Source organism: Oncorhynchus masou, chromosome 32 (assembly GCF_036934945.1).
Source record: "Oncorhynchus masou masou isolate Uvic2021 chromosome 32, UVic_Omas_1.1, whole genome shotgun sequence".
NCBI classification, from domain to species: domain Eukaryota; kingdom Metazoa; phylum Chordata; class Actinopteri; order Salmoniformes; family Salmonidae; genus Oncorhynchus; species Oncorhynchus masou.
The window spans coordinates 68320159-68608516 of record NC_088243.1 but is presented as its reverse complement, the minus strand read 5'-3'; the positions used below and the strand labels follow the sequence as shown (position 1 = coordinate 68608516).

At 42.5% G+C, this 288358-nt stretch overlaps 2 protein-coding genes across 3 annotated transcripts; one reads left to right on the top strand and one right to left on the bottom strand.

The window, feature by feature from the left end:
• Nucleotides 1-20298: 20298 nt before the first annotated feature.
• Nucleotides 20299-37625, bottom strand: LOC135526511 (dihydropteridine reductase-like). Its single transcript, XM_064954947.1, has 7 exons — nucleotides 37402-37625; nucleotides 36928-37020; nucleotides 36689-36785; nucleotides 36165-36305; nucleotides 27279-27387; nucleotides 25767-25850; nucleotides 20299-24549 (listed from the first exon to the last, which is right to left on the bottom strand). The coding sequence occupies exons 1-7, from the start codon at nucleotides 37483-37485 to the stop codon at nucleotides 24447-24449; spliced, it is 711 nt and encodes a 236-aa protein (XP_064811019.1). The 5' UTR covers nucleotides 37486-37625; the 3' UTR covers nucleotides 20299-24446.
• Nucleotides 37626-50119: 12494 nt separating this feature from the next.
• LOC135526510 (follistatin-related protein 5-like) lies at nucleotides 50120-262033 on the top strand. 2 transcript variants are annotated; one of them, XM_064954946.1, is made up of 16 exons: nucleotides 50120-50439; nucleotides 72493-72649; nucleotides 99801-99831; nucleotides 124257-124508; nucleotides 190127-190323; nucleotides 193181-193301; nucleotides 203188-203354; nucleotides 210403-210523; nucleotides 215371-215532; nucleotides 219662-219796; nucleotides 231607-231633; nucleotides 236035-236153; nucleotides 245479-245628; nucleotides 247871-247978; nucleotides 249035-249159; nucleotides 259021-262033. In XM_064954946.1, exons 1-16 carry the CDS (start codon nucleotides 50417-50419, stop codon nucleotides 259721-259723), a joined length of 2598 nt encoding a protein of 865 aa, XP_064811018.1. In that variant the 5' UTR covers nucleotides 50120-50416; the 3' UTR covers nucleotides 259724-262033. The 2 variants fall into 2 exon arrangements, with proteins under 2 accessions (XP_064811018.1, XP_064811016.1); XM_064954944.1 differs by having other exon boundaries at nucleotides 99798-99831.
• Nucleotides 262034-288358: the final 26325 nt, after the last annotated feature.

Genomic DNA, 288358 nt, shown 5'->3' with positions numbered 1-288358 from the left:
ATTTTCTTTAAACTGTTTTATTAGGGTACGTTTTGGGCCCCTAGTGACACAGAGGACTTACTGAATGACTGACTTATGCTGGGCATACAATACACGACTTCTAAAATCGACTTCTAAAATCTTAACAACTTGGAGGGGCTCACATTTCATGATTTCCTTGTCCCAAATATTTCAGTCCGTCCATCCTCAACCCCAGGACATGGGTGCTCACATTACACGATGATTCCCTACAGTAGTTGATCCTGTCCTGTGTTCCTCGGTTGTCATAGGAAAAATATACCAAACAATGAGCAAACAATGAGCTGACTTACAATCATGATTTACAGTTAGCAATAACAACCATGGATTACAGTTAGAAATAACAGTTAGAAATAACAGCCATGACTCACAATTAGCAATAACAGCCATGACTTACATTTAACAATAACAGCCATGACTTACAGTTAGAAATAACAGCCACAACTTACAAATAGCAATAACATCCATGACTTACAATTGGCAATAACAGCTTGACTTACAGTTAGCAATAACAGCCATGAATTACAGTTAGCAATAACAGCTATGACTTACAATCAGTAATAATAGCCATGACTTACAGTTAACAATAACAGCCATGACTTACAGTTAGCAATAACAGCTATGACTTACAATCAGAAATAATAGCCATGACTTACAGTTAGCAATAACAGCCATGACTTACAGTTAGCAATAATAGCCATGACTTTACAGCTAGCAATTACAGCCATGACTTACAGTTAGCAATAACAGCCATGACGTACAGTTAGCAATAACATCCATGACTTACAATTAGCATTAACAGCCATGACTTACAGTTAGCAATAACAGCTATGAATTACAGTTAGTAATAACAGCCATGACTTACAGTTAGCAATAATAGCCATGACTTTACAGCTAGCAATTACAGCCATGACTTACAGTTAGCAATAACAGCCATGACGTACAGTTAGCAATAACATCCATGACTTACAATTAGCATTAACAGCCATGACTTACAGTTAGCAATAACAGCTATGAATTACAGTTAGTAATAACAGCCATGACTTACAGTTAGCAATAATAGCCATGACTTACAATTAGCAATAACAGCCATGAATTATAGTTAGCAATAACAGCCATGACTTACAGTTAGCAATAACATCCATGACTTACAGTTAGCATTAACAGCCATGACTTACATTTAGCAATAACAGCCATGACATACAGTTAGAAATAACATCCATGACTTACAGTTAGCAATAATAGCCATGACTTACAGTTAGCAATAATAGCCAATGACAGCCGTTTTGGGCCCCTAGTGACACAGAGGACTTACTGAATGACTGACATATGCTGGGCATACATTCTAAAATCTTAACAACAGCCATAACTTACTTTTAGCAATAACAGCCATGACTGACATTTAGCAATAACAGCCATGACTTACATTTAGCTATAAAAGCCACAACTTACATTTAGCAATAACAGCCATGACTTACAGTTAGCAATAACAACCATGACTTAGTTAGTAATAACAGCCATGACTTTGTTAGCAATAACATCCATGACTTACAGTTAGCAATAACAGCCATGATTTACATTTAACAATAATAGCCGTGAATTACAGTTATTCTCGGCTATTAAAAGCCAACTGACATTTACTCCTGAAGTCCTGACCTCTACAACCACTGTTATTATTATTATTTGACCCTGCTGGTCAGCTATGAACGTTTGAACGTCTTGGCCATGTACTGTTATAATCTCCACCCGGCACAGTTAGAAGAGGACTGGTCACCCCTTAGAGCCTGGTTCCTCTCTAGGTTTCTTCATAGGTCCCTGCCTTTCTAGGGAGTTTTTCCTAGCCATCATGCTTCTACATCTGTATTGCTTGCTGTTTGGGGTTTTAGGTTGGGTTACTGTATAGCACTTTGTGACATCGGCTGATTTAAAAAGGGTTTCATAAACACATTGAATTGAATAACAGCCATGACTGACAGTTAGCAATAACAGTCATGACTTACAGTTAGCAATAAAAGCCATGACTTACAGTTAGCAACAACAGCCCTGACTGACAGCAATAACAGCCATGACTTTACAGTTAGCAATAACAGCCATGACTTTACAGTTAGCAATAACAGCCCTGACTGACAGCAATAACAGCCATGACTGACAGTTAGCAATAACAGCCATGACTTTACAGTTAGCAATAACAGCCATGACTTTACAGTTAGAAATAACAGACATGACTTACAGTTAGAAATAACAGCCATAACTGTATTTTGTAGTATTCTTTTCATTTAGTATTTCTAAAGAGTGAATTGTCTCTCCTCAGTTCTTCAGTTAGGAAAGAGTTAATATTTTCAACCAGCTCTTACACACATATAGACACACATACACCCCCACAACTCACCATCACCACCACCCTTGATCACGCACACACACGCGCTCACACACAGACACACAGACACACACACACACACACACACACACACACACACACACACACTTTCCACCCGCCTACCCTTGAACACACTCTCCCCCAACCCCACACACAAACCCATAACTCCCTGCTCACTCACCACCCCCATCCACCCCACTCTCCTCTCCCCTACCCCCCATCTTTCTCCCCTCCCCCCCAGGTCAGTTAATAAGCGAGCCTGTGCCTGAGCCTGGCTGTCTGGAGGACATGCAGAGCAATGTCTCCTGGGAATTGGCTCATGCAGAATGCTGCTCCGCTGAGAGAATGGAATTTTACCCTCACTCGACTAGACCCTCACTAGACTCCCAGTCTCACCGCTCAGCAGGAAACCTGAGACACACACACACACACACACACACACACACACACACACACACACACACACACACACACACACACACACACACACACACACACACACACACACACACACACACACACACACACACACACACACACATATTCTCCTTGCATGTGAGTATTTGTGTAGACACCCGTGTTTTCCCTGAAGTAGAGTGTTCCAATATGTCAGAACACCTATTATATCCCCTCACAATCATTACATTTGATCATTAAATTAATGAAGATGCCACATCTTTGGGGACTTGTGATGATGTGGCGAACTGTATCCATTTCAGCTTTGATAAGCGAAACACTCCCAGAGACAAAAGCTCCAACATTCTATGCCATTCTAGCAGTTTATAGAGGCAAGAATGTTTATTATTTTATTTTATTATCTTTATTGATCTTTAATTGATCATATACATTTAAATAGTTCACATAAACACAATTCAACTTTCACATCAATTCACTTTATAATACAGTTCACAATGACATAACATGATTTACATATGTAATAGTGTCCATGGAAGTTGTTGGGAGTCTTACTTTTTCTTTTTAGTTCCGTTTTGATTTGTAAAAAAATATATTCAAAAATGAACGTGTGCATCAAGTTGAACGTTAGGAACTTCACTTTACTCCTTAAACCCACAGCTCCACCTATTGGTGTCTTGTATTACAGTACAAGGCAATGGGGAAAGACGTGTGCTGGAGAGGAGTGATCACTGTGGTCTGGACCTGTGTGAAGGTGTTAGTCACACAAAAACATGGATGCATGCACGGATGCAGGGACACACATGCCCATGCACGCACACACACGCGTACCACACAGGTATGCACGTGCACACACACATAAGAATTTAAACAGATCAATTGAACTATCACATCAAACACAGTCACTGTGTATAGGGATGCCATCAAATATAAGTCTGTTCCCACAGAAATATGCATTATTATGGGATATGAACTCATACACAGTGTTCCAAAAAGGAATGACTGACAAGACGTTCCAGTACCATTATAGCTCCCATCCCAATTAATTTTGCAGCATCCCAATCCCAATTAATTTAGCAGCATCCTAATCCATGGTAGATTACTGCATGGTGCTTCAGCCTGCAGTGTGATCCACAAGGAGTGGTGGGATATGACGGCAGAGGAGCCACAGAGCAGCCAGAGCCCCCATGTGCAGATTATTCCTGCAATTCCAAGGGGATTACCATGTATGGAGATTGTAAATCTGTGTCGCGGCCCGATCCTGTCACATGGCTGGTTTATGGTTGTGATGCAGCATGTTGGGTTCTTCTCAACACTGAAAGAGGATGTCATTATTAGCTGTGCTGTCGAATGTTCAATGATCTTTTGTTGTGGATGATGTTTTTGTTGTTTTTGTTTATATTATTTGCTGAGCAAGGGGAGTGTTTTCCATTGATGGTTTAATAAAACCTTGAGATGCAGGCTAATTTTATACAATGGCAAAGCAATATTATTTTCCATATGGCATCAGAAATCCAAAACATGTTATGGCATCAGAAATCCAGAACATGTTATGGCATCAGAAATCCAGAACATGTTATGGCATCAGAAATCCAGAACATGTTATGGCATCAGAAATCCAGAACATGTTATGGCATCAGAAATCCAGAACATGTTATGGCATCAGAAATCCAGCACATGTTATGGCATCAGAAATCCAGAACATGTTGTGACATCAGAACTCCAGAACATCTTATGGCATCAGAAATCCAGAACATGTTATGACCAGTGGCGTAAAGTACTTAAGTAAAAATACTTTAAAGTACTACTTATGTCGTTTTTTCAGTATTTGTACTTTACTATTTATATTTTTGACAACTTTTACTTTTACTTCACTACATTCCTAAAAAATAATGTACTTTTTACTCCATACATTTTTTTCCTGACACCCAAAAGTACTCATTACATTTTGATTGCTTAGCAGGACAGGAAAATGGCCCAATTCACACACTTATCAAGAGAACATCCCTGGTCATCCCTACTGTCTCGGATCTGATGGACTCACTAAACACAAATGCTTCATTTGTAAATGATATCTGAGTGTTGTAGTGTGCCCCTGGCTATCCATAAATAAATAAAAAACAAGATAATTGTGCTATTTGGTTTGCTTAATATAAGGAATTTGCAATGATTTATACTTTTACTTAGATACTGAAGTATATTTAAAACCAAATACTTTTACACTTTTACTCAAGTAGTATTTTACTGGGTGACTTTCACTTTTGAGTAATTTTCTATCAAGGTATCTTTACTTTTACTCAAGTATAACTAGTACTTTTTCCACCACTGGTTATGACATCAGAAATCCAGAACATGTTATGACATCAGAAATCCAGAACATGTTATGACATCAGAAATCCAGCTACAAATACTCTAATGTGTTGTATACACTGTTTGGATTGTTTGGTAAAAAAATATAGACATTTTAGTCACAGGAGCTGGTTTGGTTTGTTAAAACTACCTCGACACACTGACAACCCTCTCCTAGCAGTGCCTATTCCTCTCCTGTTTGTGGTGAAACAAGCAGAGGGTCCATCCGATCTCTGAATTTAAGCCTTTTTCAAAATCCTCTTTGGATTTGCAGGCAGCGCAGACATAGTTTTTGCTTGCCGCCCCCAATCCCCCATCCCTCCTCCCCCTCTCGTCTGTTTCCCTCTCTCCCTCCCCTCTTCTCTTTCCTCTACTCTCCCCCTCCCCTTCCTCTTTCTCCTCTTTCCACCTCCAATCTGGGCCCTCTGCAGAAGTAAGCACCTACCCTACATGTTTGTAAATTCAAATTCCATTAGGCACCAAACTGTAGCCCGACTGAGTTTCGAACCCAGGTCCATGCAAGTGTCTGTCCACCACCATAGCAATTACCCCAAGAGTATCAATCCTCTTGACGAGGTTGCTAGGGGATGTACTAAGGTGGATACAATACTCCATCTATTTATTTGACATTTATTTGAACGGCTTGACTAAGTTGATTGATAACACATTCTCATTACAACAACAACCTAGGGATGAACAGAAGAGATAGGAGATGAATTATGATGTGGGTGAAGAACAGAATATTTTAGAGACTAACTGGCTACAACTGGGTTTATGATTAGTCAATATTTAGTTTGGAGGGATGCCTTTGGAATACAGAGATGTAGGGAGATGTGAATATTCAGTCACACATAGTCAAAATGAGACCAAATCTCACATTCGCAGAGAAAGAAAAATAACAATCTTTGCTCCCATCATTCAACTCACAAGTATGGCAACTCCCTGCAGATGCGGACACACACACACACACACTGAAAACAACAATTCTCACCTCTTTGACACTTGGATACACACATATCTATACTTACTACACACAAATATGATTTCTAAAGAACCAAAAAATCTAAACATTCTGTACTTGACAGTTCAAAGACCATCAATCGAGGTATGGTATGTCAAAGTCGCCATTCCCATTACCCCCAACATGGTCCCCCCAATTTCATCCATTTGTATGATAATAATACAAGATGTAGTTAGAATTAACTCAAGGCCTTCAACCACCCCCCACCCCTAAAGAAATTACGTGGCTCTGACATCATCAGTCACAGGGACTTTGAACTGCCAGTAGACCATGCATCTTACTGAACTCAGATCAGAGTTGGGCCAACCAGTTTATTGCTGCTGAGGCCTATTCCTAACAGTACCCAGGTGTGACATGGGAATGGATAGATGCTTGAATGGGAGCCAACAGTTTCCTGGAATCCACATCCAAACCAATGTGTGGACCGAAGCAATGGACAAATTGTTCTCCAGCCAGAGCTTGATTCTCAGTGGGTTCCATGGGAAGCTGGAGTAATATTGTGTGTCTCAAATGGCACCCAAATCCTATATAGTGCACTGTTTTTTTTACCAGGGCTCAGTAGTGTATTGTAAAGGGAACAGGATGTCATTTGGGAAGTAAGCTTCTTCAAGCATCTCTGGACTGATTTCCATTTCCCAGCTTTTCTCCAAAACTGAGATGAGTCAAAAGTGCAACAAACTTGTGTCTTTCTGCTTTCCTAGTTCGTAACGAGCTGCTGTATGAGACTGGATTTGCCTCTTAAAAAAAAGACCTCCCACAGAATATGAATACCAGCATAAATGCAAATGAGCTCAACAGAATTTATTATTCTGCATAGGCTTTGCAAAACAGGGAGAGAGTCAAAAAGAATTGAAACAACGCTCCAGTCCTCTCGCCGAAAAAAGCGAGAGAGAGAGAGAGAGAGAAAGGGAGAGAGAAAACAAAACAAGATTCCCGGGCCCTGGGTTTTCACAACGGCATCCTGTGTTCTTGGATGTGCCGTTGCCACGGCAACCAAAAACTTGGTGACCTCGTTATTTCTGCCTAATCCGGCGCTGAAATTATGGTTGCTCCACCCTTTTCCCTGGCTGGCCTGATAACATAATCATTGCAAATGAGGCAAAAAAAGAAAGAAAAAGGCAAAGCATTTCACCCAGCATGACTACAGACACCACACAATAACTATCATGACTACAGAGACACCACACAATAACTATCATGACTACAGAGACACCACACAATAACTATCATGACTACAGAGACACCACATACTAACTATCATAGATGACAGAGACACCACATAATAACAACATTCAATCTCATCTTTTTCCAAAATAACTGTAATAGTTATTATTGGAGGATGTTTTGGCCTAATAATGTATGGGTTTTGCTTATCGTTGTGATGGAAAATAACCAATTGTCACGTTCTGACCTTTATTTTCCTTTGTTTTGTCTTTATTTAGTATGGTCAGGGCGTGAGTTGGGGTGGGCAGTCTATGTTTTGTGTTTCTATGTTTAGGTTTCTGTTTCTGTTTCGCCTAGTATGGTCCTCAATCAGAGGCAGGTGTCATTAGTTGTCTCTGATTGAGAATCATACTTAAGTAGCCTGGGTTTCACTGTTGGTTTGTGGGTGTTTGTTTCCGTGTCTGTCACCACACGGGACTGTTTCGGTTTGGTTTTCGTTTATGTTCACATTTATTGTTTTGTATTTCTTAGTGTTCAGTTTATGTTTTATAATAAACAATATGGATACTTACCACGCTGCGTTTTGGTCTGATCCCTGCTACACCTCCTCTTCAGATGAAGAGGAGGAAATCTGCCGTTACAGGCATATGAATTATGAACTTAGTTTGATGATGACGAAGTGAAACATTCAATTTATTATAATGAGTTGTGCCTAAAGTTGTAGCTAAGATACAAAGTTTGCAAGTTCGTAAAGTACTGCTGTTGTCAAAATAACATGTCATAGGCTTACTGTACACAGACACAGACGCGCACATGCACACACACTAACTTAAATTATTGATTTGTACGTTTGATTACATTCAGTTATCGAATAGGGCACAAGGAGCATTTTGAAAAATGTATGTCCTTTGAAATAAACATGAGAACTAATATAAAATCTTCAGTCATGCCTTTTCAATAATTCACCTAATTTACATATTATTATTGGCATATCTCATTACTCCTGACTGCGACACACTTACATATTCAAAACTATCATTACTCTGGTATTCTGTTGCATAAATTAACATGAATAATGAAGGACGAGGGCCCATTTAAAGTCATGTTTTGAAGGAATGTCCTTGTTGTAGGATACATGTATGAACATGAGGCTACATGCCTGTGAAAATGATATCAATGCCCATTAAAGGGGCACTGCACTCAGCAGTTACTACATCCATATTTGGACTAATAAATGTATTATTTGTACTCATTGCTTCTTGAAGAATATAATGTATACATGTCTCATGAGTTTAGTTCAAATCTTATGAGTTTAGTACCCCACCAGAACCCAAAATATAAACTTCTTTTTTATGCCAATGTTTGTAAACTATAAAGCCTCAAAACATGGTTAAAAACTATAATTGTAATATCATGATGGTCAGTCTATGCATCCATAGCTCTGTCTATGAATTTGAGAGTGGTTACATTTCTCCAGCACCATCCCACAGCTTTTTACCGAAACAGGGATGGGGAGGACACTTTGTTCAACTGCTGATTGACACTTTAAGACCAAATAACCCTGGAAAATACATCGTCAAGGGCCTAAGCGTAAACTAAAAACATCACAACAAAAAATGCAGAAATGAATATTTGTAGTTTTCAATCCAATGGTGACATAGGAAAGCTACATTTAGCCTGACATCCTATTTAACATGGGTTGTACTATGCATGTCTTGTAAAATAAAACAAACCATCTGTATCAAAACATTACCTGTGTTTGTAAAAAGAGCAAAACTATTAATTCCCCAAATTTCACCCCCCTTCTCAGACCTTACACACAGGATATGTGTGCTTTGGAGAAGAGCCAAATGAGAAACATATGTTAGGGTGTTTGCGTGTGTGTGTGTGTGTGTGCATGTGTATCTGTGAGTGTGTGTGTGTGCGTGTGTGTATGTGTGTGCATCTGTGCTTGTGTGTCTGTGTGTGGACATGTTTAACTATACTTGTGGGGACCAGAAGTCCCCCCAATAATAGTAAAGAAACAAACATCTGACCAACTGGGGACATTTTGTTAGTCCCCACAAGGTCAAAAGCAATTTCTAGGTTTAGGGTTAAGATTAGGGTAGGTTTAGGGTTTAGGGAAAATATGATTTTGAATGGGACTGAATTTTGTGTTCCCACAAGGTTAGTTGTACAAGACTGTGTGTGTGTGTGTGAAAATGTCAAGCCGGTTGAGAGAATGCCAAGAGTGTGCAAAGCTGTCAGCAAAGGGTGGCTACTTTGAAGAATCTCAAATCTCAAATATATATTTGATTTGTTTTACAATGTTTTGGTTACAACATGATTCCATATGTGTTATTTAATGTAGAAAATAATAAAAATAAAGAAAAACCCTGGAATGAACAGGTGTGTCCATATATTTGAATGGTACTGTATATACAGTTGAAATGGAACTGTTTGATATATATGACCATCGTTATGTTTGGAGGAAAAAGGGGGAGGCTTGCAAGCCGAAGAACGCCATCCCAACAGTGAAGCACGAGGGTGGCAGCTTCATGTTGTGGGGGTGCTTTGCTGCAGGAGGGACTGGTGCACTTCACAAAATAGATGGCATAATGAGGGAGGAAAATTATGTGGATATATTGAAGCAACATCTCAAGACATCAGTCAGGAAGTTAAAGCTTGGTCTTTCCAAATAAATGTATTTGGCTAAGGTGTATGTAAACTTCCAACGTCAACTGTATATAATTTATAAGACCAAAAATGGATGAAGCAAATACATATTGCCCCTTTAATTCTATCAAAGGTATGTGTCCATGAGGCCTATGTTTTTTTCATCAGCATGAATTAGATTGAGCAATAAAACCCACTGTTATTCCATAGGCCTGGATCTGCACCATGCAGCTGTTGCAAGAGCATATTTTTATGGTTTCAAAAACAGTGATTGACAGGCAGCTTAAACTTCTTGACCTCAACCATTGTGTTCAAATGCACCTTTAGATTTGTTAACAGCCATCCACATCAACCACAATCTGTAAGGTGCAAATAGCTCAATGAGAGAGCAGCATGATTCACATCAATGTATTTTTTTATTTTTTATTTAACTAGGCAAGTCAGTTAAGAACAAATTATTTTTTTCAATGACAGCCTAGGAACAGTGGGTTCAGGGGCAGAATGACAGATTTGTACCTTGTCAGCTCGGGGATTTGAACTTGCAACCTTGTGGTTACTAGTCCAAAGCTCTAACCACTGGGCTACCCTGCCGCGCTGTAGATATCAATAATAAGTGATATCCGTATCGCTGTAGAGTACACCCCTGCGGTCATCCTTAACTCCAAGCGTTTATTCAAGTTGGATAATCTTTGGATGCCAACAGCAGTCGCACCATTGGAACACATAGCTTGAACTGTAGCCAACAAAAGACTATTCCTGCTCGCGATCCATCAAACACATTTGGTGTGTCATCATAGAGGTCCCTGACTTGTGGTCAGACTCGCTCAGGTGAAACAAACTTAAACTTGAGCCTTTTTATAATGCTGATTTGAATGTAATTGAGAAACAAAGGTCAAAGATTTTCTTCCGCAAAAATCCTTTCTGAATTTGAAAGTCATCCTCGAAGTAATCATCTAGTTTTTCAAAGGTATCTGTAATCTGATTACAATATTTTTGCTGGTAACGTAACGGATTACATTTACCGTTTTTTTTGTAATCCCTTACATGTCCATCACTCCCCAACCCTGGACGTTACAGGGAAGTTTGTGCTTCCAAACTGAGGAATAACCTCTTAGGAACCAAGGGAGTCTCCTTGCCCTCCAAAACATTTTGGACGCTCCATTCTCATGTTGGGAGAAATATGTCCATCCATACCTAAGCCCTTGAGTTGACCAGAGAGGACCATGTCCCATAGTGTAGCTGCTAGAAAGTCTCAATCCGGTCACAGCAGCATCAGATCACCCCCCGCACATGACCTGGACAGATCACCCTCTACACATGACCTGGAGTCTACTGGCTTGTTGCATTGACATGTCCACATCACCTTGTGCTGCTCTGTAGTTGGATATACAAGCAGAGTGTATCTCAAATGGCACCCTATTCTCTATAGTGTACTACTTTTGACCAGAGTCCTATGGGCCCTGGACAAAAGTAGGGCACTACATAGGAAATAGGGTTCCATTTGGGATGCTATTGCAGAGTTCAAGCTCTGACAACAAAATGGCAACATCAGATTCCCATTATGGTTGTAAAGACTTGAAAATAAAATAATTATTGGTCCATGGTTTATTGGTATGTGTCATTTTAGGACCACATTTGATACTACTACATTAACATGGTTGTGTGTTGTATAATGGTTGTACAATGGTTGAATGGTTGTTGTAGTGCTGTGTACATTGTGTTATGGTCAAACAGGATTCTGAAGGAAGACACCCAGGACCCTCATCAGATGTGTTTCCCTATTCAAAGCATATTAACATGCCATTATACATAACGTGGATGACTTCAAATCAAAGAGGCCTGAATTACTGAGTGTTTCCACTTGTACAGAGTTTTTCCCAGTAGAAATAAAATGTAACAAGTAGAAAGAAAGGTAAAATAAAGATTGATCATGTTTTATTTATTCCCTATGAATTTTTCTCTGATGACAGTAGGCTACATTTACCTTTCTAAATATGGCTCTAAAAAACAGGAATCTTATTAATTGCAGACTGCTGGCCTGTCAGGTGAAAGTGAGCCTGTTATGAAGGCCCTCCCCCACCTCCCCTCACCATCAACATATTAAAAAGAACTCCTATTGTCTTTCATTTCTGCATCCTCTTCACCTCTCCGGTGATGTGATGTGTCACTGTTCGGGGTTCAAGGAGAGGTTTTGGTGATCTTTTTTTGCCAGGGGTGTAAGTAAGAATTAGTTTACTTCCTCAGGCATATTCTCTCCAAGTGGCCCTGTTACGTGAGCCAAGTGCCCTCCACATTTAGCTGGGCCAAGAGGGGAGCGGAGAACTAATATCCTTAATTGTCCTAACTGCGTCTAGAGTCGTGTGGAACCTCCCAAAAACTGCAGTAGTAGAACTTGGAGAACTGACTACAGTTTTCCTAATTTAATTTAGGAAAACTTCAATATGAGGGTGTGATTCAGTGCTTAAAGAAAAATCTTATATTAGAATATGATCTTTCTAGCTTTAGCTTGTGGTACAATGCATTACATTTCCTCTGTATGTTTTAATTATGCATGGTTCCTGACCAATAAAGTTGATAAAATAAATAAATAAACTTGACCAAAGCATTAAGAGGACTAACACTCACTGACATGTCAATCCTACTTTTAAGGCTTTCCATATAATTGAGTCATAATTCTACACTACCTACAGCATGGTAACTTGCTCTGGTATTGTAATAAAAGCCTGTGATCTTACATTCAACCCAAATATGACAACATCTGCTAATATGATGTGTGGCGTCTATGTAACAACATGATAAATGCTTTCAACCCTAAGCCATGCACAATCTATTAATAAAATAGCTAATATGTTAGTCTTTAATAAATAAGCCATCATGACAAGAAGCCACACCAATAAAGTAACAATAATACCATTGGGATGGTGTTGTTAGCTGTTATGTCATTCCCTTCATGTGCTTTATGTGATAGGCTGTACACACAAGAGGGACTCATACATCAAAGCATTGCCTTGGGTATCAGCGGTGTGTATTTCAGTGTATTGTTTATGGTACAACATTGCCACAATTTGTTTGGAGACAGTATTCTCCTTGCAAACATATCACAGCAAACCAAATGGAAGACAACCTAATATGAGCAAAATCATGAGTTTGATTAAGCTCTGCAGAAACCTCTGTATAGGGGAACGTATGATGCTAATGCCCTGGCTTGTATTTTAAGGAACAGGAGGAAGTATTCAAGGTATTCGAGAAAATAAAGTCTAGCAATTATCATCCTGTGCAATAATTTAATGACACAAGATCCATTTAATTACAGCGAAATACTTATCATGCAAATTCAAATTATGTTGCCTTATCTTAAACAGTCCAGATAGGAGATATCACCATCTAGTGTTGGGCTATGGGGATAGAAACACTGAAGGCATCTCATATTTGTGAGGTCTCACTCTAAAACGTCATAGAATACTGGGGCAATCTGATTCAGGAGTGAGTGACTGTTCATAATTGCTTTGGCAAGCGTAAGGATATAGTAATACTCAATATGTTACAGCTTCAGTTATTATATGATTATATTATCAATATTACAAATATTCCTATAGGAGAAAGGAGGATAATTGTTGTGAGTGATTATTCCATACACAGATATTAAACAGGTTAAACATATATAGTCTTCATTCTGGTTATTTCACTCAAGATCTTGTCCACCCAAATCCCCCTCACCTCCTCCTCTCTCAAACACAACATGTGTGCTTAGGTTCTAAGTTCTCAGAGGTATTGCTGGGGTCTACTCACATACAAGCCATATAACCCTGTAGCAGGCAGGCTAAGGGGGCTAACCACTACCATCTGTCCTCACGTTATGCCCACCCCACCGCACTCTCTTTCAGGTCTCAATGGCTTCCACATGGCACCCTGCCATCTCAGACATAACCTCCCTTCTCTAACCCCCTACCCACCCCCCAATAACAACAACATTCAAAGGGGGGTGGGAAAATGGGTCTAGGGGTAGGAGGGGGTCCGTTTAATCAGGATATTCATCTCCAGGGGGTTTGTTTCAGGCCTGTGCTGGTGGAGGGGCCTCAGATGGGGCTATGCAGGATACTTGGGGCTATGGAGAATACTTGGGTATGCAGGATACTTGGGGCTATGGAGAATACTTGGGGATATGCAGGATACTTGGGGCTATGCAGGATACTTGGGGATATGGAGAATACTTGGCTCAACTACAGGGGGAAACCCAAGGGGAATTTTCTGTTCTGTTCTATTCTATGGTTGGTGTCACTAAACGGTGTATCTTGGTTAATTCTCCATGTCTATCTTGTAGAGAGACCATGAAACAGTAAGATGGTCAAAATTGCAATAATGTGTCCAATATGATATCAGCTAAATGGTCATAATCATTGATTCACAATACTAAGTTTTAAAACTGAGTGGTCACACAACTAGTTTCCTTCAGTCCACTTTAGTCTTGCAAGCAAAACTCCTTAGTCTTGTTTCGTGAGGAAGCTGGAGATTGAGATTAAAGTCTCACAAAACAGAACGGAAGCTGAAGATCGAGGTTATTGTCTCACTAAACAGATTGGAAGCTGGGAATCAAGGTTATTGTATCACTAAACTGAATAAAAGCTGGAGATATATGTTAATGTCTTACTGAACTGAATGGAAGCTGGAGATCGAGGATAAGGTCTCACTAAACAAAATTAACAAATCACCCAGGCATTTCATCTTGGCAAATGCAAATTTCCCAATCCCGCAATGGCAAAAGGGAAAACATAAATGTCAACCATTTTAACCACTTTTATAGCCCTTCCACTCTAAATAAATGAAACAAACAATAACCCATGTATATTACTCTTGTCCTGTCATCCTATATACCGTCCTATACATCGTCCCATATATCATCCTATATATCATCCTCTGAAAAATCCATCATCCTATATATAATCATATACATCATCCTATATATAATTCTATACATCATCCAATACATCATCCTATTTAGCATCATACAGTTGAAGTCAGAGGTTTACATATACCTTAGCCAAAAAGATTTAAACTCAGTTTTTCACAATTCCTGACATTTAATCCAAGTAAAAATTCCTAGTTTTAGGTCATTTAGGATCACCACTTTTTTTAAGAATGTGAAATGACAGAATAATAGTAGAGAGAATGATTTATTTCAGTTTTTATTTCTTTCATCACATTCCCAGTGGGTCAGAATTTTACATACACTCAATTAGTATTTGGTAGCATTGCCTTTAAATTGTTTAACTCGGGTCAAACATTTCAGGTAGCCTTCCACAAGCTTCCCAAAATAAGGTGGGTGAATTTTGGCCCATTCTGGTGTAACTGAGTCAGGTTTGTAGGCCTCCTTGCTCGCATATGCTTTTTCAGTTCTGCCCACACATTTTCTATGGGATTGAGTTCTGGGCTTTGTGATGTCCACTGCAATACCTTGACTTTGTTGTCCATAAGCCATTTTGCCACAACTTTGGAAGTATGCTTGGGGTCATTGTCCATTTGGAAGACCCATTTGCGACCAAGCTTTAACTTCCTGACTGATGTCTTGAGATGTTGCTTCAATATATCCACATAATTTTGCTACCCATGATGCCATCTATTTTGTGAAGTGCACCAGTCCCTCCTGCATAAAAGCACCACCACAACATGATGCTGCCACCCCATGCTTCACAGTTGGGATGATGTTCTTCGGCTTGCAAGCCTCCTCCTTTTTTCTCCAAACATAACGATGGTCATTATGGACAAACAGTTATATTTTTGTTTCATCAGACCAAAGAACATTTCTCCAAAAAGTACGATCTTTCTCCCCATGTGCAGTTGCAAATCGCAGTCTGCCTTTTTTATGGCTGTTTTGGAGCGGTGGCTTCATCCTTGCTGAGCGGCCTTTCAGGTTATGTCGATATAAGACTCGTTTTACTGTGGATATAGATACTTTTGTACCTGTTTCATCCAGCATCTTCACAAGGTCCTTTGCTGTTGTTATGGGTTTAATTTGAACTTTTTGCACCAAAGTATGTTCACCTCTAGGGGACAGAACACGTCTCCTTCCTGAGCGGTATGACAGCTGCGTGGTCCCATGGTGTTTATACTTGCGTACTATTGTTTGTACAGATGAACATGGTACCTTCAGGCATTTGGAAATTGCTCCCAAGGATGAACCAGACTTGTGGAGGTCTACAGTTTTTTTTCTGAGGTCTTGGCTGATTTCTTTTGATTTTCCCATGATGTCAAGCAAAGAGGTTTGAAGGTAGGCCTTTCAATACATCCACAGTGGTACACATCCAATTGACTCAAATTATGTCAATTAGCCTATCAGAAGCTTCTAAAGCCATGACATCATGTTCTGGAATTTTCCAAGCTGTTTAAAGGCACAGTCAACTTAGTCTATGTTAACTTCTGACCCACTGGAATTGTCACACAGTGAATTATAAGGGAAATAATCTGTCTGTAAACAATTGTTGGAAAAATGACTTGTGTCATGCACAAAGTAGATGTACTAACCGACTTGCCAAAACTTTAGTTTGTTAACAAGAAATTTGTGAAGTGGTTGAAAAACAAGTTTTAATGACTCCAACCTAAGTGTATGTAAACTTCCGACTTCAACTGTATATATCATCCTATACATCATCCTATACATCATCCTACATATCATCCTACATATCATAATCCTATATATCAACCTGTACATAATCCTAAATATCATCCCATATATCATTCTATTGGTTTAGCGGCTAAGTGTGAATACAAATTCACCCAAGGACAATTATTACGCCATAGGTTTAAACTCTGCTATTTCTCACAGTGAGCTGCTGCAATGATTATAAGGCTTGGGCCCTGTTGATGACACACTATAATAAATCACAATGCCTGCAATGAATAGAAGAGAACAAGGAGGTGGTGTTCAGTCCTGCTGATATAGGGTGGCGGAAGGCAATTCATCTAGACGTGTGAGGGCCCCAGGCACATTCAACACGTCCCGGCTGCATACTGTACATTAGCTCTTGATGTTGTAGTGCTACAGAGTGATTGCCCGTGGGAATACATACAGCCATTGTTTATCACAGAAGATATTTCACTTGATTAAAAATACCTCCCTGTGATTGTCCTTGTTGCTCTTATTGTCAAGTAGCTATCTTGACATAATGCTACTGATGCTATTGTTCTGTGTAATATGTGGTAGGCGTATCGGGATCTCCCGCTGTATTGTGTCATGTTGCTACAATTGTTCTTAGGAAGGATATTCGCTGTTCAGTAATTTTTTTGCAGCAACCTGGGCTTATCATATACAGTGAAACCAAGACATTTGAAAATGGCACAATGAAAATAAGATTCTGACTTTATTGTGTTTTCCTGTCACCTTTTTAAAATGTATGTACTGTGTGTATGTATTTATTTAACTGGCAAATAAAATCAATCAATCAAGCAATGTCCAGATTTTCAGTGGAGCCCATTTACTGTGCGTTGTCTTTTCCAAATCCACTCATCTATTGTAAGTGTTAACATCAATCTATAGTTGGTTTTGTAATCAACACATATTCCCTTGAATCATATTGGATCATTTGTGACCTGTTTCAGAAAGCTGGTGTCGCACGTAACTACTTCACAGGAGAGGCAAATGCATTTCATAAAAATGCATTTTTTTTGGCAGAATTACCTTCTTGAACATATTAACTATCATGTGCCTTTAAAAATATATATATATCCCTTTTTCTCCCCAATTTCATTGTATCCAATTGGTAGTTACAGTCTTGTCCCATCGCTACAACCCCCGTACGGACTCAGGAGAGGCAAAGGTCAAGAGCCGTGCGTCCTCCGAAGCACGACCCAGCCAAGCCGCACTGCCTCTTAACACAATGCCCACTTAACCCGAAAGCCAGTCGCATCAATGTGTCGGAGGCGACCGTGTCAGCGTGCATGCGCCCGGACTGCCACAGGAGTCGATAGAACACGATGGGACACAGACATCCTGCAACAGACTCTGTACTCAAACCAGGATCTCTAGTTGCACAGCTAGCACTGCGATGGAGGCCCTTTTCATGTGCCTTATTAACAAACTTGTATGCCATCTGTAAATACGAATAAATTGTTAAATTACGAGCCTTGTTAGTTTAGCCATGGATTGGCTGAGATAATGAATGGGCTGGACATGCCAGAGATAAGTTCAGATTGGTCTGCCATGTAGCAGGATTCTGTCTATAACGTGAGCTGTTCAATATGTGTAGATAGTCCTTGCTACTGTGGCTTTTTGGAAATATATAACATTTACCATGGAGAACTGCAAAAGTGTTGCTACTGCTCCCAACAACATTGCTGCCCTGAATATAGCAGGTGCTATCAACAAAGATCAGTGGGAAAAACTTGTCATGACCTACTTTGTGCACACGGTCAGTGTGAACCAGAGTGACTTGACACAACGCGGGCCAAACAAGATGTATCTATCTGCAAACAAATGTTCATCCATGTATACAGGTAAGAGTCTAGCTACATTTTCAGATATTATACATTTCTATTTTTTTCAGAAAGTCATTTTAATTTCAAGTTCAAGTTTACTGTTAGCTAGCAAACAAAAGTTAGCTTGCTGGCATGTTAGCTAACGTTACATGCATGATCTGTGTAGTAATATTATTCGTATCTCAGGAAGCCATTTGCATTGCTAGTTATAGCCTAATGTTAGCTAGCTAGCTAACATTGAACCTAGTTGGTTAGCATTATCTACCTGCACATTCATACTACAGCATTTCATGCCTGGTGGCTAGCTATAACAATCTGTTTGTATTACTAGTAGTATGGTTGGGATTATGGTTCATTGTTTAGCTCGCTAGCTAGTTACATGTCTAAACAAAAGACTACACTTCGCCAGATGATTACATGACCCATCAAGTTAGCCAGGTGTGTCTGGGGGTGATTACGGCCATCTATTGTATTTCATGAACATGTGTACATGTCTAGACAATAGCGACCCATCCACTTAGCTAGGTGTGGATGGAGGGTGGTTATAGCATTTCCTTCACATGACCAATCAATTGAGACCAATCAAGTGTGTCTCTGGGTTAGCATCATCTAATAATGATAAAAAAAGATTTTTTTTACCTGGACTCTTTTTATTTTCTATATTGCTACTATGCAAATATGCAAGTAAGCATTTCGCTGTACCGTTTACACCTTCTGTATCCTGTGCATGGGGCAAATAAACTTGATTTTAATATATATAGTCTGTGTTTACCAGATACGGTAATGTGAAGAACAACATGACCTGCACCAAAGTCAGATTAGGATATAGGCCAAGGACTAGATAAAGTGTATTTTTACCTGGAGTTTTTCCTTATTGTAGGCAACTACTTTCACCACGCTTAGTCTTGAAATCTTTGGTTGTTTATTACACTACCTTACACCTGTTCAGTACATGGCCTTACATGTGAATCCTTAAAGAGACGGGTAGGGCTAGGGCTTAAGAGAGTGTGATCGATGCTGAATAGGTGTAGATAAAGAAGAGCTCTCCAGTAGGTGTACAAAATCATTCAAGAGTAAAATTCTCAAAAGTGGGGGTAGAAGTTTATCCACTTTCAAAGCAGAATTACTCTCACATTGTTCCTCAACTGCAGTGTATGATATTCCATTTTGTAGCTCGGAGTCTATACTTTTATCCAAACAAATGTTGCTACACAAGACCGAATCGAGGTGGTCGGTCACATTTGACTGGTGAATTGAGTTGTCATCTAGGAGCACCACCTGGTGGGGAAGGCACTGGAAATGACCATGAGTGAGCTAGATCAAGTTAAGGCAGGTAAATAATGTAACTGGTCTCCAACCTCATTCAAAATAATATGTCTTTAATCGTAGGCAAATACATCTAATTATGACCAGTGAAGTTCAATGAAATATAATATTATTGTGGATGAGGGGAAGGTGGGCAGGGATCTGGATTTTAGTGGTGGTGGTGGAACTGCTACAAATCCCTGATCCTCAAAATGTGTTGATTCTCTATAATAGTTTTCAGCAGTTCTGTATTAAATTCAAGGTTATTTTTATTACTAGGCAGGTCAGTTAGTTAATAACAAATTCTTATTTGCAATGACGGCCTACACCGGCCAAACTCTAACCCAATTGTGTGCTGCCATATGGGACTCCCAATCACGGCCAGTTGTGATACAGCCTGGAATCAAACCAGGGTCTGTAGTGATGCTTCTAGCACTGAGATTCAGTGCCTTAGACCACTGCGCCACTCAGAAGCCCAAGTGATGCTGTAGTGTTTTGATTGTTTCTCACAAATTATGCAATCAGATTGTGATTAATGTGGATTTTTATTCACATTGAGACAGAGGTAAAACCACATCAAACAGCACAAAATTTCAAAACAATTGTTATGAGATACTGATAATAGTACTTAGACAGTACATCTTCAACCAACCATTCACACGCATATTGGGTACACTCAGCACAAGACACAGAGTATCGCAACTCCACTGAAATGTATTGTACGTTTGACATTAAGACAGCGGCTTACTCATTTTCATAAATCTCAAACTGGATCAAACTAAAAGAATTCAAAATAAGTAAATGTACTTGAGGTTCACGTTTCCTCTGCAACTGATTCATTCTACCACTAGATGGTATTGTGGGCATATTTTTTTTACCGTCCCCGCTCTCCTACCTTCCCCTCCCTCCTCTCCATCTCTCTATACCAGGGATAATCAACTATATTCTGCCATTTACGGTAAATTGACCACAAGAAGTCCAAACAGATATAATATTTGACTAAAACATAATAATTTCAAACCTTGCTTACATTTCTATAAGGTCACATACACTGACTGTACAAAATAGCCTCAATTCGACAATGCATGGACTCTACAAGGTGTCGAAAGCGTGCTGGACCATGTTGACTCCAATGCTTCCCACAGTTGTGTCAAGTTGGCTGGATGTCCTTTGGGTGGTGGACCATTTTTGATACACAAGGGAAACTGTTAAGTGTTGCAGTTCCTGACATAAACCGGTGCGCCTGGCACCTACTACCATACCCCGTTCAAAAGCACTTAAATACTTGTTATTGCCCATTCACCCTCTGAACGGTACACACACACAATCCATGTCTCAATTGTCTCAAGGCTTAAAAATCCTTATTTAAACTGTCTCCTCCCCCTCATCTACACTGATTGAAGTGGATTTAACAAGTGGCATCAATAAGAGATCATAGCTTTTATCTATATTCACCTGGTCAGTCTGGTCAGTCTCCTATTTTGTGGGTAGGTCCTGTGCCTTATTGTGTGGTTAGGCCCTGTGCCTTATTGTGTGGTTAGGTCCTGTGTCTTATTGTGTGTTTAGGTCCTGTGCCTTATTGTGTGGGTGGGGCCTGTGTCATATTGTGTGGGTAGGGCCTATGTATTATTGTGTGGGTAGGAAATGTGCCTTATTGTGTGGGTAGGAAATGTGTCTTATTGTGTGGGTAGGAAATGTGTCTTATTGTGTGGGTAGGAAATGTGTCTTATTGTGTGGGTAGGAAATGTGTCTTATTATGTGGGTAGGGCCTGTGTCTTATTATGTGGGTAGGGCCTGTGTCTTATTATGTGGGTAGGAAATGTGTCTTATTGTGTGGGTAGGAAATGTGTCTTATTGTGTGGGTAGGAAATGTGCCTTATTGTGTGGGTAGGGCCTGTGTCTTATTATGTGGGTAGGAAATGTGTCTTATTATGTGGGTAGGAAATGTGTCTTATTGTGTGGGTAGGAAATGTGTCTTATTATGTGGGTAGGAAATGTGTCTTATTGTGTGGGTAGGAAATGTGCCTTATTGTGTGGGTAGGAAATGCGTCTTATTGTGTGGGTAGGAAATGTGTCTTATTGTGTGGGTAGGGCCTGTGTCTTATTATGTGGGTAGGGCCTGTGTCTTATTATGTGGGTAGAAAATGTGTCTTATTGTGTGGGTAGGAAATGTGTCTTATTGTGTGGGTAGGACCTGTGTCTTATTATGTGGGTAGGGCCTGTGTCTTATTATGTGGGTAGGGCCTGTGTCTTATTATGTGGGTAGGAAATGTGCCTTATTGTGTGGGTAGGAAATGTGCCTTATTGTGTGGGTAGGAAATGTGTCTTATTGTGTGGGTAGGAAATGTGTCTTATTGTGTGGGTAGGGCCTGTGTCTTATTATGTGGGTAGGAAATGTGTCTTATTATGTGGGTAGGAAATGTGCCTTATTGTGTGGGTAGGAAATGTGTCTTATTGTGTGGGTAGGGCCTGTGTCTTATTATGTGGGTAGGAAATGTGTCTTATAATGTGGGTAGGAAATGTGTCTTATTGTGTGGGTTGGAAATGTGTCTTATTGTGTGGGTAGGAAATGTGTCTTATTGTGTGGGTAGGAAATGTGTCTTATTGTGTGGGTAGGAAATGTGCCTTATTGTGTGGGTAGGGCCTGTGTCTTATTATGTGGGTAGGAAATGTGTCTTATAATGTGGGTAGGAAATGTGTCTTATTGTGTGCGTTGGAAAAGTGTCTTATTGTGTGGGTAGGAAATGTGTCTTATTGTGTGGGTAGGAAATGTGTCTTATTGTGTGGGTAGGAAATGTGTCTTATTGTGTGGGTAGGAAATGTGTCTTATTGTGTGGGTAGGAAATGTGCCTTATTGTGTGGGTAGGGCCTGTGTCTTATTATGTGGGTAGGAAATGTGTCTTATTATGTGGGTAGGAAATGTGTCTTATTGTGTGGGTAGGAAATGTGTCTTATTATGTGGGTAGGAAATGTGTCTTATTGTGTGGGTAGGAAATGTGCCTTATTGTGTGGGTAGGAAATGCGTCTTATTGTGTGGGTAGGAAATGTGTCTTATTGTGTGGGTAGGGCCTGTGTCTTATTATGTGGGTAGGGCCTGTGTCTTATTATGTGGGTAGAAAATGTGTCTTATTGTGTGGGTAGGAAATGTGTCTTATTGTGTGGGTAGGACCTGTGTCTTATTATGTGGGTAGGGCCTGTGTCTTATTATGTGGGTAGGGCCTGTGTCTTATTATGTGGGTAGGAAATGTGCCTTATTGTGTGGGTAGGAAATGTGTCTTATTGTGTGGGTAGGAAATGTGTCTTATTGTGTGGGTAGGGCCTGTGTCTTATTATGTGGGTAGGAAATGTGTCTTATTATGTGGGTAGGAAATGTGCCTTATTGTGTGGGTAGGAAATGTGTCTTATTGTGTGGGTAGGGCCTGTGTCTTATTATGTGGGTAGGAAATGTGTCTTATAATGTGGGTAGGAAATGTGTCTTATTGTGTGGGTTGGAAATGTGTCTTATTGTGTGGGTAGGAAATGTGTCTTATTGTGTGGGTAGGAAATGTGTCTTATTGTGTGGGTAGGAAATGTGCCTTATTGTGTGGGTAGGACCTGTGTCTTATTATGTGGGTAGGAAATGTGTCTTATAATGTGGGTAGGAAATGTGTCTTATTGTGTGCGTTGGAAAAGTGTCTTATTGTGTGGGTAGGAAATGTGTCTTATTGTGTGGGTAGGAAATGTGTCTTATTGTGTGGGTAGGAAATGTGTCTTATTGTGTGGGTAGGAAATGTGTCTTATTGTGAGGGTAGGAAATGTGTCTTATTGTGTGGGTAGGGCCAGTGTCTTATTATGTGGGTAGGGCCTGTGTCTTATTATGTGGGTAGGAAATGTGCCTTATTGTGTGGGTAGGAAATGTGTCTTATTGTGTGGGTAGGAAATGTGTCTTATTGTGTGGGTAGGGCCTGTGTCTTATTATGTGGGTAGGAAATGTGTCTTATAATGTGGGTAGGAAATGTGTCTTATAATGTGGGTAGGAAATGTGTCATTGTGTGGGTTGGAAATGTGTCTTATTGTGTGGGTAGGAAATGTGTCTTATTGTGTGGATAGGAAATGTGTCTTATTGTGTGGGTAGGAAATGTGTCTTATTGTGTGGGTAGGAAATGTGTCTTATTGTGTGGGTAGGAAATGTGCCTTATTGTGTGGGTAGGAAATGTGTCTTATTGTGTGGGTAGGAAATGTGCCTTATTGTGTGGGTAGGGCCTGTGTCTTATTATGTGGGTAGGAAATGTGTCTTATTGTGTGGGTAGGAAATGTGTCTTATTGTGTGGGTAGGGCCTGTGTCTTATTATGTGGGTAGGAAATGTGTCTTATAATGTGGGTAGGAAATGTGTCTTATTGTGTGGGTAGGAAATGTGTCTTATTGTGTGGGTAGGAAATGTGTCTTATTGTGTGGGTAGGAAATGTGTCTTATTGTGTGGGTAGGAAATGTGCCTTATTGTGTGGGTAGGAAATGTGTCTTATTGTGTGGGTAGGAAATGTGCCTTATTGTGTGGGTAGGAAATGTGCCTTATTGTCTGGGTAGGGCCTGTGTCTTATTATGTGGGTAGGAAATGTGTCTTATTATGTGGGTAGGGCCTGTGTCTTATTATGTGGGTAGGAAATGTGTCTTATTATGTGGGTAGGAAATGTGTCTTATTGTGTGGGTAGGGCCTGTGTCTTGCCTCCGGTGGTGGTGAGCTGCATCAGACTTCCCGATGCTGGACGATCCGCACCGGTGGCCCAACTGAAGAAAGTTCTAGAAGAATGAAAAATAAGACTATGAGAAAATAAGAAAAGTAAGAGAATGAGACTATGAAATGGCTAGACTATGGGTGCTAGCAGATACTACTTGTAAGTGAGTACAATTGAAACATGGTTGTCTTAAAGTATATGATATAAGAGAGTCCATGTTTTAATTAAGCACTGGGTGAGATTAAGTTGTTTTCTATATGTCAAAGTCTAGAAGGAATTTCAAGAAGACAACAAAAGGCCACAATATTGATGGCTTTTATGTATTTTATACCTCTGTGCCTCTTAGTTCTGTTGTTAGCCAATTACCTATTTCAACAGCAACTATATCATGAGATTGATATTCACAATTCAAAGTCAACATTCTACACCAGTCCACCAAATGGACATTTGATAAGCTGACGAACTGAATCAAAGTGCTCATTTAAATTCCCCTCCCATTGCTTTTACTTATAGTCCCAGACCCTTATCTGTTTATACTGGTAATCTGCAGGGTTGATGTTGTCCAACCCTTCTGGGATTATAAAACTGGATCAAATCCCATCTAATCTCTACTGTGTACAGAGGAGAGACTGGAGACTATGTGCTCTGTGTCTAAACTGACATGAAAAGAGGAACACAAACTTTAGGGGCTCCATACACTAGTTTAGGGGCTCCATACACTAGTTTAGTGGCTCCATACACTAGTTTATTGGCTCCATACAATAGTTTAGTGTGTTAGTTACAGTACATAGTTAACATTGCATTTACAGCAAATTTGGGTAAATCCTGTAAAGAGAATCCAAGTAATAGTTGCCAAGACTATATCCAGTCAAGAGTATTGAAGAAATGTAAGATTATAATTAGTTGATTGATATGTCCATCAAATTAACCTTTTGATCACATTACAGCATTATTCAAACCAGACATTTGGCTCTAAATATCTTTGGGCAAGATTTTAACAAATAATACTGCAATACAATTGAGTAGGTCATTTTCCCAGGCCAAGAGACAGCATTGCCATCTTCTGGTGAAATACTGGTGTACAAAAAAGATTGTCGACAATTATGGTCATACGTTGAAGAAAGAGCTAAATCTGTATGTACTAAACCTTTAGAATAAATACATTTAATGACGGTCTTACAGCATAAATATACAAATCATTTTAAATCTCAAGATTAACTAAATGATCAATAAAAACATACAGTAATGAAAACAACCCATCATCCACCATATCACACTCACTCTGCAATGTACTCCAGTGGTGTCCAGGAACCAAAGTCTGCATCAGGCATGAACTTCCTGTTCATTGGAGTATCCAAGGTTACCCTGTGTAATCAAGTCACATGACAATGTTCTGGTGGTGGTAGGAACTGACTACCTGAGGCCTGAAGCTCTGGTCCTGGACTGATTGTAACAGGCCCATGTAAACCCCTTGTCGACAAAAAAACAACAGTAAAGCTAAAGTGTAAAGATGATATTTACCACCAGCAAGCATCCAACAACCTCTGATGAAGGCCTTTCACTGTTATATTTTGAGATGAGCATGATAATTGATACATAAATACTTGAATATATTGAAATATGATATTACATTTCAGTTGTATTAGTTGTATGTTTGAATGAGCACAGATGCAGTCTACAGTCTTTTGAATGAGCACAGATGCAGTCTACAGTCTTTTGAATGAGCACAGATGCAGTCTACAGTCTTTTGAATGAGCACAGATGCAGTCTACAGTCTTTTGAATGAGCACAGACGCAGTCTACAGTCTTTTGAATGAGCACAGACGCAGTCTACAGTCTTTTGAATGAGCACAGATGCAGTCTACAGTCTTTTGAATGAGCACAGACGCAGTCTACAGTCTTTTGAATGAGCACAGATGCAGTCTACAGTCTTTTGAATGAGCACAGATGCAGTCTACAGTCTTTTGAATGAGCACAGATGCAGTCTACAGTCTTTTGAATGAACACAGATGCAGTCTACAGTCTTTTGAATGAGCACAGATGCAGTCTACAGTCTTTTGAATGAGCACAGTTGCAGTCTACAGTCTTTTGTGCACAGGTCCAGTGAATAAAGCAACCCTCCTATTCGTATTGGGAGTGCAGAAGAATTGCAAGTCATGGGGGTAATGCTAACCATATGTGACAGCTATGTGACAGCTAATAGTAGCCTGGCAGGTGGTCACAGTCCAACCTTATGCAATTGGAATATACCATAAAGATAACTGAGAATATTGACTACAAAACTCAGATACAGGCTTCTCATGCTGACAGTGCAAAAAACGTGCTTTACATCCATTTGTTAATCAATGAAACTATATATACAAATAGCTGCTCATGAGGTGAATACATGTAATATATTTGTAATGTAACCTTTGACCTCCACTGTTGCAAATAAATTAAATTCCTAACGACTATTTCCAAATGAGTGCAGGTTTTTCCAATTCCTATTCATAATTAGTAAGTAATAAACTGTAAAAATAACAAATGGTATCTTTGACAAGTTATAAACTGTAATAATAACAAACAGTATCTTAGGCAGGTTTCTCCTATTCCTAATAAGTAATTGATTAACAGTAATAAAAACAACAAGATACCTTACAATTTAATCATTTAGCAGACACTATTTAGGCAGAGCAATTAAGGTTAAGTGGTACATCAAGTACATCAACAGATTTCTCAACTAGTTGGCTCAGGGATTTGAACCAGAGACCTGTCAGTTACTGGCCCAACGCTCTTAACTGCTAGGCTACTCACGGTAGTATGGCAACTGCCACAGCTCCAGGGGGCATCCCACTGTCTTCTCCTGCTAAACTCTGACAGAGCTGGTGGACTGCTGACTTGGCCATGCCATAGCCCACCATGCCTGAGGAGAGAGAAAAGGACGGAGGGATGGAAAGGAAAGAGGGACAGTGAAATAGGAGAGATGTTTGGATAAAATCAGATAAACACCAATAAATCTTACCATAATAACAAGGGACATGGAAATATACACAAAACTAGAATTACAAAGTAATCCAATGATTGTCGGGATGTGGTAGGGCTTGCAAACTATTACAGACTACAAAGGGAAGCACAGCCACGAGCTGCCCAATGACACGAGCCTACCAGACGAGCTAAATAACTTCTTTGCTCGCTTCGAGGCAATCAACACTGAACCTGTCCCTGACTGAGTCTGTAATAGCAACATGTTTCAAGCAGAGTCCGTGTGCCCAAGAACACGAAGGTAACCTGCCTAAATAACTACCAACCCGTAGCACTCACGTCTGTAGCCACGAAGTGCTTTGAAAGGCTGGTCATGGCTCACATCAACACCATCCTGCAAGCAACCCTAGACCCAAATCAATTTTCATACCGTCCCAACAGATACACAGATGATGCAATCTCTATTGCACTCCATACTGCCCTTTACCACCTGGACAAAAGGAACCCCTATGTGAGAATGCTATTCATTGCTACAGCTCAGCATTCAACACCATAGTGCCCTCAAAGCTCATCACTAAGCTAAGGACCCTGGGACTAAACACCTCCCTCTGCAACTGAATCCTGGACTTCCTGACGAACCGCCCCCAGGTGGTGAGGGTAGGTAACAACACATCTGCCACGCTGATCCTCAACACGAGGGCCCCTCAGGGGTGCATGCTCAGTCCCCTCCTGTACTCCCTGTTCACTCATGACTGCATGGCCAGGCATGACTCCAACACCATCATTAAGTTTTCCAACAACACAACAGTGGTAGGCCTGATCACCGACTACGAAGAGACAGCCAATAGGGAGGTCAGCGACCTGGCAGTGTGGTGCCAGGATAACAACCTCTCCCTCAACGTGATCAAGACAAAGGAGATGATTGTGGACTACAGGAAAAGGAGGACCGAACACGCCTCCATTCTCATCGACGGGGCTGTAGTGGAGCATCAAGTTCCTTGGTGTCCACATCACCAACAACCTTCATGGTCCAAACACAGCAAGACAGTTGTGAAGAAGGCACGACAAAGCTTATTCCCCCACAAGAGACTGAATAGATTTGGCATGGGTCCTCAGATCCTCAAAAAGTTCAACAGCAGCACCATAGAGAGCATCCTGACTGGTTGCATCACTGCCAAGGCCCTAAAAATGGTCAAAGACTCCAGCCACTCTAGTCATAGACTGTTCTCTCTGCTACCGCACGGCAAGCGGTACCGGAGTGCCAAGTCTCGGCCCAAAAGGCTTCTTAACAGCTTCTACCCTCAATCCATAAGACTCCTGAACAGCAAAACAAATGGCTACCCAGACTATTTGCATTGTCCCGTCCCCCCCGCTTATGCTGCTGCTCCTCTCTGTTTATTATCTATGCATTGTCACTTTAACTCGACCTACATGTACATATTACCTCAATTACCTCGACTAACCTGTGCCCCTGCATATTGACTCTGAACTGCCTGTATATAGCCTCGCTACTGTTATTTTACTGCTGCTCTTTAGTTATCTATTTTTTACTTTCCACTTATTTTTTTCTTAAAACTGCATTGTTGGTTAAGGGCTAGTAAGTAAGCATTTCACTGTAAGGTCTACACCTGTTGTATTCGGGCAAATGTGACAAATACAATTTGATTTGATATACAGTACCAGTCAAACGTTTGGACACACTGTCAGGATTTGGCCAGGGTTGTTCCGGGTTTTTTCACTAGATGCCCCCATTGTGCTTTTTGACCTTGTGTTTTTTCCCTTGATCCCCATTATTATTTGCACCTGTGCCTCGTTTACCCTGATTATATTTAAACCCTTTGTTTCCCTCAGTTCTGTGCTCTGTGTTTGAATGTTAGCACCCAGCCCTAGTGTTCTGTGTGCTCTTGTCGATTCCGGGTGACGCTCTTGTGGAATTCTGTTTTTTTTGTTTTTGTTCATTTTTTGTGAGTATCTCTTGAGGCTTTTTTGTGCTTTACCTTCCACCTTTTGGATTTGCCATTTTTGTATTAGAAGGACTTTTTACTTTATTAAATACACCGTCTTAAGTACTGCTGTGTCTGCCTCATCTTCTGGGTTCTGCTGACTGTTCGTGGCTCAGTTGGTTAAGTGACTGTTTCTCACTCCGGAGACCCAGGTTCGTAACCGGGTCCTGACACACACCTACTCATTCAAGGGTTTTTCTTTATTTTTTACTATTTTCTACATTGTAGAATAATAGTGAAGACATCAAAACTATGAAATAACGCATATGGAATCATGTAGTAACCAAAAAAGTGTTAAACAAATCAAAATATATTTTATATTTGAGATTGTTCAAAGTAGTGACCCTTTGCCTTGATGACAGCTTTGCACACTCTTCACAATCTCTCAACCAGCTTCACCTGGAATGCTTTTCCAACAGTCTTGAAGGTGTTCCCACATATGCTGAGCATTTGTGGCTGATTTTCCTTCACTCCACGGTCCAACTCATCCCAAACCATCTCAATTGGGTTGAGGTCGGGTGATTGTGGAGGCCAGGTCCTCTGATGCAGCACTCCATCACTCTCATTCTTGGTCAAATAGCCCTTACACAGCTTGGAGGTGTGTTGGGTCATTGTCCTGTTGAAAAACAAATGATAGTCCCGTTAAGCGCAAACCAGATGGGATGGCGTATTGCTGTAGAATGCTGTGGTAGCCATGCTGGTTGAGTGTGCCTTAAATTATAAATAAATTATAGACATTGTCACCAGCAAAGCACTATCACACCATCACCCTTCCTCCTCCATGCTTCATGGTGGGAACCACACATGCAGAAATCATCCGTTCACCTACACTGCGTCTCACAAAGACACGGTGGTTGGAACCCAAAATCTCAAATTTGGACTCATCAGACCAAAGCACAGACTTCCACCGGTCTAATGTCCACTGCTCATGTTTCTTGTCCCAAGCAAATCTCTTCTTCTTATTGGTGTCCTTTAGTAGTGGTTTCTTTGCAGCAATTCGACCACGAAGGCCTGATTCACGCAGTCTCTTCTGAACAGTTGATGTTGAGATGTGTCTGTTACTTCGACCCTGTGAAGCATTTATTTGGGCTGCAATCTGAGGTGCAGTTAACCCTAATGAACTTATCCTCTGCAGCAGAGGTAACTCTGGGTCTTCCTTTCCTGTGACGGTCCTCATGAGACCAGTTTCATCATAGTGCTTAATGGTTTTTGAGACTGCACTTGGAGAAACTTTAAAAGTTCTTGAAATGTTCGTAATTAACTGACCTTCGTGTCTTAAAGTAATGATGGACTGTCATTTCTCTTTGCTTATTTGAGCTGTTCTTCCCATTATATGGACTTTGTATTTTACCAAATAGGGCAATCTTCAGAATACTACCCCTACCTAGCGATAACACAACTGATTGGCTCAAACGCATTAAGAAGGAAAGAAATTCCACAAATTAACTTTTAACAAGGCACAACTGTTAATTGAAATCCATTCCAGGTGACTACCTCATGTAGCTGGTTGAGAGAATGCCAAGATTGTGCAATGCTGTCATCAAGGCAAAGGGTGAAGAATTTGAAGAATCTCAAATATAGAATCTCAAATATAAAATATATTTTGATTTGTTTAACACTTTTTTGGTCACTCCATGATTCCATGTGTTATTTCATAGTTTTGATATTTTTTTAAATAGCCTGGAATGAGTATGTGTCCAAACTTTTGACTGTCACTGTATGTGTTATTACAAACAGTATATTTTGAACTCAACATACATTCACGACACGTTTATAACTTCATGTTTATATACTATGGACAAATATTCTGGGTGCTTTTGTTTCCAAACTTTGCCCATGACAATATTGAGAGATGACTGCTTGTTTCACAGACATGCTTTTGATTTCCCATCAATGTTTGTGTAAATACAGTAGCATATGGAAACAACTAACGTAAGATGGTTTTTTGGAAATGCCTTCAGAATCCATTTCCTCAAAGAGCATTAACAGACTAGCGTGCTGAATCCCCCACAAGTTAAACCAATGTTATTTGACAGTTCAACCTGACTTTTAAATCCAAGGTCAAGGGTTAGGGTCATAGGGTGCACACATGGTTAACAAGCCTCAGTCTTTAACCCCAAATCAACCCTAAATCTTTAAGTCCACAATGTGTGCATCTGGCTTTGCAAGACCAGTTGTTGCTAAGACACCACTGGCAAGACCAGCTGTCCCTAAGACACCACTGGACACCAAACTACCCAAAAGGCAGTATTTCACCATAGAGAACTCAGTAAAGCTGGTTGAGAATGTCTTTAGATCAGACACACTATTAGCTAGGTAAACTCTTAAGTATTAAAGCTAATAAATATTAAGCTAATGATATAAGCACAAATAACCCCTAAACACATCTTTAAGCACTACTACTATCTTCCAATGTCTTGTTTTTGTCGGTAATACAGACAATTTGTATTATGATCATAAACACTTCAAGAGCAGTTTCCCCCCCCCCATCTTCATAACATTAAATACATCTGAAACTTTTGGTCCAAAAATATGCAGAACAACGAATCCATGCTTTTGTCACTTCAAGATTAGACTACTGCAATGCTCTACTCTCCAGCTACCCAGATAAAGCACTAGTGCTAAATACAGCTGCTAAAATCTTGACTAGAACCAAAACATTTGCTCATATTACTCAAGTGCTAGCCTCTGGCTTCTTGTTAAGGCGAGGGCTGATATCAAGGTTTTACTGCTGACCTACAAGGCATTATAAGAACTTGCTCCTACTTATCTCTCCGATTTGGTCCTGCCGGACATACCTACACGTAGGCTACGGTCACAAGACACAGGCCTCCTAATTGTTCCTAGAATTTCTAAGCAAACAGCTGGAGACAGGGCTTTCTCCTACAAAGCTACATTTTTATGGAATGGTGTGCCGATCCATGTGAGAGATGCAGATCCGGTCTCAACCTTTAAGTCTTTACTGAAGACTCATCTCTTCAGTAGGTCCTATGATTGAGTGTAGTCTGGCCCAGGGGTGCGAAGGTGAAAGGCAAGGCACTGGAGTGACGAACCACCCTCGCTGTCTCTGCTTGACCGGCTCCCCTCTCTCGACAGGGATTCTCTGCCTCTGACCCTATTACAGGGGATGAGTCACAAGCTTGCTTGTGCACCCCCATGCCGTCCCTAGGAGGGGTGCGTCAAGTCATGCCAGGCTAATTTCGCTATACTCGACTTGACTGACGTGACCTTCCTGTCTGGTTTTGCGACCCTTCTGACTCGTGCGGTGGGGGAGATCTTCATGGGCTATACTCGGCCCTGTCTCAGGGTACTAAGTTGGTGGTTAGTTGATATCCCTCTGGTAGTGTGAGGGCTGTGCTTTGGCACAGTGGGTGGGGTTATATCCTGCCTGGTTGGCCCTATCCCCGGACAGGGCTAGAGTGTTCCCAGACCCCCCCCCCCTCCTGTTCAATCTTAAGTATGCTCCCTCTAATTCTCCCATCTCTGTCTCACGCTCTCTCTCTCCCCCTCGGAAGACCTGAGCCCTAGGACCATGCCTCAGGACTACCTAGGCTGATGACTCCTGGCTGTTGCTGTCCCCAGTCCACCTGGTCGAGCTACTGATCCAGTTTCTGCAGTTCTGCTTGCGTCTTTGGAACACTGACCTGCTGTTCGACCCTCTCTCTCTCTCTACCGCACCTGCTGTAACAACCTCTGAATGCTAGGCTATGAAATGCCACCTGACATTTCGTCCTGAGGTGCTGACCTATAACCACTGTGATTACTATTTGACCCTGCTTGTAATCTATGAACATTTGAATGTCTTGAAGAACAATCTGTCCTTTATGGCCATGTACTGCTTCTACATCTGTATTGCTTGCTCTTTGCTGTTTTATGCTGGGTTTCTGTATAAGCACTTTGTGATTTCTGCTGATGTAAAAAGGGCTTTATAAATACATTTGATCGATTGAATAGGCATAAGGCAACCGACGCACTTGCAGTACCCGTTAATGGTCATATTAAAGATGTATTTCTAAGACTCACACACTTCTGCCAGGAAGCTCTGAGCGTTACTTGACATGAATTTAAGAGATCCTGAAAATCTGTAAATCTTGTGGGTTATAGCATCGACTTTGTAAAACAGGGTAAATACTGTAGATCCTCTTTTCATTCAAATAAATATAGACATACTTTCTTCAATATCAAAACCTTATTAATATTTTATGGAGAAACCCCCCCACATGTGACAGTTAAACTATAGGAAACATCCCCAAAAAATATTAGACATACCACTGTCAAAAAAAGTAATCTAAACCAAGCCTGTGAGTGAAATCCCTACAATTTCCTGGCCTGTGTCTAGTGTACAACTAGTTTCTACAGTAAGCTACATTCAATGGGAGAACAGCACAACACACTCTAACCATGTCTACAATTGGAGAACCAAATTCTGCTGACTCATTCTCCTCCCCAACCTAACAGCCAATGAGAGTGGGGGCTTTATACCGACTGCTGATCAGGGATTTTAGGAGCCCTAGTGTCAGGATTTATATTGTTCTCAGGACCATCACATGGGTTACACAACACACAGGGAACGGCATGGTTGTTGGGTCCTATAGGTAACATCACATGGGTTACACAACACACAGGGAATGGCATGGTTGTTGGGTCCTATAGGTAACATCACATGGGTTACACAACACACAGGGAACGGCATGGTTGTTGGGTCCTATAGGTAACATCACATGGGTTACACAACACACAGGGAACGGCATGGTTGTTGGGTCCTATAGGTAACATCACATGGGTTACACAACACACAGGGAATGGCATGGTTGTTGGGTCCTATAGGTAACATCACATGGGTTACACAACACACAGGGAATGGCATGGTTGTTGGGTCCTATAGGTAACATCACATGGGTTACACAACACACAGGGAATGGCATGGTTGTTGGGTCCTATAGGTAACATCACATGGGTTACACAACACACAGGGAACGGCATGGTTGTTGGGTCCTATAGGTAACATCACATGGGTTACACAACACACAGGGAATGGCATGGTTGTTGGGTCCTATAGGTAACATCACATGGGTTACACAACACACAGGGAATGGCATGGTTGTTGGGTCCTATAGGTAACATCACATGGGTTACACAACACACAGGGAATGGCATGGTTGTTGGGTCCTATAGGTAACATCACATGGGTTACACAACACACAGGGAATGGCATGGTTGTTGGGTCCTATAGGTAACATCACATGGGTTACACAACACACAGGGAATGGCATGGTTGTTGGGTCCTATAGGTAACATCACATGGGTTACACAACACACAGGGAATGGCATGGTTGTTGGGTCCTATAGGTAACATCACATGGGTTACACAACACACAGGGAATGGCATGGTTGTTGGGTCCTATAGGTAACATCACATGGGTTACACAACACACAGGGAATGGCATGGTTGTTGGGTCCTATAGGTAACATCACATGGGTTACACAACACACAGGGAATGGCATGGTTGTTGGGTCCTATAGGTAACATCACATGGGTTACACAACACACAGGGAATGGCATGGTTGTTGGGTCCTATAGGTAACATCACATGGGTTACACAACACACAGGGAATGGCATGGTTGTTGGGTCCTATAGGTAACATCACATGGGTTACACAACACACAGGGAATGGCATGGTTGTTGGGTCCTATAGGTAACATCACATGGGTTACACAACACACAGGGAATGGCATGGTTGTTGGGTCCTATAGGTAACATCACATGGGTTACACAACACACAGGGAATGGCATGGTTGTTGGGTCCTATAGGTAACATCACATGGGTTACACAACACACAGGGAATGGCATGGTTGTTGGGTCCTATAGGTAACATCACATGGGTTACACAACACACAGGGAATGGCATGGTTGTTGGGTCCTATAGGTAACATCACATGGGTTACACAACACACAGGGAATGGCATGGTTGTTGGGTCCTATAGGTAACATCACATGGGTTACACAACACACAGGGAATGGCATGGTTGTTGGGTCCTATAGGTAACATCACATGGGTTACACAACACACAGGGAATGGCATGGTTGTTGGGTCCTATAGGTAACATCACATGCATGCAGGGTCAGGCTTAAAATACCGGAGAGCATTGTGTAATAAACCATAGTAGTAACAATTTCTCTCCTCATTAAAATAAATATCATATTCAACATGTTACTCATAGTTTCGTTTCTACTATATACCAGTATTTTTTGTATTTCATGGGTTCCTTGTTTTACAAATAGTTTGATGACGTAAGCTGCTATCGTGACGACAGGCACCCTTAGAAATAAAAGTTGGAATGAGACGGTGGTCAGAACAGAGGCACAGTCAAACAGTGTCAGCATGAACAACATTTACAGGAGAAAAGAACAGCAGGGTGCCATTTATTGAGATGTACTGGAGGGAGCTCTGCAGAGTGGTCACTAGCTGGCACAGCCACAGCCACAGCCACAGCCACAGCCACAGCCACAGCCACATAGTCATACAATCTGATTTTAAACTTAACCTTATCCACACTGCTAACCCTAATGCCTAACTCTAACCTTAAATTATGACCAAAATGCAAAAAATAATAATATAGAATGCAAGTAGAATCAAATAGAATACCAGTAGAATAGAATATAACCCCAGTAGAATAGAGTACCAGTAGAGTAGAGGTAAGTGTCGTCTTACCACTAGTACCACCCAGTGATGCTTTAGCCCCAGCCAGAGTCAGTAGTCCACCCTGCTTCAGGTGCACAGCAGCCAGATGGCTAGATATGGTAGAGGTCCACACACTCTGCTTCCACATCATGTCTGTGTTTTTGTACAGGTCTAAAAAACAACATAAATAAGAGAAGATGTTTGAGGACCAACATTGCAACATTGAATGAACCATGTAATTAAATGGAACGAACAAACATCCCTATTGAATGTCAGATGAGAATTCAGCCTATGGGGAAATTGGTTTGAAAGGGGTTTAAATGTTTAAGGGAGATATTTACATTTTTAGCAGACGCTCTTATCCAGAGTGACTTACAGTAGTGAGTGCATACATTTTCATATTATGTTTGTACTGGTCCCCCGTGGGAATCAAACACACAACACTGGAGTTGCAAGTGCCACATGGTACCAACTGAGCCACAAGAGACCTGGCATTCATATCACAGTATGTGTTCAAAATGAACTGATAATATCTCAGTGAAACACTCTTGAACCTTTGGAGCTGCAATTTCCTCCAGCCCATCCACCTGCCACACACAAGATGGCATCCACTTTCTGGTCCCCTAGCAACTGGGCCACATCTGCTGTCACCTGCAGCAAGAGATAACAGTCTATTACAACGGGCTAGAATCTGGGTGTTTTACGGTAATTATCCAGCGTTTTGCAAATCAACGGAGTGTTCAAAAAGCTGTCAACATCACAGAGGGAGCAGGTGAAAGCACGCTCCTCCTACCTGTCCTGCTTGCTCAGTAAATGACTCCGACAACTTCACCAGCACGTTCGCGTTTGCCTCCTCACTGGCAACGATATCGATGCTGGCTACCCACTTTTGGAAAATAGAGAAAGAACAACAGCGCATGAAACATTTGCAATCTTTGGAAAATATGATGGTGATATCGAACTATCCTTCAACGTCGGCTATTTATTCCACATGCAACCCAAACGTAGGCTCAGTAAATTATAACAACTGATTATATGTTTTCTGATAGCTCTGGGCTGGCATCGTTAAAACGTCTTGATAATGACAATTGATGATGAAAATTTCAATGGTTTAATTAATTTTTCCTTGCTTCTTACCATAGCATCTAGCGCTAGGCCTCCTCAACAAGTGGTTATTGAAAATATAATAAGACACTGGGGCAAGCAAAGGCTCACAATCATTTCGTAATTGTATTCTATATGAAGAAAAAACAAGTATAGCACTCACCCATCCTTTAGATTTGAAGTGCTGAACAATTTTGCTACCCAGTGCACCTCTTCCTCCGTATACGAGTACCCGACTGGCAGCCATGCTTTCTTTACTATACGCTTCAAGCAATGATGACTATTTCACTACCATTACACGACAGCTACCGTAGAGAAAGCAAGAGAGAGAGAAAGGGAGAGAGATATACACCCACCCCCAATATTTAAACAGACACACTCAGCACATCAGAGGCAGACCTTAGTTCAATATTGTTCTATGTAAAAATGCGTAAGCTCTGATAACATTATCAGTGCATAGGTTAGCCTACACCAGGGATGGCCAAATAGCAGCCGCGGTCTGCATACATTTTGAACTCAGTCAAGGTCTCAACTTACTGTTGAGAGTTAGAATAGTAGAATACACAAGGCACAATTTCTGAATTTGGTTGTGCATCAGCAGTTTTTCTCTTGTTATGTCAGTCACTGACAGTCACTCAATTAGCCCATGTAACGTTAGCTAACAGTTAGTCTAGCAGCCAGCTATCTAAACTTGTAGTAATCATGGTCGAAATACCAACCAGGGCCCCCATTGATTTTGTTACTCACTCTCACTTAGATATCATATTATGGTAAATCTGTAGAATTGCAGGAAATTAGCTTAAACTGTGCATTTTTCTCACTGCCCCATGGCAAAATGAGTAGAATTGCATGAAATTAGTTATATAATTGAAAAATCTTCTCTCCACCCCATGGCAAAACGTGTTGGATAATTTAGCATTTTTGAAACACCTGAAACAGCTTTTTCTAAAGTCATAATCATTAAGCTTAATTTGATGTAAAAAGCATACCTCTTCAGCTGTCTGTATCATCAAATATAATTTTCCCTTGTGGCGACCAGCAAAATTGTCTGAATGTTTGTTGTTTTACTATCCTTGTGAGGACTTCTGTTACACACAAGGATAGTTAAACACACACACTCACACAAATGATGTGCATACTCATGTATTCAGATAAAATAAAAAGTACATGATTTGGATACAGCAGCCTGGCCTGTGGGAGTACATCCTAGTCATCCTGAGTACAGCATGTCTGAATCTGTCACAGCAACACAGCTCATTGAGATGTCATCAAATCATTTTCATGCCCTGGGCTTTCACTCGCAGTCAAACATATCAGGCTAGATTTCTAATTGCACGTCCAATGAATACACATTTGAAATAAACACCAGAAAAGGATACAGCGAAATTCAAAATGTTTGCTCGCATAGACTAGTATTTGATCACGCCGCTTTGACCAAGTAATTTCTGTAGATTACGACACATTAAAATAACACTGTGTCCAGGTTTAGGCCCTTTGACCAGCACATACGGTTATTTAACTTGGATGAATGATATGATAGCCTGGGTGGAAGTCTGTTAGTGCTTTAGTTGTGATGAAACAGGACAGCAAGAATAGACTGTTACCCACGCTAATGATAAGATGGTGAGGAGGGAAGGAGGCATGCTGATAGGAACAACACAAGTTGTAGATTGGGGGGTATATAATGGTAGGGGAAGCATTGTTGATAGCTAAAGTGTAGAGGAGCAAATACTATGATCAACTCCCCGGAGAGGTGTGTTGAACATCATGATCATCCCTTTACATTCTGCTGCATCCGACAGAAACATCTTGCTGTTTGATAAATGCACAAATCACAGAAGAATACAGGGGAAATGTTTCCATACCATTTAATGTGTCGTAATCTACAGGCATTACTTGGTCAAATCGTTTAAACTGTGAATGAAGTATACAATAATTCGATATTATAAAATGGTATATTTTGATGTCCCACCACTTCTTCGGTTTGACCACTAGGTGTCATCAAAAGTCTTTGATTAAGTAAATAGATCTTTTATTCAGTATTAGCACAAATTGGGGGAAAATGTGAATTTCATAATCAACAAAGGCAAAACAAAGTGTTTCATCTCAAGAGATGGCATAAGACATTTATCCTGGCATCCTATATACCATGACTAGTCCCAACCAGTTTGATAGATATGACTTACTAGTAGTTAGAAATCCATCAAACTACAGTGCCTTGCGAAAGTATTCGGCCCCCTTGAACTTTGCGACCTTTTGTCACATTTCAGGCTTCAAACATAAAGATATAAAACTGTAGGAGCACTGTGCACGCCCAATTTTTCAGTTTTTGATTTGTTAAAGTTTGAAATATCCAATAAATGTCGTTCCACTTCATAATTGTGTCCCACTTGTTGTTGATTCTTCACAAAAAAATATAGTTTTATATCTTTATGTTTGAAGCCTGAAATGTGGCAAGAGGTCGCAAAGTTCAAGGGGGGCGAATACTTTCGCAAGGCACTGTATGTGCTCTGGGTTATTGTCTTGCTGGAAGATCCACTTTTGGCTAAAATGTTCTAGTACAAGTCCCCAACAAGAGCCCTGGTGGAAGCAAAATAGCCCCATAACATCAAAGATCCACAACAAAATATGTGATGGCCCGTCTCCCAGTGGGGGCTTATGTAAACATTTTAAGTATTTGGGCTCCCGAGTGGCACAGCGGTCTAAGGCACTGCATCTGAGTGCTAGAGGCGTCTTTGAATCCAGGCTGTATCACAACTCGCTGTGATTGGGAGTCCCATAGGGTGGCGCAAAATTGACCGAGCGTCGTCTCGATTTGGCCGGTGTAGGCCGTCATTGTAAGTAAGAATTTGTTCTTAACTGACTTGCCTGGTTAAAATAAAAAGAGTGGATATGAAAAAAATACTGTAGTGTTTTTGTGGACTTTACTGTAGTAGATACTGTAGTATTTACAGTTAACTACAGTATAAATAATGTAGTAAAAGAAAATACGAAGCATGAAAAAGTTATGCTGCTTTAAAAGTTATTCCACTTAGGAGACAAGTTGGAGGAAATGCCCTTGAAAGATTTTGTTGAGTGCTAGAGAGCTGCTCTTTGTTAACACCCTTTCAACCTCGTTCACAGCCTTTTAAGCCTTAGCCCCACCCATCTAATTAAGAATTTACATGTAAACAACCGTTCGCATGGTCACCCCCTCCATTATCTCAGCCAATCATCTCACGTCTCTAGCCAGGAGGAATCCTTTCTTTCTCCCTATATAGCTCAGCACTTCCTCTGTGCAAATATTTACGGATGCTATGCAAGTTTATATTGGAGGCATATGGAGTTCTTCTCTGCTTATGCATCCTTATTTCGGCGCCAAACCCTCCACTGGTGTACGTGGCCAAAGTGCTCTATTTTCATGTCATCCAACAAATGTAAATGTCTGGAGTTTGCTAAATGGCACTGACCCTTGGATTCAAACCGGTACTATGGTCAGATGGCATGAAAATACCAGTGGTCGGTTTGGCTTCAAAATAAGAATGCATAAGAAGAAAATAACCCCATACCTACTGTACAATATTGGTGGGTATTTGATGTTATGGAGCTATTTCTCTTCCACTGGTCCTTGGGCCCTTGTTAAGATCAACGGCATAATGAACTTTACCCAGTACCAGAACATTTTTGCCAAAAATCTGGTTGCCTCTGCCAGGAGGCTGAAACTTGGCCTCAGGTGAATCTTTCAGCAATACAATAACCCCAAGCACACATACAAATCCTCAAAGAAATGGTTAATTGAGCACAAAATCAACATTTAGCAACGGCCATCTCAGTCTCCGGATTTGAACCCCATTGAAAACCTGTGGTTTGAATTGAGTAGAGCCGTCCATAAGCGCAGATTAAGGATATCAAGGATCTAGAAAGATTATGTATGGAGGAATGGTCTAAGATTCTTCCCAATTAGTTCTTCAATCTCATAAAACATTTGAGAAAAAGGCTAAGTGCCGTTATCCTCGCAAGGTGAGGTATTGAAAGGTATTGAAAACAGGGGTGCCAATAATTTTGACCCCTATCTTAAAAAATATATGACTTGTTAAACAAAATCTCTTTCTCGGTGCAATTGTATTAATATAAAATAATATAGATATTTTTTTATACAATATACAGTAGCTCAGTATTTGAATTATTTATTTTATACAGTATTCTTTGCTCATCTTTATCGAGGGTGCAATAATTTTGGAACTGTGTACAACAAAAATAATAAACAGGACATTGAAACAAGGCCCAACTCAGCTGAATTAAATATTAAATAATTATTTCAAAGCAACAGCCAGTTAACAGGTAGGCCTAGGTCAAACAAAGTAAGCATTTACATATATTAGGCTTAACTTTAACATAAATTCTTAAACGTGATCAACTTATAGTTAAACTATTAATCCACAAATGCATTTATGGAAGAGTTGGCTAATTAGTGTAGAGCCACCAACTAAATCCTGGCGCCAAATAAATGAATAGGCGTGCTCGCGACCACAAACTCCCATACATAGCCTCTTTTCTTTTTACAGGTGAGCCACAATCAGAATAGCAGAGAACCTTTTGATGAAAAACATCTTTCAATAAACTGTTGTAACTACTTTGTTACATTTATGCAGGCATGAATAGTATGCTAGCTCTGTGCCAATAGCAAACAACAGTGCATTGGTAGTCTATTAGTGCTCTAAAGGGAGAGGACTTGATAGCAGGGCTTCAGCACCTTGGAGGTTGATCTGAAAGGAGATGAAAGTGGATTTAGATTCTCTTAAGTGGATATGAACTGATATCAAAGCCAAAAATCTAAGTTTACTTGAGGGCCAGGGAGAGATGCAGGGGGCAAAGACAGCCCCACTATCAAAGATAGTATCAAATATTCTATAGAAAGCAAGAGATGACACTCCCAAAGCTGTGGGATAGAAGTGTCTTGTTTGGATTTAGGACAATGATATGAGTGGAAAAGCAATACGGATGGATGATACTGTACCTGTCTGGGTTCGCAGGGGAGCGCAATGTGATCAGAGGTGGAGAGGGGGTGAAGATTCCGAGCAATCAAAAACGTTCCTCTGGGTGCTTATAGGTGGGAAGATTGGAAAAAAACAATTAAAAGTGGAGAGATAGTAATAAAATCGGGAATTCGTTATTGTTGAGGAAAATGTGCTATAGAGCAACAGGAATAGAAAGCTGAGAAACTTTGTTTAGTGATTATATGTTAATGACTCGAAATGAAAGAATGCTTTGAAATAACCACAATCATTCATTTACGTCACTCTTGATTCTCATGGATACATGCATCTACATGATATTCTTTCATTTACAGGCAGAAAGTTCAATGACTACATCATTATACAAATGATTCAAGATTACAATTATTTTGAACGTTGTGTTCTGAGTGTTTTGATTTAGTTGAAATGTTTCAGTCATGAAACCACTTTGATATCAGCTTTTGACTTTATTCTATCCGTATCAGATGGCATTTTAGAATCCAGGAATAAAGCAAAGAAAGAGGCAGCCTTTGATGTTTTATACCTGTGGACAGAAGCCTGTATTAAGCATTTCAGTTCCAGGAATAAGTTCCAGCTCCTTTTTGTTATGTCTCCATGGGCAAGGTAATGCCTTGTTACTACCCTCCCTGGCAGTTTCAGGGAACAGAACATAGGCTATGTCCCATGATAGCTCCATTGATTTGGTAACACTCAGGACTATATGAAAAAGATGGAGACCAGTTTTGGGACTAGGTGGAAGTTAATGCAAGGTGTAATAACTGTGGTCTAATTTGGGCCCAGAGTTTTTCCTTGTCAAGTCACATGGTCAGGAAAAAGTCCTGGCTTTAGCTCTAATACATGTAACTCATTATCTTCCTCTTACAGGTATGGGAAATTCTGCGGTAACGGAATGGAATTACGCTTTGACTCAGATTTTCGATTAAAACATATATGCCAAACAAAAACCATTGATTTCGATGTTTACCAAACCATACAACTCCATGCAAAAGGACTACTTTTAACAATTTAGACAGAATATTTCACAAAAACACATTTACTGGAAGAACTATGGAGAAGCAAAGTTTGGTAACAGAATTACAGTAACATCTTCCTCAGTTTTATTATGTGACCACATTTTCCAAAAGCTTTGTTAAACATCTGCTTTGGTGTACAAATAAAGATTCAAAGATGTCTGCAGAAAGAATGGGGTGTCAGCTATGACATAACAACTTGAGCAAAAAAAAAATGTTATTGAACTACAGTAGTGGAAGTAGCTTTACTCACTTAGAGTAACACAATTACATCATAGGTCCCTGATCTGTACAATACAGATATGCATAATTATAGATATGTCTGTCATTCTCTTCATAGTGATCTATTCTGAATAGGTACCGAAAGGTAGAAATATGCAATATCCTTCTTTTACAGATTTGGCTATTATTGTAAGACCACATTTGGTTGGTCCAGAACAGACCATATCTGAAACAATCCTAGACGTCTACATTTCATAAGTTTGGACATTACAATAGAGCACAGTAAAATACAGAACAGCACAACACAGTAGAGTTCAGTACAGTACAGGATAGTACAGTAAAGTAGATATGTTCAGTAGGATACAGTACAATACAGTACATTATACTGTACTCTACTCTAGCGTGCTCTACTGTACAGTACTGTAATATACTTTCCTTTACTGTTATGTACTGTACTTGACTGTGCTCTACTGTGCTGTCCGAACTAGTGAAACATAGAGGTCTATGATTGGTTCAGATTTGGTCAGGGTGGATTTTGGCCAGAGCAAATTTAAACTACGTTTCAATGTCCATGGACATCCAATGTCGGTCGGTGCTCAGTGGGTGAGGATGCTTGTCACAATAACTTGAAAGACGGTAGATGGTAGGTGTCATGGTAGGTGTCAGTAAGAGCCGAGCGAGGTGAAATTAATTGGAGAGAGAGAGATGAGAGCGAGAGGGAGCGAGAGAGAGAGCGAGAGGGAGAGCGAGAGAAAGTGAGCGGCAGAGAGAAGGAGAGTGAGAGGGAGGAGTTGTCCAGACTGTTTTTACAGTCTTGGTTTAACCACCAGATGACAGAAAGAGAAAGAAATAACAGGTATGAGCTGAAGATAACAGTATGCCAGTGGAAGGGAGGACTGTAGCAGGTGATCCAACTGTGGTTTATGACTACTATGATTTGCCATTGTAGACAATTCTATTGCAGTAATTCCGTTACCAATTTGGTAACAGAATTAAGAGTTAATCACGTAATAATTCACAAACAAAGTTGATATCAGTAAAAACACTATAACTAATTGGTAGGTCTACCTATACATGTTACTTCTGTGAACTGTCATCATGCTCCCTCCTCATGAGGGAGAGAAATTAGAAAATATCTTAAAGATATGTGTGTTTTTGGTAACAGAATTACAAGGCACAAGGCAATGTTTCTTAAACTTACAGAAGGTAAATAATTTATCCAAAACTAAATATGTGTTATTATTAGTTGGCAGGGGTCTTTACCTCAACATTATTGTGTTTTTACGCTTTTCTAATACCTTTTTCCAGGTAGATGTTGTCTAATACCCCTTTACATCTATTTGACCAGAATTCAAAGCCTTTGTGTCAGGATAGCTAGGAGTGGTGGGTGTGGAGTCAAGCGCAGAGAGCAAAGTTCCAAAGGAGAATGTTTATTTCAAATATGGGTCAAGCCAAAAACAACAGGCACACATGACCACAAAAACAACAGGCACACATGACCACAAAAACAACAGGCACACATGACCACAAAAACAGGAACGAAAACACACCGTAAGCAATAAAACACGAACCTCCACTGAGAGCAAAATAAACAAGCCTGCACAAAAGCAGGCGGGCTCTGAAGGCTTAAATAGCCCTGAATAAACGGTTAACAAGAAACAGGTGAAAACAATCAAGACAAACCCAACAGAAAAGGGAAAAGGAATCGGTGGTAGCTAGTAGACCGGGAGAGGAGCCACCTCCGGTGGAAGTCGTGACACTTTGCTTATTCCACATTTTTACGATGGAAAATATAGACTCTTGGCTTTAATTTTTTTAGTTGTATTTGTATTTATTATGAATCCCAATTAGCTGCTGCCTCCTGGGGTCCAGCAAAATTAAGGCAGTTATATCAAACTTTAAAACATTACAATATATTTCACAACTGATTTCACAACACATTAAGTGTGTGCCCCCAGGCCACTACTCTACTACCGCATGCCTACAACACAAAATCCATGTGTATGTGTGTATGTGTGTGTGTGTGTGTGTGTGTGTGTGTGTGTGTGTGTGTGTGCAGTGCGTATGTTGTTTGACTATTTGACATGCTCCTATGAACTTCACATGTTGGTGCTCATGAGTCCTTTTTATATGGAAATGCCCATATGCAAACAGGCTATAGGCTACAGGTGTGCAATACATCAACAATAAATACCGGCTATTTGACAATAATAAGATCCAATTAAATTGTTGGAAGCATCAAGAGTTTTTATTTTTTTATATAAGTGTACTTTTTGCTCGGAGCACTTGGTTGCACATTTAGGCATGCAAGTAAATGTTACTGGATGTTGTAGAATAAACATGTACATGTAACAAAACAAACACTTTCAAAGATAGTGATGCCAAACTGAAAATACATCTTGCCTTATACTCTGATACAAATTAGCATGTTGTCCTATCTTAATTAAACACAATGCCAACAGGGATGCAAGGTCTTTGGGGGGAAAAACTGGATACCTCAATCAACTACTGTTATACTACTGTGTGTGTGTGTGTGTGTGTGTGTGTGTGTGTGTGTGTGTGTGTGTGTGTGTGTGTGTGTGTGTGTGTGTGTGTGTGTGTGTGTGTGTGTGTGTGTGTGTGTGTGTGTGTGTGCGTGTGCGTGTGCGCGTGTGCGTGTGTGTGTGTGCGTGTGTGTATGTGTCTGTGTGCTTCTCTGTTGATCATGACAAGGGTAATTAGCTATCCCTCTCCACTTCGTGGCTTGAGTGTCCAAATCCTGTTCCGTTTTCAACATCACTTCGATTACAAAAGTGCTTTGATCAAGTTAGAAAAGTAATTTCCTATTATCACCACCTTTATCACCTTCCTTTGTACTTCTAAAGTTCTTGTTTTCTTGTTTCTCCTAACATCTTCAAACATTTAGCTAGACAAAAGGTTAGCTAGAGGTACTTAAAGGGGCAATCTGCAGTTGCTACATCCATTTTTGGACTTATAAATTAATGATATGTACCCATTGATTCTATAACTTATAAAGGCCTTATGAGCTTAGTTCAACTGTCGTACCCCATCAGAACCCAAAATAAAAGCTTGTTTTACGTCAATGTTTGTAAACAAAGTAAATGTAAACAAACACTATATAGCCTCAAAACTTGGTTAAAACCTTAATTTTAATATCATGGATGGTCAGTCCTTGCATCCATAGCTCTGTCTATGAATTTGAGAGTGGTTACATTTCTCCAGCCCCATCCCTCAGCTTTCCACCAAAACATGGGCGGGGAATGCACTATTTTATTGCTTAAATTACTGATTGACGCTTTAATTGACCCAACTAATATGAATCATATTTTTTTTCCTCTCTCAGACTCTGGTTGGATCATACTGCTCTGAGACTGAACCCCTATTTACTGATGGTGAGTAATGATTTCTCTTTCAGACCGAGATTCCAGGGACTGGAAGTGGAACCGAGGGAAGGTGTTTCTCCAACTCGCCCACATCTTCAGAAGTCAGTGTCTCAACTCTCAAGGCAATATATCCCTGCCAAGTCAGTGCCCACCCAGCAAACTGGGAACATTCCCAGAACATTAGCCAAGATTATCAATAAATTCAAATTAGGTTTATTTTTTTAAAATTACATTTATTTATAAAACTAGGCAAGCCAGTTTAAGAACAAATTCTTATTTACAATGACGGCCTACCCCGGCCAAACCCAGACAACACTAAGCCAATTGTGCACCACCCTCTGGGACTCCCAATAACGGCCGGTTGTGATACAGCCTGGAATCAAACAAGGGTCTGCAGTGAAACCTCAAGCACTGAGATGCAGTGCCTTAGAAGCTCCCAAGTGGCGCAGCGGTCTATCTAACACCAGGATGATAACATCCCTCCAAAGTTCAAAGAATGTTTTTCATAAAATTAAATGAAATATCCTTGGAATGTCTGTAATAACCACCACAGAACATTCCCCAAAAGGTATCATAGGTTTCCAAGTAATGTAATGACACAATGTGTCAGTAATGTATTCCCATCAAAAGTAAGTTGGTTCTGTGAATGTTCCCAGAACATTCGTTAGGTTGAGGAAAATGCTCTCATAACACACAAACTGTCCAGCTGTACTGATGATTATAGAATGTTTGTACCAAAACATTTGCCTGATGTTCCAAGAACGTTCCAAGAACACATTTAATCTGTTCTTAAAGGTTCAAAGTCCTAAATAACTGTTGTCTCCATCTTAGGTTAGTTTGGGTTGTGTTGATGTTGCTGATGCTTTTGTAACCCTTTCTGTGATCTGTCTAAGTGTAATGCATTATGAATGGCATTTAAAGTGCCCTTATTTTGTCCCTTAGTGCTAGCCCTACGAAGGATTACTTGAACATATGAAGGCTTATTAAAACAGGCGTGATAAACGCATACTGACTAAATGTATTAATTAAGCTTCACAAACAGGTGACATTACGCATTATAAGGCTAACTACACTGAAAAAACTATAAATGCAAAATGTAAAGTGCTGGTCCCATGTTTCATGACCTGAAAAAAAAGATCCCAGAAATGTTCCAAATGCACAAAAAGCTTATTTCTCTCAAATGGTGTGCACAAATATGTTAACATCCCTGTTAGTGAGCATTTTAACCTTTGTCAAGATAATCCATCCAACTGACAGGTGTGGCTTATCAACAAGCTGATCAAACAGTATGATCATTACACAGGTACACCTTGTGCTGAGTACAATAAAAGGCCACTCTAAAATGTGTTGTTTTGTCACACAACACAATGCCACAGATGTCTCAAGTTTTGAGGGAGTGTGCAATTGGCATGCTGACTGCAGGAATGTCCACCAGAGCTATAGCCAGAGAATTGAATGTTAATTTCTCTATCACAAGCCGACTCCAACGTCGTTTTAGAGAATTTGGCAGTGTGTCCAATCGGCCTCACAACCGCAGACCACGTGTAACCACTCCAGCCCAGGACCTCCACATCCAGCTTCTACACCTGTGGGATCGTCTGGGGGGGCTGGCTCCCAAATGGGTGGGCCTATGCCCTCCCAGGCCCACCTACAGTGTAGCTGCACCCCTGCCTAGTCATGTGAAATCCATATATTAGGGCCTAATTAATTGTTTTTATTACCTGATTTTCCAATATGAACTGTAACTCAGCAAAATCTTTGAAATTGTTGCATATTGCGTTTATATTTTTGTTCAGTATAAAGGAGCTTAGGACTCCTTGTAACATGCAATACAAATGAATAAGAGCAGGTGAATGCACTAATAATAATACATTGCACACAAAGGCTGGACAGGAGTTTAAAAAACAATATTCAGACAAAGACAAAGGTGTCCCTTGTCATATAATTTTAATCATCACACTGAGATCTTTGTGTTGGTGTCAAGAGGGTGAGTAGAGAGGTCATCTAACATCACTCTGATTCTTCTTACACAACCGTCTCAGAACCATAAGTGCCAACCAAGTTGTGGGGCCCGGGGTCCCATGCGCCAAGGCCTAGTAATTCAGCCTGTCACAGTGGTTGTAGCCGAGGTTGACAATGCAATCTGGAGCTCTGCAGAACACTTTCATAGATAATAGAATGTGAAACTCCAGTCACAAAATCACATCTGTGGTATTGCTTCCACACCCCATTAGAGTACCATCATAATCCTTCTCAAAATAAGAGACACATAAGACAGGATGTTTTTGCCCAATCAATGTCTGAAATAATCCTGCTTAGTTCTCATGCACATATTGACATTTACATATTTCCCCTGTTTTCTCCAATACCATATTTCACATGTAAATGTATGACAATATGATAAATCGATGCAATTTCAGCAATATCTGGGTGAGATGGGTCTTCGGTGCACAGATGTGCCATGATACACACAAGCCCGTTGGGAGAATGTTTTATGGAAGGTTTCCACTTATTCCAACCATAAATCATACTGTAACTTGATTTGGCAGCAGCAATGACATGGTTGACATATGGGGCTGGATGACTATCCTGTGCATCATGTTTGATTATGTTAATGTGTACGTGACACATAGCTATTTTGGCTGGAATGTTGATCATGCTTGGTGACTTAAAAAAATATATATTTGAATAAGCCTATTCACATACTTAGCCTGGAATTGTTCAGTTTCACTATTGTTTCAAGAAGGATAGGGTTCATGGTTTACCATATCAATTTATTGAGATGTAGTCAGCTCAATTTCCATTGAAACGGTTCTGTGTTTGGTAGAATAACTTGAAGGAATATGCTTTTACAACACTGTTCAGTTTAGAAAAAGATGTGGTACCATTTGATAATGTGCACATTGATGAGCAAAATATGAATAATTTCCTGAAAACATAGATTATTGTATTCGTATGTATTTGTAATACCTCCTTTGTTAATGCTGACTTACTTTCATGATGGTTTGCAGGACTTGACTGACTAATTTCAGTGTCGCAAAATTCTGAACAGTAGGAAGAGGGACATTCAACATCCCCCCAACCCCAATTCATCTCAAGTCAAGGACAATTATATCCAGCGAATGGAATCAGACGAGGCAGATTGTCTGTCTCCACTCTCGCTCTGGAGGAGCTTTCTGCGGGGCTTTTGATTGGTTCGTCCTGTGATTGTATGTAAATCGGATCGGGACGCAGCCAGTAGGTGAGGTTGGAGCTGGTGGCTGGTGCCTCAGTGGCACAGGAGACAAGAGATTGAGGTTAGACCGCTGCTTCTAACGGAGCTGTCCACTCCTCCGGTGGTGCTGTGCTGAAAATCAGGGATTCGCTCTTTATACAAAATGGTTGATGGTATTCGAAAAGGATTTACAGACTACCCGTTTATAAACTTATTCTAAGGTATATTGTGTGGATTTCTAGTTACAAACGGTGGATTTCATCTGACCCATTTGATATATAGTTGTTGTCAACTACAGTTCTTTTTCCTAATCTCGTGCGGATTATCCTTCTGGATGGTTTGCGTCTGGACATACAGGTAAAACACAATAGACATGGATATTTCAAGTGTTTCTTCTGCTAAAAAACAAATGAAAACTGTGAAATGTATATAAATATACAACATAGCCCACTGAAAGTGCACTTTACATAAAAGTGTGTTTTATTTATCATCGAACTGCAATGTAATGGACATCAAGGGCAAATCCCTGCGTTAAACTATTTCCCCATTACCTGAAATATGTCCTTTTATTTAAATACAATATTCAAAGAATATATGTATCAGGTTTGGGATTTAGTTTACTTACCACAGGTCTTGATAAACTCATCTATGCCGTAACTGTAGGCAATAGGCTACAGTTCAATTGATGACAATGAAGTTGCGAGTTGAGTCTTCACGGTTTACTCTGTTAGTGCACTATAGGCTACTCCGCTACTGTAGCCTGCTAGAATTCCGTGAGGGGTAGTCGAGTTCTGAAACAAAGTCAATATTTTGGGGAATGTCAGGGACGCTCCATGCCAGTGCTTCGGGCGTTTAATTTCGCTGCATAGTATTTAGCGTGTTATTTTTTTCTTTAGCACACTAATCCTTGAGTGACACCGTTAGCGGTTGAGGGATTATACTCGAGTTTTAATTTCATCGTCTCTCTCGCTGCGCGTGACTCATTTAGCTATAGGCATAGTTTTGTATGAGACCGTGATGTCCATTCATTCTATATGTTTGATTCCCCCCTTTCAATTGTTGTACTGTATCTTAATCTTTAAATCCGACTGGATTTAGTGCTTCTGGGTTTGAATAAACTCTTAAGTATGTCATTGTTTTATTCTAATGACCTCTTTGTTGATTAAATGGGTTGATTGGAGAAAATCTACCCAATGTGTTTTTGGATTGTCTGTCTCTGACAGGCCTATAATGACCCTCTACTTCTCCCTGCCCCTTGCCATCCAAACTAGAAGATAACAGTAATTAGAATCTCATTAGAAACTCCCAGACTATTAATGAAAGGGTAGTGGCCTTTGAATTAGGGATGCATAGGCCATCTCCCCAAACTTTCCAGATATATTTCAGCCTTCTTTGCTATTTCACGACACAGCTCAACCGCTCATGTCAGGTACATATATTGCATTTAAATAATGCCTCCAGAGCCACATTGATTCAAGTTCATTAGAAAGCTAGGAATATGGAGTTGCATTTAAAGAAAGCCGGCAGAGCCACATTGATTCAAGTTCATTAGAAGGCTAGGAATATGGAGAAGATGCTTTTAACAGTCATTCAACTAGTAACGCTATTAATATTCAAGCATCGCCCATGCTGTCCACTCACTCTATCGATCAGCTGTTTCTAATTGTGAGCTTCCATTTAATGGGTTTGTGCCAACAGACAGACAGCCAGACAGACAGCCAGCCAGCCAGCCAGACAGACAGACAGACAGACAGACAGAGGATACCAGTCTAGGATTTTGACCCTCTATTGCAGTGGTATTCAACTCTTACCCTACGAGGTACGGAATCTGCCGGTTTTTCTGTTCTAATAATTAATTGCACCCACCTGGTGTACTAGGTCTAAATCAGTCCCTGGTTAGAGGGGAATAATGGAAAAAACACAATGGAACTGGCTTCTAGGTCCAGAGTTGAGTTGGAGGGCTTTATACTTTTATCAATCAGTTTCTATCAGTGTCTATTGAAGTTGTGAATGGCCTGTAGTGGGATGAATATTACATGAGTGATGATGAGGCAAATCACCTATAACAACCCTCTTTACATAAACAGGTATGTAGGTATACAAGCATGCATGATACAACATTACACACACACACACACACACACACACACACACACACACACACACACACACACACACACACACACACACACACACACACACACACACACACACACACACACACACACACACACACACACACACACACACACACACACACATACACACATACACACAGAATAGCACCTCATAATCAACACATGTTGACGTAATAGTGTTGTTGGAATACCGAACATAATACATTCCTCAGTAGACAGGCATTGATGAAACAGCAGGAATTAATGTGCGCTCTGCCTCCCGTTACAATGACTTGGCAATTACCCTGGGGACAAAACTAACGCGTGCACATTCGCTACTCAAAGAGGCATATTTCTTTCCCGAAAGGAAATCATCAGGAATCTCAGCCTGTATTCATGAAGCATCTAGGAGTTCTGGTCTAGAATCAGGTCCCGCAGTTTAATCATTGCTATCTAAAAAGGTAAAACTGATCCCAGATTAGTACTGCTTTTCTGAGATTTCTGAATTTCGCCCCTCGTGAGGGTAGTGGTGGTTGTGTTGGTACGGATGGTAGTGGGAAGCCATGTTTCTATTGCGCTTGTAAAGCAAAATAATTTCACTTTAATTTAATTGTCTATTTCTTCAGTTCTTTTCTCAGCTTTAGTATAGAGATAATGTCAAGGTCTTTTCTTGTATCTAGACTACTGGTAGTGATGGTGGTGATAGTAGTGATGGTAGGGATGGTGGTGATGGTACAGTAGGGATGGTAGTGATGGTTGTGATGGTAGTGGTGGTAGTGTTGGTACGGATGGTAGTGATGGTTGTGATGGTAGTGGTGGTTGTGTTGGTATGGATGGTAGTGATGGTTGTGATAGTAGTGGTGGTAGGGATGGTAGGGATGGTACAGTAGGGATGGTAGTGATGGTTGTGATGGTAGTGGTGGTAGTGTTGGTACGGATGGTAGTGATGGTTGTGATAGTAGTGGTGGTTGTGTTGGTATGGATGGTAGTGATGGTTGTGATAGTAGTGGTGGTAGGGATGGTAGGGATGGTAGTGATGGTTGTGATGGTAGTGGTGGTAGGTATGGTAGGGATGGTAGTGGTGGTAGGTATGGTAGGGATGGTAGAGATGGTTGTGATGGTAGTGGTGGTAGGATTGGTAGGGATGGTAGTGATGGTTGTGATGGTAGTGGTGGTAGGATTGGTAGGGATGGTAGTGATGGTTGTGATGGTAGTGGTGGTAGGTATGGTAGGGATGGTAGTGATGGTTGTGATGGTAGTGGTGGTAGGTATGGTAGGGATGGTAGTGATGGTTGTGATGGTAGTGGTGGTAGGTATGGTAGGGATGGTAGTGATGGTTGTGATGGTAGTGGTGGTAGGTATGGTAGGGATGGTAGTGATGGTTGTGATGGTAGTGGTGGTAGTGTTGGTACGGATGGTAGTGGAAAGCCATGTTTCTATTGCGCTTGTAAAGCAAAGTAATTTCACTTTAATTTCATTGTCTATTTCTTCAGTTCTTTTCTCAGCTTTACTATAGAGATAATGTCAAGGTATTTTCTTGTATCTAGGCTACTGGTGGTGATGGTAGTGGTGGTAGGGATGGTAGTGATGGTGCTGATGGTGGTTATGGTAGTGATGGTTGTGGTGATAGTGATGGTCAGGATGGTAGTGGTGGTAGTGGTGGTAGGGATGGTGTTGATGGTAGTGATGGTAGTGGTGGTAGTGATGGTAGTGGTGGTAGGGATAATGGGGATGTTAGTGATTGTAGGGATGGCGGTGATGGTAGGGATGGTTGTGATGGTGGTGATGGTAGTTTTGGTGGTGATGGTAGGGATGGTGGTGATGGTACAGTAGGGATGGTGGTGATGGTAGGGATGGTAGTGGTGAAAGAGATATTAGTGATGGTGGTGATGGTTGTGATGGAAGTAATGGTATTAAGGGTAGTGATAGTAGTGATGGTAGTGATGGTTGTGATGGTAGTGGTGGTAGGGATGGTAGAGATGGTTGTGATGGTAGTGGTGGTAGGGATGGTAGGGATGGTAGTGATGGTTGTGATGGTAGTGGTGGTAGGTATGGTAGGGATGGTAGTGATGGTTGTGATGGTAGTGGTGGTAGGTATGGTAGCGATGGTAGTGATGGTTGTGATGGTAGTGGTGGTTGTGTTGGTACGGATGGTAGTGAGAAGCCATGTTTCTATTGCGCTTGTAAAGCAAAGTAATTTCACTTTAATTTAATTGTCTATTTCTTCAGTTCTTTTCTCAGCTTTACTATAGAGATAATGTCAAGGTATTTTCTTGTATCTAGGCTACTGGTGGTGATGGTAGTGGTGGTAGGGATGGTAGTGATGGTGCTGATGGTGGTTATGGTAGTGATGGTTGTGGTGATAGTGATGGTCAGGATGGTAGTGGTGGTAGTGGTGGTAGGGATGGTGTTGATGGTAGTGATGGTAGTGGTGGTAGTGATGGTAGTGGTGGTAGGGATAATGGGGATGGTAGTGATTGTAGGGATGGCGGTGATGGTAGGGATGGTGGTGATGGTACAGTAGGGATGGTAGTGATGGTTGTGATGGTAGTGGTGGTAGTGTTGGTACGGATGGTAGTGATGGTAGTGGTGGTTGTGTTGGTATGGGTGGTAGTGATGGTTGTGATAGTAGTGGTGGTAGGGATGGTAGGGATGGTAGTGATGGTTGTGATGGTGGTGGTGGTAGTGTTGGTACGGATGGTAGTGATGGTTGTGATAGGAGTGGTGGTAGGGATGGTAGGGATGGTAGTGATGGTAGTGGTGGTAGGGATGGTAGGGATGGTAGAGATGGTTATGATGGTAGGTATGGTAGGGATGGTAGTGATGGTTGTGATGGTAGTGGGGGTAGGTATGGTAGGGATGGTAGTGATGGTTGTGATGGTAGTGGTGGTAGGTATGGTAGGGATGGTAGTGATGGTTGTGATGGTAGTGGTGGTAGGTATGGTAGGGATGGTAGTGATGGTTGTGATGGTAGTGGTGGTAGGTATGGTAGGGATGGTAGTGATGGTTGTGATGGTAGTGGTGGTAGTATTGGTACGGATGGTAGTGATGGTAGTGGTGGTAGGGATGGTAGGGATGGTAGTGATGGTTGTGATGGTAGTGGTGGTAGGGATGGTAGGGATGGTAGTGATGGTTGTGATGGTAGTGGTGGTAGGTATGGTAGGGATGGTAGAGATGGTTGTGATGGTAGTGGTGGTAGGTATGGTAGGGATGGTAGTGATGGTCGTGAGGGTAGTGGTGGTTGTGTTGGTACGGATGGTAGTGGAAAGCCATGTTTCTATTGCATTTGTAAATAAAAGTAATTTCACTTTAATTTCATTGTCTATTTCTTCAGTTCTTTTCTCAGCTTTACTATAGAGATAATGTCAAGGTATTTTCTTGTATCTAGGCTACTGGTGGTGATGGTAGTAGTGGTAGGGATGGTAGTGATGGTGCTGATGGTGGTTATGGTAGTGATGGTTGTGGTGATAGTGATGGTCAGGATGGTAGTGGTGGTAGTGGTGGTAGGGATGGTGTTGATGGTAGTGATGGTAGTGGTGGTAGTGATGGTAGTGGTGGTAGGGATAATGGGGATGGTAGTGATTGTAGGGATGGCGGTGATGGTAGGGATGGTTGTGATGGTGGTGATGGTGGTGATGGTAGTTTTGGTGGTGATGGTAGGGATGGTGGTGATGGTACAGTAGGGATGATAGTGATGGTAGGGATGGTAGTGGTGAAAGAGATATTAGTGATGGTGGTGATGGTTGTGATGGAAGTAATGGTATTAAGGGTAGTGATAGTAGTGATGGTAGTGATGGTTGTGATGGTAGTGGTGGTAGGGATGGTAGGGATGGTAGTGATGGTTGTGAGGGTAGTGGTGGTTGTGTTGGTACAGATGGTAGTGGAATGCCATGCTTCTATTGCGCTTGTAAAGCAAAGTAATTTAACTTTAATTTCATTGTCTATTTCTTCAGTTCTTTTCTCAGCTTTACTATAGAGATAATGTCAAGGTATTTTCTTGTATCTAGGCTACTGGTAGTGATGGTAGTGATGGTAGTGATGGTAGTGGTGGTAGGGATGGAAGTGATACTGGTGCTGATGGTGGTAATTGTAGTGATGGTAGTGGTTTTAGTGATGGTAGGGATGGTGGGGATGGTAGTGATGGTTGTTGTGGTAATGATGGTCAGGATGGTAGTGGTGGAAGTAATGGCAGGGATGGGAGTGATTGTAGTGATTGTAGCGATGGTTGCGATGGTATAGATGGAATTGATGGTAGGGATGTTAGAGATGGTGGTGATGGTAGGGATGATTGTGATGATCCTGACAGTTTGAATGGTATTGGTGGTGGTGATGGTAGGGATGGTTGTGATGGTAGAGATGGTGGTGTGTAGTGGTGGTGGTGATGGTAGCAATGGTACTGAGGGTAGTGATGGTACTGATGGTAATGAGGGTAGTGATGGTAGTGGCGGTGGTGATGGTAGCAATGGTAATGAGGGTAGTGATGGTAGTCATGGTAGGGATGGTAGGGATGGTGGTGATGGTAGTGGTGGTAGTGATGGGAGGGATGGTGGTGATGGTAGTGATGGGAGGGATGGTGGTGATGGTGTTGAAAGTAGTTGTGGTAGGGATGGTAGTGGTGGTAGTGATTGTGTAGATGGTAGGGATGTTAGTTGTGGAAGTGATGGTGAGTATGTTGGTGATGGTAGGGATGGTACTGATATTAGTGATACTTAGGAATTGTGATGATGGTGGTGAAGGTAGTGCAGGTAGTGATGGTAGGGTTGGTAGTGATAGGGTGGTGATAGTAGTGATTGTGTTGATGGTAGGGATGGTTGTTATGTTATTGACGATAGTGGTTGTAGTGGTAGTGGTGTTGATAGTGATGGTAGTGGTGGTAGTTGTGGTAGAGATGGTGGTGATGGTGGTGATGGTAGGGATGGCAGTGATGGTGGTGATAGTAGGGATTGTGTTGATGGTAGGGATGGTTGTTATGTTATTGTTGGTTGTGGTGTTGATAGTGATGGTAGTAGTGTTAGTGGTGGTAGTTGTGGTAGTGAAGGTGGTGATGATGGTGATGGTAGGGACGGCAGTGATGGTGGTGATAATAGGGATTGTGTTGATGCTAGGGATGGTTGTTGTGTAATTGATGGTTGTGATGTTTGTGATGATAGTGATGATGGTGATGATAGGGATGGTAGTGATGGTAGTGATTGTGGAGATGGTAGGTATGTTATTGGTGGAAGTGATGGTGGGGATGGTAGTGATGGTAGGGGTGGTACAGGTGCTGGGGGTGGTAGGGATTGTAGAGATGCTATTGGTAGGGATGGTGATGACTGTAGTGATGGTAGGGATGGTGGTGATGGTAGTCAATGGTAGGGATGTTAGAGTGGTAGTTGTGGTAGGGATGGTAGGAATAGTAGTGATGGTAGTTATGGTAGTGATTGTGGAGATGGTAGGGATGTTATTGGTGAAAGTGATGGTAGGGATGGGAGTGATGGTAGGGGTGCTAGGGGTTGTAGGGATTGTAGTGATGCTAGTGGTAGGGATGGAGAGGATGGTAGTCAATGGTAGGGATGTTATTGGTGAAAGTGATGGTAGGGATGGGAGTGATGGTAGGGGTGCTAGGGGTTGTAGGGATTGTAGTGATGCTAGTGGTAGGGATGGAGATGATGGTAGTCAATGGTAGGGATGTTAGAGTGGTAGTTGTGGTAGGGATGGTAGTGATGGTTATGATGGTAGTGATGCTAGTGATGGTATTGTTGGCATGTATGGTAGTGGTTGTAGGGATGGTAGGGATGGTGGTGATGGTAGGAGAAGTAGGGATGGTAGGGGGTAAAGGGGATGAAATACAAATATAATACCACAGTGATGGAGTAAATGTTTTGTAAAAACTTGTATCATACTACTCTACCCTGATCCTCATTGCTTGAACTGTGTCTGGCAAACCGGACCAAAGTGTTTAGGGTGAGGGGTTAGCGGTCACTTAGGAACTTAACTTACAGTAACATTTGACTGACATTATGTTGGAATAGGGGTTATTCATGGCTATAGACTGGCAAAGTCACTATTTGATGGGCTGTGAGAAATACACCATGCATACCCCTTCAAATTAGTGGATTTGGCTATTTCTGCCACACCAGTTGCTGACAGGTGTATGAATTTGAGCACACAGTCATGAAATCTCCATAGACAAACATTGGCAGTAGAATGTCCTTACTGAAGAGCTCAATGATTTTCAACATGGCACCATCATTGGATGCCACCTTTCCAATAAGTCAGTTTGTCGAATTACTACCCTGCTTAGAGGTGCCCCGGTCAACTATAAGTGCTGTTATTGTGAAGTAGAAATGTCCAGTAGCAACAACGGCTCAGCCGTAAAGTGGGGACTGCCGAGTGCTGAAGCGTGTAGTGCGTACAAATCATCTGTCCTCGGTTGCAACACTCACTACTGAGTTCCACTACTGAGTTGCTTCTGGAAGCAACTTCAGCGCAAGAACGGTTTGTCGGGGCTTCATGAAATGGGTTTCCATGGCCAAGCAGCCGCAAACAAGCCTTCAATCAACATGCGCAATGCCAAGCATTGGCTGGAGTGGTGTAAAGCTCGCCGCCATTGGACTCTGGAGCAGTGGAAACGCGTTATCTGGAGTAATGAATCACGCTTCACCATTTGCGTTTGGCGAATGCCAGGCAAACGATACCTGCCCCAACGCATAGTGCCAACTGTAAAAATTGGTGGACGAGGAATAATGGTCTGGGGCTGTTTTTCGTGGTTTGCGCTAGGCCCCTTAGTTCCAGCCAAGGGAAATCTTAATTCTACAGCATTCAGCATACAATGACATTCTAGACAATTTTATGGGTCCAATGTTGTGGAAAAAGTTTGGGGAAGGCTCTTTCCTGTTTCAGCATGACAATGCCCCCATGCACAAAGCCAGGTCCATATACAAATGGTTTGTTGAGATCGGTGTGGAAGAACTTGACTGGCCTGCACAGAGCCCTGACCTCAACCCCATCAAACACATTTGTGATGAATTGGCCTAATTGCCCAACATTAGTGCCCAACTTCACTAATTCTCTTGTGGCTGAATGGAAACAAGTCCCCAGAGCAATGTTCCAACATCTAGTTGAAAGCCTTCACAGAAAAGTGGAGGATGTTATAGCAGAAAAGGGGGAACCAACTCCATTTTAAATGCCCATGATTTTGGAATGAGATGTTCGATGAGCAGGTGTCCACATACTTTTGGTCATGTAGTGTTGCTTGTTGACTCTGACTGACTTTCTCTCCATTAGGTCAATGTGGGACCGATGAATAACACAGCCTAGGAATGCTATTGTAGGACAGATAGAGAGAAGTTACAGATGAGGGTGTTTACAGCTCAATGAACATGTTAGCACTTAGCTTAGTGAGTCGTTCAAAACTGTAAGAATCCAATTGTAATAGTGTGGTTCATTATTTCTTATTTTTCCTTTCAAGTTCACTTCATTGTGGCACAGCAATGCTATTTGCTCATAGTGTGGATTTCCATCAGTGCAGTATTAATCCCTGCCATGATGTAACACTTTCATTAGTGCAACATTATCACCATTTCAGCGATCCAGTATTAATGTAAACGTGTGACATGTTTATACATGGAGCTCAAGCTGTCTGCTGCATACAGTATGCCTGTCTTTAACCCTGTGTGGGTTGATCCTTTTGGTCTTGAAGGCAGATGGTCAGGTCACTGTTATCTAGTTCATTAACAGGATGGGGGAGGGTTAACGGGTTAACACAAGCTCAGCCCCTGTGGCTGTGTGGTAATCCTGTATGTACAGTAGGGTGTGTGTGACTGTGTGTGCTTGTGTGGTGCATATGTATGTCTGTGTGTGTGTGTGCGTGGTTATTGGGTGGAGATCAAAACACTGAATGTTGTTGTTATTGTCTTTGTTGTTTTCTCTATGGTTGTTATGTAGGAGGACCAGCAGGCCATTGCCATTGACCATGCTAAGGAGTCTGACCATGCGTCACATTTTAATAGCTGCACGTGTCACAACTAGCCGCACATCACAGCACTGGCCAAGTGTGACTACATTGTTCTGGCCTTCTTTATATATCACTGTGTTTATGTAAGGTTGTGTATCGATCGTGGAAAGCCCTGCTTCTATTGTTCTTGCATAGCAAAGTAATTTCACTTTTATTTCAATGCCTAAGTATTTTCTTGTATCTACAGTACAATATATAAGCATGGATTGCTGCAACAATCCCACTGAAGGTGTGACATTCCGTTCAGTGAGACATAGATTGTTATTTTTCCCCAAGGCCAGTAACTTTATCACAGGTGGTTGTCCAAAACCAGGTGAATAATGCAACACACTCGGAGGATACATTAAGTTACATTTTAGTTATATCAAGTAGTAATATCAAGTCATTGACCACAGTGTAAGACCAGTAAAATTAATGGTTTGTAGTGGATTCATACCCAAAATAATGAAGTATTATGAGGCTTCAAGTACATTGAATGGTGCTTTTATCCAAATTGAATCGACGGCGATATCTCGTTGACTGCTGATAATGTTGTTGCATTCTGCTGGTGGTGCTGAGAGCTGAGAGATTATCACTGCTGACCCGCTTGGCCATAGAAAGTCCACATTTCATTTTCAAGTGTTTCTCAGGATTTCCAAGGATAATTGATCAAAGATTACCTGTGATCTAAGCATTCATGTGTGCTGGTTTATTTTAGAACCGACTGCACACATGGAGGAAAGAGGGGAACTTTAGTTCATGTTGATATCAGGATATTAATTCGTAATTCGTTTGGAAAAAGTTATATTTGTATGTAGAATGTTTTTGTTTCATATGTGCAGAAGATAGAAGTCTGGCTTTACGGACAGACAGATTGATGGACATGCCAGTCAGGGAGACGGACAGAGCCACACGCACGCACGCAAGCATGCACGCACACACACTTCTGAAGCATTTGGACATTTCTCCTTCAGCGGGCACATTTATCTTCAGTGCGGGGGAGGGGGAGATGCAATACGCAACGAATACATTCAAAGCTCATGTGATCACATTTTATGTGTTGTGATGTATATCTGAATGAAACCAGATAACAGCCTCAGAAATAGGATTTGGGATAAAAAATAATGCTCTCACAACATGTAGACCACAAATGCACACAAAGGGCTGTCTCCTCGCTCACCTCTTGTCTGGTGGGGTAAGCCTGCGCTGTCGTTATCCGCCTGCCATTTAGAAGCTGTGTTCCTCATGTACTGAGTCAGGGATATTTATTGTGTGTTCGGTGTCCATTTTAGGCTCACCACTCACAAGGAGGGCTGAGAGGGCGAGCGTACAACTCTGTTTCCTCCATCTGCATTTGGTGGCTGTGTTTCTCACAAGGAGAGGTGAGGCTTGAGGTTGTCCTAGAATGGGCACCGTACACCTGCGCATAGGCTGGTTCCTCTCTTATCCTTTTAAGATGGGCACGTGATTGATGCCCATGGCTTAGGTCATGTGACCACTCATGGACATGCTGGAAGGATGCTAATAATTGCCCTCTAGGTAGAGGGATTGTCTAAGGACAGTCTATTTGTCTATGTCTATGTCTATGGGGTCAATGGGACAGATCTCTCAAAGCTTTTTCATCTGAATGACTGTTACTCATGTATAGGATGATAAACCTTAGTCACATACTGATAGTTTAAAGTGGTATGGTTGTGAGCGGTGTCACTCATCTACTGTTCAGAGATCACAACAAAACGGCACATGGAAATGTTACGTTTACGTACCATCAGCTTAGTTTTTTAATGCAGTATGAGGGACACAGCACACATGACTTAATGAAGTGTGTATGCATCACAGAAGGGATTGTACCTTTAATATAGCGTAACTATTGAGAGTTGTTTCATCCATTGCACCATCAAAACTTTCAGATAACTGACAATGTAAAGGCTGGGCAGAATCCATAATAGTTTTCAGAGAATACAACTGTAAGCTCAGCAGCGAGTCAGGCAATGAAAGAGACACCACATAAGAGGGACACCTTTTCTACCCATACACTCTAATAAACGTCTGTTGTCATGTCGGTGAAGATGAATTGTTTCCAAGTACATATTACATGTTTTTGTCTGTGCACCCATGCTTAGAAATATTCTATCTGTTTTACTACACAATGATTTTAATTAGTGGAAAAGTATTGAGATATTTGAGAGGTCCATATGTTTTCTATATGTGTAGTCAGAGGGACACATTGGTATTGGTGTAGAGTTCCAATATAACCATGCATATGTTGCCTAGAGGCTGCAATTTTCAACACATTATCTATCTTGCAAGTCTATAGTATGTGGTAATAATACTAAGCAACAATATGAGTTTTATATGTTCTGTATGTTCTGTGAGTAATATGAGTTGAAGGCACAAACACCACGTTGCAGGTAGGCAAAAGGCAACATTGGGTTCTGATGAGAAGTAGGTTTGAGCAGGGGCATGTTTGGGCAACATATTCAGAAAGATTATCTCTATTGGGCAACATTTTTAGAAAGATTATCTCTCTTGGGCAACATTTTCAGAAAGATTATCTCTCTTAGCCAACATATTCAGAAAGACTATATCACTTGGGCAACATATTGAGAAAGATGATATCTCTTGGGCAACATATTGAGAAAGATGATATCTCTTGGGCAATATATTGAGAAAGATTAACTCTCTTGGGCAACATATTCAGAAAGATTATATATCTTAGGCAACATATTCAGAAAGATGATCTCTCTTGGGCAACATATTCGGAAAGATTTGATTCTATATTTTCTCCACGGTGGGTTTATTGTATATATTCTATATGTTAGGAGAAAGAACAAGACAGCAAAATAAGCTCAACTCCTGTGAGAGTTACAGAGTTAAGAGCAGAGCAGTAGTGCCGGAGGTTCAGTGCTACTTTGAAACTGAAGCATCTCTCCTATCCCTTTATCTGCGTCAGCTACAATGCTGTCGGGCAGTGGGAGTGAGAGAAGTGCCACGATAACTCTAGGAAAGAAGACGTGGGAGAATGTTTGTGTGGCAGACACACAGAGCACAGCAGATGTTCCACTGTTCCCAGTGTGGATCTTGGACAAACAGCGGTAACTCCAACCCCAGAATTGATCTTTACACAGAAATACTGCTGAGCATGCTTAAAGAGATCTGATCACCGGGGGATTGGATCAGTTTGCTGGAGTAGATGGGAAAACACGAGTGGGGAGGAGTAGGAGTGTGGAGCGCTGAGATTGGGCAACTCTAGACCAATCACTTTACTAAATCATGATGTGAAGATCACTCAGTGGACTTACTTATTTCCCTGGTCAGGTCACATGGTCTGGACCAGTGGTTCCCAAACTTTTTATAGTCCCGTACCCCTTCAAACATTCAACCTCCAGCTGCATACTCCCTCTAGCACCAGAGTCAGCGCACACTCTCAAATGTTTTTTTTTTGCCATAATTGTAAGCCTGCCACACACACACTATATGATACATTTATAAAACATAAGAATACGTTTTTGTCACAACCCGGTTCGTGGGAAGTGACAAAGAGCTCTTATAGGACCAGGGCACAAAAAACAATATTATAATAATCAATAATTTTGCTCTTTATTTAAACATCTTACATATAAAACATTATTTGCTCATTAAAAATGGTGAATAACTAACCACAGGTTAATGAGAAGGGTGTGCTTGAAAGGATGCACATAATTCTGCAATGTTGGGTTGTATTGGAGAGTGTCTTAGTCTTAAATCCTTTTTTTCACACACAGTCTGTGCCTGTATTTAGTTTTCATGCTAGTGAGGGCAGAGAATCCACTCTCACATATGTACGTGGTTGCAAAGTGCATCAGTGTCTTAACAGCACGGTTGCCAAGGCAGGTTACTCTGAGCGCAGCCCAATCCAGAAATTTGGCAGTGGCTTCTGATTAAATGACATTTTCACAGAATCGCTTGTTGCAATTTCGATGAGGCTTTCTTGTTCAGATATCGGTAAGTGGACTGGAGGCAGGGCATGAAAGGGATAACGAATCCAGTTGTGTGTGTCATATGTTTCGGGAAAGTACCTGCGTAATTGAGCACCCAACTCACTCAGGTGCTTCGCTATATCACATTTGACATTGTCCGTAAGCTTGAGTTCATTTGCACACAAAAAAAATCATACAATGACGGAAAGACCTGTGTGTTGTCCTTGTTAATGCAGACAGAGAAGAGCTCCAACTTCTTAATCATAGCCTCAATTTTGTCCCACACATTGAATATAGTTGTGGAGAGTCCCTGTAATCCTAGATTCAGATCATTCAGGTGAGAAAAAACATCACCCAGAGAGGCCAGTTGTGTGAAAATTATGGTCAGTAAAGAAAACTTTCAGCTCGTCTCTCAATTTTAAAAAACGTGTCAGTATTTTGCCCCTTGATAACCAGTACATTTTTCTGTATGTTGTAAAAGTGTTACATTGTCGCTGCCCATATCTTGCATAGTGCAGAAAATATACGAGAGTTCAGGGACCTTGCTTTAACAAATTTAACCATTTTCACTGTAGTATCCAAAACCTATTTCAAGCTGTCAGGCATTCCTTTGGCAGCAAGAGCCTCTTAGTGGATAATGCAGTGCACCCAAGTGACATAGGGAGCAACTACTTGCACGCGCGTTACCAGAACACTACGTCTCCCTGTCATGGGTTTTGCGCCATCAGTACAGATACCAACACATCTTGACCACCAACGTCCATGTGATGTCACAAAGCTGTCCAGTACTTAAAAATATCCTCTCCTGTTGTCCTGGTTTCCAGTGGTTTGCAGAAGAGGATGCCTTCCTTAATTGACACCCCGTAAACGTAACGGACATATACCAGGAGCTGTGCCAGGCCCACCACGTCTGTTGACTCATCCAGCTTTAACGCCTAGAACTCACTGGCTTGTATGCGAAGCAGTAATTGTTTCAAAACATCTCCTGCCATGTCACTAATGCATCGTGAAACAGTGTTGTTTGATGAAAGCATTGTCTGGAAAGTTTTTGGGGACGTTTCTCCCAGCAATATCCCAGCCATATTCACAGCAGCAGGGAGAATTAAGTCCTCCACAATAGTATGGGGCTTGCCTGTCCTAGCTACTCAGTATCTCACCATATAAGATGCTTGTAGCCCATTCTAATTAATGATATCTGTTGCTTTTATGCATGTCTTACTAATTGAAGTCGTCTTAATGGCGTATCCTTCAAATTGGCATGTTTTGTTTCTAAATGTCTGCGCAAGAGTGAAGGTTTCATTGAGTTGTGAGATAATACTTTTGCACTTAACACACTGTGGCTGAGGAAAGGCACTACTCCCAGTAAAAGTGAACCCCAAATCAATATAGTTCTCATCATATTTGCGCCTCTTCGATGGTCCTACGTCCCTGTCTGTTGTTCGGTGCTTTCCCGGGTACGGGGGCAGTAGATCTTTGGCTGCATCAGATTCATAACTGTCAGTGTCCTTGCTAGCTGGGCTAACAAAAATGTCGAATTACTGATGCTAGCATGTGGATGTACTCGTGGAAGCAGAACAATTTGTGTCGTCGACAGGTGTAGGTGTAGTACTGCTGTTAGTAGAGCTGGTATGTGTCTCTATGAACGCCGGCCTTACTAAATGGACTGCTTGAAAATGTGAAGAATTTGTGTTTTTTGTTTAAAAAATAATAATTTGTTTGTTTTATTTAAAAAAATGTGAATCTCATTTTTATTTGCCGTACCCACGACAGCATTGCGCATACCCATGGGGGAATACCTGGTCTTGACAATACGCTCTAGCCATTTCACAAAGAAGCACACTTTCTCACCATAGCAACACTACACATGCAGATGAACATATATAGATAAGCATATAGCTGACTCATAAACATGCATTATTTCGAGTCAGGTTCACTCAACGGGCGATTTGCCAGCCCCCAAAAATGTAATTGCCTCTTAGTATGTCTATGGAAGAAAACCTCAGTCTCAAACCGCGTTTGTAAAATCATGTGTATTAACGTCTCTGCCTCAGCCTACAAGGTTAAAGGGTCAAATACGGTTAAACTATGTACAGGAGGTCATACAGTACAAACAAACCCCATGCTGTAGTGAACCCCTGTGTACTGGTGCATACATGCATGTAATAAGTAAAAACACTCCACCTATCACAGTCCATAGTCTCTCCAGTTGTCATGCATTGCCGGTTCTATGGAGCGCAAAAAAGGACTCAGATGGAGCTTTGCTGGACACCTGTCAAAGTGGGATGTATTGTGTAAATTGTGAGTGCTAGGTAGTCATCATTTCAAAGTCAATGCCAAAGCTTAGACATGCTGTCTTGGATTTATAGCCACGAAGCAGAGGCACCAAGTGGAGGCACCACTTTCAATCTCTCTCACTTTGCTCCCCACGCAAACACACATGGCTCTTAAGAGTTGCGATTTGTCTCTCAAATGCAGCCTCTGATCAAATGAAAAAAGGATGTGGGTTTTACTTTAAAAGTTTTGCATTTCATCTGCTATCTTCCCAGAAGAAATAAAATGTTATGAAAATGGAACAGCTGTAATTTCATTGGCATAAAAAGAAACAGGGGCGGCAGTGTAGCCTAGTGGTTAGAGCATTGGACTAGTAACCGAAAGGTTGCAAGTTCAAATCCCCGAGCTGACAAGGTACAAAATCTGTCGTTCTGCCCCTGAACAGGCAGTTAACCCACTGTTCCTAGGCCGTCATTGAAAATAAGAATTTGTTCTTAACTGACTTGCCTAGTAAAATAAAGGTAAAAAAAACAACATCTTAATCAAATCTTAGCCCTATAACAAATATATTGGTTGGCTCATTATACTGTTATTCAATCAATAATACACATTAAGTTATACATCAAACCAGTGGCGTAGAACAAGGATGATCCATACAGCCCATGCTGTAATATACTATGTCAATGAATGATCTAACCAGCAACCACAGTATTACCATATCAGTAATGAGTTATGAGTCTCAAGGGATGCAGGCTTACGCAACATAGAGAACATTGGTGCCGGATGAGGTGAGTTTGCCCCACAAACAGTTGGAGCATCTGGAAAAAGCAGTATATAAATCCAATAATTTCTTGTTATTATAAATATCCCCCCAGCACATGGCTATCCTCTACAAAAGAATGACAGCATGAAAATGATATACATTATTTGCCCCCTTTTCAGAATTTCTCTAGTTTTGCATATTATTCATACTGAATGTTAGCAGATCTTCAACCAAAACCTGATATTAGATAAAGGGAACCTGAGTTTACAAATAACAAAAAAAGGATACTTATTTATTTAATTAACAAAGTTATTCAATTCTCCTGTGTGAAAAAGTAATTTCCCCCTTCCACTCAATAACTGGTTGTGCCACCTTTAGCTGCAATGACTCCAACCAAATGCTTCCTGTAGTTGTTGATCAGTCTCCCACATCGCTGTGGAATTTTGGCCCACTCTTGAATGCAGAACTGCTTTAACTCAGCAACATTTGTGGGTTTTCAAGCTTTAACTGCTCGTTTCAAGTCCTGCGACAACATCTCAATTGGGATTAGGTCTGGACTTTGATAAGGCTATTCCAAAACCTCAAATGTGTTGCTTTTTAACCATTTTCATATAGACTTGATTGTGTGCACTGGATAATTGTCTTGCTGCATGACCCAGCTGTTCTTCAACTTCAGCTCACAGACGGATGGCCTGACATTCTCCTGTAGAATTCTTTGATACAGAGCATAATTCATGTTTCCTTATTAAGGCAAATCATCCAGGTCCTATGGCAGCTAAGCATCCCCAAACAATTGCACTACCACCACCGTGCTTGACTGTTGGTATGAGGTTCTTACTGTGGAATACAATATTTGGTTTTCGGCAGACTCATCTCGTCCATGTCTGTGACACAGGATCTATTATAAATACCACCCCATCCCAATCCATTTAACATTTAGACACCAGGGGGAAACAGTAGATTGATGGCACTGGGAGATGTGCTATTGCCCAGACCTGGATTCAAATACTACACTGCTCAAAAAAATAAAGGGAACACTAAAATAACACATCCTAGATCTGAATGAATGAAATATTTGTATTAAATACTTTTTTCTTTACATAGTTGAATGTGCTGACAACAAAATCACACAAAAATTATCAATGGAAATCAAATTTATCAACCCATGGAGGTCTGGATTTGGAGTCACACTCAAAATTAAAGTGGAAAACCACACTACAGGCTGACCCAACTTTGATGTAATGTCCTTAAAACAAGTCAAAATGAGGCTCAGTAGTGTGTGTGGCCTCCACGTGCCTGTATGACCTCCCTACAACGCCTGGGCATGCTCCTGATGAGGTGGCGGATGGTTTCCTGAGGGATCTCCTCACAGACCTGGACTAAAACATCCGCCAACTCCTGGACAGTCTGTGGTGCAACGTGGCGTTGGTGGATGGAACGAGACATGATGTCCCAGATGTGCTCAATTGGATTCAGGTCTGGGGAACGGGCGGGCCAGTCCATAGCATCAATGCCTTCCTCTTGCAGGAACTGCTGACACACTCCAGCCACATGAGGTCTAGCATTGTCTTGAATTAGGAGGAACCCAGGGCCAACCGCACCAGCACAAGCACAAGGGGTCTGAGGATCTCATCTCGGTACCTAATGGCAGTCAGGCTACCTCTGGCGAGCACATGGAGGGCTGAGCAGCCCCCCAAAGAAATGCCACCCTACACCATGACTGACCCACCGCCAAAACGGTCCTGCTGGAGGATGTTTCAGGCAGCAGAACGTTCTCCACGGCGTCTCCAGACTCTGTCACGTCTGTCACATGTGCTCAGTGTGAACCTGCCTTCATCTGTGAAGAGCACAGGGTGCCAGTGGCGAATTTGCCAATCTTGGTGTTCTCTGGCAAATGCCACACATCCTGCACGGTGTTGGGCTGAAAGCACAACCCCCACCTGTGGACGTCGGGCCCTCATACCACCCTCATGGAGTCTGTTTCTGACCATTTGAGCAGACACATGCACATGTGTGGCCTGCTGGAGGTCATTTTGCAGGGCTCTGGCAGTGCCCCTCCTGCTCCTCCTTGCACAAAGGCGGAGGTAGCGGTCCTGCTGCTGGGTTGTTCACCTCCTACGGCCACCTCCACGTCTCCTGATGTACTGGCCTGTCTTCTGGTAGCGCCTCCATGCTCTGGACACTACGCTGACAGACACAGCAAACCTTCTTGCCACAGCTCGCATTGATATTTCATCCTGGATGAGCTACACTACCTGAGCAACTTGTGTGGGTTGTAGACTCCATCTCATGCTACCACTAGAGTGAAAGCACCGCCAGCATTCAAAAGTGACCAAAACATCAGCCAGGAAGCATAGGACCTGAGAAGTGGTCTGTTGTCACCACCTGCAGAACCACTCCTTTATTGGGGGTGTCTTGCTAATTGCCTATAATTTCCACCTGTTGTCTATTCCATTTGCACAACAGCATGTGAAATGTATTGTCAATCAGTGTTGCTTCCGAAGTGGACAGTTTGATTTCACAGAAGTGTGATTGACTTGGAGTTACATTGTGTTGTTTAAGTGTTCCCTTTATTTTTTTGAACAGTGTATTTGAACATTTTAGTCTGCCTGTAGTACCAGTGTTTTCTTCAGTCTGCCTGTTGTACCAGTGTTTGCTTTAGCTTGCCTGTAGTACCAGTGTTTTCATTAGTCTGCCTGGAGTACCAGTGTTTGCTTTAGTCAGCCTGTAGTACCAGTGTTTGCTTTAGTCTGCCTAGAGTACCAGTGTTTGCTTTAGTCTGCCTGTAGTGTTTGCTTTAGTCTGCTTGTAGTACCAGTGTTTGCTTTAGTCTGCCTGTAATACCAGTGTTTGCTTTAGTCTGCCTGTAGTACCAGTGTTTGCTTTAGTCTGCCTGTAGTACCAGTGTTTACTTTAGTCTGCCTGTAGTACCAGTGTTTGCTTTAGTCTGCCTGGAGTACCAGTGTTTGTTTTAGTCTGCCTGTAGTACCAGTGTTTGCTTTAGTCTGCCTGGAGTACCAGTGTTTGCTTTAGTCTGCCTGTAGTACCAGTGTTTACTTTAGTCTGCCTGGAGTACCAGTGTTTGCTTTAGTCTGCCTGTAGTACCAGTGTTTGCTTTAGTCTGCCTGGAGTACCAGTGTTTGCTTTAGTCTGCCTGGAGTACCAGTGTTTGCTTTAGTCTGCCTGTAGTACCAGTGTTTGTTTTAGTCTGCCTGTAGTACCAGTGTTTGCTTTAGTCTGTCTGTAGTACCAGTGTTTGCTTTAGTCTGCCTGTAGTACCAGAGTTTTCTTTAGTCTGCCTGGAGTACCAGTGTTTGCTTTAGTCTGCCTGTAGTACCAGTGTTTGCTTTAGTCTGCCTGGAGTACCAGTGTTTGCTTTAGTCTGCCTGGAGTACCAGTGTTTGCTTTAGTCTGCCTAGAGTACCAGTGTTTGCTTTAGTCTGCCTGGAGTACCAGCGTTTGCTTTAGTCTGCCTGGAGTACCAGTGTTTGCTTTAGTCAGCCTGTAGTACCAGTGTTTGCTTTAGTCTGCCTGGAGTACCAGCGTTTGCTTTAGTCTGCCTGGAGTACCAGCGTTTGCTTTAGTCTGCCTGGAGTACCAGTGTTTGCTTTAGTCTGCCTGTAGTACCAGTGTTTGCTTTAGTCTGCCTGTAGTACCAGTGTTTGCTTTAGTCTGACAGGAGTACCAGTGTTTGCTTTAGTCTGCCTGGAGTACCAGTGTTTGCTTTAGTCTGCCTGTAGTACCAGTGTTTGTTTTAGTCTGCCTGGAGTACCAGTGTTTGCTTTAGTCTGCCTGTAGTACCAGTGTTTGCTTTAGTCTGCCTGTAGTACCAGTGTTTGCTTTAGTCTGCCTGGAGTACCAGTGTTTGCTTTAGTCTGCCTGGAGTACCAGTGTTTTCTTTAGTCTGCCTGGAGTACCAGTGTTTGCTTTAGTCTGCCTGGAGTACCAGTGTTTGCTTTAGTCTGCCTGGAGTACCAGTGTTTGCTTTAGTCTGCCTGTAGTACCAGTGTTTTCTTTAGTCTGCCTGTAGTACCAGTGTTTGCTTTAGTCTGCCTGTAGTACCAGTGTTTGCTTTAGTCTGCCTGGAGTACCAGTGTTTGCTTTAGTCTGCCTGTAGTACCAGTGTTTGCTTTAGTCTGCCTGTAGTACCCGTGTTTGCTTTAGTCTGCCTGTAGTACCAGTGTTTGCTTTAGTCTGCCTGTAGTACCAGTGTTTGCTTTAGTCTGCCTGGAGTTCCAGGGTTTGCTTTAGTCTGCCTGTAGTACCAGGGTTTGCTTTAGTCTGCCTGGAGTACCAGTGTTTGCTTTAGCTTGCCTGGAGTTCCAGGGTTTGCACTTTTGCAAACCTACTGCAGGCGCAGAGGAAGCCAACAAGTCACACGAACACATTATGAACACTTCCTGGTTTTACAGCAGATCTTTGTATCACATTGCTTTTGTGAATTTGACCCTTGACCTATGGAAACAGCATGTGGGCACGAGCCCTGCCAGCGTTGTTGAGATATGTCTAATACTCAGAACAACAGGGGAACGGGGTCATACCCCTGATGTCAGTTATTCTAGGGTTGTGATGTGAGGAGGACTTTAAAGCAGCGACATTCACCAATGTTCGGGCAGTGTTTCACTCAGTAGTACCTTTAGCTCTCATGTAGTTCAATTGAAAAAAGAGACACTAAAACAGTGACTGGAACACATGTTGAAGCTGTTTTATGTTAGCCTGCGTTGTGTCTTTCCGTAGTTCCACGGAAATAGCTTTTTAATAAGGAAATCATTTTTTTTCCACACATGGTGTTTGGTTTGATTGCCATCGTGATAAGGTCAAACTTGTTTTCATACTGTGTAATGAATAATTGAAGACGAGTGATATTCAGAATGTGACTTTATTGCATTAGTACAGTAGATAGTGTAGGAATAATTTTCCGGTGTGCCACTATATCTTCTGTAAATAGCATTTGGATGTTACTATGTTGCAGCAACTAATGAAAATGTTTGTATTAAGCAATGTGTTCTTTCTCACAGTTACTTATTTTGAACTAATGCCAATTCATCACCATCGTTATCCTAATACATTGACTCTTTTGTCTTCCTTTATCTTTATTTACCTATTTCCCTTTACTTGATTCCAAAGCAGATCTAATCTTCTTCGTTGAGTGTGAGGCACTTATTGAAAGCATTAGTTTAAACCAACGACATATTTGCAATGCCCATTGTCTACACTAATTACAGCTTGGTTGATTTATGGTCTCAGGCCCCCAACCGATATTGAACTGCAGCCACGGTCGAAGGGGTCTGCCGAACTGCTCACTACTCTTTTTTTTTTTTACAGGATCAGACCAATGAAGACACCCAGATGGTGCTCGCTGGCATTCTTGTTGGGAATGGTCTCCCTCGGAGTGGGAGTGGGAGTCGTCGAGGGGAGGCCAGGCAAGGAGGAGGGATTCGTGCCGCCACCCTATCGACCTGTCGTGAGGTTCCGACACAAGGTATTGGGTCATTCCCGTTCCATTAGCCTTTCATAACAAGGGGAATTGAGAATCAAGCTACTTTTGTTTTTTCTTAAGGCTCAGGGATTTATTACTGGTGTTTTGCCAAGGAAACTTGAGCATCAAGTTAACATCATATTTTGAAATTTATGTTGAATATATCTGATTGAGGTGAGGGGAGAAAGGGAATTTATTAGAGGGGGCATGAATACTAAAAGTGAACTGCCATTTTAGCAAAAACATCCAAGTTGAGAGCGTAATTGAAACTTTATCGACTTGACAACGCAGGCCTAGCTCTGCAAGCACAATCGGATTCCATGTATTTCTCAAAGCACCAACAAGCTCTCTCTCCCCTACTCTGTCTTTCTTACTTAAAAAGGTGAGAGCCATGTGATTGTCATATTACATAATATATAAATGAAGTCCAATTGGAATGCAGAGAAAACCATTTGATGGGCACGCTCTTTTGTCTGCAGGCATTTGTGTGTGGGGGTGTGTATGTGTGTTTTCCCTGTACACACACTTACTGTAAACCCCCCTGTGAGTGATAAGCACTACAATACACACTCCTCAGCCTCTGCCATCTCGAAATAGAGACTTTTAAAAATTATTATTGGCTTATTAATTGTGTTGGAATGCGAATAAAACATGAGAAACAATGGCAATTTTAAGTCCAGGGATCAGTGTTGATAATGACTTTGTGTGAGAGAATGAAGGAGGGGAGAGAGAGAGATAGAGAGATAAATACAATCTAGAAAAGAGCCATTAAATTCTTCAACCACCTAAAAGGAAGTGATTCCCAAACCTTCCGTAGCAAAGCCATCACCCACAGAGAGATGAACCTGGAGAAGAGTCCCCTAAGCAAGCTGGTCCTGGGGCTCTGTTCACAAACACAAACAGATCCCGCAGAGCCCCATGACAGCAATGCAATTAGACCAAACCAAATCATGAGAAAACAAAAAGAGAATTACTTGACACATTGGAAATAATTAATAAAAAAACAGAGCAAACGAGAATGCTATTTTACCCTAAACAGAGAGTACACAGTGGCAGAATACCTGACCACTGTAACTGACCCAAAATGAAGGAATGCTTTGACTATGTACAGACTCAGTGAGCATGGCCTTGCTATTGAGAAAGGTTGCCGTAGGCAGACCTGGCTCTCAAGAGGAGACAGGCTATGTGCACTCTGCCCACAAAATAAGGTGGAAACTGAGCTGTACTTCCTAACCTTCTGCCAAATGTATGACCATATTAGAGACACATATTCTTATTTACAATGACAGCCTACTCTGGCCAAACCCTAACGACGCTGGTTATGCACTGCCCTACGGGACTCCCAATCACAGCCAGTTGTGATACAGCCTGGAATCAAACCAGGGTCTGTAGTGACGTCTCTAGCACTGAGATGCAGTGCCTTAGACCGCTGCGCCACTCGGGAGCACATACAACCCATATTTATGTTTATTTATTTCCCTTTTTGTACTTTAAATGTATATAGACATGATATGACATTTGAAATGTCTCTATTATTTAGGGAACTTGTGTGAGTGTAATATTTACTGTTCACTTTTTATCGTTTATCCATTTCACTTGCTTTGGCAATGTAAACATATGTTTCCCATGCCAATAAAGCCTCTTGAATTGAATTGAGAGAGAGAGAGAGAGAGAGAGGGAGGAAGAAGGAGGACAGATGGTGTTAACAGAACGTGAGACACTGCACCACAGTTACACTGCACCAGAGGCTAGAAGTTGGCGTTGTACTGAAAGACAGACTCAAAGGTCATATTGACATGGGAGTTGTTAAAAAAAGGCTAATATTGGCAATGTTTTCATTAATGTGGAACATGTTGTGTTCAGCGTGGCTTAGAAATGTTTTTTTTTTTATGGATGGTTCTAAACATTGCTGTGCTGCTTCATTGAGGCAAGAGGCTTATAGAAGTGATGCAAATTAATCTACATTTCCTAAATTGATTTAGACAAAGTCACACGGGCATCTTCAAGTAAGAACTGCCCCTAATCTATAGGGTCAACCTTGTGACTTTATCATAGTATCTGTCCCATAACATATCCCTTGTAAGGTCAAAATAGTAATGTCTTTCAATGTCCATTCCCTTTCAAAAGCAAGCAGAGTACATTATCTTAGGTATACCACTTTAAACTGTGACATTGACCATATAATGACTTCATCAATCATGTTTTCAGCAGCAAGACTGAACAGCTTCTTCTCTGCAGTCCACTGCTCACCATTCTCTTTCACCTGTCTGCCTCTCAGAAATAAGCTGTGTCTCATACTCAACCATTGTCTAGTTCGGTGAGTGGCACAGTATGATGCTAGGCAGTACAGACCTGGGTTCAAATACTATTTCAAATAATTGAAAATACTTTATCTTGGCTTGTTTGAGCTCGCCTGGCTTAGCAGAACCAATAGAGAAGTTCCAAAACAGCAAACCTCCCCCACCTGGCACTTGAGGCAACTTAAAGTGAACTCTCAATATAGTTGAACGATTTAAAATAGTATTCGAACCAAGATCTGGAAAGTAGGACTTTCTATACATTAGATACTGGCCCAATTTAGTAACCTGGGTTCAACCTGGACATACAGTACACTGCATGTACACTACCCTTCAAAAGTTTGGGGTCACTTGGAAATGTCCTTGTTCTTGAAAGAAAAGCTAATGGTTTTGTCCATTAAAATAGCATCAAATTCATCAGAAATACAGTGTAGACATTGTTAATGTTGTAAATGACTATTGTAGCTGGAAACGGCAGATTTTTTTATGGAATATCTACGTAGGCGTACAGAGGCCAATTATCAGCAACCATCACTCCTGTGTTACAATGGCACGTTGTGTTAGCTAATCCAAGTTTATTATTTTAAAAGGCTAATTGGTCATTATAAAACCCTAACCCTATTCCATGCGAGAAATTTCAAAGAAACTGAAGATCTCGTACAACACTGTGTTCTACTCCATTCACAGAACAGCGCAAACTGGCTCTAACCAGAATAGAAAGAGGAGTGGGAGGCCCAGGTGCACAAGTGAGCAAGTTAGAGTGTCTAGTTTGATAAACAGACACCTCACAAGTCCTCAACTGGCAGGTTAATTAAATAGTACCTGCAAAACACCAGTCTCAACGTCAACACTGAGTGGCGACTCCGGGATGCTGGCCTTCGAGTTCCTCTGTCCAGTGTTCTTTTGTCCATCTTAATCTTTTCTTTTTATGGGCCAGTCTGAGATATGGCTTTTTCTTTGCAACTCTGCCTAGAAGGCCAGCATCCAGGAGTCGCCTCTTCAATGTTGATATTGAGACTGGTGTTTTGTGGGTACTATTTAATGAAGCTGCCATTTGAGGACTATTGAGGCGTCTGTTTATCAAACTAGACACTCTAATGTACTTGTCCTCTTCCTCAGTTGTGCACCGGGGCCTCCCACTCCTCTTTCTATTCAGGTTAGGGCCAGTTTGCGCTGTTCTGTGAAAGGAGATTGGCAATTTCCCGCGTGGAATAGCCTTAATTTCTCAGAACAAAAATAGACTGACGAGTTTCAGAAGATAGGTATTTGTTTCTGGCCATTTTGAGCCTCTAATCGACCCACAAATGCTGATGCTTCAGATACTCAACAAGTCTAAAGGAGGCCAATGTTATTGCTTCTTTAATCAGAACAACAGTTTTCAGCTGTGCTAACATAATTGCAAAAGGGTTTTCTAATGATCAATTAGCCTTTTAAAATGATAAACTTGGATTAGCTAACACAACGTGCGATTGTAACACAGGAGTGATGGTTGCTAACAATGGGCCTCTGTACGCCTATGTAGATATTCCATTAAAAAAATCTGCCGTTTCCAGCTGCAATAGTCTATAATAACATTAACAATGTCTACACTGTATTTCTGATCAATTTGATGTTATTTTAATGGTAAAATTTGCTTTTCTTTCAAGAACAAGGACATTTCTAAGTGACCCCAAAATGTTGAAGGGTAGTGTATATTCAGTCATTACTCCTTTTAAATGTAATGAAATAAGATTTTTTATATTCGGCTATGCAGGCCTGTGGCGAAAACAAGAAAAAAAAGAGAATAATATACAAGAATTTGAAATTATCACTGATTTTTTATGGCTGACCCACATAATAGGTCCCACACTACATTCTCCCTCGGGGCCCAACACCTTTTATCACTTAGGCACAGGCTGGCATATTTTCCAAACCAAAGTTGTCCCCGTGTGTGTTAATATTAATTTTCAATGTGTGTGACACCGGACTTCAGCCTTTCTTTACTTATGTTTCCAAATATTTCTCTAGGATCTTTCCAATCTCCTACTCATTTGTGGATTTTGGGGTGGACAACAATATGTAATCAAAACTATATTCAGTTTAATAGCGTAGATAAATACTCTGCTGTTGCTGTGGAACAGATTACAATAATTTTGTACAGTATAATAAAAAATACAGTAAATTATGTTTAATATCAGCGAGACATATTCTTCAGTGTTGTGGACTTGCCTTTTATTAATATAATATCCAATATGAGTCATGGCTGCAGTAGACGTGTAGCATCTGAGTAGTAAATTAATCATCATGTGTTATGATAAATTAACCTACTGTACTATTGCCAGAGTGGTGTACCCTCAGTGCTGTGACTGTGCTGAGTGGGCCCAACATTATGGCTTTAACTTTCATTATAAGGAGCGACGCAATGCATATTGATGAATATTGATGACATGGCCCCACTCTGAAAATGAATGTCAGAATTTTCATGGGAATGATTTGTTGATCAAATCAAATCAAATTGTATTAGTCATGCGCCAAATACAACAGGTGTAGGACCTTACAGTGAAATGCTTAATTACGAGCCCCTAACCAACAATGCAGTTTAAAAAAACCCTAGATAAGAATAAGATAGAAAAGTAACAACTAATTAAAGAGCAGCAGTAAAATAACAATAGCGAGACTATATACAGGGGGGTACTGATACAGAGTCAATGTGCGGGGGCACCGGTTAGTTGAGGTAGTATGTAGATGTAGGTAGAGTTATTAAAGTGACTAAATGCATAGATGACAACAGAGAGTAGCAGCGGTGTAAAGAGGGGGAGGGGTCAATGCAAATAGTCTGAGTAGCCTTTTGACTAGATGTTCAGGAGTCCTATGGCTTGGGGGTAGAAGCTGTTTAGATGCCTCTTGGACCTAGACTTGTCGCTCCGGTACCGCTTGCTGTGCCATAGCAGAGAGAACAGTTTATGACTAGGGTGTCTGGAGTCTTTGACATTTTGTAGGGCCTTCCTCTGACACCGCCTGGTATAGAGGTACTGGATGATACTGGGCCATTCACACTACCCTCTCTAGTGCCCTGTGGTCAGAGGCCGAGCAGTTGCCATATCAGGCAGTGATGCTACCTGTCAGGATGCTCTCGATGGTGCAGCTGTAGAACCTTTTGAGGAACTGAGGACCCATGCCAAATAAATTCAGTCTCCTGAGGGGGAATAAGTTTTGCCGTGCCTTCTTCACGACTGTCTTGGTGTGCTTGGACCATGTTAGTTTGTTGGTGATGTGGACACCAAGGAACTTGAAGTTCTCAAACTGCTCCACTGCAGCCCCGTCGATGAGAATGGGGGCGTGCTCAGTCCTCTTTTTCCTGTAGTCCACAATCATCTCCTTTGTCTTGATCACGTTGAGGGAGAGGTTGTTGTCCTGACACCACACGGCCAGGTCTCTGACCTCCTCCCTATAGGCTGTCTCTTCGTTGTCAGTGATCAGGCCTACCACTGTTGTGTCATTGGAAAATTGAATGATGTGTTGGAGTTGTGCCTGGCCGTGCAGTCATGAGTGAACAGGGAGTACAGGAGGGGACTGAGTACACACCACTGAGGGGCCCCTGTGTTGAGGATCAGCTTGGCGGATGTGTTGTTACCAACCCTCACCACCTGCGGGCGGCCCGTCAAGGATCCAGTTGCAGAGTGAGTTGTTTAGTCCCAGGGTCCTTAGCTTTTTGATGAGCTTTGAGGGCACTATGGTGTTGAACGCTGAGCTGTAGTCAATGAATAGCATTCTCACATAGGTGTTCCTTTTGTCCAGGTGGGAATGGGCAGTGTGGAGTGCAATAGAGATTGCATCATTTGTGGATCTGTTGGGGCAGTGTGCAAGTTGGAGTGGGTCTTGGGTTTCTGGGATGATGGTGTTGATGTGAGCCATGACCAGCCTTTCAAAGCACTTCATGGCTACAGACGTGAGTGCTACGTGTCGGTAGTCATTTAGGCAGGTTACCTTAGTGATCTTGGGCACAGGCTTGTATGTAAATTAGTAATTGTTTTAAAACATCTCCTGCTATGTCACTGATGCGTTGTGAAACAGTGTTGTTTGATGAGGGCATTGTCTGTATAGTTCTTTTGGGCCTTTTCCCCCAGCATTGTCCCATCCATATCCGTGGCAGCAGCAAGAATGAAGTCCTCCACAATAGTATGGGTCTTGCCTGTCTTAGCCACTCGGTAGCTCACCATATAAGACGCTACTAGCCCCTTCTTATTAATGGCATCTGTTGCTTTTATGCTCATCAACAGCATCAGAGCTTGGAGAAGCCTAGTTACCCACTGGTGTGGCAGTAATACGGTCACCGTAACAGCCCTAGGTGCAACTCAATATTAGGAAGTTGTTCCTAATGTTTTGTACACTCACTGTATGTGGGTGCAGGAATAAAGCATTGGAGCAGCGTATCTGGTGTGCTAGCTTTTCTTTTTTAAAGGGTTATTATAATACTTTTAAAAACTGATTTTTCTCCCAATTTCATGATATTCATTGGTCGTTACAGTCTTGTCCCATCGCTGCAACTCCCGTACGGACTCGGAAGAGGAGAAGGGTCGAGAGCCATGCGTCCTCCGAAACATGACCCCGCCAAGCCGCACTGCTTCTTGACACACTGCTCGCTTAATCCAGAAGCCAGCCGCACCAATGTGTCGGAGGAAACACAGCACAACTGGCTACCGTGTCAGTGTGCATGTGCCCAGCCTGCCGTATGTGTCGCTAGAGTGCTGTCATGTCTTTGGCTATGCCGGATTAATTGATAAGACATGCTATTCTATAAAATAATTTCTCTGTAATCAATATCACCTGATTGAGCTAATCATGTAAATGTAATTAACTAGAGAGTCGAGCACCACAAAATAATATTTATAGAGATGTTATCTTCCGAATAAACTTTTAAAGAACTAGTAATATTTTACATCAATAGCACTCAACATTAATCTTCATTTTACTTCAGTCTCCTAATCTGAAAGTTGTAAATTATTTTATCTGCAAGAACCCTGGCTAACAATTTGAATCAGCAATACAAAATTGGGTTTAATTATTTATTTACTAAATACTTAACTAATCACACAGAATTCACATACACACAATTAATCATAACTTGATTACAAATTACGTCATAAAGGAAAACGTCCCTAGTGGACGGAACAGATATGACAGCTGGTTACACAAGGGAAAAGGGGCTGGATTGAGTGAAGGACCGGGAAGACAGGAACAAAGGCGAAGCTGTGCTACCGTAAATACAGTATCTTAAGCATTCTAAATTACCGCCCATTTGGAAAAGGAAAATGCAATAAATATTTACTCTGAGCTGCGCTTTAGTAGGTTGGTGGTAGATTGAAGGCAGTGTTGCCAAACCGAGTCCTCTGTCCTTTGAAGAATGTCTCTGGTTGTCAATTGGATACGTTGTAGTAACGTCGTTGTGTGATAGACGGGATACTCTGTCTGTTCCTTCCTGACCTGCGTTTGCAGCTGCGGTCGCTAACTCAACAGCTAGGAGGTATCATTTCTGTAGTGAATAAGAGTTATAAAGTTCATACCATTCGCAACCAAAGCTCATGCTGATGTTGGCTTCGTTCTGTAGTTATTATCTGAACCATTCTGACATAGGACCGTCGCCCTCATATCCTCGGAACAGGAAGTTCTATTGTCGTCAAGGCTTTATATAGGAAGGGAGAAGAGGGCGTGTTTGAAAAGTTTTATAGCCCATGTCCCTTCACAGAAGCGGACAACTGAGTGAGCAGCCCCAACTTATGAAAACCCACATCTCACATTTTAGAAGCTAAAATCACATTTCATCCCATCACAAATAATTTCATATTCAAACATTTAAATTGAACAACAATTCCATGTGAATCCGATAACTCTGATGTGTAGACTTTCCACTGTAGAGTTTACGTAATCTTATCATTGATGAGAATGTCTCAGATGACAACCGAACTAACATCATATTCAAGTATTCAAGTATATGTTCAATTACTCAGATTACCAGAATATCGTTAATTTCCCCCCACATTCTGATGTTCCCAGAATCTCTATGTTAACCAAGGGTTTTCTAAATGTAACCTCAGTAGGGTAGAGAGAGGGAAAAGGGGGGAAGAGGTATTTATGACTGTCATAAACCTATCCCCCAGGCCAACGTCATGACAGTGCGGTGGGACAAGAACATCCCGGCCGGTCAAATGTTTTCCTAACCCGGACGACTTTGGCCAATTATGTGCCACCTCATGGGTCACCTGGTCGCGGCAGGCTGCAACACAGCTCGGGATCAAACCCGGATCTGTAGCGTCGCCTCTAGCACTGCGAAAAAGTGCCTTAGATCGCTGTGCCACTCGGGAGGCCTCAGTCGAGACATTTTGAATGTTTGTATCACACACTCTCCCCTGCAACCTGATCTCATAATTTGACTCGCTAATTCAGTGTGATTACAGAGTTAAAACAGAAACTACTGAAAGGGTTAAGTTTATGTATTAATTCCGAATTGTTAAGGTTAGGCCTATGTTTTGGGGAAAGCTCAAAACAAAATAATTAAAAACAATGCGCTGTTCCCATTAAGTATCTACAAGTACCCTCTCTGCTTGCTAGAGAATTGTGAACTGCTCTGAACCGTGTGAGCTTGAACCCAATGCTGTGTCATCATTTATACTTTTTTTGGGAATGAGTGCAGTTTTGCATGTTATTGCAATAATATGTGTCACATATCAGTTTGTAAACAATGTAAAATAAAAAATTAATAAAGCCGCATACAAACGGTCTCTTTTTTGCTTTCTTGAGCAAGGCTGCTCCAAAATGCAGGTGTTTCAGCCGAGCTCAATGTTTTCTGTGGTGTTGGGGCATCCAGCGGAACATACGGAGCTTAGGGATGGTAATGTTTCCTAGTTGGGCCAGGATTGGCTCAGTGTTCTGTCACTCATGGGGACACTACGTCTGTGAGTATAACAGAACTCATATGGCAGGCAAAAACCAGAGATGAAATCCATACAGGAAGTGAAAAATCTGAGATTGGCCGATTTTCAACCCAGGCCATATTGAATTCACAGTGGGGGTATGGATGAAATTGCACTTCCTAGGGCTTCCACTAGATGTCAACCGTTTTTAGAAACTTGAATGAGGCTTCTTCTGTGTTGTGGGGCTGAATAAGAGCTGAATGAGTCAGTTTACTGGCAGAGAGCCATTTCCTGGTCATGCGCATTTCACATCATATCGACCTGCGTTCCATGGCTTCTCTAGACATAAAAGAATTCTCCGGTTGGAATGTTATTGAAGATTTATGATAAAAACATCCTAAAGATTGATTCTATACTTAGTTTGAAATGTTTATTCGACCTGTAATATAACTTTTTGAAGTTTTTGTCCAAAGTTATGCTGGACCTGCACGAGCGTTTAAATATGTGTACCTAACGCCCTAACAAAAGTAGCTACTTGGACATAAATAATGGACATTATCGAACAAATCAAGCATTTATTGTGGAACAAGGATTCCTGGGACTGCATTCTGACGAAGATCATCAAAGGTAAAGGAATATTTATAATGTGATTTCTGGTTTCTGTTGACTCCAACATCTACATTTATGATGAGTACTTCTTTTGAATTGATGTCGCTATGCAAAATAACTGGATGTTTTTGGAACTAATAAACGTATTGCGCAAATGTAAAATCAGAATTTTTGATATAAATATTAACTTGATCAAACAAAACATACATGTATTGTGTAACATGAAGTCCTATGAGTGTCATCTGTTGAAGATCATCACTGGTTAGTGATTCATTTTATCTCTGTTTGTGCTTTTTGTGACTCCTCTCTTTGGCTGGAAAAATGGCTGTGTTTTTCTGTGGCTTGGTGGTGACCTAACATAACAATTAAAAATGAGATTTCTGTTGTTTTGAATTTGGCGCCCTGCACTTTCACTGGCTGTTGTCATATTGATCCCGTTAACGGGATTGCAGCCCTAAGAAGTTAAGGGACTCTTTTCCAAGCTTAAAATTATAAACATTCAGCATTGGCCATGCTGTCAATGCAGCATGATTTCTTCTCCTCTCAAAACAACCATTAACTTGGAACTGGGAAATTTCACTTCAGTGAGTTCAAGACACCTGGGAACTTGGGAATGAAAGTGTTTCGACTGGGAATATACGTTTTGAACTCGGAATTGTAAATTTGGGAACTTGGGCCTCTTTCTAGAGCTACGACCTGAAGATCACTGATGTTTTTTCGAGTTCCCAGTTGTCTTGAAAGCACCAGAAATCCAGAGAATGCCAGACTTTGATGACAAAGTTTGATGACAAATTTGTCCACAACGGAGCGCCGCACCACCTTCCTGTTCAAGTGAGCACAACACAACAAGGTTAGTCCAAAAATGTCCTGCATGCTGCTGCATAAATTATGTAATATGCCAGGGAGATATGTATACTGTAGCTAAGAATGTAATAGTAAGTGTATGTTGTGTAGTAAACTGTTAGAAGCCCATAATTTGGTCTATTTTCTCCTCTTAATTTTGCCTATGGTTCTGACTTGGTGGTGCACATGTAGCCTATAACCTTTTAGAGAAATGTAATCATTGAGTATTGTAAGAGCTTTCATTGTCTGCTTATATGACCACTTTATTTATCCTATATTTCTGACTTGGTGTACAGGGAGAACACTGTATGAACAGTCTATGTTCTGAATTCTGTCTCTGTATATTTCAAAAGTGCTGAACAAATAGTTATATTGACTATGTCCGTCGTAGCTCGCTTATTAATGTCTTAATAGAAATTACGGCCTCTTATGCACTTGTCGTCCTCTTATGCCATAGTTTGTACATGTCAATTGTCAGTAGAAACCACATTTGTTTAAGCAAGTCAGACATATCAGCTGTTTTTTTTAAAGGCAGTAAATGAGTATGAATTAACTGTTTCACTGCCAGACAAGGCTCCGCTGATAGCCATGTGTGGCAGTGGTAAGATATTGGGACTGCTGTTGGGAGTCTGCTGTTAGGACAGCTTTATGTAGGCCCTAACAGTTTGTGGCCACCGTTTGTCACCGTTATAGTGCAATTCATGTATTGTTTAATGTTGTGTTGTATAGTGGGTTTGCTGCCAGGCATCCCACCCAAAAATGTGGTTTGCCCCACCAAGATTTACAGTTGAAGTCAGAAGTTTACATACACCTGAGCCAAATACATTTAAACTCCGTTTTTTCACAATTCTTGACACTTAATCAGAGTAAAAATGCCCTGTCCTAGGTCAGTTAGGATCACCACTTTATTTTAAGAATGTGAAATGTCAGAATTATAGAAGAGAGAATGATTTATTTCAGCTTTGATTTCTTTCATCACATTTCCAGTGGGTCAGAAGTTTACATATACTCAATTAGTATTTGGTAGCATTGCCTTTAAATTGTTTAACTTGGGCCAAACGTTCCGTGTAGCCTTCCACAAGCTTCCCACAATAAGTTGGGTGAATTTTGGCCCATTCCTCCTGACAGAGCTGGAGTAACTGAGGCAGGTTTGTAGGCCTCCTTGCTCGCACACGCTTTTTCAGGTCTGCCCACAAATTTTCTATAGAATTGAGGTCAGGGCTTTGTGATGGCCACTCCAATACCTTGACTTTGTTGTCCTTAAGCCATTTTGCCACAATTTTAGAAGTATGCTTGGGGTCATTGTCCTTTTGGAAGACCCCATTTGTGACCAAGCTTTAACTTCCTGACTGATGTCTTGAGATGTTGCTTCAGTATATCCACATAATTTTCCTGCCTCATGATGCCATTTACAGTGCCTTGCGAAAGTATTCGGCCCCCTTGAACTTTGCGACCTTTTGCCACATTTCAGGCTTCAAACATAAAGATATAAAACTGTATTTTTTTGTGAATTATCAACAACAAGTGGGACACAATCATGAAGTGGAACGACATTTATTGGATATTTCAAACTTTTTTAACAAATCAAAAACTGAAAAATTGGGCGTGCAAAATTATTCAGCCCCTTTACTTTCAGTGCAGCAAACTCTCTCCAGAAGTTCAGTGAGGATCTCTGAATGATCCAATGTTGACCTAAATGCCTAATGATGATAAATACAATCCACCTGTGTGTAATCAAGTCTCCGTATAAATGCACCTGCACTGTGATAGTTTCAGAGGTCCGTTAAAAGCGCAGAGAGCATCATGAAGAACAAGGAACACACCAGGCAGGTCCGAGATACTGTTGTGAAGAAGTTTAAAGCCGGATTTGGATACAAAAAGATTTCCCAAGCTTTAAACATCCCAAGGAGCACTGTGCAAGTGATAATATTGAAATGGAAGGAGTATCAGACCACTGCAAATCTACCAAGACCTGGCCGTCCCTCTAAACTTTCAGCTCATACAAGGAGAAGACTGATCAGAGATGCAGCCAAGAGGTCCATGATCACTCTGGATGAACTGCAGAGATCTACAGCTGAGGTGGGAGACTCTGTCCATAGGACAATAATCAGTCGTATATTGCACAAATCTGGCCTTTATGGAAGAGTGGCAAGAAGAAAGCCGTTTCTTAAAGATATCCATAAAAAAGTGTTGTTTAAAGTTTGCCACAAGCCACCTGGGAGACACACCAAACATGTGGAAGAAGGTGCTCTGGTCAGATGAAACCAAAATGTAACTTTTTGGCAACAATGCAAAACATTATGTTTGGCGTAAAAGCAACACAGCTCATCACCTTGAACACACCATCCCCACTGTCAAACATGGTGGTGGCAGCATCATGGTTTGGGCCTGCTTTTCTTCAGCAGGGACAGGGAAGATGGTTAAAATTGATGGGAAGATGGATGGAGCCAAATACAGGACCATTCTGGAAGAAAACCTGATGGAGTCTGCAAAAGACCTGAGACTGGGACGGAGATTTGTCTTCCAACAAGACAATGATCCAAAACATAAAGCAAAATCTACAATGGAATGGTTCAAAAATAAACATATCCAGGTGTTAGAATGGCCAAGTCAAAGTCCAGACCTGAATCCAATCGAGAATCTGTGGAAAGAACTGAAAACTGCTGTTCACAAATGCTCTCCATCCAACCTCACTGAGCTCGAGCTGTTTTGCAAGGAGGAATGGGAAATAATTTCAGTCTCTCGATGTGCAAAACTGATAGAGACATACCCCAAGCGACTTACAGCTGTAATCGCAGCAAAAGGTGGCGCTACAAAGTATTAACTTAAGGGGGCTGAATAATTTTGCACGCCCACTTTTTCAGTTTTTGATTTGTTAAAAAAGTTTGAAATATCCAATAAATGTCGTTCCACTTCATGATTGTGTCCCACTTGTTGTTGATTCTTCACAAAAAAATACAGTTTTATATCTTTATGTTTGAAGCCTGAAATGTGGCAAAAGGTCGCAAAGTTCAAGGGGGCCGAATACTTTCGCAAGGCACTGTATTTTGTGAAGTGCACCAGTCCCTCCTGCAGTCCCTCCCCACACCATGATGCAGCCACCCCCGTGCTTCATGGTTGTGATGGTGTTCTTCGGGTTGCAAGATCTCCCCCCCCTTTTTTTTCTCCAAACATAACGATTATGACCAAACAGTTCTATTTTTGTTTCATTAGACCAGAGGACATTTCTCCAAAAAAATATGTTCTTTGTCCCCATGTGCAGTTGCAAACCGTAGTCTGGCTTTTTTTATGGCGGTTTTGGAGCAGTGGCTTATTCCTTGCTGAGCGGCCTTTCAGGTTACCTCGATGTAGGACTGGCTTCACTGTGGATATAGATACCTGCTTCCTCCAGTATCTTCACAAGGTCCTTTGCCGTTGTTCTAGGATTGATTTGCACTATTCGCACCAAAGTACATTCATCTCTAGGAGACAGAACGCGTCTCCTTCCTGAGCGGTGATGACTGCGTGGTCCCATGGTGTTTATACTTGCATACTATTGTTCGTACAGTTGAATGTGGTACCTTCAGGCGCTTGGAAATTGCTCCAAAGGATGAACCAGACTTGTGGAGGTCTACAATTTTTTTTCTGAGGTCTTGGCTGATTTCTTTTGATTTTCCCATGATGTCAAGCAAAGAGGCACTCAGTTTGAAGGTAGGCCTTGAAATACATCCACAGGTACAATTGACTGAAATGATGTCAATTAGCCTATCAGAAGCTTCTAAAGCCATGACATAATTTTCTCGAATTTGCCAAGCTGTTTAAAGGCACAGTCAACTTAGTGTATGTAAACTTCTGACCCACTGGAATTGTGATACAGTGAATTATAAGTGAAATAATCTGCCTGTAAACAATTGTTGGAAAAATGACTTGTGTCATGCACAAAGTAGATGTCCTAACCGACTTGCCTAAACTATAGTTTGTTAACAAGACATTTCTGGAGTGGCTGAAAACAAGTTTTAGTGACTCCTTAATGACATAAGTGTATGTAACCTTCCCACTTCAACTGTCCATGCTAAAATCACCACTGAGTTGATGCAAGCTTTGACTGGAATCCAGTGGAGTGTGCGAAGGAGCGAGGTGACATGAGAGAACTTGGGAAGGTTGAAAACCAGGCGGGCTGCAACGTACTGGATATGTTGCAGGGGATTGATGGCACAACCTAAAACACAAAACCAAATCTACACTGGAGTTGCTCACCAAGACAACATTGAATGGCCTAGTTACTGTTTTGAATATTGTACAATCCAGCTGTGCAAAGCTCTTAGAGACTTACCCCAAAAGACTCACAGCTGTAATCGCTGCCAAACGTGCTTCTATAAAGTTTGGACTCGGGGGTGTGAATACTAATGTTAAGGAGCTCAGTATTTCTGTATTTCATTTTCAATAAATTTGCAAAATGTTCTAAAAATGTGTTTTCACTTTAACCCATCTCAAATTCATGCTGTGACACAACAAAAGGTGGAATAAGTCAAAGGGTATGAATACTTTCTGAAAACACTGTATATCAACATCCTCGAGGACTTTCTTGTGACCAACCTGCACTCTCCAGTCTCTCCCTTGTCAAGGATCTCCCTTCTCTCTCATTACTGACATCCACATAAGGAATTACTCTGCGACGAGCACAGACAAATAACACTGGCGTCCAACTTCACTATAAAGCCAAATAACACTGGAGCACAGCTCCATGATAAAGCCAAATAATACTGGAGCACAGCTCCATGATAAAGCCAAATAATACTGGAGCACAGCTCCATGATAAAGCCAAATAATACTGGAGCACAGCTCCATGATAAAGCCAAATAATACTGGAGCACAACTCCATGATAAAGCCAAATAACACTGGAGCACAACTCCATGATAAAGCCAAATAATACTGGAGCACATCTCCATGATAAAGCCAAATAATACTGGAGCACAGCTCCATGATAAAGCCAAATAATACTGGAGCACAGCTCCATGATAAAGCCAAATAATACTGGAGCACAGCTCCATGATAAAGCCAAATAATACTGGAGCACAGCTCCATGATAAAGCCAAATAACACTGGAGCACAACTCCATGATAAAGCCAAATAATACTGGAGCACAGCTCCATGATAAAGCCAAATAATACTGGAGCACATCTCCATGATAAAGCCAAATAATACTGGAGCACAACTCCATGATAAAGCCAAATAATACTGGAGCACAGCTCCATGATAAAGCCAAATAATACTGGAACACAACTCCATGATAAAGCCAAATAATACTGGAGCACAACTCCATGATAAAGCCAAATAATACTGGAGCACAGCTCCATGTTAAAGCCAAATAATACTGGAGCACAGCTCCATGATAAAGCCAAATAATACTGGAGCACAACTCCATGATAAAGCCAAATAATACTGGAGCACAACTCCATGATAAAGCCAAATAATACTGGAGCACAACTCCATGATAAAGCCAAATAACACTGGAGCACAACTCCATGATAAAGCCAAATAATACTGGAGCACAACTCCATGATAAAGCCAAATAATACTGTAGCATCATAAAACAGATGACTAGCCAGACATTCGGTTAAAGGTCTGCTTACGAAAAGTAATGAATGTTCTTTCCTCCGTGATAAAATATATCCATTAGCTAGGTGCATTAATAACAAAGCAGAGAAATACCATTACAGCTTTTGCATATTGTAAAATTTGTCTTATGAGTATAGACAGGTAAGCTTGGTTTATTTGTCAAACTGGTCTGTGGGAATGTATGGCCCATTATGATGAATTCATAATGATAAATTCCTAACTCATTGTGTTGAATCTTTCTCTTGCTATTTGTCTTTAAACTTGCTGTTTGTATTTCGCTTACAACATCTATGTCGAGGTGAATTGTTTTGAGGGGCGTCAAGGACCATCCACACAGAACAGTATGACAAAGAGGTTAAATTTGCTTACCAAAGTGCACTTAAAGTCCACAGGAATGCAGTTATAATTGTTGAGAGGTGAGGTCTCTTAGCTACAGCAAAGACCTTGTTCTGGAATTGCTTTGCATGCCTTTGCTCAGCCATGGATCAGGACAGAATGGAGGATGATTGGGGTAACGGGTTGGAGTGAGCTGGTATTCTGTCATAACACTGCTTGTGCTCGCTCTGGTTTATACCATTGAGATAAGCTGTGACCCCATTAGCTTTCATTAAAAAGACTGTTTCCAATCACATAGAGCCATTCAGCTTATAGTATGGAGCTTTGTCTCTGTGGTCATCAACAGCCAATCGGCTGCCTTACCTGTGATGTCATTCCACAAATGCCCAAATGTCCCGCTGTTTTTGTAAACTAATCCAAATGAGTGATTAGGATTTTTATTCTGATCCCCATTAGCTGTTTAAGAAGCAGCAGATATTCTTCCTGGGGTCCACACAAAACATAGAACATGAAAAAATACAGAACACTAATGGACTGGGACAACAAGTGTGAAATCGGCTAAGTCATTCCACAAATGCCCAAATGTCCCTCTGTTTTCGTAAACTAGGCCTAATCCAAATGAGTGTGAAATCTGCTAAGTGATAGGTGTATGTATGGGCATATACCATATTAAAACATTTTGTCATTTCTATTCATTTTCAAGAATATCCTTGTCCATATGAATTAAAGCACACATATATTCAATTTCTATTTTCAAATCAAATCATATCAAAGTTAATGTGTTATGTGCGCTGAATACAACAGGTACACCTTACAGTGAAATGCTTACTTACAGGCTCTAACCAATAGTGCAAAAAAAGGTATTAGGTGAACGATAGGTAAGTAAAGAAATAAAAGCAACAGTAAAAAGACAGTGAAAAATAACAGTAGCGAGGCTATATACAGACACCAGTTAGTCGGGGCGGATTGAGGTAGTATGTACATGTAGATATGGTTAAAGTGACTATGCATATATGATGAACAGAAAGTAGCAGTAGCTTAAAAGAGGGGTTGGCGGGTGGTGGGTGGCGGGACACAATGCAGATAGCCCGGTTAGCCAATGTGCAGGGGCACTGGTTGGTCGGGCCAATTGAGGTAGTATGTACATGCATGTATAGTTAAAGTGACTATGCATATATGATAAACAGAGAGTAGCAGCAGCGTAAAAGAGGGGTTGGGGGGGCACACAATGCAAATAGTCCGGGTAGCCATTTGATTACCTGTTCAGGAGTCTTATGACTTGGGGGTATAAACTGTTGAGAAGCCTTTTTTTGTCCTAGACTTGGCACTCCGGTACTGCTTGCCATGCGGTAGTAGAGAGAACAGTCTATGACTGGGGTGGCTGGGATCTTTGACAATTTTTAGGGCCTTCCTCTGACACCGCCTGGTGTAGAGGTCCTGGATGGCAGGCAGCTTAGCCCCAGTAATGTACTGGGCCGTACACACTACCCTCTGTAGTGCCTTGCGGTCGGAGGCCGGGCAATTTCCGTACCAGGCAGTGATGCTCTCGATATTGCAGCTGTAGAACCTTTTGAGGATCTGAGCATCCATGCCAAATCTTTTTCGTTTCCAGTGCCCCTGCACATTGGCTAACCGGGCTATCTGCATTGTGTCCCGCCACCCACCACCCGCCAACCCCTCTTTTAAGCTACTGCTTGTCTTCCGGTTCCGGGTTGGAGCGAGCGGTCGCATCTACACTTCGGTCCGCAGGTAGTATAACTTTTCATTACATTTTCATTACATTTCATTATAGTACAACGGTTTGATTTGTCTAATCTTAGCAATTTCTTCTTAGCTAGCTACATAGCCGTCTTTGCATCAAAGATAATTGCGTAATTATCGTATTTCGTCGTCCTAACGTAGTCTACACTGCTATCTGCCCAGCAGCTAGCTAACGTCCACTAGCACTGTAGAAACTATTACACTCAACTGAACGACTCGATTAGTGTAGTGTTAGCTAGCTACATAGTTGTCTTTGCTGTCTTCGTATCCAAGATAATTGTGTAGTTTAGAGTGTGTAGACTTAGAGTGATTATCTTAATTTACCGAGGTTAGCTAGCCAGCTATTTGTCGTCCTTAACGTAGGAGATACTGCGAGCTAGCTAGCCAACAGCTAGCCAACGTCTACCGAATTGAACCTAGCAACCCGGCCAACATTCCGCTTCGCTCCACAGGTAGTATCACATTTTCATTTCACTTCATTACAGTACAACTGTTTGATTTGTTTGATCGTAGCTAGCTAGCTACATAGCCGTCTTTGTATCTAAGACAATTGTGTAGTCTAGAGCGATTTTCTAGGTTAGCTAGCCAGCTATTGTCGTTCTTTTAACGTAACGTTACGTAATCAACACTGCTAGCTAGCCAGCTAGCCCCGAATAGCAGCACTGTAGAAACTATTACACTCGACGGAACGACTTGATTAGTGTAGTGTCAACAACGCAGCCACTCCCAGCTAGCCTACTCCAGCAGTACTGTATCATTTCAATCATTTTAGTCAATAAGATTCTTGCTACGTAAGCTTAACTTTCTGAACATTAGAGACGTGTAGTCCACTTGTCATTCCAATCTCCTTTGCATTAGCGTAGCCTCTTCTGTAGCCTGTCAACTATGTGTCTATCTATCCCTGTTCTCTCCTCTCTGCACAGACCATACAAACGATCCACACCGCGTGGCCGCGGCCACCCTAATCTGGTGGTCCCAGCGCGCACGACCCACGTGGAGTTCCAGGTCTCCGGTAGCCTCTGGAACTGCCGATCAGCGGCCAACAAGGCAGAGTTCATCTCAGCCTATGCCTCCCTCCAGTCCCTCGACTTCTTGGCACTGACGGAAACATGGATCACCACAGATAACACTGCTACTCCTACTGCCCTCTCTTCGTCCGCCCACGTGTTCTCGCACACCCCGAGAGCTTCTGGTCAGCGGGGTGGTGGCACCGGGATCCTCATCTCTCCCAAGTGGTCATTCTCTCTTTCTCCCCTTACCCATCTGTCTATCGCCTCCTTTGAATTCCATGCTGTCACAGTTACCAGCCCTTTCAAGCTTAACATCCTTATCATTTATCGCCCTCCAGGTTCCCTCGGAGAGTTCATCAATGAGCTTGATGCCTTGATAAGCTCCTTTCCTGAGGACGGCTCACCTCTCACAGTCCTGGGCGACTTTAACCTCCCCACGTCTACCTTTGACTCATTCCTCTCTGCCTCCTTCTTTCCACTCCTCTCCTCTTTTGACCTCACCCTCTCACCTTCCCCCTACTCACAAGGCAGGCAATACGCTCGACCTCATCTTTACTAGATGCTGTTCTTCCACTAACCTCATTGCAACTCCCCTCCAAGTCTCCGACCACTACCTTGTATCCTTTTCCCTCTCGCTCTCATCCAACACTTCCCACACTGCCCCTACTCGGATGGTATCGCGCCGTCCCAACCTTCGCTCTCTCTCCCCCGCTACTCTCTCCTCTTCCATCCTATCATCTCTTCCCTCTGCTCATACCTTCTCCAACCTATCTCCTGATTCTGCCTCCTCAACCCTCCTCTCTTCCCTTTCTGCATCCTTTGACTCTCTATGTCCCCTATCCTCCAGGCCGGCTCGGTCCTCCCCTCCCGCTCCGTGGCTCGACGACTCATTGCGAGCTCACAGAACAGAGCTCCGGGCAGCCGAGCGGAAATGGAGGAAAACTCGCCTCCCTGCGGAACTGGCATCCTTTCACTCCCTCCTCTCTACATTTTCCTCCTCTGTCTCTGCTGCTAAAGCCACTTTCTACCACTCTAAATTCCAAGCATCTGCCTCTAACCCTAGGAAGCTCTTTGCCACCTTCTCCTCCCTCCTGAATCCTCCTCCCCCCCTCCCTCTCTGCAGATGACTTCGTCAACCATTTTGAAAAGAAGGTCGACGACATCCGATCCTCGTTCGCTAAGTCAAACGACACCGCTGGTTCTGCTCACACTGCCCTACCCTGTGCTCTGACCTCTTTCTCCCCTCTCTCTCCAGATGAAATCTCGCTTCTTGTGACGGCCGGCCGCCCAACAACCTGCCCGCTTGACCCTATCCCCTCCTCTCTTCTCCAGACCATTTCCGGAGACCTTCTCCCTTACCTCACCTCGCTCATCAACTCATCCCTGACCGCTGGCTACGTCCCTTCCGTCTTCAAGAGAGCGAGAGTTGCACCCCTTCTGAAAAAACCTACACTCGATCCCTCCGATGTCAACAACTACAGACCAGTATCCCTTCTTTCTTTTCTCTCCAAAACCCTTGAACGTGCCGTCCTTGGCCAGCTCTCCCGCTATCTCTCTCAGAATGACCTTCTTGATCCAAATCAGTCAGCTTTCAAGACTAGTCATTCAACTGAGACTGCTCTTCTCTGTATCACGGAGGCGCTCCGCACTGCTAAAGCTAACTCTCTCTCCTCTGCTCTCATCCTTCTAGACCTATCGGCTGCCTTCGATACTGTGAACCATCAGATCCTCCTCTCCACCCTCTCCGAGTTGGGCATCTCCGGTGCGGCCCACGCCTGGATTGCGTCCTACCAGGTGGCGTGGCGAGAATCTGTCTCCTCGCCACGCGCTCTCACCACTGGTGTCCCCCAGGGCTCTGTTCTAGGCCCTCTCCTATTCTCGCTATACACCAAGTCACTTGGCTCTGTCATAACCTCACATGGTCTCTCCTATCATTGCTATGCAGACGACACACAATTAATCTTCTCCTTTCCCCCTTCTGATGACCAGGTGGCGAATCGCATCTCTGCATGTCTGGCAGACATATCAGTGTGGATGACGGATCACCACCTCAAGCTGAACCTCGGCAAGACGGAGCTGCTCTTCCTCCCGGGGAAGGACTGCCCGTTCCATGATCTCGCCATCACGGTTGACAACTCCATTGTGTCCTCCTCCCAGAGCGCTAAGAACCTTGGCGTGATCCTGGACAACACCCTGTCGTTCTCAACCAACATCATGGCGGTGGCCCGTTCCTGTAGGTTCATGCTCTACAACATCCGCAGAGTACGACCCTGCCTCACACAGGAAGCGGCGCAGGTCCTAATCCAGGCACTTGTCATCTCCCGTCTGGATTACTGCAACTCGCTGTTGGCTGGGCTCCCTGCCTGTGCCATTAAACCCCTACAACTCATCCAGAACGCCGCAGCCCGTCTGGTGTTCAACCTTCCCAAGTTCTCTCACGTCACCCCGCTCCTCCGCTCTCTCCACTGGCTTCCAGTTGAAGCTCGCATCCGCTACAAGACCATGGTGCTTGCCTACGGAGCTGTGAGGGGAACGGCACCGCAGTACCTCCAGGCTCTGATCAGGCCCTACACCCAAACAAGGGCACTGCGTTCATCCACCTCTGGCCTGCTCGCCTCCCTACCACTGAGGAAGTACAGTTCCCGCTCAGCCCAGTCAAAACTGTTCGCTGCTCTGGCCCCCCAATGGTGGAACAAACTCCCTCACGACGCCAGGACAGCAGAGTCAATCACCACCTTCCGGAGACACCTGAAACCCCACCTCTTCAAGGAATACCTAGGATAGGATAAGTAATCCTTCTCACCCCCCCCCTTAAATGATTTAGATGCACTATTGTAAAGTGGCTGTTCCACTGGATGTCAGAAGGTGAATTCACCAATTTGTAAGTCGCTCTGGATAAGAGCGTCTGCTAAATGACTTAAATGTAATGTAAATGTCTGAGGGGGAATAGGCTTTGTTGTGCCCTCTTCACGACTGTCTAGGTGTGTCTGAAACATTCTAGTTTGTTGGTGATGTGGACACCAAGGAACTTGAAGCTCTCAACCTGTTCCATTACAGCCCCGTCAATGAGAATGGTCCTGTAGTCCACAATCTTGGCACACCTGTAGTTGGGGAGTTTTTCCCATTCCTCTCTGGCGACATTCCTCTCTCATTCCTGAGTGGCCTATTTACAGTTTTGATTTAAAGGTGATTCAAACATGTATTGACTCAGGGGTGTGAATACTTATGTAAATGAGATATTTCTGTATTTCATTTTCAAGAAATTTGCTAACATTGAGCGTAGATGGGTGAGATTTCTTTTTTAATCCACTTTGAATTCAGGCTGTAGTACAACAAAATGTGGAATACATCAAGGGGTATGAATACTTTCTGAAGGCACTGTATGGTATTAACATAACAAAGGAACAGGCATTTTTACATGAGTTTGTTTTGACATTATCTACTTGTCGTAGCATCACAAAATGGAGCCAAGGAGAGGGCGGCTGATGAGAGCCACAGCTCATACGCACTGGGCCACCCACATGGCAAATCTAGATTAAAAGTGGATAAGCCGACAGAGAGAGAGGGAGAGAGAGATTTAGTTAGAGAGGGTGTGTATGTGTGAGTGAGAGTGAGAGAACCAGAGAGAGAGGGAGATAGAAATAGAGATTGAGAGATATAGCGATAGTGGGGGGAGAGACAGATAGCTCAACTTGATTAAGGTTGAAAGGCAAGCTTTAGTGAAACAGTGTCCGAAGGGTATGCAGAGTGGAGAGGCGGTATGTATATGTGTGGAAGCCTGTGCGTAAATCTGTGTGTGTTCTGGATTGGGTAGATAAAGCTTGAGAGAGATGCGGGCGGTTCATCAGCTAGCTGTAAGATGATGGTACATTGGTGTACAGCTGGGGGTAACAGGGCAGATGGTCCATTGGTGTACAGCTGGGGGTAACAGGGCAGATGGGCCATGGGTGTACAGCTGGGGGTAACAGGGCAGATGGGCCATGGATGTACAGCTGGGGGTAACAGGGCATAGATGGCCCTTGTTGTACAGCTGGGGGTAACAGGGCAGTTGGGCCATGGATGTACAGCTGGGGGTAACAGGGCATAGATGGCCCTAGGTGTACAGCTGGGGGTAACACAGGGCAGATGGGCCATGGATGTACAGCTGGGGGTAACAGGGCATATATGGCCCTTGGTGTACAGCTGGGGGTAACAGGGCAGATGGGCCATGGATGTACAGCTGGGGGTAACAGGGCATAGATGGCCCTCGGTGTACAGCTGGGGGTAACACGGGGCAGATGGGCCATGGATGTACAGCTGGGGGTAACAGGGCGTAGATGGGCCATGGATGTACAGTTGGGGGTAAGAGGGCAGATGGGCCATGGATGTACAGCTGGGGGTAACAGGGCATAGATGGGCCATGGATGTACAGTTGGGGGTAACAGGGCAGATGGGCCATGGATGTACAGCTGGGGGTAACAGGGCGTACATGGGCCATGGATGTACAGTTGGGGGTAACAGTGCAGATGGGCCATGGATGTACAGCTGGGGGTAACAGGGCGTAGATGGGCCATGGATGTACATTTGGGGTTAACTGGGCAGATGGGCCATGGATGTACAGCTGGGGGTAACAGGGCGTAGATGGGCCATGGATGTACAGTTGGGGGTAACAGGTCTTAGATGGCCCTTGGTGTACAGCTGGGGGTAACAGGGCAGATGGGCCCTTGGTGTACAGCTGGGGATAACACGGGACAGATGGGCCATGGATGCACAGTTGGGGGTAACAGGGCTTAGATGGCCCTTGGTGTACAGCTGGGGGTAACATGGGGCAGATGGGCCATGGATGTACAGCTGTGGGTAACAGGGCATAGATGGCCCTTGGTGTACAGCTGGGGCTAACAGGGCAGATGGGCCATGGATGTACAGCTGGGGGTAACAGGGCGTAGATGGCCCTTGGTGTACAGCTGGGGGTAACAGGGCAGATGGGCCATGGATGTACAGCTGGGGGTAACAGGGCATAGATGGCCCTCGGTGTACAGCTGGGGGTAACACGGGGCAGATGGGCCATGGATGTACAGCTGGGGGTAACAGGGCGTAGATGGGCCATGGATGTACAGTTGGGGGTAAGAGGGCAGATGGGCCATGGATGTACAGCTGGGGGTAACAGGGCATAGATGGGCCATGGATGTACAGTTGGGGGTAACAGGGCAGATGGGCCATGGATGTACAGCTGGGGGTAACAGGGCGTACATGGGCCATGGATGTACAGTTGGGGGTAACAGTGCAGATGGGCCATGGATGTACAGCTGGGGGTAACAGGGCGTAGATGGGCCATGGATGTACATTTGGGGTTAACTGGGCAGATGGGCCATGGATGTACAGCTGGGGGTAACAGGGCGTAGATGGGCCATGGATGTACAGTTGGGGGTAACAGGTCTTAGATGGCCCTTGGTGTACAGCTGGGGGTAACAGGGCAGATGGGCCCTTGGTGTACAGCTGGGGATAACACGGGACAGATGGGCCATGGATGCACAGTTGGGGGTAACAGGGCTTAGATGGCCCTTGGTGTACAGCTGGGGGTAACATGGGGCAGATGGGCCATGGATGTACAGCTGTGGGTAACAGGGCATAGATGGCCCTTGGTGTACAGCTGGGGCTAACAGGGCAGATGGGCCATGGATGTACAGCTGGGGGTAACAGGGCGTAGATGGCCCTTGGTGTACAGCTGGGGGTAACAGGGCAGATGGGCCATGTGTGTACAGCTGTGTGCTCGCTCCACCAGCCCCAGGGAGAAGTCTGCCAAAGGCCTATGAAATCACTCTCCTTTAAAATGCGCCCCCAACAGACTTTCCATGCAAAGTATCTCCTCAACTAATTGATCCTCTTACTTTGGCTACAGTTATACAGTAGTCGTGTCTTTGAATATTGCAGGCAATATGTTCTTAACTATAGGATGGATGGTATTTTTGACTCTCTCACAATTCCTGTTTAGTTGAAAATGAATAGTTGGTGGCAAATATTTCTGCATTGTTATCTGTAGAACACTAATGGTGACAAGGCTTCAGACTTGGCACGTATAAGAGCCATCATGTTCCCCGATTGGACCATTCATGTATTAGAGCCATCATGTTCCCTGATGGGATCATTCTGTGTTGACATGGATTGCCTGGGTAGTGGTCAGTAGGTAAAATGTTTTTGAAACTCACTGAAATTTGAAGGCAGTAGCTGAACTTGTCCAACTGGAACAAGTTTTTAATTACAGATCTTTTTCCTACAGTGTGCCTGTTACGAACATCGTTAGAATGAGACCAAGGTTCAGCGTGGTAGGCGTACATTTTTTCTTTATTCAAAAGGACACCGAAAAAAAAACAAAATAAGCAAACGAACTTAAAGCTATATCTAGAGCAGAACGCAACTACACACAAACAATATCCCACAACTGAAGGTGGGAAAAAGGGCTGCCTAAGTATGATCCCCAATCAGAGACAACGATAGACAGCTTCCTCTGACTGAGAACCATATCCGGCCAACAAAGAAATAGACAAACTAAAATGCCCACCCAAATCACACCCGGACCTAACCAAATAGAGAAATAAAAAGGCTCTTTAAGGTCAAGGCGTGACAGTGCCATGCTGAACACTACCCTGGTGAGTGAAGTGACCTTCTCTATACATGGGTAAGTAATGTGTTGGCATGGTGCGGTTCAACATACATGACTTGTCTGGCATCAAGAAGCCAATATGAGTCAAAATCCCCTTTAATTTCATGCCTCCATACTCTAGTGACATATTAATGTTGACATGGCTCAATACCAGAGTACATTTTCTATTGACACGGAAAACAGCAAGATACATGAAACACTAGCAAGTATGTTATTAGGCATTCTGTCAACTGAGAAACTCTACAACATGTCACTACTCTGTTGAACACTTTTTGATCAGTCATGCAGTCCATTGATTTAGGTAAATCCATTGGGGATTTGTATGTAAACATTTTACATTCTAAACATTTTCTGTGCATTTTACTATGTCAATCGATGTGTTAGATAAGTATTTTCTGATTGGTATCAGTCAGAGAAAAGAGAAAAGCTCTCGTTATTGACTCTGGACCTATTACATTACCCTGCCAGTAGCTGGAATAAAAAGGAGGAATTCTCCACACAGAGAATGGAATCAAATATTTATATGGTCTTCAACAGCTGGTGAATTGCCATACACTACTGTAAATTGAAGCCTTTTATTTCACCATAACGGCCCTATACCATCATTGGGCATAAAATACCAATGATTCACTAGTAAATACATTGGTAGTGTTGCGCTGCAAAGTACCTTCTTCAAGGGCATAATGGTACATAACGTTTTCAATTGCCATTTTTCACTCTCTTGCTGCTTCTTTTAACCTTTAGAGAAATACCTTTTATGGAGATACAGACATTACCTCTTAGCCTTTCACTGTCAAACACTCTGCATATGTTATGTACTTCAGTGACTTGGCAGTAACTCATGAATATGAAATGTAACAGAAAAGCCAACTAGTCACTGCACTTTATGATAAAATAAACAGATTCCCAATAGTATCCTATTATTCTCAATAGCCACCTCAGCTAAGTGCTTCATACGGTAAAAATGCCTCATCTTTCTATGCATTTATAAGTCTTCGACATGAATACCTTCAATATTTGTAGCAGCGGCTGAGATTCCACTCATAAAAGTGAAATTGCTCTTGGTCTTATTACTCTGTTGACGAATGTTGATCTTGTTAACTTGATGCAAGTGTGACTGTGTGATATCTTACAGCTTTGTGTCTTTCTGTTTGTTGTTGTTTCAGCAGGATGGGATCCCAGGGAGTTTGCGGATAAAGGGTATGTCTCCATTTTTTTCTTCCCTTTTGTCACAGTGCTTGGGCTTTCACTTTCATGAATATTATTGTTGAGTCGACTATGAAACTGTTATTGGAGAGTTGTGTAAAACGGTTGACGAAACTAAACAGGTAGATAACACACAGTTACACTGAATGAACTCAGTGCTAAGTGGGGCTAAGGGCCCTTCCTAAGCTAATTGTTTTAAGATGGTAATACGATGGATCATTTAGCTATTTGATTTATAATTTTAGTACCCCTTTAGGTATAAGTCAACAATTTGGACACACCTACTCATTCAAGGGTTTTTCTTTATTTTTTTTGACTATTTTCTACATTTTAGAATAATAGTGAAGACATCAAAACTATGAAATAGCACATATAGAATCATGTAGTAACCAGAAAAGTGTTAAACCATTTCAAGTGTATTTTATATTTGAGATTCTTCAAAGTAGCCACCCTTTGCCTTGATGACAGCTTTGCAAACTTTTGTCATTCTCTCAACCAGCATCACCTGGAATGATTTTCCAACAGTGGAGTTCCCAAATATCAAATCTAAAATGTATTTATATAGCCCTTCATACATCAGCTGATATCTCAAAGTGCTGTACAGAAACCCAGCCTAAAACCGCAAACAGCAAGCAATGCAGGTGTAGACGCATGGTGGCTAGGAAAAACTCCCTAGAAAGGCCAAAACCTAGGAAGAAACCTAGAGAGGAACCAGGCTATGTGGGGTGGCCAGTCCTCTTCTGGCTGTGCCGGGTGGAGATCATAACAGAACATGGCCAAGATGTTCAAATGTTCATAAATGACCAGCATGGTCAAATAATAGTAATCACAGGCAGAACAGTTGACCCAAAACACATATGCTGAGCACTTGTTGGCTGCTTTTCTTTCACACTGCGGTCCAACACATCCCAAACCATCTCAATTGGGTTGCGGTCGGGGGATTGTGGACGCCAGGTCATCTAATGCAGCACTCCATCCCTCTCCTTCTTGGTCAAATAGCCCTACACAGCCTGGAGGTGTGTTTTGGGTCATTGTCCTGTTGAAAAACAAATGATAATCCCACTAAGTGCAACCAGATGGGATGGCATAACACTGCAGAATGCTGTGGTAGCCATGGAAATACACTAGTCATTCTAAAAGGGTTCTATTTTTGTGCATGTACAGGTAGAACATGAGTCAAACCGCTGAACATGACTGAAGTGAATCTACTCCCACTGCATTGCATGAAAGAGACTAGCCTCTCTCCCGTCAAAGAGATTAGCCATTCTGTTATCAAAAAGACTAGCCTCTCCGCCATCAAATAGACTATGCTCTCTGCCATCAAAAAGCCTAGCCTCTCTGCCATCAAAGAGACCAGCCTCTCTGCCATCAAAGAGACTACCATCTCTGCCATCAAAGACACTAGCCTCTCTGCCATCAAAGTGGATGTCTGTCATTCACTGCAGTGTTGACCCCTCTCATCTCTTTGAGGAGGGAAAGTGAAGAGAAAGCCAGAGGATTTGATTCTCAAGGAATGAGTTTATCTTTCATATCCTGCTAAGGATCCTCAAAAAATGGTAGAATATTATGAGCAGACCAAATAAAGGATTACCATCACAGATAATTATATACATGATTCATTATTTGATGGGGTATTTAATCTTCTGTCTTATAATGATACTTGGTAACACTTTAGGCTACTGGTATAAGGCTTTGCTACTTGTTGTTAACATTTATGACTTTTTCTGATGTAGTACAGCAGGGCTTACATTGTCAACCCAGTCAAAATGGCTGTTATTTAATCAGGAACATTAGACAATCCCGAGGTCTTATAAACGTGTAATACCTGCTTCTGAAAGGTGTCACCAATACTTTCAATGTTATTATACATACTCATACATCTCAAGACCACTGTTTTTGGTACATTACTTATTATGCTTTGCTGGAAATGTCAATAGATAAGAGGCCAACACTTAGAGATTGAATGTAGTACCTCTAATAACTCCTGTGTACACTCTTAACCTGGCACCTAACCACCCACACAATTACCCTTGCATCTAACCACCCACACCATTACCCTGGCACCTAACCGCCCACACCATTACCCTGGCACCTAACTGCCCACACCATTACCCTGGCACCTGACCACTCACACCATTACCCCCTGGCACCTAACTGCCAACACAATGCCCTGGCAAGCTAACTACTGACACCATTACCCTGGCACCTAACTGCCCACACCATTACCCTGGCAGCTGACCACCCACACCATTACCCCCTGGCACCTAACTGCCAACACAATGCCCTGGAAAGCTAAACACTGACACCATTACCCTGGCACCTAACTGCCCACACCATTACCCTGGCACCTAACCGCCCACCAATATGGCATGAGGCAATTCAGAACGCAATAATGCGCAATGACAAATGTCTGAGTGCACTCCCACATCCTGACAAATGTATCTCGTATGTCACTATGTCACCTTTGTAATGTGGAGACCCTTCAACACGTACGCACGCAGGCACGAGTGAACGCACCCACGCACGCATGCACACACACACAGAGAGAGAGACAGACAGATACACGCACGCATGAACGCACGCGCACACACGCACACACACACACACACACACACACACACACACACACACACACACACACACACACACACACACACACACACACACACACACACACACACACACACACACACACACACACAGAGAGAAAGACAGACAGATACACACACACACAAACTAAAACCTCAGCTAAAACACAAAAGTCAATGTCAGGAGGTAGAAAGGTGATCTGGTGACCAAGATGTCTGCCACTAAGCATTATGAAGGGTTGATAATGGATGTCTCACTGCCATTTTTTCTCTCCACCTCTGGAAGGTCAAAGCTGTAATTGTAGAGGGAGCATTATCATAAAGGGCGGCCCCCAGCTGTCGGCTGAGATTCCGTTTAATCCACACCTCTCTGTAAGCAGGGAGAGGAGCCTATGGATTGTTTTCAGCAAACTAATTTCAGGCCATGTAACAAGACAGCGTAAGTAAAAGAGATTCATAAATAATTAAACTATTGTAGCTTTCTCTTCAGAGGAGGGGTTGGGGGGGGGGGTTACACCCTGTGCCTGCAAGGAAAAGTTTTATTAATGGTTCATTGAAGTTATGAACACCTTACATTTTACTTACTGCTATAGATAGTTGATTTCATTAGGCTATTAGAATATATATTTTTTGTCAAATGTGTAGTCAAATCTCAAGGACTTAACCAAATGTGATGGTGACCTTATATGTCCTAGCTGCAGAATATTTTGAGACTCCAATTCAATCCTCAGATCAGTAAGTTAACAGAAATTGTACAGGCATAACATATTGTTACAGTACACAAAGTGAGTTTCTATGCATGCTGTTTTCAAATGTAGACATATTTTTACATTTAGACATTGGTCACATAAAACAATTCAAACAGATCCAGAATCCAGCGGAACAGAAGCAAAAATGACTTTGAATGTCAGAATGGAAGAGACAAAGACGAACAGAATACACCCATCCCATTCCACAACTCAGCGTAACTGAAATACCATATGAAGTCTGGGGCCATAGCAACACCTCTTGCTGTTCGGCTCGGTACAAAATACCTTGGGATGTTGTTGGGGAAATGCTATTTGTTGGAGTAAATCGACTATTTCAATTTACAATATTGAATAGCTGGTGAAACAGACATTTAAAAGATATATTATGTCCATTTGGTGCCACACTGAGCTACTATTTGGAACAAAAGTTATTCGGAATTGGAAATTGCAGTTTTCTCCCAGAATAACAATCGCCTTCTATTTTGAATTCAATAGCAAACATAATTATCAAATTGATTAAATTATTACTTTGTACACTCAGCATCCCCACCCCCACCCCTACACCACCTCCCCACCCTACTTTGAATAATACAAAGGCAGTTAATACAATTATTTGCCCCCGCTATGGGGCTGGGTTACACTTTTAATAACTTTTCACAGCAGTATATAAGAGCGGAACGTTAAACATTGTGCAATGCGCTTCACTTTCCGCTGACAGACTTATTGGTGGAAGACTTCCTGTTGTTTCAATCATGACACAGTCACGTCCCATAGTCTCCCAATGAGTTAGTATGCAATAGCTTTCATACATCTTAATCAAGTTACGGAAATTAACATTCACGGAATGTAATAGACTTTTAATAGAACTCGTTTTTGGAGAGAAATCAAGAAGAAATTGAGAAATCGCCTGAAGATATACTGAGACGTAAGAGGCCTTGGGAAGAGTTGGATGACATAAGGTGACATGCTACATTTCTCATGGACAACAGTGACTCTTGACCGACGAAGTCTTAGTGGACAGGTGGGCTTGACTGAAATACAGTTGAAGTCGGAAGTTTATATACATTTTAGCCAAATCCATTTAAACTCAGTTTTTCACAATTCCTGACATTTAACCCTAGTAAAAATGCCCTCTCTTAGGTCAGTTAGGATCACCACTTTATTTTAAGAATGTGAAATGTCAGAATAATAGTAGAGAGAGTGATTTCTTTCAGCTTTTTTTCTTTCATCACATTCCCAGTGGGTCAGGAGTTTACATACACTCAATTAGAATTTGGTAGCATTGCCTTTAAATTGTTTCACTTGGGTCAAACGTTTTGGGTAGCCTTCCACAAGCTTCCCACAATAAGTTTGGTGAATTTTGGCCCATTCCTCCTGACAGAGGTGGTGTAACTGAGTCAGGTTTGTAGGCCTCCTTGCTCGCACACGCTTTTTCAGATCTGCCCACAAATTTTCTATAGGATTGAGGTCAGGGCTTACTGATGGCCACTCCAATACCTTGACTTTATCGTCCTTAAGCCATTTTGTCACAACTTTGGAAGTATGCTTGGGGTCATTGTCCATTTGGAAGACCCATTTTTCCTCCATCCCCCTTTTTCCCCCAAACATAACGATGGTCATTATGACCAAACAGTTCTATTTTTGTTTCATCAGACCAGAGGACATTTCTCCAAGAAGTACGATCTTTGTCCCCATGTGCCGCTGCAAACCCTAGTCTGGCTTTTTTTATGGTGGTTTTGGAGCAGTGGCTTCTTATTTGCTGAGCGACCTTGTTTCCTCCAGTATCTTCACAAGGTCCTTTGCTGTCGTTCTGGGATTGATTTGCACTTTTGCACCAAAGTACGTTCATCTCTAGCAGACAGAACATGTCTCCCTCTTGAGACATGGTATGACAGCTGCGTGGTCCCATGGTGTTTATACTGGCATACTATTGTTTGTACAGATTTACATGGTACCTTCAAGCATTTGGAAATTGCTCCCAAGTATGAACCAGACTTGTGGAGGTCTACAATGTTTTTCTGAGGTCATGGCTAATTTCTTTTGATTTTCCCATGATGTCAAGCAAATAGGCACTGAGTTTGAAGGTAGACCTTGAAATACATCCACAGTTACACCTCCAATTGACTCAAATTATGTCAATTAGCCAATCAGAAGCTTCTAAAGCCATGAAATAATTTTCCCTAATTTGCCAAGCTGTTTAAAGGCACAGTCAACTCAGTGTATGTAAACGTCTGACCCACTGGAATTGTGATACAGTGAATTATAAGTGAAATAATCTGTCTGCAAACAATTGTTGGAAAAATTAATTGTGTCATGCACAAAGTAGATGTCCTAACGGACTTGCCAAAGCTATAGTTTTTTAACAAAAATTTGTGGAGTGTTTGAAGAATTAGTTTTAGTGACTCCAACCTAAGTGTATGTAAACTTCCGACTTTAACTGTACATGTTAAAGCTGCCTCAAGAGAGTTTGTAATCTCTATCTATCATATACGCATGGTAGCCCAAACTGTAGATGCACTTGAAAAAGCCTTGTGAATGACCCCATCGACTCCTAATGGTCTTGTGGGAGCCATATTTGTGGTCACTCAGACAAATGGTACAGTGGGTACCATTCATAGTAGGCAAAAAGTCACCATCATCAGAACTATTCAACAAAAATACAATTTAACTGATATTTCCTCATTTACATTTATATTGTAACTCCAGGAAAGGCTCCACTCTACATAAGAAAAGTCAATATTTGCATTTGCTGAATATTCATGGCCGTGAATCCTGTGTACAGGAGGGACTGCACACTTTTTCTAAGGTAATGTGTATAATTTTTGGCCAACAACAGAGATGTATGGTCTTAAACGAGTTGAAACAAATCTAATTGAGATTCATTATCAATACTCTCAGTGATCCACAAAGATCAGTGGTACTTACAATGGAGGGCATGATGAAGGAAGGTCAACACAGTTGACTGAAGGTCAACACAGTATTTGTAGAAGGAGCATTATCGTGAAGGACGGCCCTAGCTCTTGGCCAAAATTCTCCTCTTTAATGCATTCTTTATCTAGGCACCAAGAGTGGATCAGCAGTGGATCAGGACTGGATCAGGATTCAAGCTTTAAAATGAGTTCTTAAGTAGCTCAACTTATCTACACAACTCCGTGGCTGAGAGGGCGAGAATCAAGTTCCCGTAATTCCACAGTGGTTTAGACGAAAGTCTATTCATAAGCATTACTCAAGAGGAAATATCTCACTTTGCTCTCTCCAAAGTTTGATTAGAATTGCGACAAAGACGATAGTGCAAGTATCTAATCCAGGGTATCCCAAACTCGGTCCTGGGGCCCCCCATGGGTGTACGTTTTGGTTGTTGCCCTACCACTACACGCTGATTCAGATAATCAAAGCATGATTTTGAGTTGGTTATTTGAATCAGCTGTGTAGTGAAAAAACTAAATGTGCACCCGGGGAGGGGGGGGCGAGTTTTGGAACCACTTATATAAGCCATTGTGTTGTGGTGAAATTAAAAATAGGAAGATGTACAAAGACCTTGGGCCTGGAGAGATGAATATGCTCTTTAAGAGTTCCCCCTGATTATGCTCCTCACATTATTTGTGATTATTATCAGGGCACCTGCCGAAAATACATTGTTTATTTTATTTTATTTATTTTGCCTTTATTTAACCAGGTAGGCCAGTTCACAACTGTGATAGATAAAGATAAAGCAAAGCAGTGTGACACAAACAACACAGAGTTACACATGGGATAAACAAACATACAGTCAATAATACAATAGAAAAAAATATATATACAGTGTGTGCAAATGAGGTAAGATTGGGGAGTTAGGGCAATAAATAGGACATTGTGGCAAAATAATTACAATTTATCATTAACACTGGAGTGATAGATGTGCAGCAGATGAATGTGCAAATAGAGATACTGGGGTGCAAAGGAGCAAAACAATGATATGGGGATGAGGTAGTTGGGTGGGTGGGCTATTTACAGATGGTGCTTACAGTTGGTGCTGAAAGTTAGTGAGGGAGATATGAGTCTCCAGCTTCAGTGATTTTTGCAATTCTTTCCAGTCATTGACAGCAGAGAACTGGAAGAAAAGGCGGCCAAAGGGGGAGTTGGCTTTGGGGATGACCAATCAAATATACCTGCTGGAGCGGGTGCTACGAGTGGGTGTTGCTATGGTGACCAGTGAGTTGAGATAAGGCAGGGCTTTACCTAGCAAAGTCTTATCGATAACCTGGAGCCAGTGGGCTTGGCGACGAATATGAAGCAAAGGCCAGCCAACGAGAGCATACAGGTCGCAGTGGTGGGTAGTATATGGGGCAATGGTGACAAAACGGATGGCACTGTGTTAGACTACATCCAATTTGCTGAGTAGAGTGTTGGAGGCCATTTTGTAAATCACATCGCCAAAGTCAAGGATCGGAAAGATTGTCAGCTTTACGAGGGTCTGTTGGTCAGCATGAGTGAAGGAGGCTTTGTTGTGAAATAGGAAGCCAATTTAATTTTGGATTGGAGATGCTTAATGTGAGTCTGGAAGGAGAGTTTACAGTCTAACCAGACACCTAGATATTTGTAGTTGTCCACATATTCTAAGTCAGAACCATCTAGATTAGTGATGCTAGACGTGTGGGCGGGCAGGTGCGGGCAGCAATCGATTGAAGAGCATGCATTTAGTTTTACTTGCATTTAAGAGCAGTTGGAGGCCACGGAAGGAGTGTTGTATTGCATTGAAGCTCATCTGGAGGTTTGTTAACACAGTGTCCAAAGAAGTGCCAGAAGTATTCAGAATGAACACACCGACACAGACACACACAAAATGTGACATTCAGCATGTTCTTGTGTTCTTTTCACACACTATTACTTGCTGTTCTAATTCGAAAAACAAAACCCCATCTTCAAATTAACTAATTCCACATCATAATATGAACACATTACTGGGACATCTGTTTCTGTCCACTTCACCAGAAAACCAAGGGTCAAAAAGACAAAAATAACAACCGTACCAAAACCTCCCAAGATATCTTATATCAACAGACACACGATGTGGCTAGCTGCCACCAGCAAGACAGCTTAATGTTATGTGAATTAGCGCTGGGAGTTGACAATTAGTCAAGCGTGGTGCGCTGTGACAAATAGGTCCGTTTACTGAGATGCTATGAGAGATGCATTCTAATGCGTACCCTATTCACTGATGAGCCAAAGGAGAGTAATGGGACGGAAAGTTACATCCTTGATGAGTGAACGTGCAGTTGGATGGCACAAACAGCACCTTAACACTCCAACACTGTGCTTCAGTCTAGCACAGGGGACTAATGCTCACTTGCAGCCAATTGATTGGCTGAGCACTCTTGGCTAGGTTTAGCTTCTTGTGGCAACAGCAGTACTTTCTTGTTGAATACTTAGCTAGCTCCCTTGTCACCATATTTCTGTTCAGGCTTCACTTGTGAGCTATATCGAGAGGAACCCAAAGGCCTGTGTAATGGAGTCATTTATGTGGAAGGGGGACATCAAGGTTTAAAATGTTTTTGAGCGTGCTTTAAATGGTGGCCAAAACTTTTGCACCTCAAATAGTCACTTATGAAAAGTTGAAAATATGTTTATGCAGCCCCAGCAAAGGCAAGACATTGTCACAATGTTGCAATTAATGTGGTGGTGGTCAGGATGAGCCGGACTCAACAACACCTTTTCAAAGCATAAGCTAAGGTGCCAACGCAAATTATCAAAAACGTCATAGCCCACAACCTTGTACAACATCGGCACTATTGGCAAATGTTGAGCAACAACCTTGTAACAAAACTCCAATGTCCTCCAATGTAATATTGTGACGACCTATTGGCTGCATTCCTCGCAATGTTGTGTTGGCCGAGAAAAAGCATAAAGTAGTTGGGAATCATTCTCCAATAGGGAGGTATAGATATATCAAATTCATTGAGGATTTGGACAGATGCACCACACTGATTTAAATTAAGAATTTTAAGTGAAGAATCTATCCCTCATAACAGTAGCAAAGCTTTTATGCATATATGCCTTTTAACCATTCCAAATATTACACCAGGTACCTATATTGAACAGCGTTTTAACTGTTGGGAGTCACAGATCAGCGCGAGTCAGTAACAGCCCAGAGGAAAAATATTTTGCTCAGAGTGGTCTTTTCTTCATCTCTGAAGAAATATAGGAGATATCAATTTTGCATGATTTTGTAATCACATATCTGAACTGTTTCTCATTATGAATTCTTGAGACTTTCATGAGACAAATGAGCTTGGTTTGATACTTACATTTGAGAAGTATGACAAATATATGAGATCTTATCATTGTATCCTTATGAGACCATTCATGTCTCATGTATTGCTCCAGAAAAGCCTTTTTGAGATACAGTATTTACAGGAGCCAGCTATATTAGAGCCAGTTCTAACCACACGGAAAAAGATACCGGGAAAGGTTAGGTTGCTTGTAATATAAAATTGTATTTCTTGTAAAGTAACAAAATAGTGCCATTGTCTAAAATTGGTATGTAATTGAAAGTGCTGTCATTAACGCCATTTCGACTGAGAGCCAAAGTGGAAAGTTCCCTGCAAAATGCCTGGGGGATCTGTTTTAAAAGGGGTCAGTCAGAACATACCAGCTTATAACTGGTACAAACTATACCACCTCCAGACCTAGTAAAACTCCAATATGGATGCAGCTAAACCCACAGGAAAGGGTTACTCTAATCATTGGGAAGCAAGTACAGGGAGTGAATTTATTAAATGAACGAACATAGAACATAACAAGAAATACGAGTAGCGTACAGACATCAAACATATAAACAGAAAGAATAACACCTCGCCAAAGACAAGAAACAAGGATTTATTTGCTTTTTTACTGGTGACGTCAGGGCCAAGGGCGGCTGCCGAAGCAACCCGGGATGCCTTAGCTGGCTCGATAGGTTCACAAGCTACCGGAGATGCCTCAGCTGGCTCGATAGGTTCACAAGCTACCGGAGATGCCTCAGCTGGCTCGATAGGTTCACAAGCTACCGGAGATGCCTCAGCTGGCTCGATAGGTTCACAAGCTACCGGAGATGCCTCAGCTGGCTCGATAGGTTCACAAGCTACCTGGGATGCCTTAGCTGGCTCGATAGGTTCACAAGCTACCGGAGATGCCTCAGCTAGCTTCCATGCCTTAGCTGGCTCGATAGGTTCACAAGCTACCGGAGATGCCTCAGCTAGCTTCCATGCCTTAGCTGGCTCGATAGGTTCACAAGCTACCGGAGATGCCTCAGCTAGCTTCCATGCCTTAGCTGGCTCGATAGGTTCACAAGCTACCGGAGATGCCTCAGCTAGCTTCCATGCCTTAGCTGGCTCGATAGGTTCACAAGCTACCGGAGATGCCTCAGCTAGCTTCCATGCCTTAGCTGGCTCGATAGGTTCACAAGCTACCGGAGATGCCTTAGCTGGCTCGATAGGTTCACAAGCATTGGTTGGCTTTTCAGGCTTCCATTGCCAAAGCTACCGGGGATGCCTCAGCTAGCTTCCATGCCTCAGCTGGCTCGACAGCTTCTCAAGCTTCCGGAGATGCCTCAGCTAGCTTCCATGCCTCAGCTGGCTCGACAGCTTCTCAAGCTACCGGAGATGCCTCAGCTAGCTTCCATGCCTCAGCTGGCTCGACAGGCACTCAAGCCTCGGTTGGCTCATCAGGCTCCCTTGCCTCAGCCGGCTCGTCAGGCTCACATGCCTTGGCCGGTTCAACTGGTTCACGTGCCTCAGCTGCCTCAGCAGAAGCGACCGGTCCGCTACTGGTCCTCAGGACCGTCCCTCTGGTCGGCGTCCTACGGCAGGAGCCGCGCGTCAGGGTGGGGGTACTGCCACGTCTACTCCTGCTCCTCTCTGGCGCTCGTTGTCGCCATTTTACTCATTTTTACGTACACCTGTCACCATCGTTATGCGTACCTGCACCTCATGAGACTCACCTGGACTCCCCCACCTTTCGTTATTGTTTCTGATTGCGTTATTTATTATTGTTTCTGTTTATTGTTTCTGTTTGTATGTTTCATGTCTGCACGCTACTTGTGTTTCTTGTTTTGTTCCATGTTTGTTTATTTATTAATTCACTCCCTGTACTTGCTTCCTGATTCTTAGCGTGCACGTTACAAACTTACATTATTTATAAGGGTTGTCACAATGCCAAAATATTACCAACAAAACAATGCCAAGTCAAAGAATCAAAACATCATGGCAAAATGTTTTTGTTACTGATATTCACATCTCGTATCAATATAACACTGAATTTTACCTTGCGCTATTCACAAATGTTATACGCCTGTGGTAGCTACTGTGGTTGTATGAGTGGTGGTTACGGTGTCTGCTGTGGTTGTGTGAGTGGTGGTTACGGTGTCTGCTGTGGTTGTGTGAGTGGTGGTTATTGTGTCTGCTGTGGTTGTGTGCGTGGTGGTTACGGTGTCTGCTGTGGTTGTGTGAGTGGTGGTTATTGTGTCTGCTGTGGTTGTGTGAGTGGTGGTTATTGTGTCTGCTGTGGTTGTGTGAGTGGTGGTTACGGTGTCTGCTGTGGTTGTGTGAGTGGTGGTTACGGTGTCTGCTGTGGTTGTGTGAGTGGTGGCTATTGTGTCTGCTGTGGTTGTGTGCGTGGTGGTTACGGTGTCTGCTGTGGTTGTGTGGGTGGTGGTTATTGTGTCTGCTGTGGTTGTGTGAGTGGTGGTTATTGTGTCTGCTGTGGTTGTGTGAGTGGTGGTTATAGTGTCTGCTGTGGTTGTGTGAGTGGTGGCTATTGTGTCTGCTGTGGTTGTGTGCGTGGTGGTTACGGTGTCTGCTGTGGTTGTGTGAGTGGTGGTTATTGTGTCTGCTGTGGTTGTGTGAGTGGTGGTTATTGTGTCTGCTGTGGTTGTGTGAGTGGTGGTTATAGTGTCTGCTGTGGTTGTGTGAGTGGTGGTTATTGTGTCTGCTGTGGTTGTGTGAGTGGTGGTTATAGTGTCTGCTGTGGTTGTGTGAGTGGTGGTTATTGTGTCTGCTGTGGTTGTGTGAGTGGTGGTTATTGTGTCTGCTGTGGTTGTGTGAGTGGTGGTTATTGTGTCTGCTGTGGTTGTGTGAGTGGTGGTTACGCTGTCTGCTGTGGTTGTGTGAGTGGTGATTGTGTCTGCTGTGATAGGGGCCTTGAGGAGGTGCATGGAGGTCCGAGTAACGGGGAGCTTTGTATGCCACGGCTGAGAAGGTGACAGTAGAGGAGGAGGAGGGCAACATGTCTAGTTGAATGAAATAAAAGAAAAATGTCCTGGAGAGGATGGCCACTACTGGTCAACGGCCCAGCGCTCTATCCAACATGTCTGACAGAAACATTGTGACAAAAAGAGGATTTAGATCAAACATTGAATATTGTGATCCTAATGAATAGAAAAACGTTATTTATGTAATAACAACAATATGGATAATTGCTCAACTCTACCTGAGCGGTTATGCTAGTCTCTCTAGCCTCCCACAATTTTCAAATGTTCTGGCTCAACAGCGTCTGTACGTAATAGAACATGAGTTTGTCATAGAAGAACTACGTCACTGCCTAGAGTACGTTACTATCTTATCCGCTTGAATAAAATACTAAATAGTATCTAGCAAGATGGAGATCACAGAGGTTATTTTTAATGAGTGCATTTCACCTTCACTAAAATCACTGTGAAGGTTTTTTCTGCAAACTTTGGTTTCGAATCACAACGTTCTGACATTATCTGCCTCATTATTTGTTGGGAGAGTTGTCTGTATGAAGAGGACCCACCTAAAGGACGCACCATGGAACAAATGTATTTCACTTTTTGAAGATGCCAAAATAGTCCGTCATTGAAACCAGACCCTAGTGACTTGCCTAGTGTCAGCTTTTCAAGACTTCTGTTATGCCATAACCTCATTAATGTTATTGTTTTTTTTATTAAGACCCCAAAAATGTCACCCCAACATGGTGCAGAGTGTTTCAATTCTAATTCAAAATAACTTTAATTTCCTGGGAGGGAACGTCGTGTGGTGACATGACAGACTGACCTGGCAACAGCGTAGCCCGAGTCCTGTGAGTACGGAGTCCCGGAGCAAGGTTTGTAGGGTGTTCCTCCTACGAGGGAGGAAGCAGAAGAGCCTCGGGTGTGTCTAGACGCTGTTCACTGAAGCTTGTGTCTACAGACAGAGCACGGGGTGGTGCTCCTGGGGTGACTGCCAGCATCCCTGCAGTCAAGCCAGCTATCTCAGAAGACAGCCTCTGACTGATATCTGAAGACTGCACAGAAACAACGAGAGGGGAGAAGATTTGATACATTTCACAAAAGCAGGCAATGAGAGTCTGAAGCACGAGGGACCATAAAGGTAAATTGTGACTACATATGAAAATGGAAGTTGGATGGTTGTGATGAGCCTCGGTGAGTGTACCGTGTCGGGTTGTTTGGGAGCTGGGGGTTGAACCTACTCGGTCAGGGCCTCCTGTAGGCACAGTCTGGGGTGTGTAGGAGCATCTCATCAGATCATAATATTTAGACCTCTGCTGGCCTGCAGATACACACATAAACATGTGCACAAACATTCCCGATCACGCTGGAGGAGAGGGCTGCCGTCTTATTGGCTCTCAACCAATCATGCTATTTTATTTGTTTTTTCGAGTTGTTCGTAACTTGTTTTGTACATAATGTTGCTGCTACTGTCTCTTATGACCGAAAAGAGATTCTGAACAGCGATTGCTCCCTGCTCCCTGATTGCTCCCTGCTCCCTGATTGCTCCCTGCTTCCTAGAAGAAGAGTTCTTCTTCAATGAGTCAAACGTGAGTGCTATTCTAATACAGAAACCCAACCAGGCCCAGATCCCTGTGATTGGCTGGAGATGGAAACTGAGATTTAATGGAAAAAGATCCTGGTGCCTTGTTGAGGATCAGGCGTGATGAGTGGCTAATCTGGCCTTGTCTTCCGTCTTGCTCGCTAATGTTCAATCGCTAGAAAATACATGCGAAGAGCTGAAAGAATATGGCACCACAACAAACTTGCCAAGAGAGGGCCGCCCACCAAAACACACAGACCAGGAGAGGAGGGCATTAATTAGAGAGGCAACAAAGAGACCAAAGATAAATCAAATCAAATCAAATGTATTTATAAAGCCCTTCTTACATCAGCTGGTATCTCCCTCCTCTCTTCTCCAGACCATTTCCGGAGACCTTCTCCCTTACCTCACCTCGCTCATCAACTCATCCCTGACCGCTGGCTACGTCCCTTCCGTCTTCAAGAGAGCGAGAGTTGCACCCCTTCTGAAAAAACCTACACTCGACCCCTCCGATGTCAACAACTACAGACCAGTATCCCTTCTTTCTTTTCTCTCCAAAACTCTTGAACGTGCCGTCCTTGGCCAGCTCTCCCGCTATCTCTCTCAGAATGACCTTCTTGATCCAAATCAGTCAGCTTTCAAGACTAGTCATTCAACTGAGACTGCTCTTCTCTGTATCACGGAGGCGCTCCGCACTGCTAAAGCTAACTCTCTCTCCTCTGCTCTCATCCTTCTAGACCTATCGGCTGCCTTCGATACTGTGAACCATCAGATCCTCCTCTCCACCCTCTCCGAGTTGGGCATCTCTGGCGCGGCCCACGCTTGGATTGCGTCCTACCTGACAGGTCGCTCCTACCAGGTGGCGTGGCGAGAATCTGTCTCCTCACCACGCGCTCTCACCACTGGTGTCCCCCAGGGCTCTGTTCTAGGCCCTCTCCTATTCTCGCTATACACCAAGTCACTTGGCTCTGTCATAACCTCACATGGTCTCTCCTATCATTGCTATGCAGACGACACACAATTAATCTTCTCCTTTCCCCCTACTGATGACAAGGTGGCGAATCGCATCTCTGCATGTCTGGCAGACATATCAGTGTGGATGACGGATCACCACCTCAAGCTGAACCTCGGCAAGACGGAGCTGCTCTTCCTCCCGGGGAAGGACTGCCCGTTCCATGATCTCGCCATCACGGTTGACAACTCCATTGTGTCCTCCTCCCAGAGCGCTAAGAACCTTGGCGTGATCCTGGACAACACCCTGTCGTTCTCAACTAACATCAAGGCGGTGGCCCGTTCCTGTAGGTTCATGCTCTACAACATCCGCAGAGTACGACCCTGCCTCACACAGGAAGCGGCGCAGGTCCTAATCCAGGCACTTGTCATCTCCCGTCTGGATTACTGCAACTCGCTGTTGGCTGGGCTCCCTGCCTGTGCCATTAAACCCCTACAACTCATCCAGAACGCCGCAGCCCGTCTGGTGTTCAACCTTCCCAAGTTCTCTCACGTCACCCCGCTCCTCCGCTCTCTCCACTGGCTTCCAGTTGAAGCTCGCATCCGCTACAAGACCATGGTGCTTGCCTACGGAGCTGTGAGGGGAACGGCACCGCAGTACCTCCAGGCTCTGATCAGGCCCTACACCCAAACAAGGGCACTGCGTTCATCCACCTCTGGCCTGCTCGCCTCCCTACCACTGAGGAAGTACAGTTCCCGCTCAGCCCAGTCAAAACTGTTCGCTGCTCTGGCCCCCCAATGGTGGAACAAACTCCCTCACGACGCCAGGACAGCGGAGTCAATCACCACCTTCCGGAGACACCTGAAACCCCACCTCTTTAAGGAATACCTAGGATAGGATAAAGTAATCCTTCTCACCCCCCCTTAAATGTTTTAGATGCACTATTGTAAAGTGGCTGTTCCACTGGATGTCATAAGGTGAATTCACCAATTTGTAAGTCGCTCTGGATAAGAGCGTCTGCCAAATGACTTAAATGTAAATGTAAAGTGCTGTACAGAAACCCAGCCTAAAACCCCAAACAGCAAGCACTGCCGGTGTAGAAGCACGGTGGCTAGGAAAAACCCCCTAGAAAGGGCAGAACCTAGGAAGAAACCAAGATAGGAACCAGGCTATGAGGGGTGGCCAGTCCTCTTCTGACTGTGCCGATTGGAGATTATAACAGAACATGGACAAGATGTTCAAATGTTCATAGATGACCAGCCGGGTCAAATAATAATAATCATAGTGGTTGTCGAGAGTGCAACAGGTCAGCACCTCAGGAGTAAATGTCAATTGGCTTTTCATAGCCGATCATTCAGAGTATCTCTATCACTCCTGCTGTCTCTAGAGAGTTGAAAACAGCAGGTCAGGGACAGGTAGCACATCCAGTGAACAGGGCAGGGTTCCATAGCCGCAGGCAGAACAGTTGAAACTGGAGCAGCAGCATGGGGGGGAATAGTTATGCAAGTTTTCAGTTTTGTTGTCTTATTTCTTGTTTGTTTCACAATAAAAAATATTTTGCATCTTCAAAGTGGTAGGCATGTTGTGTAAATTAAATGACACCAACTGTAACGGTTTTCTTGCGGTGAAGGAGAGGCGGTTATTTTGATTTTGATTATTTTGATAATAAAAAGATAAACACGAACACAACAAAACAAGAAACGTAACGTGAAAACCTAAACAGTCTATTCTGGTGCAAACTAACACAGAGACAGGAACAATCACCCACAAACACACAGTGAAGCCCAGGCTACCTAAGTATGATTCTCAATCAGAGACAACTAATGACACCTGCCTCTGATTGAGAACCATACTAGGCCGAAACATAGAAATAACCAAATCATAAAACAAACTGTCACGCCCTGGTCGAAGTATATTGTGTTTTCTTTATTATTTTGGTCAGGCCAGGGTGTGACATGGGTTTATTGTGGTGTGTTTTGTCTTGGGGTTTTTGTTAGGTATTGGGTTTGTGGTTTAGTTGGGATATCTAGCATAGTCCATGGCTGTCTGGAGTGGTTCTCAATTAGAGTCAGGTGTTTATCGTTGTCTCTGATTGGAAACCATATTTAGGCAGCCATATTCTTTGAGTGTTTCGTGGGTGATTGTTCCTGTCTCTGTGTTTGTTGTCACCAGATAGGCTGTATAGGTTTTCACGTTCCGTTTGTTGTTTTTGTATTGTTCGTTTTTCATCGTCATTAAACATGTATAAAAAATACCACGCTGCATTTTGGTCCGACTCTCCTTCGACGGAAGAAAACCGTAACACAAACATAGACTGCCCACCCCAACTCACGCCCTGACCATACAAAATAATGACAAAACAAAGGAAATAAAGGTCAGAACGTGACACCAACCCCCAAAAACCTATTTTAATTCCAGGTTGTAAGGCAACAAAATAGGAAAAATGCCAAGGGGGTGAAAACTTTCACAAGCCACTGTAAACACTCCATCGGCAGGACAGAACAGCATTCTCTGGTAAGACACGGGCGGGGGCCTATCCATTTATGTGAACAAATGCTGGTGCACGATATCTAAGGAAGTCTAACAGTTTTGCCGAAAGAGTTTTCATCTGTATTTTTCGTAGCTGTCTACATACCACCACAGACCGATGCTGGCACTAAAACTGCACTCAATGAGCTGAATACCTCCATAAGCAAACAGGAAAATGCTCATCCAGAGGCTGCGCTCCTATTGGCCAGGGACTTTAATGCAGGGAAACTTAAATCAGTTTTACCTAATTTCTATCGGCATGTGCAATTTCTATCAGCATGTGCAACCAGAGGAAAAAATATATAATTCTAGACCACCTTTACTCCACACACAGCGATGAGTACAAAGCTCTCCTCGCCCTCCATTTGGCAAATCTGACCATAATTCTATCCTCCTGATTCCTGCTTACAAGAAAAAAATAAAGCAGGAAGCACTAGCGACTCGGTCTATAAAAAAGTGGTCAGATGAAGCAGATGCTAAACTACAGGACTGCTTTGATAGCACAGACTGGAATATGATCCGGGATTCTTCCGATGGCATTGAGGAGTACACCACATCAGTCACTGGCTTTACCAATAAGTGCATTGAGGACGTCGTCCCCACAGTGACTGTAAGTACATACCCCAACCAGAAGCCATGGATTACAGGCAACATTTGCATTGAGCTGAAGGGTAGAGCTGCCACTTTCAAGGAGAGGGACTCGAACCTGGAAGCTTATAAGAAATCCCTCTCTGCCCTCCAACGAACCATCAAACAGGGAAAGCGTCAATACAGGACTAAGATCGAATCGTCCTACACCAGGTCCGACACTCGTCGGATGTGGCAGGGCTTGCAAACTGTTATAGACTACAAAGGGAAGCACAGTTGAGAGCTGCCCAGGGGCACGAGCATACCAGACGAGCTAAATCACCTCTTTGCTCGCTTTGAGGCAAGTAACACTGAAACATGCATGAGAGTATCAGCTGTTCCGTATGACTGTGTGATCACAGTCACTGACATTTTCAACCTCTCCCTGTCTGATTCTGTAATACCAGCATGTTTCAAGTAGACCACCATAGTCCCTGTGCCCAAGAAGACTAAGGTAACCTGCCTAAATGACTACCGACCCGTAGCACTTACTTCTGTAGCCATTAAATAATTTGAAAGGCTGGTCATGGCTCACATCAACACCAGAAACCCTAGACCCACTCCAATTTGCATTCTACACCAACCGAACCACTCCACACGGCACTCTCACACCTGGACAAAAGGAACACCTATGTGAGAATGCTATTCATTGACTACAGCTCAGTGTTCAACACCATAGTGCCCTGGGACTAAAGGACCCTGGGACTAAACACTTCCCTCCGCAACTGGATCCTGGACAACACATCTGCCACGCTGATCCTCAACACGCTGATCCTCAACACAGCCTATAGAGAGGAGGTCAGAGACCTGACCATGTGGTGCAAGAACAACAACCTCTCCCTCAACGTGATCAAGACAAAGGAGATGATTGTGGACTACGGGAAAAGGAGGACCGAGTACACCTCCATTCGCATCGACGGGGCTGTAGTGGAGCAGGTTGAGAGCTTCAAGTTACTTGGCGTCACCATCACCAACAAACTATCATGGTCCAAGCACACCAAGACAGTTGTGAAGAAGGCACGACAAAACCTAAACTGAAAATATTTGGCATGGGTCCTCAGATCCTCAAAAGGTAATTCAGCTGCACCATCGAGAGCATCCTGACGGGTTACATCTCTGCCTGGTATAGCAACTGCTCGGCTTCCGACCACAAGGCACTACAGAGGGTAGTGCGTACGGCCCAATACATCACCGGGCCAAGCTTCCTGCCATCCAGGACCTCTATACAAGGCGGTGTCAAAGGAAGGCCCTAAAATTTGTCAAAGACTCCAGCCACCCTAGTCATAGCCTGTTCTCTCTACTACCGCATGTCAAGAGTTTTCGGTGTGCAAAGTCTAGATCCAAGAGGCTCCTAAATAGATACTACCCCCTAGCCGTAAGACTCCTGAAAAGGTAATCAAATGACTACCCAGACTATTTACATTGCCTCCCCTCTGGAACGCTGCTGCTACTCTCTGTTATTATCTATGCATAGTCACTTTAATAACTCTACCAACATACATATATTTACACCGTTGCCCGGGCACATTGACATTGACTCTGTACCGGTACCCCCTGTATATAGCCCCTCTATTGTTGTTTACTGCTGCTCTTTAATTATTTTTTATTCTTATCTCTTACTTAATTTTTTGGTATTTTCTTAATACTGCATTGTTGGTTAAGGGCTTTTAATTAAGCATTTCACTCTAAGGTCTACACCTTACACAAGGTTGTCATATCTTTCAAAAAATACCAGTGCAACAATTTTGAGCACAATCATTTTTTTTATGTCTCCATAAAAGACCTCTGTGCTTCAATATTAATCATGTGTAAAAAAAAAGGCTGTCTGCTACTCCTCTCTACCTACTTTTCCTTCGCAATCACCTGAGTTTCCCTTAGTCCCGTTAGTTTGGCTGCTCATGTACAGTATTGTACATGTTTATCTAAGGAACTAGCCTATACATATTGGGACTGGCAGTTGTTAAAGGGATACTTCAGGATTTTCCTCAGAGTCAGAATACTCTGTGGACACTATTTTTTTATTTATATGCGTACAGTATGAAGGAAGTTGCTAACTAGAGTTAGCGCAATCGTTAGAAAAATGCATGGAAGTCTATGGTAACTATTAGCATGCAGACAAATATGAGCTTGTATGTGTTGTTCCTCATGATCATATGATATGAAACAATTTTTAGTCTCATTTTGGTGTTATAGAGAGCCAGTTTGTGTCTAGGAGAAACTAGGGGAAAAAGAGATCTCTTCTTGTATTTTGCTTTCCTATGTGAATGCGAGACAACTGACACTGCCTGTAGCATACAGTTTTGTGTAATCTAACCAATTATCTCTTGATCGTACAGCATTTAAACATAGAAATTCACTATAATTGTCCAATTATTTCCATTTAGTCCATAAACACACACAACAGATGTATAATACTACAGGTAAACCCATGCTCAACAGGAATTCATTCATATTCATCTTAAACATTATCTACAGTGGGCTAGGCTATTTTTCCATCTTCCCTAACACTCTCTTCCATATTGTAAAACTCCATATTGTACACACTTGTTTTGTTATATTCATTTAAAGTTTCATGGTAGACAACACAATGGATTGCACTTTGCAATAGTTTCACTGAGGACACCGTCCATTGTGTCAAGAGAGATGCTAAATCAGTTCAAACCCTTGAACAACACTCTTCAACGGAATTGCCTCTGTTAAATAGCTGGCAGTTAAAAGAGATTTGTGAGATGGAAGCTATCTACTGTACTTAGTTTACCCTTATAGTCATATGCTCTGCAGTACAGCGGCACAAGAACACATTTGACAATCTTCTTATCATTTCTGAGCAGGCGGTCCTTTCTTGGGTGTGAATGTTAGTCTTTCTCAATAGACAAATGCCACAAATGGTTAATGTTGACACTGGCGAGACCTCATCAGGCATCAGGTTTTCATGTTGACAGTGTGGAGGAATGAATTCCAATTGTTAGGGAATGAGAGATAGCAGGTTAAATGACACGGGCCTGCCACCGTGAATATATTACTATTTGTTTTCCATGACAACAGGTAGGCTAGTAAAAATACATAGCATTAAACTAATGCTTTTTCTCGAGTGCAGGCGCTTTGCTGGTTTCTACATATGTCACTTCTCCATGGAATGTGGTAACACAATACGTCACTGGTGTAACTTTCAAGGAACTAATCGAAGTGGGGTGACGGGTAGCGAGCGAGTTGTGTTGTGCGTCATGTTATGTAGGCTTTTTGCATTGTTTAGTGTGCTGTTTATTCAGACTTGCATCCTTTTGTTCTTGCACGTGGGTCTTCTGGGGCATCTTAACTCACGGTGGTGAGATGAGCTGAGATGAGAGCTTCCAAACGGTTGTTTACTACACTCCCCAAGGACTCAGAGCCGCTGTTATTTGAAACCTCAGATGGGCCGGGACTTGCATCCTGGGTTTTTGAAAAAAATTAAGATGGCAATTGGAAAAAAAGACGCATTGTATATCTGAAGGCTAGTGCTGTAAATAGCATACTTTGGGGGCATGCTTATGAATGTGAATGAGAGCGGTTCAGTTAGATTCAGCTTTGTGATTTGTTTGAAGGCTTCAGATTCAGAAATGCATTACAAAGAGAGTACGTTAGCACAAACCTAAGAGGTAACTGTTTCTGGTAGACACAAGGCACGTGATATTTATGCATCGTATTGATTTCTCAGAGTATGATGCGAGGAGTTGTGTACAGGCACAGTATTGAGATTTCCATCCTAAATGCTCTTGTCTTTGAACCCCTGCAATGTCATTCTGGTCATGTCTGCTGAGTCCAGAATTAAACATGATCTGCATCTCATTATGAATGCATAGCAGTACGTTGCCCTTCAAGTGATGTACACTGGGGTCAACATATGTTGGGACCTTCAGATTAAACACAGGGCTAAATAAATCTAGTACCAACTGTATCCCAGTGAGAATTACTTCCTTTTCCCTTGTTCAGCATCTTGTTTACTTGACATCTTGCTGTTTCCTTCAAATCAAGGCAATTCCCCATACTGAAATTGCTCTGTGAGCTGTGAAGTGTGTACATAAACTATCCATTCAACTATGCAAATGTATCTGTCTATCTGTCTTTCTGACAAGCATCCTCATTGCTATACAATACAGTTATGAATAATTAATGAAACATTTCAAAGTGAAAGTTCCAAATATTTTATATACAGTACCAGTCAAATGTTTGGATACACCTTCTCATTCAAGGGCTTTTCTTTATTTAGACTATTTTCTACATTGTAGAATAATAGTGAAGACATCATAACTATGAAATAACACATATGGAAACATGTTGTAACCAACAAAAGAAAGTGTTATTTCATAGTTTTGATATCTTCACTATTATTCTACAATGTAGAACATAGTAAAATAAAGAATAAAGTGTTCTAAAACTTTTGACCGGTAGAGTGTGTGTGTATATATGTGTATATATATATATATATATATATATATATATATATATATATATATATATATATATATATATATATACACACTGTTTTTTTTTTCATTTGGGAAAGCCAAATACAATTAGAAATGCGGTAACTCTAACCATCGCCCCAAATCATATACTCCCTCCCTCTGCCCCCCTCTGCATGCCTTTCCTTTTGAAACGTTGAGTCATCAATAAACTAATCATTGCATGGAATTAGTCATTTGTCTTTGATGTCACTGGATCACCCAGAGATTGGGCGTGCATGCCAATTAACAACTCCCTCTGCCCTTCTCTGACCCTGTCTGTGGCGTTTGGGCACCTCGCTGTGCAACACAAAACCCATTGAATAATCATTATGCCACCGCACCAAGGGAGATTAATAAACCCCAGCAAACCAAAGCCATTGATTGGCTCAAATGTACACACTTGTATTGTTCAATCCTCCCTGACAGATTGGGGCTAATACACCCATGGGGAGTCGCTACCACTGTGACGAAGCCTCTTTACCAGTCAAGTCGTTTGTTTGTTTGTTACTGTATTCAGGTTCCCTGCCAACGGTTTGCCTCGCTGACCAATGACAGTAGATGGTTTTTATTTCCCTCTATAGTGGGTTAGAACACAATGTGCACCTCGTGCTGCAGATGAATTGGCCATTGTAAAGAAGACATCTGAGGCCCTGAGGCATCGTACTATCGTGATGCACCACTCAATATTTAGTGGTCAATAGGAAAGCTGTGGAGAGCTCAGATGAGTACAGAGAACAGTAATGCATCCCCTTGTTTATACTTTGGTTCTAATGTATATTTAAGCAATAAGGCCCGGGGGTGTGTGATATATGTCCAATATACCATGGCTAAGGGCTGTTCTTACGCACGATGCAACACAGAATGCCTAGATATAGCCCTTAGCTGTGGTATATTGGCCATTTACCAAAAGCCCCAGAAGTGCCTTATTGCTATTCTAAACTGGTTACCAATGTAATTAGAACAGTAAAAATATATGTTTGTCATACCCATTGTGTGCAGCTGATATGCCACAGCTTCCAGCCAATCAGCATTCAGGTCTCGGACCACCCAGTTTATAATTCATATTATATAGCTCACTGTGGCTGTGGATTGATTGTCAGACAAATGGTAGCATTTTTAAATAGTGGTGTGATTTGTACACAGTACAACAGCGCTCAAACTAGAGTCAACGTTGCACATTTTTCTTGTTACTTTATGTGCAATGTTTTTACCCTATTCAGACGTGGTGGAATGGTGCCCAGATGATCATGGCAATATACAACCCCAAAACAACATCATTAGAGCTTCAGCAGATAAATGATGCTTACTGGGTGAATGTTCCCAGTTCAGTGTATTGTTTCAGTGAACATCATTATTGGGATTGTTTTTCCAGCATTGGTGGCCATGTTCTTTTCCCCCTTGAGGGCGATTCCAAAGGGCAATGGAACTGGTAGATAGGAGATCCAAGAGAGAGCAACCTGCCATTACAGAGCCAATACATTTGATACGGTTCAGAGGTTATTGATAGTTACTATAAGTGAACTCCAAAAGCTTTTAAAACTCTGATTATCATCCTCGTACTCTTCCAGTTTCTGAATTGAAGGTTTCTAAGCTCTTGTAAAGCCTAGAGCTACTTTTAGGCCTTTTAAAGTCTAACTGTCATACTATTACTTGTCTATTGTTCTTTTTTTGGTATGAACATGTCTTTACTTTGGTTTTCCTTGCAGGGTTTTTGGGCCATAACAATGGCTTCCAGAGTCCTTGTGAGCACAAGTACTGTGGCCTGGGGCGTCACTGTGTGGTCAACCATGAGAGCAGTCAAGGGGAGTGCATCTGTCTGGACCGCTGTAAACCTCACTACAAGGAGGTGTGTGGCTCGGACGGCAAGCTGTACCAGAACCACTGTGAGCTCCACCGGGCCTCCTGTCTGGGTGCACAGAAGATAACCATCATGCACAGCGAGGAATGCTTCTACAAAGGTAAGAATTACAACTCATAGCTTCATAAAATGGCTGTCATGGAACTTTATGCAGAAGCAAAGTACAGATGTAAGATCCTAATTTGACCTATATTGTCACAGCAAAATAATCCTACAACAACAAGATTTTAAGGTTTGTTAGCTGGCCGAAAGTAGGCTACATAAAAAGTGCATTACGGTTAATAAAACCGTATGTTTGTGTGGGATTTCAGTGAATTCATGTAAACATCCTCAGCAACAAAAGAGTGAAGTTGTAGTTGCAGGAGATGAGTTTTATCTTCTTTATGCTCTAGATTAGAGCTTTGGAGAAGCCACCAGAGATCCTGCCTCATTGCAGTTCTCGGAAAATCCTGTCTTGCACAGAATGTTTGTTTGTTGTTAGAAGTAAGGATTTTGTACAGTCGCGGAGCCATTTCTCACCTTATGAACCTGATACAACATAATGTAGCTACATCTTGTATCTCTATTAGTTTCTCAGTTGATGCAAAGCATTGCTTGATTATATAATGTGTAGGTGGTAATACTGTACACACCGATGCTCAGATTTCCCTAGAGACTTTAAGATGCTCTGGAACATTGATTGTGCAAAGACACCACGTACTTTCAATACATGGTAAGGAGTTGGCTTATCGCTTTTAGAGCACCGTAGGTGGTGTAGACCATGGGGTAGGTCCCAATAATTTCACATTTTTTCCTGAAGTGTGCACTTTTTCACTACTTCCCACAAATCTGAAAACATTTTCACCACAGGAGGTTTGTGGCAACTTTATTGGGGAGGAAGGGCTCATGGTAATGGCTGGAGAAGATTGAGTGGAATGGTATCAAATACATCAAACACATGGTTTCCATGTGTATGATGCCATTCCATTTGCTCCCTTCCAGCCATTATTATGAGCCGTCCTCCCCTCAGCAGCCTCCACTGTTTTCCACCATATTTCTTTTACCAGGCATTTCCTTTAGAATGAGTGAAGGGAAGTAAACAAGGCCGCGCTTTGGAAAGAAAGAGAGATCACCGGGACACACCAGGGGCACGAGAAAAAGGTCAAAGCTATGTCATATAATAATATTCATGAGAGAAACATTAGATTGCCTTTCATTTTGCAGGATACACAATTACATGGTTTCTGTGCAAGTGAACTGCTGCAAGCCAATTGTCACACTATAATAATCTTCTGTAACAGTATTGCTTCCATCCCTACACTCACCCCCTTTTTTCCAAATGGTATTTCTCACATGCTTCGTAGACAACAGGTGTAGACTAACAGTGAAATGCTTAGTTACGGGTCCTTTTCCAACAATGCAGAGAGAAGGATAAGATAGAAATAAATGGTAACCTGTCACCTGGTGTCATAACATAATGTAATCATAATATGTCATAACAGCTGACATAACTTGTCATAACACTGTCATGACCCATATATTTACACCTGTTGTGGCATACATTTTGTTATTTTATGGGTGGTTATAACAACTACATAAGAGTGTCAAAACCCACATTTCTAAAAAAGTAAAAACAATTCCTGCCAAGCAGTTTTCTTTTGTTTGAAAGGTTGTTTCTTTGTTGTTGTTGTAGTCAATTCCTTATAGTCAAGTTTTGTTTCATCACATTTTAAATACCTTGTAGAAAATACACTTTATGGTGCTGTCATGAAGCATTATGTCCATCCTGTGTCACTTTACTTGGAGTAAGAAAATATACTTTATGACACTGTCTGGAAGCATAATGACCATCATAATCATATAAGTCAGATAGGCCTATCACGTACATGCTCTTACATCAGTCATCAGTCAAAAAGAGGGTGCCTTGTTCTGCTCCTGAAATCTGTCCCTGCATTAATTCCAGTCATCAGCATCAGCAACAGAGCATTAGGGCATGTCTGACATCCATGTGCACGCAATTACATCATTGTGTGCACAATTACAATGATAATTCAATATGGTCAAGAAAAAAAACATGTGTAACATAAAATTTTTGTTGACAAGTAGGCTATGGTGTAATTTAAAGTTTTGCCTTGTGTGGTAGATTTTGTGGGTTTTGACACTCTTGTGTAGGTGTCATAACCTGAAAAATATGGGTTGTTTATGAATTCGAAGGACCAATAAAAAGGGATCGAAAAAACAGGAGCTGGGTTTTAGGTCATTATTAACCACCACAGGGTGGTTCAGAACACAAGGAAGCAGTAGTTCCAGTTCAAGGGTTTAATGAAGATCCACACACACACATACAACACCACTCTCTCTAATACTAATTGTTATTATTTAGCTGCATGCACAATAACATCAGAAAAGCAATTTATTCTGAGGAGGTAAAATAAGCACGAGAGAAAAACAGGTTGATCATCAGAATAGAAGCTACAGACTGCCTGGGGCTTTGCCTGGTAGGCTATTACCCTAAGGCTGCCTATTCCTATAGGAAAACCAAAGAAAGTTGGGGTCTTGGAAAGGAGATGAGCTGGCCGTTTTTATAGCCGCCCCCAAATGTGTTGTACATATTTTCTTCAACAGACAAGCCAGCTAAGTGTCAATAGCTTCTTGAGGAAAGGCAAGCAGCCTGATGAGTCGAGCAACAGGCCTGACGTAGGTTCTGTCCTTGACTTGGATCTCTGCTGTCCTCACTTTCCCATCTGCTCCAGAGATAACTGACTTGACAGTTCCAGTTCAGAGATGGTCTACACACCAAGGGTGGTTTGCAGGGCAATCTTAATGGATCTGACCTCTCTCTCCCAGCATCCTCCAAAGTGTTGTGCACTTGGTGGGTTGAAGGCAAAGTGAATCCTCTGACTGGCTAACTGTTCCTGGAGCTGTGGGTGGAGAGCCATGAAGGCCTCCTGTAGCTCTCGCTTCCCTCCCTTGAAATTTGTTCCTCGATCGGACAGGGTCTCAAAGGGCTTTCCTCTTCGAGCGATAAAGTGTCTCAACGCCATTAGGAACAAACTGGAATCCATATTAGTCTGTAGATCCACATGTACAGCCCGGGTGGTCATGCACTTAAAGATGATGCCCCCTTTTCCAATGTGGGCTTGTGGAGCCGCAGTCGGGCTGGAGGCAAGTCAGCCATCCTAGGCACATCTGGCTGGCCTCGCCACAACCTGCATTCAGTGCAGCCAAGCTGAAAACGATGAATGGCTGCTCTCCCTCTCAGAATCCAGAACCTTCAATGTAGCTCAGCAAACACCTTCTCTGGGCCCAAGTGCCTCAGCTGCTCATCATATTCCCTGATCAGCAACCTGGTGAGCGGATGACCTGGTTCCAGAACCACTGGGTGAAGAACGTCAGAGCCCAGCTGGTCACACCTGTGAAGGCAACCTCCAACACAAGTCAGTCCGGTGTTGTTGTCATACTCTGGGGCCAGCATCACCAGACGGCTGATCGGAGGGATTGGCTTGCCTGCCTCTAGTAGGGAGAGGTCTTCTGGGAAGCTCTCAGACTGAGCATGTCTGAATATATTGAGTTCTGCTTGCTTGAAATCGTCGGCTGGAGAACTGTTGGCACTACTGGCCGCCCCATGTAGCAACTGCACTGTGGCTTCCACCAGCTCCTGGAAAATGTTGAACTGGGCAACATCAGGGAGAGACGACTTGGTGTCCACTGACAGGAGTCCACAGAAGGTAGGCTGCCACAGCTCCTCTGCTTCATTGAGAGGTACTTGGTCTGGTCTTCTCTGCCAGGATGACTGGGCCTGCCACAGGAATGGTGGACCTTGACTCCAATGGTTATGTTCTGAAAGCGTCAGCTGGGTTCCTCTCCATTTCTCATGTTACACCAGGCCTGGGGTCCATGAGCTCCTGTATGTCTGCGACTCTTGTGCCTACAAATACTTTGTACCTGCAGGAGTCCGACCGGAGCCAGGTTAAGACTGTTGTAGAATCCGACCAGTACGTGACCTCATGGATTTCCAGGGTGAGTTCTTTTCTGATAACCTCGGCCAGCTGGGCACCAGTGAGTGCAGCGCAGAGCTCTAGTCTTGGCATCGACTGTTGTCATTTCGGGACCACTCTTGATCTTGCTGCAAGGAATGCCGCTTGGATCTGTCTATTGGTGTTTTCAGTATGTAGTTACACGACGGCTCCATACGTACGTTCTGAGGGGTCACTGAAGATATGAACACTTGTTATGCTGGTTGAGAGATCCATGTCGGGGCTGACATAATATCTTGGTAGTGTAACCTGAGACAGATGTGGAAGTTCATTCTCCTAAATAAGCCAAACTTGGAGGAGATATTCAGGTAGATCTGGGTCATCCCACCCTCTTTTCTTATTCTAGAGCCTCTGGACCACAACCTTGGCTCGTGTGGTGTATAGGATAATGAAGCTGGGTGGATCGTATTGACTGGCAAGAATCGATATATGTTGCGCATGGTGGGTTCAACTTTCTCCATGTGGCCTTGCTTGTAGCCAAGCGTGTCAGACAGACATTACCATCATAATCCAAGGGTGTACTCTTGGGTTTCCATGCCATCCTGGGTGAACCACAGCTCACTGTTTTCCGACTTGGACTCTTGAGGTAGGTGTTCGATGACTGCTGGAAGGTTGCTGGCCCACTGGCGTAGATCGAATCCTCCTTCAGCAAGAAGGTGCTTTAGCTTGTCCACCAGGAAGTCTTTGTAGACAGTTGTCTACATAGAAACAGCGTTCTACAGAAAAGCGCACATCCTCTTCAGGCTCATTGTGGTTAAACACATGTTTCTGAATGGCAAATGTGGTGCAGCAGGGGCTACATGTCATCCCAAAGGGAAGAACCTACCACTCATAGACATCAGCATGATCATCACGGTTTAGGTCTCGCCACAGAAACCAGAGAAGAGGCTGGTCTTTGGGTAGCAGGCGGACTTGATGGAACATCCCCTTTATGTCACTGATGATGGTCACAGAGTGTTCCCGGAAATAGAGAAGGACTCCAAGCAGAGTAGCTCCCAAGGTTGGTCCGGGAAAGAGTTGTTCGTTCAAGCTCTTGCCCCTTTAGTTGAAGGAACAGTTGAAGACGACTCTGTTTTTCCCATTGTGTTTGACCATATGATGGGGAATGTACAAACCTTGGTACTCTTCGACTGCTACTGCGGATACCTTCTTCACTTGTGAACCTCCTTCGGAGGCAGTACTTCTTCTACAAAAGGAAGGTTATTCTACAAAAGGGGAGTGGCGTACCTTTGAACCCCGTCCACTTCGACCCTGACTGTCTTCTCCTCTAGAAGATGCATGGCTTCTACATCTTGTCTGGACCGTGTGACGAGCTTCTCACTCCTGCACGGTATTGTATCCAACTGCCAGAGTTTCTCTACATGGCAGAAGAGCACTGCAGATGGAGAGACAAGGGATGTATGAAGACACTGTTGTGGAGAAAGACTTTTGTTGAAGGAACTTTGATGGACCTTGAAGGGTCCATCCAAGCTGAGACTTGATGGCAGCAGGTCCACCAGGGGGACCCAAACACACTGGCTCTGTCGGGTGATTAGATGGGGATAGTCTGATTCGATGAGCAGTAATGGCTGCGTCTGATCCAGCAGTTGAAGGGGTAGGCCTTTTAGGTGCCAATATCTTTTCTGAAGGGCTTCGACCGAGTAGGTATGCAGTGCAAGGCCCAACTCTTCAACTGTGAAGGCTCTTTGGATGTCAAAGGACCTGTTTGGTTCAGTAACAAAGGCCACAGAAAATGACACAGAATCTCCATGGACGACTCGGATATATTGACGCACCGTACAAAGTCCTAGCTGCTCTACTACTTCGTGTAGAAGTATTGTGCGCTCCAACCCATCATCCAACAGGCCGTACATTGCCGCTCCGCAAGATGACTGAACTCATCTTCAGCAGCACCTTGCTGCTGTCAGAAGGTTGATCAACATAGAGGGTCTCTGCAGTGGAGCTCACCAGGCAAATCCTCTCTGTTGACGCCTTTGTGCTGGCAGTCTTCATAGTGTTTGTGCTAGCATTGATATAACCTTGAGGCGAATCTCAAGATGCTTCTTCTCGCACTTCTTGCACTTAGCCTTGAGAGTACACTGAGCTACTTCGTGTTCATGTCCACACTTCTAACGTCTTTCATATGTTTTGATCTAGGATTCTTTCTATTCATTGGAAAGGAGCTGAAAGTTGGTGCATTGATTCATGTGGTGTTGTAGAACAGACAATGCTTCTTTGACTTCTGCCGTGACCTTTCCTCCGGAGACTGGTTCTGTGCAGAGACTTGGACTTCGTCCTTTCTCTGCTCACTTCTGTGGAGGATGGTGGTGGTCTTGGGGAGGGATTTGTCTTTACACTGATCTCGCATGAGCTAGGGTGGTCTGTGCTTTGGTTGCTACTGAACTGCATGCCGTCTACTTAAACTCTCACCTCGTACTCAAACCACTCGAGCCAGGTGAAGGAGGCTTGGAATGGGTGTCTTGATGGGGTTCACACATCTCTTGAAGCTGGCTCTTAGGTCGTGTGGTAACTTAGCTATGAGGCAGGAGACATGTGAGCCACTCCTCAGTTCTGTCTTTCCATTACTCCCTAGCTGATCCAACATGCCAAACAAGGCACGCACCCTCAGAGCAAATCTTGGTGTCACCACTCTTGATGTTGGTGCCATCCATTAACCATGCAATGCGTTGGAGGGAAAGTTGATGGGGCTGGCCATACAGTTCAGTCAGGGACTCCATGGTGGCACTGTATGGTACCTGCTGTTGTTGTAGGAGTCGACAATTAGCAAAGCCTCTTCCAACTTCAAATTTGGGGATGGTAGGAGTTGGTCCACAGTAGACGCGCTCCCAGCTGGGTGTAGAAGGTGTGCAGTAGCGGACAGGTGAGTGCGGACGATGATCAGGTGAGTAGGCCTGGCGTCGATGGTCAGGCGAGTAGTCGCAGAGGCGATGGTGAGGTGAGGGGTGATGACAACGGTCAGGTGAGTAGTCGCGGCGGCTATGGTCAGGTGAGTAGTTGCGGCAGGTGCAGTCAGGTGAGTACTCACGTCGGCTTCGGTCAGGTGAGTAGTTGCGGCGGCAACAGTCAGGTGCGGGCTGACGACGGCAATCAGGTGAAGGCTGACTGCAGTAGACAAGTGAGTAGTCACAACGGTCAGGTGAGTAGTCACATCAGCGACAGTCAGGTGCGGGCTGACGACGGCAATCAGGTGAAGGCTGACTGCAGTAGACAAGTGAGTAGTCACAACGGTCAGGTGAGTAGTCACATCAGCGACAGTCAGATGTAGGCTGACCACAGCGATTAGGTGAGGGCTGACGTTGGTGATCCTGTGAAGTCAGCCCTCTAGGTGCCGCTGTTGGGCTACGAATTCTGCACTGAAAAGTCAACCGGTCTCACTGGTGTGATGGCTCATGACGTCGAGTGGTTGACTGAGTTGATGATGACGGTGAGGATGACTGGTCTGAGAAGGAGAGCCCTCTGATCCCAAGGTTTTCAATGAGCTGCTTTATCTTATCACTCTGCCTTTGTGACTGCAGTTTATCATCTCTGGTTGTCACCAGCTGTGCACGCTCACGCTGACTTTGATGATGACTGTAGTCATCTCTAGTCGAGGTGTGCCTGCTCTGGGGGGCCGGTGAGTTGGCCATTGATGAAGGTGAGGCTCCATCCTCACTGGGTAGTGACTTGAACTGTTGGAGACCCATTGAAGCTGATGAATTTAGCTCTTCCGATAGCTCCAGTATCTCCTGTGTCAACTTCTCGTTGGAGTGGTGTGTTGTGTGTGGAGTCTGCCTTTACTCGTAGCTTACCTCATAGTCAACCAGACGATGTGGGGGGCAAGTCTGACGGTGGGGACGAAAATAACATGGCTATATACAGAGAGTACTAGTACTGAGTCGATGTGCAGGGGTATGAGGTCATTGAGGTAGATTCAATATGTACATATATAGTGCCTTTGGAAGGTTTTCACACCCCTTGACTTTTTACACATTTTGTTATGTTGCAGCCGTATTCTAAAATGTATTAAATAAATAAAAACAAAAAGAGCAACAACAAAAAATTTGAAAACCCTACCAACTTATTTACATAAGTATTCAGACCCTTTGCTCTGAGACTTGACCTTAGGTGCATCCTGTTTCCATTGATTGTCATTGAGATGTTTCTAGAACTTGTTTGGAGTCTACCTGTGGTCCATTAAATTGATTGGGCCACAGTGCATTCGGAAAGTATTCAGACCCTTAACATTTTCCACATTTTGTTACATTACAGCCTTATTATAAAGTTTATAAAATAGTTTTTTTTTTCTTCCCTCATCAATCTAAACACAATACCCCATAATAATAAAGTTTGCAAAAAAACAACTACATAAAAATTAAATACCACAATTCAGACTCTTTAATCTGTACTTTGTTGAAGCAGCTTTGGCAGTGATCACAGCCTCAGGTCTTCTTGGGTATGACGCTATAAGCTTGTATTCGGGGAGTTTCTACCATTCTTCTCTACAGATACTCTCAAGCTCTGTCAGGTTGGATGGGGATAAACAGCTATTTTCAGGTCTCTCCAGAGCTCCAACACTCGGCGGCAGGGTAGCCTAGTGGTTAGAGCGTTGGACTAGTAATCGAAAGGTTGCAAGTTCAAATCCCCGAGCTGACAAGGTACAAATCTGTCGTTCTGCCCCTGAACAGGCAGGTAACCCACTGTTCCTAGGCCGTCATTGAAAATAAGAATTTGGTCTTCACTGACTTGCCTAGTTAAATAAAGAAACTCAGCAAACTGGATATGGTCTATCACAGTGTCATCAGTTTTGTCACCAAAGCCCCATTTACTACCCACCACTGAATCAAATCAAATCAAAGTTTATTTGTCATGTGCGCCGAATACAACAGGTATAGAACTTTTAACTTTTAAAAAAGTTTTAAATATCCAATAAATGTCATTCCACTTCATGATTGTGTCCCTCTTGTTGTTGATTCTTCACAAAAAATACAGTTTTATATCTTTATGTTTGAAGCCTGAAATGTGGAAAAGGTCGCAAAGTTCAAGGGGGCCGAATACTTTCGCAAGGCACTGTATATCTCCCTCTCTAACTTTAAGCATCAGCTGTCAGAGCAGCTTACTGATCACTGTACCTGTACACAGCCAATCTGTAAATAGCACACGCAACTACCTCATCCCCATATTGTTATTTATCTTTTTTCTCTTTTGCACCCCGGTAGCCAAATTTCAAGCCTCTTAGCAAAAGATCTGAATACTTATGTAAATAAGGAATTTCTGTTTTTATTTTTTATAAATCAGCAAAAAAAGTAAAAATAACAGTTTTGTGTGCAGATTTTTTGCAGAACAAACTACGCATCATAGAAACCTTCCATAATTTCTCATCACTTCCCTTAGATGAGTCTGAGGCAGTTCAGTCAGGGCCCTTTCTGCATGTATACACAAAGGGCTCCAATCAGACAGGCCTTTCATCCCAATCAGACAAAGACATTTGGATCAATGATATCTGTCCCTTGTTGTCTGATGCTCTAATCAGCTTCTCTCATGTGTCCTGTCTGGTCAACCCTCCATCCCAGCCATCTGCAAATCCAGCCTCCATCAACGACCATCCACAAGTGGGATTGTGATATTTGACCAACGTAGGCTGAATCAATACAAGATCAACATGAGCCAAAGGAAAAAGGCTTTCGGACAGGAAATTGTTTCTTTTTCATTCTTCTCTTTTAGCTGCTCTTTGTCCGTGGCCAGACAGTTTTTTACGGTGACTGATTTGTAATCAATTTCTTATTGAATGAGAGCGGCAGAGGCACCGCTCCTAGACCTGTTGGTCCAGTTAAAGCCGTCTCCTTTAAAAAATATTCATAGTCCCTTGAAAACGTTGTTTTTCTCTCTAAAAATACTTTACAGCAGTATTACAGCAGTATTGCAGGAGTATTGCAGCAGCATTACAGCAGTATTACAGCATTATTGTAGAAGTATTGCAGGAGTATTACAGCAGGTGTTACTGTACTTCTCACCACTTCCTGCTGTTCCATTACTCCGTTCCCTGTCAGGGCACAGCTAATGTTTACAACATTTGTCTTCCACATTATTGCCCGCCTCGGTCTTGGCGGCAAATGGCTGCAGAGGATTTGTTCATTGCACCGGATACTATTGTCACAGTGTAAATGGTGGGAAAAAGATAATATCAAATGATTGGGGTTTATTAGTGGTCAAATGGAATGTGTCTAAATGGTATATTATAAAACATGTAATTCATTTTTTTTCAATTTACCTTGTGTTATTGGGCATAAATACTTTCATTAGGCATAAATATTTTCATAAGTGTAATCGTGATTTTCAATCATTTCAGTATCACACTAATTGTTTTAGTCTTTGGTCTTGTCAATGTAAATGTAGACAAATTCAGGTTCTGCCATTTCTATAAAATAAAGTATTAATACCTGATCACTGTATGGACCAAACAAATCTAACAATGACCCCTACTATCTTTTACACCACTGGAAATGAAATTAACCAACTTTACTTCCTTCCAATTAAATCAAGCTATCAGTGACTGACAGACATGGACCATAGACCCAGTGGAGCCACCCTGTATAATGTCACACTGATGTCAAACTTATGTTATAGCAAGACAAGAAACAGACATCCAGGCCTGTACAGGCCTCTCGAAAATACTTTAGTTAAGTTGCAAATGCCAGATTAGGTTGATAGATGGACAATTAGCACCCGGGGTTTGGATTTAGGCATGCCTAGCAGCATTGATTGTTTTCAAATGACACCCTTGAGAAGAACCCCCCCCCCCCCACCACCCGCTAGGCTCTTTTGAGTTGGCCTCAGCTTAATGAGTACATGTGGAAATGGACAGCCTCTATCTGCACAGCGCACCCTCTATCGCTCTTATCTACTAGGAAGAACAGGATAAAAAATGACAGCCGTGCTTTGACTGAAGGTTTCTCATTAGGCCTTTGGATAACGTATGACCCCCGTCTACTCCCTCCTGCTGCTCTGCAACCGAGTAGGGATTGGATCTGATTGAAAATTAAGTGGCGCACAAAAGCTTGTCCAATCCATGGGGGAAGTTTGGTGGATGGAAGCAGGGCAATCTCAGCAGCAGACAATTGACACAACCGTAGACAATTAACAATGAGGCCCTGGCATACCAATCGAGTGCTCTCTGCTTCAGTCACATCCATTTATCAGTGGGATGACATTTTTAGTTTGTGTTGTTATTTTTATGTGACAGCCAATGACGTCACTCATCCGGAGCAAGAGTTCAATCATAACCAGTGTTATTGCTTTAATGTGTGGCTATTTGGATGTTGAGTAGTGATATAGCATATCAAATCAAACTTTATTTGTCACATGCCCCGAATGTGTAGACCTTACCGTGAAATTCTTACTTACAAGCTCTTAACCAACAGTGCAGTTCAAGAAGATTTAAAAAAATATTTACCAAATTAAACTAAAGTAAAAAATAGAAAAGATCTATGAGATTTCATTGTGCCGACAAAGGCATGTTTAAGATTACCCTAGGATTTACTTTCAAATTAAGGTAAGATGTGCTTAATTACAATAGCCTAAGGAGTATTTGGCTATGTACGTCTTGATATGTGATTAGCGACTGGAGTCAAATCAAACACGCATTTCAGAAACGTGTCACTGTAGAGAAAGTCCAATGTTTTCTGTGCGACGAAGATGCACTCCTTCATTAAAACCAAAATAAGTTGTTCGGAATGTGCAACATCTTCAGCGTCTCACCTTTATAGTGCATGTTTTCATACTGTATGTGCCATAGTGTTATTGAGTATTTCCTTTTATAAGATTTTACCTCCAGGGAAATTAACAGTGAGTTAGTACGCATGGTCCTCTGTGCATTTATTTACATTCAAGAAATTACATTTCACGTTGACTGCTGTATGTGTATGTAGAGGAAGCAATTAAGGTTTTAGTGTTTCATCCAAAGTTATAGTATATGTTGTTGCAAAACAGAAATAGTTTCTGGCAAAATGTTAACCTGAAAAAAACGCCAGTCAACTGTCAATGTTACCTGTTGCGGTTTGTGGTGATATGGACGGAATTCTCCATGGATATGAAGTGTCTAAAAAATGTACATGTTTTTCTATATCTCTCAACACATATTGCATATTTAACATAATGCAAGTTGTTTATCATACATAGTAAAAAATGTTTTATCATAGTAAGTAATCTTGATTACTTAGTCTTTGTTTGAATATCCATATGTTCCATTCAGCAAGTGTCATGACTTAACTTTTAACATTAAATCATTACATTGACAGTTATTTATCTAATTACCTAAATATGTTTAATTGTCACCCGATTAAATGAATCATGTAACAATTAACTCAGTAGGATCTCGGGCACCGTGAGAGCGGTTCTGTATAGAGTTACCATCTTCTGAATTAATCTCTAAAAGTCTTTACCAAGCACATCTATAAACAGTCAATTTATTAATCATAACCTCGTATCATATCATCATTCTGAACAGTTGTAATCTCCTTGCATCTGCAAAAACCTGAGCCTTACTTATGATTCAGTACTACACAAATTGGTTTAATTATTTATTAACTCGCTAACTAAATGGTAAAACAGGATAAACATACACACTAAATACATTAAAAACAGGTCCCTAGCGGACTGACAACAATATGGCTGCTTGTTACAAAAGACATGGAGAGGGCGAGAGCGAGAGGGACAAAGACACTTAAGGTTGGTACATTTAGAAACTACTCTCACCTTGGCTCCCGAGTGGCACAGTGGTCTAAGTCACTGCATTGCAATGCAAGAGTCCCTTGTTTGAATCCAAGCTGTATCACATCTTACTGTGATTGGGAGTCAGCTACTTGTCCAAGCCTCCCCAGCTTCTCCTTCACCCAAATCCAGATAGCAGATGTTCTGAAAGAGCTGCAAAACCTGGACCTGTACAAATCTGCTGGGCTAGACAATCTGGACCCTCTCTAAAATGATCTGCCGCCATTGTTGCAAACTCTACTACCAGTTGAACCTCTCTTTTGTATCGTCCGAGATCCCTAAAAGATTGGAAAGCTGCCGCGGTCATCCCCCTTTTCACAGGCGGTGACACTCTAGACTCAAACTGTTATAGACCTATATCCATCCTGCCCTGCCTTTCTAAAGTCTTCAAAAGCTTAGTTAATTAACAGATCACTGACCATTTCAAATCCCACCGTACCTTCTCCGCTGTGCAATCCGGTTTTCGAGCTGGTCACTGGTGCACCTCAGCCACGCTCAAGGTACATCATAACCGCCATCGATAAAAGACAGTACTGTGCAGCTGTCTTCATCGACCTGGCCAAGGCTTTTGATTCTGTCAATCACCGTATTCTTATCGGCAGACTCAACTGCCTTGGTTTCTCAAATGACTGCCTCTCCTGGTTCACTAACTACTTCTCAGACAGAGTTCTGTGTGTCAAATCGAAGGGCCTGTTTTCCGGACCTCTGGCAGTCTCTATGGGGGTACCACAATTCTCGGGCCGACTCTTTTCTCTGTATATTTCAACGATGCCGCTCTTGCTGCGGGTGATTCCCTGATCCACCTCTACGCAGACAAAACCATTCTGTAAACATCTGGCTCTTCTTTGGAACCTGTGTTAAAACTTCTTGAACTTACCCATCCCGTATCCGGGATCGTGAATACAGCCTCAGGCTCATTACCATAACGCAACGTTAACGATTTCTAAAAATCGCAAATGAAATGAAATAAATATGCCTGCTCTCAAGCTTAGCCTTTTCTTAACAACACTGTCATCTCAGATTTTCAAAATATGCTTTTGAACCATAGCAAATCAAGCATTTGTGTAAGAGTTTTGATAGCTAGCGTAGCATTTAGCGTAGCATTTAGCACGCAACATTTTCACAAAAACCAGAAAACCAATCAAATAAAATAATTTACCTTTGAAGAACTTCAGATGTTTTCAATGAGGAGACTCTCAGTTACATAGCAAATGTTCAGTTTTTCCTGAAAGATTCTTTGTGTAGGAGAAATCGCTCCGTTTTGTACATCACATTTGGCTACCGAATCGAACCGAAAATTCAGTCACCAAAACGTCAAACTTTTTTCCAAATTAACTCCATAATATCGACCGAAACATGGCAATCCTCAAGGTGTTTTTTCACATATCTCTTCATTGATATGCCGTTCGTGGAAGCCTGCTTTCGTCTCAGAATCCCATGGAAAAATACCAGCAGCTGAGTTTTGCGCACCAATTTCCACCCAGGACACCGGGCGGACACCTGGCAAATGTAGTCTCTTATGGTCAATCTTCCAATGATATGCCTACAAATACGTCACAATGCTGCAGACACCTTGGGGAAACGATAGATAGGGCAGGCTCATTCCTTGCACATTCACAGCCATATAAGGAGACAATGAAAAACAGAGCCTCAAAAATCCTGCTCCTTTCCTGGTTGAAGTTTCATCTTGGTTTCGCCTGTAGCATCTGTTTTGGGGCACTCACAGACAATATCTTTGCAGTTCTGGAAACGTCAGAGTGTTTTCTTTCCAAAGCTATCAATTATATGCATAGTCGAGCATCTTTTTGTGACAAAATATTGCGCTTAAAACGGGCACGTCTTTTTATCCAAAAATTAAATAGCGCCCCCTTAGATTTAACAGGTTAACTAACCTCCAAACAAGCTTCAATGCAAAAACAACACCCTTTCCGTGGCCTCCAACTGCTCTGAAACACTAGTAAAACCAAATGCATGCTTTTCAACCATTCATTGCCTGCCCGCCCGACTAGCATCACTACTCTGGACGGTTCTGACTTAGAATATGTTGACAACTACAAATACCTAGGTGTCTAGCTAGACTGTAAACTTTCCTTCCAGACTCTTATTAAACATCTCCAATCCAAAATGAAATCTAGAAACGGATTCCTATTTTGCAACAAAGCATCCTTCACTCACGCTGCCAAACATACCCTCGTAAAACTGAGTATCCTACCGATCCTCGACTTCGGCGATGTCATTTACAAAATAGCTTCCAACACCCTACTCAGCAAACTGGATGCAGACTATCACAGTGCCATCCATTTTGTCACCAAAGCACCTTTACCACCCACCACTGTGACCCGTGTGCTCTAGTCGGGTGGCCCTCGCTACATTTTTGTCACCAGACCCACTGGCTCCAGGTCATCTATAAGTCTATTCTAGGTAAAGCTCCGCCTTATCTCAGCTCACTGGTCACGATAACAACACCTCCTTTGGCCGCCTTTCCTTCCATTTCCCTCACTAACTTTAAACATCAGCTATCACTCCAGTGTTAATTTGCTAAATTTGAATTACTTCGCTACTATGGCTTATTTATTGCCTTACCACCTCACGCCATTTGCACCCACTGTATATATACGTTATTTTTTTCTATTGTGTTATTGACTGTACGTTTGTTTATTCCATGTTTATCTCTGTGTTGTTGTTTGTGTCGCACTGCTTTGCTTTATCTTGGCCAGGTCGCAGTTGTAAATGAGAACTTGTTCTCAACTAGCTCACCTGGTTAAGAAAAGGCTAAGCTTGAGAGCAGACGCATTATTTTCATTTTATTTGCGATTTTCAGAAATTGTTAACGTTGCGTTATGCTAATGAGCCTGAGGCTTTAGTCACGATCCCAGATCCGGGATGGGGAGTTTCAACAGGTTAAATAAAGGTGAAATTAAAAATAAATAAATAAATAAATAGGATGGTGCACAATTGGCTCAGCGTTGTCTGGGGTAAGCCGTCATTGTAAATAATAATTTGTTTGTAAGTGACCTGTTTAGTTAAATAAAGGTTAAAAATACAAAAATACAAATTAAATAGTAGCTCCTGAGTGGTGCAGTGGTCTCAGTGCTAAAAGCATCACTACAGACCCTGGTTTGATTCCAGACTGTATCACAACCAGCTGTGATTGGGATTCCCATAGGGTGGCACACAGTTGTCCGGTTTACGGTTTGGCTTGGGTAGGTTGTAAATAGTATTACACTTTGCACGAACTGCCGCCGTTTGGAGTAAGAAATCATGAATGTATTTACGTGCAATTCCTTGGTTCGCCGTGTATCTCTCAGAACCGGGCGACTTTGGAAACGGGGTTGGCACCCTTTTAAGGCTCTGATTGTCCGAAATGGTTCTGACGAGTATTCTGCTGTTGTCCTTTTCTCTTAATTTATTATCAGAGAATATGTGGAAAACATTTTGTTGTTGTCAACCACAACCTGCAGTATTCCGTTGGCCTTCACAGTGTGCCTGGCATCAAAACTCTTCCCTGTGGAGGATTCCCTGGTGGCCTGCTGTACTTCTGAAAAACATTCACATGAAGCCATCATGGCTTATTTTCCCTGGAAACCTTCTCCCTTAATGAGGTGTCTGTGCCTTTCAATCCCAGTGAGACAACACAGTGGGATTTGCCTGTTTATGTACCGTAAGAACTCAGAAGCTTTACCTTTTTTAATGACTCGGCTTGGCACTGATGCAGCGACCTCCCCATGAGGCCCTGGGTGTCCCCCCTCCTGTACACCCGCATTGTCACCGGCAGCCACCAAAGAAAGGCTCCTCATTATATACTGACCTGTTTTCAAGGGCACCGGGTGCAAATTGAACCCCTGGGTCGGTCCTCAAGACGGTATTGATGCATCTTACCTATTTGTACAGTGGTTGCTCCACTAAAAGCTCCACTAAAAGTTTTGCAATTTGCTGCGGGACTTAGAGGTGATTTGTCATTCAGTACAGTACCCTGCGTCACTTAATTTCTCCAGACCAGCGCAAGGGGGAGTTAGAGCACTGATTGTGCTTTTGGGTCCCAAGGCGCTACTATGTCTTTGTAGCCTACTCCTGACCAGTCACATTGTATAGTGCCTTAGTGGTGTGTGCAGTGGTCTAAGACACTGTATCGCAGTGCAAGCTGTGTTGCTACAGATGCTGGTTCAATACCTGTGTTAGAGATAACTATAGGTTTTTGGTATCTCTCCCTCTTAAAACAGAAATAAATAATTCTAATTAACAAAATGGCTTTATTTACAAATTAGTAACAATGTCTCACCCATTTTCAAGAATGGCCTTTTTCTCACTCATTTTGCGTTATTTGAAAAGTAAATAATCTCAAAAATATTATTATTTTTTAAACAAAGCGATTATTATTATTCATTTAGAATTATGTAAAAGCGCCTTGGATATTCTCACAGATATATTATTAACCCTGTAATTAGCAGGACAATATATATTGGTCAAATTGGTCATGGCTCCCTCGTGGCACACAATGGGATTGCCTTGCAGTTCTCCAGCTGTATCCACTCAAATATTGGTGGGCACGCGAGGTTCAAGGCACGAGGGCAGGGGGCACGGGATGGCTGCAGAGCTGTGCACAGAAGACGGACCTATCCCATGGAGAAGGGAGGAGGAAGAAGGGGGAAGGGGGAGGTGCTACCTAGTGTGCCCCACTAGGTAGCACAGAGCAACACTTTAAGGGGCATTGCACTAATAAGGGCGGCAGGTAGCCTTGTGGTTAGAATGTTGGGACAGTAACCGAAAGGTTGCTGGATTGAATCACTGAGCTGATAAGTTACAAATCTGTCGTTCTGCCCCTGAACAAGACTGTTCCCCGATAGGCCATCATTGTAAATAATAATTTGTTCTTAAAACTTCTTATGGCTGCAGGGGCAGTATTGAGTAGCTTGGGTGAAAGGTGCCCAGAGTAAACGGCCTGCTCCTCAGTCTCAGTTGCTAATATATGCATATTATTATTAGTATTGGATAGAAAACACTCTGAAGTTTCTAAAACTGTTTGAATTATGTCTGTGAGTATAACAGAACTCATATGGCAGGCAAAAACCTGAGAAGAAATCTGAAGTTGGTCGATTTTCAACCCAGGCCCTATTGAATTCACAGTGGGATATAGATGAAGTTGCACTTACTAGCGCTTCAACTAGATGTCAACCATCTTTAGAAACTTGAATGAGGCTTCTACTGTGTTATGGGGCTGAATAAGAGATGAATAAGTCAGGTTACTGGCAGAGAGCCATTTCCTGGTCACGCACATTTCACATGATATCGACCTGCGTTCCATGGCTTTTCTAGACACAAAGGAATTCTCCGGTTGGAACTTTATTGAATATTCATGATAACAACACCCTAAAGATTGATTTTATACTTAGTTTGAAATGTTTCTTCGACCTGTAATATAACTTTTTGAATTTTTTTGTCCGAAGTTATGCTGGACCTGCACGAGCGTTTGGATATGTGTACCTAACGCCCTAACAAAAGTACATAAATAATGGACATTATCGAACAAATCAATAATTTATTGTGGAACTAGGATTCCTGGGAGTGCATTCTGATGAATATCATCAAAGGTAAGGGAATATTTATAATGTGATTTCCGATTTCTGTTGACTCCAACATGGCGGATAATTTTATTTATTTTCTGAGCCCGTCTCAGATTATTGGATGGTTTGCTTTTTCCGTAAAGCTTTTTTGAAATCTGACACAGCAGTTGCATTAAGCAGAGGTATATCTATAATTCCATGTGTATAACTTGTATTATCATCTACATTTATGATGAGTATTTCTGTTGAATCGATGTGGCTATGCAAAATCACTGGCTGTTTTTGGAACTAGTGAATGTAACGCGCCAATGTAAACTCAGATTTTTTGATATAAATATGAACTTTATCAAACAAAACATACATGCACAAAACATGAAGTCCTATGAGAGTCATCCGATGAAGATCATCAAAGGTTAGTGATTCATTTTATCTCTATTTGTGGTTTTTGTGACTCCTCTCTTTGGCTGGAAAAATGGCTGTGTTTTTCTGTGGCTTGGTGGTGACCTAACTTAATCATTTGTGGTGCTTTCGCTGTAAAGCCTATTTGAAATCGGACACTGTGGTGGGATTAACAACAAGATTACCTTTAAAACGGTATAAGATGTATGTTTGAGGAATTTTAATTATGAGATTTCTGTTGTTTTGAATTTGGCGCCCTGCACTTTCACTGGTTGTTGTCATATCGACCCCGTTAACGGGATTGCAGCCCTAAGAAGTTTTAACTGACCTGCCTTGTTAAATAAAGGTTGAAAATTAAAAATTAATAATGGTTCTGACTAGGGAAACGTCCCCGCTGTTCTTAGTGCCAGTCTGCACATTCACACTAAAACAATGTAACTAATAATGGCGTGAAAAATGCCCCTTAAATATGAATTTGGAGGGAAGATATTAAATAAAGTATTAGACCTCTCACTAAAGGCTTCACTCAAAAGTTATACTTAATTAAATCCAAACGGGATTTAACGAAAAATGACATGAAAAGCACACATGTGTAAATCGTAAACTCTAAAAGTAATTGGAAAGGTAGATGCACATTATTTGTGACATTGTGATTACAATAAAGAATGTAAACAAAATGCTGTGTTTTTATTAACAGTAGTGATGGACAGCTGGTGGCATTTTGAAAACAGTTTTTCAAACACTTGTAGGCAGATTAGCAAGACAATAGACTCTTTATAGCCCGGCTACTGTAGGCGTGAAAGTCACACCTTTCCAATACTCCTCACACCGCCCCAAACTCCACAGTTACCATTCAAAAGCTGTTTATCTAAGAAAAATGACATTGCGACCAAAGAGTAATGGACGAAATGGACATCATTTTCATCATGCCAGCTTCTTTCTATGATGTTTAAAGGTTTTAAAACAGCATAAAGATTTTAACCTCTTGAATCTCCCCATCCCGGATCCGGGATCGTGACTAAGGCCTCAGGCTCATTAGCATAACGCAACGTTAACGATTTCTGAAAATCGCAAATAAAATGAAAATAATGCGCCTGCTCTCAAGCTTAGCCTTTTCTTAACAACACTGTCATCTCAGATTTTCAAAATATGCTTTTGAACCATAGCAATTGACTAATTTGTGTAAGAGTATGCTAAGCTAGCTTAGCATTTTGAGTAGCATTTAGCACGCAACATTTTCACAAAAACCAGATAACCAAATAAATAAAATAATTTACCTTTGAAGAGCTTCGGATGTTTTCAATGAGGAGACTCTCAGTTACATACCAAATGCGCAGTTTTTCCTGAAAGCGTCTGTGTGTAGGAGAAATCGTTCCGTTTTGTACATCACATTTGGCTACCGAAACGAACCAAAAATTCAGTCACCTACAACGTCAAACTTTTTCTGAATTAACTCCATAATATCGACCGAAACATGGCAAACGTTGTTTGGAATCAATCCTCAAGGTGTTTTTTCACATATCTCTTCATTGATATATCGTTCGTGGAAGCCTGCATTCTCCTCTGAATTCTGTGGAAAAATACTTGCAGCTGACTTTTGCGCACCAATTTCGGCGCAGGACACCGGGCGGACACCTGGTAAATGTGGTCTCTTATGGTCAATCTTCCAATGATATGCCTACAAATACGTCACAATGCTGCAAACACCTTGGGGAAACGACAGAAAGGGCAGACTTACTCCTCTCGCATTCACAGCCATATAAGGAGACAATGGAAAACAGAGCCTCAAAAATCCTGCTCATTTCCTGGATGCCGTTTCATCTTGGTTTTGCCTGAAGCTCACGTTCTAGGGCACGCACAGAAAATATCTTTGCAGTTCTGGACACGTCAGAGTGTTTTCTTTCGAAAGCTATCAATTATATGCATAGTCGAGCATCTTTTTGTGACAAAATATCTTGTTTAAAATGGGAACGTTTTTCATCCAAAAATGAAATTGCGCCCCTAGAGTTTCAACAGGTTAAAACAGCATACAACCATGCCGACAACCATCCATGGAGATCAGTGTACAAATGGCTGGACAACACTCCGCACCGAAAAAAACACATGGTTGCCAAGAAAGCAGTTATTTTTGCTAGATTCTTAAAATGTGTACGCAGCATTTGTGTGTTGGAGTCACTTTTAATTCTTAATTGATCTATCGTTTCTATCATAGGCCATTGTAATCGATGGGAGCTCAGGGTGGTACCATTCTGCTCATCTGATGAAGGTGCACATGGATCAGATTCAAACTTTGAAGACTGAGATCGAGTCATTGAAGGCAGACCAGCAGTAAAATAAACATTATCTGAGGGCAGAGATACGGGCGACAGCTGATGCATTGGTTCAGAGCCAGGCAACATTGGCGGAGAGTCAGGCAGAGAATGGCGAGGAACGAGATGGAGTCACAATCCATGCCAGGCACACCTGTGAGCTCTGGAACTCCACCTCCGACAGGCAGAGTCAACATACCTGGTGGGTTCATCAGGTTGTTGGTTCACCCTGATATTTCCATTCCAATCCAACAGAACTTGACCAACTGCTCACCAGGCACAGCAAGGGCTGTCCTGTCTGTTATGCTGTTCTTCTATAGCCTAATAAAGAAATACAGGTGGCTTATATCTTCAAAATGCTTTAAATGTTTTATTATCTAAATGTAAAAGCATACACTGTATAGTACTGTATTTCTTCATCAGCATCTTTATGCTGTCGTTAATAAAATAATGATAAAAACACTCTTTCAAAATGCCGATGTTTATTTAGTTATGGATCCATAACAAATTACTATGGGAATAAATATCACTCAATTACAGAAATATTGAAATGAAGTTATCTAATGAAAGTAACAAATGGTTGCTCACTGGAAAATACTCTTTCAAACACACGGTCACGTTGTACAGCGCCATTATGACTATTAGCAGATAGCTGGACAATAGACTTGCCTAGAAGGAGGGTAGGGGGAGAATTCTATCGTCAAATGTATTTCTATGTTAGGTTGGCTGTATCACAACCGGCCGTGATTGGTTGCAATTTCAGTTTAATCCACCAGAAAAGACAAAACAAATAATAGAACAAAAAGTATTGTTATTATTCTGTATCACATCCAAGCATGATTGGGAATCCTATAGGGTGGCGTACAATTGGCCCAGCGTTTCTCTCCCTCTAAAAACAGAAATAAATGTTTTGGACTTTAAAAATATTATTTTGGCCTTTATTTAGATTACAATCGCTCACTTACGTTTTTTTAATTCAAACTAACCTCGTTATATGTTATCAACTTGATTGCATAGTTATATAGCCTGCACTTACATTAAGCTGAGTAACTCACTCATTCATGGTTTTGGATCAAAATAAATAAGTACTAACATTCTTTCTGATGGTCTTTAACTTCTTGCGTCGAGCAATCCCGGATCCAGGATCCTATTTATAGCCTCAAGCTCATTAGCATAACGCAACGTTAACTATTCATGAAAATCGCAAATGAAATGAAATAAATATATTTGCTCTCAAGCTTAGACTTTTTTTAACAACACTGTCATCTCAGATTTTCAAAATATGCTTTTCAACCATACCTAAACAAGCATTTGTGTAAGAGTATTGATAGCTAGCATAGCTATAAGCCTAGAATTCAGCCAGCAACATTTTCATAAAAACAAGAAGAGCATTCAAATAAAATCATTTACCTTTGAAGAACTTCAGATGTTTTCAATGAGGAGACTCTCATTTAGATAGCAAATGTTCAGTTTTTCAAAAAATATTATTTGTGTAGGACAAATCGCTCCGTTTTGTTCACGTTTGGCTATGAAAAAAACCTGTATCCAGTTATAGCCTCAAGCTCATTAGCATAACGTAACGTTAACTATTTATGAAAATCGCAAATGAAATGAAATAAATATGCTATCTCTCAAGCTTAGCCTTTTCTTAACAACACTGTCATCTCAGATTTTCAAAATATGCTTTTGAACCATAGCAAAACAAGCATTTGTGTAAGAGTATTGATAGCTAGCGTAGCATTTAGCGTAGCATTTAGCGGGCAACATTTTCACAAAAACCAGAAAAGCATTCAAATAAAATAATTTACCTTTGAAGAACTTCGGATGTTTTCAATGAGGAGACTCTTAGTTACATAGTAAATGTTCAGTTTTTCCTGAAAGATTCTTTGTGTAGGAGAAATCGCTCCGTTTTGTACATCACGTTTGGGTACCAAAACAAAACGAAAATTCAGTCATCAAAACGGCAAACTTTTTTCCAAATTAACTCCATAATATCGACTGAAACACGGCAAACGCTGTTTAGAATCAATCCTCAATGTGTTTTTCACATATCTCTTCATTGATATATCGTTCGTGGTAGTCTACTTTCTCTGGTGAATCGCTTGGAAAAAGACGCGCAGTTGAAGATGACGCACCAATTTCGACGGAGGACACCGGGCGGACACCTGGCAAATGTAGTCTCTTATGGTCAATCTTCCAATGATATGCCTACAAATACGTCACAATGCTGCAGACACCTTGGGGAAACGGCAGAAATTGTGGGCTCATTCCTGTCGCATTCACAGCCATTTAAGGAGACATTGGAAAACAGAGCTTCAAATATTTTGCTCATTTCCTGTTTGAAGTTTCATCTTGGTTTCGCCTGTAGCATCAGTTCTGGGGCACTCACAGATAATATCTTTGCAGTTTTGGAAACGTCAGAGTGTTTTCTTTCCAAAGCTGTCAATTATATGCATAGTCGAGCATCTTTTTGTGACAAAATATTGCGCTTAAAACGGGCATGTTTTTTCTATCCAATAATGAAATAGCGCCCCTATAGATTCAAGAGGTTAATAAATAAATGTTTTGGTTATCCTGACCTGGACACCATGTACAGTATTGTAATACCCATTATGGGCTATTAGGAGGACAATATACCTTTACCAACACCTCACTGTATTTTGATACTTTGTGAATATGATCTCCTGAGTGGCGCAGCTGTCTAAGACATTGGATTCCAGTGCCACATGCGTTGCTACAGGTTCGATACCCGTTGCGGGTGTCCCATCAGGCGGTTTTTGGTTTTAATTTAGAATCCTCAAATCCTCTACATGTAATTATTGGCTGAGAGTCACATCATTTTTTTCTGATATACTGTAGGCCTACCGTAGGCGACATGAGTCTCACTGCTGTTGAGTAATGTGCAGTTAAAAGTTAGAAGCAATAGCCTACAACTATTTTAGTACCGTTTCGTGCTGCTCTGAGACAAGCATGGGGACTGATCTTGATAAATCAATTATTTTTACTGAATCTCCATTTTGGTATTGGTTAGACTACAATTATGGTGTATAAATGTTATTTTTTACCTTTATTTAACTAGGTAAGTCAGTTAAGAACAAATTCTTATTTTCAATGACGGCCTAGGAACAGTGGGTTAACTGCCTGTTCAGGGGCAGAATGACAGATTTGTACCTTGTCAGCTCGGTGGTTTGAACTTGCAACCTTCCGGTTACTAGTCCAATGCTCTAACCACTAGGCTACCCTGCCGCCCCTTATGCTCTTAGTCTAACCTTTATTTAATGAGGCAAGTTGATTAAGAACAAATTCTTGTTTACAAGGACAGCCTAGTCCTTCCTCCTGTCGGGGACCCCAATCTCCCACGTGCCTGCAGAACACAGGGATTCTTTAGCTGAATAGCCCAGTACTGTAGTCTACTCCCAACCATCATTTTGTACAGTGCCATATTTTCCATTGCATCCTTATTCATTTCAAAAGCATATTGAAGTTAGAAGCAATAGAATTTGAAGCAATAACTATTTCAGCATCGTTTTGCGCTGCTATGAAACAAGCATGGGGACTGGCCTTGATAAATTAATGCATTTTTTATTTTCACAGAATCTCTGTTTGGGTATTGGTTACACTACAATTAGTGTGTGAAAATGTTATGCCCCTTAGATATTAATTTCAAATCCTCCAATCCTCTTACTGCTCATAGTACTGTAGTCTACTCCCGACCTTTATGTTGTACAGCGCCATATTTTCAGTTCCATCGTAAAGGAAACCCCGTGGGTTTAGTTTTTAGATTTTCTTGGAATAGAAACACCATAATATGAAACAAATTAAAATTTCTTAAAATCAATCCCATATACTATGTTCTTACAAAAAGGTTTTAAATTCTCTAGTAATGCCAATATTGAAAACTATCAAATGCTTCTCAAAGATGCCCTCTGGTGGTCAAACTAGCACTAACTTGCCTTCATGGTAAAAATGGCTTACAATTAAATAACGTGCCATAGAATTATGCAGCAGCCCGCAAGGTGTGCTGCAGTATGATGCAACTTTTAAAGGAGGAACCACTGTACATATATCTCAATGTCCCATTTAAAAAAGTTTGTGCAGGGCTTATAGTGACTAACAGTTCAATGCTAAAGTGCACTAACAGTCCGGGGAGTCCAGATTACACATTCCGTTATGAGGCTCATCTGCTGTATATCCAGTTATATGAGGCAGGATCAGTTTGGTTCGTAACTAAGAACAGCACACAGACACCTCAGAGAAGAGACAGAGATGCTTAAGTACCCTCTTGTCTTGAAATCATAGAGCACAAGGATTTCTGTATGATGGTGATAGTCAACCCTGCATTTGAAACAAAACCTTCCTCAAATAAAAAATTATAGTTATTGCTTTTGGTCTTATATTAAGAAAAATTGTGTGGCATAATTTCGGTGTTAAAGGCATTGCATTTCGGTTTCCAACACTGCTTAATTTAAGCAAAAGACCTCTCCACTGCTCTGAAAAGCAGGGGGCTTGAAGGAAATCAAAGTCAGTATTCACAATGCCATATTACTTTAGATGAACTCAGAATTATGGTTTGCCATGATCTATGAGAGAAAAAAAGAACAGAGTTATAAGAGTTTTTACAATAGGGGAAAATACACCCAAGGTTTATCAGCAATGAAATCAATCCCTTTTAGAGTCACATTTCTCTGATGTACAGTTTATGACACTGAGCATTTAGTATGTTTCAGCAAAATTACAGGAACATGTATGAGGGAAATGTATGAGTGGGTAACACTATACTTTTAGTGGGTTGTGATTCGCTGTTAACAGGAGGAAGATTGGTGGTGATGCAGAGTGTTACATGTAATTCAGTTGTAAAGCGTATTCAGGTGAGCTTCCCGAACACGCAACACTTTTTACCATTACAATAGTCTTAAAGGTTAACCTAGGTAACGTCAACATCGAGGGACATGGCCTCATTTCAACTCTCGGACTCTAGGATAAATATGCTGTGTGTTGGAATGGAGCTGTCAAGTATAGATGTTGTTGTCTATCTAGTTAAGTATAGATGTTCATGTCTATAATGTTCAGTATTGATGTTCTTGTCTATAATATTCAGTATAGATGTTCTTGTCTATAATGTTCCTTATAGATGTTCTTGTCTGGTATTGCTCTTCATATGGCTTGTTCTGAGACGCTACATAATGATAGGCATATCACTTGATGGCATAGCCAGCCTTTCTTATTAAGGCAAAATGAAGACAGATGCTGTAGGAGGATGTTGCAGATTTATTGCATAGCTTTGGGGACAGGGAATGGCCCATTTGTTGAAAATTGATGTTTATAAGGGACATTTTGATTCCAAATTATCTCATTTTTCTTTATGTCTAGTCCTCTGCAGTTCTCTGCAATCACATTCATGTACTATGGAGTAACCAACTACCTGTCGGTATCAAACCTGGGTTATACTCGTGTCTCCAGACTGTGTTATCCCAGTGAGCTAAAGCTTAGGAATTAGCTTGGGCCTTGGGGAGCTAATGTGCTTCTTTAGGATAATGCTTCTTTGGGTCTCAGGTTAATCATTATGTGCCAGTGAGTTTAATCCACTGAATCGCCTCCGCTACTCTGGCCTAGACATGCTACTGGAGTAGAAGGTTGAATCAGCAATCCATCACTTTCCCAACGCTAAAGGGCAGCTAAGGACCCTGAGGCATGCACCTCCACCTCAGTCTGTGCCAAGGCCTGACACACACTTCACTTCCAGGAAGAGGGTTACTGGCTTTGACAGAGTCAGTAGAGCATGATATCCCCTATTTTCTTAGTCTTCAAATCTTCTGTAAAAACTAAATGTCTTGCATTGTATCAGAAGTTGAAAGAATTCAGCAATGTTCTTTCTGCAATAGTAAAACTTCATTTAGGAACAGGGAAGAGAAGTGTTTGACAGGTTTTTTGGCTTTTTATATGCCAGCCTATTCTTTTGGAATGTAGTTAAAGTTTGAACTGAATTGCCCATAAGGGGATTTATACATTAGTGTTACATTGAATTGAATGGAATTGGACCAGAAAAGTTTGAGTGTTTGAAAATCACTCAAATATTTATTACCAATGCTAAATGTCCATAATATGTTAGGTACAGCGCTACCCAAGCTTTACTGTTCAACCAGAAGTCTTCAAGTGGGTATTTCGGAGGACTGCTGCATCAGAGTGTGCCCATGCTTGAACCACTTTAACCACAGTGGTAAAACACATTACTAGATTGAGGTTGGGAAAAATAAAACTGTACCCCTAGCTATTCAGAATGCTACTGTTCATTATGTACCTAAAATGGGCAATTATTCCATCAAACATGCATGTAGAAAGTCGGACGAAAAACAAAAACAATAATATGACAAATTAGCTAATTAGACTTCTTTTGATATTGCGGCCCCCTGATGTGCCGAATAATGTGTTGACAGAATGGAAATATCATTATCTGAAATGCACTGAAAAATTATGCAGAAACAGGTGATTTTAGGTTAATCATTTTGAAAGGCAAATAGCTTTTAATTTCCTTTATGCTTTGGAAAGCTTCACTGGTATATGTGGTCATTTATTCAAAAATGAAGGGCTACTGTACATTAAGTATGTCTGCGAAGTCTCATTAACAAGTAAATGTCATGAGGAATTGGACAAATCATATCATTGGTGCTTTTGAAATATATATATATTGTATTTCTTTACAAAATTACATTGTTTTGCCAAACTAGGCACACCCACGTTTGTCCAAATGTCCTTACAAATTGTCCATGGTGAGAATACCTGTAGAATGCCACCATGTTTCAACATCTTCAAATACAAAATTGTTTACAGTTCTCTGTTTCTCGTCCTCTTCCTCCCTCCTTTGCTCGATTTCATCCTGACTGTGCAATTTGGAGAAATAAAGCAAACAATTGCTGCCAAGATTGCTTGAAGCTGTGTGTTGAGTTGAGTGAGTGACAGGGAAAAGGAAAGAGAGAGAGGTAGACAGAGATAGTTGAGTCTGAGTGATTTAAAGCTTTGTATTCTGCAGAAATGTTTAATTATTGGGGGGCGATAGCCACCATAATATATAGGCATTGATTGAAGCTCAATGTTCAATTAAAATCTCCCCCATGTCTAAGATCATATGACGCCAATCTCAATGACAATAAGCAAATCAACTTGACTGGAGGTACACAACACACTCCCGACATCTCTTCATGAGCCATCCTGCCGGTACTGAGAACCATGTACAGGATTTTTGAACAGGGTATTTAGCAATTAATTTGAAATATTATTTCTTGTGCCGACATTTCTCAAATTCTAGATGTTGGATTAAAACGAGACTATAGCGTCCATAAAGTGACCACTGGACTTAAAAAATGGCAGATTGACAAAATTTGGAGGTGCAACAGTTTTTATTAATGGGTAATTTATCGCTCTCACATGCACATTTCCACCCGTTAAGAAACAATGATGTGCTACCTTTTCGTAGCATTTCTGACAATACTAACATATTTTGTAGCCGGAGTTCAGAGTTCTTTAATACCGAGTTGGTTGCTTGGCAACAAGACAGCTGCTTGCACCATTCTGCCAGTCATAAGAAGTGTATGTGAACAAGATGAGGTTAGTCAGTAAATGCAAACAGATATTTTGATTAGCTAGATAGATAACTAGCTAACATTACATAGCTGAAGTTAGATTGCTTTTACAAAATCGAACAAGCAAATAAAGGTAACTAGCCAATGAATGTGGTTTTGTTTTGCTTAGCTAGATAGTATTATACCAGTCAGATGAGAGCTAACATTGGCTAAGTAGCTAACCAACAAGCGAGGAAAGCTAGCTGGCTAGCTAGCTATATTTAGCCTAGTAATGATTTTCACATAAGGCTGAAGTCATCATGTGTAAACTGCTGCTTTAGACACATACGTGTCATCGGAGCACAAACAAACATGTACAGATAGCGAATGTCCTTGGCTGCTATGATAGGCAATTAACTGTAGCTAGCAAAGTAACCTTAGCAAACATAAGATTGTAACGTTAGCTAACGTGTATGGCCAGTTCATGCACCGCAATAGATCGTACTTTCTTACACAAAACATAACTAGTTAGTTACGTTTAGTTTAAAACCCCAAAACTTTGGGAAACTACCATGCTACTCACGTTAAATTGCATCGCACAGACCAAGCTAGGGTAAGATGAGGTTACCAGATTTCAGACAGGACAAACACTGCAGTTAGCTACGGTATATTTCCTCGAAGATCAACCAAGACCACACAAACTATAGCCAAGAAAAGAGTTGAACAGGTTATTGATTGTGGAATGTTGACCCACTCCTTTTCAATGGACTGTACGAAGTTGCTGGATATTGGCGGGAACTGGACCACGTTGTTGTACACATCGATCCAGAGCATCCCAAACATGCTCAATGGATGACATGTCTGGTGACATGCCAGCTTCCAGGAGTTGTGTACAGATCCTTGTGACATGGGGCCATGCATTATCATGCTAAAACATGTGGGGATGGCAGCGAAGGAATGGCACGACAATGGGCCTCAGGATCTCAACATGCATTCAAATTGACATCGATAAAATGCAACTGTGTTTGATGTTCATAGCTTATGTCTGCCCATACGGTAAACCCCACCACCACGATGGAGCACGCTGTTCACAACATTGATATCAGCAAACCGCTATCCCACACAAAGCCAACTGGGATTCATCCCTGAAGAGCAAACTTCTCCAGTGTGTCAGTGGCCATCGAATGTGAGCGTTTGCCCACTGAAGTCGGTTATGACGCTAAACTGCACTCAAGTCAAGACCCTGGTGAGGATGACAAGAATGCAGATTAGCTTCCCTGAGATGGTTTCTTACAGTTTGTGCAGAAATTCTTCGGTTGTGCAAACCCACAGTTTCATCAGCTGTCCGAATGGCTGGTCTCAGACCATCCCGCAGATAAAGAAGCCGTATGTGGAGGTCCTGGGCTGGCGTGGTTACACGTGGTCTGCGGTCAATTTAAATAAGAATGAGATCTTAACTGACTTTTAAGTGCACCAGTGTAATGATCACGCTGTTGAATCAGCTTCTTGATATGCCACACCTGTCAGGTGAATGGTTTGTCTTGGCAAAGGAGAAATACTCACTAACAGGGATGTAAAATAATTTGTGCACAACATTTGAGAGAAATAAGCTTTTTGTACGTATGGATTTCTGGAATATTTTATGTCAGCTCATGAAACATGGGACCGACACTTTACATGTTGCATTAATTGTTTTGTTAATGATCAAATAAAGGTTTAAGGAAATACAGGCATGCACCAAATTACTACAAGTATAAAAGCAAAGCTTGCATTCGTTTAATTAAAAAAGCATGAAAAGGTAGCGTAATGGGATAATGTCTTACTGTGGCGTGTGAATACTTTACCTTGTATGAGGTACAAATCACATTATTTTGGACTCACCTCTAATTAAAACTTAGGCTTTTTGATTTTAATAGTATAAAAGCACTAACCTCAAACATCATACCGTACATCTACCCCCAACTTAATGACACAAATATTTATTTGTGGACACTGGATACTTATTCTACCAGGATATGTTTATGTAGGTATAGTAGGCAAGGCACTGCAAAAGAAAAGGGGTCAATATTGTATAGAGCGTAACAGAAGCCCTTTAATTTTCTACTGTTATCACCCTCAATAAGATTATAAGAGGAAAGAACAGTTGATGGTCACTTTTAGACAGAAAAATTACGACAAAACATGATCTGATCCAGGATCTGTAAAGAAGGACCACTCCTAGGAGATTAATAAGGTTGTTGACTGATGTTAGGCGATTGTGCACTGACGTTGGCTCACAGTTGGCATTCCAATTCATCCCAAATGTGTTCGATGGGGTTGAGGTCTGGGCTCTGTGCACGCTAGTCAAGTTCTTCCACACCGATCTCCACAAACCATTTAGTGTATGGACCTCGCTTTGTGCATGCGGAATTGTCATGCTGAAACAGGAAAGGGCCTTGTTGTCACCAAGTTGGAAGCACAGAATTGTCTATAATGTCATTGTATGCTGTAGCGTTAAGATTTCCTTTCACTGAAACTACGGGACCTAGCCCGAACCATGAAAAACAGCCCCAGACCATTATTTCTACTCCACCAAGCTTTACCGTTGGCACTATGCATTTGGGCAGGTAACGTTCTCCTGGCATCCGCCAAACCCAGATTTGTCCGTCAGACTGCGAGATGATGAAGCGTGATTCATCACTCCAGAGAAAGTGTTTCCACTGCTACAAAGTCTAATGATGGTGAGCTTTACACCACTCCAGCCGACGCTTGGCATTGCGCATGGTGATTTTAGGCTGCTTGGTCATGTAAACCCATTTCATGAAGCTCCCAATTAACAGTTGTTCTGCTGATGTTGCGTCCAAAGGCAGTTTGGAACTCGACATTGAGTGTTGAAACCGAGGACAGATGTTTTTTCCGCCATCGCACTTCAGCACTCGGCGGTCCAGTTCTTTGAGCTTGTGTGGCCGACCATTTTGCGGCTGAGCAGTTGTTGCTCCTGGTCATTTCCACTTCACAATAACAGCACTTACAGTTGACTGGGGCAGCTCTAGCAGGGCAGACATTTGACAAACTAACTTGTTGGAGGTGGCATCATTTGACGGTGCCATGTTGAAAGTCACTGAGCTCCTCAGTACGGCCATTCTACTGACACTGTTTGTCTATGGAGATTGCACCTGTCAGCAACTGGTGTAGCTGAAATAGCCGAATCCATTAAATTGAAGGGGTGTCCATATGCTGCTTTTCACTGTATTTAAAAACCCCTAGAGTTGATTGATGAACCGGTGCGTTAATCTAAATTACATAACAAAAAAAATCCCCATTCAAATACGTAGGTTTAAGATAGAGCTATGTTATTTTGCATTGGCTGTATCTCAACCCACCACATCCACCATTGTCACACTTCTGCATCTGCAGTGAAATGTGGCAGTGCTAGAGTAGTGTTTGTAAGACTATGAGACATCCGAAAAATCTGCTTTCTCACGAAAACATCTTCAACGTCTGAACCGTTTGGGCTACAAACCAATGTGACCCCACTGTGGAAAGGGGAGATTCGCACAAACAAAAGTGTCAGTAGGTCTCATCTGAAGGTAACAGGTACTGTTTTTAAAAACATTTATGTAAGTATCAATCAATCCAAGATGGCGTAGCAGTCAGGTGTCTTTTGTCTTCGTCTTGTCGTGTCCCGTGTCTATATCTTTCAAATATTTTCTTAACCCCATCTTTAACATACTCTCCTGCGACCCACCTCACCCAATGTAGTATGGATCTGCAATTTACTTTACTTTAGAATCGGAACCCCCAACAGAACCTAGCCAGCTAACTAGCTACTAGCTATTAGTCAGCTAGCCACTGCTAGCGGTCATCAGCTAACCTTTAGCCCGCACAACTCCTGCCAGTCTGCACAACACGATTCAACCCAGAGCTTATCGGACTTCTTTTTCTCCATATCACCGGATTCCTACCGCAAGCTCTGAACCTTTTCACCTGGATCATCGCAGCTACCTAGCTGCTATCCGATTGGCTTCTCCTGGCTAATGTCTCTGTCCCGGAGGAAGCACCAATTAGCCTGGAGCTAGCCTATGCGAGGCCCATCTCCCGGCTAGCTGAAGAGGTCCATCAGCCACTCCTTGGGCTACAATACCTATTTAGCCAATTGGCCTGGACCCATTTTATTGCTGATACGGAGCCCTGCCGATCCGTCACGACTGGACTACCGACGTAATCCACCCAAGGGTTTTTTTCAACAGGCTCCTCCATCGCAACGTCCTCTGAATGCCCATCTGCTAGCCTGCTAGCCACGGCCTGCTAGCTGTCGAGAGCATACTGGACTGTTTTCTGAAGAGGTCCATCAGCCAATTTTTTGGGCTACTATATCTATTTTTCCAATTGGCCTGGACACTTTTACTACACGGACCCCTGCTGATCCATCACGACTGGTCTGCCGACGTAACCACACGAAGGGGCTACAACAGACTTCTTCCATCGCAACGTCCCTCTAAGGCCCTTCTGCTAGCCTGATAGCCCTAGCCCGCTAGCTATCTGAATCGCCATGTCTCCAGCCCGCCCAGCTACTAATTGGACTCAATAATCACTCGGCTACGCATGCCTCTCCCTAATGTCAATATGCCTTGTCCATTGCTGTTTTGGTTAGTGATTATTGTCTTATTTCACTGTAGAGCCTGCAGCCCTGCTCAATATGCCTCAGCTAACCCTCTTGTACCACCTCCCACGCATGCGGTGTTCTCACCTGGTTTAATTGATGTCTCTTGAGACAATACCTCTCTCATCGTCACTCAATGCCTAGTTTTACCTCCACTGTACTCACATCCTAGCATATGTTTGTCTGTACATTATGCATTGAATCTATTCAACCAGGCCCAGAAACCTTCTCCCTTTACTCTCTGTTCCGAACGCACTAGATGACCAGTTCTTATAGCCTTTAGCCGTACCCTTATCCTACTCCTCCTCTGCTCATCTGGTGATGTAGAGGTTAATCCAGGCCCTGCAGTGCCTAGCTCCACTCCCATTCCCCAGGCACTCTCATTTGTTGACTTCCGTAAAAGCCAAGGTTTCATGCATGTTAACATTAGAAGCCTCCTCCCTAAGTTTGTTTTGTTCACTGCTTTAGCACACTCTGCCAACCCTGATGTCCTAGTTGTGTCTGAATCCTGGTTTAAGAAGGCCTCTAAAAACCCTGAAATTTCAATCCCTAACTATAACATTTTCCGACAAGACAGAACTGCCAAAAGGGGCGGAGTTGCAATCTACTGCAGAGATATCCTGCAGAGTTCTGTCATACTATCCAGGTCTGTGCTCAAGTAATTTGAGCTTCTACTTTTAAAATCCACCTTTCCAGAAACTAGTATCTTCAGAGCTCATGCTGTTAGTTGACCTAAACTGGGACATGCTTAACACCCCGGCCATCAATCTAAGCTACAATCTAAACTTGATGCCCTCAGTCTCACACAAATTATCAATGAACCTACCAGGTACAACCCCAAATCTGTAAACACAGGCACTCTCAGAGATATCATCCTAACCAACCTGCCCTACAAATATTCCTCTGCTGTCTTCAAACAGGATCTCAGCAATCACTGCCTCATTGCTTGTGTCCGTAATGGGTCTGCGGTCAAACAACCATCCCTCATCAAATCAAATCTAAATAAATTCTAAAGCCCTTCTTACATCAGCTGATATCTCAAAGTGCTGTACAGAAACCCAGGCAAAACCTCCAAATAGCAAGCAATGCAGGTGTAGAAGCACGGTGGCTAGGAAAAACTCCCTAGAAATGCCAGAACCTAGGAAGATACCTAGAGAGGAACCAGGCTATGTGGGGTGGCCAGTCCTCTTCTGGCTGTGCAGGGTGGAGATTATAACAGAACATGGCCAAGATGTTCAAATGTTCATAGATGACCAGCAGGGTGAAATAATAATAATCACAGTGGTTGTCGAGGGTGCAACAGGTCAGCACCTCAGGAGTAAATGTCAGTTGGCTATTCATAGCCAATCATTCAGCATATCTGTACTGCTCTTGCTGTCTCTAGAGAGTAGAAAATAGCAGGTCTGGGACAGGTAGCACTTCCGGTGAACCGGTCAGGGTTCCATAGCCGCAGGCAGAATAGCTGAAACCGGAACAGCACAGCCTGGTGGACTGGGGACAGCAAGGAGTCATCAGGCCAGGCAGTCTGATAAATGTGTGTGTGAGAGAGAGAGAGAGAGAGAGAGAGAGAGAGAGAGAGAGAGAGAGAGAGAGAATAAATAAATACTCCAGATATAACAAACTGACCCTAGCCCCCCGACAAATAAACTACTGCAGCATAAATACTGGAGGCTGAGACAGGAGGGGTCGGGAGACACTGTGGCCCCATCCAACGATACCCCCGGACAGGGCCAAACAGGCAGGATATAACCCCACCCACTTTGCCAAACCACAGCCCCCTCACCACTAGAGGGATATCTTCAACCACCAACTTACCATTCTGAGACAAGGCCGAGTATATCCCACAAAGATCTCCGCCACGGCACAACCCAAGGGGGGGCGCCAACCCAGACAGGAAGATCACATTAGTGACTCAACCCACTCAAGTGTCACACCCCTCCTAGGGAAGGCATGGAAGAGCACCAGTAAGCCAGTGACTCAGCCCCTGTTATAGGGTTAGAGGCAGAGAATCCCAGAGGAGAGAGGGAAACCGGCCAGGCAGAGACAGCAAGAGCGGTTCGTTGCTTTCCGTTCACCTTCACAGTGCCTTTACGTTCACCTTCACACTCCTGGGCCAGACTACACTCAATAATAGGACCTACTGAAGAGATGAGTCTTCAATGAGTCTTCAATGCTCCCTCAAACATTTCAGCGAAAAGGCCTTTCTAATCGACCTGGCCCGTGTTTCCTGGAAGGATATTGACCTCATTCTGTCAGTAGAAGATGCCTGGTTATTCTTTAAAATTGCTTTCCTCACAATCTTAAATAAGCATGCCTCATTCAAAACATTTAGAAACAGGAACAGATATATCCCATGGTTCACTCCAGACCTGACTGCCTTTGACCAGCACAAAAACATCCTGTGGCGTCATGCATTAGAATCGAATAGCCCCCGCGATATGCAACTTTTCATGGAAGTTAGGAACCACTATACACAGGCAGTTAGGAAAGCAAAGGCTAGCATTTTCAAACAGAAATTTGCATCCTGCAGCACAAACTCCAATAAGTTCTGGGACACTGTAAAGTCCATGGAGAATAAGAGCCCCTCCTCCCAGCTGCCCACTGCACTGAGGCTAGGAAACATTGTCAAAACCGATAAATCCACAATAATTGAGAATTTCTAAGTATTTTTCTACGGCTGACCATGCTCTCCACCTGGCCACTCCTCCCCTGGTTAACAGCCGTGCACCCTCCACAGCAACTTGCCTAAGCCTCCCCATTTCTCCTTCACTCAAATCCAGATAGTTGATGTTCTGAAAGAGCTGCAAAATCTGGACCACTACAAATCAGCAGGACTAGACAATCTGGACCCTATCTTTCTAAAATTATCAGCCCGAAATTGTTGCAACCCCTATTACTAGCCTGTTCAATCTCTCTTTCGTATCGTCTGAGATCCCCAAAGATTGGAAAGCTGTCGCGGTCATCCCCCTCTTCAAAGGGGGAGACACTCTAGTCCCAAACTGCTACAGACCTATATCTATCCTACCCTGCTTTTCTAAGGTCTTCGAAAGTTAACAAACAGATCACCGACCATTTCGAATCCCACCATACCTTCTCCGTTATGCAATCTGGTTTCTGAGCTGGTCATGGGTGCACCTCAGCCACGCTCAAGGTCCTAAACGATATCATAACCTTAATCGATAAGAGACAATACTGTGCAGGTGTATTCATAGACCTGGCCAAGGCTTTCGACTCTGTCAATCAACATATTCTTATCGGCAGACTCAACAGCATTGGTTTCTCAAATGACTGCCTCGCCTGGTTCACCAACTAATTCTCAGACAGAGTTCAGTGTGTCAAATCGGAGGGCTTGTTGTCTGAACCTCTGGTAGTCTCTATGGGGGTGCCACAGTTTTCAATTCTCGGGCTGACTCTTTTCTCTCTATATATCAATGATGTCGCTCTTGCTGCTGGTTTTCTCTGATCCACCTATAAGCAGACGATACCATTCTGTATACTTCTGGCCCTTCTTTGGACACTGTGTTAACTAAACTCCAGATGAGCTTCAATGCCATACAACTCTCCTTCCGTGGCCTCCAACTGCTCTTAAATGCAAGTAAAACTAAATGCATGCTCTTCAACTGATCGCTACCAGCACCTGCCCGCCCGTCACTACTCTGGACGGTTCTGACTTAGAATATGTGGACATCTACAAATACCTAGATGTCTGGTTAGACTGTAAAATCTCCTTTCAGATTTTCATTAAGCATATCCAATCCAAAAATAAATCTAGAGTCGGCTTCTTATTTCACAATAAAGCATCCTTCACTCATGCTGCCAAACAGACCCTCGTAAAATGTACAATCCTACCGATCCTTGACTTTGGCGATGTCATTTACAAAATAGCGTCCAACACTCTACTCAGCAAATGTTATGCAGTCTATCACAGTGCCATCCATTTTGTCACCAAAGCCCCATATACTACCCAGCACTGCGACCTGTATACTCCCGCTGGCTGGCCCTCGCTTCATACTAGTCGCCAAACCCACTGGCTCCAGGTCATCTATAAGTCTTTGCTAGGTAAAGCCCCACCTTATCTCAGCTCACTGGTCACCATAGCAGCACCCACCCGTAGCACGCTCTCGAGCAAGTATATTTCACTGGTCACCCCCAAAGCCAATTCCTCTTTTGGCCGCCTTTCCTTCCCGTTCTCTGCTGCCAATAACTGGAACAAATTGCAAAAATCACTGAAGCTGGAGAATCATATCTCCCTCACTAACTTGCACCTGTACGTAGCCCATCTGTAAATAGCCCATCCAACTACCTCATCCCCATACTGTTATTTATTACTTAAAAAAAAATATCTTGCAGCCAGTATCTCTACCTGCACATTCATCTTCTGCACATCCGTCACTCCAGTCTCTAACACTCCAGTGTTTAATTGCTAAATTCTAATTATTTTGCCACTATGGCCTATTTATTGCCTTACCTCCCTTATCTCACCTCATTCGCACACACTGTATATAGACTTTTTTTCTATTGTGTTATTCAATGTAAGTTTTCTTTATTCTATGTGTAACTCTGTGTTGTTGTTTGTGTTGCACTGCTTTGCTTTATCTTGACCATGCCGCAGTTGTAAATGAGAAATTGTTCTCAACTAGCCTACCTGGTAAATAGAGGTGAAATATATATATATATATATATATATATATATATATATATATATATATATATATATAGTGAAGGTAGTTTTGTGCCTACTCAAAAAAAAGAGGTTAAATGTGTAAAAGAACATAACAAAATCCTGACCTTTCAAATACCTCTTAGATTTAGGACAAATACTTCAAAACCTTGATTCTTATTATACATTTTTTGACAGTATTATTTGCAGTTTCTGAATGTTCTATTCAATGCATTTTTCTGGGCTATAGTAAAGGCCAAATTCTATATTTTATCAAATAATATGTGTATCTATTTTTTGATACCTAAATGGGTCCTACAATTCAAAATCAAAAAGCTAAATGATCCCTAGTATGACCATCTTAAAACAATTCCATGTCAACAATTACCCCCCACACCCCTGCTTAGAATTACAGAGGTTAAAACCCCCAGCACCACTGTCTGATGCTCTTTCAATTCTCTATATAAACTAACAATTCCCTTGGGCACTCATATTTGTAACCCTTGATATGTCTCAATCAATACAGAGCCACAGGAGAGTACTGTGTAATCTTTCTTTGAATCATGTCTTTGTAGTTCCCTGGTTACGTTCAAAGGTGATGTGGTTGTTGGTGTGCTGTACTGTGCCCTGTCTGGGACCCCATGAAGGATTGATTGAAGTCTCATAGAAGATCACCTCATAGGAGCTGTAATCAGAGGTGTACTGCCAACCATCAGAGGGCGAAGAGTCTATGTCCTTTCCTACAGTGGTGAAGTGTGTGCATTTATATTTGTGTATGAAAAGGACAGAGTGTTTAGTGTGTAGTCTGTAGTAGTTTATGTATCAGATAATATGTGTGAATGAATGTCTGTGGGTGTGCATTTCTGTGAGTCGGTGTGTGCATCTTTGGTTGCACACAAACAGAACTCAGTTTTACCAGTCACTGTTGTATTTATTAGTGAGGATGTTGCTGTGCTTTTTTTCTTTTTGGCTTGGCAGTGGTCTTTTTATCCCCCTACCATCTTTCCAGTAGTTCAGATATAGATATGGATCTCTGGTGCTGATTTGACCTAACTGTGTTCTTACTCCAGTTGTTCTTCCTGAGCCCTGAGGTTGGTTGTCCTCCATGTCAACAAGCACCATAGGACTTCCGCTGTACCCAATGAACACCAGGGGATCAGTCTGTGCCAGTCTGTGTCTCAGTTCTGTCATACACACACTGCCAAGAGAGACAGCAGCCAAGAGGCAGCACTTGGCATTCTGAACTACTTAAGACTGACAGAGCTACAGGAAGGAATTCCTACTTCCTTTGCTTGGCTTCTTGTCTACGTGTTTGATGATTAATTAGAGTGGTTTGGTTTGCCGCAGAGATGGCGATGGTGAAACAAGCTGTCATTGGATTATGTGGGGTTATGATTGAAATGAGTTATGTTTTCTAAATAATCATGGCTCTTATGATGGAGCTGGGATGTACACGGTCTCCTTACCAATTGTGTTATTTTGTGTATTTGTTTAGCCCATCTTAACTTTTTTTTAAATGACCCAAAAATTGCTTTTGGACACCAGAACAGCGATCACCAACCTCGATTTAGATGAAGTATTCTACTTCAATAACATACTGCTCACCCAAGGAAAAAAGGAAATTACGACGATAGAGAAGCCAACTTGGGGGAACCGTGATGAAACTAAGGTGGCGAATGACTGAATCGCCTCACCCTCTGTTCTATGGGTGAATGTACAATCACTGGAGAACAAACTAGACGAACTCCACTCTAAACTATCCTATTAACAGGACCTGAAAAACTGTAATAACCATTGCTTTACGGAGTCGTGTCAGAACAAGGACTATTTACCAAGATTTACCACCACAAACCGGTGCTGGCCCAAAGACCACACTCAATGAGGCATATAGGGCCATAAGACAACAAGAAAATGCTCATCCAGAGGCTGCGGTCCAAGTGGCTGTGTAATTTTAATGCAGGAAAACTGAAATCTGTTTTACCTAATTTCTACCACCATGTCAGCTATGCAACTAGAGAGAAAACATTTCTAGATCACCTTTACTCCTTTACTTTCACTAGCACAGACTGGAATATGTTCCGAGATTCATACGATGGCATTGAGGAGTTTACCATACCAGTCACTCGCTTCATTAATGTACATATCCCAATCAGAACCCATGGATTACAGGCAACATCCGCACTGAGCTAAAAGCTAGAGCTGTAGCTTTCATGGAGCGGGACACTAACTCGGATGCTTATAAGAAATCCTGTTACTCCCTCAGACAAACCATCAAACAGGCAAAGCATCAACACAGGACTAAGATCGAATCCTACTACACCATGTGCTGATGTTCTTCGGATGTAGTAGGTCTTGCAAAACCCAGCCACGAGCTGCCCAGTGACACGAGTCTACCAGATGCCTTTTATGCTTCAACGCAAGCAACTAAGAACCGTACACGAGAGCACCAGCTGTTCCGGACGACTGTGTGATCACGTTCTCCGTAGCAGATGTAAATAAGACCTTAAACAGGTCAACTTTCATAAGGCCACAGGGCCAGGTGGATTACCAGTACTCAGAGCATGTAGTAAGGCCTTTAGACAGGTCAACATACAGACTGATTGCAAGGATACGTACTCAGAGCATGCGCTGACCAGCTGGCAAGTGTCTTCACTGATATTTTCAACCTCTCCCTGACCCAGTCTGTAGTGCATACATGGTTCAAGCAGACCACCATAGTCCCTGTGTCCAAGAACGCCAAGGTAACCTGTCTAAATTACTATTGCCTCATAACACTCACATTTATAGCCATGAAATGCTTTGAAAGGCTGGTCGTAGCATATCGCCCCAACATATCCATAGATGATGCAATCTCTATTGCACTCCACACTACCCTTTCCCACCTACGTGAGAATGTAATATCCATGTGAGAATGCTATTAATTGACTACAGCTCAGCCTTCAACACCATAGTGCCCCCCAAGCTCATCACTAAGTTATGGAGTTTTGGGATTAAACACCTTCCTCTGCAACTGGATCCAGAACTTCCTGACGTGCCACCCCAAGGTAGTGAGGGTTGGCAAAAACACATCCACACTGAACGAATCCCGGTTGGCTTTGTGTGGGCGAGCAGTTTACTGATGTCAGCGTTATGAACAGAGTGCCCTATGGTTACGGTGGGGTTATGGTATGGGCAGGCATAAGTTATGAACATTGAACACAGTTGCATTTTATCAATGGCAATTTGAATGCACAGAGATCGCATGTTGAGATCCTGAGGCCCATTGTCGTGCCATTCCTCTGTCGCCGTCACCTCATGTTTCAGTATGATAATGCATTGCCCCATATCGCAAGGATCTGTATACAACTCCTGAGAGCTGAAAATGTGTCAGTTCTTCCATAATCTGCATACTCAACAGACATGTCACCCATTGAGCATGTTTAGGATACTCTGGATTGACGTGCACTACAGTTCTCGCCAATATCCAGCAACTTCAAACAGCCATTGAAGAGGAGTAGGACAGCATTCCAAAGTCCACAAATGACAACCTGATCAACTCTATGCGAAAGAGATGTGTCACGCTGCTTGAGGCAAATGGTGGTTACACCAGATACTGACTGATTTTCTGATCCAAGCCCCGACCTTTTTATTTTAAGGTATCTGTGACCAACATGTATTCCCAGAAATTCATAGACTAGGGCCTAATGAATGTATTTAAATTGACCAATTTCCTTATATGAACTGTAACTCTTTGAAATTGTTGCATATTGCATTTATATTTTTATTCAGGATACTAAGGAGTGTACTGGTTCTCTAATTCTCTAATGCTGGTTAAACTACTAAGAGATGGAGTGCACTGGTTCTCTAATGCTAGTTAAACTACTAATAGAGGGAGTGTACTGATTTTCTAATTGAGCAATAAGGCCCGAGGAGCTGAGGAATATGGCCAAAATACCACGGCTAAGGACTGTTGTGCAGTTAAACTACTAAGAGACGGAGTGTACTGGTTCTCTAATGCTAGTTATACTACTAGGAGATGGGGTGTACTGGTCCTCTAATGCTAGTTAAACTACTAGGAGAAGGAGTGTACGTACTGGTCCTCTAATGCTAGTTAAACTACTAAGAGATGGAGTGTACTGGTCCTCTAATGCTAGTTAAACTACTAAGAGATGGAGTGTACTGGTTCTCTAATGCTAGTTAAACTACTAGGAGATGGGGTGTACTGGTCCTCTAATGCTAGTTAAACTACTAGGAGATGGAGTGTACTGGTCCTCTAATGCTAGTTAAACTACTAAGAGATTGTAGTGTAATGGTTCTCTAATGCTAGTTAAACTACTAGGAGATGGGGTGTACTGGTCCTCTAATGCTAGTTAAACTACTAAGAGATGGAGTGTACTGGTTCTCTAATGCTAGTTAAACTACTAGGAGATGGGGTGTACTGGTCCTCTAATGCTAGTTAAACTACTAAGAGATGGAATGTACTGGTTCTCTAATGCTAGCTGCAGCTTCAATTCACGTATAGAAAACAAGGAGATGCAAGTCTCCTGGCAGATAATTATCTTCTCAAAGGTTAGGGGGTGTGTGTGTAGGTGTGTGTATGTGGCATGTGGTGTATGCGCATACCTTCAGTGTATGTGCATGTGTGTGATTGAAGATTAAAGAATGGAAAGTAACAGTGGGCTCAGCTCACAGGAGTGAGAAAAGCTAATTAGCGGTGCAACTGGAGGTGCCAATGCACACTCGGAGGTAGCAGTAAGGATGGAATGAGACAGTCAGACAGAGTCAGACAGACTGGCAGAGACTAACAGAGAGTAACAGAGACAGACAGAGACAAACTGAGACATACAGACTGACAAAGACTGACCAACCGACATAGATGAGGACAGAGACAGACAGAGACTGGCAGGCACTGGCAGAGACAGAGCAAAGAGAACAGATAGTTTTTTTCACCCGGAGCTGAGTGAGGTATCAATCACAAGCTGTAAGGATAGAACTAAACCACTGTTATAGGTGACAAAATCACAGGGTGCAATGGGTAGCTTGATTCGATTCTGAGGCAGATTGCTAGAATGAGAATGTTCTATGACAAATTTGAGTTAAAAAGTCTATAGGTGGATACAGAGTCTCATTCAATGCAATGACTGTGTCTCAGAAAACGGCAAATCGGTAGAGGGCCAGCTACGGCTGCAGTCCCCGGGAGAGCAGCTGTGGAGAGTTTGTGGCCCGCTGCTCAGAGATCCATTTCTGATCCAGTCAGGTGTTACACCAATGACACCTCTAGTTGGTATTTAAGATTGCAATCAGTGACCTCTGATTTGGGCAGCCGAGTTGTCATGCCGGGGCGGTTTGATGTATGGTTTTTCCCCTTTATACACAATATCCTGTTTACACTTTGGAATAATAGAAGAATCCAAATTGATTTGCTCCAAAACAATGGTGAAAGGATTCAAGGCTACAAAGGCACAGTCCTCAAGGGCCATAGTACTGCTGACAGCTTGATCTATACGTTACTAATTAGGCATAGGTTTCACACATTAGGTGAGGATGAAAACCAACATACACTCTTAGAAAGACGGGTTCCAAAAGGGTTCTTCTGCTGTCACCATAGGAGAACCCTTTTTGGTTCCAGGTAGAACCCTATGGGGACAGCCGAAGAACCATTTTAGGTTCTAGCACCTTTTTTCTAAGAGTGTACACGGTGGCGCTGAAGGACCAGAGCCCCTATTCCTATAACGTTCTAGAGTAGGAGTGCTGCTTTATGATCAGTTTCACCATTTAGACCACAATAAACAAGATTACATGGACCGTGGCGGGAGTTGATCCTAGACCAGATTTGAATTGTTAACGTACAAATTGAAATATGTATATGTCTATTTTTGTGTCAGTTATATGTAGTATGGTGGAAGCAGGCTAAAGAGGCATGTAAGCAGGCAGTGTACACTGTAATCCATGGATTGTTGCTACTGATCACATGCAATTACAATTGATTATGGACTACATGTGAACTAATTGATTTATTGATGACTCAAACATGTCAATTGGAATAACATGAATGAGGGTTCTATTCAATCAGATCCGCTTTAGCCAAAATTCGCATAGTGGTTGTTTTGAAGGTGTCGGAGGTGGAATTGTGCAAAAGCTGTCAAATCCACAAGTGGCTCCCAGCATTATACCTAAAGTGGGCATTGCCACTGACTGCACGGAATTGCATTAACAGAAATCCCATGCAGTCTTGTTTACAAGTTTGAACACTGGAATGTGAGATGGAATCTACACCCTTACTGCAGTGGTCTAAATCAGGAGTGTTTCTTGGTAGTCTTAAACAAATCTACTATGAAACAAATGACACACCTCACACACATGGTTATGGGCTTATGTCTGTACCATGGGCTTATATTTGTACCATGTCAGATCTAGAGTTGAAATGTATTTGATTTTGAGTTTGCATCCCAATATTACACTTTATATACATCACAGAAGACTGACATATAACAAAACCATTTGACATGGAATCACTGGATTTTTGTAAAAAAAAAACATGACAAAAAAAATTCTAATTATGGAATTATGAAAAATATTATTAACGTTCCACCCATGAAGCCACTAGGGCATTTGATTGCAGGAAAGGGCTACGATGATTAAAATCAACATTTTATTGAAAGATTTTTCTATTTGAGCGTAATTATTTATATATAGCCTACACTTTCTCGCTCTAACCTTCTAACATGGGTGTGGCTTCCTGACAATGATCACAAGAGCAGCAGCTCACCGATTTCGTCTATCTTCGGAATGATTGATCTGATAGAGTCTAGGTCTTAACTTATTAATTTCAAATAACATATGAAGAAACAAGAGACAAAAGCCCTGAACTGACCTCCTTTGATCATCTATCATCTTTGCCCCAAAGAACTGTAACAGCTTTAACTAAAAAGGCAACTGAGGATTTAATTAGAATGGATTGATCTTAACAGCAGACACAATTACATTACATCTATTCTCCGTCTTATCATCTTGACTGGAGCCCTCTTCTTATCTATAATTGGGGGAATGAAAAACAAAGATGACTTGACAGAATAAAGAGAAGTGATTTCTTTCAGATTCACCATGCAGCAAAGCCATTGCACAAGGCATAATTCAATGATTCAACATGAGGACCCCAAGTGTTGAGAACTATTTCTCTGTTTGATTGCTATATTCCACCTTTCCATTGACAGTTCTTCCTTGTTGACGTTGGTGAAGGATCCAAATCGTATCCGTCAGCCGCTTCCAATCAATATGTTGCATATGGGTGCGTCTGCTCGCCCAAATATTCTCATCCCCGAAGGGGAAGCTGACCTGCTAATTATTTCACCAGTCCATTATATTTAATAACACGCAACGGGTCTCTCGCAGTCGAGCTTAGCGAGCCACTTAGTGTCACATCGGCCCGCCGTGACCAGAATACTTTTTTCAAAACCAAGGTTGCACACTCTGCGTTACAAAGCCTGAATGAGAGTCTGTGGCGTGGGTGAAAAAGATCCCCATCAAGAGGGCCAATCATCCATGGCGACTGCTTTACATGCTGTCTCTCGGGTCTCTTGGAGCGGTCATACGTTTCCGTCATGAACAATGTTGACAGAGCTTGCATTATACAGAGGCACTCCAGGGGTAAAGCGAGTCGCTGATGGGTCTATCACAACATATTTAAATCTCTTGCGAGGAGTCTTTTTGCAGTTCAGAATGCATTGCTGAAGAGCTGTTTCAGAAAGCCTTGGTTCAAATTGAAATAAATATACTTTATTATATTCTTGTTGTAGCAAAGACTTGAAGGTTGCAGATGTTGTTCAAGTTGGTTGAATGTAGGGGTGTTTGAGTTCGAGACAACCATTGAGATCAAATAAAATACACTTGTATTTGTCACATGCTTGGTAAACAACAGTTGTAGACTAACAGTGAAACATTTGCTTACGGGTCCTTTTCCAACAATTTAGTTATAGGTAAAGATAAAGATAAAAAATAGCAAAAAAGTGCTGCTGTACAAGACGGTATATATTTCTCAAGCCACTTTACTTTTTCACAAAGGATTATGTAGGGGTAAACAACGGCACTCATCTCACAGCATAGCTAGGTCACTAGCAACATAGCTGGGGCACTAGACAACATAGCTAGGGCACTAGACAACATAGCTAGGGCACTAGACAACATAGCTGGGGCACTAGAAAGCATGGCTGGGGCAATAGACAACATAGCTGGGTCACTATAAAGCATAGCTGGGGCACTAGACAACATAGCTGGGGCACTAGACAACATAGCTGGGGCACTAGAAAGCATGGCTGGGGCACTAGACAACATAGCTGGGGCACTAGACAACATAGCTGGGGCACTATAAAGCATAGCTGGGGCACTAGAAAGCATGGCTGGGGCACTAGACAACATAGCTGGGGCACTATAAAGCATGGCTGGGGCACTAGACAACATAGCTGGGGCACTATAAAGCATAACTGGGGCACTATAAAGCATAGCTGGTGCACTATAAAGCATAGCTGGGTCACTATAAAGCATAGCTGGGGCACTAGACAACATAGCTGGGGCACAAGCCAACATAGCTGGGGCACTATAAAGCATAGCTGGGGCACTAGACAACATAGCTGGGGCACAAGCCAACATAGCTGGGGCACTAGATAACATTGCAGGGACACTAGACAACATAGCTGGGGCACTAAACAATTTAGCTGGGGCACTAGAAAACATAGCAGGGACACTAGACAACATAGCTGGGGCACTAAACAATTTAGCTGGGGCACTAGAAAACCTAGTTGGGGCACTAGACACTAGAATAACACAGCTGCGGCACTAGACACTACAATAACACAGCTGGGACATTAGACACTAGAATAACATGGCTGGGGCACTAGACAAAATAGCTGGGGCACTAGACAACATAGTTGGGGCACGAGACAACATAGCTGGGGCACTAGACACTGGAATAACATAGCTGGGGCACTAGACAAAATAGCTGGGGCACTAGACAACATAGCTGGGGCACTAGACAAGATAGCTTGTGCACTAGACAACATACTGCAGCTGATGCACTAGACAACATAGCTGGGGCACTAAACAACATAGGTTGTGCACTAGACAACATACTGTAGCTGTCACGCCCTGACCTTAGAGAGCCTTTTTATTTCTCCATTTGGTTAGGTTGGGTGTGATTTGCGTGGGCATTCTAATTTTCCTATTTCTTTGTTTGGTCTGGTAAGGTTCCCAATCAGAGGCAGCTGTCTATCGTTGTCTCTGATTGGGGATCATACTGAGGCATCCTTGTTTCCCCCTTTAGTTTGTGGGATCTTGATTTTGCTAGTTGCTGTATAGTCTGCAGAACTTTATGTTTGTTTATGTTTTTTTATATATATTTTTTGGTGTTCATCAAAATAAAGAAAGATGCACGCTTACCACGCTGCACCTTGGTCTCATTCCAACAACGGACGTGACAGTAGCTGATGCACTAGACAACATAGCTCGGGCACTAGACATCATAGCTGGGGCACTAGACAACATAGCTTGTGCACTAGACAACATACTGTAGCTGATGCACTAGACAACATAGCTGGGGCACTATAAACGATAATAACACAGCAAGGGCACTAGTTAACCTAGCTGTGGCACTAGACACCATAATAACATAGCTGGAGCAATAGACACTATAATAACATAGCTGGGGCACAAGACACGATAACAACATAACTGGGGCACTAGACACTAGAATATCATAGCTGGGGCACTATAATAACATAGATTTGTATTTATTTTTTATTTTTTATTTGACCTTTGTTTAATCAGCTAGGCAAGTTGAGAACAAGTTCTCATTACAACTGCGACCTGGCTAAGATAAAGCAAAGCAGTTCGACACATATAACAACACAGAGTTACACATGGAGTAAAACAAACATACAATCAATAATACAGTAGAAAAATAAGTCTATATACAATATGAGCAAATGAGGTGGGATAAGGGAGGTAAAGGCAATAAATAGGCCATGGTGGTTGAAGTAGTAAATATAATATAGCAATTAAAACACTGGAATGGTAGATTTGACAGTAGATGAGTGTGCAAAGCAGAAATACTGGGTGCAAAGGAGCAATATAAATAAATAAATACAGTAGGGGAAGAGGTAGTTGTTTGGGCTATTTATAGATGGGCTACGTACAGGTGCAGAGATCTGTGATCTGCTCTGACAGCTGGTGCTTAAAGCTTGTGAGGGAGATAAGTGTTTCCAGTTTCAGAGATTTTTGTAGTTTGTTCCAGTCATTGGCAACAGAGAACTGGAAGGAGAGGCGGCCAAAGGAGAAATTGGCTTTGGGGGTGACAAGTGAGATATACTTGCTGGAACGTGTGCTACGGGTGGTGACCAGCGAGCAGAGATAAGGCGGGACTTTACCAAGCAGGGTCTTGTAGATGACCTGGAGCCAGTGGGTTTGGCGACGAGTATGAAGCGCGGGCCAGCCAAAGAGAACGTACAGGTCGCAGTGGTGGGTAGTATATGGGGCTTTGGTGACAAAACGGATGGCACTGTGATAGACTGCATCCAATTTGTTGAGTAGGGTGTTGGAGGCAATTTTGTAAATGACATCACCGAAGTCGAGGATCGGTAAGATGGTCAGTTTTACGAGGGTATGTTTGGCAGCATGAGTGAAGAATGCTTTGTTGCGAAATAGGAAGACAATTCTAGATTTAACTTTGGATTGGAGATGTTTTATGTGAGTCTGGCAGGAGAGTTTACAGTCTACCCAGACACCTAGGTATTTGTAATTGTCCACATATTCTAAGTCAGAACCGTCCAGAGTAGTGATGCTGGACGGGCGGGCAGGTGCAGGCAGCAATCGGTTTAAGAGCATGCATTGTGTTTTACTTGAATTTAAGAGCAGTTGGAGGCCACGGAAGAAGAGTTGTATGGCATTGAAGCTCGCCTGGAGGGTTGTTAACACAGTGTCCAAAGAAGGGCCAGAAGTATACAGAATGGTGTCGTCTGCGTAGAGGTGGATCAGAGACTCACCAGCAGCAAGAGCGACATCATTGATATATACAGAGAAGAAAGCCGGCCCAAGAATTGAACCCTGTGGCACCCCCATAGAGACTGCCAGAGGTTCTGACAACAGGCCCTCCGATTTCACACACTGAACTCTGTCTGAGAAGTAGTTGGTGAACCAGGCGAGGCAATCATTTGAGAAACCAAGGCTGTTGAGTCTGCCGATGAGGATGTGGTGATTGACCTGGCCAAGTCGAAAGCCTTGGCCAGGTCGATGAATGGGTCACTATATATAATAATATATATATATATATACTGTGGGGAGAACAAGTATTTGATACACTGCCGATTGTGCAGGTTTTCCTACTTACAAAGCATTTAGAGGTCTATAATTTTTATCATAGGTACACTTCAACTGTGAGAGACGGAATCTAAAACAAAAATCCAGAAACTCACATTGTATGATTTTGAAGTCATTCATTTGCATTTTATTGCCTGACAGAAGTATTTGATACATCAGAAAAACAGAACTTAATTTGGTACAGTAACCTTTGTTTGCAATTTCAGAGATCATACATTTCCTGTAGTTCTTGACCAGGTTTGCACACACTGCAGAAGGGATTTTGGCCCACTCCTCCATACAGACCATCTCCAGATCCTTCAGGTTTCGGGGCTGTCGCTGGGCAATACGGACTTTCAGCTCCCTCCAAAGATTTTATGTTGGGTTCAGATCTGGAGACTGGCTAGGCCACTCCAGGACCTTGAGATGCTTCTTACGGAGCCACTCCTTAGTCGCCCTGGCTGTGTTTTTCGGGTCGTTGTCATTCTGGAAGACCCAGCCACGACCCATCTTCAATGCTCTTACTGAGGGAAGGAGGTTGTTGGCCAAGATCTCACGATACATGGCCCCATCCATCCTCCCCTCAATACGGTGCAGTCGTCCTGTCCCCTTTGCAGAAAAGCATCCCCAAAAGAATGATGTTTCCACCTCCATGCTTCACGGTTGAGATGGTGTTCTTGGGGTTGCACTCATCCTTCTTCTTCCTCCAAACACGGCGAGTGGAGTTTAGACCAAAAAGCTTTAAACACCCCAAGGAGCACTGTGCAAGAGATAATATTGAAATGGAAGGAGTATCAGACCACTGCAAATCTACCAAGACCTGGCCGTCCCTCTAAACTTTCAGCTCATACAAGGAGAAGACTGATCAGAGATGCAGCCAAGAGGCCCATCACTCTGGATGAACTGCAGAGATCTACAGCTGAGGTGGGAGACTCTGTCCATAGGACAACAATCAGTCGTATATTGCACAAATCTGGCCTTAATGGAAGAGTGGCAAGAAGAAAGCCATTTCTTAAAGATATCCATAAAAAGTGTTGTTTAAAGTTTGCCACAAGCCACCTGGGAGACACACCAAACATGTGGAAGAAGGTGCTCTGGTCAGATGAAACCAAATTTGAACTTTTTGGCAACAATGCAAAACATTATGTTTGGCGTAAAAGCAACACAGCTCATCACCCTGACCACAACATCCCCACTGTCAAACATGGTGGTGGCAGCATCATGGTTTGGGCCTGCTTTTCTTCAGCAGGGACAGGGAAGATGGTTAAAATTGATGGGAAGATGGATGGAGCCAAATACAGGACCATTCTGGAAGAAAACCTGATGGAGTCTGCAAAAGACCTGAGACTGGGACGGAGATTTGTCTTCCAACAAGACAATGATCCAAAACATAAAGCAAAATCTACAATGGAATGGTTCAAAAATAAACATACCCAGGTGTTAGAATGGCCAAGTCAAAGTCCAGACCTGAATCCAATCGAGAATCTGTGGAAAGAACTGAAAACTGCTGTTCACAAATGCTCTCAATCCAACCTCACTGAGCTCGAGCTGTTTTGCAAGGAGGAATGGGAAAAAAATTCAGTCTCTCGATGTGCAAAACTGATAGAGACATACCCCAAGCGACTTACAGCTGTAATCGCAGCAAAAGGTGGCGCTACAAAGTATTAACTTAAGGTGGCTGAATAATTTTGCACGCCCAATTTTTCAGTTTTTGATTTGTTAAAAAAGTTTGAAATATCCAATAAATGTCGTTCCACTTCATGATTGTGTCCCACTTGTTGTTGATTCTTCACAAAAAAATACAGTTTTATATCTTTATGTTTGAAGCCTGAAATGTGGCAAAAGGTCGCAAAGTTCAAGGGCGCCGAATACTTTGGCAAGGCACTGTACATGTAACTTATATCATTTTAAAGCTATTCTCGTTGTTAATCACACCAAAGTGTCCGATTTCAAATAGGCTTTTCAGCGAAAGCACTACAAACGATTATTTTAGGTCTCCACCAAATCACAATAAGCACAGCCATTTTCCAGCAAAATATAGCATTCACAAAAACCAGAAATAAAGATAAAAATGAATCACTAACCTTGAATTATTTTCATCAGATGACACTCATAGGACTTCATGTTACACAATACATGCATGTTTTGTTTGATAAAGTTCATATTTATATTAAAAAAAATTGGAGTTTACATTGGCGCGTTAGATTCACTAGATTCACTTACATCAAGTGATTTTGCATAACCACATCGTTTCAACAGAAATAATTATTATAAATGGAGATGATAATACAAGTTATACACATGGAATTATAGATATACCTCTCCTTAATGGAACCGCTGTGTCAGATTTCAAAAATAGTTTACGGAAAAAGCAACCCTTACAATAATCTGAGACAGAGCTCAGAACCTTAGCCAAATTAGCCACCATGTTGGAGTCAACAGAAACCTGAAAATACATGATAAATGTTTCCTTACCTTTGATGAACTTCATCAGAATGCAGTCCTCGAAATCCCAGGTCCACAATAAATGCTTGATTTGTTCGAAAATGTCTGTTATTTATGTCCAATTAGCTACTTTGGTTAGCGCGTTTGGTAAACAATTCCAAAGTCACAACGCGCGTCCACTATAACGTGACGAAATGTCCAAAAGTTCCGTAACAGTCAGTAGAAACATGTCAAACGATGTACTGAATCAATCTTTAGAATGTTGTTTACATATATCTTGAATAACGTTCCAACCTGAGAACTAGAATGACTTTAGATGAGCGATGGATCGCACGTCCTTCATCTGTGAACGTGCCTGGTGAAAGCGTGGTCCACTCATGGCTGTGGTGACTATTTCCTGTGTCAATCGACCCCCCTTCACATTAGAGTCATCAGACAAAGTTCTATTGACTGCTGACATCTAGTGGAAGGCGTAGGAAGTGAAAACTCATCCATATCTTGCTGTAATTTCAATGAGACCTTGGTTTAAAATCTGCCACTGTCACGCCCTGGTCTTAGTATTTTGTGTTTTCTTTATTATTTTGATCAGGCCAGGGTGTGACATGGGTTTATTATGTGGTGTGTTTTGTCTTGGGTTTTCTGTAGGTATTGGGATTGTGTATTAGTAGGGTTATATAGAAAAGTCTATGATTGCCTGAAGTGGTTCTCAATCAGAGGCAGGTGTTTATCGTTGTCTCTGATTGGGAACCATATTTAGGCAGCCATATTCTTTGAGTGTTTCGTGGGTGATTGTTCCTGTCTCTGTGTTAGTTTGCACCAGTATAGGCTGTTTCGGTTTTTGTGTTACGTTTCTTGTTTTTGTATTGTTCGTGTTTATTCGTTATTAAACATTTATGAAAATTACCACGCTGCATTTTGGTCCGATCCTTGCTACACCTCGTCGTCAGAGGAGGAGATAGAAGAAACCCATGACAGCCACCTCCAGAAAAAAAGAGGAAGTGGAATTTCTGAGGTTTTTGCCTGCTATATGAGTTATGTCATACTCACAGACATAATTCAAACAGTTTTGGAAACTTCAGAGTGTTTTCTATCCAATACTAATAATAATAATATTAGCAACTGGGACTGAGGAGCAGGCCGTTTACTCTGGGTACCTTTCACCCAAGCTACTCAATACTGCCCCTGCAGCCATAAAAAGTTAAACAGCTTTCAAATTTCCAGAAAGTGATGTCATTTGAGTCAATTGGAGGTGTACCTATGGATAAATTTCAAAGACTACCTTCAAACTCAGTGCCTCTTTGTTTGACATCATGGGAAAACCAACATGAAGTATGACAAAGATCGTACTTTTTGGAGAAATGTCCTCTGGTGTGATGAAACAAAATAGAACTGTTTGGCCATAGTGACCATTGTTATGTTTGGATGAAAAAGGGCAGGCTTGCAAGCCGAAGAACACCATCCCAACCGTGAAGCACGGGGGTGGCGGCATCATGTTGTGGGGGTGCTTTGCTGCAGGGGGGACTGGTGCACTTCACAAAATAGATGGCATCATGAGAAAGTAAAATTACATGGATATATTGAAGCAATATCTCAAGACATCAGTCAGGAATTTGAAGCTTGGTTGCAAATGGATCTTCCGAATGGACAATGACCCCAAGCATGCTTCCAAAGTTGTGGCAAATTGGCTTAAGGACAACAAAGTCAAGGTATTGGAGTGGCCATCACAAAGCCCTGACCTCAATCCTATAGAAAATGTGTGGACAAGGAGGCCTACAAACTGTCTAGTTCCACCAGCTCTGTCTGGAGGAATGGGCCAAAATTCCCTCAACTTATTGTGGGAGGCTTGTGGAAGGCTACCCAAAACGTTTGACTCAAGTTAAACCATTTAAAGGCAATGCTACCAAATACTAATTGAGTGTATGTAAACTTCTGACCCACTTGGAATGTGATGAAAGAAATAAAAGCTGAAATAAATAATTATCTCTACTATTATTCTGACATTTCACATTCTTAAAATATAGTGGTGATTCTAACTGACCTAAAACACAGCATTTTTTCTAGGATTAAATGTCAGGAATTGTGAAAAACTGAGTTTAAATGTATTTGGCTAAGGTATATGTAAACCTCTAACTTCAACTGTATGATGCTAAATAGGATGATGTATTGGATGATGTATAGAATTATGTATAGGATGATGTATATGATTATATATAGGATGATGGATTTTAAACTTTGCCAAAATATTTCAAACTACTTTTGTAATACGTTAGGTATTTTTTAAACGTTAATAATCGATCAAATTGTAGACGGGGCAATCTGTATTCAATACAGGAAAGAAAACAAACCAGCGCTGCTTTTCACGTCTTGCGCAACTCACAAAAGTGTCCCCAGTTCCGAGTTGGCCTACTTCTTCATTGCACAAAGGAATAACCTCAACCAAATTCCAAAGACTGGCGACATCCATTGGAATCGGTAGGAACTGGAAATAGGTTCCTATGAAATATCCCATGGCAAAAACAATATAGGGAACAGAGAGTTGGAAAAAGAAAATTCTGAACAGTTAGTCCTCGGGGTTTTGCCTGCTACATAAGTTCTGTTATACTCACAGACATGATTCAAACAGTTTTAGAAACTTCAGAGTATTTTCTATCAAAATATATGAATAATATGCATATCTTATATTCTTGGCATGAGTAGCAGGAAGTTGAAATTGGGCACACTATTTATCCAAAAGTGAAAATTCTGCCCCCTAGCTTTAAGAGGTTTGTATTTGGCTAAGGTGTATGTAAACTTCCGACTTCAACTGTATATGTAGGAGTACAGACTCAATGTGTAGGGGTACAAGTTAGTTGAGGTCATTTCTACATGTTCATCGGAGTAAAGTTACTATGCATAGCTAATAAACAGTGAGTAGCAGCAGTGTTAAAAACAAGGGGGGGTGGTCAATGTAAATAGTCTGGCAGGCCATTTGATTAATTGTTCAGCAGTCTTATGGCTTGTGGGTAGAAGCTGGTAACGAGCCTTTTGGACCTACATGTGTTTAGCAGATGTTATTGCTGCTGTAGCGAAATGTTGTGCTTTTAGCTCCGACAGTGCAGTAATATCTAACAAGAAATATCTAACAAATTACACAACATATACACAGTACTCACAAATCTACGTAGGAATGAATTAAGACTATATACATATGGACGAGCGATGTCAGAGCGGAATAGACTAACATACAGTAGAATAATATAGAAAACAGTATATACATATGAGATGAGTAATGCAAGACATGTAAACATTTTTAAGTGAATGAGGTACTGTAGAAAAGAATAGAAAAAGTATATACATATGAGATGAGTGATACCAAATATGTAAACATTAAGTGACTATGATACTGTAGAATAGTACAGAGTTCAGTATATAAACTCAGCAAAAAAGAAACGCCCTATCACTTTCAACTGCGTTTATTTTCAAGAAACTTAACGTGTACATATTTGTATGAACATAACAAGATTCAACAACTGAGACATAAACTGAACAAGTTCCACAGACATATGACTAACAGAAATTGAATAATGTGTTTCTGAACAAAGGGGGGTCAAAATCAAAAGTAGCAGTCAGTATCTGATGTGGCCACCAGCTGCATTAAGTACTGCAGTGCATCTCCTCCTCATGGACTGCACCAGATTTGCCAGTTCTTGCTGTGAGATGTTACCCCACTCTTCCACCAAGGCACATGCAAGTTCTGGGGGGAATGGCTCTAGCCCTCACCCTCTGATCCAACCCCTGCAGGAAGGGTACCACATCAGGGAGGAGGACGTCTTCCTTGTAACGCACAGCGTTGAGAATGCCTGCAATGACAACAAGCTCAGGCCGATGATGCTGTGACGCCCCAGACCATGACTGTCCTTCCGCCTCCAAATCAGTGGGTTTGTGCCCATAGGCGAAGTTGTTGCCGGTGATGTCTGGTGAGGACCTGCCTTACAACAGGCCTACAAGCCCTTAGTCCAGCCTCGCTGTCTATTGCAGACAGTCTGAGCACTGATGGAGGGATTGTGCGTTCCTGCTGTAACTCGGGCAGTTGTTGTTGCCATCCTGTCCCGCAGGTGTGATGTTCGGATGTACCGACCCTGTGCAGGTGTTGTTACATGTGGTCTGCCACAGCAAGGACGATCAGCTGTCTGTCCCGTCTCCCTGTAGTGCTGTCTTAGGCATCTCACAGTACGGACATTACAATTTATTGACCTGGCCACATCTGCAGTCCTCATGCCTCCTTGCAGCATGCCTAAGACATGTTCACACAGATGAGCAGGGACCTTGGACATCTTTATTTTGGTGTTTTTCAATGTCAGTAGAAAAGCTTTTTTAGTGTCCTAAGTTTTCATAACTGTGACCTTAATTGCCTACCGTCTATAAGCTGTTAGTGTCTTAACGACCGTTCCACAGGTGCATGTTCAATAATTGTTTATGGTTCATTGAACAAGCATGGAAAAAAGTGTTTAAACCCTTTACAATGAAGGTCTGTGAAGTTATTTTTAGTTTACATATGAGATAAGTAATACCAGATATGTAAACATTATTAAAGTGACTAGTGTTCCATTCCTTAAAGTGGCCAGTAATTTCTAGTCTATGCCTATAGGCAGCAGCCTCTAATGTGCTAGTGATTGTTGTTTAACAGTCTGATGGCCTCGAGATTGAAAACAGCTTCTGTCTCTAAGTTCCTGCCTTGATGCACCTGTACTGACCTCACCTTCTGGATGATAGCGGGGTGAACAGGCAGTGGCTCGGGTGGTTTATGTCCTTGATTATCTTTTTGGCCTTCCTGTGACATTGGGTGCTGTAGGTGTCCTGGAGGGTGGGTAGTTTGCCCCCGGTAATGCATTGGGCAGAATGCACCACCCACTGGAGAGCCTTGCGGTTGCGGGCGGTGTAGTTGCTGTACAAGGCAGTGATACAGCTGACAGAATGCTTTCAATTGTGCATCTGTAAAAGTTTGTGAGGGTTTTAGGTGACAAGCCACATTTCTTTAGCCTCCTGAGGGTGAAGAGGCTCTATGTACTGGGCTGTACGCACTAACTTCTGTAGCGCCTACGGTCGGATGCCGAGCAGTTGTCATACCAGGTGGTGATGCAACTGGTCATGATGCTCTCGATGGTGCAGATGTCAAACTTTTTGAGGATCTAGGGATCCATGACAAATCTTTTGAAAATCTTGAGGGGGTTAAGGCATTGTTGTGCCCTCTTCACGACTGTATGTTTGGACCATGATCGTTTGTTGGTGATGTGGACACCAAACTCTCGACCCACTCCACTACAGCCCCATCAATGTGAATGGGGGCATGTTCGGCCCTCCTTTTTCTGTCGTCCACGATCTGTTCCTTTGTCTTGCTCACATTGTTGTCCTGGAACCACACTGCCAGGTCTCTGGCATAGCTGTTCCTTCTGTCCATGTAGGAAAGGGCAGTGTGGAGTGTGATTGAGATTGCATCATCTGTGGATCTGCTGGCACTAGACAGCATAGCTGGGGCACTAGATAGTATAGTAACATAACTGGGGCACTAGGCACTACAATAACGTAACTGTGGCACTAGACACCATAATAACATAGCTGGGGCACAAGACACTAGAATAACATAGCCGGGTCACTAGACACTATAATAACATAGCTGGGGCACTAGACACTAGAATAACATAGCTGGGGCACTAGACAACATACCTGGGGAACTAGACACTAGAATAACATTGATGCTAAACTAGACACAAGAATAACATAGCTGGAGCACTAGACGCTATAGTAATATATCTGGAGCACTAGACGCTATAGTAATATATCTGGGGCAATAGACACTACAATAACATAGCTTGGGCACTAGACACTGAAATAACATAGCTGGGGTACTAGACACTGAAATAACATAGCTGGGGCACTAGACACTAAAATAACATAGCTGGGGCACTAGACAGTATAATAACATACCTGGGGCACAAGACACTAGAATAACATAGCTGGGGCATTAGACAACACAGCTGGGGCACTAAACATTATAATACAATAACTGGGGCATTAGACAACATAGCTGGGGCACTAGAAGAACATGGCTGGGGAACTAGACACTAGAATTATATAGCTGGGGCACTAGACACTATATTACCATAACTGGGGCACTAGATACTTGAACAACATAGCTGGGGCAATGGACACTAGAATAACATAGTGTAAGGACAGACGCTGGGAGACGAGAAGCAAGTACTGTGAGTGAACATTTAATAAATAACGGACAAGAAATAAAACATGTACAGCATCTGGACAGGGGAACAAAACGGCATTAATGTCGACATGGGGAACAAAATGAGGAACAGACAGATATAGAGGAGGAAATCAACAAAGTGAAGGAGTCCAGGTGAGTCCAATATTCCGCTGATGCCTGTAATGATGGTGACAGGTGTGCGTAAAGATGGGCCACCTGGCGCCCTCAAGTGCTATAGAGGGGGAACGGGAGCAATCGTGACAGTATCCCCCTCTAGGGGTGCCACCCTGCATCCCACCTGGGCGAGCCTGATGGCCCGGCCGAGGCGTGGGAGCCTGACGAGCCGGCTGAGGCATAACGTGGGGTGGGAGCCTGCCGAGCTATCCGAGGCAAGGAAACCTCTCGAGCCAGCTGAGGCAGCCCTGGTTTCTTCGACAGCGGCCCCAGACCCGACTTCACCAACCAAAAGAAAAAACAAAACTCTCTGATGCTTCAAATGCTGTCAGCATTCTGTGTGGACAGACACTTGGAGCCGAGAAGCAAGTACCGGGAGTGAACATTTAATTAATAAACAGACATTAAACAAGACAGGACAGCGTCTGGACATGAAAAACATAACGACATTAATGCTGACACAGGGAACAAACTGAAGAACAGATATAGAGGGGGCAATCAACAAAGTGAAGGAGTCCAGATCAGTCCAATATTGCGCTGTGTCAAGAGTCTTAGCTATGTTATTATAGGCACTAAACACTATAACACAATAACTAGGTTACTGGACAATATAGCTGGGGCACGAGACACTATAATAACATATCTGGGGCACTAGACACTGGAATAACATAGCTAGGGCACTTGACACTAGAATAACATAGCTGGGGCACTAGATATGATAATAACATAGCTGGGGCACTAGACACTAGAATAACTTAGTTGGGGCACTAGATAGGATAACATAGCTGGGACACTAGACGCTAGGAATAACATAGATGGGACGTTAGACAACATTGCTGGGGCACTAGACACTACAGTGACATAGCTGGGGTACTAACTAGAATAACATAGCTGGGGCACTAGACAATATAGCTGGGGCAAAATACACTTTAATAAAAAAAAATTGGGTAATACACATGGATAACCTAGCTAGGGCACTACAGTTGAAGTCAGAAGTTTACATACACCTTAGCCAAATACATTTAAACTCAGTTTTTCACAATTCCTGACATTTAATCCTAGGAAAAACTCCCTGTCTTAGGTCAGTTAGGATCACCACTTTATTTTAAGAATGTGAAATGTCAGAATAATAGTAGAGAGAATGATTTATTTCAGCTTTTATTTCTTTCATCACATTCCCAGTGGGTCAGAAGTTTACATACACTCAATTAGAATTTGGTAGCATTGCCTTTAAATTGTTTAACTTGGGTCAAATGTTTTGGGTAGCCTTCCACAAGCCCCCCACAATAAGTTGGGTGAATTTTGGCCCATTCCTCCTGACAGAGCTGGAGTAACTGAAAAAGGTTTGTGACCTCCTTGCTCGCACACGCTTTTTCAGTTCTGCCCACACATTTTCTATGGGATTGAGGTCAGGGCTTGTGATGGCCACTCCAATACTTGACTTTGTTGTCCTTAAGTCATTTGGCCACAAATTTGGAAGTATGCTTGGGGTCATTGTACATTTGGAAGACCCATTTTGCGACCAAGCTATAACTTCCTGACTGATGTCTTGAGATGTTGCTTCAATACATCCACATAATTTTACCTCCTTATGAAGCTATCTATTTTGTGAAGAACACCAGTCCCTCCTGCAACAAAGCACCCCATAACTTGATGCTGCCACCCCCATGCTTCACTTTTGGGATGGTGTTCTTCGGCTTGCAAGCCTCCCCCTTTTTCCTCCAAATATAAGATGGTCATTATGGCAAAACAATTCTATTTTTGTTTCATCAGATCAGAGGACATACAGTGCCTTGCGAAAGTATTCGGCCCCCTTGAACTTTGCGACCTTTTGCCACATTTCAGGCTTCAAACATAAAGATATAAAACTGTATTTTTTTGTGAAGAATCAACACCAAGTGGGACACAATCATGAAGTGGAACGACATTTATTGGATATTTCAAACTTTTTTAACAAATCAAAAACGGAAAAATTGGGCGTGCAAAATTATTCAGCCCCTTTACTTTCAGTGCAGCAAACTCTCTCCAGAAGTTCAGTGAGGATCTCTGAATGATCCAATGTTGACCTAAATGACTAATGATGATAAATACAATCCACCTGTGTGTAATCAAGTCTCCGTATAAATGCACCTGCACTGTGATAGTCTCAGAGGTCCGTGAAAAGCGCAGAGATCATCATGAAGAACAAGGAACACACCAGACAGGTCCGAGATACTGTTGTGAAGAAATTTAAAGCCGGATTTGGATACAAAAAGATTTCCCAAGCTTTAAACATCCCAAGGAGCACTGTGCAAGCGATAATATTGAAATGGAAGGAGTTTCAGACCACTGCAAATCTACCAAGACCTGGCCGTCCCTCTAAACTGTCAGCTCATACAAGGAGAAGACTGATCAGAGATGCAGCCAAGAGGCCCATGATCACTCTGGATGAACTGCAGAGATCTACAGCTGAGGTGGGAGACTCTGTCCATAGGACAACAATCAGTCGTATATTGCACAAATCTGGCCTTTATGGAAGAGTGGCAAGAAGAAAGCCATTTCTTAAAGATATCCATAAAAAGTGTTGTTTAAAGTTTCCCACAAGCCACCTGGGAGACACACCAAACATGTGGAAGAAGGTGCTCTGGTCAGATGAAACCAAAATTGAACTTTTTGGCAACAATGCAAAACGTTATGTTTGGCGTAAAAGCAACACAGCTCATCACCCTGACCACACCATCCCCACTGTCAAACATGGTGGTGGCAGCATCATGGTTTGGGCCTGCTTGTCTTCAGCAGGGACAGGGAAGATGGTTAAAATTGATGGGAAGATGGATGGAGCCAAATACAGGACCATTCTGGAAGAAAACCTGATGGAGTCTGCAAAAGACCTGAGACTGGGACGGAGATTTGTCGTCCAACAAGACAATGATCCAAAACATAAAGCAAAATCTACAATGGAATGGTTCAAAAATAAACATATCCAGGTGTTAGAATGGCCAAGTCAAAGTCCAGATCTGAATCCAATCGAGAATCTGTGGAAAGAACTGAAAACTGCTGTTCACAAATGCTCTCCATCCAACCTCACTGAGTTCGAGCTGTTTTGCAAGGAGGAATGGGAAAATATTTCAGTCTCTCGATGTGCAAAACTGATAGAGACATACCCCAAGCGACTTACAGCTGTAATCGCAGCAAAAGGTGGAGCTACAAAGTATTAACTTAAGGGGGCTGAATAATTTTGCACGCCCAATTTTTCAGTTTTTGATTTGTTAAAAAAGTTTGAAATATCAATAAATGTCGTTCCACTTCATGATTGTGTCCCACTTGCTGATTCTTCACAAAAAAATACAGTTTTATATCTTTATGTTTGAAGCCTGAAATGTGGGAAAAGGTCGCAAAGTTCAAGGGGGCCGAATACTTTCGCAAGGCACTGTACACCTCCTATTGACTCAAATTATGTCAATTAGCCAATCAGGAGCTTCTAAAGCCATGACATAATTTTATGGAATTTTCCAAGCTGTTTAAACGCACAGTCAACTTAGTGTATGTAAACTTCTGACCCACTGGAATTGTAATAAAGTGAATTATAAATTCAATAATTTGTTGAAAAAATTACTTGTGTCATGCACAAAGTAGATGTCCTCACCGACTTGCCAAAACTATAGTTTGTTAACAAGAAATGTGTGGAGTGGATGTAAAATTAGTTTTAATGACTCCAACCTAAGTGTATGTAAATTTCCGACTTCAACTATAGTTAGTATGCCAAAGTCCCTGGATGTCATACTAAATTCACAAAAATATGAAGTATACACACAGAGGACACTATTTCTGTACTTTAGGGCCCATAATGAAATTCTTCAGGAAATGGACGTGGCTTCACATTGTTTTCAGATTTGAAGAAAATGGCTGAAAATATACAGCCGAAGTACAACGAGAGCAGATACAAATGCATTGCTTTAACTAATTATGACAAATGTTAAGAAAATGTTGAGCAATGTAATAAAGTTATGACTTTTCAAATAAGTTAACTTACACATTATATTGGCTGACAAATTTTTAGCTTTGTTGTTAGCTAGCTAGCTTTGTTGTTAGCTAACGTAAACTCACCCCATTCCGTACAAATGTGCGCAACCGCAACATTCAAACACTTCTCTCATCCTTTAAAAACAAGAAATGGACAGTGACAGGGGTAAGTGGGGGAATACCTAGTAATTTTTTTGCGTCATCATTGCATGCGATCATCATTCTCAAAGCTGCTGTTTACTTCTATAATCACTTTAGCACTGCCCTAAAAACCTGATTCAAATTTGACACAAACCTTCAATTAGGTATGTAAATGACACATTATATAAACTCTTTATAGTGTTTAATGTACATTTTAGAGGCGATAAGGTGAAAAGTTGGACAGATCGAGTTAAAAAAAAGCAATTTTCCTACACGAAAATTCCTACACATCTCTCCTTCTCACTGTCACGCATTAGTTTGCATTAGTTTGCCTGCTTGAATTATGCATAAATGGGCAGTCATGTAATTGATTCTGTTGGAAAAGGGAGAAATTGTGCTTTACAATGGTATTGACATTACATTTGATCTGGAAGTATTATGTTTTTGGGGCGCTAAAATAAGGGCAATTGTACGGACCAAGGCGATGTACGAGTTTACGTTACCTAACGTTAGTTGGCTACTTATACATCAAACTTTCCAGTGTATTAACTATAGGCTATCTAACCAACTACCCAATGTTTATTGACTTGATTATTCCCGTCAAATTTAGCTTAGCATAATGGTATAGTCGTTGTGCGTATTCAATGGACATTTGTTCTGGCTATCTACTCTAATTTCACATCACTCTCGTCTGAGTGTACCACAGCACAGAATAATGAATTTACGAGCTCCCCAACACCCGTTGAATATGGCCAGTGTCGTTAAATGTTGGCAAAAAAGCGTCATTAAATTGGTGCCATCAGCACAGTTACAGTACAGTTACCAACGCTCTGGATAACATGAAAACTGCCAAACCAGTTCTGCAAGGGCGAGTAAAATGGTCAGAGTGGCCTCATTTGTGTCTGGAAGTATCTAGCAAGCTAGCCAATGTTAGCTTAGATGCTTGACTGCCGTTGTAAGGTCAGAATGCTCAAATCAACCCTACTCCTCAGCCTGAGCATCCAGTGTGCGCTCCGAGAGTGAAATGCTCCTAATTTACAAACAAACAATCTGACAATGCTCTGATTTTACAGAGCACACTCTGGCACTCCAGATTGAATTTAGGAACACACCCGATGTTGTAAAATGTCTAACTAATAATTTATGTTAACCTCCATAGCAAGAGGTTGCATAGCAACAGCATCAACTTCAGGTAGACCGACAAAGAGCTAGTACGCTCAACTGAAAGGATACTGTTTGTTTACGGTATTCTAAAATGAACTACTAGTATATAGTATGTAGTATATACTCATTAAGTATGTAATATACAGTGTGTAAGTATGGGTATTCCTTCACATTTTATGAGATTCGCGATTACATTTTTTAGGAACTTCTTATATTTTTAAACACAGATAATAGAAACACGCTGTTTTCACATATGTAGTCACTGGTATGGTGGTGGAGATAATGAATATAAGGTTGAAAAGTAGCACATTTTCCCATTAAGTATATATTTTTAGTTTAGTTTTTTATTTGCTACCATGGCTGTTAAAGGGATACTTTGGGATTTTGGAAATGAGGAGGAAGAGCCAATGCTAACTAGCATTAGCGCAATGATAGGAAGTCCTTGCAAGCTGATACCCATAGACATTGCGCCAACACAAGATAGCAATTTCCTTCAAACTGCATTTTAGAAGTCCATCTGACTCTGTGGAAGTAGATAAAGGGCCTCATTGCCAAAATACTTAAGAATCCCTTTAATGAATACTCACTAATGTCTGTACCTGTGTGTGTTTGTATTATATAAAAAGAGAGTCTGTCTGTCTGTCTGTCTGTCTGTCTGTCTGTCTGTCTGTCTGTCTGTCTGTCTGTCTGTCTGTCTGTCTGTCTGTCTGTCTGTCTGTCTGTCTGTCTGTCCCTGTGTGTCCAGGGCTTTTGATGACACTGACCTTCATATCCCCTGGGCTAGGGCTAGCAGCCATTTATCTTTTATTCATTCGGCCATTTCTGAGGACGGCAGCTTTTCTATCACCAAGGCTTGTCAAAAATGAGGCAATTTCATGATGTGCGGAGCTTGGCGGTCAAATGGTGCACAGTCACACTCTGTAACAGGTGATGCCACAGTCCTGGAGAGGCTGTGTCTATGAAGGCTCCAGCTTTGGGATGACTGTCTGTCACTGAATGTGTTACGCCACTGCTGAGAACACTTGTCTAAAGTAACTCAAAACATTCCCTGAAACTTTCTTTCATACTTTAGCATTTTCTTTTTGGATTGGATGAAAGCAACGTCTATTCAGGTGTTTCGTAATTGACAACAGCCAATGGAACAGTCATTATGAGAGTGACACTTCTCTACATACAAGAAAACAAATTTTACTATATGTCATGTGTTGGAACAACAAGTTCCAGTCATTATTTTTTGCTCGCAACTCTTCTATGCTAAATATTTATTGTAGTTGACTCTTTTGACGAGTCTCCTGTGATGGTGCATTGCAAATACAAATCATAAGCTTTCCTCCTACTGTCAGAGTTGGTGTTTGACATTGAGCAATGATTTCGCTCATCGATGGCTTTCTGTTGACGTTGATGTGACTTTTTTGGTGGTGCAATGCTGTAAGTTTGAAGTCATTGTTCATGGTATCTTAAGGAAAGCAGTCATACAAAGCATTGCCATTAAGCACACTCACAATGCTGATGCACCCCTCCCCCCCCTGAACATGCAATACAGAAAACAGTGTATTCCAGGATGAAGTTTAATGAGTGTTAGGTATTCCCTGGTGGGTTTTTGACAGTTATGTTAAATATGTCAGGTAGGTTTGACAAAAAAAATAATGTGATCATGTGAGGTTGTTGCTATTATGATTTGAATGGCAATGCTTTTGATCAGAATATTAACATAATTAATTGATATCGTACACATGGTCAAGTTAAGAGCTTAATAACACTCCCTTGTCAGAGACCAAAATAAGAAGGAAAACATTCTGCCTCACATGTAATTCTTTTTACATATTATGTGGAAAACAAGGCATCTGACATTTGAATTACAGTGTACTGTTTGCATCATGTACTGGGTGGTTTACATATGAAGTGACATAACTGACATTTGAATTACAGTGTACTGTTTGCATAATGTACGGGTGGTTTACATATGAAGTGACATAACTGACATTTGAATTACAGTGTACTGTTTGCATAATGTACTGGAGGGGTTACATACGAAGTGACACAACTGACATTTGAATTACAGTGTACTGTTTGCATAATGTACTGGGTGGTTTACATATGAATTGACACAACTGACATTTGAATTACAGTGTACTGTTTGCATAATGTACTGGGTGGTTTACATATGAAGTGACACAACTGACATTTCTAACTCAAACAGCTCCTTTCATGAAAGCTTTTACCTTAGTATTCTGCATTAACAGAGACTCATTAGCACACAGGTGTGCCCATTGACTTAATATGTGTCTTACATGATTCGGAAATGGTAGACACTAACTTTTTCTCTCTTGTTGTTGTTCCTCAGATGACAACTGCAGACTGAGTGACTACAAGAGGCTGAAGACCAAGATTCTGGACATGTATGACCAGAGATACATGGCAACCGGCAACCAGGGAAGCCATGAAAATAACATGGCCACCAGGAAGAAGCTGGTCGATGTTGTGTTTAAGCGCTTCGACGCCGATGGTAGCAGGAGAGTAGACAGTAGTGAACTATCACAGGTGAGGAGATGAGGGTGGGACTTGGATGTCAATAAGTGCTTCAAAGAAAAGGGAAAACCAACGACATCCCAACATTGTGTTTGCTACACACCAAGGAGTAGCGAACTGTCACAAGTGTGGACATGAGGGTAGATTATAAATCCACAGTAAATGTCTCTCCCATATGTCAGTAGCCATGCCATCACACCTTCCCTGAATTGAAAAGCTTAAACAAACAGAACATTGTGTTTACTATACTAGGAGTTTACTATGAGCCATCTTAATGCTCTCAGCATTATTTTCCATTTTATTCCCTTCATTTGGTCTTTAATTCGTAAAGCGAGGTGCAAAGAGTTGCCGTTAAATCTTTCGAAATATAATAATCCAAGTGAAAGGAACTTTCTGCTCATGGGAGAATGCTAACTGTTGACTGTTGTTGCCAGAAAGCGTGGTTGAAAAGGAAGAATTGAGATGCTTTTGTGAGAAAAGACGACATTTTACGAATAATAAATACATGTTTCACAGTACCTGAGGACTAGTTTATATGCCATGCATTTAAAATAATGAATAGGTAGGCAACTACTGCTGGTTTAAATAACCTTTAAACTGCTCTCAGGTCAGTTTCATATTAATATATCCAGCGGCACTCTGATTCCGCCAGTCTCTATTGGAATGATGTGAGAGAGGAAACTAGCTTGATTCATATTCTTATGCATTCACCTTTTTTATACAAAGTGCCCCATTTGATTACTGCCAACAGCTCTGATATTATTAAACTATATTTTCATATCATTTGCATTTTTTTTTTACATAACAGCGAGGCTTTCAGCTCAGAGATGAGAGCACAAATCAATGCAAAGTGGGTGAAATAAAGTGTTAGGCTTTCTTTGAATATGCAAATATGCCCCGTTGACACATTGGAAAGTTGCTTTAGGTAGTAACCATAGATACCAAAGGTATTAAACTACGGATGACACTGAGGGCTAGACACCAAGCTCTGAGCCATCATCTATCCAAGTGTTTGAATGTCAGTCTGTCCATAAACATCCACTGCACAGATTGAGTAACGCCATGTTGGTTTTAAAGCATTCCTCACAGGAAAATGCTACAGTCTCTTAAACCTTGAGGCATATGGTGATGTTGACACACAGTACATACGGTATACAGTACAAACGTGTTGTAGCTATTTTAAGGCAACATTTTTAATGTCTTGTTTACAAAAGCACACCACAGTCATTCATTCTGAATCTCAGACGTTGACACAGTTGACCTTAATCTATGTCACATTACAGAGGTCACTTATGGCCGAGAATTCAATCAGTAAAATAACTAATTTCCTCGCTCTTCACTCTTGCCATGTTAAATTATACAAATTTGATGTGACCGATAATTTCAGACCTCGTTTACGAGTCTGCTATTTGTGTAATTGTTCATTGTAAAAGAGGTGTTACATTTGACTGACCGTCTAATGTCCCGTCGCCTCTGTAAATGGGGTGTTAATTTGACACGGACTGTGGCTGCATTCCGAACACACGTTACAGCTGTTTCTCTAACATAATGCGTGTCATTTTGTTAGTTTAGTTAAAAGGTTCAGGCTTGGCATGGTGTGTGTTTATGTGTGGGTATGTGTGTGTGTTTGTGTACTTCCATGCTTGTGTGTGTGTGCATGTCTGGGTGGAGGGGGTGGTGCACTCCCTCCCTCCACACAATCTTCAGACACTGATCCCCTTCTTTATGTTGTTGCAATCAGATGGGTCGATTCTGCCAGTACATCCAACCCGAACATCAACTACAGAGCATGGGAAAGATGGTTTGATTTCAGGCCGGGACATAAAACATTTAAAAGATGGTGTGAGAATCATCAAAGACTAGGGTGACACACAGCCACTCTGATATTACCATCTCCCTTAATCAAACCATCTGCCATGGGGACAATCAGGAAGCCAGAGAATACTTTGGAATACCATGTTTTTTGATAATACTTTCTCTGAACCAATTGTACCTATGTAATGCAATATGAATGCAAACAATTGCCATTCAAGTATTGTTATAGATTTTCTAAAAGGAGACATAGACTTTTATGAATGCTTGTAATGCACTGTGAAGTGACAGAGCTCAATACATTTCTAGTGCATTATCATACACAGATGGCGTAAAGAACATTTTCAAATGTAACTAATGAGGTTCAATCGTCAAACAAATTGTGATCATTCTACATAGCTTACACTTTTAGTTCAATAAGTGTTCAGAAAGCATAGCCAAAACGCTGCAGGGAAAAAGACAAAGTAGAGGATGATTCATTAAGCAGTAACATTTTGTCAAGCTTTATGACAGCTGATCTAGAATGATGGATGAGTGAATGTCGCCCCGAGATGTGATTTATTTCAAACCTTATATAAAACATAACAAAACATAACAGGTCTTTGCACCATGAAAAAAGGTTTCCTCAGCATATTTACTTCCAGAAATAAGAGATCAATAGACAATCAAGGTCAAACTTAAATGTGAAATTGAGTTTAGGTTAGAAACCACATACTTAGAAAGAGAATTGATCGCGTTACATTGCATGCTCTATGCTGTAACATTAGAAATCCAAGTTCCATGGTTGGTTCCCGGGTTTCAGCACCAAAAAATGGAGACGGGGGGAAAAGGTACAAGAAAAAAGCAAACCCCAGATTCCAAAATACCAGACTTAGACTTACTGTCTAGACTTAGCTTTAACTGTAACTTCCATACTAGACCAGGTCTAGACTTAGCTTTAACTGTAAATTACATATTAGTCAAGGTCTAGACTTAACTTTAACTGTAAGTTACCTACTTGCCCCGGTCTAGAATGAGCTTTAACTTGCCCACGTCTCAATGCATTTTTCTGTTGCAGGTCATCAAGCAGGAAGGTCTGTTCAAGGAGGTCTCTGAGTGCACCCTGTTTGACCTTCTCAAATACAACGACATCAACGACGACGAGCACCTAGCAAAGGATGAGTTCTATACAGCTTTTGGTGAGTGGCAGGATCAACTGATCATGCTTATGTTCTGTCATTCAGAGCTGTAAGGTTGTTTTAAAATACTCAAGTGTGTATTTGAGTGCCATGTGTATGTTTTTCTCTTTTCTTTTTCCTTTTTTGACAGGGATATTTGAAGAATATACCCTCCACAGGTTGTGTTGAATTGGACAATAGACATGCTTTCAGACACATAGAGTTAAACACTTTATAAGTAACCTATGCCTTTATGTGACAGCAAAGTGGATTCAACTGTATACAATGTTTACTGTTTACTCAAAACCATGGTTGAACATTTTTTATACATTCCTATACAATAGTTACACTACCAAAAGTTGTTAATATCTCTCTGAATGACCAGACCAGTTCTCATCGCTCGAGCTTTAATTGTGGGAGATTTACAATTCATCATAGGCTATTTAAGGGAGAGCTTTTCTTTCTCCCTGTCTATGGCAGCTAGTTCTTTTACTTAGTTAATATTCATGACAAACCACTAAAATATAAGACTGAGAAAGCATGAACCCCGTCATGAAATTGCACAACGTGTATTAATGCTCGTGCTCATTTACTCTGTAGGATCCAACCAAGCAATGGTGAGCTTTATATGATTTAGCCGTCTCTTAGTCTATGTGAGATAGCCTACTATACACTATGGAGTTGAATGTCATTCCAGCCTTTCAGTCCCTTAGCATTCATAGTCCTTTTGAATGCCCTCTTTTCACCCAAAGCTAAATTCAGATAAGGCTAAGAATGTGCTACACGTCCAGAGGTAGAAACAGTTTTCAGTTAGGATTATATTGAACAGGTAAACCCATTAAATCTACAGACCTCCAGCTTTCATGTGCAATATGAACACAATGCCTCTGTGTTCCCTTTACCACAGTAAAGATAGCCGCTATACCAAAGCCTTAATTACCACCAGTCTTGCAAAAGGTTTTATGATCACTAACCTTGTTAATGTATTGTTGCAGATGTTTTATGTAAGTGAATGTAAAAAATTAGAAGATAAACAAAAAGTTTAGTGAACCTCAATGATGGCGCTGACTACTGTCGCTTCAGATCGTGTAGCACTTAACTACACAACTAAATGTTATTTGAGTGATATTTTTCCAGTTCACAGGTCTCATTAGCCAAGTCAATGCGCTCCAATAAAATATAATACCATAAGATTATGGGACATGTATAGGACATTTGTTGATTCAGTATATTTAGAAATATAGTACCATTTTGCAAATAACAGCAGTAAATGCAGAACTAGCCAACAATCCCGATGAAAATGAGACCTGTCTTTCACAGGATGTGTGTCTGTTTTGCTAATAAGGCATACAACTTGGAATTATTCAAATCACAGCAACGTTGTTTGTCACTGTTAAAGATAAAACACTAACGTCCATGCATAATTCATTGACTCCATCCCATATTCAAGAAAATAAAAATCAATCGCTTCAGCTAGCAGTAAGGTAAATATCTAGCATGAATGATGGCTTTTAATTAGACCAAGTTACTGATAGAAATAACATTATGTCTGCCACACTACAGATAGTCTTATGTATTGCCATCCTTGAATAACTTGGTGAATGTAATGCACTCCGGGTTTAGGACAGATAAGGCATTCACGTCCTGTACATTTGATGTCACCTTAACCTTAGGGCGTGGGAATGGTAAAATTCCAAGGTTGCAGATGTCACTGTATCGCTAAGTCTTGATTGTAGGATCAAACACTAAATATTAGAGGGTTTATATCTATTAGAACCCATTGGCAGCTTCTGAATAGATGAGGAGAAGGAAAGAGCTGCTGGTGTACATGCTTTATTTTCTTCCTGGCTGACTGTCTGTCAGTGGCTGTCTGTCAGTGGCTGTCTGTCAGTGGCTGTCTGTTAATGGCTGTCTGTCAGTGGCTGTCTGTTAGTGGCTGTCCGTCAGTGGCTGTCTGTCAGTGGCTGTCTGTCAGTGGCTGTCTGTCAGTGGCTGTCTGTTAGTGGCTGTCCGTCAGTGGCTGTCTGTCAGTGGCTGTCTGTCAGTGGCTGTCTGTCAGTGGCTGTCTGTTAGTGGCTGTCCGTCAGTGGCTGTCCGTCAGTGGCTGTCCGTCAGTGGCTGTCCGTCAGTGGCTGTCCGTCAGTGGCTGTCCGTCAGTGGCTGTCCGTCAGTGGCTGTCCGACAGTGGCTGTCCGCCAGTGGCTGTCCGTCAGTGGCTGTCTGCCAGTGACTGACTGTAGTAGTCAGTGGCTGAAGTATCAATCCAGAGGTTGATGGTTGGTGACAGGCCGATGGACCCCATGGCTTTGAAACGTGTCACTTGTGTTTTGCGTAGTAGCTTGCCATTGCACAGTCTAATCCTGCGTCCCAAATGGCACCCTATTTCCTATATGGTGCACCAATTTTTGAACGGGCCTGTCACGTTCTGACCATAGTTCTTTTGTGTTTTCTTTGTGTTAGTGTTGGTCAGTGAGCTGTGTGGGCATTCTATGTTGTATGTCTAGTTTTCCAGTTTCTATGTTTGGCCTGATATGGTTCTCAATCAGGCAGGTGTTAGTCATTGTCTCTGATTGGGAACCATATTTAGGTAGCTTGTTTTGTGTTGGGTTTTGTGGGTGGTTGTCTTCTGTCTTCGTGTGTCTGCACCAGACAGAACTGTTTCGGTTTTTTCACATTTGTTGTTTTGTATTTTGTAATGTTCACGTTTATCGTCTTTATTAAACATGATGAACACTAACCACGCTGTGCTTTGGTCTGATCCCTGCTACAACTCCTCTTCAGAGGAAGAGGAAGAAATCAGCCGTTACAGGGCCCTAATGAGCCTTGGTCAAAAGAACTAGGGCATAGTATGCCATTTGGGACGCAACCAAAGGTGATCGGTGTGGAAAACGTCAGGCCAAGTTATATAAGTCTAGGGTATACCAGTTAATGTCATATGGCGTATCATCTATTAAGAGGATTCCCACCTCAGTAGCCTATGTTAATCAGTTATCCCTTTTTATTTGGAATGAACCACATTGATGTCAGCGATGGAAGTTATTCATGCTGGTAGTTAAGTAAACAGTTCAAATATTGCTCTTTCTCCATATAGAACATAATAACGATCTCAGCAGCTTATTTGTTCTTTAATTTGACGATTCTTATGAGCTCCAAAATTCCTAGATCTGAATGTGGATTTGCAAAGATAGAAAATTAGTTTACTTAAACTCTGGCTCTTCTCTATGGATCATTATTAGACAACCAAAGGAGACAGCCTCGTCTTCTTCAGGGCAGCGGCAGATGAAAATGGTTTCTGGGCCTGCCTGCCTCCATTAAGACAACTCTGGTGTTATTCATTGCTCTCGGCGCATTGACAATTAATGAATCATCATGCTTTCTCACGACAAGCTCCCGTGGATCATTCTGCTCACTGGCTTCAAGGAGTGCTGTTAAATTGGATCCATTTTCCAAAACTGTGATTTTTGCAGAATGTGTTATGTATTAGAAAAATTTGAAATGCTTTAACAAAAAAAACAAAAAAATCTCTTTTCCCCTGGAAATATCCTCAAAATCACTTGAGGTACTGAGACAATAGCCAATTGGGCCTTATCAATCTCCACGGGAGGATTTCACATCATTTCTAACTTAAATCCATGACAAATTGCATTTTTGCGACATGGAACCAATTCTAACAGGATATAGCCTTTGTAGAAGAGTACTTGACATCAAATGAGATTGCATGACTTAACATTTCACTATATGCTTGATCAGTGATGTACTATATTGATTAGTAAGAAGTCATTACCTGAAGTGTGGACTGAATTTCTATATGTAAACTATAATTCCAGAACATTGCAATTGACTGGATTTATTACAATCAGAGCTCTCTGTGATATTGGGTAGGATTGGAAAGCGTATGATTAAGATATGATATATATGATACATCCATCTAGTAATGGGTCGGACCCTCCTTTCCCTCCAGAACAGCCTGAATTATTTGGGGGATAGATTCTAAAAGGTGTGGCATTCAAACCTTGCGCAATTGGTATCAAGGGACCTAACATATCAGGAAAAAAAAAAAATATATATATATCCCATTTAGCAGACGCTTTTGTCCAAAGCGACTTACAAGTCGGCTGGGGCCACTACTTTTACATATGGGTGGTCCCAGCGGGAATCGAACCCACGACGCTTGGCGTTGCAAGCGCCATGCTCTACCGACTGAGCCACACAAAACTTTCCCCACACCATTACACAACCACCACCAGACTGTACCATTGACACCAGGCAGGATGGGGCCATGGACTCATGCTGATTATGCCAAATCCTGACTCTGCCATCAGCGTGATGCAACAGGAACCGGACGAGGCAATGTTTTTCCACTACTCAATTGTCCAGTGTTGGTGATCGCGTGTTCACTGGAGCCGCTTCTTCTTCTCTTCTTTTCGCTGAGTGGAACCCGGTGTGGTTGTCTGCTGTAATAGCCCATCCATGACAAGGATCGACGAGGTGTGCGTTCTGAGATGCCGTTCTACACGCCACTGTTGTACTGCGCCGTTACTTGTCTGTTTGTGGTCCGCCTGTTAGCTTTCACGATTCTTGCCATTCTCCTTCGACCTCTCATCAAATAGCTGTTTTTGCCCACAGGACTGCCACTGACGGGACGTTTTTTGTTTGTCGCACCATTCTCGGTACACCCTAGACACTGTCATGCATGAAATACCCAGGAGATGACTGGCACCGACAATCATACCATGCTCAAAGTTGCTTATGTCACTCGTTTTGCCCATTCTAACTTTCAATATAACAGTAACTGAATGGCTTGATGCCTGTTTGCCTGCTTTATATAGCAAGCCATGGCCACGGGACTCACTGTCTGTAGGAGATAACCATTTTCGTCAACAGGGTGGTGTACCTCATAAACGGGCCACTGAGTGTATGTGATACATACAGTTTATGAATCACACAGTGTGTAGGAAGGCTACATGATAGAAAAACCACATCTCTACAAAATGTAATATCATGTGTACCATAATCTTTCTTATAGACGTTAGTCCTCCTTCCTATCACTGTTGACAGACATACAGACAGAAGGGAAGCATTTCCATGTAAACAAACGCACTGGCTCCATGCCTCTCAAACATTTCACGGCTCTTGTCAAGGAGGGGTATGTTGTTGATGCGATCACATCGGATTGCAGTCTAGAGAGGTATGCAGCTATTGGAGCAATGTTGTACTTTGAACATAATGATGCTATTAAGATCACTACCGTGGAGTTAGAAGGCAATTATGTAATGTATCTCTGGACACTCAACTGTGTGTTGAACTCACTCCCTCTTGCTTTTCTTGAGCCGCTGGTGAGATGGCTTACTGGTGCACCTCAATCAAACCTGCCTTTAAAACACACATACGCACATAGACATGTACACACACTTACAGATAGACACACACACACACAATACACACGCACGTACGCAATTACATACATACGCACGCACGCACGCGCGCGCACACACACACACAGGTGGGAAGGCGCTCAATATTATTCACTGTTACGAACTGCAGAATAAGGAATATAACCCCCTTGAGTGGGTGAGAGAGGCATCACAGCCAAATCAGCATGGCCCCCTTATGATAAAACCCAAACCCCAAATATACCTTGCATTTTGACGGGATAGCTTTTCTCTCAATGTCTTTTTCACAAGGTAGTTTTGATCAAATTAGTCCAGTTAGAATGGTCTTCAGCCATGTGTGGTCGGTCCCACGAGGCTCCTTCACCAGCTGCTCTATTAACTAGGCTCCAGGCTGATCAGGTGAGGTAATGCACTCAGTAAGTTCCACTTTTACAGGCTTCACTCACATTTATAACCTTGGTGCAGAGGTTTTTATTTCAATTGGCTTTACTTGCAGTCTGCTTTATGAAGCTTTAAGTCTTGATCAAAGTATTACTGGTATTGGCAGGGCTGTTCCTGTCTGCAGACGTTGATATTGGAGCAGGTCATTCAGTCGAGCTAACCCTCCTATCGGTCTAGGGAACCCTAAACCCAATTGGAGTGATTTGGGGGTTGTTCAAAATGATGTAACAGCACTAGACAATATATATATATATATATATATATATATATATATATATATATATATATATATATATATATATATATATATATACAGCAGCAATGGAGATACACCCACCTGGTCAGATAACACCTCTTTGGAGGATGTGTGCCACATATATGATCGATATGATGTTGGGAAAGCACAAGAGAGAAACAGAAAGAGAGAGAGAAACAGAAAGAGAAGGAGAGAGAGAGGAGAGAGAGAGAGGAGAGAGAGAAACAGAGAGAAAAACAGAACAAGAAGGGGAGAGAAAGAGAAGGAAAGAGAGAAGGAGAGTGAGAAACAGAAAGAGAAACAGAAAAAGGAGAGAGAGAAACAGAAAGAGAAGGACAGAGAGAGAAACAGAAAGAGAAGGAAAGAGAGAAGGAGAAAGAGAAACAGAAAAAGGAGAGAGAGAAACAGAAAGAGAAGGAGAGAGAGATAAACAGAAAGGGAAGGAGAGAGAGAGAAACAGAAAGAGCTAGGTGAGCAGGTGAGTAGCTAAACGACAGTGACAGCTATTTTGCCTGACAACCGTTCCTCTACTGTGCCATAGGTGATTTAGTCTTGGGCGGTGGGCATGGACCAACATCCCATTATGGGAACAGTTGGGGTGTAAATCAAAAACTAGACCCAGCCGTTAATCACTAATTACAGGCTGGATGTTGAAGGTTAGGTCCCTCCCAGGAGAAAAGCCATGGAAGTCCAAAACAAGACGAAAGGAGCAGCCAGGGCCACTAGTTGTTCTGATAAATCAGAGGCCAGAGAAGATCGGATATAATGTCCAGCAGACCACACTGAGTTCGATTCGATCAATAAGAAATTGCCCATTCTGTGCCTGTACAGACTTGGCATGCATGGGGTTTGGTGGTTTCCCTCCAACAGTATGATGCAGCCTGCTGCCTGCCGATTTCTCTTTTTAAAATCTCCCCCATGACTTCCCCTGTTTCAGTTCCCCCGAGATCGCCTGCGAATCGAGTTTGCCGCTCTAAACGCATTTCCAAAGCCATTAAGATACAAGGGACTCTAATTGAATGGTTAGGGAGGAGATTGTATGGGTATGTCCCGCCTCAACGCCGCAGCTACAAAGCCTACTGAGTTTTGAAATGTCCATGCATCGTGTTAGCAGTGATGTTGTCAGGGTTGTTTTGCCAGCACGGTCGAGGGGGAGCAGCATCATAACAGAGCCACAATAGGAAGTTGTATTTGTGGAGTAGTATGTCCCTTGTGTGCATCTGTCTTTGTGTATGTGACATGGGCCGACAGAGTTCAGCATGTCAAAAGATGACCGCCGTTTGCTTTCTGCAAAGATTTTGCTTAGGTTATTTTTAAAAGAGGTGTGTTCATGTAATCATTGAACCCGTATCTTGATCTGCTAGTAGGAAAACATCAAGTCACTTTTTCATCTCTGATGTATCCAATAAACCCAGAGCTGAACTCTGAAAATTAGTTCTTTAATTGTTTTCAAACTCTTAACATCTCAATAGATGGAGTAAGTTTGAAGTCAATTATGTGTAATATATCTCCACTGGCGCCAATGAATTCTGCGTAGGAAATGCATTTGTACTTTGCTAATTTCCTCCTCTGAGCTTGGAGAAAAAGAGAGGACACATTGCAGCCTAATTTGGGAAATTAAGATTTAATGAAGCCCTGTAGACATTAGAAACTGCAGTATGTGCTGAGAGAGATATATTTGTCTCAAACATTTCAGCATGTTATAACTTCCATGGTCTGTATAGTGGTAAATCCCCATTAAACACATTTGAGAAACTGGAATCTTGTTGGCCATTCTTGTTCTTTCGTAGCTCAATTATACTCTTCTATTAAGATTGTCTGTGTCACATTAAACATCATTGTTGTTATGTTGCAATTTCCACATTACAAAATGAGTCGCTTTCCATGTAGCACATCAGCTTTCAAAGATCAAGGGTTAACATCATCGTCATCAAGACACAAGATGCTTCATTGTCGGGCAGGAAGGGTCACGCTAATGATTTGACAGATGTCCGCACTCTTGAGAAATGAAAGGCTAATCAACAAGAGTGTGTTTGAGCATGTTAACACATATGTCCTCTTGCGTCTTGGATACACCATCCCGCATGGGAATTTTCACAAAAGACTAGAAATGGATTGAGGACAATCGAATGCAAACAACTCTCCATGAAAAACATCTCCCATGCATTCTTGAAACCCCAAGAGACTATGGTAGAATTGTAATTGTACATATTCTTGACTTAATGACACAGCTTCTTTCAATCTTCAAAAGTGCCATCCTATTCACGTTTTTTATTGATCTTTTAAACACTATAGAAATACTGGACATGTATTGCTTGGGGTTATGAACAATTTCAAAGCACTAGATGGTAAAACATTTTCTCAGGGCAATTGTGTGCTGAGGTGTATTTTAATTAGTCTTTCCTACAATGGGGTGTTTGCAGTCTTCAAGCATTGATCACATGGGGGTTATTCCAGTTCAGGACATAACAGACAGATTGTTATGCATTAACTCTAGACTCAAGTTAAAAGGTACACACCAGATACATTCTTATTCAAGCTCTTTCTTCCCCCAGTTGGTTTCGCTGAGCTAAGCTAACCGCTAGTCTCTGGACCTGGGCTTTTCTTTCATTAGGTTTTGTATTTCATGGCCTCAGGAGCAGAACAAATTGAGTCAGTGTTTCCTTTTTCTCTGTTGCTCATTAGCCCAAGAGGAAAATTCAAAGGCACACACTAGTAACAAGTCTGGTTACATAACAGAATTAAAGGGGACGCTTGAGTAACGGCTTTGTGTTCATTCATTGTCTCATTTGTCTCATTGAAGAACTGGAAGCATTTTAGTCGTTAACCATCGGCACCCTTACCGGCCACACGCAAAATGTCTCTGTTTTTTCAGGATATTTTCTGTGCCTTTGGTGGTATATATACACTTTCACTTGAGCAATCAGTGATTATAGCAATATATGGAGAACTGCAATTCATTTTGAGTTGTCGATGCATTTCAAATAATCTCTTTATGTAGATACATAAATGTGGTGGCGTTGTGGGACATTGAATAGAACACCCACAATCCCTTTGGAAAAGTCCACATAATAAGATGGATAGCTAGGTAGGTGGAAGAAATCCTCGGAGATACAGTACTGGCATGGTTTAATGAAATGTACATTAAATCTCTTGTTTACTTGATGTATTTACGTAGCACCTAATTTCATCCATTTTCTCTTGACGTATGAACTCATTATGTTTCCTCGATGCATAAACCAAACAACATCTGCAGTAATGTTTTGCCTCGGCAACAAAACACTGGCTAATTGAGTCTCTCTCTGTGTATTCAACTGTTTTCAGGTCCATTAATTTAAAGAATACGGGCATACACACGATACAACAATCACTCTGTTCAGTGTGCTGTATGCTCACACACACAGGAAAAGTAATTTGCCTTGCTTCACTGATATGTAGCAGTAAATGCATACACGTGCACGCAAACACACACACGTGCACACACACTTGAACACATGCACACAATCATTATTTTTTAAATATTCACAGACACAGACACAGACACACACAGACACACACAGACACACACAGACAGACACAGACAGACACAGACAGACACACACACACACACACACACACACACACACACACACACACACACACACACACACACACACACACACACACACACACACACATAAACACGCAAGTGCACATGGGGATACAAACACACACACACTTGAAATTTTACATTCAAGCACCCTAGTGGAACAAAAGTGGCACAGCTCTCTATGACTAACAGGTGATCTAATTACCGGCTTTGCTTTTGTCTTTACAGAAGTGTTCCAGCTCACCCTGCCAGATGACCAGAAATTGAGCATCACCACGGTAACCGTTGGCCAGAGTGCCGTCTTGACTTGCGCAATCAAGGGGGAGCAGAGACCTCCCATCATCTGGAAACGCAACAATCAGGTCCTCAACTCTCTGGATCTGGAGGACATCAATGTAAGAGCTGCCTGAAGCCCCACCTGTTGTTTCTTCTAGCTTTGTAAGACACTTTGTGTCGAGGACAGGTTGACTACCGGGCTTGTCTTATCTAGGATAGCTTACCTTATCACGCACACACACACGCATGCACACACGCACACACGCACACATGCACACAAACACACACACACTTTGGTAACACTTTATTTGGATAATAACTATCCACTAAACTTAACCCTTATCCTAATCCTAGTCCTAATGCGTACCTTAACTGTTATTTTACTGTAACCGTAACCTGAGCAAGCAGTTTCTTATCAACAGATAATGTGTTGATAGTATGACCAAATGTACATCATATGAGACAATCATAATAAAGTATGACCAACAGTTTTGTAATATCCTGCTCAGCTTCTCACCATCACTAGAACGCCTGCGCACTTTAACCTGGACTAATCAAAATGCAGACCTAGATCTTTTGAACAGCATTTTGGGCTTGACAGTTATAAACAATGTCAGATATCCAGTCTCTGTACGCTGCTGAGAGGGACAGTGTTCTCAGCCAAAGAACAGCAAAGGAGTATGGGTAACAAATGGCAGGCAGGATGAAGGAGGATACCAAAGGGGTTCAGCTCTGAGGGTTAGCTCCTATTTTTACTTCCTGCGGAGCGTGTGTCATCGTCTGTGTGCAGTATCTACCACCATGACGCTTTCATCCTTCTTCAAAGACAGGACACTTGAAGACTTGAAGGTTCAGGGAGTCACCAGGAAAGGCTGCCCACTCTCTCCGTTGTCCCTCATCAGGATTGACAGAGCTGTGGCTGACTCGACCATGCATAATGGAGTCAACACTGTCGTAGTAGATAAAGGAGGACCAGCAAAGCCACTAATGTAACATTAAATGTGGATGGCCCTTAAAACTGTGCGAGGAGGCGCACAGCTGTCGCCAGTCATCGCCGAGCACCATCATTCCTGGAATTGAATTTCTGGCCCCACTGTTTCCGAGTGCTTCAGCTTCTTACCATCCTCCATTTCTTTTGGGCCATCGCATTCTCCCCGAGGTTTTTGATGACTTGCATGTGAAACCACTGACATTTTGTCCCCCAGTCTTCTCTACAATAAGCTATTCATAATTTTGTACATCAAGCGCGGCATTGCTGACATGGGAATGCATTGAAACCAGTCTATGCCAAGTTGGATTAAAGTGAGAGAGCTAGATTTAACTCTTGAGTAAAGTAAAGGAACAGAGTACAAGCGAGGCCAAGTTAGGTCGACTTTGATGTCATTTGGCCTCTGTATATGGTAGATACAGTGCCTTCCAAAAGTGTGCAGACCCCTTGTATTTCGTCACATTTTATTGTGTTACAAAGTGGGATTAAAATTGATTTCATTTTAATTTTCTGTCAACAATCTACACAAAATGCTCTAAGGTCAAAATGGATTAAAAAAAAAGATTAATAGAACTTAAATGACTAAATTATTGTCATTGAATAGGTATTCAGCTCCCTGGGCCAATACATGTTAGAAACACCTTTGGGAGCAATTACAGCGTGAGTCTCAAGTCTCTACGAGTTTTACACACCTGGATTGTGCAGTTTTTGACTTGAGATGGTTTGGGATGAGTTGGACCGCAGAGTGAAGGGAAAGCAGCCAACAAGTGCTCAGCATATGTGGGAACTCAAGACTGTTGGAAAAGCATTCCAGGTGACTACCTCATGAAGCTGGTTGAGAGAATCCCAAGAGTGTGCAAAGCTGTCATATAGGCAAAGGGTGGCTACTTTGAAGAATCTCAAATTTAAAATATATTTTTTATTCGTTTATTACTGTTTTTGGTTACTACATGATTCCATGTGTTATTTCATAGTTGTGATGTCTTCACAATTATTCTACAATGTAGAAAATAGCAAAAATAAAGAAAAAACCTAGGTTGATGTGTCCTAACATTTGACTGGTACTGTATTTATGTACAGTATGTACACTGACCACGTGTTTATGGGTATTGTAACGGTTTTCATGTGTCTGGCTGACTGGCAGATCTGGAAGAGTCTGGCTGACTGGCAGATCTGGAAGAGTCTGGCTGACTGGCAGATCTGGAAGAGTCTGGCTGACTGGCAGATCTGGAAGAGTCTGGCTGACTGGCAGATCTGGAAGAGTCTGACTGACTGGCGGATCTGGAAGAGTCTGGCTGACTGGCGGATCTGGAAGAGTCTGGCTGACTGGCGGATCTGGAAGAGTCTGGCTGACTGGCGGATCTGGAAGAGTCTGGCTGACTGGCGGATCTGGAAGAGTCTGGCTGACTGGCGGATCTGGAAGTGTCTGGCTGACTGGCGGATCTGGAAGGGTCTGGCTGACTGGCGGATCTGGAAGAGTCTGGCTGACTGGTGGATCTGGAAGAGTCTGGCTGACTGGCAGATCTGGAAGAGTCTGGCAGATCTGGCTGCTCCATGCTGACTGGCGGCTCTGGCTGCTCCATGTAGACTGACAGCCCTGGCGGCTTCTTGCAGACTGACAGCTCCTTGCAGACTGACAGCTCCTTGCAGACTGGCAGCTCCGGCTGCTCCATGCAGACTGACAGCTTTGGCTGTTCCATGAAGACTGACAGCTCTGGCTGCTTCATGTAGACGGACAGCTCTGGCTGCTCCGTGTAGACTGACAGCTCTGGCTGCTCCATGCAGACTGACAGCTCGGGCTGCGCTAAACCGGCAGGAGACTCCAGCAGCGCAAGAGAGGAGGAAGGCTCTAGCTGCGCTGAACAGGCGGGAGACTCCAGCAGCGCTGGAGAGGCGAGAGGCTCCGACATTGCAGGAGAGGAGGAAGGCTCTGGCTGCGCTAAACAGGCGGGCGACTCCGGCAGCGCTGGAGAGGCGAGAGGCTCCGACATCGCAGGAGAGGAGGAAGGCTCCGGTAGCGCTGGAGAGGCGAGGCGCACTGTAGGCCTGATGTGTGGTGCTGGCACTGGTGGTACTGGGCCGAGGACACGCACAGGAAGCCTGGTGCGGGGAGCTGCCACCGGAGGACTGGTGTGTGGAGGTGGCACTGGATAGACCGGAATGTGCAGGCGCACTGGAGCCCTTGAGCACCGAGCCTGCCCAACTATACCTGGCTCGATGCCCACTCTAGCCCGGCCAATACGAGGAGCTGGTATATACCGCACCGGGCTATGCACCCGCACTGGAGACACCGTGCGCTCCACAGCATAACACGGTGCCTGCCCGGTCTCTTTAGCCCCCCGGTAAAGCACAGGAAGTTTGCGCAGGTCTCCTACCTGGCGTAGCCATACTCCTTGTGAGCCCCCCAAGAAATTTTTGGGGCTGACTCTCGGGCTTCCTTCCGTGCCGCCGTGCTTGCTTCGCCATCTCCATTCTCCTATAACCTTCTTCGCACTGCTCCATTGAATCCCAGGCGGGCTCCGGCACTCTCCCTGGGTCGACCGCCCACCTGTCTATTTCCTCCCAAGTAGTGTTGTCCTGATATTGTTGCTCCTGCTGCTGCTGTTGCTTCTCCTCATACCAAAGCCTCTCAGCTCTCGCCGCCTCCAGTTCTTCTTTGGGGTGGCGATATTCTCCAGGCTGATCCCAGGGTCCTTCTCCAAACAATTCGTCCTCCCATGTCGATAGCTCCTTTTGTTGCTCCTTGGGGTGGCTACACTCCCCTGGTTTAGCCCAGGGAGGGTCCTCTCCCGTCAAGGATTTCCTCCCAAGTCCAAAAGTCCTTTTTACACTGCTCCTGCTGCTGCCTTTGCTGTTTCTCCTGCCTGTTGACACGCTGCTTGGTCCGTTTCAGGTGGGTGATTCTGTAACGGTTTTCATGCGGTGAAGGAGAGTTGGACCAAAATGCAGCGTGTAGATTGCGATCCATGTTTAATGAACAAACGTAAACACGAAATCAATACAAATACTACAAAACAAAGAACGTAAAGAACGTAACGAAAACCGAAACTGCCTATACTAGTGGAAACTAACACAGAGACAGGAACAAGGACACTAAGGACAATCACCCACGAAACACACAAAGAATATGGCTGCCTAAATATGGTTCCCAATCAGAGACAACGATAATCACCTGACTCTGATTGAGAACCGCCTCAGGCAGCCATAGACTAACGCTAGACATCCCACAAAACCCCAAGACAAAAACACACCACAATAACCCATGTCACACCCTGGCCTGACCGAATAAATGAAGAATAAACATAATATATTTCGACCAGGGCGTGACAGGTATTGTGTTTTATCTCCCAGTGTACTGAGTGGGGTATAGCAGCTAGCATTTTAGGGCTCTATTTAATCAGATATGCTTTAGCCAACATCCGCATAGAGGTCGTTTTGATGGTGTCGGAGGGGGAACTGTGTTAGAGCTGTCCAATCCACAAGTGGCTCCCGGAACTATACCTTAAGCAGATATTGCCATTGGCGACATTACCACAGAGTCAATCCCATGCAGCCTTGTTTACAAGTTGAACACTGGAGTGTGAGATGTAATATGCACCTCGATTAGGCTGATAGAAATCCTAATTATGTCGTTGAATATTTTTTTATTTGAGTGTCGTTATTTCTATATAACCTACACTTTATCGTTCTGAGTGGGGCGGCTGCAGCTTAGTAACAATGATCGCAAGAACAGCTGCTCACCGATTTGATGGCTCCAACGCAGTTCCACCTCCGACACCACCAAAACATCCGCTATGCAGGGTGTCAGCTATCGCCTGTTAAGGCTTGATCTGATTGAATCTAGGCCTTAACCTCATGTATATGTTGAGCTTTAAGACTTTTCTCTGTCCTCTGTAAATAATTAATATCCATCAACTGTTACAAAAGAATTATGAATCAATTAAGCTATATGATGTACAGTGTTACATGGTGGAAAGATAGGTGCTTTTGCCTGTTTTCGATGTTGCATTTCATCTAACATCCAAATATTTCGATTGTGTTCTTTCCCCCCAGCAGATTCCGACACAGGTAGGTTTTATCAGAACTGAAATCACCACAGAATTGTCTACTATGTCATCCACAATAAAAAGGCCACAAAGCTAATGAATTCTGACATCACTCTGTAGCGGATACACCAGACCTTGAGGAGGGGTGGTCTGGAGGAGGGGTGGAGGAGGAGGAAGTAGGGGTGGAGGAGGAGTAGAGGGGTGAAAGAGGGGTGGAGTAGGGGGGAGGAGGGGTGGAAGAGGAGGGGGGGAAGAAGAAGTGCAGGAGGACTCGAGGGGGAAGGAGGGGTGGAGGAGTGGAGAGGGAAGGATGGGTGGTCGAGAGGGAAGGAGGAGTGGAAGAGGAGAGGAGGGGGGATGAGGGGTGAAGGAGGAGAGGGATGGAGGGGTGGAGGAGGAGTGGAGGGGGAAGGTGGAGTGGAGGGGGAAGGAGGGGTGAAGGAGGGGGAAGGAGAAGTGGAGGAGGAGTGGAGGGGGAGGAGTGCAGGGGGGAGGAGGGTGGAGGAGAAGGAAGAGGAGGTGGTGGAGGAGTGGAGAGGTAAGGAGGGGTGGTGGAGTGGGAATGAGGGGTGGAGGAGTGGGGGATTTGATCGCCTCCAGTGCTTCTCGTTCCACCCCTCCGAGTTTCATTTCTCCCCTCATTCATTTTTCATTTAAAAGGGTGACACAATATGCTCGTCGCCGAGGGGCCAAAACGCGCCATCAATTCCCCTCACACAGCGAAGGTCTGATGATCCGGTACAGCCTGAGCCTCAGTATCCCACCCCTGAACACTGTTTATCTGATCATAGAGGTTGTACCTGACAAACATGGTGGCCCATGCCCATGCTTTACAGCAGTCTAGCAGGTGTATGTAAGCGAGGATATGTACTGACTCTGAGACCTGAACAATGCCATCAGACGTGATTGGAATTCTAATTGGATTATGACAAGAAACACTTAAAAGATTTGCTATCTTTCTTCAGGTCTGTCTGGGTTTTTAGCTGCGAAAGCTTCCTGATCAAATTAGAATGAATAGATGTTAATCAATGAACTGAATGAAGAAATACTCCCAGGAGGAATAACAAATTACCTTGGAAAGTGTGAACGTTAGTAGGCGTCTAATGAGGAAGTTAATTTTAGTTATTTCTAGATGGTTGCACTACTTGAACACAGTGTATGGATTCATTAACTTTGGGGATTCTTTCAATGTAATGGCTGCAATCATGACACAACATTCATTCAATTGGTTTTAGTTGCTCTTCGTGACCTTGGTAACCTCACAGATAAATTTGCCTGTGCTTTTATACTGGAGAACATAGTGAAACTGTTTTTGTGGTGCATGCCTGTTCACAAAATGGAACATCCTCTCATCTTGCTCATTTCAGTGATTACTCAAAATGGCACTTCAATGTAATTACTGACAGACTTGCTTTAACCTGAATTTCAGCCCTAAACCAAAGACTGATTATAGTTGTATATATAGTGACTCCTGTGGCAGGCCGAGTGCAGTGCATGCTAACCAAGGTTGCCAGGTGCATGGTGTTTCCTCTGACACATTGGTCCGGCTGGCTTCCGGGTTGGATGCGCACTGTGATAAGAAGCAGTGCGGCTTGGTTGTGTTTCGGAGTACACATGGCTTTCGACCTTCATCTCCCCTGAGCCCATACGGGAGTTGTAGCGATGACACAAGATAATAATTACTAACAATTGGATACCACTAAATTGGGGATAAAAAAAATGTAGTTTTTTTATCAAATAAGATAATACATATAAATGTTAAGGACCAAGAATTGATTTGTTTTGCTCTATGGTACCATGCATACAAAAAACAATAATTGTAAGATAATTCTTGACGAGCGAACAAATGCTTGTCTTTGACTGAAACAGATAGAAATGTGTGTCACGGTGTGCCTTTATTGATCTCCTTGTCCAAGTTATTTTACTGCTTTACAAAAGTTCCAATAACACATCCATTTTCTCTGCTGCAACACCCACAGCCATATTGCCTAAGCACATTGTGCACATTCACAAAACATTTTCATTTTCTGATCCGAGCACCCATAGTTATTCATGATGGTGTGAATTACATTTTGAACCCATGAGTTTTTGTCTTACACAGTCATTGTGGCATTCCTCTTTCTTCTCCTGCAGGATTTCGGAGATGATGGCTCATTGTATGTCACCAAGGTGACCACCACCCATATGGGGAACTATAGCTGCCATGCCGACGGGTACGAGCAGCTCTCGCAGACGCACATGCTTCAGGTGAACGGTAAGCAGCCACTGCCGCTCTGCGGGAACAGAATGGTCACTCTCACACTTCCTGTCTCTACTGAGTCAAACCCAAGGGATTTTCGCTGCCAAATGCTGCTAAATCCCACCTGAGGGTGCATCCGGCTACTCTGACAGGCCACCGTCAGTATAGAGAATGGCGAGCTGAAATGCTCTGCTCTGCTTACAGAGCTTGGAACTGGATACGCAACATTAGATTGTTGAGAGTGTTGTTTTGATTGATAAATCTGTCAGAGTGATCAAACCTCTTTCCAATCTTTCAGGATTATCAATCAGTCAGATTTAGCCAATCAAATACACCTTAGTTGTGTGGAAAAGTGCTACTGTAGTTTTGAATTGAGTTTCTTTCTAATTGGAAAGGAAACCATGTCTTGTCGATGCCATTTTCATATTAGAGACATGAGTTTAGGCACATAGAAAAATATGACGTTTGCTGCTGTCTAAAAACACTCACTGCCGGCGAATTTCATTTGACCTTCAGTTGCAAAGAGACAGTTTCCATTAATGACTTTAAAGCACATATAGTTGAAGTCGGAAGTTTACATACACTTAGGTTGGAGTCATTAAACTAATTTTTCAATCACTCCACAAATTTCTTGTTAACAAACTATAGTTTTGGCAAGTCGTTTAGGACATCTACTTTGTACATGACACAAGTAATTTTTCCAACAGTTGTTTACAGACAGAGTATTTCACTTATAATTCACTGCATCACAATTCCAGTGGGTCAGAAGTTTACATACACTAAGTTGACTGTGCCTTTAAACAGCTTGGAAAATTCCATAAAACAATGTCATGGATTTAGAAGCTTCTGAAATTGTCATCAATAGGGTCAATTTGAAGTGTATCTGTGGATGTATTTTAAGGCAAACCTTCAAACTCAGTGCCTCTTTGCTTGACATCATGGCAAAATCAAAAGAAATCAGCCAAGACCTTGGAAAAACAATTGTTGACCTCCACAAGTCTGGTTCATCCTTGGGAGCAAATTCCAAATGCCCGAAGGTACCACGTCTGTACAAACAATAGTACGCAAGTATAAACACCATGGGACCACGCAGCCGTCATACTGCTCAGGAAGAAGATGTGTTCTGTCTCCTAGAGATGAACGCACTTTGGTGCAAAAAGTGCAAATCAATCCCAGAACAACAGCAAAGGACCTTGTGAAGATGCTGGAGGAAACAGGTACAAAAGTATCTATATCCACTTTAAAAACGAGTTCTATATCAACATAACCTGAAAGGCCACTCAGCAAGGAAGAAGCCACTGCTCCAAAACCGCCATAAAAAAGCCAGACTATGGTTTGCAACTGCACATGGGGACAAAGATCATACTTTTTTGGAGAAATTTCCTCTGATCTGATGAAACAAAAATAGAACTGTTTGGCCATAATGACCATCATTATGTTTTGAGGAAAAGGGGGAGGCTTGCAAGCCGAAGAACACCATCCCAACCGTGAAGCACGGGGGTGGCAGCATCATGTTGTGGGGTGCTTTGCTGCAGGAGGGACTGGTGCACATCGCAAAAGAGATGGCATCAAGAGGTAGGAAAATTATGTGGATGTATTGAAGCACCATCTCAAGACATCAGTCAGGAAGTTAAAGCTTGGTCACAAATGGGTCTTCCAAAAGGACAATGACCCCAAGCATACTTCTTAAAGTTGTGTCAAAATGGCTTAAGGACAAAAAAGGTATTGGAGTGGCCATCACAAAGCCCTTACCTCAATACTATAGAAAATGTGTGGTCAGAACTGAAAAAGCATGTGCAAACAAGGAGGCCTACAAACCTGACTCAATTACACCAGCTCTGTCGGGAGGAATAAGACAACATTCCCCCAACTTATTGTGGGAAGCTTGTGGAAGACTACCCGAAACGTTTGACCCAAGATATACAATTTAACGGCAATGCTACCAAATACTAATTGAGTGTATGTAAACTTCTGACCAACTGGGAATGTGGTGAAAGAAATAAAAGCTGAAATAAATCATTCTCTCTGCTATTATTCTGACATTTCACATTCTTAAATAAAATGGTGATCCTAACTGACCTAAGACAGGGCATTTTTGCTGGTATTAAATGTCAGGAATTGTGAAAAACTGAGTTTAAAGTTTGTATTTGAGTTTGTATTCGGCTAAGGTGTATGAAATCTTCCGACTTCAACTGTATCACTCACAGTATAGTTAATGGTAATGTTTCACTTTAATTGGTCAAATTTGTTTTTGCCTGGCCCAAGTAAATGATGCCTGGCAATTGATTTCGGAAATGGATGGGGGGAAAGTCCGTTTTTTGTGTGAACAGCCATCGGTGTTCACTGATGGGCTTTCACTCAATTATGCGCCACAACATCCCCCTTTAACTGGTAATACGTACTTTGATAATCACTGCTTTATATTATATAGAAATGCAGTATAATACATAAAAGGGAGGGAGAATATAACGTGGGAAAACTTTAGCTGTAAGCAATGCATTCATCATGGTCGAATGCTTATGATCCATAACGGTAATGCAAAACAACTGCTTTCAGCCAGATTACTCAACCAAATCTTCCCTCTTCAGGGTTTCTACATATTATTCCATTGATTAGTATCACAGGGTTTACAGGCAAGTTAATAAAGCAGCACTGAGGAATTGCGGTGCCAATTAGTGAAATAAGCCACATGAACATTACTCTTGTGCCCGGGATGTTCATGGTCTAACTTGTATACGTATTCACAAAGAATCCCTTGATTTCATAAAGTCGTCTTTCACATTCGTGTTCACCATTGTCTCTAGGGCTGTGGGGCATCCGTGTCTGCTTCCCGCTCTCTGGTGTTTGGAACCCTCTATGGGTGGCTCAGAGCTAGCGGTGAGAACAGGCCTGCTGAAAGAGTAATCACTCCTCAGAGATGAGTCTGGGCCAAGAAAAAAGCTTTCTCCATGGTGGGTGGTCAGAGAACTTTGTGGGCACCTACAATGGGGCTTGATACTTGAGATTCAACAGATAGAGGACAGAGGACTCAACGGGGCTAAGAGTCAATCTGAAACCATCCTCGAGCATGATGGCGAGGCTGTCCCCCTGAAGGGCTGTGTGTGTGTTTGTGGGAGAGGTGTGTTTGCGTGTCTGTTTGTGATGCGTGAATGTGTGTGTGCCTATGTGTGTGTGACACAAACACTTCCTTTGCAACCAACCAGTGCAGAGGGGAGGCTTGCTGTGTGATTGACAGCAGGGGATATTTATGATGGTGCTGTGTCCCATCGTCCTATAACTATGTCTCTTGTCTCTCCTAGGCAGACATCAGGCTCCAATCCTGTCGGAATCTAGATTTGAGTGGAAAAATCGTACTGACTATATTTCCTTTCAATTTGTGCCTGTCTGGGGCTAAAGGAAATGGTGATTCGAACAGGAGAAAAAAGTGTGTTTACAAATGCATGCACAGCAGAAAGATTTTTGGGAGGAGGGGGAGGAGCACCAAAGAGGAATATTTGTGAAATGTTTTACTTTCATGAAAAATAAGAAATTAATAGAGAAATACATGTATGTTTTAATAAGACCTTAGGGTCTCTTATACAAGGCATGCTGACTGTAGAATATCCATTGGGAGTAGAACAGTGCAGTTTAAAGGTCTTCCCTGTCTAAAGACAGCATGACCTCTTAAATGGTCTCCTAATTACTTGCTATCAGTGTAACCGGTGGGAATTGAACCGAGGTCCCAGTTCAATAAAATGTTGAATCACCTCTGATACCTGAACAAATTACACACTTGCTTGCATAGCATACACCTACAAAAGTAACTTTTTATGATGCTTGATATATAAAGTCAAACAATATTTTAAACTCAATGTTAGTTAGCTTTGTCAGCTGACTACCTTCACCTAACACCTAACATGGCTCGTTACCGTTGGTGTTCTGGGTGGCATTCCTGTTGGCATATTTGGCATTCCTGGATGGCCTTCCTTCAAGCTGAGGCAGGTTGTTGGCACTAGGTTCTAGGAACCAGAATGCTACTGGAAAGCAGATGGCCATGGGACCAAACCACCCTGTAGTCTCACACTCACCTGGCTGGCCAAAGACTTCCTCTCTCCAATCAAGCCAACAGGAAGTATTCTCTGCATCCAGTGGCCCTCCACTTCTCTTTCCAATGACAGCCTGCCAGGGTAGCACTCTACTCTGCAGCCTTGGTGTTACTGCTCTTTTGGATGTCTATTTTTAATGGAATTACTGGCATTTCTGTCAAACACAGTTTTACCAAACAAGTGTTATAGAAATCTGTTATTTCTTTCAGCTCCTTCTCCTCCATCCCCCTGTCTGAGGTTTTGACTAGATAACACATCCACAAAGGAGCTATATCGTAAAAATGTATGAAAAAATAATTGAAGGTGACGATAAGCCATAAGGTTAGCAGTGTGATTAAGGTTATGGTTAGGTGTAGGGTCAGGGTTAGGGTTAGATTTAAAATCAGAAGTTAGATTGTAGAAATGGGCAGTGTTTATAACTTTGTGGCTGTGTTAACAAGTGATGAACCTTGCCTGACAAAATGTTGCACAGAATCAATGGCCAGCCCCACCGAGGTTCTCTATTTTATTGATCTAGATTTGTTTGGTTTGCGCGGTTCTTGCTGAGCACACCAATGTTGTTAACGGCATTCAATGTATGCTGGAAATGCACTTGATCCTATTGATAGTATGTTAATGCAGAGTGAGAAGTTAAATGGACTTGGCAGACACTATAAAAGAGAACTTCTCATCCAATAAGGCTGCCTCGATCCTCAAAAGCCCTTTCAATTTCAATGGAGTATGTGGGCCTGCATTTATCTCCTCTCTTTTATTCTCTTCCCTCTTCCCACAATGCAGTTCCTCCCGTCATCCGAGTCTACCCAGAGAGCCAGGCCCGGGAGCCAGGGGTGACGGCCAGTCTCCGGTGCCATGCGGAGGGTATCCCTAACCCACAACTGGCATGGCTGAAGAATGGCATGGACATCGCTACCAAGCTGTCTAAGCAGCTCACCCTGCAAGGTGGGTACAATCTAGTTTCTGGGGGCAAGTGGGTTATCAGATCTAGCTGGCATACATCTGAGTAGTGTTCAGTAGGGCACACTGAAGCAAAATGTTTTGCAACCAAAATGGAAGATCTGTGTAATTACATTCCTGATGGCGCCGGAGGGTAGGGTTGCTGTCTTATCGGCTTACAACCAATCATGCTAATTTGTTTTTTTTTCGCGTTGTTCGTAACTTGTTTTGTACATAATGTTGCTGCTACCGGCTTTTATGACCGAAAAGAGCTTCTGGACATCAACTGGGATTATTCACCTCAAATTGGACGAGGAGTTCTTCTTCAATGAGTCTGACGTGAGGGATATACTGCAGACACCCGACCAGGCCCCGATCCCTGTGATTTGCTCGAGAAGGAAACAGAGATTGAGGCAAAAGATCAGGGTGCCTTAGGAGGATCAGGCGACGAGTGCCTAATCTGCTCTTGCCTTCCATTCTGCTAGCTAACTTTCAATTGCTGGAAAATGAATGGGACAAACTGAAAGCACATATATCCTACCAACAGGCATAAAAAACTGTATTATCTTAAGTTTCACCGAATCGCGGCTGAACAACGACATTAAGAACATACAGCTTGCCTCCCGGGTGGCGCAGTGGTTAAGGGCGGTGTACTGCAATGCCAGCTGTGCCATCAGAGACTCTGGGTTCACGCCCAGGCTCTGTCGTAACCGGCCGTGACCGGGAGGTCCGTGGGGCGACGCAGAATTGGCCTAGCGTCGTCCGGGTTAGGGAGGGCTTGGTCGGTAGGGATGTCCTTGTCTCATCGCGCACCAGCGACTCCCGTGGCGGGACGGGCGCAGTGCGCGCTAACCAAGGTTGCCAGGTACACAGTGTTTCCTCCGGCACATTGCTGCGGCTGGCTTCCGGGTTGGATGTGCGCTGTGTTAAGAAGTAGTGCGGCTGGTTGGGTTGTGTATCAGAGGACGCATGACTTTCAACCTCTGTCTCTCCCGAGCCCGTACGGGAGTTGTAGCAATGAGACAAGATAGTAGCTACTACAACAATTGGATACCACGAAATTGGAGAGAAAAAGGGGTAAGAAAAAGAATAATAAATAAAAAAATAAAAAGAACATACAGCGGTCGGGTTATACACTCTATCGGCAAGACAGAACAGCAGCCCCCGGTAAGATACTGGCGGGGGCCTATGCATTTATGTAAACAACAGCTGGTGCAGAATATCTAAGGAAGTCTCAAGCTATTGCTTGCCTGCAGTAGAGTATCTCATGATAAGCTGTAGACCACACTGTCTACCGAGAGAGTTTCCATCTGTATTTTTTGTAGCTGTCTACATTCCATCACAGAGCAAGGTTGGCACTAAATGAGCTGTATTCCGCCATAAGCAAACAGGAAAACGCTCATCCAGAAGTGGCACACCTAGTGGCCGATGACTTTAATGCAGGAAAACATAAATCAGTTTTACCTAATATCTATCAGCATGTTAAATGTGCAACCAGGGGGAAAACATTTTTCGACCACCTTTACTCCACACACAGAGATGCGTACAAAGCTCTCCCTCGCCCTCCATTTGGCAAATCTGACCATAACTCTATCCACCTGATTCCTGTTCACAAGCAAAAATTAAGGCAGGAAGCACCAATCACTCAGTCTATAAAAAAGTGGTCAGATGAAGCAGATGCTAAACTAATGTTTGGCAAGCACAGACTGGAATATGTTCCTGGATTCTTCCAATGGCATTGAGGACTACACCACATCAGTCACTGGCTTTATCAGTGACTGTACGTACATACCCCAACCAGAATCCATGGATTACAGGCAACATTCACACTGAGCTAAAAGGTAGAGCTGCCGCTTTCATGGAGCGGAACTCTAACATGGAAGCTTACAAGAAATCCCACTATGCCCTCCGACGAACCATCAAACAGGCAAAGCGTCAATACAGGACTAAGATCGAATCATACTACAGCAGCTCCAACACTCTTCGGCTGTGGCAGGGCTTGAAAACTATTACAGACTACAAAAGGAAGCACAGCCGAGAGCTGCCAAGTGACATGAGCCTACCAGATGAACTAAATAACTTCTATGCTCGTTTCGAGGCAAGTAACACTGAAACATGCATGAGAGCATCAGCTGTTCTGGATGACTGTGTGATCACGCTCTCTGCAGCCGATGTGAGTAAGACCTTTAAACAAGTCAACATTCACTAGGCCGCTGGGCCAGACGGATTACAAGGATGTGTACTCCGAGCATGCGCTGACCAGCTGGCAAGTGTCTTCACTGACATTTTCCAGCTCTCCCTGTCTGAGTCTGAAATACCAACATTTTTCAAGCAGACTACCATAGCACCTGTGCCAAAGAACACTAAGGTAACCTGCCTAAATGACTACCGACCCGTAGTACTCACGTCTGTAGCCATGAAATGCTTTGAAAGGCTGGTCATGGCTCACATCAACACCATTATCCCAGAAACCCTAGACCCACTCCAATTTGCATACCGCACCAACAGATCCACAGATGGTGCAATCTCTATTGCACTCCACACTGCCCTTTCCCACCTGGACAAAAGGAACACCTATGTGAGAATACTATTCATTGACAATAGCTCAGCGTACCGCACCATAGTGCCCTCAAAGCTAAGGACCCTGGGACTTAACATCTCCCTCTGCAACTGGATCCTGGACTTTCTGATGGGCCACCCCCCGGTGGTAAGGGTAGGTAACAGCACATCTACCAAGCTGATCCTCAAAACGGGGGCCCCTCGGGTGCGTGCTCAGTCCCCCCCTTTTCAAGTTCCTTGGCGTCCACATCACCAACAAACTAACATGGTCCAAACACACCAAGACAGTCGTGAGGAGGGCACAAAAAAACCTATTCCCCCTTAGGAGATTGAAAAGATTTGGCATTGGTCCCCAAATCTTCAAAAGGTTTTACAGCTGCACCATCGAGAGCTTGCTGATGGGTTGCATCACTTCCTGGTATGGCAACTGCTCAGCCTCCGACCGCAAGGAACTACAGAGGGTAGTGCGTATGGCCCAGTACATCACCGGGGCCAAGCTCCTGCTATCCAGAACCTCTATACCAGGCGGTGTCAGAGGAAGGCCCTAAAAATAGTCAAAGACTCCAGCCACCCTAGTCATAGACTGTTCTCTCTGGTACTGCATGGCAAGCGGTACCGGAGCGCCAAGTCTAAGTCCAGGAAGCTTCTAAACAGCTTCTACCCTCAAGCCATAATACTCCTGAACAGCTAATCTAATGCCTACCCAGACAATTTGCACCCCCCCCCCCTACACACAGTGCTGCTACTCTCTGTTATTATCTATGCATAGCCACTATAATAACCCTACCTGCATGTACATAATTACCTCAATTACCTCGACACTGGTGCCCCCACACATTGACACATTGACTCTGTACCGGTACCGCCTGTATATAGCCCCACTATTGTTATTTACTGCTGCTCTTTAATTTTATGTTTTTCTTATCTGTTACTTTTTTTGGGGGGGGTTGATTTCTTAAAACTGTATTGTTGGTTAAGGGCTTGCAAGTAAGTATTTCACTATAAGGTATTCGGTGCATGTGACAAATAAAATTTGATTTGAATTATTGAACAGCTGTTACCACTCTATTTCACTCCATTTCAAAGCTTTTTCCACCTACTGAACAAAACCCTGGTTTAGTATACTGGATATACCTCATATCTTTTCCTAGTGCTTTCTTCCACATGAATGACAGGTCCAGTGTTCAACCCCTGAATCAGTTCTCAGTGGTGTCATACCTAAATCATTCCCCAGATGTGCAGACACCCTAGCGTTAGCGACAACTAGATCAACTCAATACACAATGACTCCTACTGCATGGGGCAACTCTTAAAAGTCTCTCATTTTGACTTCTTCCAATTCTGTTAAAACCCCTCACTGTCCTGCCTCCTATCTTATTAGACTCAGTTATGTAGGGGTGACTTTGATCAAAATTGCCAGGCGTCGCTGAGAGAGGAACTGCAAATGGTATTTTATTTGTCTGTGTCACACTTACTGACAATGTGTGTACGCACCTGTGTGTGTGTCTGTCTGTGTGTGTGTGTGTGTGTGTGCGTGTGTGTGAACACGCACTCATGTTATTTTTTTGTCAACCAGCTAACGGAAGCGAGGTGCACATCAGCAACGTCCACTTCGAGGACACGGGGGCATACAGCTGCATTGCCAAAAACGACGCCGGGGTGGACGAGGACATCTCCTCTCTGTTTGTGGAGGACTCAGCGCGCAAGACCCGTATGTCATGATGTCTACTTTGTCCCTCTGTCTGTCTGTGTGTCCTTTCCTGGGGATAATGGAGACACGCAGCTCAAAACACTAAATAATTCATCCAGTCTCTTAATAGTTTATAACCTCCAAAGTAATAATAGAACTTATGCTAGAGAAATAACAGAGATAGCGACATTCTGGATTATCTAGTGCTCAGGTGGTTAGGCTACAGAGATCAGTGGGACCTCTTCTAGTACAATGTTAATGGTCGTGTTGTGTAGAATCCTTAAGTTTATTTCCAACTCAGAATTTTCTTTAATTGAAATGAATACAGCTTTAGGATGAATTTTATGGTGGCCCTAAGGGACAACATAGTGTTATGATACAAATATGTGCTCAGATCAGACACAGTCCCATTCATTGACTCTGTCATTATTGTTGGCCTTTCCAAAATGTCAAAATCACCAACCAATGATTGTGACCATGTTGTCGCTAATTCTCTCCTCTCCTAATAACGGCACAAAAAAGCAGACACAGCAACTCTTACTTTCAAGTCACTCACATGTCTCCTTCGATGATACAATAGGTTTAGCTGCTGTCCCAGTGGCAGTGATACACTCCAAACATGCCGTCACACATCACAGGATCAAACTCTCTAGGGTCAGAAGTCAGTCAGTTGCCTCCTTTGAAGTTTTGAAGCCACCGAGTGTGATGAAACTGCTCAGTGGGTTGAAACACACACTGGCAACCATTTTGGATCATCCTCAACCCAGAGAACATACTTACTCTCTGGGGTCAGAAGTCAATCAGTTGCCTCATTTGAAACTTTGAAGCCACTGTGTATGATGAAATTGCTGAGGGGGTTGGCAGGTTGGTGACCATTTTACATCCACAACCCATAGTCAACAACAAAGAGATAGCACGGAGCATTTTGAAATAGTCCACCATTATATTAGAAGGAAAAACAAATAATTAAATGGATAGGGCGCACAGTTCAACTACCCAGCAGCACTCCCGAATGCATGTTTGACCTAGTCTGGTCTCTCCTTATTACCCCAGTGGAGTGCCTGCTTATCCAAGAGCTTGGGTTGCATCTCTAGCCCCGAGGCTATGCTAGCGCTCTGAGTTAGTGTGTAAGCTGAAGCTCGGCTGTGGATGCATCCCTCCACTCTCTCTTATCAGAGAGAGAGAGAGAGAGAGAGAGAGAGAGAGAGAGAGAGAGAGAGAGAGAGAGAGAGAGTGGGCTATACAGTAGCCTTACAGTTGGAAATTGAACACCACTATGTTAATGACACTTTTGAGTTATTTACTGACATACTGTAGCCTACTTTCTCATACCCATATTTTAACATCCACTTGTGAAAGAGACTTGTGATCAGCTGACACGTGTGATATGGTCTGTGTGAAATGCCCTCCATATAACCAGGGTAACTAGTGTCCCTAGGCTGGCAGACTTTAACCTTAGAAAACCTATTCCTAGATATCTGCCCATTCTCTCTTTCCTGCCTCCCTCTCCTCCCACAATCCCTCTCTCCGATTGGATAACTGTCTGCTGTGCCTCAGTAGATGTCGGCCCCTCAATGACCTCCCATCTGGGAACGAAACAACGAAACAACGATTCAACCTCATCCCCAAAGCAGTCTACCAGCATTTGTTAGAGCTTGTTCTCCTTCATATCATCCATTCCATTTTTAGGTAGATGTGGTGTCATTCTACATCTTATATTTTATTTTCTCCTGTCCACTAGTTCCAATTTGTGAGTTATCACTTGCAAATGGCTCATTCGGCTACATAAATGGTTCATACATCAGATATCTAGTTTATAGAAATAAATGTGATATCTTGACAGCCTTATTCAACATAGTGTTGATAGATTGCTGAAGTGGTCACCGTAATAGTAAGCAGCAGATGAGGTGAGAGACATGATAGTCTGAGCAAAAAGTGAACACCACTCAGCAGATTCACCCAGAGCTCGTTCAAAGTCAAAAACCTGTTTCTCGCCACCACGTTAAAGTTAATTGTTTTCTTGACGTCGTTGGTGCGCTTCATCGCCTTCGAATAAATGAGCAGACTATATTCAGAGTGGTCTTTAGTCAACTGTCACCCGTGGTGGAGCGCAATTAATCTGACAGGAATTGCTGTTAAACTGGCATGAATATCTGCCCTTCACTCCAATTATTTCTGGAGCGTCGGACGTCCGTGAGGCAGGGGTGTTTGTTGGTGTTGGTGTAGGTTAACACCAGCCAATGCACAGAGAGAGGGACATGGGCCTACGGCCTATGCATGTGAGTACTGTGTGTATGTTTGAGTGTGTGTCAACTTGAGTGTATTAATGCGAGTGTCAATGTGTGCGTGTGTGGGTCAACGAGTGTGTGTGCAGGTGTATGTCAATCGATGCCTAACACAGTTGATCACATCAAGCTTTCACACTGTGTTGGCCATGGTTTAAAGTCCCAAGCTATGCAGAAAGCTAACCTGTGGTGCCAGCATCAGCTGTGCCATGGCCTGTCTGTCTGTCTGTCTGTCTGTCTGTCTGTCTGTCTGTCTGTCTGTGGTTCTGTCTGTGGGTCTGTGTGGGTCTATCTGTCTGGTTGTGGGTCTGTTTGTGGGTCTGTCTGTCTGTCTGTCTGTCTGTCTGTCTGTCTGTCTGTCTGTCTGTCTGTCTGTCTGTCTGTCTGTCTGTCTGTCTGTCTGTCTGTCTGTCTGTCTGTCTGTCTGTCTGTCCCTGTGTGTCCAGGGCTTTTGATGACACTGACCTTCATGTCCCCTGGGCTAGGGCTAGCAGCCATTTATCTTTTATTCATTCGGCCATTTCTGAGGACGGCAGCTTTTCTATCACCAAGGCTTGTCAAAAATGAGGCAATTTCATGATGTGCGGCGCTTGGCGGTCAAATGGTGCACAGTCACACACTGTAACAGGTGATGCCACAGTCCTGGAGAGGCTGTGTCTATGAAGGCTCCAGCTTTGGGATGACTGTCTGTCACTGAATGTGTTACGCCACGTTTGAGAACACTTGTCTAAAGCAACTCTGTCTGGCTGTGGGTCTGTCTGTCTGGATGTGGGTCTGTCTGGCTGGCTGTGGGACTGTCTGTCTGGTTGGCTGTGGGTCTGTCTCTCTGGCTGTGGGTCTATCTGCAGGTGCTCCATTGTGAAGCATTTGTAAGGCCTTTGTATGGCATCCTTGAGCTTGTGTCATGCATGTATGGTGCATTATTGTGAAGTATTTACAACAGTATTTGGGTCCAGGAAACCCATAGGGAGTGCAGACTTTTGTTATAGCCTAGCACTAATACACCTAATTCAACACATTATCGAGCCCTTAGTTGAATCAGCCTTAAGCCCAAATCAAACGGGAAAGCCTTTTTTTAACGCGCGTGAACGAGCGTGTACACACTGGAATTAGAATGCAGAGATGTGAACGGAAGAAAACAGATGGGCTCCAGAGTCAACGGTGTCTATGGCGTCATAGCGCATCAAATTAGAAAGCAAGTCTATTTTTCTCATGTCTACAAAGAGCAATGCTGGTAAAATAAGAAGATAAATTGCTTGGGTCATTTGTAGAAAAGGAATTAGAGGAATTGCTATGATCTTCCCTATGCTAAGTAGACTACGCTACGCAGTGTAAATAAATAGATGCTCTCTACTCTCACATTTATTTGCTGGGGTGATTTTGGCTTTATAGGGTATTTTGAATGGGAGAACCACAGTTTTATTTTACGGCCCAGCACTAACTTGCCAATTTCAATGAATCATAAAGTTAAATCAGCCTCAAAGGACATTGCTAATGACTGTATTGTAAGGCCAGTGTGTGGCATTATGACAACTCAGTGAAGGCTGTCACTTTTCTCCCAGACGTAAATACACTGAGTGTACAAAACATTAAGAAATGTAGGGTAGGGTATAGAGGTATGGTTCCCCAACTGGCGACCCACAGGCCACATTTAATTTGGCCCGGCCAAGCTTTCTTAAAAATAGTTATACAGTACCAGTAAAAATTTGGACACCTACTCATTCAAGGGTTTTTCTTAATTTTTTACTATTTTCTACATTGTAGAATAATAGTGAAGACATGAAAACTATGAAATAACACATGTGGAATCATGTAGTAACCAAAAAGTGTTAAACAAATAAAATATATATTATATTTTAGATTCTTCAAAGTAGCCACCCTTTGCCTTGATGACAGCTTTGCACACTCTTTTCATTCTCTCAACCAGCTTCATGAGGAATGCTTTTCCAACAGTCTTGAAGGAGTTTCCACAAATGTTGAGCACTTGTTGGCTGCTTTTCCTTCTCTCTGCGGTCCAACACATCAAAACCATCTCCATTTGTTTGATGTCGGATGATTGTGGAGGCCAGGTCATCTAATGCAGCACTCCATCACTATCCCATGGCAGTCCTCATGAGAGCCAGTTTCATCATAGGGCTTGATGGTTTTTGCGACTGCACTTGAAGAAACGTTCAACGCTTTTGAAATGTCCCACATTGACTGACCTTCATGCCTTAAAGTAATGATGGACTCTCATTTCTCTTTGCTCATTTGAGCATTTCTTGCCATAATATGCACTTGGTATTTTACCAAATCTTCTGTATACCACCCCTACCTTTTCACAACACAACTGATTGGCTCAAATGCATTAAGAAGGAAATAAATTCCACAAATTAACTTTTAACAAGGCACACCTGTTCATTGAAATACATTCCAGGTGACTACCTCATGAAGCTGGTTGAGAGAACACTGTCATCAAGGCAAAGGGTGGATACTTTGAAGAATCTCAAAAATAAAACATGTTTTCATTTGTTTAACACTTTTTTGATTGCTACTTGATTCCATATGTGTTATTTCATAGTTTTGATGTCTTCACTATTATTAACAAATTTAGAAAATAGTAAAAATAAAGAAAAACCCATGAATGAGTAGGTGTGTCCAAACCTTTGACAGGTACTGTGTATAATGATATTTGTTTAAATTGTTGGACATAAGACTGTAAAAACACCAGCAAATCAGCTCCAAGAGATTGTAATTTCGGGAAATCTGTTCCAAAGTATTCCCACACATAATAGAGAGATATACACTGAGAGTACAAAACATTAAGAACACCTGCTCTTTCCATGACATCGACTGACCCGGTGAATCGAGGTGAAAGCTTGGATCCCTTTTAAATCCTCTTCAATCAGTGTAGATGAAGGAGAAGAGAGAGATGAAAGAAGGATTTTTAAACTCGAGACAATTGAGACATAGATTGTATGTATGGCATTCAGATGGGGCGCCAGGCTACCCGTCTTTACATGCACCTGTCACAATCATTACCCGCAGCAGCGCTCATTGGACTTACCTGGACACCTTCACGTGGTTGATTGCCCCTGTATATCTGTCTGTTCCTTTGTGGTGTTCCCGGTGTCCTCATGAATTGTTGTTATGTGTTCCTGTCCAGACGCTGTTCCTGTTCTGTTTCATGTCCTTCAGTTATAAACCTTCACTCCCTGTACCTGCTTCTCATCTCCTGCTTCAATCCTTCTTTTAAAATACCAAAATATTGAAGTGACTTTGAACAGGGTGTAACGGCTTTCTTCTGTTGAAGGAGGAGCGGACCAAAATGCAGCGTGGTACTTTTGAGACATATTTATTGAAGAACAAAAAAACACGAACAATACAAAAACAACAAAACGGAAACGTGAAAACCTAAACAGTCCTATCTGGTGAAGACACAGAGACAGGAACAATCACCCACGAAAACACTCAAAGAATATGGCTACCTAAATATGGTTCCCAATCAGAGACAACGAAAATCACCTGACTCTGATTGAGAACCGCCTCAGGCAGGCATAGACTATGCTATACACCCCACACAACCCCAAGACGAAACACACCACAAATAAACCCATGTCACACCCTGGCCTGACCCAACAAATGAAGATAAACATAATAAATATAGACCAGGGCGTGACAGAACCCCCCCCCTAAGGTGCGGACTCCCGGACGCACATCAAAACAATAGGGAGGGTCCGGGTGGGCGTCTGTCCATGGTGGCGGCTCCGGCTCCGGAGCGGGACGTGGAACCCACTCTATAAATGTCTTAGTCCCCCCTCCTCGCGTCCTAGGATAGTCCACCTTTGCCGCCGACCATGACCTAGTAGTCCTCACCCAGAACCCCACTGGACTGAGGGGCAGCTCGAAACTGAGGGGCAGCTCGCGACTGAGGTGCAGCTCGGGACTGAGGGGCAGCTCGGGACTGAGGGGCAGCTCGGGACTGAGGGACAGCTCGGGACTGAGGGGCAGCTCGAGACTGAGGGGCAGCTCGGGACTGAGGGGCAGCTCGGGACTGAGGTGCAGCTCAGCACTGAGAGGAAGCTCGGGACTGAGAGGAAGCCCAGCACTGAGAGGAAGCCCAGCACTGAGAGGAAGCCCAGCACTGAGAGGAAGCTCAGCACTGAGAGGAAGCTCAGCCAGGTATTTGGATCCGGCAGATCCTGGCTGGTTGACAGTTCTGGCAGATCCTGGCTGACTGGCAGATCTGGAAGAGTCTGGTTGACTGGCAGATCTGGAAGAATTTGGTTGACTGGCAGATCTGGAAGAGTCTGGCTGACTGGCGGATCTGGAAGAGTCTGGCTGACTGGCGGATCTGGAAGAGTCTGGCTGCCTGGCGGATCAGGAAGAGTCTGGCTGACTGGCAGATCTGGAAGAGTCTGGCTGACTGGCGGATCTGGAAGAGTCTGGCTGACTGGCAGATCTGGAAGAGTCTGGCTGACTGGCAGATCTGGAAGAGTCTGGCTGACTGGCAGATCTGGAAGAGTCTGGCTGACTGGCAGATCTGGAAGAGTCTGGCTGACTGACGGATCTGGCTGCTCCATGCTGACTGGCAGCTCTGGCTGCTCCATGTAGACTGACAGTTCTGGTGGCTTCTTGCAGACTGACAGCTCTGGCTGCCCCATGAAGACTGACAGCTCCTTGCAGACTGACAGCTCCTTGCAGACTGAGAGCTCCTTGTAGACTGGCAGCTCCTTGCAGACTGGCAGCTCCATGCAGACTGGCAGCTCCGGCTGCTCCATGCAGACTAACAGCTCTGGCTGCTCCATGTAGACTGACAGCTCTGGTTGCTCTATGTAGACTGACAGCTCTGGCTGGTCCATGTAGACTGACAGCTCTGGCTGCTCCATGTAGACTGACAGCTCTGGCTGCTCCATGTAGACTGACAGCTCTGGCTGCTCCATGTAGACTGACAGCTCTGGCTGCTCCATGCAGACTGACAGCTCTGGCTGCTCCATGCAGACTGACAGCTCGGGCTGCGCTAAACAGGTGGGAGACTCCAGCAGCGCTGTAGAGGAGGAAGACTCTGGCTGCGCTAAACAGGCGGGAGACTCCAGCAGCGTAGGAGTGGAGGAAGGCTCTGGATGCGCTAAACAGGTGGGAGACTCCAGCAGCGCAGGAGAGGAGAAAAGCTCCGACAGCGCTGAACATGCAGGAGGCTCCGGCAGCGCAGGAGAGGAGAAAGGCTCCGGTAGCGCTGGAGAGGAGAGGAGCACTGTAGGCCTGATGCGTGGTGCTGGCACTGTTGGTACTGGGCCGAGGACACGCACAGGAAGCCTGGTGCGGGGAGCTGCCACCGGAGGACTGGTGTGTGGAGGTGGCACTGGATAGACCGGACCGTGCAGGCGCACTGGAGCTCTTGAGCAACGAGCCTGCCCAACTTTACCTGGCTCGATGCCCACTCTAGCTCGGCCAATACGAGGAGCTGGTATGTACCGCACCGGGCTATGCACCCACACTGGAGACACTGTGCGCTCCACAGCATAACACGGTGCCTGCCCGGTCTCTTTAGCCCACCGGTAAGCACAGGAAGTTTGCGCAGGTCTCCTACCTGGCGTAGCCATACTCCCTGTGAGCCCCCGCCCAATACATTTTTGGGGCTGACTCTCGGGCTTCCAACCGCGTCGCCGTGCTGCCTCTTCATACCAGCACCTCTCTGCTTTCGTCGCCTCCAGTTCTTCCTTGGGATGGCGATATTCTCCAGGCTGAACCCAGGGTCCTTTACCGCCCAGTTCGTCCTCCCATGTCCATTCCTTCTCTCGCTGCACCTTGGGGCGGCTACACTCCCCTGGTTTAACCCAGGGTCCTCTCCCGTCGAGGATTTCCTCCCAAGTCCAGAAAGTTTTGTCAACCTGCTCCTGCTGCGGCTGTTGCCTGTTACCACGCCGCTTGGTCCTGTTGTGGTGGGTGATTCTGTAACGGCTTTCTTCTGTTGAAGGAGGAGCGGACCAAAATGCAGCGTGGTACTTTTGAGACGTATTTATTGAAGAACGAAAAAACACAAACAATACAAAAACAACAAAACGGAAACATGAAAACCTAAACAGTCCTATCTGGTGAAGACACAGAGACAGGAACAATCACCCACGAAAACACTCAAAGAATACGGCTACCTAAATATGGTTCCCAATCAGAGACAACGAAAATCACCTGACTCTGATTGAGAACCGCCTCAGGCAGCCATAGACTATGCTATACACCCCACACAACCCCAAGACGAAACACACCACAAATAAACCCATGTCACACCCTGGCCTGACCCAACAAATGAAGATAAACATAATAAATATAGACCAGGGCGTGACACAGGGTATGGTAGGGGCCAATGGTTTGATTTGATTTTGATTCGATTTGGTGGTAGGTGCCAGGCGCACCGGTTTGAGTGTGTCAAGAACTGCAACGCTACTGTGTTTTTCACTCTCAGTTTGCCGTGTGTATCAAGAATGGTCCTCCACCTAAACGTCATCCAGCCAACTTCACACAACTGTGGGAAGCATTGGAGTCAACATGATCCAGCATCACTGTGGAATGTTTTCGACACCTTGTAGAGCATGCCCTGACGAATTGAGGCTGAGGGCTAAAAGTGGTGAAACTCAGTATTAAGATGGTGTTCCTAATGTTTTGTATTCTCAGTGTATATATGATTCAAAAGGTACAGTGAGGCTACAATTCAAAAAGTGAAGTTTCCATCACTGGGAGACTTAACATATTGCTGCCTGGAAAGCACTTATTTGAAACCATCCAACACATTTATCCTGCTTTTTCTCCTGACGATGTAAAATCACATGGGTAGCTCCATGCGGGACCAGATTTTCAATGGGCGTTTCAACTTCTCGCTGACCAATTACTTGCACTTTTGAAATATTCAAGGATATTTCCAACCCAGGATTAAACGGTTGGATATTTTCTTCTTAAAAAAAAACTTTCCCCCACTCCAGAGACTTCATCCTCCAATTATAGAACTGTCTTGCGCCTTCGAAGAATTCCATTTCAGCATTATTCCGTATCGTACGACCAGGGTATTTCTCAAACCAGCTGAAGTTATCCCTCCAGTGACGAAGCGTCCTTAATTAAATCTTCAGGATTAAGCTGCTGAAAGTAACTGCAGCAACAAAAAAAACAAAAAAACCCTAGTTGAACATTAATCCATATACAGCAATTCATGGAATTGGAACAGGAAACATTTAGGTTGATGCACACTTAAGTTGGTGGTGATACAGCATAGTTGTTAGTGGGCAAAACTTTCGTGTCTGAACAGACTTTTCATCATTCCCTTTAAAAAAACATTACATGTCCATATTTAGTGTAGGTAATCACATTCTCACAATTCTTTGTATGGTATTTTAGAAACTTATTTTCAATCTTTCCATAAATTTCTATCGATCCATAACAGTCAGACCATGAAACAGAATTGTTAATGTATAGTAATGGATCCATATGAAATACTGAGCTGAGCTACAGAGCTGAACATGGAACATTCAGCTCACCACAACAGTGTCATCATCATGTCAATAAATCCAGGCACTATTTGGACAAAGGTATTTATAGCCAGCTATAATTAAAACATATCCTCAGTCTCGATTATACAACGCTGCCAGATCAATTTGCATAACAACTGACACACAAAGCAGACACAACGTGCCAATGTTGCCAGGCGACTCAATCCCAAACACAGGCAGATAAATCCAATGAATCACACTGGGAGAAGAACAGAGAGGAAGACACCCAGGGCGACTGTGTCACGATGCCTTTTCCTATTTGCATCTGCCAGCCTAATTAGATAAACTGGGGCTGCCTGGCTTCACCTGGTAATGCAGTCAGGAAGTCTGCTGGCTGTGATGCCAGGATGTTCCTATCCACAGGCACTGTGCCCAAATGTCACATCCGTGTGCCCTTGTAAACAAATCGAGTTTGTGTTGTAACCTTGCTGACGGGAAGGTGTTGTTGTGTGGGGAGTGTAGAGTCCACCTGACAACTGCACAATTCTGGCGCTCTTCATTTGGGAACAGTTATTCAGGACCAGTGTAGTGAACTCCGCCGCCGCAGAAAGTGGCACTTAGCTGTTTTCTAATATGGATGACGAGTGTGATGTAGGGGCCACTCGTATGTTTTAGAACGAGCAGAATTTTTCTTCCTTGTGATGAATAGCATCTAATCATTGCTTTATTGGAAAGACTTGGGCACCAAGATCTCATCTCACTACCATACTCCTTCCTCCATTTCCCCCAGCAGTACCAATCTGACGCTTTTTGGAACATCACCAGTAACTGGAACAGTGCAGCGTCTGCCTAACACTCCCCTTTTCTTCCCATGTTAATCATTCCTCTACATCAGTTCTCTTGTGTAACTTTTTAATGAGAACAAAATGTATGCATGAGTGCAACAGAGTGGGACTTGACGAAGCACTTTTGAACGATTAGGCTTGACTAACAGGTCTGTCATGCCACTGCCAAAGCTTCTTTTCTTTTTTACTTTTCTCTCTTTCTCTATTCTCCCCATCGCTCTCCACACAGCAGAAGCGAGGGTGAGAGAATGAGCAGCATCAGAATAGGGGGAGATTAAAATCAGAACTGAATTGGGGCCCGAGATTGGTTTGCAGACAGTCAGGAAAATGGAAGATGGAATGGAAACAGAGGGGGTTGGGGGATGGATGAACAATAGTAGAAGGTCATCGCGCTTATACAGCGGGAAAATGAGGATAGTCAAGACAAAGAAATGGGTCTGTTATTTGCATCTGCTCCTGAATGGCAAAATCTTCACATTTTCTGTGATAGGCCGAGCTCACTCAGTGCACAGGCTCTGGGTGTTCATCTGTACTTGTCGCGAAATGAGCACATCCTTTTAAGAGGCACCTCACTCTCATCTCAAAAGGCTTTGAGGGCTTTGTGGGGTTGTATTCCAGTTCATGCATTAAAGCCGCTTGGTTATTATGCAGCTGTAGTTTCCAATTCCATGTCATTAGTTGTCTCCAAGTGAATTTAATGAGAAATTATGGCAGTTTTAGTCAGCCAAAAATAGTCTCACAAAATAATCCTCTTTAATGACCTCTAGAACTCATCTACGCTTGAGATATATGTAGATTTGATGATATGATGGCTAATACCGTAATATGTAAAACACATATTTATTGATGGTGGAGGTGGAGGTGTACATTTATTTAATTCAATATCATGTCAATTTTATAGCATGTGGTACATGCTTTTGCAGTACATAGTACAGATTTCGAAGGATGGCTTTTTAGTGGGGCTAACAACAAAACAAGAACAAATGTTGTAAAAAAAAATTATGTTTATGTGTATTTACAATATACCACCTGGACTGTGTTTCAGCCTCAAGTTTTTGGTATCAAATTATTCTAAAACTGGGGGTTTCTATTGGTTGTCTGTTGCACTAAGTGTCAAAGAGACACTTTTCATAAAACATTCATTTTCTTTTATCTTAGTTGGTGTGTGAATGCTCAAAAAGGGACAATCATCGATTTCCCACTAATGCACATTCTTGGTCTTTCTTTCCTTGTCTTCCCTTCAGTGGCAAACATTCTGTGGAGAGAGGAAGGTATGTTTGTATTTAAACTATTTAAAAACAAATAAAATTGTATTGGTCACATACACATATTTAGCAGATGTTGTTGCAGGTGTAGCGAAATGCTTGTTTTCCTAGCTCCAGCAGTGCAGTAATATCTAACAATACACACAGATCTATAGGTAAAATAATGGAATTAAGAAATGTATAAATATTAGGGTGAGCAATGTATAAACATATACTGTATACAGTACTAGTGAAGTACTACCCATTGCAGGAATTTTTGTTTTTACTATTTTCTACATTGTAGAATGATAGTGAAGACATCAAAACTATGAAATAACACATATGGAATCATGTAGTAACCAAAAAAGTATTAAACAAATCAAAATATATTTTATATTTGAGATTCTTCAAAGTAGCCCCCCTTTGCCTTGATGACAGCTTTGCACACCCGCTTCATGAAGGTGAGCCTTGTTAAAAGTTAATTTGTGGAATTTCTTTCCTTCTTGATGCGTTTGAGCCAATCAGTTGTGTTGTGACAAGGTAGGGGTGGTATACAGAAGATAGCCCAATTTGGTAAGAGATCAAGTCCGTATTAGGGCACGAAAAGCTCAGATAAGCAAAGAGAAATGAGAGTCCATCATTACTTTAAGACATGAAGGTCAGTCAATGTGGGACTTTTCTAAAACTTTTAATGTTTCTTCAAGTGCAGTCGCAAAAACCATCAAGCGCTATGAGGTAACTAGCTTTCCTGAGGACTGCCACAGGAAAGGAAGACCCAGAGTTACCTCTGCTGCAGAGGATACATTCATTAGAGTTACCAGCCTCAGAAATCAGCAATTAACTGCACCTCAGATTGCAGTCCAACTAAATGCTTCAAGTAACAGACAACATCAACTGTTCAGAGGTTACTGTGTGAATCAGGCCTTCACGGTCAAATTGCTGCAAAGAAATCACTACTAAAGGACACCAATAAGAAGAGACTTGCTTGGACCAAGAAACACGAGCAGTGGACATTAGACTGGTGGAAATCTGTCCTTTGGTCTGATGAGTCCAAGTTTGAGATTTTTGTTTACAACCGCCATGTCTTTGTGAGACACAGAATAGGTGAATGGATGATCTCTTTATGTGTCGTTCCAACTGTGAAGCACGGAGGAGGAGGTGTGGGGGTGCTTTGCTGGTGACACTGTCAGGGATTTATTTAGATTTCAAGGCACACTTAACCAGCTTGGCTACCACAGCATTCTGCAGCAGTAAGCCATCCCATCTGGATTGTGCTTAGTGGGACTATCATTTGTTTTTCAAAAGGACAATGACCCTAAACACATCTCTGGGCTGTGTAAGGGCTATTTGACTGAGAAGGAGAGTGATGGATTGCTGCATCAGATGACCTGGCCTTCACAATCACCCGACCTCAACCCAATTGAGATGGTTTGGGATGAGTTGGACTGCAGAGTGAAGGACAATCAGCCAACAAGTGCTCAGCATATGTCTGAACTCCTGTTGGAATGCTTATATGTATGAACTCCTGTTGGAAAAGCATTCCAGGTGACTACCTCATGAAGCCGGTTGAGAGAATGCCAAGCGTGTGCAAAGCTATCATCAAGGCAAAGGGTGGCTACTTGAAAATTTAAAAAAATTACTACATGATTCCATATGTGTTATTTCATAGTTTTAATGTCTTCGCTATCATTTTACAATGTAGAAAATAGGAAAAATAAAGATAAACCCATGAATGTGTAGGAGTGTCCAAACTTTTGACTGGTACTGTATTTATTTGGAGTACAAATAAATGTGATATGATGTATAGACATTATGGACAGTATGTTGATAGAATAAGTATATCTGTATATATATCTGTATATCTGTAGAATACGTAGGATAGAATAGTATATATGCAGCAATAGTTGACTAGAATACAGTATATACATATGAAATGAGTAAAACCGTATGTAAACATTATTAAAGTGACCAGTGTTCCATTTTTAAAGTGACCAGTAATTCCATGTCTATGTACATAGGGCAGCAGCCTCTAAGGCGCGGGGTTGAGTAACCGGGTGGTAGCAGGTTAGTGACAGTGACTTAGTTCAGGGCAGGGTAATGGGTAGAGGCCAGTGATGGCTTTTTAACAGTCTGATGGCCTTGAGATAGAAGCTGTTTTTCAGTCTCTCGCTCCCAGCTTTGATACACTTGTACTGATCTCGCGTTCTGGATGATAGCAGGGTGAACAGGCAGTGGCTCATGTGATTGATGTTCTTGATCATCTTTTTGGCCTTCCTGTGACATCGGGTGCTGTAGGTTTCCTGGAGTGCAGGCAGTGTGCCCCCGGTGATGCGTTCAGCAGACCACACCATCCTCTGGAGATCCCTGCGGTTGCAGGCGGTGCAGTCGCCGTATCCTGCTGTGATACAGCCCGATAGGATGCTCTCACTGGTGCTTCTGAAAAAGTTCAAGGGTCTTAGGTGTCAAGCCAAATTTCTTCAGCCTCTTGAGGTTGAAGAGGCACTGTTGCGTCTTCCTCACCACACTGGGTGGGTCATTTCAAATTGTCATTGATGTGTACATCGAGGAACTTGAAGCGTTTCACCTTCTCCACTGCGGTCCCATCAATGTGGATGGGGGCTTGCTCCCTCTGTTGTCTCTTGAAGTCCGACGATCAGCTCCTTCACTTGTTGACGTTGATTGAGTTGGAGGCATGCGTGGCCATGCAGTCATGGGTGAACAGGGAGAACAGAAGGGGGCTGAGCACGTACCCTTGTGGGGCCCCTGTGTTCAGGCAGTCCATCAGGAGGTCCAGGACCCAGTTGCATGGGGTGGGGTTCAGACCCAGGGCCCTGAGCTTATTGAACAGTGAATTACTGTATCATGTTATGAGGTAGATTAAATGACATCGATTGACACAAATTCAATGGAAATGTCAAGCTGTCCTAATATGGATACTGTACATTCGTTTCTATAATGACACTGTCTAACGAATAGTGTTGGGGAGTAGTTCCACTACATGTAATTCAACTAGTAATTTAATTACATTTTGTAGTAGCTTTTTGGTAGTTTAACTGAATTAAAATTTTCGTAGTGTTTTCAGTAGTTACTTTTACTATTATTATTTTTTTGCCATGTCAGTGGTGTATCTAACTACTGAAACTATCACTAAAGTTTATGCAACCAAAGAAACTACATTTACTGATAGCGAACAGCTAATATGTAATTTTTCCAGGTATATTGAACTAGCTAATTACCTCCACTGTTAAGGTTTAACCAGTGGTGTAAAGTTCATTACTTAAGTAAAAATACTTTAAAGTACTACTTAAGTAGTTTTTATGGGTATCTGTACTTTACTTTACAATTTATATTTTTGACTATTTTTACTTTTACTTCACTACATTCCTAAAGAAAATAATTTACTTTTTACTCCATACACTTTCCCTGACACCCAAAAATACTTTTAGGTGTCAAAAGCCCAGCCAATCAGAGTTTTTCCCCACAAAAGGGCTTTATTGCAGACTGAAATACGCCTCAGTTTCATCAGGGTGGGTGGTCTCAGGCGATCCTGCAGATGAAGAAGGCAGATGTGGATGTTCTGGAATGGAGTGATTTCACATGGTCTGTGATTGTGAGGCCGGTTAGACGTACTGCCAAATTCTCTAAAACAACGTTGGTGGCGGTATACGGTAGAGAAATTAACATGAAATTATCTGGCAACAGCTGTGGTGGACATTCCTCAAAACTTGAGACATCTGTGGCATTGTGTTCTATGACACAACTGCACATTTTAGAGTGGCCTTTTATTGTCCCAAGCACAAGGTGCACCTGTGTAATGATCATGCTGTTGAATTAGCTTCTCAATATGCCACACCTGTCAGGTGGCTGGATTATCTTGGCAAAGGAGAAATGCTCACTAATAGGAATGTAAACAAATTTGTGCACACAATTTGAGAAAATTGTATTTTGTGTATAAGGAAAATGTATATATAGACTTTCTTTTTTCTAATGTCATTGACTTGTTTATTGTGTTATTGGCTTGTTTATTGTTTACTCCATGTGTAACTCTGTGTTGTTGTCTGTGTGTGTCACACTGCTTTGCTTTATCTTGGCCAGGTCGCAGTTGCAAATGAGAACTTGTTCTCAACTAGCCTACCTGGTTAAATAAAGGTGAAATAAAAAATAAATAAATAAATAAAGGGATTTATTATTTCAGCTTATGAAACATGGGACCAACACTTTATATTTTTGTTCAGTGTAGTATTTTACTTGGTGACTTCTATTAAGGTATCTTTACTTTTACTCAAGTATGACAACTGAATACTTTTTCCACCACTGGTTTTAACTGTGCTGTATGTCATGCTACATGCCAGTTGCCATAGTCGTTTGTTGTTCACCTTGTAATAAACCCTGTGTCTGACTTGTAACAAGGTTATATTTCTCACCCAGGTCTTGGAATTGCCAATATGTTCTATGTGTTTTACGAGGATGGTATCAAAATCATCCAGCCAGTGGCATGTGAGATCCAGAGACACATAAAGCCCAGTGAGAAGCTACTGGGACTTCAGGTAAGATGCCTACCACAAAAAGAAACACTTCCATTTCATGTAACATTGTGCTAGGTGATGGGCTACTGCTAGTAGATTAGCTGTTAGCTAATTAGCATGATTAGCTTGAGGACCAACCACCCACAGTATGATTCCTTCAGGCCTTCTAACAGAAACACTTTTTCTTCTTGCTAGCTGTTAGCTGTGTCTGTACAAACAGTAGTTGCAACCCATAATAAATAGGTAGTAGTGTACTGCAGCTTCGTACATCGCACTGTTCTGTAAATTTGACCTTATTTTAGCGCCCCAAAAACGGAATACTTCCAGGTCAACTGTAATAGGAATACCATTGTAAAGCACAATAAAATTCCAGTAAAATCAATGACGAGACCTTCATGCTGCCCGTCTCTGCATGATCGAAGAAGGCAATGGAGCTCCACTGGGTATTTTTTTAAATGGTGGGTGGGGAAGCGAAAGCTACTGCGTGATAATGAAATTGGGAGATACAGTGGAGCAAAAAAAGTATTTAGTCTGCCACCAATTGTGCAAGTTCTCCCACTTAAAAAGATGAGAGAGGCCTGTAATTTTCATCATAGGTACACTTCAACTATGACAGACAAAATGAGAGAAAAAAAATCCAGAAAATCACATTGTAGGATTTTTCATGAATTTATTTGCAAATTATGGTGGAAAATAAGTATTTGGTCAATAACAAAAGTTTCTCAATACTTTGTTATATAAACTTTGTTGGCAATGACAGAGGTCAAATGTTTTCTGTAAGTCTTCACAAGGTTTTCACACACTGTTGCTGGTATTTTGGCCCATTCCTCCATGCAGATCTCCTCTAGAGCAGTGATGTTTTGGGGCTGTTGCTGGGCAACACGGACTTTCAACTCCCTCCAAAGATTTTCTATGGGGTTGAGATCTGGAGACTGGCTAGGCTACTCCAGGACCTTGAAATGCTTCTTACGAAGCCACTCCTTCGTTGCCCAGGCGGTGTGTTTGGGATCATTGTCATGCTGAAAGACCCACCCACGTTTCATCTTCAATGCCCTTGCTGATGGAAGGAGGTTTTCACTCAAAATCTCACGATACATGGCCCCGTTTATTCTTTCCTTTACACGGATCAGTCGTCCTGGTCCCTTTGCAGAAAAACAGCTCCAAAGCATGATATTTCCACCCCCATGCTTCACAGTAGGTATGGTGTTCTTTGGATGCAACTCAGCATTCTTTGTCCTCCAAACATGACGAGTTGAGTTTTTACCAAAAAGTTACATTTTGGTGTCATCTGACCATATGACATTTTCCCAATCTTCCTCTGGATCATCCAAATGCTCTCTGGCAAACCTCAGACGGGCCTGGACATGTACTGGCTTAAGCAGGGGGACACGTCTGGCACTGTAGGATTTGAGTCCCTGGCGGCGTAGTGTGTTACTGATGGTAGGCTTTGTTACTTTGGTCCCAGCTCTCTGCAGGTCATTCACTAGAACCCCCGTGTGGTTCTGGGATTTTTGCTCACCGTTCTTGTGATAATTTTGACCCCACGGGGTGAGATCTTGCGTGGAGCCCCAGATCAAGGGAGATTATCAGTGGTCTTGTATGTCTTTTATTTCCTAATAATTGCTCCCACAGTTGATTTCTTCAAACCAAGCTGCTTACCTATTGCAGATTCAGTCTTCCCAGCCTTGTGCAGGTCTGCAATTTTGTTTCTGGTGTCCTTTGACAGCTCTTTGGTCTTGGCCATATTGGAGTTTGGAGTGTGACTGTTTGAGGTTGTGGACAGGTGTGTTTTATACTGATAACAAGTTCAAACAGGTGCCATTAATACAGGTAATGAATGGAGGACAGAGGAGTCTCTTAAAGAAGAAGTTACAGGTCTGTGAGATCCAGAAATATTGCTTGTTTGTAGGTGACCAAATACTTATTTTCCACCATAATTTGCAAATAAATTCATGAAAAATCCTACAATGTGATTTTCTGGATTTGTTTTTCTCATTTTGTCTGTCATAGTTGAAGTGTACCTATGATGAAAATTACAGACCTCTCTCATCTTTTTAAGTGGGAGAACTTGCACAATTGGTGGCTGACTAAATACTTTTTTGCCCCACTGTATGTCATGTGGGGAACAGCTCTTTTCACCCCATTTGTCCAACTTATCACCTCCAAAATGTAAATACATTTTGCAGTAAATACTGCAGAGTCTTTGGTAACTATGAACTCTAATAATTATTTGTGTATTTGACATTTGATCTTGCAATGCTTGACATATAATAGTTTATTTTGTGGTTGCAACCCATAATAAATAGGTAGTAGTGTACTGCAGCTTCTACACATCTTGCCATGGGGCAAAGAAAAAAATGTTCATGATTAAAGCTAATATCCTGCAATTCTACACGTATTGCCATGGGGCAGAGAGACGAATGTGCAGTTTTATAGCTATGCTCATGCTGTTCGACACATTTTGCAATAACGCTGAGTGGGGGGGGGGGGGAGGGGAATCTCTAGGTCCCCACACCTTGCACAGAGGCTGTGGGGGTGTATGGTAGGTCAGTGGGCTGCAGGGGTGTATGGTAGGCCAGTGGGCTGCAGGGGTGCATGGAAGGCCAATGGGATTAGGGGGTGTGAGGTACGCCAGTGGGCTGCGGGGGTGTATGGTAGGCCAATGGGCTGCGGGGTTGTGAGGTACCCCAGTGGGCTGCAGGGGTGTGAGGTAGGCCAACGGGCTGCGGGGTTGTGAGTTACGCCAGTGGGCTGCAGGGGTGTGTGTACAAATATGGAGTTAATTGTCTCTCTGCTTCTCATGTATTAGATTAACTGAAAGATCATGCACTTTTGTGCTCCCAAAAGTCTCCCTCTCTCTCTCTCTTTCTTTCTCTCTCTTGTTGAATTGCCATTTGACGTTGAAATGGTTCTCGCTCTCTGCTGCGCCTTCACTTTTGAACCAGTGTATTATTCAAAGCAGGTCGCTGATAGATGCCTCTTACATTTACACATGTACTGAAATGGGTGCTTTCCTCCTTTTCCCCTTTCATCGATTGGACAGCTGTTATGTGCGAAGGTGCGTTATGAATGTACAACGATCAGGCCCGGGCTCCTCTGAGAGACGGTGTCTGTATTAGAATATCAATCACAGTGAACTCTATGGCAGCAGCACATGCACTGTCTACAGGGAATGTTGTGTGAGTACATTAGCTCAGAGGCTTAAGTTCATTCTGGATCCCTAGTGTAGATGAGCATTGATTGATCGTTCATGGTAACGACCCAACAATTAATTATTCTTAAGTAGTATATGGCCGTCTTACTGTGATACACGTGGCAGATGAAGAGGGGATGCAATGCTGTGAGGAATTCCAAGTACAGTGAGTAAGGAGGCGGACATATTTCCTGAGGCAGGAAGCAAGGGAGGCTACAGAACAGGGTTTTTTAGGTTGAAGGTTTGTGTTTGTTGTGTCCAAGGCTAAGGATTAGTCTTACTTGTACTACAAAATCAAATATGATCTACAGAGCACAAATTGTCCCCAGGCAGCTTGCTCGCCCAACAAGCTTCACATTATGTTTTCTATACTTCTAAATCTTTTAATTTGATCCAATGACAATGTTGGTTGAAACTGACATGTTTTTTTTCTGCTTAGCTGCCTAGGGTCTCACACATGCTCAGTTGCGACATACTGCAGTGTTGTCTACAGGAGGGTAAGAGGTAGAGTCTCTGAGGTAGAGTCTCTGAGGTAGTCTCTAAGGTATTCAGTCTCCAGATGGATTCTGATTTGATAGAGGCAGAAATTAGAAATCTGATTAAATCCTAGAGGTTTTAATAGTTTTGATCACAAACATGTCCATGAAAATGTATCTTCATTTATCTTGTTGACTGCCAAGTCTGTGATTGAAAGTAAATTGTCTAACAGTTACGACTGGACGACTGTGTGATAACACTCTCCGTAGCCGATGTGAGCAAGACCTTTAAACAGGTCAACATTCACAAAGCAGTGGGGCCAGATGGATTACCAGGACTTCTACTCAAAGCATGCACGGACAAACTGGCAAATGTCTTCACTGACATTTTCAACCTCTCCCTGACCAAGTCTGTAATACCTACATGTTTCAGGCAGACCACCATAGTCCCTGTACCCAAGGAAGTCGAGGTAACCTGCTTAAATGATTACCACCCCGTAGCACTCACGTCGGTAGCAATGAGGTACTTTGAAAGGCTGGTCATGGCTCATATCAACAGCAGATACCCCAGACCCGCTCCAATTCGCATACCGCCCCAACAGATCCACAGACAACGCAATCTCAATCGCACTCCCCACTGCCCTTTCCCACCTGGACAAAGGAACACCTATGTGAGAATGCTGTTCATTGACTACAGCTCAGTTTTCAACAACATAGTGCCCACAAAGCTCATCATTTAACTAGGCAAGTCAGTTCTTAACTGAATAAAGGTTACATTTTCGTCTTATTTTTTTATTTTAAAAAGTTTGCTGACGACACAACAGTGGTAGGCCTGATCACCGACAACAATGAGACAGCCTTTAGGAAGGAGGTCATAGACCTGGCAGTGTGGTGCCAGGACAACAGTCTCTCCCGAAATGTGAGCAAGACAAAGGAGCTGATAGTGGACTACAAGGGCTGCAGTGGAGCGGGTCGAGAGTTTCAAGTTCCTTGGCTTGCACATCACCAACGAACTATCATGGTCCCAACACACCAAGACAGTCGTGAAGAGGGCTCAACAACACCTTTTCCCCCTCAGGAGACTGAAAAGATTTGGCATGGATCCCTAGATCCTCAAAAAGTTCTACAGCTGCACCATCGTTAGCATCCTGAACAGTTGCATCACCGCCTGGTATGGCAACTGCTCGGCATCTGACCGCTACAGAGGGTAGTGCGTACAGCCCAGTACATCACTGGGGCCAAGCTTCCTGCCATCCAGGACCTATATAATATGCAGAGTCAGAGGAAAGCCCCAAAAATTGTCAGAGACTCCAGTCACCAAAGTCAGACTGTTCTCTCTGCTACCGCATGGCAAGCGATACCAGAGCACCACGTCTAGGACCAAAAGGCTCCTTAACAGCTTCCACCCCCAAGTCATAAGACTGCTGAACAATTAATGAAGAGGCCATCGGACTATTTACGTTGACCCCCCCCCCCATTTGTTTTGTACACTGCTGCTACTCGCTGTTTGTCTATGCATAGTCACTTCACCCCTACCTACATGTACAAATTACTTAGACTAACCTGTACATGTTATGTTGACTTGGTACCCCCTGTATATAGCCTCGTTATTGTTATTTTATTGTGTTACTTTTTATTATTTTTTACTTCAGTTTATTTGGTAAATATTTTCTTAACTATTCTTGAACTGCACTTTTGGTTAAAGGCTTGTAAGTAAGCATTTCATGGTAAGGTCTACACTTGTTGTATTCGGCACATCTGATTACATAAACATGAGCACCCACGTGAACATAAGCACTTGAGCTAAGACCTACTGTATGTAGGTCTCTGTGGCTGACGTGAGTAAAACATTTAAACGTGTTAACCCTCACAAGGCTACTGGTCCAGACGGCATCCCTAGCTGCATCCTCAAAGCATGCGCAGACCAGCTGGCTGGTGTGTTTACGGACATATTCAATCACTCCCTATCCCAGTCTGTTGTCCCCACATGCTTCAAGATTTCTACCATTGTTCCTGTACACAAGAAGGCTGAACTAAATGACTACCACCCCGTAGCACTCACTTCTGTCATCATGAAGTGCTTTGAGAGACGACAGTGGCTTGCGAAAGTATTCACCCCCCCTTGGCATTTTTCCTATTTTGTTGCCTTACAACCTGGAATTAAAATAGATTTGATTTACACAACATGCCTACCACTTTGAAGATGCAAAATGTTTTTTTTATTGTGAAACAAAAAAGAAATAAGACAACAAAACCGAAAACTTGAGCGTGCATACAGTAACTATTCATCCTCCCAAAGTCAATACTTTGTAGAGCCACCTTTTGCAGTAATTACAGCTGCAAGTCTCTTGGGGTATGTCTCTATAAGCTTGACACATCTAGACACTGGGATTGTTGCCCATTCTTCAAGGCAAAACTGCTCCAGCTTCTTCAAGTTGAATGGGTCCTGCTGGTGTACAGTAATCTTTAAGTCATACCAGAGATTCTCCATTGGATTGAGGTCTGGGCTTTGACTAGGCCATTCCAAGACATGTAAATGTTTCCCCTTAATCCACTTGAGTGTTGCTTTAGCAGTATGCTTAGGGTCATTGTCCTGAAGGAAGGTGAACCTCCGTCCCAGTTTCAAATCTCTGGAAGACAAACAGGTTTCCATCAAGAATTTCCCTGTATTTAGCGCCATACATAATTTCTTAAATTCTGACCAGTTTCCCAGTCCCTGCCGATGAAAAAAAAAACAAAGCATGATGCTGCCACCATCATGTTTCACTGTGGGGATGTTGTTCTCGGGGTGATGTGAGGTGTTGAGTTTTCGCCAGACATAGTGTTTTCCTTGATGGCCAATAAGCTGACCAGAGTACCTTCTTCTGTATGTTTGGGGAGTCTCCCACATGCCTTTTGGCGAACACCAAACGTGTTTGCTTATTTTTTCTTTAAGCAAGGGCTTTTTTTCTGGAAACTCTTCCGTAAAGCCCAGCTCTGTGGAGTGTACGGCTTAAAGTGGTCCTATGCACAGTTACTTTGCAGCTCCTTTGGTCTCTTTGTTGCCTCTCTGATTAATGCCCTCCCTTGCCTGGTCTGTGTGTTTTGGTGGGCGGCCCTCTCTTGGCAGTTTTGTTGTAGTGCCATATTCTTTCCATTTTTTAATAATGGATGTAATGGTGCTCTGTGGTATGTTCAAAGTTTCAGATGTTTTTTTTATAACCCAACCCTGATCTGTTCTTCTCCAAAGCTTTGTCTCTGACCTGTTTGGAGACCTCCTTGGTCTTCATGGTGCCACTTGCTTGGTGGTGCCCCTTGCTTAGTGGTGTTGCAGACTCTGGGGCCTTTCAGAACAGGTGTATATATACTGAGATCATGTGACAGATCATGTGACACTTAGATTGCACACTTTAGTTAACTAATTATGTGACTTCTGAAGGTATTTGGTTGCACCAGATCTTATTTAGGGGCTTCATAGCAAATGGGAAGAAAACGATAAGGGGATGAATACTTTTGCAAGGCACTGTAGTCAAGGATCATATCCCCTCCACCTTAACGGCTACCCTAGACCCGCTTCAGTTTGCATACCGTCCCAACAAGTCCACCGACGACACAATCGTCATCACACTACACACTGCCCTATCCCATCTGGACAATACCTATGTAAGGACTACCTATGTAAGAATGCTGTTCATTGACTACAGCTCAGCATTGAACACCATAGTACCCTCCAAGCTCATCATCAAGCTGGAGGCCCTGGGTCTCAACCCCGCCCTGTGTAATTGGATCCTGGACTTTCTGAAGGGCCGCCCCCATGTGGGGAAAGTAGGAAACAACATCTCCACTTCGCTGACCCTCAACATTGGGGCCCCACAAGGGTGCATGCTCAGCCCCCTCCTGTACTCCCTGTTCAACAACGACTGCGTGGCCATGCACGCCTGCAACTCAATCATCAAGCTAGCAGACGACACAACAGTAGTGGGCTTGATTACCAACAACAACGAGATAGCCAACAGGGAGGAGGTGAGTGCAGGAAAATAACCTCTCACTGAACGTCAACAAAACAAAGGAGATGATCATGGACTTCAAGAAAAAGCAGAAGGTAGCTCCCCCTATCCACATCGAAGGGACAGCAGTGGAGAAGGTGGAACGTTTTAGGTTCCTCGGCATACACATCACAGACAAACTGAAATGGTCCACCCACACAGACAGTATTAGTGAAGAAGGTGCAAAAGCATCTCTTCAACCTCAGGAGGCTGAAGAAATTTGGCTTATCACCCAAAACCCTGACAAACTTTTACAGATTCACAATCGAGAGCATCTTGTCGGGCTGTATCATAGCCTGGTACGGCAACTGCACCGGCCTCAACCGCAAGGCTCTCCAGAAGGTGGTGCGGTCTGCACAATGCATCACCGGGGACAAACCACCTGCCCTCCATGACACCTACAGCACCCTATGTCACAGGAAGGCCAAAAGGACATCAACCACCTGAGCCAGTGCCTGTTGACACCGCTACCATCCAGAAGACGAGGTCAGTACAGGTGCATAAAAGCTGGGACCGAGAGACTGAAAAACAGCTTCTATCTCAAGGCCATCAGACTGCTAAACAGTAATCACTAACTCAGAGATGCTGCTGCCTACATTGAGACCCAATCACTGACCACTCTAATAAATGGATCACTAGTCACTTTATACAATGCTCTATAAGTAATGCTACTTTAATCATGTTTACACATCTTACATTACTCATATCACATGTACATACTGTATTTTATACCATCTATTGCACCTTGCCTATGTCGCTTGGCCATCGCTCATCCATATACTTACATGTACATATTCTCATTCACCCCTTTTGATTTGTGTGTATTTGGTAGTTGTTTTGACTACACCCGCATTAAAATCTGCTAACCATGTGTATGTGACAAATACAATTTGATTTGATGTGTGTAGTATTGGAATGGTATATTGGCAAATCAACAGGACACCATCTTCACCTCGCTCTGAAAGTCATCCTCTCTGCCCAGTAGTACCCACACACAAACCAACGGCCACACACATACACACACTCCGCCATTCACACTCTCTGCTGGATGTCAAATCTTGGGTTTACTGAGGGGATTGGGCCCGTGGCGATGTGTGACACCTGTCAGAGAAACCCCCCTCTGTGACAGTAGGATGCGACTGCGTGGCCCAAACCGGGCCATGATGCCCCAAACAAATCCTCCCACATCCCAGAACAGAGAACAGACGCTGGGGCTGAGCTGGGCTCACAGGCCACGGGAGGGGAGACAGGGACAGAGCAGAGGATAGAAGGACAGAGCCTGCACAGCTCAGTCCACACGTGTACAGCATGCCAAATTTAGCCAGGTTGAGGGGGGTGGATATAGGGACTTTGGTGGCTTGCACACAGGAGGTAGGGAGATGGGAGATGTTGGTTCTTGCATAACATACCAGAACACAGCAATCTGTGTGTATGTGTGTGTATTGCTGTTGTGATAAGAGAGGCTTGGACTTGGGGATGGCTGATAATATAATTAACATTTTAGTAACTTAGCAGACGCTCTTATCCTGCACTCTGTTGTCCTAGCTTCAGGGGGAAGAAAGAAGATGAAGATAACTTGTCATCTTTATCAATGTTGCACGATATATGTACAGTATTAACTGTGTGGGGTTGTGTGTTTGTTTTATTTTCAGGCTGAGGTTTGCCCCAAGTCAGCGGGGGAGGCCGAGCAGAAGTGTGTGTGGTCATCGGCAGTCAACGTGAAGGACACATTTATTTATGTTACACAGCCAACCTTGGCCAGGGTGCTTGTCGTCGACATTACAGCTCAGAAGGCTGTCCAGGTAATTTCGGGCCCCAAAAATGTAATAATCAACATTACCTTCATCTTTGGACAGGTTCTGCTGTGGAGTGTTATGGAGTAAACACAATGCCAAACCAAAAGTATGGCATCCATATTAGGAAGTCCCTTAGATGGCAGACAATTGGCTACAAAGCAATGTCTGTAATGTTGTATTGTTATAAAAATGTGTTTATATAAATTGTGCTTTTTTTCATATCTGTGCCCATTCTCCTCACTCCAATGTGTCCATTTCCATGGCATTCAAAGCATTCATAGAGGAAGCCTTGAGTCAAAAGGACCTTGAATATTTGTTTCACACTTTTAATGCAAATGTGTTTTTCTGTTGTTTTTAATATTGTTTCCAAACATCATTGAATAAATTACGAAGTTGATATTTCAGAGAGGGTTACACTATTCACAATAACTGACAAAAATGTAGCCCAAAAGCTAGCTATTCTGGTCAATGGAAGGACACAGCCTTTTTCACAAAGCTTCAGTTGAGTCAGAATTCATCTTGATACAAATGCACTGTCCTTCATTTAGGAACTTTATTCACCGTAAACGTCAATTAACGTTTACCCACCTATTATTTTACCTCTACATCATTGCTGACCATGACACCCCCCCCCCAATTAAAAAAAAAAAAATCAAATAAATAAATTGTCAGCCTATCATTGCATGGGAATGGTTATGATGAACGAAAAGGATCCAATGTTCTTCCAGTAGGAGGGTGCCTTAAGCAGGTTGTGTACGTTCCGGCTTAAAAAGGTGTGTGTGTCTCAGAGTAAAATGACTCTGCAAGGGGACCAGAAAGTGTCCAATTTCTGCTGCAAAAAACTCCCCAGGGCCCACCGGTAGTCAGATTGTTGCGACCGTCTCAGGCTCATTATTGAGTCACGTGGAGGTTTGGTTCCATTACTTTAGATGAGCTAATGCTAATTAGCCACCTGATCGTCCCTCAGCTCTACCAAGGAAAGAAAAATGACATTGTCTCCGAAAATGTAGTTGTACTTTAAATTGACTGGCTAGGTGTAGCTTTAAATTAACTTACTATGTGTGGCTTTAAATTAACTTTCGAGGTGTAGCTTTAAACTAACCTACTATGTGTAGCTTTAAATTGACTGGATAGGTGTGTCTTTGAATAGTGTGGTGAGAATGTCCTACATAGTTGGTACCCCTGTATTGTATGCATTATACATAAACTTTATAAAGTTATAAAGTACTTATTTCAATAACAAAAACCAGCCTACTTTATTTATTCTGTGTAACTCATAGCATAGCCACTATCACAGACACAGAGTAGGTACAAGTGACTATGGATGCAGTAACACTCCTCCAGGGGGAGGAAGGGAAGAGAACAACAACATTGTGTGCACACCTGTTCCCTCTGATGACTACACCCTCAGAGATTAGCTAGGACTCAACACTTCTCTCTCATATCTCCTCGTATGATAAATCCCGCTACGACATGTTTACTCTCACTGTAATACCATACACTTTACCATGAAGCTGTTAAAATGCGCCATTACGATTTCATAGTAGACTAAACTTGACATTACGGGAAGGACAAAAATACCATTGAGATTGTTTTGGTGTCTGCTCTAATTTCCTAGAAAGAATGACAATTATAGCTTTTTGGACCAAACTAGCATTGTGTTGTTTTTCTCTCTGTTCTCATTGTGTGTTGGCTACTGTCAATCTGTACCCGAGTGGACGTAATGCATGGGAGCCACTCAGCTGTCACAGACATGTCTCATCCGTCGGAGCCGACTGGAACACATCATAGCCAGGTGTCAAGGAATTTATACGGATTGAAAGCAATTTCTTTGTTGTTGTAGAGCAATTGCCACTGTTACCGCTCGATTTGAAATGCTGCTCCACCTCCAAACATCTCATACATAAAAAAGGCGAGCCTCCCTTCTATCTTGTTAAAAAGGAAAACTGGATTCTTCCTGTCAAATCCAATGCATTAGCAAATGAGGAAAGTTTTGATATGGGCTGTGCTGACCGTCAAATGTATATCTGTTCAAAAACGGTGTTGAATTTTCCTGAGCTGCTCTTAAGTGCAGTCATGGCTTCAAATAGTTGTGCTTGTACCAAGCTGTGCTTGATTGAGCTCGGCTGGCGTGATGAGACCAATGCAAAACTCCCAAAAGTCCACCTGGCACGCCAGGAAATCTAAAGCGTGATGAGACTGATGAAGAGCTGGGCTATATGAGGTTTATTCTTGTGGGTGCTTTCAGACGGTGAGCACCGATCCTTACCCAGTGAAGCTGCACTATGACAAATCCCACGACCAGGTGTGGGTCCTCAGCTGGGGAGACATGGAGAGGAACTTCCCCACTCTGCAGGTAACTGTTTGATATCACACCAAAATACAATACATTGTGTTGGTTTTGATACTTTCTTGATACTAAAGTAATTTTATGTCAAATACTATAATGTTTAGTGTAACTCACTATTTATTGACAATATATATATATATGTAACTGAAAACTGCTGTTCACAAATGCTCTCCATCCAACCTCACTGACCTTGAGCTGTTTTGCAAGGAGGAATGGGAAAAAATGTCAGTCTCTCGATGTGCAAAACTGATAGAGACATACCCCAAGCGACTTACAGCTGTAATCGCAGCAAAAGGTGGCGCTACAAAGTATTAACTTAAGGGGGCTGAATAATTTTGCACGCCCAATTTTTCAGTTTTTGATTTGTTAAAAAAGTTTGAAATATCCCATAAATGTCGTTCCACTTCATGATTGTGTCCCACTTGTTGTTGATTCTTCACAAAAAAATACAGTTTTATATCTTTATGTTTGAAGCCTGAAATGTGGCAAAAGGTCGCAAAGTTCAAGGGGGCCGAATACTTTCGCAAGGCACTGTATATATATATATATGTTATGAGGGGGTGTCAAATCATTGTGATGTGCCTTACAATTGATGTGCCTTCTAATAATTACTATTCTTCCACTGGGACACATTCTCAACTGTCAATCCAAGTTTTGTCAACAACCCTTTCCCAGATGGCACAGTTCCAGGTGGCATTTTCTGTTTGCAGCTCGATACAAGTTATTAGCCAGCACTGCTGCTGGGTTGTTAGGAGGTGCCAGTCTCTCTAGTGCATTGAGGCATAATTAAGACTAGCCTGCCTGTGGGTGCGTGCACGCACACACACACACACACACACACACACACACACACACACACACACACACACACACACACACACACACACACACACACACACACACACACACACACACACACAGGGCCTCTCCTAGCAGTGTGAGTTTGTGTCAGAGGCGATACAGGAGGCAAACACAGTGAATAATTCATGTGGCTCATGTTAAATATCTCCCCCCTCTTCTCCTCCGTTCCCCTCCCCTCCCTCTCTCCTGGTTTGGTGCTAGGTGATCAATCAGGCCAGCGGGAGTGTGTCCCACCATACCGTCCACACCCAGCCAGTCGGCAGACGCTTTGATAGGGTGGATGATTTCTTCATTCCTGCCGCTAGCCTCATCATTAATCACATCAGGTATGTCAGTGTCGGTGTGTGTGAGAGAGTCAGTGTGTGTGCATGTGTGTGTGGGTGTGTGTGTGCAAGAGTGTCGGTGTTTGAGAGTGAATCTAAAGACAGTCGTTTAACTCCCGAGCATCACCCCCTCCCCCTTGCCTCGGATAAGCGCCCCCCGCCTTCAGAAAAGCGGGTGGGGCGCGTTCACTGAACCACCACTTGTCAGCAACAAAGAGTCGACATATGCAGAGCAGATTGATTTGGACCATGCACTTTTGACGGACACTCACCGAGACTCCGAAGCTTGAACTTGATACAGAAGGCTGGCACATTACCAAGTTGGAGAGGTGGAGGAAGCCAAGTGCCAAGCAGGAGGTCTCCGGGATTTAAGAATGTTAACAGTCACCCGGCGAGTTGCATTCGCTAGCCCTAGTTGTAATTAGGGCCACCAAGATCTGCCTGAAAGGGTTGCTAAAAAACACAGAAAAGTAATCAGAATTTACAGTTGAAGTCGGACGTTTACATACACCTTAGCCAAATACATTTCAACTCAGTTTTTCACAATTCCTGACATTTAATCCTCGTAAAAATGTCCTGTCTTAGGTCAGTTAGGATCACCACTTTATTTTAAGAATGTGAAATGTCAGAATAATTGTAGAGAGAATGATTTATTTCAGATGTTATTTCTTTCATCACATTCCCAGTCGGTCAGAAGTTTAGATACACTCAATTAGTATTTGGTAGCATTGCCTTTACATTGTTGCGGCGAGCAAACCCGTATCCGGGAGCGTAATCATAGCCTCAAATGCATTAGCATAACGCAACGGACATAAATACCCCTAGAAACTTTTCCTATTCATGAAAATCGCAAATGAAATGAAATAAATATATTCAAACACAAGCTTAGCCTTTTGTTAACAACACTGTCATCTCAGATTTTCAAAATATGCGTTTCAGCCAACGCTAGACAAGCATTTGTGTAAGTTTATCATGGCATAATGCTATGCTAGGCTCTGCTGGCAGCCGGCAACATTTTCACAAAAAATAAGAAAAGCAACCAAATTAAATAATTTACCTTTGAAGAACTTCGGATGCTTTCACTCAGGAGACTCCCAGTTAGATAGCAAATGTTCCTTTTTTCCAAAAATATTATTTTTGTTGGCGAAAAAGCTCCCGTTTCTTCACCATGCTTGGCTGAGAAATCGACCGAAAAATTCTACAACTATAACAGCAAACTTTTTTCAGCTACATAATATCGACAGAAACACGGCAAACGTTGTTTTATGATCCATCCTCAAGGTGTTTTTAACAAATATATTCGAAAATATATCCGTCGAGGCAGTTGGTTTCTCATAAGAAGCGATTGAAAAAATGGCTACCTCAGTATTTTACGCAAGGTTTTCTGCGGGAGACACCATGTGACCACATGCCATATATGGTCCATTACAGCCATTCTTCAAGGGAAATGCCTATTAAGACGTCACAATGCTGTAGACACCTTGGGGAAAACGTGGAAAATGTAAGCTCATTTGTAGCTCATTCACAGCCATATAAGGAGTCATTGGCACGAGGCGGTTTCAAAAATGCGACACTTCCTGGTTGGATTTTATCTGGGTTTCGCCTGTAACATCAGTTCTGTGGCACTCACAGACAATATCTTTGCAATATTGGAAACGTCAGAGTGTTTTCTTTCCAAAGCTGTCAATTATATGCACAGTCGAGTATCTATCTGTGACAAAATATCTTGTTTAAAACGGGAACGTTTTTCATCCAAAAATTAAAATAGCGCCCCCTAAATCCAACTGGTTAACTTGGGTCAAACGTTTCGGGTAGCCTTCCACTAACTTCCCACAATAAGTTGGGTGCATTTTGACCCATTCCTCCTGACAGAGCTGGTGTAACTGAGACAGGTTTGTAGGCCTCCTTGCTCAAACATACTTTTTCAGTTCTGCCCACAAATGTTCTATTGAATTGAGGTCAGGGCTTTGTGATGGCCACTCCAATACCTTGACTTTGTTGTCTTTAAGCCATTTTCCCACAACTTTGGAAGTATGCTTGGGGTCATTGTCCATTTGGAAGACCCATTTGCGACCAAGCTTTAACTTCCTGACTGATGTCTTGAGATGTTGCTTCAATATATCCAAATCATTTGACCGTCTCATGATTCCATCTATTTTGTGAAGTGCACCAGTCCCTCCTGCAGCAAAGCACCCCCACAACATGATGCTGCCACCCCCGTGCTTTGCGGTTGGGATGGTGTTCTTCGGCTTGCAAGCATCCCCCTTTTCCTCCAAAGATAACGATGGTCATTATGGCCAAACAGTTCAATTTTTGTTTCATCAGACCAGAAGACATTTCTCCAAATAGTATGATCTTTGTCCCCATGTGCAGTTGCAAACCGTATTCTGGCTTTTATATAGCATTTTTGGAGCAGTGGCTTCTTCCTTGCTGAGTGGTCTTTCAGGTTATATCGATAGAGGACTTGTTTTACTGTGGATATAGATACTTTTATACCTGTTTCCTCCAGCATCATCACAAGGTCCTTTGCTGTTGTTCTGGGATTGATTTGCACTTTTCACACCAAAGTATGTTCATCTCTAGGAAACAGAACGCGTCTCCTTCCTGAGTGGTGTGACGGCTGCATGGTCCCATGGTGTTTATACTTACGTACTTGTTTGTACAGATGAATGTGGCACCTTCAGGCATTTGGAAAATGCTCCCAAGGATGAACTAGACTTGGAGGTCTACAATTGTTGTTCCGAGGACTGGGCTGATTTATTTTGATTTTCCCATAATGTTAATAAAGTTTGAGTTTGAAGGTAGGCCTTGAAATACATCCACAGGTACACCTCCAATTGACTCAAATGATGTCAATTAGCCTATCAGAAGCTTCTAAAGCCATGACATAATTTTATGGAATTTTCCAAGCTGTTTAAAGGCACAGTCAACATAGTGTATGTAAACTTCTGACTCACTGGATTTGTAATACAGTGTATGATAAGTTAAATAATCTGTCTGAAAACAATTGTTTGAAAAATTACTTGTGTCATCCACAAATTAGATGTCCTAACCGACTTGCTAAAGCTATAGTTTGTTAACAAGAAATTTGTGGAGTGGTTGAGAAAGTAGTTTTAATGACTCCAACCTAAGTGTGTGTAAACTTTTGACTTCAACTGTATGTTTAGAAAGCCAAACACCATGGTCTCTTAGATGTAGAAGTTTCTGAAAAGAAACAAAAATACGTTTTCTAATTTTGATCAGCTGTATATTTTTGATGTATCTCAGAGGTGGATTATTACAGTCCAGACATTACAGTACGGGTGTTACGGTTTTCGTGGTGTGATGGAGAGTCCGACCAAAATGCGGCGTGTAGATTGCGATCCATGTTCAATAAACAAACGTAAAACACGAATCAATTACAAACACTACAAAACAAAGAACGTAACGAAAACCGAAACAGCCCATACTGGTGTAAATAAACACAGAACAAGGACATCAGGACACTAAGGACAATCACTCCACTAAGCTACAATCCCAATACAAACACACCACATACAAAAACCCATGCCACAACCTGGCCTGACCAAATAAATTAAGACAAACACAAAATACTTTGACCAGGGCGTGACAGAACCCCCCCCCCAAGGTGCGGACTCCCGGATGCACACCAAAAACTATAGGGGAGGGTCCGGGTGGGCGTCTCTCAATGGTGGCGGCTCCGGCGCGGGCCGTGGACCCCACTCTATTAAAGTCTTAGTCCCCCCTCCTCGCGTCCTTGGATAGTCCACCCTCGCCACCGACCATGGCATAGTAGTCCTCACCCAGAACCCCACTGGACTGAGGGGCAGCTCGGGACTGAGGGGCAGCTCGGGACTGAGGGACAGCTCGGGACTGAGGGACAACTCGGGACTGAGGCAGCTCGGGACTGAGGGGTAGCTCGAGACTGAGGGGTAGCTCGGGACTGAGGGGTAGCTCGGCACTGAGAGGAAGCTCAGCACTGAGAGGAAGATCAGTACTGAGAGGAAGCTCAGCACTGAGAAGAAGCTCAGCACTGAGAGGAAGCTCAGGCAGGTAGTTGGATCTGGCAGATCCTGGCTGGCTGGCGGTTCTGGCAGATCCTGGCTAACTGGCGGATCTGGAAGAGTCTGGCTGACTGGCAGATCTGGAAGATTCTGGCTGACTGGCGGATCCTGACTGACTGGCGGATCTGGAAGAGTCTGGCTGACTGGCGGATCTGGAAGAGTCTGGCTGACTGGCAGATCTGGAAGAGTCTGGCTGACTGGCGGATCTGGAAGAGTCTGGCTGACTGGCAGATCTGGAAGAGTCTGGCTGACTGGCAGATCTGGAAGAGTTTGGCTGACTGGCGGATCCTGGCAGACTGACGAATCTGGAAGAGTCTGGCTGACTGGCGGATCTGGAAGAGTCTGGCTGACTGGCAGATCTGGAAGAGTCTGGTTGACTGGCGGATCCTGGCAGACTGACGGATCTGGCTGCTCAATGCTGACTGGAGGCTCTGGCTGCTCCATGCTGACTGGCGGCTCTGAACACTTGGTGTTGAGATGTCTGTTACTTGAACTCTCTGAAGCATTTATTTGAGCTGCAATTTCTGAGGCTGGTAACTCTAATGAACTTATCCTCTGCAGCAGTAACTCTGGGTCTTCCTTTCCTGTGGCGGTCCTCATGAGAGCCAGTTTCATCATAGAGCTTGATGGTTTTTGCAACTGCACTTGAAGAAACATTCAAAGTTCTTGACATTTTCCGGATTGACTGACATTCATGTCTTAAAGTAATGATGGACTTTCATTTCTCTTTGCTTATTTGAGCTGTTAATACCATAATATGGACTTGTTATTTGACCAAATAGGGCTATCTTCTGTTGATTGGTTACAACTCATTAAGAAGAACTTATTGGTTACAACGCATTAAGAAGGAAAGAAATTCCACAAATGAACTTTTAACAAGGCACACCTGTTAATTGAAGTGCATTCCAGGTGACTACCTCATGAAGCTGGTTGAGAGAATGCGAAGAGTGTGCAATGCCGTCATCAAGGCAAAGGGTGGATACTTTGAAGAATCTCAAATATAAAAAATGTTTGGTTACTATATGATTCCATTTGTGTTATTTCATAGTTTTGATGTCTTCACTATTATTCTACAATGTAGAAAATAGTAAACAAAGAAAGACCCTGAAATAGTAGGTGTGTTCAAACTTTTGACTGGTACTGTAAGTGAATTTGTCCCAATAATTTTGGTCCCCTAAAATGGGGGGACTGTACAAAAGGTGCTGTAATTTCTAAACGGTTCACCAGCTATTGATAAAAATACCCTCAAATTAAAGCTGACTCATATTAAAGCTGACAAATTAAAGTCTGCACTTTAACCTCATAGTCATTGTATCATTTCAAGCCAATACTGTGTCACTGTCCCAATACTTTTGGAGGTCACTGTATACAAACACTCACTCTAACACACTACACTGACACTCTCACACCAAACCCACACACATTAACATATGCACAAATATGCACACACATAACACATGTACACATTGCCCTATGTGCACTAGATTGAACAAGATTGAACTTCCCAAGGTGTGATCGGTAGGCAGACTCTCACCCTTTAGGTCCAATGGAAAACAAACCCTGCCCACTTTTGACAGATTAAACTCAATTGAGCACACCTACTGATAGCTTTTCATGCTAAATAACTCCATTAGCCTCAGCCAAGATCGATCCATTGTGGGTGTGCCCAACAACTCCCCCAAACCAATATGCAGTCAGTGTACCTCATAGCACAAAACTGGAGTCCAGGGCACTAAACATCACAATATACAAAGGCTTTGAAGGCTTTTAGATTTGCCAGGCAAAACCATCTGGGGGCATTGGGGAGTTGTGAATTGATGCCAAGGATATGGTGTTGTGCATAAGGCCTTTTTAAATACCCTATCCCTTGGAAACGTCTGATAACGCTGCTTACAAGAGCCCCTTGATTGTGATCTTAGGGCACATGGAGTCTCTAGTCAATGTTTTTGCCGACTCTATTATTGAGGTCTTGGACTTCAATTCCGTTCCAATCTTTTGTGCTGTTGTGTCTACTTGGCTTGGTGGTGAGCCGAACAGGGTTGAAAGTTTTGTTGGCTGTATTGTATGTCATGTTTTTACGTTTAGGTCTGTGAATGGACAAGGGCCAGTAAGAGTCTGTCGGTATACATTGCAGTGTTCATATGCATGATTAAATATACATGATTTAACATACATTATTAAATATACATTATTTAATATACAGATATTTTCATATTGGAGGATGGTTAGAAATAAGGACATTATTGACCCATACATAACACATTCATACCGATACATGACATATTCATAACCCATACATGGCAAATTCATAACCCTTACATAATCAATTCATAAGCAGTGCATAATTTTGAAAAAGTCACATGCGCCAAATACAACAGGTGTAGACCTGAATGTGAAATGCTTAGTTAAAAAGCCCTTAACCAACAATGCAGTTCAAGAAATAGAGTTAAGAAAATATTTACTAAATAAACTAAAGTTAAAAAAAATGTGATGTAACACAATAAAAGAACAATAACAAGGCTATATACAGGGGGTATCGGAGGTCATTTGTACATGTAGGTAGGGGTAAAGTGACTATGCATAGATAATAAACAGCGAGTAGCAGCAGTGGAGAAACAAAGGGGGGGTGTTAATTGAAATAGTCTGTGTGGCCCTTTTGATTAATTGTTCAGCAGTCTTATAGCTTGGGAGTAGAAGCTGTTAAGGAGCCTTTTGGACCTAGACTTGGCGCTCCGGTACCGCTTGCCGTGTGTTAGCAGAAAGAACAGTCTATTACTTGTGTGACCGGAGTTTTTGACCATTTTTTGGGCCTTACTCTGACACTGCCTAGTACATACACTACTATTCAAACGTTTGGGGTCACTTAGAAATGTCTTTGTTTTTTAAAGAAAAGCATATGTTTGTCCATTAAAATAACCTGAAATTGATCAAAAATACATTGTAGACATGGTTAATGTTGTAAATGACTGTTGCAGCTGGAAACGGCTGATTTTTTTTGGGAATATCTACAAAGCCTTACAGAGAGAGACCCATTATCAGCAACCATCCCTCATGTGTTCCAATTTTGTTAGCTAATCCAAGTTTATCATTTTAAAAGGCGAATTGATCATGAGAAAGCACAGCTGAAATCTGTGTGCTAATTAAAGAAGCAATAAAACTGGCGTTCTTTAGACTAGTTGAGTATCTGGAGCATCAGCATTTGTGGGTTTGATTACAGGCTCAAAATGACCAGAAACAAATCACTTTCTTCTGAAACTCATCAGTCTATTCTTGTTCTGAGAAATGAAGGCTTTTCCATGCGAGAAATTGACAAGAAACTGAAGATCTCATACAACGCGAGGTACTACTCCCTACACAGAACAGCGCAAACTGGCTCTAACCAGAATAGAAAGAGGAGTGGTAGGCCCCAGTGCACAACTGAGCAAGAGGACAAGTACATTAGAGTGTCTAGTTTGAGAAACAGACGCCTCACACGTCCTCAACTGGCAGCTTCATTAAATTTTACCCACAAAACACCAGTTTCAACGTCAACAGTGAAGAGGCGACTCCGGGATGCTGGCCTTCTAGGCAGAGTTGCAAAGAAAAAGCCATATCTCAGACTGGCCAATAAAAAGAAAAGATTAAGATGGGCAAAAGAACACAGACACTGGACAGAGTAACTCTGCCTAGAAGGCCAGCATCCCGGAGTCGCCTCCGGGATTCTTTAGGGGCTCACATTCATTAAAATAACTGAATAAACTTCACTCCATTCTGCTAGTAAGCAAACTCTGTGATATTCTTCTATAGCAGGTGTACATCTTGCACTGGCTTACTTTTTGTCAATTTGATATTAATTGTACAGTAAGCCTAATGGAAATAGCAACAAGATTAGTAGCCATGTTTTTTGGTGTTCTCTCCCATTAAGTGACAACAACTTTAATTTCCTCTGTTTATGAATGGAGTTCCAATTAACAAAAAAGCAAACTATTGCAAACTATTATAAAGTATGCAATCAAAAGTACAACAAAGTATACAGCTCATAACTCTTTTCACATAATTTCACAGTATTTGGAAAAATCTGCATAGTGTACCCATGGGAGGCATGCTGATAACAAAACAACAAAAACAACTGGCAATTTGTATTTTGCTCAATGTGTTGATATATGATATGGGTTTACAAGCCCAAATGTCACTTTTACTGTTCATAAAGTAAACAAGTCCATTTTTCTTGATTACTTTTCCAACCAAACTACTTATTTTTAGATCAAATTAAGCTGAAGGAAAAATTGTCATATTGACCTTCATATATCAAGCACTCTGTTTTATACCACTGTAGATGTGTTCAATTCACTGATCTGTCCTAATTAACACATTTGTGGAGAGTAAGGACATTTATCATGGGTACTAGGGATGTCCTACAATGTACACTATACTAATGATATGTTCTCATGGCACTTCATTCTATTCATAGTTGCTTGCATTGACACAGTACTCCTTTGTCCCTACCAGGAGTCCACCAGCAACTGCATTTTCCTTTCCTTTCTTCTCTTTCTCTCATTGATCAAATTATAACGATTTTTTTAATGTGTTACCTTTGAATTCACTTCGCTCCCTGTCGGTGTGATTTTTTTTTATTCGACTGTGCTCGTTGTGGGATAAAAAGCTCACTGGGGAGAATTCCTGAGGATTTTGTGTTGGAAGTTGGAGAAACTCCCAAAGCACATTTTTAAATGTTACTTATATATCAAAAGATCAAGTCCATGGCAATGGACCATGCAGTCCCTCCTATCTCATTATAACCCAATGCAGCACCTAATTCATGTCAACCATTAGTCCATTTGATGACGAAGTCCCCAGCCCTAGCTTCCCAAATGGACTATACAATCTCTGGATCAATGCTTTACTTCACAGTGCTGATAATGTGCTCCATCACTCTCTAACCGTGAATTTCTGTCCACATGAACAGACAGCGGGGGCGTTTAAAATTGCATAAAAGAAGATGGATGATACCAAGATTGAAGTGCATGTCAGAATTAATCAGACAGCATTCAGATTTAATTGAGCCTTGTCAGCTCCGCACTTTCTCCCTCCAGACTTTAAAGAGATAATTCTAATGTGTCATTATCACTATATAATTTTTAATGTATAATATAGTATTTTCAATGATTAATATGCACATTGAAATCTATTACTATGAAGCATAGGGCAGACAATTTCAACTCCGCATGCAGAGATTGCTCATCTGAGTCGATAAGAAAATGGCCACTGATGTGAAATGTCTAGACCGTATCCACCCCGCTCTTCTTCTCAAACCAATCTAAAGGCATTTTCTTTGAGGAACTGAGATATTGTAGCTAAGAGATTCTCACACCCCTCTGTCAAAACTATTTAGTTCATTCATTATAATAATAGGAGAGGTGGTGGAAATGGCAGGCCCTGTCACTGTTAAGATGTTCATGACAGCGTAAGCGGGGAAAATGTGCACCTATTCAATAGTCGTGAGGATAACAGACCTAGTACTTCTCTTTACAAGCATAAATGTAATTCTACTCTCCACAGTTGTAAATGTACTGTAACTGTAGTCGTGGTGAAGTTTGCATGATTTCTATTCTAATGTGAAATCAGGAAGCATGTGCAAATGAATTCAAGCCTGTAGGTATTAATTAATTCATTCATTCATCCATTAATAAATAGGCATTAAATAAAACCACTTTTACGCTTTTTTTGTGTCGACCCTCTAAAGTGCGTATATTTGTTTTATGTTTGCCACAAAAACACTGAACAAGTATATTAACATTCAAAATGTCTTCTTTCTGTCTAGATTTGGAATCGCCCTCCACAGAAATGAACCGGCACTCCACAAGATCAACCTGGAGACCACGTCGTCAGTGAAGAACATCAGCCTGCGCGAGTACAACTGTATCCCCAAGTCTCTGGCTTACTCCCACCTTGGCGGCTACTACTTTGTCAACTGCAGGCCTGATTCCACAGGCGCCACCCAACCCCAGCTCATCGTGGACAGTGTGACAGACTCTGTGATTGGACCCAACGGGGACGTCACCGGCACCCCGTATGTGTCCCCGGACAGTCACTACCTGGTCACTGTGGACGACCACGATGGCCTGATGAGGATCCAGCAGATCACGGTGCGCGGGGAGATTGGCAAACCCTTCGACATCCACACCAACCTCCACCTGTCTGACGTGGCCTTCCAGCCGTCGTTCACAGAGGTTCACCAGTACAACATATTTGGTACTTCGGGACGCCAAACGGACTCTCTGTACGTCGAGCTGAGCACAGGCAATGTGAAGATGATCAAGAGCCTGAAGGAGGCCACCAAGACTTCCGATTGGCCGTGGAGCAGTAGGAACCGCGTGATGACTGGCAGTGGACTTTTCGGACAGTACCTCATGACCCCGTCCAGAGAGTCTATCTTCATCCTGGATGGTCGTCTCAACAAGCTCAACTGCGAGATCACTGATGTCATCAAAGGCAATGTAGTGGCGTGGGTTGGCGAGTCGTAGGCCGGTCTGTGTTCAGACACATCCTATGTTATTATTAAGGTAAAGTTGCACTGAATTTTGTTGCAGATATATAATTTATTGGGTGTGACGAAAAAAGTAAGACATTTTCAAAGCCAGAATTGACTGTTCAAAACCGTTTGGATGCTGGGACCTTCATTCCAAAAATTAGGGAGCGATTTGTTGGTGTTGTTTGCTAGCTGAGTTGAAATCTTGGCTTTCAACTGGGTGGTTCCACATGTAGTCAACATCAAGTTGCACTCCAAGATCTTCTAGAGGATCCCTGTTAAAATTAGACAAATTATCTGCATATTAGGCTTTTTTTGATTGCAAATCTCACATATTTCAATTGGCTTGATGTTTTTCAATAATCACATCAACTGGCATTTCTCTAAAACGAGAGAGAAAAGATTTCTAGATTGTCCTACTTTGTTTCATTTACCCCTTTCCCTCTTTTTTTCCTGTGCCTTGAAGGAAAACACTCCAAAAGAGGAATTAACCTAATTGTTCCCGTTGCGGCTGCAGATTACATCTTTTTGTCTTTGACCCTTCTTCATGGTGAGAGATGCTCCAAAAATCCATGTTTTTCCAATTTTCTTCATCTCGGACTGACCATTCTGGGCTAATTAAAACAAGCTCTTGCTGAGATCCAGTCTCATTTGAAGTGGAGACTGAGAGATTGAGATTGAGTTGTCCATTATGATGCAGTGCTGCTTGGTCACCGTTGATCTCAAAAAGTCATCAACAGAGCAAATGGTCTATTTTGTCCAACAACCCAAGTCTCAACGACAATGGTAATAAATTGATCCATCTTAATATTTGTGGGATAAATTAATTAAAGTTTCCCACTTTGTGTCACAATGTCAGTGTGTGTATGTCAATTTGAAGAATACCCCTGGCCCAAATGGTGTCATACTATATATGATATATATACTTGCATATTGTCAGTCAATTTTGGCAATGTGTAACAAATATTTAATAATGAAAGAAAGATACATTTGTTTAGTTGGAAGTGGGCTTTTGTGGTTGTAGAGCATAGAGGGCCTTGAGCTGTATGAGTCTAATGAGTATACAATATATAGAGAGAGACAGTAAAGAGAGAATAGAGACAGTAGAGAGAGACCTGGGTTTATAAGCTTAAAATGCGAGTCACATTTCTTTTAAAATCTTACAAGGCAGAGCACAGTTGGATGAATCAGTTGTACCTATGAAACCTGACAAGTACATGGCTCGTTGTGCTTAGGACACAAAATTGTTTCCTCGGAGTACACCTTCTATGCATTTTCACCAACACAAACACAATGAAGAATATGTTAATCCAGTTTTTTTAAATTCAAATGTTTGGCACTTGGTTGTCTTATGGACAGGCCTGTTTTATGTTCCAATTGATGAGACATTTAATACATTTTGATGTTTTGTTTTATTTGGTCAATTCAATTTCAGTTCATTTAAATATTTTTTTCTTATCATATTTTGTTTGGTGTTGTCCCTTGATACCCATAGGACTGTACTGATTACCTCTGACTTTTCTTATTGTGTTCTTTATATAGAAGCAGAGTTGAATGAGTTCCTTAACATGGTATGTTTCACAACTTTGAGGGCTTTGTTCATTATTTTGAGTGTATACGCACCCTCCTTTATAAAAATGAAAAGAGCACCATGGTCATCTCGCTATAGATGAGGTAAAGGAGTCAATGGAACGCAGACTGTTCCATTGACCAGATTGGCGCACATTCAATAGATCTGATTGAACAAAGTGGATATTCGTCAGAACCGTCAAGATTTGTGTTTTGTAAACAGGCCCACAATGTGCTTACTTATGTCTCATTTTCAGGTTTAGAAGAAGAGACTTCTAAATAATAACTCCCGTTCGTTGATGGTAGTCAAAGTTGTTTTTTAGCTGTAATGCAGTTGATTGGTGATGATGACATTAACATGTGTAGGGGTTGACACCCATACAAGCATTATAATCCAATTTTTACTTCAACATAGTGTGAAATACACATTTAAACAATAGCCTAAATGTAGACTAATTTTGCTGGGGGGCAATGAGGCGACTCGGGATCTTTCCCCCATTGCCCTTTCCCCCACTCATTTCCAACGCAATTCCATTGTTTTGTTCGAGTTCCCTTGACCCCTTTACCGCATCTATCCTTGACCAAGTACATGTTGATGTCACCCACTGAAACGTTGTCATTTCCATTATAGCCATGTACTGTTTGTTGATTCATGTGGTCATTATTTATGTAGAGAATACACGCTTGACATTTTACCTGAAAATAAAGTATATACCTTTGAAAATACCATATAAAATGCCAGAATCTCCTTTCTGTGGAAAATGTGTTTCAAACATGGTTTCAGCCCAAATATCAATGCCCTTGAAAACCCAAGTTCAACACAGTTCAGCCTCTTCAGTTATGCTGCTCACATTTACACATTCAGCGAATATGAACATACAGTATCCTTCTCAAATATCTATTTGAAAGAGCTTTGGAAAAGTAATTTAATTTGAATGACCCTTATATTGATTCAGCAGTTTTTGTCACTCTTATGAAACTAATTCCACACCCAATCTTGTCTGCTTGAGATTAAGGGAGACCCACACAATGTGTGTGCTCATACATAACTTCTTGATGGGCACTTCACATAACCATGATCTTATAAAAAATGCAATCATCATTAGATATTGCAATAGCTGAGTACATAGAGTTCTTAAAGGGGTGCTGAACTTCCTGATTGGCCTCATTTTTTGGCTTAGTCATTAAGCAATGCAGAGGCCATGGCTGAAGCCAAACAAGAGTTGTCTTGGAGGGGTGGTTTATTGTGGGTGTCTTGTGTGTGTTTGACCGTGGTAAGCGTTTGTACATTCACTCTGCCAAAACAATGCACAGTTATAGTCACTCACCCTTCTTTCAGCTACTGTGACAAAATTGTTTTGACATTGGATATCCTAGCTCTGGGGATAGTTAGGGAATTTCAGTAAATTACACTATGTAAATGTGACAATATATTCATGTTGCACAACTTTTAGTTGTCTCATTAAATGATTTTAATATTTGCATATGAATTTCTACAATGTATAGTTGGTTGAGGTTAAGTCATTGAAATGTGGAGCTATTGACATTTTTTTATATTCTCCCATGTACATTATGTAATTTAGTGATGGTCCCTAACTTGCCCCATAGGGATATCAAATGTCAAACCAAATTGACCATGGACATTAAGATAGGGTGGAGTGTAGCTGCTCTCCAAATTGAATATTACTTGGGTGTTGTCAGCGGTTGTCACGTGGGCAGGATTAAAATAAACCCAACCCAAGGAAAATGGTTACGATATCCTTAATTTCGTGACATAACATTCTATCATCTCACAAATGTCTGTTTTGGACGAGACTGTCTTTATGACCCAAATGATCCTATTTACACTTTGTAGAACATTTTGACACAAGAATAATGTTTATTGCTCATATTGATGCCACATAGGCCATTTTCAAAACAAGTTGTTTTCTAGAGGCAGTCGCTCTTTAATTAAAAAAAAAAGATGTTTAAAAGTAGGCAAGACTTGTAATTGCATATGAAGCAAGTAACAATCAGAGTATGAGCACCAGACTGAACTGCAGTCAAATAGAGAAAGGGAATGTATTAGAAACAGAAGAACATTATCATAATGGAGAGTGACAGCTGTAAATAGAGCCATTGTTTTCCCCCCCTCTCTTGCCCAGGAGTCCTGTACTACTAGCTTTATGCCAGTCACTAACATTTATTTGAGATATTACATTAAGAAGTACATAGTGTGCCATCTAGCCTTAACAATAGACAGCTAGCTTGCTCAGGGACATCCACGTTTGTCATATACAGTGCCTTCAGAAAGTGTTCATACCCCTCTACTTATTCCACATTTTGTGGTGTTACAACCTGAATTCAAATTGGATTAAAAAAATAATAATCGCCCATCTACACACAATACCCCATCATGAACAAGTGAAAACATGTTTGTTTAAAGACATTTTTTCAAATTGATTGAAAATTAAATAAGTATATTCACACACCTGAGTCAATACATGTTGGAATCACATTTGGCAGCGATTACAGCTGTTCTGGATAAGTCTCTAAGAGCTTTGCATACCTGTATTGTACAGTATTTGCACATTATTCTTTATAAATGCTTCAAGCTCTGTCAAGTTGGTTGTTGAACATTGCTAGACAGCCATTTTCAAGTCATGTCACATATTTTCAATACGATTTTTGTCAAAACTGCAACAAGGCCACTTAGGAACATTCAATGTCATCTTGGTTAGCAACTCCAGTGTATATTTGGCCTTGTGTTTTAGGTTACTGTCCTGCTGAAAGGTACATTTTTCTCCCGGTGTTGGAAAACAAGGTTTTCCTCTAAGATTTGGCCTGTGTTTAGCTCTATTCCGTTTCTTTATACGTAAGTATAAAGTAACAACTTCCTCGTCCTTGCCGATGACAAGCATACCCATACCCAAACAGGATGCATGTTTTGGAGTATTTTTATTCAAGTTTCAATGTCATATGCACAACTACAGTGACATGACTTTCTAAACCTAACAATGCAGTAATCAATAAGAATGAAACAGTGAAAATGAAAAGGTAGAACAACACACAAGAAATAAAACTATAAATAAGAAGAACATGAGAAAGTAAGTAAGCATACTATATACAGGGTCAATCAGTATCATATTTACAATGTGCATGTCACGTTCTGACCGTAGTTCCTTTGTTGTGTCTTTGTTTTAGTATGGTCAGGGCGTGAGTTGGGGTGGGCAGGGGTGGGCAGTCTATGTTATTTTTTCTATAATTTGGGATTTCTGTGTTTGGCCTGGTATGGTTCTCAATCAGAGGCAGCTGTCAATCAAACGTTTGAGTTGTGGGTGATTATTTTCTGTTTTGTGTCTGCACCAGACAGAACTGTTTCATTTTGTTCTCTTTGTTGTTTAATTCTTAAGTGTTCTGAGTTATAATAAATATCATGAACACCTACCACGCTGCGCATTGGTCCTTACCTTCCACCAACAACAGCCTTTACAGTGCAGGAATACTTGAGTCAGAGGTAAATACAGCGCATTCAGAAAGCATTCAGCCACCTTCACTTTTTCACACATTTTGTTACGTTACTGCCTTTTTCTGAAATCGATTAAATTGTGTTTTTTATGTATATATATATTTTTTACAAATGTATAAAAACATATAGATATATTTATATATAAAATAAATATATATTTTTACAAATGTATAAATGTATAAATATATATACATTTGCAAAAAAATATATATATATTTTTTTATACATTTGTAAAAAAAAAAAGTTTTTTTATATATATTTGTAAAAAAAGGTGTATATATATTTTTTTATACATTTGTAGAAGAAAATATATATATTTACAAATGTATAAAAAAAACTGATATCACATTTACATAATTATTCAGACCCTTTACTCAGTACTTTGTTGAAGCATGTTTGGCAGCGATTACAGCCTTGAGTCTTCTTGGGTATAACACTACAAGCTTGGCACACCTGTATTTTTGGAGTTCCTCCTATTATTCTCTGCAGATCCACTCAAACTATATCAGGTTGGATGGGGAGCGTCACAGCACAGATTTTTTCAGGTCTCTCCAGAGATGTTCGATCGGGCTCTGGCTGGGCCACTCCTGCGTTGTCTCGGCTGTGTGTTTAGGGTAGTTGTCCTGTTGGAAGGTGAACCTTTGCCGCAGTCTGATGTCCTGAGCGCTCTGGTGCACGTTTTCATCAAGGACCTCTCTGTACTTTGCTGCATTCATCTTTCCCCCGATCCTGACTAGTCTCCCAGTCCCTGCAGCTGAAAACATCTCCACAGCATGATGCTGCAACCACCATGCTTCACCATATAGATGGTATTGACCAGGTGATGAGCAGTGGTTTCCTCCAGGCATGACACTTGTTATTCAGGCCAAAGAGTTCACTCATGGTTTCAGCAGAACAGAGAATCTTGTTTCTCATGGTCTGAGAGTCCTTTAGGTTTCTTTTGGCAAACTCCAAGCAGGTTATCATGTGCCTTCTACTGAAGAGTGGCTTCTGTCTAGCCACTCTACCATAAAGGCCTGAAAAGTAGAGTGCTACAGTGATGGTTGTCTTTATGGAAGGTTATTCCATCTCCACAGAGGAACTCTGGAGCTCTGTCAGAGTGACCATGGGGTACTTGGTCACCTGCCTTTCGAAGGTCTTTCTCCCTCTATTGCTCAGTTTGGCCAGGCGGCCAGCTCTAGCAAGAGTCTTGGTGGTTCCAAACTTCTTATATTTAAGAATGATGGAGGCCACTCTATTCCTGGGGACCTTCAATGTGGCAGACATTTTTGGGTATTCTTCCCCAGATCTGTGCCTCGACACAATCCTGTCTCAAAGCTCTACGGACAATTCCTTCGACCTCATGGCTTGGTTTTTGCTCTGACATGTCCTGTCAACTGTGGGACATTATATAGACAGGTGTGTGCCTTTCCAAATCATGTCCAATTGATCGTCATAATGAGTGGAACAAGATGCAGCGGGGTATGGTTCCATCCTTTTTATTATGAAGTGAAACTCAAAGAAAACAATAAATGCACAAATGAAATGTGAAGCTGCTACAGTGCTCACAGGCAACTATACAAAGTCAAGATCCCACAAAATACAAAAGGGGAAATGGCTGCCTAAATATGATCCCCAATCAGAGACAACGATAGACACCTGCATCTGATTGGGAACCATCCCAAACCAACATAGAAATATAATTACCTAGATGACCCACCCTAGTCACACCTCAACCTAACCAACATAGAAAATAAAAAGCTCTGTATGGTTAGGGCGTAACACCAATCAATTGAATTTACCACAGATATGCTCCAATCAAGTTGTAGAAACAATTCAAGGATGATCAACGGAAACAGGATGCACCTTAGCTCAATTTCAAAGGGTCAGAATACTTCAGTTTTTTATTTTTAGTACATTTGCAAAACTGTCTAAAAATGTGTTTTCACTTTGTCATCATGTGTTATTGTGTGTAGATAAGGGGGAAAAAACAATTTAATACATTTTAGAATAAGGCAGTAGTGTAACAAAATGTGCAATAGTGAAGCGGTCTGAATACTTTCCAAATGCACTGTATGTATAGGGATAAGGTGACTGGGCATCAAGATATATGATAAAAAGCGTGGCAGCAGCGTGTTTGATGATTGTATGTGTGTGTGTAGAGTCATTATAAATTAATGTGCATATTATGTGTGAGCACATGATGAAATGAGTATTTGTGTGTGTGTTGGAGTGTCATTGTGTTGGAGTGTCAATGAGCATTGTGAGTGTGTAGGGCCCTGTGAGTGTGCACAGAGACAATGCAAAATAAAAATAACAGAATGGTCAACTTAGATTGTCCGTGTAGTCATTTTGTTAGCTGTTAACTTCAGTGAACAAAAATATGAACGCAGTTCATATAAGGAAACAGTCAATTGAAATACATTAAATTGGCCCTAATCTATGGATTTCACATGACTGGGAATGCAGATATGCGTCTGTTGGCCACATACCTTTCCAAAAAATGTAGGGGCGTGGATCTGTGGAATGTTGTTCCACTCCTCTTCAAAGACTGTGCGAAGTTGCTGGATATTGGTGTGAACTGGAACACGCTGTCGTACAAGTCGATCCAGAACATCCCAAACGTGCTCAATGGGTGACATGTCTGCTGAGTAACTAGACCATAGAAGAACTGGGACATGTTCAACTTCCAGGAATTGTGTACAGATCCTTGCGACATGTGGCCGTATATTATCATGCTGAAAGATGAGGTGATTGCGGTTCAATGGGCTTCAGGATCTCGACACGATATCTCTTGGAATTCAAATTGCCATAGATAAAATTAAATTGTGTTCATTGTCAGTAGCTTATGCCTGCCCATAGCATAACCCCACCACCACCATGGGGCAATCTGTTCACAATGTTGACAGCAGCAAACGGTTAGCCCACACAATGCCATACACAGTTGAAGTCGGAAGTTTACATACACTTAGGTTGGAGTCATTAAAACTTATTTTACATTTTTCTTGTTAATAAACTATAGTTTTGGCAAGTCGGTTAGGACATCTGCTTTGTGCATGACACAAGTAATTTTTCCAACAATTGTTTAAAAACAGATTATTTCACTTATAACTCATTGTATCACAATTCCAGTGGGTCAGAAGTTTACATACACTACGTTGACTGTACATTTGAATCAATTGGATGTGTACCTGTGGATGTATTTCAAGGCCTACCTTCAAACTCAGTGCCTCTTTGCTTGACATCATGGGAAAATCAAAAGAAATCAGCCAACACTTCAGAAAAACAACTCCACAAGTCTGGTTCATCCTTGGGAGCAATTTCCAAACATCTGAAGGTACCACGTTCATCTGTACAAACAATAGTATGCAAGTATAAACACCATGGGACCACACAGCCGTCACACCGCTCAGGAAGGAGACGTGTTCTGTCTCCTAGAGATGAACATACTTTGGCGTGAAAATCAATCATAGAACAACAGCAAAGGACCTTGTGAAGATGCTGGAGGAAACAGGTACAAAAGTATCCATATCCACAGTAAAACGAGTCCTATATCGCCATAACCTGAAAGGCCACTCAGCAAGGAAGAAGTCACTGCTCCAAAACCGCCATAAAAAAGCCAGAATACGGTTTGCAACTGCACATGGGGACAAAGCTCGTACTTTTTGGAGAAATGTTGTCTGGGCTGATGAAACAAAAATTGAAATGTTTGGCCATAATGACCATCATTATGTTTGGAGGAAAAAGGGAGATACTTGCAAGCCGAAGAACACCATCCCAACCGTGAAGCACGGGGGTGGCAGCATCATGTTGTGGGTGTGCTTTGATGCAGGAGGGACTGGTGCCCTTCACAAAATAGACGGCATGATGAGGTAGGAAAATGATGTGGATATATTGAAGCAACATCTCAAGACATCAGTCAGGAAGTTAAAGTTGGTCGCAAATGAGTCTTCCAAATGGACAATGACCCCAAGCACACTTCCAAAGTTGTGGCACAATGGCTTAAGGACAACAAAGTCAAGGTATTGGAGAGGCCATCACAAAGCCCTGACCTCAAGCCTATAGAAAATGTGTGGGCAGAACTGAAAAAGCATGTGCGAGCAAGGAGGCCTACAAACCTGACTCAGTTACACCAGCTCTGTCAGGAGGAATGGGCCAAAATGCACCCAACTCATTGTGGGAAGCTTGTGGAAGCCTACCCGAAATAAAAGTTTTTATTTCTTTCATCACATTCCCAGTGGGTCAGAAGTTTACATACACTCAATTAGTATTTGGTAGCATTGCCTTTACATTGTTTAACTTGGGTCAAAATCATTCTTTCTACTATTATTCTGACATTTCACATTATTCTGACATTTCACAGACAAGGACATTTTACTAGGATTAAAAGCCAGGAATTGTGAATAACTTGGCTAAGGTGTATGTAAACTTCCGTTTCAACTGTATGTCATCGGATATAAGCCCGGTACTGTTGAACCCGTGATTTATCCATGGAGAGCACACTTCTCTAGCGTACCAGTGGCCATCGAAGGTGAGCATTAGCACCCTGAAGTCGGTTATGTCTCCGAACTGCCGTCAGGTCAAGGCCCTGGTGAGGATGATGAGCACGCAGATGAGCTTCCCTGAGACTGTTTCTTACAGTTTCAGTTGTGCAAACCCACAGTTTCATCTTCTGTCCGGGTGTCTGGTCTCAGATGAAGAAGCCGGATGTGAAGGTCCTGGGCTGGCATGCTTACACGTGGTCTGCGTTTGTGAGACCGGTTGGACGTACTGCAAAATTCTCTAAAGTTACGTTGGAGGTGGCTTATGGTCGAGAAATTAGCATTCAATTATCTGGCAACAGCTCTTTTGGACATTCCTGCAGTCAGGATGCCAATCGCACGCTCCCTCAAAACTTGAGACATCTGTGGTTGTGTGACAAATCTGCACATTTTAGAGAGGGCTTTTTTTGTCCCCAGCACAAGGTGTACCTGTGTAATGATTGTGCTGTTTATCAGCTTTTTGATATGCCACACCTGTCAGGTGGATGGATTATCTTGGCAATGGGGAAATGCTCACTAACATGGATGTAACCAAATTTGTGCCAACTTTTTTTGAGAAATATGCTTTTTGCGCATATGGAAAATTCTTGGGATGTTTTATTTTATCTCATGAAACATGGGACCAACACTTTCCATGTTGCATTTCTATTTTTGTTCAGTATATTTAGTAGTCTGATGGCTTGGGGATAGAACCAGTAATACTTACCATATGGAAAATAACAGTTTTTGGCTTGGGTGGCTGGAGTCTTTAATGATTAACCCGTCCTTCCTTTCCCGCTACCTGATATAAAGGTCCTGGATGGCAGTGAGTTCGGCCCTAGTTATGTACTGGGCTGTCCTCACTACACACACTGTAGCGCCATGCGATCAAGGGTGGTGCTATTGCCATACCAAGCAGTGATGCATCCAGTCAAGGTGCTCTCAATGGTAGAGCTGTAAAACATTTTGAGGATCAGAGGGTCCATGACAAACCTTTTCAACCTCCTGAGTGGGATGAGGCGAATTCACGTGTTCTTCATGACTGTGTGCGTGTGTGTGGACCACTTTATGTCCTTAGTGATTTGATATTGAGGAACTTGAAGCTCACGCCCTCCCTCCCCCCATGTTTCCTGTAGTCCATGATCAGCGCCTTGTTCCTACTGACGTTGATGGAGAGGTTTGTCTTCTGGCACCACACTGCCAAGTCACTGACCTCCCATCAGCATGTTGTAAGCAAACTTGAATATGGTGTGGGAGTCGTGCATGGCCATGCAGTTGTATGTAAACAGGGAGTACAGGAGGGGACTACGCACACACCCCTGTGGGGCCCCCATGTTGAGGGTCAGCGTGGTGGAGGTGATGTTGCCTACCCTCACCACCTGGGGTTTGCCCGTCAGGAAGTTCAGGATCCAGGTGCAGGTGAGGTGTTCAATCTAAGGGTCCTAAGCTTGGTGACGAGCTTAAACAGGAAAATGGTGTTGAATGCTGAGCTGTAGTCAATAAAAAATATTCTCACATAGGTATTCTTCTTATATAGGAAGGTGAGGGCAGCGAGGAGTGCAACTGCGATTACGTCGTCTATGGATCTGTTGGGGTGGTATGCAATTTGGAGTTGGTCTAGGGTGTCTGGGAGTATGGAGTTGATGTGTGCCATTTTAATACGTTTTGATTATAGACTGGGAAGGTGGAGAGTTTTTTTAAATGACTGTGAATATGCCTGCCAGCTGTTCTGCACATGCCATGAGAACGCACCCTGGAATACAGTTGTCCCCTTGCGGGTGTTGACCTGATTAAAGACCTTACTCACGTCGGCCTCAGAGAGCGAGATCACCCAGTCTTCTTCCTTTGTAATCCGTAATGGACTGTAGCCCCTGCCACATGCGGCGGGTGTCGGAGCCTGTGTAATATGGGGTTACTTAAGTGGTGATCTATGGTACTACATTGGTGTGCTAGAGGTGTAACTACAGACCCGGGTTTAATCCTGGGCTGTATTACAAACGGCCGTGATCGAGAGTCCCATAGGGCGGCGCACAATTGGCCCAGCGTCGTCTGGTTAATGGAGGGTTTGGCCAGCGTAGGCCGTCACTGTAAATATGAATTTGTTCTTAACTGACTTGCCTACTTAAAAAAAAATATGATTCTACCTTATTCCTATACTGTTCTTTTGCTTGTTTGATGGCTCTGCAGAGTTCACTGCAGACTTCATGTACTTGTTCCTTTCCTCAGCCATAACCTCAGTGTTAATAGCCCTGTGTTCGGTAGCCCTGTCCTTTAGTTTAGCGCAAACCTCAAAGTTAATCCAGGTCTCGAAACATATTATAATCAGCACTAGCAAGGCATAATCTCTGATTCTGGTGACCATTTCTCAATGGAGCGAGTCACTGGTACTTCTTGTTTGAGCGCATGCCTGTAAACAGGAAGCAGGAGTCCTGACTTCTGATTTGATTTGCCGAATGCGGATGAGGGAGGGCCTTGTATGCTTGCTTGCGTGAAAAATAATAGTAGTCTAGGACTTTATAGCCCCTAGTGGTGAAGGTGACATGTTGATGGATGTTGGGCATCACGTGTGATGCAAAATTTTAATCATTGTCAAACAGAAAAGCAGCCTCCGGATGTATGTTTTCCTGCTTGTTTATAGCCTCTTGCAGTTTTATAAGTGCCAGCTTGTTGTTTTTCTTGTCCTGAGATGGAATTTATACAACAGTCATGATGACAGTTAAAAACTCCTTCTGGAGGTAGAAGGGTCTGCATTTGACCATCAGGTATTCCAAGATGGGTGAACAGTGGATGACACTTCCACGGCGTTCGAGGTGTTGTTAATGAGGAGGCAAACCTCTCCCCATCTCGATTTCTTGAATCCACTGTCCTGTCTGCATGATGAATGCAGAATCCATCAAGTTGGCTAGCCACGGGGAGTATCTTGTCCGAGAGTCATATTTCAGAAAAGCAGAGAATATTGCAGTTTTTAGAGTCCAGTTGGTAGCAAATCTGTGATCAGAGTGGCCAGTAGAATGGAGGGAAGAGGTTGACAGTTTTCCCTTCACCTTTATCTTGCCAGGATTCCTCCTCCCTTGCTTCTGTAATGCTGGCATTTCCTCTTGGGTAGCCCGAAAATTTGGTTGAAATTATAGAAGAACCCAGGGCAGATGAGTTGGAGTCGAATTTAAGGCTGGAATTTAGGTTAATAACTGCCGATATGATGTTGAAAAGTTCTAGTCAGTTGTAATAAATGATAGCGTATACATTTCAAGAAAATAAAGTAAAAAATAAACATAAACATTATCATAAAATAGTTTGGTCAGACCTTGCAAAAAGGCGGCCATCCAGTACAGTGCCTTGTTATAACTTTCTGTACAGGCTTCATATTTCTCACTCTGTAATTTAGCTTAGCATTGTGGAGTAACTACAATGTTGTTGATCCATCCTCAGTTTTCTCCTATCACAGCCATTAAACTTTGTAAACTGTTTTAAAGTCACCATTGGCCTTATGGTGAAATCACTGAATTTCTTTCCTCTCCGGCAACTGAGTTAGGAAGGACGCCTGTATCTTTCTAGTGACTGGGTGTAACATTTCGATATACCATCTAAAGTGTAAATAATAACACCATACTCAAAAGGATATTCAATGTCTGCTTTTTTTATTTTACCCATCTACTCATAGCTGGCCTTCTTTGCGTAGCATTGGAAAACCTCCTTGGTCTTTGTGGTTGAATCTGTGTTTGAAATTCATTGCTTGACTGTGTGGGGTACAGAGATGAGGCAGTCATTCAAAAATCATGTTAAACACTATTATTGCAAACAGAGTGAGTCCATGCAACTGATTATGTGACTTGTTAAGCACATTCAGTGCTTCAGTCATCAGCTGAATGCGGGATACTCCTGAACTTGTTTAGGCTTGTCATAACAAAGGAGCTGAATACTTATTGACTCAAAATGTCAGCTTTTCATTTTAAAATAATTTGTAACAAAATTCTAAAAAAATAATTCCACTTTTACATTATGGGCTATTACGTGTAGGCCAGTGACACAAAATCTAAGTTTAACAAATTTTAAATTCATGCTGTAAAACAGCAAAAAGTGGAAAAAGTCAATGAGCGTTAATACTTTCAGAAAGCACTGTAGGTCACACTGACGTTTAAAGCCATTCTGAGGAGTTTCGCAGCCTAGCTTCAGTTGTACACCATCCGCTGAGGTTTTCCCTCCTGATCCGTAGTGATTAGGCAAGTCCGTGCCACTCTCATCAAAGACCGGCACCCGTTGCCGCCACCACACTACCCCTGTCACCCAGCTGATGAGCCCCAGCTTGATTTTCCCACCAGACCGATTTTGCATTACGCTATAACTTGGGTCTCCTTTAGTCTCCTTTACTCCATCTCTTGATTAGACTGATACATTACATTAATAGCCTCCTATGCTCCATCCCTTTAATAAAAATGCCAGGAGAATGCATGACTCCGGCAAGGCAAAAACAAGGTGGCTGGCAGTGCCTTAGTTATATATTGTAAAGCCCTTCATCTTCCAGTGCATTTCCATGTGGGGGGGACCTCTTCCCTCCACTCCCCAGTTCACCTCCAAGAGTCAAATGATGTATTCCCCCATCCTTTCTCCATTTGCGGACTAGCCCTTTCACCATGTTCCAGGCCCAGGCATTGGTAATGCTGCAGTTCTCAGTCCATCCCGCATTCAGCTGATGACTGATCGAGGTCGCCATTTGTGGATACTCATCATGCATTCTACCTTGTTTCCACCAGCCCCCTCTCTGCCTTCAATCCCCCAGCTTTAACACTCTTACATCTCTGAATGGCTGAATGGAAACAACAGCATTCACTGGATCTTTTCTGCACTGATTGGGTGTAAGGGTTATTTGGGGTAGGATGAAATCAACATAAAAATGTATTGGTTCCTGGTTAATAAATTGATGTTCATCATGGTTGATCAATTTCAGCAATAGAACATCATCCATTGTGTTCAACATTGGGAGCCAGTGTGTGTGTGTTTGTGTGTGTAGTGTGAAACCTACTAAAGAGAACAATAGTCAACAGGAAGCACCCATTGTCACCTTAACTGGCTGTGAGAACACTCCCCTTAGTTTTCCCTCTGTCAAAGTCATTGGAAAGACTCTGTGATGCTGGAAGGATGTGACCGATAGCAGCCCGAGCCCTGAGTGTGTGATAAGATGGTGGCGGCGTCACACCTTGTCCCCTTTGGTCCCAGTTGTCATGCTGAGGCTGCCGTGATCAGCCGGGCATGACACCAGGTCCGCGCTAGGCGACTGAACACACATCAATGACAACGGGATGCACACACAGCCACCTTTTCCTGCCTCTGAGAAGCACTGGAGCGATGCTGCAAGAGATAAAGAAGCCAAGCGGTCTACTACAACCAACCAAATTCAAACATTCTGCTCTTTGTTTACCTGACACTACATGTTTTTAAAATGGCAGTTAGTGGATTCTTCTCAAGGGTCAGATTATGTCATATATTATACATTTATGTAGATATCAACAAACATTGCTTCAGGTTGCAGTGGGTCCCTGACAAATTCAATACTGACATTAACACGACTCCCTTGGGAAAGAGTTCTTCTGATCTCAAAGGGACTTCCTGGTAAAATGGTTAACTAAAATAGTATGTCTTTTGATAACACTAGATTCTTATAATAATAATTCAATCAGTGATAAATAGAGATAACTGTGATAATGGTTTGAGAGAGGTGCAGGTGTCTGTGCATCGGCCATTGCTCATCTCGGTATTGACATTGAGCAACAAACCCAGCACCATGTTAACTATGCCACAAATCAAGAAGGCCTTGTTTGCGCTGGAACTTGGGACCACAGTTTGTAGTACAGGCACAGCAATGGACACAGACATGTATCCTAGCCAGGCAGTCATCAATTGGAAAATATCCCTCTTGCTTGCTGCCACTGGAGTGGATGTTTGCAGAGTGGAGGAGCATATGTGCTGCCACTCTTGCGGGCTGTCAGATGTGGAGGAGATGTGCTGCCAGTGTTACTGGTTGCCAGATGTGGAGGAGATGCATCCACCCCCCTGTGAGGCTCTAGCAGAGACAGAAGGAAAACATCCTGCAGCTTCCTCACAGAGGCAGACTGGGGCCCACACTGGCAACTGCACATGTACGCAAACACACACATACACACACACCGACACCCCCAAAGGACCAGTTGGATGGCTGGAACGCCACAGAGGGAGTGAGCCATCTGGTTAGGCATGAGTAGGAGCCTAATATGACGTACCTGACTGAATAGCAAAGGGAACACAAAACCTGAGGGAACACAAAACCTGGTTATTTATTGTCTTACTAGCTACCATTGGCAATAATCAATCAAAACTAGTCCTATATTGATTGGCGTTGTGAATGAATAGAGAAAAAATAAAGGTAAAAATATTGCGAGGGCAAAATGGGTAGTGACAGAATGACATTTGATTGTGTGATAAAGGAATACATTGGGGATTAATAAATAAACATTCAGCCCGACAAAGCCATCAGATTACTTCTGTTTTGTTTGCATTGGTAACAAGATTCTTAATCTCCCTGAAGTCTCTTCACCAAAAAAAGCCTCCACTGCAAAGAGAATAAAATATAACTTATTTTTACGTTGTCTCAACATACGTTTGTTTTTGTTGTGGTTAGAAATATAATTTGCATCAGAATAAACAAAAACATTCTGAGACTGGTCAATACACTGTTGAGTTGGGAAATCCAATACAATGGAGCTAGCAAGTGTATACACTGAGTATACAAAACATTAAAAACACCTTCCTAATATTGAGTTGCAGAACCTTTTCCCTCAATTAATCAGGGCATGGACTCTACAAGGTGTCGAAAGCATTCCACAGGGATGCTGGCCCATGTCGACTCCAATGCTTCCCACAGTTGTGTCAAGTTGGCTGGATGTCCTTTGGGTGGTGGACCATTGATGCACACGGGAAACTGTTGAGCATGAAAAAGCCAGCAGCGTTGCAGTTCTTGACACAAACCGATGCGCCTGGCAACTACTACCATACCCCGTTCAAAGGAACTTACATTTTTTGTCTTTCCCGTTCACCCTCTGAATGGCACATACATAATCCATGTCTCAATTGCCTCAATGTTTAAAAATCCTTCTTTAAACTGTCTCTTCCCCTTCATCTACTGATTGAAATGGATTTAACAAGTGACATCAATAAAGGATTATAGCTTTCACCTGGATTTACCTGGTCAGTCTATGTCATGGAAAGAGCAGTGCTACAGGCATTCATAATGTTTATTTCCCCTAATAATCCTGCCCCACCAGAATGCCTGTAACACTTTTTCAACACAAATCCTACTGGGCACACCACATCATTTCAATGTTGAGAATTGGGTCATTTCATTGATATGTTGATCAATGAGATTACAACCTATTTTCACCCACTCAAAAAGACAGCCAAAAATGTGTAACCCCATGGGCTAGTTTAAATATATAATATAATATATATCCCATTTAGCAGACGCTTTTGTCCAAAGCGACTTACAAGTCGGCTGGGGCCACTACTTTTACATATGGGTGGCCCCAGCGGGAATCGAACCCACGACGCTTGGCGTTGCAAGCGCCATGCTCTACCGACTGAGCCACACAGGACCCCATAGGCTAGTTTAACCCCATAGGCAAGTTCTCATTTGCAACTGCGACCTATCTTGATAAAGCAAAGCAGTTCGACACACGACAACAAAGAGTTACACATGGAGTAAAACAAACATGCAATCAATAATACAGTAAGAAAATATATACACAGCATGTACAAATGAGGTAGGATAAGAGAGGTAAGGCAATAAATAGCCCATGGTGGTAAAGTAATTACACTGCTCAAAAAAATAAAGGGAACACTAAAATAACACATCCTAGATCTGAATGAATGAAATATTCTTATTAAATACTTTTCTTTACATAGTTGAATGTGCTGACAACAAAATCACACAAAGATTATCAATGGAAATCAAATTTATCAACCCATGGAGGTCTGGATTTGGAGTCACACTCAAAATTGAAGTGGAAAACCACACTACAGGCTGATCCAACTTTGATGTAATGTCCTTAAAACAAGTCAAAATGAGGCTCAGTAGTGTGTGTGGCCTCCACGTGCCTGTGTGACCTCCCTACAACGCCTGGGCATGCTCCTGATGAGGTGGCGGATGGTCTCCTGAGGGATCTCCTCCCAGACCTGGACTAAAGCATCCACCAACTCCTGGACAGTCTGTGGTGCAACGTGGCGTTGGTGGATGGAGCGAGACATGATGTCCCAGATGTGCTCAATTGGATTCAGGTCTGGGGAACGGGCGGGCCAGTCCATAGCGCCAATGCGTTCCTCTTGCAGGAACTGCTGACACACTCCAGCCACATGAGGTCTAGCATTGTCTTGAATTAGGAGGAACCCAGGGCCAACCGCACAAGCATATGGTCTCACAGGGGGGTCTGAGGATCTCATCTCGGCACCTAATGGCAGTCAGGCTACCTCTGGCGAGCACATGGAGGGCTGTGCGGCCCCCCAAAGAAATGCCACCCCACACCATGATTGACCCACCACCAAACCGGTCATGCTGGAGGATGTTGCAGGCAGCAGAACGTTCTCCACGGCGTCTCCAGACTCTGTCACATCTGTCACATCTGTCACAGTGTGAACCTGCCTTCATCTGTGAAGAGCACAGGGCGCCAGTGGCGAATTTGCCAATCTTGGTGTTCTCTGGCATATGCCAAACGTCCTGCACGGTGTTGGGCTTTAAGCACAACCCCCACCTGTGGACGTCGGGCCCTCATGGAGTCTGTTTCTGACCGTTTGAGCAGACACATGCACATTTGTGTCCTGCTGGAGGTCATTTTGTAGGGCTCTGGCAGTGCTCTTCCTGCTCCTCCTTGCACATAGGCGGAAGTAGTGGTCCTGCTGCTGGGTTGTTGCCCTCCTACGGCCTCCTCCATGACTCCTGATGTACTGGCCTATCTCCTGGTAGCACCTCCATGCTCTGGACACTACGCTGACAGACTCAGCAAACCTTCCTGCCACAGCTCGCATTGATGTTCCATCCTGGATGAGCTGAACTACCTGAGCCACTTCTGTGGGTTGTAGACTCCGTCTCATGCTACCACTAGAGTGAAAGCACCGCCAGCATTCAAAAGTGACCAAAACATCAGCCATGAAGCATAGGAACTGAGAAGTGGTATGTGGTCACCACCTGCAGAACCACTTCTTTATTTGGGGTGTCTTGCTAATTGCCTATAATTTCCACCTGTTGTCTATTCCATTTGCACAACAGCATGTGACATTTATTGTCAAACAGTGTTGCTTCCTAAGTGAAATGTTTTTGTGATTGACTTGGAGTTACATTGTGTTGTGTAAGTGTTCCCTTTGTTTTTTTGAGCAGTGTACAATATAGCATTTAAAACACTGGAATGGTAGGATGTGCATAGGATGAATATGCAAGTTGAGATACTGGGGTGCAAAGGAGCAAGATAAATAAATAAATACAGTATGGGGATGAGGTACATTGGATGGGCTATTTACAGATGAGTAATGTACAGGTGCAGTGATCTGTGAGCTGCTCTGACAGCTGATGCTTAAAGCTAGTGAGGGAGGTAAGAGACTCCAGCTTCAGAGATTTTTGCAATTTGTTCCAGTCATGGGGAGCAGAGAACTGGAAGGAAAGACGACCAAAGGAGGAATTGGCTTTGGGGGTGACCAGTGAGATATACCTGCTGCAGCGCGTGCTACGAGTGGGTGCTGCTATGGTGACCAGTGAGCTGAGATAAGGTGGGGCTTTACCTAGCAGAGACTTGTAGATAACCTGAAGCCAGTGGGTTTGGTGACGAGTATGAAGCGAGGGCCAACCAACGAGAGCATACAGGTCGCAATGGTGGGTATTCTATGGGGCTTTGGTGACCAAACGGATGGCACTGTGATAGACTGCATCCAGTTTGTTGAGTAGAGTGTTGGAGGCTATATTATAGATGACATAACCGAAGGCGAGGATCGGTATGATAATCTGTTTTACGAGGGCATGTTTGGCAGCATGAGTGAAGGATGCTTTGTTGCGATATAGGAAGCCGACTCTAGATTTAATTTTGGATTGGAGATGCTTAATGTGAGTCTGGAAGGAGGGTTTACAGTCCAACCAGACACCCAGGTATTTGTAGTTGTCCACGTATTCTAAGTCAGAGCCGTCCAGAGTAGTGATGCTGGACGGCGAGCAGGTGCGGGCAGCGATCGATTGAAAAGCATGCATTTAGTTTTACTTGCGTTTAAGAGCAGTTGGAGGCCACGTAAGGAGAGTTGTATCGCATTGAAGCTCGTCTGGAGGTTAGTTAACCTTTTATAACTAGGGGCGCTATTTTAATTGTTGGATGAAAAATGCTCCCGTTTTAAACTAGATATTTTGTCACGAAAAGATGCTCGACTATGCATATAATTGACAGCTTTGGAAAGAAAACACTGACGTTTCCAAAACTGCAAAGATATTGTCTGTGAGTGCCACAGAACTGATGTTACAGAAAAAACCCAGATAGAAATCCAATCAGGTTGTGCCGCATTTTTTGAAACCACCTCATGGCAATGACTCCTTATATGGCTGTGGAGGAGCTAGGAGTCAGCTTACGTTTTCCACGTTTGCCCCAAGGTGTCTGCAGCATTGTGACGTATTTGTAGGCATATCATTGGAAGATTGACCATAAGAGACTACATCTACCAGGTTGTCGCTTGGTGTCCTCCGTCACAATTATTGCGTAATCTCCAGCTGCAGTATTTTTCCTTTTGCCTCTGATGAGAAACTAACTGCCACTAATTATTTTTCATCGAATAGAATTGTGAAAAACACCTTGAGGATTGATTCGAAACAACGTTGGCCATGTTTCTGTCGATATTATGGAGCTAATTTGGAAAAAAGTTTGACTTTTCTTGTTTTTGTGAAAATGTTGCCTGCTGAATGCTAGGCTTAATGCTATGCTAGGCTATCAATACTCTTACACAAATGCTTGTGTAGCTTTTGTTGAAAAGCATATTTTGAAAATCTGAGACGACAGTGTTGCTAACAAAAGGCTAAGCTTGTGTTTCAATATATTTATTTCATTTGCGATTTCAATGAATAGGAAACGTTGCGTTATGGTAATGAGCTTGTGGCTATGATTACGCTCCCGGATACGGGTTTGGAGTCGCAAGACGTTTTAACAAGGAGGGGCCAGAAGTATACAGAATAGTGTCGTCTGCGTAGAGGTGGATCAGAGAATCACCAGCAGCAAGAGCAACATCATCGATGTATACAGAAAAGAGAGTCGGCCCGAGATTTGAACCCTGTGGCACACCCATAGAGACTGTCCAGACAACAGGCCATCCGATTTAACACACTGAACTATATCAGAGAAGTAGTTGGTAAACCAGGCAAGGCAATCATTTGAGAAACCAAGGCTGTCAAGTCTGCCAATAAGAATGTTGTGATTGACAGAGTCGAAAGCCTTGGCCAGGTGGTTGAATACGGCTGCACAGTAATGTCTCTTATCGATGGCGGTTATGATGTCATTTAGAACCTTGAGCGTGGCTGAGGTGCACCCATGACCAGCTCTGAAACCAGATTGCATAGCGGAGAAGGTATGGTGGGATTCGAAATGGTCAGTAATCTGTTTGTTAACTTGGCTTTCGAAGACCTTAGAAAGACAGGGTAGGATAGATATAGGTCTGTAGCAGTTTGGGTCTAGAGTGTCACCCCCTTTGAAGAGGGGGATGACCGCGGCAGCTTTCCAATCTTTGGGAATCTCGGACGTTAAGAAAGAGAGGTTGAACAGGCTAGTAATAGGGGTTGCAACAATTTTGGCAGATTATTTTAGAAAGAGAGGGTCCAGATTGTCTAGCCTGGCTGATTTGTAGGGGTCCAGATTTTGCAGCTCTTTCAGAACATCGGCTATCTGGATTTGGGCAAAGGAGAAATGGTGGGGGCTTTGGCGCGTTCTTGTGGAGGGTGTCGGGCAGTTGACCGGGGAAGGGGTAGCCATGAGGAAAGCATGGCCAGCCGTAGAGAAATTCTTATTGAAATTCTCAATTATAGTGGATTTATCGGTGGTGACAATGCTTCCTAGCCTCAGAGCAGTGGGCAGCTGGGAGGAGGTGCTCTTATTCTCCATGGACTTTACAGTGTCCCAGAACTTTTGAGTTAGTACTACAGGATGCAAATTTCTGTTTGAAAAAGCTTGCCTTAGCTTTTCTAACTGCCTGTGTATATTTGTTCCTAACTTCCCTGAAAAGGTGCATATCACAGGGGCTATTCGATGCTAATGCAGAACGCCACAGGATGTTTTTGTGCTGGTCAAGGGCAGACAGGTCTGGCGTGAACCAAGAACTATATCTATTCCTGGGTCTACATTTTTTGAGAGGGGCATGCTTATTTAAGATGGTGAAGGCATTTTTAAAGAATAGCCAGGCATCATCTACTGACGGGATGAGGTCAATGTCATTCCAGGATACCCCGGACAGATCGATTAGAAAGGCCTGCTCGCAGAAGTGTTTCAGGGAGCGTTTGACAGTGATGAGGGGTGGTCGTTTGGTCGCAGACCCATCACGGATGCAGGCAATGAGGCAGTGATCGCTGAGATCTGGATTGAAAACAGCAGATGTGTATTTGGAGGGCGAATTAGTTAGGATGACATCTATGAGGGTGTCCGTGTTTACTGATTTGGGGTTGTACCTGGTAGGTTCATTGATAATTTGTGTGAGATTGAGGGCATCAAGCTTAGTTTGTAGGATGGCCAGGGTGTTAAGCATATGCCCGTTTAGGTCACCTAGTAGCACAAGCTCAGAAGATAGATGGGGGGCAATCAGTTCACATATAGTATCGAGGGCAGAGCTGGGGGCAGAGGGAGGTCTATAGCAAGCGGCATCAGTGAGAGACTTGTTTCTGGAAAGGTGAATTTTTAGAAGTAGAAGCTCAAATTGTTTGGGTACAGACTTAGCCTGCAGAGTTCTGTATTACTTTCTATCTTTGCAGTAGATTGCAACACCACCCCCTTTGGGAGTTCTATCTTGGCGGAAAACGTTATAGTTAGCAATGGAGATTTCAGGTTTTTTTTGTGGTTTTCCTAAGCCAGGATTCAGACACGGCTAAGACATCTGGGTTGGCAGAGTGTGCTAAATTAGTGAGTAAAATAAACTTAGAGAGTAGGCTTCTAATGTTAACAAGCATGAAACCAAGGCTTTTACGTTTACAGAAGTCAACAAATGAGAGCAACTGGGGGTGGGAGTGGAGCTAGGCACTGCAGGACCTGGATTAACTTCTTGCGTCGAGCAATCCCGGATCCGGGATCCTATTTATAGCCTCAAGCTCATTAGCATAATGCAACGTTAACTATTCATGAAAATCGCAAATGAAATGAAATAAATATATTTGCTCTCAAGCTTAGACTTTTGTTAACAACACTGTCATCTCAGATTTTCAAAATATGCTTTTCAACCATAGCTAAACAAGCATTTGTGTAAGAGTATTGATAGCTAGCATAGCTATAAGCCTAGATTTCAGCCAGCAACATTTTCACAAAAACAAGAAAATCATTCAAATAAAATCATTTACCTTTGAAGAACTTCAGATGTTTTCAATGAGGAGACTCTCAGTTAGATAGCAAATGTTCAGTTTTTCAAAAAATATTATTTGTGTAGGACAAATCGCTCCGTTTTGTTCACGTTTGGCTATGAAAAAAACCTGTATCCAGTTATAGCCTCAAGCTCATTAGCATAACGTAACGTTAACTATTTATGAAAATCGCAAATGAAATGAAATGAATGTGCTAGCTCTCAAGCTTAGCCTTTTCTTAACAACACTGTCATCTCAGATTTTCAAAATATGCTTTTGAACCATAGCAAAACAAGCATTTGTGTAAGAGTATTGATAGCTAGCGTAGCATTTAGCGTAGCATTTAGCGTAGCATTTAGCGTAGCATTTAGCGGGCAACATTTGCACAAAAACCAGAAAAGGATTCAAATAAAATCATTTACCTTGAAGAACTTCGGATGTTTTCAATGAGGAGACTCTCAGTTACATAGCAAATGTTCAGTTTTTCCTGAAAGATTCTTTGTGTAGGAGAAATCGCTCCGTTTTGTACAGCACGTTTGGGTACCAAAAAAAAACGAAAATTCAGTCATCAAAACGGCGAACTGTTTTCCAAATTAACTCCATAATATCGACTGAAACACGGCAAACGCTGTTTAGAATCAATCCTCAATGTGTTTTTCACATATCTCTTCATTGATATATGTTCGTGGTAGTCTACTTTCTCCGGTGAATCGCTTGGAAAAAGACGTGCAGTTGAAGATGACACACCAATTTCGACGGAGGACACCGGGCGGACACCTGGCAAATGTAGTCTCTTATTGTCAATCTTCCAATGATATGCCTACAAATACGTCACAATGCTGCAGACACCTTGGGGAAACGATAGATCGGGCAGGCTCATTCCTTGCGCATTCACAGCCATATAAGGAGACAATGAAAAACAGAGCCTCAAAAATCCTGCTCATTTCCTGGTTGAAGTTTCATCTTGGTTTCGCCTGTAGCATCAGTTCTGGGGCACTCACAGACAATATCTTTGCAGTTTTGGAAACATCAGAGTGTCCTCTTTCCAAAGCTGTCAATTATATGCGTAGTCGAGCATCTTTTTGTGACAAAATATTGCGCTTAAAACGGGCACGTTTTTTTATCCAATAATGAAATAGCGCCCCCATAGATGTAACAGGTTAACCTCCACATCAACAGAGGAGCAGAAGAGAAGTAGGATAAGGGTCGGCTAAAGACTATACGAACTGGCCGTCTAGCACGTTCAGAACAGAGAGTAAAAGGAGCAGGTTTCTGGGCACGATAGCATAGATTCAAGGCATAATGTACAGACAAAGGTAAGGTAGGATGTCAGTACATTGGAGGTAAACCTAGGCATTGAGTAATGAAGAGAGATATAGTCTCTAGAGATGTTTAAACCAGGTGATGTCATCGCATATGTAGGAGGTGGAACAACATGGTTGGTTAAGGCATATTGAGCAGGGCTAGATGATCTACAGTGAAATAAGACAGTAATCACTAACCAGGACAGTAATGGACAAGGCATATTGATATTAGAGACAGGCATGCGTAGCCAAGTGAACATATGGGTCCAGTGAGTGGTTGGGCTGGCTGGGGACACGGTGATTCAGACAGTTAGCAGGCTAACAAGCTAACAGTTAGTAGGCTGTAGCTAAACAAGCTAGCAGCTAGTAGACCAGGGCAAGCTAGCAGTTAGCAGGCCGGGTTAGCAAGCAAGCTGTTAGCATGGGCTTGCAGTTAGTAGACCGGGCAGGCAAGCTAGCAGTTAGCAGACCTGGTTAGCAAGCAATCAGTTAGCAAGGGCTAGCAGTTAGCAGACAGGGCAGGCAAGCTAGCAGTGGGTTAGTAAGCAGATAGCAGGGGCTAGAAAGTTAGCCTTTGAGGGGGGGGGGGGCGTCGCGATGGGGGTAAGTCTGTTTTTTCCTCTTCGTGCAGTGACGTCGATAGACCAGTCGTGGAATTAGTAGGGTTCCAAGTAGCTCTAGGTAGCTAGCAGGCCGATATTGTAACCCAGGAGTATGCTTCGTTGGTAGCACAGGAGCCCTGGCCGGGCTATCTTCAAGCTAAATTGGTGCTTGCTCTGGTGTTACGGATCCCTTTTTGGCCCGACAGTCTAGGGGGGATGGTAATGAGACCCGTAATATAACTCATGCAAATTATAATTGTGACAAAGTAAAAGTGAGAACGGAATAACCAGGACAACTGAAATCTACCGTCAAACTCAAGGTTTATTTGAAAACACACGGTAATGGGGGGAGCAGGAAAAGGGGCTGAGCTGGACCCAAGGAAAGAAACAATAAGTATTCAAAAAAAACTAAGCTAGACTAGCCTACTTTAACAATAGCTAACTAACTAACCAAAAATACAGTGGGTGGTCCGCCCAGTACTAACTAGTGTATTTTAACAAAGTCTACCTACGGGTAGTGTATGCCCATGGGCGACTTGTCTTGGTTTCCCCTTTTCCCACCAGCAATCAAACACAAACACCATAACCAAAACAATACTCACAGGATACATACACACACACACACACAGGATACCTGTATCCGTAACATCTGGGATGGAAACGCTAGCCAGGAGTAGTCATCCGGGATTGCGGTTAGCTAGTTGTGAAGATCCAGATGAAAATGTTCAGTTTGCGGCAGGAATCAGGGGATAAAAATAACAGGTCCGTTATGCTCTGGTTAGAGTCACATTGTTCGAACTGGCGAGAGCTTTCCGAGCTGAAGGTTAGCTGATGACCGCTGGCAATTGTTTGCTGACTGATATCTGGTAGTTAGCTGGCTAGCTTCAGTTGAAGGATTCCAGATCCGAAGTAAATATAAATACTTTAGGGAAAAAAAGCAGATCCACACCACATTGAGTGAGGCGGGTTGCAGGAGAGTATTTAGATGAGGTTTAGCAAAATATTTTAAAGGATATGCGACGAAAAATATGTAAAACGATATATACAAGGGACACGACAGGACAAGGACGTCTGACTGCTACGCCATCTTGGATCTGATACATACATTTCTCAACAATTATTCTCACAATAGCACATTGATAATAGTCGGTGGGGATTTCTTTAAAATTATTCTCACGATACCACATTGGTAATAGTTGGTGACAAATATCAAAGCTTGGTTAAAAATCAGATAGGAGACCAAAGGGAAAGCTGTTTGATAGATCAAGTTTCAAGTAGGAGGTGCTGCCCAGCCTATGGTGTTTTTCTTATAGTGGATGTCTGACGTTGTTTCAAAGGTACAAATTCAACGTATTTCAAACAAGGTTTGTCAATGTTTAAAACTGTTAACCATGATGACATAATCCTGTGCTTGAAATTTCACCTGCAAAACAACAGTTTAGTTGATGACTTTCTTCATATGCAATGTATTTTTTACACATAGATTCCTTGTCACAATAGGTTGACAAATGATGTTGAAACAATGTTGATTCATCCTTTTGGTGCCCAGTCTACCCATGACCCTCGGTCAAATGCAGTCCTTTCTTGGGACTCTTCTGTTTTCTATATACCCAACTTCCTCCCTTCCTTACTGCAGGGTCTCCCCCTACTTGTCCTTACAGCAGGGTCTCCCCCTACCTTTCCTTACTGTAGGCTTTCCTCCCTACCTTTCCTTACTGCAGGGTTTCCGCCCTACCTTTCCTTACTGCAGGGTTTCCTCCCTACCTTAATGCAAAGTTTCTCATCTACCTTTCCTTAATGCATGGTTTTAATGTAAGAACACACAAATAATGGATCAGAAATATCCCTATACATTGGTAAAATGCATTTCCCTGTTCAGCATTTTAAACATGGTGTCTTGCAGGCAATGAATTACAGAAGCACTATTTTGGCAATCAATTAGTGAAGCATGACAAAAGATGGTTAATTGGCATTTAGCAAATCTAGCCAAAACAGATGAATCAGCATTTTGTAAGATATTCTGTTGTAGTTATTAGCATCTTCCTGACATTTCCATTATCATATCAGACAGATACGGTTGACTGACTATTAAAGTGACATATCTACGTGATTTAACAATTAGTCCATCCTTGTCAGATCTATAGGCATTCAAATGCTATGTTATAGCTCAGTTCCACACACTGTGTTTCAATAGCATGTACAGTGCATTTGGAAAGTATTCAGACCTCTTGACTTTTTCCACATTTTGTTACGTGTCAGCCTTATTCTAAAATGGATTAAATAGTTTTCCCCCCCATCAATCTACACACAATAGCCCATAATGACAAAGCAAAAACAGGTTCTTAAAATGTTTTAAAATGTCTAAAATAAATAAAAAATGGAAATAATCACACTTAAATAAGTATTCAGACCCTTTACTCAGAACTTTGTTGAAGCACCTTTGGCAGTCTTTACAGCCTCGAGTTGTCTTGGGTATGACGCTAAAAGCTTGGCACACCTGTATTTGGGGAGTTTCTAACATTCTTCTCTGCAGATCCTCTCAAGTTCTGTCAGGATTGGAAGGGGAGCGTTGCTGCACATCTATTGTTAGGTCTCTCCAGAGATGTTTGATCGGGTTCAAGTCCGGGTTCTGGCTGGGCCACTCAAGGACATTCAGAGACTTGTCCCGAAGCCACTCCTGCATTGTCTTGGCTTTGTGCTTAGAGTCGTTGTCCAGTTGGAAGGTGAACCTTCACCCCAGTCTGAGGTCTTGAGTGCTCTGGAGCAGGTTTTCATCAAGGATCTTTCTGTACTTTGCTCCGTGCATCTTTCCCTTGATCCTGACTAGTCTCCCAGTCCCTGCCACTAATACACATCCCCACAGCATGATACTGCCACCATGCTTCACCATAGGGATGGTGCCAAGTTTCATTCAGACCTGACACTTGGAATTCAGGCCAAAGAGTTCACGCTTGGTTTTATCAGACCAGATAATCTTTTGGCAAAGCAGGCTGTCATGTGCCTTTTACTGAAGTGTGGCTTCTGTCTGGCAACTCTAACATAAAAGCCTGATTGGTGGAGTACTACAGAGATGGTTGTCCTTCTGGAATGTTCTCCCATCTCGAAAGAGGAACTCTGGAGCTCGGTCAGAGTGACCATCGGGTTCTTGGTCACCTCGCTGACCAAGGCACTTCTCCTCCGTTTGCTCAGTTTGTCCAGGCAGCCAGCTCTAGGAAGAGTCTTGATGGTTCCAAACTTCTCCCATTTAAGAATGATGGAAGTCACTGTATTCTTGAGGACCTTCAATGATGCAGAAATGTTTGGGTACCCTTCCCCAGATCTGTGGCTTGACACAATCTTGTCTCGTAGCTTTATGGACAATTTCTTCAACCTCATGGCTAAGTTTTTGCTATGACATGGACTGTCAACTGTGGGATCATATATAGACAGGTGAGTGCCTTTCCAAATAATTTCCAATCAATTAGATTTACCACAGGTGGACTCCAATCAAGTTGTAGAAACATCTCAAGGATGACAGGGCGGCAGCGTAGCCTAGTAGTTAGTGTTGCACTAGTAACCGAAAGGTTGCA

Bases quoted from the DNA above. Each gene is read 5' to 3' on its own strand.
- LOC135526511 (XM_064954947.1), bottom strand. From the start codon at position 37,485: ATGGCTGCCAGTCGGGTACTCGTATACGGAGGAAGAGGTGCACTGGGT. The intron at 25,851-27,278 runs GTGAGTAGCCTA...TTGATTACACAG, and splicing joins GTGGCAGTTGCCATACTACC to GGTAACCTTGGATACTCCAA. The intron at 24,550-25,766 runs GTGAGTGTGATA...TCATTCTTCTAG, and splicing joins CCACTGGAGTACATTGCAGA to AACTTTCTTCAGTTGGGCCA.
- LOC135526510 (XM_064954944.1), top strand. From the start codon at position 50,417: ATGGTTTGCGTCTGGACATACAG. The intron at 50,440-72,492 runs GTAAAACACAAT...TTTTTTTTACAG, and splicing joins GTTTGCGTCTGGACATACAG to GATCAGACCAATGAAGACAC. The intron at 193,302-203,187 runs GTGAGTGGCAGG...TTGTCTTTACAG, and splicing joins TGAGTTCTATACAGCTTTTG to AAGTGTTCCAGCTCACCCTG.